The following is a 279,788-nucleotide window of genomic DNA, read 5'->3' on the forward strand; positions in this document are numbered from 1 at the left end:
ATATATATGCATGGGTTTTTGTGTTCTTTGAGACCATAGACTGTCCACTCGAACAACATATTGACAATTGACTTTGTAAAAAGTTTGGTGTGAGGACATTGACATTGTTCATGAACATCGCCTCATTCCAACCAATATTTTTATGAATCTGGATAGACATTTTCACTGGGGGTGGTTTTACATAGAATCTGAATCCTCAGCTTCTTTGAAAACATTTCATAGATGGAGCATCACTGAGCTCACAGCTCTGTGAGGTCCAAATTAGCTCTTGTTAGGTAAATGCTGACCCTTTAAATACAATGTGTCCCCTGCATTTCACATCCTGCACCGTTCAGAGCTAAATCTGTAGGCACCTTTGGTGTCCACCTATTCTCCTTTCCTTACTGTTTAAGATCTGACTACCTGTTCCCAAAAATCGACTCTGAATTTTTTGGCTCTCCTTTGCATGCTTCTGAAGTTCAGATTCCTGGGTTCTTCATAAGGGATTACAAGCAATGCTCACTCAATCTCTTACACTCTCCCCAGAGCAGCACTTTTTAACTGAAGCTAATGGCTTGGCATTAAAGGGTGATGTTGGTGTGCCTGAGGAGCAAGGCATTTCATCTGCCTCAGCGGCACATCTGTGGCAAAGGATAAAAGCGAGAAAAATCAAACACTTCATTTCTCCAGAAAATCTTTCTTTTACTAAATTAGAAACACCCTTTTGGAAAATCTTTTTTATGTTTTCTGCAGTGCGAATCTTTGTCACCACATCATTATCCCAAATCCCAAAAACAAGCCACAAAGTTGAAGGTTCTGATGAAAGATCTGATCTGAACATTAAAATTATTAAGCTTCAATTATGAAATTGCCTGGCTTACAAAATCAATAAGATATTCATTCTTTGGCCTTGCAAACCTTTTTTGAAGAAGCAAACAGTGCATCACAGTATTTTTTGCTTGGATGGTCTTGTATGTCTGCCTTTCCAGGTGGCTTTAAGTCCCTGCTGGCCTTGAAGATGTCTTTTCTCTTACATGTAACCCAAGGGTGATGTGAATTACTGGGTAGAACTCAAAGAAGATCTTAATCTCCAAAGTCTTGGGCGGCACCTGTGGCTCAAAGGAGTAGGGTGCCACCTTCATATGCTGGAGGTGGCAGGTTCAAACCCAGCCCTGGCCAAAAAAAAAAATCTTAAAAATCTCAAGTCTTGGTATCTGCTAACCACAGAGGAAAAATTTGTGGTATGAGTAGATGATTTTTGAAAACTATTTCTAAAGATATTTTCTTCTAGTCTTACTGTTAAGAGACAGGGTCTTATTCTGACACCCAGTCTGGAGTGCAGTGGTTAGATTTTAGCTAAATGTAGCCTACTACTCCCGGGCTCAAGCAATCCTCCTGCCTCAGCTCAGTATCCTGAATAGCCTAGGCTAGTGGTTCTCAACTTTCCTAATGCCATGACCTCTTTAATACAGTTCCTTACGGTTGGGGGTGACCACAACATGGGGAACTGTATGAAAGGGCCGCGGCATTAGGGAGGTTGAGAACCACTGGCCTCGACTATAGGAACTTACCACCACGTGTGCCTAGACGTCTTTTTTTTTTTTTAAGCTGGAATTAAAACCATAAGCCACCACACCCGGCTACTTTTAATTTTCTTGACCTGACCCATTAATAGCTTTGAAAAGGAGCCTGATCTCTGGCAAACTAGCACATTTAGGAAGATGAAGTCTTTACTGTTGAGATCTGAATGAACTTTTCCAGTTTACCACTTGAAGGCAGGAAATCAAACCTGGAATTGAACTAATTACAAGGAATACTGGTCCCAATTTCTCTCTACAAGGCCCAGCCTGGGTAAGGGAGTAGGAAAAGGCGTCCACCACACCACTACCTTCCATGAGTCAAGATGATGTATTTCTCTGCAGAAATACTCATGGATGTGAACTTCAAACACAATGTCAAATTAAAGGTGTAACCAGGGTTTCACTGTAGTCACTATCGCCCATCCTTTAGTCAGGTTATTATAATTTTTTGTTAGCCATAACAATGATAATAATAATAAAAAGAATTATATACATTTATCCAATTCACCGTGGTGGGGGTTCTCAAATAGACACAGGGAAAGATCAGTGAGTTGATTCACCCTCCCAGAAGACTTGACTTGAAACCTATAATAAACTTACATCTGAAAGCAAATGAGCAAGAATGTGGAGGGAATCGGACCTTTCCAATCTGCTTTGCTGGAAGACAGCCCACAGCTGCTTAGCATTAGACACTGAAGGTGGAATATCTGCTTGTATTCATCACTATCAAGATTCACAAAGAACTTTAAATTGTAACCCATTTGAGTAATCACAGGCTTGTGGCTAGGTATATTTTTCATTTTTAGCAAACTGTGAGAAATTAGGGATGCAGCAAATAAAGAAATAGTCAGGAGCCCCCTAGGATATGGCCCTGTGGTCTCTGCCAGGATGACTGTAGAAACCCAAGAGACCTTCTGGACTCAATTCAGGGCTCAGAAGTCCAAACCCCCAAACCCCAATTTCAACTCACAGAGAAAGAAATTTCTGTATTCAGGAAAGAATGGTTGTGATGAAATGTGAAGCATATTTGGTAGGCAGTAAAGACTCTGGTGGTGAAAAGGTGATTAAGTCAGTTTTATGTGCTGGTTTGCTAGAAAACAATTTAAACTGACAAAATAAAAATATATCTTTCAAAATTACAGTTTCTTCCCCAGGCACACTTCTTCATACATGAAACATAAGATACTATGTATCAGAGGGGAATTAAAATGTGAAATGCTATAATATCTCATTAAACAGACACACAGAAGAATAATTGGCAGGTGAATGAATTTCCCAAGTGACCGAAATTGATTCTGGAAGCATCAACTTCTTAAACATATCAGGTAGATACAAGAATTATAAATGGTGAGTAATATAAATATATATAAATTATAATTTTACATTATAATATATAAATCATAAAATTTTGTATATAAATCATACATATATAACTGTCTTTTGCCATTTAAAGCAAAAAGTATTGTATCTGACTGCTCACGATAATACAAGACCTTCATCAGGAATGTATATATATATTTAGAGAGAGAAAAAGAGCATTAGACTATATATATATATATATATCTTATCATCCTAATATTGCCACACATTTTAGTTTGGCATTTTATAGTAGTTTGGTCTTCATTTTCAGCTGTTAAGTATCATTTCAAGCTGACGGTTCTAGTAATCTTTCTCAGCCATCCAAAATCTTCTTGTTCTAACACCTTATTTCCAATCTGCTATCCAAATAGACTAGATGTTAGAAGTGTGTGTGTGCGTATATGTGCACACGTGTGTGTTGAGTATTATATACAGTAGAACCCCCATAGTTAGCCACCTCCCCACATTACCTGCCTCCTCAAGCTGAACTAATTTTCATAGCCTGGACATGAACCACATGTACCTATCACTAGAGTAGGCCTAGTTGACCATTTCTGTATGTTGATCCGTTTGTTACAGTGCCTTGGGTTGTCAACTTACAGAGATTCCACTGTAGTTGTAAAATTGCTGTTAAGGCCTCTTTAAAGAGCAAAGTTCAGGAGTTCTAATAACTGGAATTCAACCACACTTTGCTCAGAGTTCCTTTCTTTCCCTGGCTCTCAGCTAAGCTCCCAGTAATTGATGTGTCTGATTATGTGAGGACCTGATGAATGAGGTTTCAGCAGTCCATCATATTATATAAATTCTTTTCAACTGAAGGTATAAGAAAACCATTCAAGTCTTAAGATCAACTCATTTCCATCCCCAAGTCATGCAACCTAGATGGGCAATGTGAATAAAATATTGTTGAGTGTAAGGCATCATTTAACACATAAAGAGCAAAGTATTAATTGGAGAGCACAAATGTTTGGAGAGAGAAATAAAAGGCAGGATATTAACAAACACTCTTCTCATGAATTGGCAAAGAATTATACCAGCCACATGCTCTGGAGTCCCAGCCACATGTCTGGGAGCCCCAGCTGGAGATTCTGTTTCTGAAGGTCAAGGAGGAGCAGGGCCTCCCTATGTTTTTAAACTTTCAGGTACTTCTAACCCAGGGTTGAAAACAAGAAGTGTCCCCTCCACAATCTCATCCCCAGGTGCTCCTCTCCTCTTTTCCCTTTCCCTCCTCTTCATCGCCAACTCCTTTGTTATCCCATCCTTTTTCTGTCTCTCTTTCCTCCTCCCCTTATAGCTAGCAGAGGCTCCAGTGGTGTCTTCAAGAGCTGTGAGATCTTCTGGTTTACTAAGGCATTGGCTTATGTTGTAAATTTAAACTTTCTTTGCTCAATCTTCATTGCCTTCCCCATACATGTTGCTCTTTAGCAATTATTTCCTCCTGCTTCATGGTATAATTTTTTTTACCTGTCAATGTCCCTACTAGATTTGATTTCCTTGAGGACACACATTATTTCTTACTTTACCTGATTATCTTCCATAAACAGTAGTCATTAGACTACACATGTAAATATAAATGTATGCATTTAAATTGATATTATTTATACATATTAATAATAATTATATTAATACACTGTGTTTATTTGTTGTTTCCAAGGCACTTCAATATCCATGATCTTAATTTAACTATACAGCAAGCCAGTGGTTTAAATGGAACCAAAATGAACATTGAATATTTTGCCTGCACACCAGTCATTAACTTTTCTTCTGATACCAATTCTTTGATTTTCCCTGAAGAAGGATTCCTATCCTGCACATATTCCAAGTGCTGAAGGTGGTACTGACTCAAGCTCTGACTCCAAAAGTGCTCGATGATGGATGCCTGGCCCATCAGAGCACGGCATTGCCTTGATTCTAGTGATTGTTTTGAGATGATCTTCTGGTCCAAGAAAGAAACACGGAGGCTGCATTCTGGGATGTTTGTGTAATTGCTGGAAAAAGAAAATAACTAATTTCTTATGGTGGTGTTGTGATTATTAGAATGTAAAGAAATGTGGCACCATAAGAAGAGAACCAACATGGAGGACAGCAAAACTGAGGGAAGGAGAAAATAAAATTGATGCTTAATGCCATCAAGTGAACCCCTAGATCCAGCCATGCCTAAAGCCTGCATAGAACATTTTTTAATAAGGAAACCAATACATTTTCTTTCACTATAAAGCCATTTAGTAAGTTTTCTCTATTTGACAAAGAGTCTCAACTGATTCAAAGACTAGTATCCCTGAGTATTACTAGACTTCCATGATCCATCTAAGATCATGTAATTAGTCCTCCCAGAACCAGTCTTCAGCCAGTGATTTCTCTGACACCTTTCTCTCATTTGTGGAAGTTAAATTGCAAAAGCTTTTGAGGACTATGTTAGTTTTTTCTCTCTTCCCATCTACCACATATAACCAGAATTATGAAATATCAACATCCCTTGACAACACTCAAGAAGAGTCAAAAAAGAACTTTCAGAATAAATTAGTCAGTGGGGTTTTTAAAAAGTCCATTTCTTTGGCTGGATATCCGTACTGGGAGTGCTGAATTATATGGGACTTCTTTATCTGCAGCTCCATGTATATTACAGCACTATTCACACTAGCCAAGCTATGGAACCAACCTAAGTGTCCATCAACAGATGAATGGATAGAGAAAACGTGGTATCTGTACACAATGGAATACTATTCAGCCATAAAAAATAATGAAATCCTGTCATTCACAGCAACATGTGAGCTGGGGGACATTATGTTAAGTGAAATAAGCCAGTCACAGAAAGATAAATATAGCACATTCTCACTCATGTATATGTAGAAACAAAAAAAATGTTGATCTCATGGAAGTACCGAGGAGAATAGTGGTTACCAGAGCTGGAAAGCATGGGGGGAAGGGTAGGGAGACGGTGGTTAACAGATACAAAATTATAGCCTGATAAAAGAAATAAGTTCTGGGGCTCTGTTCCACAGTAGGGTGACTATAGTTAAAACTAATTTATTGCATATTTTCAAATAGCTAAAAGAGAAGATTCTGAATTTTTCATCTCAAAGAAATAACTATCTGAGGTAATGGATGTGCTAATTACCCCTAACTGATCATTCCACATTGTATACATATATGGAAAATCACACCATGCCCCATAAATATGTACAATTATAACATGTCAATTAAAAATAAGTTTTATTTGTTTTTTTTTGTTTGTTTGTTTTTGTTTTTTTTTGCAGTTTCAGGCCGGGGCTGGGTTTGAACCTGCCACCTCCAGCATATGGGCCTGGCGTCCTACTCCTTAAAAGTATATTGTTGCCACAAATTTATTTTTCACAGTTCAAATAAGTCTACCACATGTTGACAGCTTTCACAACTTTACTTATCCACAGCATGGGCAAATATAATCACCCACATTCCTTTCGCTAGTTTTTTTCTCCTCCTGTAACACACAATTTTGTATTTTCTTCCAGACCCAGGTGAGTCACTATGCCATGCAACAAGAATAGAAATTATTTGAGCAGAAGGGATTTTTTTTAATGCCATGAACAGGGACAAAGAAATGAAACTGATCAAAACCTATCCATGTGGCATGACTAAATAATTCCACACAGATGGCTCTGGCAGTTCAGGCAGATCTCAGTAGTTAAAGACCTCTGCCCCAGGCAGAAGGAGGCTTGCTTCAGCTGTTTCAACAATGCTTACCCATTATCAGCCCCAAATATTGGTTGCTGTGTACTCACCTGGCCTTTTTTACAGAATAGAACCTAATGAAACAGGGAGAAAGGAAAAAAACTTGGAGGCTCATGTGAAGTACTGGCTGCCGTAGCTGATAGGAATAGGATCTGTCCTTGCTTTGGGTAAAAGGTCAAGGTCAGGGTTGTCAGTCCTCACGCACATTTGGAGCTGAAGAGGTCATCAAGCTTTCAGATATATTTTGTTTTGTTTGTCATTTGCCCATGATAACGTTGCACGCACACACTGGAAATCCTCATGATATGTGGATTTATGGATTCTGTACTTGAAAATTTGAATACTTGCTAAAGTTTGTTACTTGGAAATCAACAACTGTGGTGGTTTTATAGATACACGCAGAGTGACAAAAAGTTTCCGTTGCCCCCACACACCCTCCGCTGAGGTGAGCAATGTGACAGCTCTGTCTCCTGATTTCCACTCTCACACTGTAAACAAGTGTCCTTTTCACAGTCTATTTAGTGTTGTATTTTTCTAATTTTTGTGCTTTTTAGGGATGAGTTTGCTCTTAAAATTGTGCCCAAGCACAGTGCTGAAGTGCACACCATGTTCCTGAGTGCAGGGAGTCTAATGATGTGTCTTACAGAGAAAACACAGGTACCAGATGAGCTCCCTTCAGGCACGAGCCACAATGCTGTTGGCTGTGAGTTCAGCACTAATGAATCACAACCACATATTAAATAAGTTGTCACACAAAACAAGGTTATGTATTGACCAATTGATAAGAATGCTGTGAGCCCACAGTAGTCTAATTGTGTAATTTTCCAAGAAGTAATGGTTTGATATTTAACAATCAGTGTTCACAGAAACTATGTAGAAATTAGCTACTTTGAATAATGAGACTTGACTGTACAAACATATATAATATGTGTATGTGAATTGTATATGCACATTTTTCTTGCTTTCTCATTAATTTTAATTGACAATAAAATTATATACATTTATCCTGTACAACAGGTTGTTTTAAAATATGTATACATTGTAGAATGGCTCAATGAACTAATTGTAAGACTACCCTTACCTCACATATTTATCTCTTTTTCTGTAGTAAGAACACGTAAGATCCACTTCCTTAGCAACTTTCAAGAACACAATAAATAAATTCTTATTAACTAACTCTAGTCATGTGCATAAATCTTTAATTGGCATTGTCTACAGAAAGATTTTCACTCCAATAACCATTTTTAGGGGAAAAGCTACATCATCCTTTTGATATTCAAAAGGAAGTTTCAGAAATAGAGCTGTGAGCAGAAAGTACAGTTATACATCACATAACAATGTTTCAGCTGACAACTAACCATACATATGTCATTGGTCCCATAAGATTATTATGGAGTTGAAAATTTTCTTTTTTTTGCAGAGACAGAGTCTCACTTTATGGCCCTCGGTAGAGTGCCGTGGCCTCACACAGCTCACAGCAACCTCCGACTGCTGGGCATAAGCGATTCTCTTGCCTCAGCCTCCTGAGTAGCTGGGACTACAGGCGCCCACCACAACGCCCAGCTATTTTTTGGTTGCAGTTTGGCCGGGGCCGGGTTTGAACCCGCCACCCTCGGTATATGGGGCCGGTGCCTTACCGACTGAGCCACAGGCGCCACCCTGGAGTTGAAAATTTTCTGTCCGCTGGTGACATCATAGCCATGGTGATATCATCATGCAATGTGTTACTCATGTTTATGATGCTGGTGCAAACAAACTTACTGTAACACCAGTCCCATAAAAGTCTAGCACAAAAAATTACATATAGTACATAATATGTACATACTTGATAATAATAAATAATGATAAATGGTTATGTTGCTGGCTTATATATTTACATTGGCATACTTTTATCATTATTTTAAAATGCATTCCTTCTACCTATTAAAAAATTTAAAAAAAATAGATATTGGCATGGTTGCAGTAAAAAAGGAATGCCTATCCAATGTTGGTGGGAATGAGAACTTATACAACCACCGTGCAAAGTATTATGGAGAGTTCTCAAAGAATTTAAAGTATACCTACCATACCATTTGATCCAGCAATCCCACTGCTGGGTACTACTACCCAAAGAAAAAGAATTCATTTTATCAAAGACATCTGCAGCCAAATGTTTATTGCAGCACAAATTCACAATTGCAAGATATGTAATCAACCTAAGTACCCATCAATTCATTAATAGATAAAGAAAATTTGGCATGTGTATACATAGACCATGGAGTACAACTTAGACACCCAAAGGAATGAAATAATGTTTTCTGCAGCAACTTGCATGGAACTGGAAACCATTAACCTAAGTGAAATAACTCAGGAATGGAAAGACAGATACCACATGTTCTCACTTATAAAGAGGAGTAGTAGACATCAGAAACTAAGCAGGGGGAAGAGTGGGAGGGGAATGAGGGATAAAAATCTACCCACTGAAAAAACAGCTGGGTATATCTCCCAACCAGACTTTTAGCTATACTACAAAGCCATAGTGATCAAAACAGCATGGTATTGGCACAAAAACAGAGACACTGACATTTGGAACCAAATAGAAAACCATGAGATGAGACTAACATCTTAAAGCCGCATGACATTTAATAAGCCAAACAAGAACATACACTGGGGAAAAGAATCCCTATTCAATAAATGGTGTTGGGAGAACTGGATAGCCACATGTAAAAGACTGAAATTGTCTCTACACCTCTCACCATTTACAAAAATTGATTCAAGATGGATAAAGGTTGAAACCTAACACATGAAACAATAAAAATCCTCAAAGAAAGTGTGGGGAAAATACTTGAAGATATCAGCCTGGGAAAAGATTATATGAAAAAGATTTCCATGGCACTTGCAACAACAACAAAAATAAACAAATGGGACTTAATTAAACTGAAAAGCTTCTGTACAGCTAAGGAAATAACCAAAGTGAACAGACAGCCTTCAGGATGGGAAATGATATATATACATGCATATATATATATATGTATATATATATATTATTGTTGTTTTTCTTTTTTTGAGACAGAGTCTCAAGCTGTTGCCCTTGGTAGAGTGTTGTGACATCACAGCTCACAGCAACCTCAAACTCTTGGGCTTAAGCCAGTGGTTCTCAACCTTCCTAATGCCACGGCCCTTTAATATAGTTCCTCTGGGTCTCCACCCACAGGTTGAGAACCGCTGGCTCAAGCAAGTCTTTTGCCTTAGCCTCCGAAGTAGCTGAGATTACAGGGACCCACCACAACTCCCAGCTATTTTTTTGTTGTTGTTGCAATTGTCATTGCTGTTGTTTAGCTGGCCCATGCTGGGTTCAAACCTGCCAGCTATGGTGTATGTGGCTGGTGAGGTAACCACTATGCTATGGGGCTGAGCTGGGAAATGATATTTGCATATGATGAATCAAACAAAAGCTTGATAACCAGGATCTACAGACAACTCAAATTAATCAACAAAAAAAAAGACCCAACAATCTCATATATCACTGGGCAAGAGACATGAATAGAACCTTCTCTAAAGAAGGCAAACAAATTGCTGCCCATGAAAAAAATGCTCATTGTCCCTAATCATCAAAGAAATGCAAATCAAAACTGCCCTGAAATATCACCTAAGCCCAGTGAGAATGGCTCACATCACAAAGTCTCAAAGCTGCTGATGCTGGCATAGATGTGGAGAGATGGGAACACTTTTACACTGTTGCTGGAACTGCAAACTAATACAACCTTTTTGAAAGTAAGTATGGAGAATTCTTTGAGGATTAGACCTACCATTTGATCCTGCAATCTCATTACTAGGCATCTACCCAGAAGAAAAAAAATCATCTTATCATAAGGACATTTACACCAGACTGTTTATCACAGCTCAATTTACAATCACCAATATGTGGAAACAACCTAAATGCTCAACAACCCAGGAATGGATTAATAAACTGTGGTATATGTATACCGTGAAATACTATTCAACCATTATGGATGGAGGTGGAACACATTCTTCTTAGTAAAGCATCATAAGAATCAAGAAGCAAGAATCCGATGTACTCAATTCTAATATGAAGGCAATAGATGATCTAATACAAAGGGTGGGGGAGGGGAATGAGGTAGCAGGGAGAAGGGAAGACAGAGGAGGATGGGGGTCACAGTGTATGGCACACGTCTTAGGGGCAGGACACAAGTATAAGAGGAACTTCATCTAACAAATGCAATCTGTGTAACCTCATTCTTTGTACCCTTATATCCTCCATAGTCCCAAATAATTAAAAAAAAAAAAATGTACCTACTGAGAACAATGTACAGTATTCTGGTGACAGGTGCACTGAAAGCCCTGACTTGAGAGTGATGCAATTTATAAACATAACAAAAAACATTGCACCTCCTAAATTTTTTAAATTAAAAAAACAAGCTCTATGAGAGCACATGTCTTTGTTTTGTTCACTGATAATATATCCTAAGATCCTAGAAGCGCACATGACACATGACTGGTATTCAATAAATAGTTGTTGAATGTAAAAATGTAATAAGAGGGTGGCACCTGTGGCTCAAGGAGTAGGGCGCCGGTCCCATATGCTGGAGGTGGCGGGTTCAAATCTAGCCCCGGCCAAAAACCACAAAAAAATAAATAAATAAAAATGTCATAAGAATAAAATAAATTTAAGTATGAAGAAAAACAAATAAATATTTTTTTAAAAAATGAACTGTACAGCATCTTTAGGCTGGTCCTTCAGGAGACATTCCAGAAGAAGGCACTGTTATCATAGGAGATGACAGTTCCATGCATTTTATTGCTCCCGAAGACCTTCCAGTGGGACAAGAGGTGGAGGGAGAAGACCATGATATCACTGATCCTGACTCTGTGTGTGTCTTTTTTTTTTTTTTTTTTTTTTTAAGACATGGAGTCCTTTATTGGCTAGCCAACCGAGGTGGATTCAGACCTCAAATGCTTGCCACCCGCATAACAAAGGAATGAAGTTTTATACCTTTGAATGGAGTTTTATACCTTTTTTCAGTTGAGGTGGGTGGGCGGCAGGTGGAATCTTTGCAAGGTTAGATTTACAGGGTTGAGGTTGGTTAGTTACCAGGGGGACTGAGGATAGTAATGTGGGTTTTACAAGGGTCTACTGTGACTCTGGGCTAACCCACGTCTCTGTGGGGATATGATATGCTCAAAGGGGTGCTGAAAGGGAGGAGGAAAGAAAGTGCAAATCGGGGTCCCTTTGGCCTTTCAACCACAGTCCTGAATTCCATCCCCATACATTAATTTGGGCTATTTTAGAACTTCACACCCAGGGAAGTACCCAGTCATGCACTCTTTTGTGTTTGGCTTTTCTCATGTAATGCTTGACATGTAAGAATCATCCATAATGTTGAATATGGTAGTAGTTCACTCTCACTGCTGCCTTCCAAAAAAAGTGAAACAGTCTCATTCTGTTGCTCAGGCTACAGTTCCTGGTCATCAGCCCAGCTCAAAGCAACCTCAAGCTCCTGGGTTCAAGCAATCCTCCTGCCTCAGTCTCCTCAGTAGCTGGAACTATAGGTGCCTGACATGATGCCTGGCTAATTTTTCTATTTTTAGTAGATATGGTGTCCTGTTCTGCTCAGCCTGTCAGAGTGCTAGGGTTATAGGTGTGAGCCACCACGTCCAGCCCCATGCAGCATTCCTGATGTTCTATGTTCTTGCATCAGCATCTTTAAAATAGAGCATCTTTGGCCAGCTGAAAAGGGGGGAATATTTACATATTCAGCATAAACACCTTACGGGTAGATATGGATGATGTCTCTTGTCAGTGCTCCAGGTCACCTTGCCACCGTGCGAAGGAATCAGCCGGGACATGGATAGTACAATGCATGCAAGAGGTGGACTCCCGTAGGTGCAGGGAAGCTGTGTGTCTTAGTTTTTAACTAAAAAGTTTAAAAAGTAAAAAAAAAAAAAAAATTTTTTTTAATTTAAAAATAGAAAAATCTTATAGATGGAGGATGAGGATATAAAGACAGAAATTATTATTGCACAGCTGAATGATGTGGTTGCCTTTTAAGCCAAATGTTATTACAAAAGAATCAAAAGGTTATTTAAAAGTTTGTGAAGTAAAAAATTTACTAAAAAGAAGGTGTTACAGTATTTATAAAGTTCATGCAGTGCACATCAATGTTCTAGGCCTTCACATTCACTCAGCACTCACTCAAAGACTCACCCAGAGTCACTTCCACCCATGTAAGCTCCATTCATGGTAGTGCCTATATGGGTTTAACATTTTTATCTTTAATATATTTTTACTGTGCCTTTTCAGTGTTTAGACATGTTAGACAAACATATGTTAGACAAATGTTTGTTGTGCAAACATTTACCATTGCATTACAATTGCCTACAGTATTCAGTACAGAATATACTGTACAGGTTTGTAGTCTAGGAGCAATAATATAGCTATCACCCAAGTATACATACACTCTGCTACCTAACTTTGGGTAAGCACACTCTATAATGTTCACACCATGAGGAAATCTGCCAAGAATGACTTTCTCAGACTATATCCCCATCATTAAGCGACATCACAGTTTATAAGCCTTATGAGATAGAGTGTACTATTTTATTTTTTGTTTCTTTGTTAACTTTTCTTTCAGTAGCAATTATGTACAATGCACAGAATTGTCATTCAATACTTATATTTTGAATTAAGCAGAAAGTGCCTGGTATTTGGTGATATTACCCTAAGTTAAAGCTCTGGTCTTAAATTGTAATAACTGACCCAGCAAAAGACCCCTAAAGGCCCCTAACTGTCTCAGCCTGAGTCCCCGCACATCTCAACCCGCCTCCCCCCACCTCCCAGGCAGGTTTCAGAATAGAATAAGGAAGTTCCCTGAGTTCCCAAAAGTTCCTAGCCGTAGGTAAAACAATGGTGAAAGCTTACTCAAGCTAAGTTTCTCAAGCTGTCCCCATGCCAACTGCCACGATGTAACCCCTGAGCTAACTGCCACGTTCTGCTTCTGTGTTCACTAAGCTTGCTTGCCACGCAGCACAAAGAGGGGTATAAAAATCAGCCTGCACTGCACTTAGGGGCCACCTGCCATTTAGGGCAGCGGTCCCCTGCACAGGTGTAATAAATCACCATCTGATTTATACTTGAAGTGGGGTCCAAGTTTTTCTTACAGGTGGCAATGGGTACAATAAAATAAAGATGGACAGTTAAGCATCTTTTTTTCTTTTTGATTCCATACTGCCTTTTCGCAAATTGCTCAATCTAAATTTTGCTATAGAAAAATAGATCTCATGAACAAATCTCCCTGAACCATGACATGAACATGGCAGAAGGGACGTACATGGATAGATAAGGAAGAAGAGAGAAATGGGCTGTTGGCAAAGGCAGGAAAGTGGAGAAGTAAGTACCAGAGTTTTATGAGGCGTCAGTAATGTGGCACCTAATTTAAGAGTATACCAACCAGAATACCCAACTGTGGATTAAACAGTGTTTAAACACAAGTATTAAATTCCATTCTTCTCCCAAGCCTAGTAAGATAATAAAGAATGATAAACACACAAACCCAGTTAGTTCACAAGTTTCACCTATGGTCACAAACTATATAACCTTTTCTAGTTCCTTATGACTTACTGGGAAGAGAAAAATCAGGGAAGAGAAAAAAAATTCTCCAACATGAAAGAAAGAAGGTGAAAAATACATTAAAGATGACCATCGAAGACAAAAATTTACAGAAATATTACCAGAAGAAAACTTAGAAAGTTATATTATAACATAAGAGAGAAGATCAGTATTACAATTGTCAAAGGACAGGATGCCATAGAAAGGAAGAATATTTTGAGAAATAAAAAAATTGTTGGAAATTAAAACTATGATAGCAGGAATAAAAATTTCAGCTAAACGTTGGCAAAGAAAGTTGAGTCCATTTCCCAGTAAATAAACAAAATGACAATAATATAGAAATAAAAGTGAAAGGATCAGAAAATTAGAAGATCGGTCTAGAAACTTCAAAAAGAAAAAGCATAAAAAAGTAGAAATGAGGACATCATGAAATTAGTAATTTGTACCAAACTCGTAGAATTGAAAGACAAAGAATTCCAGATTTAATGGACTAAGCTGGTACCCAGTACAGTGAAAAAGAACAATTGATGACACATTGTCAGCACACAAGCCATAAAGACTATTAGAATAATAAACGTGTCATATAGCAGGAATCAGAAGTCGAACTGGCAGCAAGTGTCTTAATGCCAACACTAAAAGCTAAAGAAGCAATGTCTTCAAAATTTAGGGAGCAGAATGATTTTCAAAATTCTATACCTAGATAACTTATCAATAAGTATAAGCATAAAATTGTTTTTAAGACCTATAAAGATTACCTGTGATGCTCCCTACCGCAAAAGACATAAGATATTGACCCCAAATCAAAGTACAAACCAAAAAAGAGTAAGAAATATTTACAAGGAAACTCAGGATCCCACCTAAGAGAGCAGGAAGGCAAATCGTAGGATGATAGTGAACAGAAGTCCCACCCTATCCTCAGGCCCAGAAATCACTAATAAAACTGGAGCAAGAGAGAAGAGGCCTCCACACAAGTTTCCTCTCCAAAACAAACAAACCAAAAGAAAAAAAACCACTAAAACCTATATATATAACCTCATATATTCTGATGTATTAACAGTTATTTAAATATGACATAGTCTGGAATAAAAATTTTCATGCAAAGAGGGAAGGACTGCACTAGCATATCTCTAAATCTTTTTTCAGCTCAAACAACCTGTGATCCATGACCCATGACTCTAAATTCTTGCAAGATGAAAATCCGTTATCTTAGAGCCAAGATCAAAGATGCATGGTTTATGCACTTAACTGAAGAAAGAACCAACCAGTAATATTTAGAAAAGCATTTTATTTATGTCAGGATTTTTAAAGTTTGTTATTTAGCCAAATTAACTGTGCTTTCTTTAGTCAACCCAAAACCCACCTCCCTAGCCTCTTTCATACACGATTTCTTCTTAGACAATTTCATCACATGCACTAATCAGTATCCCAGGAACACATTGGTCTGCAGACTAAAGGAATTTAAAGATTAAGAAGCCACTTAAGTATAAGACTTTCATTAGCCAATTTATCTTTGCATTTGCTAATGACCAAAAATTAAACCTTAAATATGTGTGAAGTAACCAGGCATAAAAGTGTATTTCCCCAGAAATCATTTTCTTTTTCTCTAGCCTCCAAAAAATCCTAGGGATCAAGGCTGGTGACATATTTCACGTCTAAAAGAAGTGAATTCACAACCTGTAACCTGTAATCATAAAACAGGTGACCAAGAAACTCTTCTTTCTTTTCTTTCTTTTGTTTTTTCTTGTTTCTAACTTCACTTCCACTCTAGTTTTGTTATTATTAAGGAAATAACAGTCTGTGTTTATTTTGTCATTTTCTTTAATTTCAGGTTAATATGAGGGTACTAACAATAAAATCACAATATTTGAATTTGTTAGGTAGAGCCCTCTTGTAGCTATGTCCTATACCCAAAAGATCACTCTAGTTTTTAATTCTCAGTTAAATCTTTCCTGCAGCAACCCTGGCCTAGTCCTATTTGCCCCACTTTCTCCAGCATACCCACCCTCCTTGGTCTTTCTTTGTCCTCTGACACCCTCTCCTTTCAAGATGATCTCCAATCCGACTGCTCCTTATTCCAAGGGAAGAACCATCAACAAATCTCAGGGCCAAGGACCACCTACCTGCTCAGGTGTCTCAGGAAATCAGGACAAAAACCGAGAGTCTATTCTAGACTTCCCCTCATACTTCAGACTGTCTACAAGGAAATTACAGTCCAATTATATGCTACCTGAAGCATTAGGAAACCCAGGAGTATATAGAGCAATCAAAAGGTAAATGGCCACATGAGTCTTGGGTTGGAGGAGATATTCATCTACAAGTGTGTTTGCAAGACATTGCTTACATGCTGAAGCTGTAAATTTTATTTTTTTTTTATTATTTATTTATTTTGCAGTTTTTGACCACGGCTGGGTTTAAACCCACCACCTCCGGTATATGGGGCTGGCGCCCTACTCCTTTGAGCCACAGGTGCCACTCTAAAGCTGTAAATTTTAAAACCTTAATGTCTCGGGAAGGCCCCATGTGCTTTGAGAGTTTGCAGTAGTTTCTGGTATAGGGCAGCAGCCTGAAAGTATTCACATGGAGAGCAGAGGGAATAATTCATTACCCTGGAAAAACCTAATCTTTCTAGATGAATGTATCTTTGTACACAAAGAAGTAGTTGAAATCTACGAGATGGACTACAAATTCACCTTCCTACAGAGAATTTGTCAGTAGTAACAAAAATGACTGTCCTGTGTGAGGATGAGAGTGAGGAGCTCTGTCCACAGGACAGCTGCTGCTTCACTTCAGCTGTTTGTTGACAGGCAACAATATAAACCCACTGTCAATCTCTGTTTCACTCTTTAACAGCAAAATTTCCCAATATTTATTTATTTATTTATTTAGACAGAGTTTCACTATGTCACCCTCGATAGAGTGCTATGGCATCACAGCTCACAGCAACCTCAAATTCTTGGGCTTAAGCAATTCTCTTACCTCAGCCCCCCCAATAGCTGGGACTATAGGCACCTGCTACAATGCCCAGCTATTTTTTTGTTGCAGTTTTCATTGTTGTTTAGCCAGCCCGGTCCAGGTTCAAACCTGCCAGCCCTAGTGTATGTGTCCAGTGCCCTAACCACTGAGCACGGGTGCTGAGCCAAAATTTCCCAATTTTTAAAATACTAGACAGGGGATGGGGGGAGGAATAAATCTATAAATTTGCACCAATCTAATCTATACATGTTATAGAGAGTCATTATCTTTCCCAGCCATGGCCTTTCTGAAAGTGAGTTGGTGTCAGTACGGTTTGGATAACCAACCCTCTTGGAGACATTTCCAAATTTCAAATACTTCAAACGTGACCTCTGACTCTTTACACGTGCACTTCACTCTCATCAGCATCAGCAGGAGTTACGAATTTATCAAATCCATTATATCAAGATTTTCAAACGTCGAATCTTCTTATCTCCTCTTTATCGAGTGCATTTATTTCATAATCCCTTGAAACATGGGATTCTAGCCTAAACAAAGAATATTGATTTTTTCTATTTAAGAAAATATTTGTACTTATAAAAGGCCACAAGAGACTTATGTGAGTTGACAAAAGATGATTTCTCTGTGACTTGCATGAAAACTTTTGACATCAAATCTGATAAAAGTGTCAGGATGCATTCTTAAAGCTTCACTGCTCGAAAGGATTTAGGGATAAGAGTGTGCAGCTGAGCGTTTGGATATTATTGGTGTTTTTCCTCAGCAAAGGTTTGGTGGACACCATTTCCACAGGATATGGTGGTGTAGTACCTTCATTTATCTCAAATTTTAAAATTAAACTAGTATTTGTGTTGGGGCACATGGATTGGAAGAGATCATGAAAAGAGAAATAGGTTAATAAAAGATAAAATTCAAACACCAACCTGTTAAATTGAATTACCTTGAAATAACCTAACAATGAGATTATAAAAGTTTAAAACATTTTAAGCACATTTTAAGAGTCAGAAGCTCCAAATCCCACATTTCTAATTAGCAAAATTCAGTTTATACATGGGAACTAAGCGTTCAAGATTAAATCCAGCTGACTCTCCCAACTATTTCCACCTACCTAGTCCTCCTGCCTGAGCTGTGGTCGCCGTTTTTCCTGTAATATATTTGACTGACATTACATTGAACAATTACCATTAGTAGGTTATTTTCTAAAATGTGTATGCATAAGTTGCTGAGTCGCCTATGTTTTTCTCAAGTCAATTTATGCCAGTTTCTTGCTATTAGAATTACCTGATGAAATATACACAGAGCAATGGAAAAGGAGTGTAGAGGGAGAGCTTTCAGTTTCTATGAGAACCTCACTGAATACTTCAGAAAGAGTTGATAAAAGCAAGTCGGAAACAAAATCCACCCGTTGGATGTGGGTGAGATATCTATGAAAGAGTGGGAAATATTTATAAAAAATCTAGACAGATTATGCTTTCCGACAGCTTCACACTTGTCTTTAACTTCTCACTCTCCTTTAATAAGCTAAAACTAGTAGAAATGGTAGACCATGTGGGTGTAGTTTATACAAGAAGGATGACTGAGCATTCAGATCCATGTACCTCTACTCAAAGGAAATGCACTGACTTCTCATCAAAAGACTGACAAATAACAGAAATATTTAAAACGTTTGAAGTATTTAAATATGGAAAATAGGTTAAATATTTCATGAATCTCTTTTCAACTTACTGACAAATTTATTGGCCAATAACACCCACATCAGGTAACAAGGCTTCTACTGTGTTCATTTCAAATAAACTTTATGTTCAGTCTCTGTGAAGCAAGTAGCATTTTCAGCCAAAATGTTTGACATTTGCAGCCTTTGGATTTTAAACCTTGGTCAACACAGAATTTATCCCCTCATATCTCCTCAGCCTTAATGTGCTATCGTGACAGTCTATTGCAAAGCTTACAGTTCAGTGGACTAAGATCGAGTAATGCCTAAGAAAAATTCCCTGCTGTGAAGTTACTTTTTTCTCCTTGATCTCATAAAAATGTTTAAGTTTGTTTTATAAGAAAAATAAACAAACATGTTAGATTACTTCGTATTACCTAAAATGATCTATGTTAGATTTATCACGGTAGTATGACTATTGTGAAATGGTCATAATTAGGGCAAAATTCCATGACAATAATCATTAGTAATTTTATGTGTCAGACACCTTGCTAAATACCACCTATGGTTTTTATACATTTTTCACAGCACCATTTTACACCTGAGACTTTTAAGTTGCAGAGATTATAAGCAAGTTGTCCACAGTCACTGTCTGTGAAATAGGGACAGAGCCAGGGCTGGCCTCCAGCCTCCCAAGCTCCAAAGCTGTTCTCGCCAGAGTGATGCAGTCAGGGTTCCCATGGAATATGCGTAAGGTACTTGTGCTACTCAACTAGATCTTTAGACTATTGCAATATTATATTTTAAAATTACTTCATACAATGTTTAAATCATTGGTTATAAAGTGCAATTATATGGTTTTAAAATACTGGATGCTCCTTAACAAAATTTCTTCAGCACAAAAAGGTCGTGTATTCATTATTAATAAAAAAGCACTTCCAAGGAAGGCTGTATAAAGATTATAATTCTGGAATCTCTTTAACTCCTTCATAAAAACACCTACTCTGATTTGTGCTCAGCACTGAAAACACAAAGGTGTCTAAGGCATTGTCACTGATTTCATGAAACAAGCGATCTGAGTGAGGAAGAGACCATAAAAATGTGCAAGCTGGGCGGCGCCTGTGGCTCAGTGAGTAGGGCGCCGGCCCCATATGCCGAGGGTGGCGGGTTCAAACCCAGCCCCGGCCAAACTGCAACAAAAAAATAGCCGGGCGTTGTGGCAGGCGCCTGTGGTCCCAGCTGCTTGGGAGGCTGAGGCGGGAGAATCGCGTAAGCCCAAGAGTTAGAGGTTGCTGTGAGCCGTGTGACTGCCACGGCACTCTACCAGAGGGCGGTACAGTGAGACTCTGTCTCTACAAAAAAAAAAAAAAAGAAAAAAAAAATGTGCAAGCTGATGTGACAGCGGTTCTGATAGAGAAGCACACTAAATGCTGTATAAACAAGCAGGCAATGGCTCTGCAGGGGGTCACAGGGAAAGGCGTAGCTATCCCCCCCGCAGAGAGGAGTCCTTTGTCAATGACATTATTTGCAATTGCTCATACATGGTGCTAATAAAAAGCAAATGACTTTTAATCGGTTTTGATATTTGCTCTCTACAGACTGAATTTGCTACAGCCTGCACCCAGGTGAACCATTCTTATACCAACACCCTCCCCACCCACGTATGCCACTATGAATTTGAACTAAATCTTGCCAAATAGAGAAAACAGGGACAGTCATTTCAGGCAGAGAGAGAAGTCCTATATTTGAACAGGAACAGGTATGAAAGTATTTAAAAATAAACAAACAAACAGCTAGAGCAAGAAGTTTAATAAAGTGAACTAAGCACAGGATATAAGGAATCAAATTACTATAAGGTAACTTAAAGTCCAGCTGGATCTTAGCCATTTGGGCCCAGGAATCTGGACTTGATTCTACAGGCAAGGGAAAGACTGGGAAGCTGACTGCCTAGAGTCTTAAGTACACCTTTCCACTCTGCCATTTAGCTGTCGTGTGCACTCAACCCATGAATCTGCCAAACCAAGGGCATGATGGATGCTAAATGTTCTGTGTGGATATGAGTGGACAACACACAGGAGCTCATTGAAAGAGTTTACAAAAAAGAATGGTGTCATTAGTGGTTTGGAAAAAAGGCTCTGGCAACAGTGTGGAATCAGAAAGATAAGCAAGGAATTTATTTTGCAAAAATATTGGTAAGGAATGGAAAACATCTGAATTCCAAAGAGCGGTAGTAGTATTTTCTTTTCTTTTCTTTTCTTTTCTTTTCTTTTCTTTTCTTTTGGCCCTACTCTGGGCCCTGGGTAGTGCTGTGGCTTCATAGTTCACAGCAACCTCATACTCTTTGCCTCAAGCCATCCTCTTACCTCAGCCTCCAGAGTAGCTGGGACTACAGGAGCCCACCACAATGCCTGGCTAGTTTTTCTATTTTTTAGCAGAGACAGGGTCTTGCTCTTGCTCAGGCTGGCCTTGAACTCCTGAGCTCAGGCAATCCACCCACCTCAACCTCCCAGAGTGCTAGGATTACAGGCGTGAGCCACCGCTCCTGGCCACAGTAGTAGTATTTTAAGCAGGAAGTAAGTTCTAGAAATATCTGGGGGAAAAGGGGTAGATGAAATAGAAGCCAGGGCAAGGGGGGTGCGGGGGGGAGTTATTTTGTAAGCCAAACAATAATCAAAATAACTTACACAGCATATGTATACACACACAAACACATACATATAATGACTTTTTCCACTCTGAACACTTGTTTACTTTTATCTCTTAATAGAAAACAATGAGTGTTGATTAAATGACCTCAGGGATGGGAATCAAATACACCAAGTTCACTCACAATTCAGTCCCCACTGGCTCTACAACCTGTGTTAATATGAAAAAAATATTCATTCTACCACGCATAGGATTTTGAGAAGGAGGAGGAATAGCATTTCCAATACTATTGCAAGCTTTATAACAGCTATTGAATTAATAAGAATGCAATTATCCACAATGAGACACAATGTTTTGGTGGGAAAAGGGAAATGGGAACTCTATGGTATCTTTTGTAGTTTTTCTGTAAATCTGAAATTATTTCAAAATAAAAGGTTAAAACAATTATAAAGGTGTGAATGCATCTGAAATCCGTGTGCAAGTCTGAATCGCTGTTATCAGGGATGCAGTTTGCAGAGAAATGGGACGAGTCACGCTGAGTTTAAATGATGTTCTCTGGTGGATTGAATGACTGCCCAGTGACACACTGACTCTTGGAAGCTCCCTTTTGGCAGCCTGCTGAAGTCTGCTCTTGCCAAACATTTCTTTCTTTTCATGTAAGAATGACAGTAAACAGCCAAATCAAACAAGAACCGTTTGGCTTGATTTAAAGAAGCCTTTGGAAAACTGCTCTGACTTGCCATTTGTCATTGCCACCAAATCCTGGAGAATGAGGGAGTAAAAACTGCTGTGTCATTCCTCAGCCCATCTCCAGGCCTTTTCCTTATTTGTTCTGCCACACGAGATCAGAAGATCCACGTGGAATTCTTGGAGCCAAATTTTTTAGCACAAGAGGGGCAGCCGAGCATTTTTCAAATTAGGTTATTAAGTAGAAAAATGTCTGGTTACCATTAAGTCCTAGGTTTGACAGTTGATATCTCTGATGTTTCACTTTGATGCTTTTTGTTTTTGTTGTGGTGGAGGTTGTTTGTTTGTTTTATTGTGTTTCTTTCAAACATGTTTTGGCTTCCGATTATCTTTCAAATTTTTTTACGACAATTTTTGTGAAACCATGGATAAGCCAAAAATTCATGTTATTTTTTTAATATGTGTTCCATCGTGAAACCAATGCAGGACAGACAGCTCAAAATATCAGTGAAGTGTTTGGGAAGGATTTGGCTAATGATTGCACAGTGTCAATGGTTTGAGAAGTTCCCTTGTGGTGATTATAATCTTGGAAACAAGCTACGTGGACGACATGAGACCAAGGTGGATAATCATGAGCTGAAAGCTGTACTGGAAACAAATCCATCTCAACCTACATGTGAATTAGCAGCCACAGCCAACAATATCAGAATATTTGAAACAAATCAGCAAAGTAAAGAAAGTGGATAAATGGGCTCCATGTGAATTAAATAAGTGCCAGAAGAGACATCATTTCAAAGCTCGCATTTCTTTGCTGTCATGACATAAAGGCAAACAATTTCTACAATCATATCATGACATGATATGAAAAATGGATTTTTATTGATAATCGCAAGCATTTGACACAATGGATTTTTATTGATAATCGCAAGCATTTGGATAAAGGGCTGAAACACAGTCCGAAAGAAAATATTCATCAAAAAAGGAAAACGATGTCTGTTTGGGAGGCTAGGCCTGGCATGACCCACTACAGCTTCTTGAAACCTGGTCATTCAATCACAGCACGTGTCTCCTGCAACTACACCAGTAACATGATGAAGATGCTTGTGATTAAGCAACTGAGATGGGTCCGTGGAGACAGCTCAATCCTCTTGCAAGACCATGCAGCTGTACAAACAAGGCTGCTGAAACTACAGAAACTGGACTTGGCAACTCTGTGTCATCCACTGAGTTCACTGACCTTGCACCAACTGAAGACCACTTCTTCCAGGCTTTGGACCACTTCTTGTAAGGAAAAGTAGTCACTTCTCAGCAAGCCATGGCAAACACCTTTTGTGATTCCATGGCTCCTAGATCTCCAAGCTTCTTCACTGCTGGCACACACAAGCTACCATTAAGATGGCAAAACTGTGGCCATACTTTAGGCATATACTTTGATTCGTTGGACTGCTTTTTTGAGATGTAATAAACTAAACTTTTGATTTGAAATCAGGCACTTCAGATTTAACGATCTAATAATTGAACATTGACACTGTTTGGCAGCTTCCATTTCCCTTCGAACAGAAGAGTTTTTAAAGTCTTGATTAATAGACCACATTCATGGGAAGGTGGGCCTGATGCGTGTATTCTACATACCGAGGTCACAGGTGTGAGCATAGAAAAAATAAAAATAGTCACTGCTTATTGCTTTTTCATAATGTGTCAGCCACAGTGCTGAGGACATTCATACACGGCATTGCTTTCTTTCCTTCTAACAAAAACAAAAACAGTAACCCTACCGAAAAAAAGCAGAAATTTAGAAATTGAAGCAACTTGCTAAGAATCTCTCTTCTTAAACTCCGCAGAGTCAACTTAAGTACAGAGCACCATTCCACAAGCATTTGACACAACTGTTTGTACATATCCTAAGACAGTATGTAACAAGTCATGGGTAGATCTGGCTAGCACTTAAAACAAGAAAATAAATATGTACAAAAAGCCTTCACCAAAGCAGTCTTTCATTGCTGGGAAATTATTCCAGGTGAATTTGACTTAAAATTGCCACTATCCTCCAACCCCAGGAAAAATATTTTAAAGCATTAAGCCTGACTAAAGCAGAGCACCCTAACCACCAGATTATAATTCTCCTCACACACATGCAAAGGAAGGGCTTTAGAATGCAGCAAATACTTCATTAAATACTCAATTAAAGCCATTTCCAGAACGTAAAAGAATGAGATTTAGGTCACACACATGATGTCAGAAGGATGAGGTGAATCTCATCAATGCAATGAAGCAGAAGAAAACAAGATTGAAACCAGTTGTTTGCCTCCATGTAGCTAAAACAACTGCCTGATTAACTAAATTTTTTTTCTTTCACACTGGTTGTCATGGTACTACACAGATGGAATTTTAGACGGAGCCTGCTGAAGACAACAAACTTGTAACATTCCGCCTTGACCCTTATGTTACAATTATATTTGGGCTGTCACTCTAAGATGACCTAAAATCACTGTAGTCTCTTGGCAACCTCAGAGTTTTGGTAAAAAATTCTGGTAAAAGTTTTGGTTATAAAAAAAGTCAAGGAGTCAGTAGAAGGCCATATCTTAAATTATTTTAAAAGATAGCTTTATTATTTTCAAATATTGTACACCTTCAAAAATCAAACATATGAATACTCAACAGAAATTCAATTAGGAAAATTTTAAAATGGCATAATGTATCAAAATATATATAGTTATTTCAGTACAGATATCATTTGCTTTGCTCTGGAATAAAGACACTTATATTCAATAAGAATTGCAGTAATGATAATTGTTATTAATGTTTATTGAACATTTAGAACATGCCAGAAGTTTTACGTGTATTTTTTCATTTAAACTCCCTATAGCCCTTTGAGAGAGAGTCTAAGATGATCATATTTTACAAATGAAGAAGCTGACTTTACAAATGAGTTTGAAGAGAGTCAGTCTCCTGTCCAAGATCACAGACAGCTAGTGAGGGGTAAAACCCTTGTCCACTGGACTCCTGAAACTTTAGCTCCACCCTCTGAATGAACACACTCTTAACTGGTGGTGTCCGAAGCTGATTCTTCTTCAACTAAGTTTCTCATCCATCTTCAGCTTTTATTTCCAATCTCACTGAGACCAGAGGACTCCTTTCAAATAAAGCCTCAATGAATGATGATCAATTAATAAATTTAAACTGTCAAAGCAAAGCTTGAAATTTAAAACAGCCAAGCAGTAATTCCCAATCAAAATAAAGGCATTTTGATTCAATGGAAACATTTAGGATTTTAATGCACTTTCTCCATTTTTAAGAGAGATTTTTTTCTTTGTTTAATGGAGTTAAGTCTTTAATTACTAAAATTGTTTTCATTGTTGCTGTTGCTTTACACAACAAATTTCTAGAAAGCCTCACCTTCCTTTGTTCTCTCAACTATATTATTATAGAGACCCATGAGCATATTTCTTTGAGGGTGATAATCTGTCTAGCAAAAGCACGGAGCAATATGCCTGTGAATAATATTGGAAAGCATAACTTCTTAAACACAAAAGTAAAAAACGAAGAGTAATGATCTTTCTCTAAGCCAAGAAAATTCTCATTCCTGGGATCCACATTCAACTTGATCCTTTCTGTAATATATTTTGACTGGTGCCTTGGCGATGTGGGTAGCGACTACAGAATTCTCTCTTCAGTCTCATTCCCTAGACACTGCCCAGGGAAGATGGTAGTAATCCCACACTCTGGAGATGCAAATAGATACCCAAATTCAACCAGCAAACACACATTGCAGCTCAGAGACCACGTTGTTTGCCCCTAGAAGTTCAAAAATGGGAGGCAGACAAAGTATGCACCATATTTCAGTTAGCAGAAGTGACAAGTCATTATCTTAGAACACAATCCCTAATGTTCATGGTTTAAAAAGGAAAAGAAAGGGGGCTATACTTTTTCATCTACAATGTGGCTGATAGATCACAGCTCTGATTTCCCCTCCCCACTGGATTATTAAGTAGAAAGTCAATATGAATATGCAATGGAGTTGTGTCCTTTCTTTTTCTTTGGCAAACTAGTCTTTGCTCCTAATTCCCAGTAGTATCAATTAACAATGCATAATTTTAATAGAATGCTTGAAAGTATGGGGCTGGTCCTGTAAAAATTAATTGTCTTGAGCTGATTTCCTGTAGACACCATTAATCAATATTACACCATCTCACAAGCAGCTGTTCACTTTCTTCCCAGTGATTCAAGAGAGGAAGGAATGTGAATAAGGGGGCCACGTGGTCTGCCAGCGTGTAGGAGACATTTGAATTTACAACATCTTGAAATATAAAATCCTAGAAAGAATATGAATAGTTTTCTTTTTGAAGCTTTTAGCTAAAGTTCTTCAGTTTTCAGAGTTGATCTAGAGGAAATGATTTAATTAAACAGGGTATAAATGAAGACATCTCATAACAATGGCAACTAAAATTTGATCTCTTGTTTGATGCCAGGCTCTGGAAATTATGCCCAATTATGTCGAGAATTATTATATGCAATCATGTGGTATATTCAGAAATAAAATGATATAGGATATATCACAGAGGGTGTTTTTTTAATCTCTAGATCTTCATGAATATTTGAAGAGAGTATTTATTTTAGAATAAAAGAACGTGAGTTCCAGACCTGGGGGAACATTGAGCAAGAGAGTGTGGAAACCAACATTGCCCATTTCTGGATCAAAGTTTTCTCATCTTTATTGTGAGGGAGGGAAAGAATAATCTTCAAATTTCTAACTCTAATGTTCCCTGATTTGAAAACAAAGGGTTTGGAGAAATTAACACAAATGTAGAAAACCCTGGGTTTAACCAACCAAATCCTTTTCACACATATTTGTTTAGCAAATATCAAATGCCCGGACATGCTAGTTTTCTAGGCCTGTGCTGCCTAATAATGTTGACATGAGGCATGTGTGACTGTTCAGCACTTGAGTTGTGCTACATCAAATACACATCAGATTGTACAGGTTTAATATTAAAAAAAGAATGCAAAATGTCTCAATATTTTCATATTGATGTGGATGGGATATGTTGGGATATATGGTATTAAAAAGTGTGTTATTAAAATTAATTATCCTTGTTATTTTTACTGGTTTTAATGTGGCTAACAGAAAACTTCAGGTTACATATGTGGCTTACCTTGTACTGCTGTTGGACACCCTGATCTAGGCCCTTGATGCTTAGCATCAAGAGAAACAGACATGTGCCCTCTCTTAAAGAGCTTGCACGTGAATGGACACTGGAAAGAATAAACAGGCAAGTAAATAATTGATTTCAAAAAGCAGTGTTAGAAAGGTTAAAAAAAAAAAGAAATTGTGGTCTGAATATTTTTCTTTAGAGAAGACAATCAGGAAAGATCTTTAACCAAGGTGACATTGAAGCTGAGACCTGGATGATGAGTCACAGCAATTGCCCAGGATCTGAGAGAAGAATGGCCCAGGAGGAGGGAAAGCACCCCTGACGTGGGTGTGGCCTTGGAACATTGGTTTCTACTGGATGTTGAAATACTTATATTTATAACACAACTTTTCCCAAAAGTATTATTTAGACCCCATAACATATTGATGGGGCACTAAGACTTGTTATGGGAACCGTCGTGTGTATTACGTCATTTAATCTCCCCGATGACTCTGTACCTGAAATTGTGGCATGGTGACCATTATTACACATATGAAGAAACTAAAGCTCAGAGTTTGGGGGAACTGCTCCAGGAAGTCCACCATGTGAGAGACAGTGGGGGTTGAAACGCCCATCTTTGCACCTCAGATCCAGGGCTCTTCTCCTGCAGCTGTTCTCTCTGACCTTCACAAGGTAAGTGAAAAAGACTTTTCCCGGAAAATGGGTGCTGTCTTTGCCACTCTCATCCTGGGATGCTCTTTATTATTGAGTGGCTTACAGAAAGAGGACAAGTTTTAAAAAATGCAGCCATCACCATCAAATATTTGACCAATTGGGGCCCTACATTTGCCCTCAGGCAGCACAGTTACTAACTGGAACATTGCTCAGTTTTAGAAAGAAAGGGACAAGTTGTTAATCCCCTTCCCCCTTCCTCTCTTCCTCTTAGTTACTAAACATTAACTCATTCATTACATTTGTTAGAAGCCTTAGCAAACTTTTTGTCTGTGGTTCAATATGATCTTAGAGAGATAGCTGAATAGTGACAATCTGGGAAGCAAAGAGACCTAGGATTTTGCTTTTTTTTTTGCCCCAGGCTTGTATGCCAGGGCATCATCACAGTTCACTGCAACCTCAAACTCTTAGGCCCAAGTGATCCTTTTGCCTCAGTCTCCCAAGTACCTGGGATTATAGGGGCCCACCACAATGCCCAGCTAGTTTTTCTATTTTTAGTAGAGATGGTCTCATTCTTGCTCGTGCTGGTCTGGAACTCTTGAGCTCAAGCAAGCCACCCAGCTTGGCCCCTCAGAATGCGAGAATTACAGGTGTGAGCCACCTCACCTGGGTCTTAATCATCTCAGCTCTACCACTGCCCAAGTATGAGCCCAAGCTGCATGAGCTCAAACTATATGATCTTGAGTCTCTCTAAGTCTCGGTTTCTTCCTGTGTAAAAAGCAACATGAAAAGCACCTGCCCTTAGTGTTGTGAGGGTTAAATCAGAGGATCTGGTGAAAATTCCCAGCTCAAAAGCACATAGCCACCCTTCAATCAATGAATGCTATACAGTTCTAGGTATAAGCACACATCAAAGGCTAACCCTACTGCTGTTTGATAAAGGTAGACTGAGTTGGACAATTAAGTTCATGAACTCATCCTAGAAAAAACGCTATGTATCTCATTGCTTAATATCACTATGATCGCCTTCAAAGTTCTCTCCTTGGAAAGCTATCACTGATGCCAGCGCCTAGTCCACTCTTCAAAGCAATTTTTCTAGAATGAGTTTACAAACTTGTCAGACCTTGTATGTAAGCTTCAAAGGAGTCAGAGTATCTCCTTCCCTGAGTTACTTCCTTGCCTTCTTTTACTGACACCTTAAAATGGAGGTGAGAGGCCAACCAATTGTTCAAACTTCTCTTTCTAGAGTTCTGGAAACTCTTCTTTGGAAAGCTCTTAAGCATGATTTTGTGCATAGATCTAGAATCCTGTACTTAAAAAATTCATCAAAGATCTTGTGCTATGTCCTCTTATGAACAAATATGGCCTTCTAACATTTCTCATTGGGGTGATGGCAATTTCAAGGAGTGTGTTTAAAGACCCTTTGATTCCTCTGTAGAGATCTGTTTAGCTCTAAGAAACATATTCAAACACCAGTTCATTTACAATTTATGTTCCACCTCAAGTTCTAGGTAGAACACCTAACCTGAATTTGCAGTATGAAACTTTTGATATCAAAGGATATTGGACCTTTCATTTTTTCTGAAGACAGTTGCCCTTCTGGTTTTGTGTCCACCTTTTTTATTTTTCTTTCCTTCTATATGGTAATACCTCAACACAGGTGGTCCCCAGCTGGGTGGTGTCATTGACAGATAACTTAGCTAGATGCTCTATCAGAATAATCTCCCAAAAGATAGAGTTCTGGGATACTTGGGCAGTGCCCAATAGACCTGATGTGGACTGTTAACTCTGCCAATCTGTCTGCCAGCCAACTATGTGCTTCCTATTATCTGTCATCTTTACAGGCACACAAAATACCTTATGATGATTTTCAAGGAGATCCAAAAGGGGCTGGAGGCAGTGAAGAGGATATAGGGTGTTAATTTAGAACTAGAAAGAATCTTAGGAGTTCACCTTGTCCAACCTCATCACTTTTCTGTGAAGGAAATGAGGCCCAAAAACATGGTGACTTGTCCAATGACACTACACTTACAAGTCCAGAGCTTAGGACCCGTACCCTAGAACTTTTGACTTCCAGGCTAATGTTCTTTCCCTTATCCAATTTACCAACCCCAAGACTAGCTCACAGTTTTATCTTAACACTATTCTCCAGCTGTCCATGTCACAAAAATTTGGAAGACCCGGCACTGTGAACTGAAAGGACCATTGCCCTCAGTGTGTTGATATCTGGAGTCTGGTCTAACTGTGTCACCCCAGGAAGTGATCAGCAACCCCACTGAGCTTCTGTTTGCCATTGGTCAGTGGAGCTTCTACTGGCCCTTGCTGCCCCTCTGAATTGTTGTGAAAAATCAAAGGCTGCAAGGAATGTGGAATTGCTGGGAAAATTGTTAAGGACACTGATTCTCAAATTCCACTGACCTAAAAGACAGAGAGCTCTGGATGCCTGAGGGGAAGAGAGGCAGGATCTGCCAAGAATTCTTCCATCCTAATATATGGTACAAAGGCAAATAGCAGTTAGGGAGAGGGAGAAAGATTAGGGTGGAAAGGGTGATACCTGATAACACCTGATACCGTGGTGTTATTAAGGTGACTAATTGTCCTGCTCACCCTGGTTTTAGCACTCAGGGCCCCATGTCCTGGGAAACACCTCAGTGCAGAGCAAACCTGGAAAGGTGGTTGCCCTAAAATAGGATACTTTTTTAAAAACTACAATTTGACTTACTTGGACATTACATTCACTGGCAGGAAATTAAAAATGTTTAAGTGAAGAATTTTTCAAAAGCCAGCTGTGAACTTCACATAACCCCTCTCTTCTGAGTTCTAGAATGTGAGGTCAATCCAGGTCAAGGCTTTAAAATTAATTTTTCTGCCCCTGATGGCCACTGTCTTATTTCTTACCTCATAGAACGATGTAAAAAGCAGAAAAACAACAACAGCAAGGTGGAATGGGAAGTGAAGAGGCAGAGTAAGAGGATTAGAAAACATCACACCATACTATTTATGGCTACTCTGTTCATGCCAAGCAGGGTCTGACATCATGACAGGCTGTGCACAAAGGTTAAGAAGCTTGTCAAAGCTCAGCATTCCACATGTTATTGAATCTTACATTTCCCCCCAGTCTCCTAAAAACTGCTGAGAAATGCTGTCACTGATTCCTGACAATGTATCTCTACCATCTATTGTTAAATGTGCACTTTCAAAATGCAAGTGAGTACAAGGCATTGTTTCCACTCTGCTCCAGTTGGCTTTTCTGGTCAAGGCCCTGAGAGTATGAGTTCTCTTGGCCAAGACTAGAAAGAGTGTCATATTCAATATTCTAAACTATTCATCCCAAGTTCTGAATTAGGAACAGGCAGTCTGCCTGAATATACACCAATTCTAAAATCTACTCCAAAGAAGTAATTTTGCAGTGGGAAAAATAACTTTTTTAGAGCTATGTGCAGAAAGCGTACCAAGAAAAATGAAAGGCTTTGGAAAACTTCTGGTGTGCAACCACATTTCTAATTTTCACCAAAATATTTATTCTGGTTCCTCATCTCTTACAGCAGATTTTTGAACATATGGCTCGAGGACATATTCTCTCTCTCTCTCTCTCTCTCTCTCTCTCCCCCTTACCATCTTGTATTCCAGTTTTATAAGTAGATACATATATGAAAGCTATGTGTGGTTTTTTTCCTTCAAGATATGGGAAAATTAAAAAATAAAATATTTTTTAACAAAGTGGTACTCCTGAAGAATTTATATAAAAAGCTTGCAATGAACTCTGTTGGCATAAAAGCTGTCGGGAGCATCTGAGATTTGGTCCAGCATTATACTTTCACAATCCTTTTAGATCACATACAATTATGCCCACATGGAGCTAAAAATAGTTTTAAATTCTGATGAGATATAAAAGCAGGATAAAATGACAAGCACAGTACACTCGCTAAAATAATCAATAGTACTCCATACTCTGTACTTTCAATTGTCCTTGAGAAAAAAAATGATGTGTGTGTGCGTGTGTGTGTATATACTCAAGACCCATTTGACTTCTGCAATTACAAGAGCTACTCAACATGACTTGCATTCATCTTTTGTTTTTGGTACATATTGAGTATTACAATTTTAATACAGCTTTTTCCTTTCCTAAAATGTGCATAGATTTTGCGGCACCTTGGATTAACAGGTAGAGTGAAATTGGGTGGTGAGACAAAGAAAGCCCTATTTGCCTACATACCCAGCTGATGAATTAAAAGACCATTTGTCTTTAAAAATAAATCCTGTATCTTATGGACTACAAATTTCATCACTGGGCATAAATGTATTATGTGCCTTTAAAAAAAGATACTCTACCACAACTTATCACAGTAATATCTTAGCTGTGACTGATTTCTCTGTATGAAGTCTGGACTCGTGTGGTTTTTTGTCTCTCTACGCAAACTCATATTTACAGCCTTGGCTACATAGTAAGAGTACTTACCATGTACAAAGTTCTAAGGACTTTATAAATATTAACTTAACAAACTGTTACACAGATGAGGAAACTGAGTACAAAGGTGTGAAGGGACGTACCCAATAACACAAAGTTTGTAAATGCCACAACTATGATTTAAACCGAGAATAAACACCCCAGCCTCTTCCCAATAATACAATGCATGATTCAAACCTAGACACTTCAGCCAGCCATGGCCTTGTCACCTGTCCACCTGTGTCATTCACTGATGACAGTCCAGGAAGCCTCTTGTTTTCCAGTCCCTCGGAGGCCCTTGTCTGCCTACTGACTTTGTGCATGTCTTCTTTGCCTAAGGAACCCTGCCCTGCTGGCACCTTCGTATCTTTACCCACTGAGCTGAAATGCCACCACCACCGGAGGCCTTTCCTGTCATTCTCTCTCTGTGTACCTTACTCATATATTTCATTTAAAATGCATCATAATTTGCAATTATTTTACTCATTAGTCAGCTTGTTTCTCTCGGACTCCAGCACAGGAACATTCACTCTTTCCACAAGAGCATGGCCTGCCTTGCCTGCTTCAGTATCCTCAGCCCTCCACACAGGTCCTGACCCATAATGGGAGTCAATTTATAGTCAATGAATGAATATCGAAGAACTCTTTACACGGTCTGTTCAAATCACCTCCTTGATTGAAGTTTCAGGCTACACAGAAGCTATGTCTAGGTTTAGGTTCAGGAAATGAGACTCTGGATCAGGGATATACAGAAAGCATACCTCTAGCACATTCCATGAATGTAGGTCCAATCTCGGGACCTTTTAGGCAGCTGTCTTCCTGCAAATGGCAACAGCCCTGGTATAGCACTTGACATCAACTGCCAGATGCTGCCCTGACATGTACCAATGGAAGGTACAAGTTTAGAAGTAAGATAGCTGGGCTGGAGAGAAGCCCATCTTGCAGCCACTATCCTCTTGTGCTGCCTACAGAGGTGTGTTTTAGCCTTAGATTCCAGCTTCACAAGAAAGCCTATCTAAGAGTTTGGTACTGTGCAGGCGACTAGGTGCATGACTATGCTGCCAACCTCAGAATGATAGTAAGACTAAAAAGTCCTACTTCTCAAAATAATTATCACATCATTATCTTATCTGAGCTTCCAAATTGAAAACCCATTAATTTCAAGAGTCATGTTGGGCATATTTTAATACTCCTAGTTACTGGCACTGTAGGCCTGGCCTAAGATCAGAGGTTCCTTTACCTGGGTTTTAGTCCAGCACTCTGAAGAGGTAAAGTCTCCATAAGCATAGGATCTTTTTGGTCTCATGGCACCCTCTAAAGTGACACCATCACTGTGCCTAGGCAAAAGCCACTTTAACCCAGAGCAACATTGATCAACCAGTGACTATATCCATCAGGGTCCTGGCAGGAAACAGATAAGACACTCAATCTGGGTAATTTGGAGAGAATTAAATAAAGGGATTGTTTGTAAAATTACAAACAGAGTCTAAGGAAACAAATAAAGGAAGAGTGCAGTATTGCAGGACCAGTAATAGTGGGCATCTGTTACCACCCCTGGACATGAAAGGGCCAGAAAAGCCTCCAGAACCAGACTCCAGAGCAATGGACTGGGGGGAGGAGTTGCAGGGAGATGGCCGTCTGGCAAGGAGCTGCAGTCTTCAGAAGAAGGTTGCAGACAGCCTGTTGCAGCTGTGCTAGGAAAAAGCAAAAGAATAAATAAACACCCACCTCTCCCCGATAATACAATAAGTGGGTCCATGCATCTGGGATCCAAAGGGTAAGGGACTACTTTTGGGGATACGGGGTAGAGAAAATGTGAAAGAGGGTGGGTGAAGAGCCAAAGCAAGTTGCCCAGCACAGCAACCCCTCAAGAAAGGAAGCATAACTATAGAGACCAATTAATCCTGCCTTGCCCCAGACTTCACCAGTTTAGCATTTAAAGTCCTGCATACCATGAACCCTACCAGGTGTGAGCAACATGAGGTGATTGGTCACCCTAAGTGCAGCTCAGTTTATTCCTCCCAAATGGACTGGGATGCTAGTGGCAGCCACAGCAATCCCTCCTACTGCATCTGAAAGCAGCCATGCTATAGGAAGGGGACGCGTAAAAATGAGCTTGTGACCCGAGACAGCCCACTGTTGAAGAGGACTCTGGTGGGACCTGCTCTGCGTGCAGGGAGCAGAAGGAGAGTCCTGGGCCAGGGAAAGGAACAAGATTCCTGGGGCTCCATCTCCTATGAGTTGTTGTGCTACCCTGAGCTTCAGTTCCTTTAGTTCTGAGAATCTTCATCTGCAAAGTGAAGGGGTGCAACTGGATCAGCATTCATTCAAGTACCTGCGACAAAACATGTAAAACAAAAAAAGTATTCCATGTTTAAATGCATGTGTAGAAATCTGCACACGAAATGTGCACACGGTGGCCTGTCTGGAGACTCTCAGAGCTACCCTACAGTTTCTCAAAAGTCTTAAGATGAAGAACAGTCATATGGTTTGAATCAGCTTAACCCTAAAATGTGACCACACATCTTTGCCCCCTCTCTCTAGGTCCCACCTTATAGCATTACAGAGTGGGCTTTGGAAAATGCCATTGTAGCCAAGGTGACCTCTGTTGTCACTAACATTTTGTGACTCCATGACCAGTAATGAACAAGAAAGCATAGGATATGCACAACCAAAAGTCAAGTACTGACCTTGTCATCTCGTGTTAACCGGCATTACTTATGCAATTACAACAAGATCCACCATTCATGATGGAGCTCTTGGCCACTGGATTAACAGCCATAGAGAAGATGGGAGAAAAAAGTATTTTTGGATAAAATAGCTGAAATTCATCCAAAATTTCTTTTTCAAATGAGGCTGGAGGTTACTGAGAATTCACAAGAGCCTATTAATTGCCTTCCCAGAATCATGATTGTGACAAGGGGTTCATACCAGATGCTCCTAAATATAATGAAGCTAATTTGTAAATGTTCCCATAATGCACTAATTCTGAAGGAGCCCGCTGTCAGGGAAAAGTTTCTCCTGACCTCAGTTAACGACCTCCTTACATCGAGAAGCATAAAGATTGATAGATCCTGTAATTTTATCCCTGTTAATTTAACTGCAGATGCTATTTTTGGGCAACTTAGTGATCACAAGATTTGAAATATTGATAAGAGTCTATAGGACAGCAATAAAGAAATAGCGGTTTTTAACAGACTGTGAAGGAACTTACAGCTTGTTAAAGAAAACTGGCTGTGGCTCAAAAATGCCTGGGAAACTGACAGAGTGGGAAGCATTTAAGATAGAGTCAAGGAAGTAAACCATAAAATTTATATTTATGAAGCCAGCGATGCCAAATGAGCAACAGGAACCAATGTGGCTGAGTGTGGAAGGGAAGACAGAGACGGCAGCAGGGAGAAGAGGAATATTAGAAAAATAAAAATCACATGTTTACTGTAATATTTCACCACCTCAAAATGGAATGAGGAAATGTGCTGTGCAATATTGGAAATGTTGACAATATTCCCGACTTGGAGGCAGTTCTGCCTGGGAAGATGACAGACTACGTAGCACCCAAGCCACCCCAGCACCTGTGAAGGTTATTTACCATGGATCGCTGCTGTCCCTGAAACCCAGCTCACCTCCTTCTGCCACCACCCTGGCTCCCAGGATATCTGTATATTAGAACACTCCGTTGTCACATTAGGAAATTCAACTGCACAACCCCTCTGGGCTGTGAAAGATAAACAGCCTTTGAGAGAAGCAAGCCTCAGAGTGTAGGCAAATGCATTGGGCACAGAATACATTTCTTTTAGGTTGTCAGATGATGCTATTATTTTCTTTAAACTGTAACTCATCCTTAAAATACAGAGAAATGATGATGTCCAGCCAAGGAAAGAAAATTGTTGGTCATCGTCAGTCAAATTCTCTGCCCCTCTACTAAGAATGACAGTATTGTCTCTACCCCAGTGATGTAGAAATTAAAACGGAGAGATAAAGCCTGGGTCCAAGCCGGCACAGCCGGAGGGAGGCGCCCTGGTAGCCCAAAGGGAGACAACCTATGAGTTTGCACACTTCTGAAATCTTGATCCCTAGAATTTGAGAAAAGGGATCATAGTAATTAAAAGATGGTACTTTGAGTTCTCCCATCCTCCTTTACCCATTTCTATAGACTATCCTGGGAAGGAAATATGAGGAAAGAAAAGTGGATGAGGTGTCATAAAATGAATTTGGAGAAGGGGAAGAGGCTATTGGCATAAATACCAGAAGGTCAAACTGGTGGTTAGAGAACTGCAAACCTGTGCTGTGCAAACCTAGGGTGGGAGCTCTTTGGGAAAAGGCAAGAACTCTGAAGTGGTATAGATCTACTCAGGAGTGAAGAAAAGAAATGATCTTTGAAATGAGGCACTGTAACACTAAGGAGCAAAAATTTTGGACTGAATATCGGGGGCAGGGGAGCTTGATTCTAATCCCAACCCTGGATTAGCTTCTCAGGGCCCACGGTGAGCAAGTTGCTGAATGCCTTCTGCCTCTGAGGTGGTTCGCCAAGGAAGGGATGTTCCCTTCCCCTTTGTCTCTGACCTCAATCTCTGTCCATAGCTGAAATATATTTAAACCAAATGGCCAGGCAGAATCAAGCTTTTAGAAAGTCTCGCTTCACATAGCTGACAAATCACCTTTCTGTAGATTGTTAGCCAGTAGCTATACTCAGCAGTACCATAAACCCCCTGTGTCTCAACCAGCATTTTTCATTTTTCCAAGTTCTCTGAGGTAACCAAGCTCCTGTCTGTTGGTCATATCTTTGGGGCCACAAGTTGCCCGAGAATGGCAGGGAGAAAGTGTTCACATGGTTTGAAAGATCATGCCTGTAATCCTGGCACTCCAGCAAGCCAAGATGAGAGGATCCCTTGAGCTCAGGAGTTTGATTTGAACAAGTGGTTGACCCCATCTGTACTAAAAATTGAATAATTAGTCAAGCATTGTGGTAGATGCCTATGATCCCTGCTAGGGAGGGAGGCAAGAGGGTCATTTGAGCCAAGGAATTTGAGGTTGCTGCGAGCTAGGCTGACACCATGGCACTCTAGCCTGGGCAACAGAGTGAGACTCTGTTTCAAAAAAAAAAAAAAAAGTTAAAGAAAAAAGAAAAATCAAGACCAAGATGCTATAACAAGACTTCTCTGAAATCTAAAACCTACCTAATTGTATGTACCCTTATATTAACCCAAAGGAAAAAAAATACTACTCCTTTAATGGAGTATACCAGAGCTCACAATAAATAAAAGTTGATAGGCTATTTTTGTCAATCCGTATTCTTTGAATTCTGAATGTCTTGGATTCAATATTAGAGGTTTCCTTTGTTCCTTTATAAAAGACATTGCCTGACAAGCACAGAGAAAAGTACAGTGACATGTTTTTATAGAACATATCACCAAAGCCTTATTATGAAGCTTGAAGCATTAAGTTTGTGAATATATATTTTAAATAAATAGAAAAGTAATGATGGGCTCCTAACAATTGTAAAATTAGAGGTTCCAGCATTATTCTAACAGATGGCATCCTGCTTTGTGCTATCGTGTTTGAGTTAGCAACAGTCTTCATTATACAGAGATATTCTTCATTGTGTGATCTTCATAATAGAGATTAAGGAAAGGATATAAATGCAGTAATTTTGCAGATCTTATTGTTGGAAAGTGCTCATTTACTTCTAACTTGCAGCATGACTCTGTTGCTTAAAAAATGTTTTCCTGCTGTTTTTTAGCAGCAGGGAGAATACAACACATTGTTGTTAAAGTTGTTGATTCTAACTGGCTTTAATTAGCTATAAAAACCCATAAAGAATCAATAAATACTTTGTGTTTTCCTAAAGAACATGCAAGGGTGGGTACTGTTAATGTGTTCATTGTGTCCAAACAGTATTAGCCCAAGAGAAATAATGAGGAAAAACATGCATAGAAAATAAAAAATACTCCGTGGTAGTAATGCTTTCCATGCAATAAAGCATTTCAAGTCAATAACTTGCTTACTACTTACAGGTTGGCACCAAATTCTGTTATATAACTGGCCATCAATGTCTAATGGGAATTTGGGCACAAATATTACCTACTCCCTAACGGAGCCATTAGTTGTTCATGGCAGCTGTCCATCCTGATCCTGTTGTCCATCTAGTCTTACCCCCTCCCACACCACAGGGCTGGGAGCTAATTGCTTTAAAATGTTATGGCTTCTTCAGCTCTGTCTCAGCATCGCCTATTGCCCCTACAAGGCCTCGTATTAAGAAATGAACATTACTATGTTCATTGTATGTACTTGATAAATGCTTCTTGTATAGAAAATGACTTCTCTCAAACAAACGTAGTTCATTTTCTCAAAATCATTTATAGCGAAGCTAGATTCACAGAAATACTATCTGTGGAAAGTGGACCAAGACAATAAATAAATATTTTTAAAAATCATTTTTAGTATCACAGATCCTTTTGTAAAATTGATGGAAGTAATGAACTCTCTTCCCACAAAAACTCACATGGACATGTACACATTTGACATGATATCAATTTTAGGTGGTAAATCTTTTAAAGCACTTGATTCCAGGTTGAGAAATCTGCTCTTCCAAAGTAATAAAACGATCATAGAAATGCTGGTGATACAACATGACATCAATTTTAGTGATATATATTAGACCAGAGCTGAGCAACTAAGAACAAAATTCTTTATAGTGTTTGAGGAAGATTGTCTCCTTGACCAAACTCCAGCCAGACTCCTCTGAGCCCTTTTGTGGACTAGCCCTCAACCTTGGTCAGTGAAAACTTGAACAAGCACTGACATAGTTTCTAAAAGTTCAAGCCCACATCCATAGGATGACTTAATGCAGTGGTTCTCATCCTGTTCCTGTTGTGACCCACAGGAACTGTACTAAAGGGCTGTGGCATTAGGAAGGTTAAGAACATTGACCTAATAATAAAAAATAATAATAATAATAATAAAATAAAAAATAAAAAAAAAGAACACTGACCTAGCACCTCTTTAAGTACCTGCCTGAAAAAACTCAAAGCTGTCAAATGAATTTACTATTTTTTCCACCCAATGCATAAAGCTAGGGCCTCTGTCTCCCAGTCTCTGGGTTGGAGGAGAAATTTAACTAGGATAAGCTAGTTAACTTAGCAAACCCACATGGGATGCTTGTGGACCAACACCTCCCCTCTAACTCCTCCCCTTGCTGATTTTTGTGATTTTTCATTTCCCCACCCCCTACTCCCTTAAAAATGAACATTCACCTCTGTATAAACTGAAATTGAGTTCAGTTCAGGCTGGACACCGTTCCCTGTTATGATAGTTATTGCTGATACAAATCTGTACTTATCTCTCTAAATTGTGTCTGGCCTTGTTTATGTTCATCAGTTATATAATTCAATTTTTAGGAATATCTCAAGTATGTGGGATATGATTGTTTGCTTCTCCTAAGGATTCTTCCATATACTAAAGACAATAAGCATCTTGGAAACAAGAGGTCCATGCCTTTGAATTCACGGGATTGGCATTTGGTGTTTGTTACGTTGGTTGGATGAGTATGTGTTTCTCTTGCAATTTCCATGAATAGCTATGCTTCATTCAAGCATTTAAGTTATTAAATGCTTACACAGAAGTGCAAAAAGCTTCTGTCAATAGAAGATTACTTGGGAAAAAAAAGAGATAAAGAGTATCTCAAATTGTAATGTAAGTCAATGGGGAAAGTGATTTACTTTACAAAAATGGAATTTACACAAAACTAGAGCATAAATCAAGATCTCCTCTCTCATGAATAATTTGAGTCACCTAGTATAATTTATAGCCTTTGTCATGAAACCAATTTAAAACCCTATTCCAATTTAGTATATCTTCTGTTGAAGCTAGCACAAATCCTGATGTAGAAAACTTGTTTGAATTGCAGAAATATTTTTCTGGAGTAAGGAACACAAGCTCTTCAAACATCAAGGATTTTTCTGTTTTGCTTTTTAGCTCTTTGCTTAGACAAATTTTAATGCTTGCTAGGTCACTGTCACAAACAATTCTCTTTATATGAAGGTCATACATCGCTAATAGCTGCTCCAAGCTAAAGAAGTAAATAACATGTTGAGAGGGGTTACTTCACGCTTCTGAAAATAGTAGAAAATTCTAACCTCCTTATTAGAGGGAAATATACATGAGAAAGGATTTTACTTTCTCCAAGCAGGAAAGCCTTATTAGGGTACATTCCCTTCACTAATAAATAAACTTCTCAGCTTCAAAACACCCAACTGATTATTCAGTAATTTCATTTGTTGGAACTGCCTTAACAAGCTACCTCAGTCTGAGTGAGTGGCTTAACCCACAGAAGTTTGTTCTCTTGCAGTTCTGGAAGCTGAAAGTCCAAGATCAAAGTGTCGGCAGGTCTGGCTTCTCCGGGGGCTGCTCTCCTGGGCTGTGGACGGCTGTCTGCTCACTGCCCATGCACATGGCCATCCTTGCGTGCACCACACATCCCTGGTGCCTCTCGTGCCTGCCTTCGGATCTTCTTTTCTGGCCACTAGTCAGATCGCATCAGTCTCATTTTAACTCAATCACCTCTTTAAGACCTTGTCTTCAAAACACAGTTTCATTGTGAGCATTAAAATTGGGGGCTGGAACTTCAGTACGTGCATGGAGGAATAGGGGAAACAATTCATCCCACAGCGCCCAGAAATCCAGGAATTTGACAGTTTACCTTCTCCAATTCCTTTCATCCTTGCTGACTACTTCTGGCTAAACCTGTTCTCCTAGGATCAGGCTTAGAATCCCATTACTGCCCTGTGGCATTGTGGCTACAGTGTCTCTGGCGCTCACATAATTTGCTTCTGCTTCTTTCTCTACCACTACCGAAGTAACGAGAGGCCAAGGGAGGGTGTTCTGTACAGAATCCTGAGTGACTTGCTTCTGGGTGTGTTTGTGTGTGTGCGTTTCTTGTTATTAAAAAAAACAAACCTCCAGTTCCCTTGTTTGTATTTAAGAATCAGTAGATCATAACACTAATTTCACTTACATGTGTGTACAGCCCTACGGCTCTCTGACAAGGAGAACTGTGAGGGGAAAATCCTACTAAAGATGCTGAAAAGGAACAGCCAGACAGAAGATAAGAGGACTGTGAGAATGATATCAAGAGAAGACAGAAGGAGGTTCAAAACCTGCACAGACACCTGCAGGGATGGAGCCAATAAAAGTTCATAGGGTTTGGAAATGAAGAACTCACTGATAATCTTAAGAACAGTTTCAGTGGGGTGGAGTGAAATTTTGGAAGCCATATACAGTTGGGTGAGAGTTGAATAAAAAGTAGTTAATCTGACTGGTGAGTAATAGACACTATTTTCAAGACACAGGAAGATACAGAGAGAAATAAATAGAAAATAGCTTGAAGGGTGTCCAGTGGAGCAGGGAGTGGGAAGAAATTAGTTTACAAGGATGGGTGAAAACTGAATGAGATTATAGGCCTACAAGGAGAAGGGAACAAAGAAATCCATTGATAAATAGATTAAAACATAGATGAAGCAAACTTTGGGGAGGAGAAAGGGCATCTAAGGGATAAACCACAGATAAGAAAATTCTGGAATGCTGCAAGGAAGACTTGGTAAAGAAGAAAGCCCACACCCTTCCTTAACAGAGCATTATCAGGGAAGAATGATTGTCAGCACGGCTAAAAGGAAAGACGTGTCAGCCTCTCCTGGGGTTGGTGACATCAGACCATTTTAGCAGTTCCCATTCAGTGCCCATTGGACAGGACACACGTGACACGTTCCAGTTGGCAGCTAGAAAAAGGAGGCCTTCTGGGAACTTAGCTAGTCTCCGAAAAATCATTTTGCTGAAAAATCAATTAAGCAAAGAGTCAACCCACCATACACATCAATTTATTTAAAAGTATTTTCTGTTTAACTATTTGCAAGGTTACAGTAATTAGTACTAGATGATACTCAATAAATTTTTGAAGATGGGTAGGAAGTTTGGGTTGACTGATTTTTATTTTGTTCTTTCTACTACCATTTTAAGGAATATTTAATCTGTCAAAAGCTGTCATGTGGCATTTTGATCTAATTGTGAACATACATAAAAATATATACCAGCTATCAAAATTTCAGTGCTTCCTACGGAGTTTTATATTATACTAATTCAAATATATTTTACTCTTTTTTTGTCTTGCTCACCCTTATTATATTTAAGACCCCTTCACCATTGCATTCAGTGGAATAAACCATTAATATTACTATGGTAATTCACATCCAAACTTTGCGTGTAGAATTTTTTAATGTATATGTACATCCCTTAGTCATACTGTGTCACCTGGGTTCTTTATGAAAGAGAAGTTCAAAATTTGCTGCAAGAATATACCTGGCAGCATCAGCCAGAAGGTTACGGAGGGGCAAGCAATTCCATGGCCACAGTATGAAATCAGCTCCAAAGGACATCGGGACACTAGCTCCCTAAAGCCCAGAAAACACCTGAGCAGGAATGATTTCTAGAAGCACTTTGAACTAAGCTCTTCTTTGCAGTCGCCATCATAATTTTGGATTTAGGCTTAAGGTAGCTCAACTTTGAAATCCTAACCACATAGTTCTTTCCAATAATCCAATTTAAGTGGACTCATTTCCTTTTCCCTTCTTTAAATGGCTCCAACCTCTTCTTCTGCAACCGTCAACAAGTCCATGTTTTTGGACACATTACAACATAGCATAAACATTCATTTCCTAAAAGACTGATATGGAATAAATGAATGCCACGACCAATTTTGTTTGTCCCAAAAATACAGAGGGTGCCAAAAGATGCATGCACATTTTAAGACATGTTATCTATGTATCACTTTTTGAAGTTGAATCAAAGGTACCATTACTGGTGAAGGTTCCTTGACATGCTGTGCATAGCCATTTTACCTGCAGTTTATACATTTTTTGGAAATGATCGATTTTATTTCCAACAAGATCTCTTAAAAATGTGTATACTTTTCATTAATGAGAAAATAACAAATTAGATTATATAAACATTATTTGCACAGCCCTTCAGGGAGAGAAAATAAATATATATATAATATATAAAAAAATATATACTTTTTTTATTGTTGGGGAGTCATTGAGAGTATAAGAAACCAGGTTACACTAATTGCATTTGCTGGGTTAAGTCCTTCTTATAATTGTGTCTTGCCCCCAAAAGGTGTGTCGCACACCGCTGACCCATATGTTTTAAGCAATGGCCCGGATGAAGGAGCTGGTGGATGGCCCCTACGCAGATTGCTGGGTGGCACTCACAAAGTCAGCCTCAAGGTTCATGCTCTGCACAGTGGTTAGAAAACTGGGCTTATGTTTCTCAAGGTTGAGGTCTGGTCAGTAATAAGTTCAGATCACTTATTTCTTAATATTTGGCAAGTTATTTCATCTCTCTCTACCTTTGTTTTTTGATTCCTGAAACAAGCTGGGAATTATTTGAATGAGCTTACATGTATGTGTGTATGCATATTTTGTGCTTAGATGTGTGACACATGATATACACTACATAAATGGGGGTTTTTTGCACATACTGGAAAAGTCTAGAGATCACAGCTGAGGATCCCACTTTACTATGTAAATTCTTCTCTTGTTGGTTTGCACAAAGCAAGCCTAAAATGTTGGATTTAAATTAAATGTTATTATTTTCCTAATCTAGGATTTCTTTATACATTCAAGAAATACTTATTGAAGGCATACATATGTTGTGCTTTTCATCAAATGCTTAATAAAAAGTCGTAGAAAATAAAAGTCATGGTCTCTACCCTCAAGGAGTTTGCAGTCTTCTGGGAGGATCTCGAACTATAAATAAAGCACAGTTAGAATGCATGTGATGAATCGATGTAGGTAAAGAGCAGATGTAGAACAGATGTAAAATCCAAACCTTCCATCCGTTTAAGCCTGTGCTTCAGATGGGAGGCTACCAGAATTGCTGCTAGCAGGAACACAGGTATGTTATTCTTTTCCTCGCTAAAGGATATCATAGTAGAAAATTAATCATGTCCAGAGTTAGTGTTTTAATACACTTGCACCAATACATACTGAGGTGTTATAGGAGGATTTACCCATATCACCAAAGAGAGTCAACTATCAAACAGCAAAACCTTTCCTGAAAGAAAAACACAAATGTAGAAAGAAGTGGGTGATGTGTGCCGTGGAAGGGAGAAAGAGGAAAATGAGGCAAGGCTAGAAATACTCCCCTTCTCTGCTCTCTGAAGTCAGTCCTCCCTGCCCTGAAGCTACATTTATGGGCTGTGTTAACATCCTCATGGACACCCAAGAGGCCTGAAGGTTGCACTCCAAAGGGTCTTGGGCAGTTTCATAGCACTGACCCCCTTCAGTTGTGCTTCACAGATATAGCAGGAGGCATCTAACCCCTCGGGCATAGTTGTGATGGGCTTTTCCATGACAAAGGAGACACAGATGTGTACTAGTAGTAGTGGTGACTAATTGTTTGCCTAGGACTAATGGGATTCCCAGGATGTGAAACTTTCAATGCTAAAACTGGGATAGTCCTTAGATTACCAGGAAATTTGGTTACCTTAATAGCTGAGAAGTCTCACAAAAGCAGATAACTTATCTGTCTTGCACTCTGGAGCATCTCCATTGTGAAGGCACTAGTAAGGGAGTATAGTGGTTAAATAAGAGGGACTATGGAGTCAGATGATGTGTATTCAAATCTACTTTCTGCTTACAAGTTGTATGACCTTAGGCATTTTATTCTTTCTCTCTGAGTCTCAGTTTGCTCACCTGTAAAATAATGATATACTTCGCAGGTAAGGATTACATAAAATAGTGGATGCAAGGCTTTCTACACATCACCTGGCACATGGTCAGCATGTTTTTATGTGTTAACCATTAATTTTCCCTGTTTAGTAGGCCTGTAACACAACTATTTTCATGTCGCTTTAATAATTCTATCATGTTTCTGACAGTTACAAGTGGTGTTTCCTCCGGAAGTTGGCCATGTAAATGATGCTCTCATTATCCACTGCTGTAGACTGACTGTGTCCCCCCCCCCCAAAGTTTACATTTTAAAATGCTAACCCCCAATTGTGACAGTATTGGGAGGTGAAAGCTTTGGTGGGTGATTAAGTCATAAGGGTGGAGTTTTCATGAATAGGATAAGTGTCATTATAAAAGAGACCCCAGAGAACTTCCTCACCCCTCTGCCATGTGACAACTCAGTGAGAAGACAGCCATCTATGAGCCAGAAAATGTACCCTCATTAGACACTGAATCCTCCAACATCTTAGACTTCCAACCTCCAGAACTGTGAGAAATAAATTTTCATTGATTATAAGACCCCCATCTATGGTATTTCATTACAGCAGCCTAAAAGGACTGAGATACACTACTCTCCCGATCCCAGCCTACCCCACAGCACAGCTAAGCTTACACCTGCCTGCAGTCTTATGGAATCCAGTTGTGTCTCCATATCCCACCAAGGAGTGTCTTGAGAAGAAGGTCACTTCATTCTCTTCACAATGGACACAGTCACATGGTCTCCACCCTTCCCTCACTCTCGGCCCACCTTCTCAGGAAGGCTGGACTAATTCATAACCATGATACTTGCCTGATTCATCCAGGATTCAAAGAGTAAACACAGAGAAGAGCACACTGGGCCCTTCCGAGGGTGCAGAGCAGGGTGGGGAACATTTCCTGTTGGAAGGCCACATTAACTTAGCTGTATTCAAATAAGGCTGCATGCAAAAAACTTCCATGAGATATACTTCAAAAACGTACATTATTTTGTGAAAATCTAACTGTGAAGTATTCACTAATTTCAAAATATGAACCTATTTGTTAATTTTTAAGTGCCTTTTAAGGATGTTGTTGCGTCTGTTTTTTGTTAGAAAATACTTGAATATTTGGTTGCAGCATAAAGGTCCACAGTTACAGCTGATCCTCTAGATGGGCATCAGTCATTTGTTACCTAAAGGGCATCTTAACTTGAGTACAGTATGAGAAAGGAGATTCACAGAAACAAGTGGTTGAAAAACATGAAAGCATTTTTTCAGTATATCGCCAAAGGTGTGGGTATCTACTCCATTGTTCCATATTTCAACTGGATCTCCCTTAGCTCAATCAATAACTTTACAATGTCATCTACCAAGAGCTCAATAAACTTCATCTGTAGTTCTTTAGGTGCCGTGGTGATATCAACTAGGTGAGGCTGACATACTGATTTAAGTATGATGTCATAAGTCTCAAAGTCAGTGAACCTTTCATTCCATTCTCCAGTTAATACGTCTATAACAAATGCATTTTCTTCAAATGATTCACATATATAGCACCGCTCATCAGTGATCCCTGGTAAGTGGGGAAAATATTCATCTAAAATTTCCTCTTGAAGAAGGGTTTAAAAAAAAATAGTTTTTTACAAATGCCTGGGATTTTTTTTTTGCCACATACTGTATATACACTTAGTTTTACTTGACAAAGAAATATTCAAGTCATTTCAGTTTGACATGATATCACCCAGAAATGCTGCATCCTTTAGAAATCTTTCAATAATTCACCTCACTGATTCTGTTCTTTATAAAATTTAACTATCTATTCTTTCAGAGATAAAATGGTGTCTAATACTTGCCCCTGTGATAGCCAACACACTTTAGAATGATGTGGCAAATACTGAATACTTTATTCTTCCACTTTAGCATGTTATGACTGAGGCTCCATGGCTGTGAATAGAGCACTAGGCTGGGAGACCAGAGATCTCATTGCAACCCAATCCATTTGTGACTGTAGAAGATCACCGACTTCTTTACTCTTTAGCCTGCTCCACCTATAAAAGGATCACAGCCATTTCTGTTCATTTCTTCTGCACAGACTACGTGTGAAACGAAGGCACTCTTCAGAAGATGAGAACTTGTGTGTGCCTTATATTATTAATGATAAAAATTGGATTGGAAAATTCTGCCTAGATACTTTCATCAAAAGGGCAAGAGTGTGTAATTCCTCTGTAGTGATATTGGTCCTTTGTACTATGTAGACTTGGAAATGTACAGGGGCTCCTTTAATCAATAAGAGGTGACCCCGTGTAATCACTCTCTACTAAATATTTTTAAGAATTTTGTTCAAGCTAGTTTTAATTTTTTTTAAACAAGTTAGATCTTTAAAATAGATATAGTTTATGGATGGCACCTGTGGCTCAGTCGGTAAGGCGCTGGCCCCATATACCGAGGGTGGCGGGTTCAAACCCAGCCCCTGCTGAACTGCAACCAAAAAATAGCTGGGCATTGTGGCGGGCGCCTATAGTCCCAGCTACTTGGGAAGCTGAAGCAAGAGAATCACTTAAGCCCAGGAGTTGGAGGTTGCTGTGAGCTGTGTGATGCCATGGCACTCTACTGAGGGTCATAAAGTGAGACTCTGTCTCTATAAAAAAAAAATATATATATAGATATAGTTTATACTATGTTCACTTTGTTAGTTCACTTTGAGAGAAACAAGGGGTTTCTGATTATAAAGCCTATTGAAAAATACAACCATCATCAGATCGTGTTATGTTGAATAAATAACACTCAATCGTGTGAGTCAGCCAACTATTGTGGATACAAATATATTTTTGAGTCACGCTGGCTATTAATCAGTGGTAATGCCAATGAACAGAACGAAAAATTTTATCCCAAGCTGACTCATTCTTTCTCCCCAGAATTAGTCAGATTGCTAGCTTTGATAAGAGAGGCTTAGTTTTCTACATCTTTTCTGATTTCTTGGGAACTGAACAGTGTTCTATGAAGGGATAAGAACAGGATCAGATTTCAATTCCATTTGTGATTGGAAATTTGTTCCTCTCAAAGTCACACCTGGAATAGTTGAAATTATCTCTGGAGTTTCTTACAAGCCTATCAGTCTAGTTATATCAAGTAAATATTGACATCAGTAAAAAGTACACACTGCTTTCTGTCACTGTGCCTGAAGGCATTCTTTTGGAAGGATGTCAGCGGCATGGGGTCAGTATCTTGGCCTCACGGAGCAAGAGCCCAGCTTACCACCTCGTGTCCATGCTCCTAAATGGTTTCCTCTCCTGAGTCCTAAAGACCAGATGGAACCAACATTGATTCTTGACAGAGCAGCACATTCACAAGCGAAGGAGTGACTTTCTTTGTGTGAATTTTAACCTGGTTCCTCTCTGAGACATAAGAAAACCTTCATACTCTCAAGAAGATTACAATCTAGTAGAGACGTCAAAACATATGTTTGACCTGCTATGTTAACCAGTTCAATGAAAATATTTCAAATTGTATATAAAACCAGCACACTGTACCTATGATTGATAAAACGTATGTTTGGAAAGTTAAATAACCATGCAAAATTGTATAGTGTGGCTGAAGTCCAGGAAATGTCAAAGGTCAGTCACTGATGAAGTGTTAAACGAACAATATTGCGATGAGTGGTTCACAAACCGTGCCCTAGGCAGCCCCAGGCGTTGCGGGTGGGCAGAGGCTAGCTAGCTCTCTGAGCTGTAGCAGAAGAGAAACGGGATATCAGTGGGGGCTCAGCCCAGCCCCACATCCTAGTTTCAACCTGCACCATAGTAACTCAGGTTTCACAGAATTGTATTTGTTTTTGTTTTTTACTTTCTTCACATATAATTTCATATCAAGAAAGGGCCTTGGCTTAGATTTTAAATCACTGATATATTTTTAATATCAATGATGTAAGGTTTCTGACTGAAGGAGTACTGAACACTCAGCAGATGTAGATGATTTGTATAGTTAAACAGTTTCCAGACTAATGGTCTCTATAAAAATACTGTGATGCTTCCAGAAGGGGCAATATCAGGTGCTGGACCATGGCTGGGGTGTGGTACCGTAAAGCTCAGATTAGGCTAAGGGGACAGGGCCACTTGCTCCAAGGTTACAGTATGAGAAAGTGAGAAGGGTCATTTAAGAGGCATCATTTTGGAGAAAAGCCATATTAAAAGCCTCACGGGCATCATTTTATTAGAAGGATCCATGTACAAATCAAATATCAGAAAAGAGAAGAACAATGAGTTTCATAGCAAAATGGTACAGACTTGACTGTCCCAACAAAGGGACACACTGTCTGTGTGAGTGCAGTTCCTGGCTTAGCTAAGGCAAATGTCACAGCGAGGTCAGTTTCAGACAGAGAGCAGGAGTCTTGGCTTGCTAACACATACAGGATGGATAAATAGGGAGGGCACTGGCTCTTTCTCTCCCCAAAACACTTAACCTGTAAACTGAGTAGGCATCTTCTACCTGGGAAGTGAAGCAGAGGATGCTTTGAAAGAGGCCCTGATACCATTTTTTTCTTCAGATGACCTCTAGGTCTAAGAACCAGGGGAATAAATATCAGTTCTATTGTCATTGCCTAAAGAGAGAGAGAGAGAGATGGAAGAAATCAAACACACTCTTCTTGGCATTTGCAGTTAGTAACGATAGAATTTATGTGTATTGTTTGAGCACAGGTAATGTGTTATTCTAGATTATACAAATAGAGCAAAATAATATACAAATTTTTCATAGTCATTTGGTATGGACTGCATATTTGTGTCTCCCCCGAATTCATATGTTGACTCCTAACTCCCAATGAGATGGGTTTTAGAGGTAGGGATTTAGTTGTTCTCTCTCTTTGGGAGACAGGACCTCCTTATAAGGTGAGGGACAGAAGAGCTCTCTCCAAGCCAGGAAGAGGGTCCTCACAAGAGGTGCCACCATCCTGGCACCCTGCTCTCAGACTTCCAGCCCCCAGAACTGCCTCCACCAACCAATCCATGGCAATTTATTGTCAAGCCTGATGACAAAGATAGCAAACATTCTTGGTCTGCAAGCACAAACAACAACAACAAAAAAAAAAAAGATAAAGAAAAAAACAGAAGAATACAAGAGTTTCTTGTAGAATTAAAGATGATGACCAATCAAACTTTAGAAAAGACAAGAACAGGGCTCAGATTTGGGGACTCTCATCAGCAGAAGCATGACAATTTTCTCTCTAGCAAAACTTCATCAGTGATGGTCCTTAGAGTTTGTTGATCAAGTGCCCTTGTGGATCATTCTCATTACTCAGAACTTTTTTAAGGTGAAGAAACAGGACGAACTATGAGCTTTTTGTGTAACTTCTTAACAAACTTGTTCTTACTAATTAACTGCCAGATCTTTGGAACATGATCAAAGCCAGGATAAAGGTCCACAGCTGATACAGCAAACTGGACCTGGAGCCCAGGAAGAATCTCATCTGTCCTGTCATGGAAACACAAAGAGGGACTCTGGGTCTGGGGCAGGCAGCAACTGAGAGTAATATTAGCATCAAGGAAAAGGATGAGAATGATATTAAATAGAGTACAAACACATAAAATGTAACAATACTTGAAACCAAACAGCAACTCTCTCCTTGGAAAAAAAAAATACATTGCTTTCTTGGGAAGCATACATCTAAAATTATAATAATTCAGATTTAGGTTCCACTCAGAAACAGTTTGCTAAAAGATTGCCTTACATCAGATTTGAAAAACATAAGCAGACTTTTACCAAATATAGACACAGGATCATAAACTGAAAATAGAAACCAGAAGACAGTCTCTGGAAAGGAAGGGAATATTGACATTGTATTATACTTGGCAGGGAAGAATTAGAACTCCACAGTGATTTACTACCTTTACATAAGAATAAAGAATTAGCTGAAAAAATATTCAAACTATCAGAAACAGTAAGACATTTTTTGGCAACAAGTAAGGAAGACAATTTATTTAACTTTGGAGGGGGTTGGCAGAAAGGGACATAAATGAGAAACAATAATATCACGTATTAACTTTGTTCTTAAACATCCACATTTAATGTATCAACTTTGGCTGTTGTTATATGCCTTGGCAATTCAATAAAGTTACTGAGATGGAAAATTGAAAAATTTTATTGTGATATTTCCAATTTCTCCACCAGTGGAATAGTTTAATAATAAACCACTACACATGCTTGCAGCATTCTCATTAAAATGAGGGAGCTATCATTTTTCTTTGTATTCCTGGTTATCAGCAACTTTATTTACCAGTTGGTATTAAGTAGAACACAAAACTCAGCTAACCATTTGTGATGGTCCTTTTTGAACATGCCAGTATTGTCAGTCGCAAAGGTAAGAGTTTTAAAAGCTAGAAGGAACCTTGAAGTATTACATATTTCATATTATAAATGAGGAAACCAAGGCTCAGTGAGGTCAGTAACTTGGCCCAAGCTAGTCAAAGGTGGAGTAGGTGACATGCTTACAGGCTGTGTTATTAGTGTGGACTAGCCTAGAATCCTAACATTATTTCAGTAGTAACTGTTGAACATATGCCTACATAACAAAAAAAGAAAAAAGTGGACAAAAAGTCTCAATTTATGAAAAGTCTATTTCAGCCTTATCACAAAGATTGCATTTTTCCAAAAGCCAAATTCCATTTATTGTATGTACACTTATCCCTAAGTGGGTATGGGTATTTTCTTATTGGACTTAGGAAACTGCTCCCAACCTTTACATTTTTTCATGTTCTACAAAATGTCTCTTTACATTCACAATAGAATCATATGGAATAGTGACAAATCCATAATTTGTAAGACAATATCCTCATAAAGCTGCATTAATTCCTTTATTGGTCTTTGCAGAGTAAATCTGTTTCTAATCTGGTACCTGCCATTAAGCCCCTTGTATCACTAAATTATTTTCCTTTTAAGTAGCAGTTCTTTGGCTCAGACTCTAATAAAACATTTGTATTAACTATTAACCATCCTGAAGCAGTGGGCTTGATCAGAAGAGGAACAGAGTAGAGCTTAAATAGCCAAGGGTGGCTCCAACTCTCAGTTCAGTTGCCAATAATAAACTGTGTGACCTTGAGCAAATCCTTCATCTTCTCCAAACACCTCTTCATGTGTAAAATGAAGGTCAATTTCATGACCCCTAAGGTTTTAAACTCTGTCTTTTAAATTAATGATTTTTAAGCCAACCTTAACAATAATTATTATGCTTGTACTCTAAACTTTTATCTCATTTACCTCTAAACACCTGGTATATATTTTAGTCCTAGCACTGAGACAAGTGAATAAACTAAAATCTCCTTTACTACACTATGAACTCTATGAAAGGTGAAGTCATTTTTATAGGCTTAGGTGCCTGACAGAGTTGACATTCTATAAAAATTTGATATATGGATGAATGGAGGGATGATTCCTACAGCATAATAGCAAGAAGAGCTTACGTATATGAGTTTACTTTATCTCTGCAAACAGCCCAGAGATCATTACCCTGAGCCTTATCAGAAAGCTAGCACTTATATGTAATTTTACCTGTTCACAGCATAATGGACTTCACAACCCATCTCTAATAGCTTGATCTTTTCCTGCCTAACCTTATGCTCTTAACCTTCACATCTTGGCCATAAACTTCTTGAAAGCAAGATCTGTGCCTGATGGATCTCATCATTCCATACATACTTATAGCACTTTCGAGGCCTTCCATCAATTTCAACTGATTAAATAGATTTAAAATAGCGGTCAAATAAAATAAATGATGCACAGTAGAACCTCTGTAAGTTGACCATCCAAAGTGCGATAAAAACTGGTCAACATACAGAGGTGGTCAACATAAGGAAGTAGGCCTACTGTACTAATATGTACATGTGGTACATGTCCGGTCTATGAAAGTTAGGTTAACCTGAGGAAGTGGTCAATGTAAGGAGGTGGTCAGCTATGTAGTTCTACTCTATTTATAACAAAGTAAAATTTTTCAGAGAGAAAAATTTGGAGCAAGTTATCTGTGATAATAAAATTCTGACTTCTTACCCTTTTATCCTTTACTGACCTAGAAGCTTCATTCCTAAAAAAGTCATTCATTCCAGATAATGTTATATTCCTTCATATATGGTCAGTTTATAATTAATATATCTATTAAGAGCTCACAGGAGAGAGGAAGCATGAAAGGTCCTTGATACATCAGTTGTGATTCAAAAAAACAGTCCTCACAGTGTTGTATTAATATTTTCATCATTCCAGTTTATGTAAAATACAGTGGCGTGGCATAAGCATTCCCCTACCTCACACACAAATTGTCTGTGCTGCTTCAATAGAGTCTGGGTCAAATGTTAATAGTCCACTACTCTGTGTGATATGGAAGAATGCCACAATATTGACTCTCAGTGAAGTGTCCTGACCCCTTTTGACTTACTATTACGTGATTCCAGAATGGTTTCTTAGATATCTTTTTGTTCTCAGGCTTGACAATTTCCCTACGTGAGGGAGGTTTTCCCTACATGCAGTTCTTACAGGCAACATAAGTTTCTTGATCCCTGTCTTGTAACTTTTACACATTCACAATTCCATGCTAGCATAAACACCTGTATGAACACATATATAATGTTACCATTTTATGACTCACTTTCACAATTCTAGTGATGCTATTAATCTATGGTAATTACACCTATTATATGATTTGTTCATGGGGATCTTCATTATTACAAGTAATATTTTATTCCGCTGTTACAAATGCTACTAATAAACCATAATTGTTAGAAACATCCTTCACATATTTATTTTTTCCATTGGGTCGCTCATAATCAACATGGATATGTCTACATTAACTTTAAAAGAACCAAATAATCCTTTGCTTCTAAAAAATTACTGACAGGTTAATAAAAACAACAGCTGAGATGTATTGAGCACTTGCCAGGAGCTGGCTACTGTGCTGGCACTAAATGCATTAAGGCAACCTTTTGTCTTCCTACAATACATTGGAAGAAGAGTTGTCTTGGGCCACACATGAAAGAAGCAAACACTAACGAAAGCTGATAAGCGCAAAAAAAAAAAAGTCTGTGCATAATTTTCACATATCTGACACCACAGACAAGCAAAAGAGGCCTCAAAAAATCAGCATGCGGCCCCCGGACTGCAGGTTGGGCACCCCTGCTAAGGTATATCAATAGATTACCTCATCAGGGTCACAAGGATGCTATGAGGTAGAAGCTTTAATTATCCTCATTTTACAGACAAGAAAACTGAGTCTTACATGGGTTAAATAATTGTACAAATGTTTGTAGCTAATAAGCAATAGAGGTAGAAATGAAATCCAGATGATTTCCCTCTGGGTTATTGTGTCTTCACGGTGAGGACCACGATGCTCCTTTTGGAAGTTATCATACTTTTTGCATCTGTATAATTATTTCTCCCAGCTCAAGTTTGGCTATCATTTTAAAATTCTGTCATAAAACCAAAAATAGATAAAGAGTGAAAATTGAAATATTTGCAATAAAATTACAGGCTATCAAAAATATAATGAATCATTATTATAGAGGAATTAGCAAATAGAGTAACTCAAACAGGAACATAATATAAGTATCATATAATTATCAGCATAGTTTTCTAACTGAATTTGCTAATGTTGACTGGTTAATTTTAAAGTTAATAGGCTTATTCACTGTGTACCTTAGCAGCTTTTTCTTTTCAGTACATAAGGTTTAAAGTTTAATTTCTTTTCACAAAGATCCATCAAAGATTGTCTAGCTGCCAAAAGATAATAAAGCAAAAATGATTAAAAGTAAATTTAACCACTAACGTTGTGATAGTACATTATATTCCATCCACTGATGAATTGATTTTTGTAAAAAAGCAAATATGTAAAATCTGATAGTCATTGTTTCCTTTGTTATTTTCCATTTGCTGTCATCCAGTTAGTATCATATTCATAAGAATTATGGCCATAAAATAGGTATGAAATCACATTCTCCCTGAATGTGTAAAGAATCTGTGAGCCTTTTAGAAAACATGCCTAACATATTATGTTAATAAGATAGCTTACAATTCAGAAATACTTCCTGGTTTTATTGTCTGAAACTGAAACTACATGAAACTTAAGAGCCAAAATATTTGTTGCTTTTAAATTTGTTTCATGAATTTAAATATTTACACTGGAAAGTAATTAAGGACATCGAGAACATGAGAATTTCATCGAAATACCCTGTAGAGAAAAACAATACATTGTTGTCTATTTCAAAACCACTGTTCTGGTCACACATTAAAACCTACTGAGGGTTTATCATTTTCAAGATCTTATGAGGCATACTCTATGGAATACACCATCAAAGAATTCATCTTTGGGACTGTTTCACTTTTAATTATAAAAATAATAAAACAGACACCTTGTTTCACAACAGCTAGACTTAAGAAAGGTTAAACATTTCTGAGCCTATTTTTATCATATAAAAATCCAGATGGACATATCAACAACTCAGTTTTTCACTTGAATTCTGTACACCCAAGCCTTCTGAAACATATGGTACTATTATATTTCTGGTTTGCAAAACCATCTACTAAAATTTCATTTCAATTGAAATATTTAAGTATAAGGATGATTTCACATGAGTGCATTTTTAAGAGCTGTACTGCTTTTCACAAGAAACAGAAGGTGAAGGAGAACAGAGGTAATGCGCCCAGTGGTCAGGAACTAAGTAGGCGTCTATAGGAGACAGAGCCAAATTCCAACCCTGGCTTTGCCCCCTGCCAGATACCCGGACTTAGGTACATTTTCCTCATTCACAATCCATTGGCACAAATGTGTTATTTCCCTAATAAAGTTATCAGGGAGAGTAAGATGATGTAATCGAAGCACTTAGCACAATGCCAGGAACAAAGCAAGTGTTCAATCAACGGCTGTCATCTTCATAATTGTTGGAAATTTGGTAAACAGGGGACAAAGAGGCAATATGTTGTTTCTCAGGGAGGTTACAACAACAATTTAAAAAACATGACAATAAGAATTGACTTCATAGTCCTTGCTTCCTCCATGTAGTATTGCTACACAACTGAGTTTGTGGTAACCTGAAGGATGAAGTACGATTCCCTGATGAGTAATGCTGTTGAGCACCTTTTCATGTACCTGTTGGCCATTTGTATGTCTTCTTTGGAAAAATATTTATTCAGGTCCTTTGCCCTTTTTTTAAACTGGGTTTTATTTACTTGCTAATTTACATATATATATATTTATTTAGCTCTTGAGTTGTATGAGTTCCTTGTATATTTTGAGTATTAACCTCTTATCTGATCAATTGCTTTTGAATATTTTCTCTTTTTCTATAGGTTGCTCTTTCTTTCCTTCTGTTGATTGTTTCCTTTGCTGTGCAGAAGCTTTGTGGATAGTTGTAGTCCCACTTGTTTATTTTTGCTTTTGCCGCCAGTCATATACAAAAAAAATCACTGCCAAGAGCAATGTCAAAGAGCTTGTTTCTTAAGTTTTTTCAGGAGTTCTATTTTTTCTGGTCTCCTATGTAAGTCTCTAATCGGTCTGGAGTTAATTTTTGTTATCATTTAAGAGCTTCTGAATGTGGATATTTGGTTTTCTCAACACCATTTATTAAAGAAACTACCCTTTCCTCAGTGTGCCATCCTCCCCAAAGATCACTTGACTATATCCACTTGGGTTTATTTCTGGGTTCTCTATTCTGTTCCATTGGTCTATCACCTGTTTTTATACCTGCCCCACGTGTTTTGATTGCAATAATTTTGTACTATAGTTTGAAATCAGGAAGTATAATGCCTCCAGCTTTGTTCTTTTTTCTCAAAATTGCTTTGGCTATTCAGGATCTTGTACAGATTCACAGGAATTTTAGGACATTTTTTTCCATTTCTGTGGAAAATACCACTGAGATTTTTTTTTAATTTTTTTAATTTTTCTTTTTTTTAATTAAATTATAGCTGTGTACATTAATGCAATTATGGGGTATAATGTGCTGGTTTATATACATTTTGAACTACTTTCATCAAACTGGTTAACATAGCCTTCACTGCATTTTCTTAGTTATTGTGTTAAGACATTTAGATTCTACACTTAGTAGATTTAACACGTACCCTTGTAAAATGCACCATAGGTGTGGTCCCACCAATTCCTCCCTCCCCTCCCCTTTCCTCCCTCTTTCCTCTTCATCTTGGGCTACAGTTGGGTTACAGAATTCATATGGAAGTGTGGGTGCTTATAAATTGGTTTCATTGTAGGGCTGAGTTTATTGGATACTTTTTCTTCCATTCTTGAGATACTTTGCTAAGAAGAATATGTTCCAGCTCCATCAATAAATACATAAAAGAAGTAAAGTCTCCATCTTTTTTTAAGGCTGCATAATAATCCATGGTGTACATATACCACAATTTATTGATCCATTCATGGGTCGATGTGCACTTGGGCTTCTTCCACGACTTAGCAATTATGAATTGGGCTGCAATGATCTTTGTTATAAAGTGATTTTTGGTCTTCTGGATATATACCTCGTAGAGGAAGTGCAGATCAATTTTTAGATCCCTAAGTGATCTCCAAACATCTTTACAAAAGGAACATACTTGTTTGCATTCCCACCAGCAGTGCAGAAGTGTTCCCTTTTCCCCACATCCACACCAACATCTCTGGTTTGGGGATTTTGTGAGGTAGGCTAATCTTACTGGAGTTAGATGATATCTCAAAGTGGTTTTGATTTGCATTTCTCTGATGATTAAGGATGATGAGCATTTTTTCATGTGTCTATAGGCTGTGTGCCCGTCTTCTTCAGAGAAGTTTCTATTCAAGTCCCTTCCCCACCCTGAGATGGGATCACTTGTTCTTTTCTTGCTAATACGTTTGAGTTCTTTGTGGATTCTGGTTATTAAACCTTTGTCAGAGACATAACCTGTAAATGTTGGTAGATTGCATTGAGACTATGGATTATTTGGGTTAGTATGGGAGATTTTAACGATATTAATTCTTCCAATTCATGAACATAGGATATTTTCCCATTACCTTCTTGAATTTCTTTCATCAATGTCAGTTTTCCTTACAGAGATCTTTCACTCCCTTGGTTAAACTTACCACTAAGTATTTCATTCTGTTTCACACAATTGTAATGAGATTATTTTCTTAATTTCTTTTTTGTTTGTTTTTTTGTTTTGTTTTGTTTTTGAGACAGAGTCTCACTTTGTCACCCTCGGTATAGTGCCATGGAGTCTTAGCTCACAGAAAACTCAAACTCCTGGGCTTAAGCGATTCTCCTGCCTCAGCCTCCCAAATAGCTGGGACTACAGGTGCCTGCCACAGTGCCCATCTATTTTTAGAGACGAGGTCTCTGGCTCAGGCTAGTCTTGAACCTGTGAGCTCAGACAATCCACCCACCTCAGCCTCCCAAGTGTTGGGATTACAGGCATGAGCCACTGTGACTGGCTTTTTTTTTTTAATTTCTTTTTCAAGTAGTTTATTGTTAGTGCATATGACTGATTTTTATGTTGATTTTGTATCCTACACCTTCAATAAATTTGTGTATTAGTTTAAAAAAAATTTTGGTGGCATCCTTAAGGTTTTCTACATATATGATTACATCTTCTACAAGCAGAGACGATTTATTTTTTTCCAATTCAGATACCCTCTATTTCTCTTTCTTGCCCAATTGCTCTGCCCAGGACTTCCGTACTCTGTTGAAAAGAAGTGGCAAGAGTGGAAAGTCTCTTGTTCTGGATCTCAGGGGAAAAGCTTTTAGCTTTCCACTGTTGAGTATGAGGTTAGTTGTGGGCTTGTCATACTTGGTCTTTGTATGTTGATGTACATTATTTCTATATCTAATTTGTTGAAAGTTTTTGTCATATAAGACTGTTGAATTTTTTTCAAGTGCTTTTCTACATCATCTATGGTGATCATATGGGTTTTATTCTTCATTTTATTAACACAGTATTTCACATTTACTAATTTGTGTTGGCCGAACCATCCTTGCAGTTCAGGGATAAATAATTCTACTTAATCATCATGCATGATTCTTCTAATGTGTTGCTGAATTCAGTTTGCTAGTATTGTGTGAGGATTTTTGCGTTTATGTTTATCAGGGATATTGGTCTATAGTTTTATCTTACAATGTCCTTATCTTGTTTTGGTAAGAGGGCAATGCTATCCTCTTACCATAATGAGCAGGAACATGCAAATCAAAGTCCGACGGAGGTATCATGTATGTGTTAGGGTGGCTATTTCCAAATAGACAAGAGATAACAAGTGTGAAGGTGCAAAGAAAGGGACTTGTACACTGTTGGTGAGAATGTAAATTGATGCAGCCACTATGGAGAAAGTATGAAGCTTCTCAAAAAAAAAAAAAAGAATAATAGAACTACCCTAAGATACAGCAATCCCACGTCTGGGTATATATCCAAAGGAAATAAAATCAGCATGTCTATAAGATACCTATACTCTCATGTTCATTATTGATAGTATCCAAGATATAAAAACAATCTTAGCATCCAGGACAGATGAATGGATACAGAAAATGTGAAATACATACAATGCAATATCATTCAGCCACAAAAAAGAAAGAGCCCTGGCATTTGCAACAACATAGATGAACCAACAGGGCATTCTGTTAAGTGAAATAAGCCAGACACTGAAAGACAAATAATGTATAAAACCATTTATGTGTGAAATCAAAAAATGTCAAACACACAAAAACAGAATAGAATGGTGGTTTCCAGGAGGTAGAGAGGGAGGAGGAAGTGGAGAAATGCTAGTTAAAGGGTACAAGTTTGTGGTTACAAGTTGGATAAGTTTTGGGGATCTCATGTCTAATGTACAGCAGGATAACTATAATTAACAGCACTGTATTGTATACTGGAAATTTGACAGGTGGTAGATCTTAAGTGTTCTCATCAAAATGAAAAAAGGTTACTATGTAAGGTGATAGATGTATTCATTAGCTTGACTGCGATAATTATTTCATAATATATGCATATATCAAATCATCACATTGTATATATTAAATATGTACTGTTTTTATTTTTCAATCATACCTCAGTAAAGCTGAGGAGAAAAATGAACTTCTTGTATCTCTCATTATGGTAAGTTATATAGTTAAGAAATGTGAAATGAATACTTGACCTAAACAAGAACCTCATGCTCTGAGGAAATTATATATAATTAACCTGTTAAATAATTCACTAAAATTAGCCATTGGTCATATTGGGAACACTTTGGTCCTAATTGAAGAGGTTGTGTAAAACAATGTTCTTTACAATACAAAAGCCTATGGATTATACAAAATTTTTTATGTGAAATGAGTTCAAGAAGATTTAAATTAGGATTATACCAGTGCAAGTGGGTAAAATAACAGAAATGTCAATATTCTAGCTATTTTTATACCTAATACTAAGTATAAGGATGCTGCCTATAAAATTGGTTATTTGTATAAGTAAAAAATGGTTAAATGTCAATAATTTCATAAGACTTTAATGGTTTGGCTGGTCTTTTTCGTGATACAGTCTAAGTTCAGGGTAGCACTGCAAGCCTCCCACAGCTGACTATGCAGTAACCATACTTCCTACTCTCACGGCAGCCATTGCAAAGTGGCGAGGTTAGACACAATAGCAAAGAACCAATTTCCCGAAGGAAGCTAAAGAATAAATGGCATTATGAGAGTGCACTTGGCTCCATCACATTTGCCATAAGAATGTATTTTCTTTAGGGAAATCCTTGAGTAATCCTTAAGCTGCCAATTATCGTCAAGTGGCAAATAATTCAATTTTACTGGTTATAAATTTACATGCACATCAAACCCCATTTGAACAATTTTGAGCTCTGAATTAAATCCTTTGCTTAAAAATAAGAATAGATTTGGGGAAATGACAGACATAGCCAGTCTACAATAAAATCAGGTTCTTCACTCCTTCCATGGCACATACAGAACCTCACTTCCCAATGCACTTGCAGTTAGGTGTCCAGTTCTAGCCAATGAAATGTCAGCAGGAATGTTGCGCATCACTCCTCAACGCTGACCAACTGAAAGGCGCCCTTTCACCACTGCAACAACAAAGGAGATCTTGAATTGAGACTGACCCTGGATTGCCAGGTCACCTCCTGGAGAACAGCTGCCATGAACAGACATTCGAATACACTGGGTCTTTGCATGAGAAAGAAATGAACTTCTATTGTGTTCATATATTGAGAATTTCGATCCTGACTACTATCTTGAAAAACATATGGGACCAAAATAACTGATTATCCCTCATATACTCCGCCTAGTAGATTACTACTAGGCTATTTTTTAAATGTACAGAAAAAATATTGAAAGAATATACTTATTTAGAACAAGATAGAGTTAATGTATATATAATACAGGCAGTCCCTAAATTAAAAACGTCCAACTTATGTACAACTTGCACTTATGAACGGGAGTTATTACAGGTAATAGGTAGATGTATCTGTACAAAATTACATACAAATTCAACTTAAGAACAAACTTACAGGGCGGCGCCTGTGGCTCAGTGAGTAGGGCGCTGGCCCCATATGCCGAGGGTGGCGCGTTTAAACCCAGCCCCGGCCAAACTGCAACAAAAAAATAGCCAGGCGTTGTGGTGGGTGCCTATAGTCTCAGCTACTCGGGAGGCTGAGGCAAGAGAATCACATAAGCCCAAGAGTTAGAGGTTGCTGTGAGCTGTGTGACGCCAAGGCACTCTACTGAGGGCAGTAAAGTGAGACTCTGTCTCTACAAAAAAAAAAAAAAAAAAACTTATAGGGGAGGGGAATGAGGGGGAGGGGAGAAGGGGGAAGGGGAGGACGGAGGGGATTGGTGTGCTCCCACCTAATGGGCACAATGTAAGAGTATAGGGCACACCTCTTGGGTGCAGGACACAACTACAACAGGGATCTTACCTAACAAATGCAAACATTGTAACTGTTTGTACCCTCATTAATCCAAAATAAATAAATAAATAAAGGAACAAACCTATAAAACCCATCTTATTCATAACCTAGGGACTGCCTACATCTAAATTAGTTTCAAGAATTAACCAACAAAGTAATATATATATATAAAGACAATCAGTTTCTAACTTTGCTCCTGGGGTTTTAAGCCAAATAGAGTTGTGCATGTGCAACTCTGCCAAGGAAAATTAGCTCAGGGCACATCAATGCCATTGGTAGCAATTGTCTTAAGCTTCCTCCCTTGGCTTCTTGCTCTCACCCACTTTACTCAGATTCTGAAATCTGGATGTTTTCACTGTTGAACTTGATCAAAGAACTTGCTTCCTGGTTTTTGACCCCTTGGGTACCCCAGGAGTCTGAGTGTACATGGCCTCTAGCCCATCTTGTTGTTTTACTGTTTGAGAACAAACTAGTATAGCTACTACTTAGTGGATATTTGCTATGTGTTAGCATGTGCTAGACTCATAATATGCAGCACATCAACTGATATTCACAACCAGCCTGACTGGTGAGTAATTGTATCACCTTTTAGTGATTGGGGTAACCAAGGAACCTGAGAGCCACGATTTGATCACAGATGTCAATTGTAAACCTTTAACTACTACTTATACATAGTACTATCACTGTATCCATACTTTCATTAAAATATGTATAACCCAATTATAGCCCAAGAAGAAGGGGAAAGGGGGAAAGAGGGGAAGGGAGGGGGAAGGATGGGTGAAGGGAGGGTGATTGGTGGGATTACACCTTTACAAAGGTACATGTGAAATTTGCTAAGTGTAGAATATAAATGTCTTAACACAATAACTAAGAAAATGCCAGGAAGGCTATGTTAACCAGTTAGATGAAAATATTTCAAATTGTATATAAAACCAGCACATTGTACCCCATGATCGAACTAATATACATAGCTATGATTTAATTTAAAAAAAATACGTATTTATCAAGCACCTACTGTGATAAAGATTATACACATGAGAACAATACGGAGATCATAGCATAACATTTTTAAAAATGTCTTTTTTTCCTATTTATATGTAAGGCTTTTTTTTTCATACACAAGGAGTTGGGAAGTGTTTGGTGATACAAAAATGATACAATGATACAAAAACTGAAGAGCTGAAGCTCCCTGGGGAGGACAAAGGCACACAACGGGTGAAGATGCTTTAAACACCTCGGCTCAGTCTGTGGTGATGGAGAGACTCCTCAAGGGGGCTGGAGTGAGCCCAATGCTTGGTTTTCAAGAAGCTAAAACATGCCTGTAGTCACAGCTGCTTGGGAGGCTGAGACAAGAGAATTGCTTAAGCCCAAGAGTTGGAGGTTGCTGTGAGCTGTGACACCAAAGCACTCTACCGAGGGCGAGACAGTGAGAAAAGAAGAAGAAGAAGAGGAGAAGGAGGAGGAGGAAGAGGAAGAAGCTAAAACAGCAGTTGGCAGCAACTTTGGGGCTCCTGAGGGTAAAGTTCTCCAGCAGCTCAGGAGCCTGCTGAACCCAGAGGTGTGAGGAGAGGAACAGTAAAGTACCAGTACCCTTTCCAGGGCAGGGGTCTCTGCTTACATCTCAATCCTCCTTCTGTTCTGCACTTCTCCACTTCATGTGGAATCTCCAGTAGGTTCTTTCACCTCAGAATTACATCTGAACTATGTTTTTTTTCCTGTCCACATCTTTTCCCTCCTTCTGAGATGATCCGGCTACCAACGTCTCTAGTCAGTCATTTTGCCCCATCCTCTGGAATTTGGTTTTCGCAGTTTCATTTTTAAAAGTGGTGTAAGTGCTGGGAAGGAAAGAAAACAGGTGAAAGCGATGAGGAAGGACGAGAGGGGAGCATGGCAGTATTAAATGGGCGAGAAGGAAAGGAACTTAGGGAAGGAGACGGTCATTTGAAAATCCGGGGTCTGGTAGTATTCAGAGATAATCTTTTATATCTCTGTGGCATCAGTTGTTATTTCCCCTTTATCATTTCTGATTGAGGTTACTAGAGATTTTACTTTTTTATTTCTAGTTAGTCTGGCCAAAGGTTTATCTATTTTATTTATTTTTTCAAAAAACCAACTCCTTGTTTCATTAATTTTCTGAATGATTCTTCTATTTCCAAATTCATTAATCTCTGATTTAATTTTGGATATTTCTCTTCTTCTGTTGGGTTTAGACTTAGATTTTGGGGTGGGGGTGATATTTCTTTTTTTTCTTTTTCAAATTCCATAAAATGGCTTGTGAGTTTGTCAATGTGCTCACTTTCTGTTTTTTCTAATGTAGGCATCTAAAGTGATAAGTTTTGGGGCGGCACCTGTGGCTCAGTGGGTAGGGCGCTGGCCCCATATACCAAGGTTCAAACCCGGCCCCAAATTGCAACAAAAGAATAGCCGGGCGTTGTGGCAGGTGCCTGTAGTCCCAGCTACTCAGGAGTCTGAGGCAAGAGAATTGCCTAAGCCCAGGAGTTGCAAGTTGCTGTTAACTGTGTGATGCCAAGGCACTCTACGGAGGGCGACAAAGTGAGACTCTGTCTCAACAACAACAAAAAAAAGCGATAAATTTTGCTCTCAGGACTGCTTTTGCTGTATCCCATAGGTTTTGGTATCTTGTGTCTTCATTGTTGTTATACTCGAGGAAGTTAATGATTTCCTTTTTTATTTCTTCCTGCACCCAACTGTCATTCACCACAAGGTATTTTAACATCCATGCCTTTGTGTGAGGATGATGTTTTTGTTAGAGTTGAGTTCCACTTTTAGTGCCTTGTGGTCTGAGACATAGTGCTGAAGTTCTAGCCAATACAATTAGGCAAAACAAGAAAATATAGAGCATCCAAATGGGAGCAGAGGAGGTCAAACTCTCCCTCTTTGTTGATGATATGATCTTATACTTAGAGAACCCCAAAGACTCAATCACAAGACTCTTAGAATTCATAAAAAAATACAGGAATGTCTCAAGACATAAAATCAATGTTCACAAGTCAGTTGCCTTTGTATATGCCAATAACAGCCAAGATGAGAGGCTAATTAAGAACACAACTCCCTTCACCATAGCCCCAAAGAAAATGAAATACCTAGGATTATACCTAACAAAAGAGAAGGACCTCTATAAAGAAAATTATGAAACACTAAGAAAGGAAATAGAAGAGAATATTAACAAATGGAAGAACATACCATGCTCATGGCTGGGAAGAATCAACATTGTTAAAATGTCTATACTTCCCATAAAAACCTACCAATTCAATGTCATTCCTATTAAAATACCAACATTCTTTTTTCAAGACTTGGAAAAAATGATTCTTCATTTTCTATGGAACCAGAAAAAAACCCATATAGCTAAGGCAGTTCTTAGTAATAAAAACAAAGCCAGGGGCATCACCATACCAGATTTTAAGCTATATTACAAGGCCATAGTGGTCAAGATAGCATGGTACTGGCACAAAAATAGAGACAGAGACATTTGGAATGAATAGAAAGCCTGGAAATGAAACCGACAACTTACAACCACCTAATCTTTGATAAACCAAACAAGAACGTCTACTGGGGGAAAGACTCCCTATTCAATAAATGGTGCTGGGAGAACTGGATATCCACATGTAAGAGACTGAAGCTGGACCCACACCTTTCTCCACTCACAAAAATTGATTCAAGATGGATAAAGGACTTAAACTTAAGGCATGAAAAGATAAAAATCCTCAAAGATATAGGAAAAATACTGGAAGATACCGGGGAAAGACTTCATGAAGAAGACTGCCATGGCAATAGCAACAACAGCAGCATTAAACACATGGGATTTAATGAAACTGAAAAGCTTCTATAAAGCTAAGGAGACAACAACCAAAGCAAATAGACAACACCCAATGGGAAAGGATATTTGCATATTTTGAATCAGACAAAGGCTTAATAACTAGGATCTATAGAGAACTCAAATTAATCCAGATGAGAAAAGCCAACAATCCCATATATCATTGAGATGTATGGGACACAGAGATGAACAGAACCTTCTCTAAAGAAGACAGACGAATGGCTAACAAACATATGAAAAAATGCTCATCATCCTAATTATTAGAGAAATTCAAATCAAAACCATCCTGAGATACCATTTAACTCCAGCGAGAATGGCCTATATCACAAAATCTCAAAACTGCAGATGCTGGTGCGGACATGGAGAGAAGGGAAAACTTTACACTGCTGGTGGGACTGCAAACTAATACAACCTTTTTGGAAGGAAGTATGGAGAACCCTCTATACTTAGAGTTCTCAAAGAACTCAACCTAGTCCTCCTCTTTGATCCTGCAATCCCATTACCTGGCATCTATCCAGAAGGAAAGAAAGCCTTTTATTATAAAGACACTTGTACTAAACTACTTATTGCAGCTCAGTTTACAATCGCTAAAATGTGGAAACAGCTTAAATGCTCCTAAACCCAAGAATGGATTGACAAGCTGTGGTATATGTATACCATGGAATACTATTAAGCCATTAAAAAAAATGGACATTTTTGCAGCATTTGTATTAACCTGGATGGAGATGGAACACATTATTCTTAGTGAAGCATCACAGGAATGGAGAAGTGTGAATCCTAGCTATTTAACTTTGATATGAGAACAATTAATGGCAGTTAATGACACCGTGGCAGGTAGGGGAAGGGGAGAGCAGACAGAGAGAGAAAGAGGGAGGGGGTGAGGAAAAAAAGAATGACTAATTCTCACATAGATTGGATTTAATTTTGATCAAAGTACATTATTTCAACGATAATTTTTAACTCAACTTGTTAATATATTATTTAGGATATTGCATCCTCATTTGTAAGTGAAATAGGTTTGTAATTTCCCTTTATAATAATATATTTTTTCCAATTTTAGTATCAGGTATATCCAGATGAAGTAGAATGATCTTGAAGTATTTCTTCTTTTTCTATTGTCTATAAGATTTGGCATGATCTGTTTTTTGAAATTATCTTCTATTTTTATTTATAAAAATAAATATTCTCTTTTTTTTAAGACTTTGAAAAAAAAGACATTAACTGATGATTGCATACTGAACTTCGGAGTCAAAGCATTCTATGATAGACATACTTTTACCTGACAATGTGAACGTTACCTTTTTTGCAATTTTATTATTACTCAATATTACGTTGCAGCAATCATCTGATTTCTTTTCCGAATGTATTTATCTTCATTCATTCTTTATAAGGTTTTTGTTTCTAGTCCTTACCTTAAACATTGTTATTAGTATTAAATTTTAAGCCTCTTTAAGTTTGTGAAGGCAAAAAGTGAAAAACAAATAAACACATGTACATGTACAGAGAAATTTTTTTAAAAGAAAAGAAAAAAAAAATCTGGGCTCTGAACATTTCAGACTGAGGGAATTACAAGTTCAAAGGTACAGAGTCAGGAGTGAGCATGCGGGGGAGGCTAAGGCAAGAGGATCTCTGAGGTTGCTATGAACTATGATACCGTAGCATTCTACCCAGGGTGACAGAGTGAGACTCTGTCAAGAAAGAAAGAGGGAGAAAGAAGAGAAAGAGAGAAAGAGGAAGGAGGGGAGGAAGGGATGAAGGGAGGGAGGGGAGAGAAAGAAGAGAGAGAGGAAGAAAGAGAGAAAGTGGAAGGAAGGAAGGAGAGAGAGAGAGAAAAGGAAGGAAGGAAGGAAGGAAGGAAGGAAGGAAGGAAGGAAGGAAGGAAGGAAGGAAGGAAGGAAGGAAGGAAGGAAGGAAGGAAGGAAGGAAGGAAGGAAGGAAGGAAGGAAGGAAGGAAGGAAGGAAGGAAGGAAGGAAGGAAGGAAGGAAGGAAGGAAGGAAGGAAGGAAGGAAGGAAGGAAGGAAGGAAGGAAGGAAGGAAGGAAGGAAGGAAGGAAGGAAGGAAGGAAGGAAGGAAGGAAGGAAGGAAGGAAGGAAGGAAGGAAGGAAGGAAGGAAGGAAGGAAGGAAGGAAGGAAGGAAGGAAGGAAATAGAAAGTTGTTTAGTGTTAACCTGTTACCCAGTTCAGTGATTCCAGGGAAGATTTGCCAAAGTGATAAGAGAGGTAGAGCCAGTCCTATAAGGACCTTGTCACCTATGCTAAGAGAATTCAAACTGCAATGGGAGACACATTTAAAGAAGGTAGAAGCCTGATTATAACATAATTTTTTAAAGTGCAGATAATGTATCACTTAATAATGGAGAGAGGAGCTAGAAAGATACCCAAGCTTAAGGTAAAAAGGCCAAAGCACAAAAAGGCTAAAAGGAAACAGATTTTCTGTACCCTTAGCAACCAATTCTATCACAGGAAATAACTAAGTATGTGAGAGATGATGGATCATATTTTAATTACTAATATTTAATAATATTTGTGAGTGTTTTCTCTCAGAGCTTTGAATATCCTCTCAAGGTCATATACCCCCTCCCATATGGGCACCCGAATGTTATGGTTTCAGAATTCTAGGTAACCCTTGCCATAAATTCCAGGGTCTACAGTTTCTACTCACAAAGCATGTGATAGGTAAAAAATGAGCACATTACAGCCATAAAATAATTTATTAGGCACTGCATGTTGATAAAGCAAAACAGACAGAATCCTTATAATCAAAGACTTGTCTTCTTTATGGAAAGACAAAATATGGTGCCCACATGTATAAAATCCATCTGGAGAGACTTTATGAAGATGTCATTTCACCATTCAATGTTTTCTTTTGTAATAAAACCCAGCAGGCATAGTACTGTAAAAATACAAATTTTCAAACTTTGAAACTTCAATAATAAGAAAATGAAATGAATCTTTTGCACAATCCATGGGAATTTGGTTAGAGAATTTACAAGTTCTTTGTAGGAACTAAAAACAAATTTACAAATTCCTTTCAGAAATATCTCACCCTCTTGTAGTTTTCAAGGTTAGGATGAGGGGAAAGTATCAGAATTAGAGATACTTAGCAATTTTTTTTTCTTTATTCTATGGCAAAAAAAAAAATCTCATATGAACTAGCTTATCAGGAATATCATAAGAAATACAACTAATGAGCTTAAAATCTGGAGTCTAGAGCCAGAAATTCAAATGGAGAGAGAAAACATAAGAACTAAGGTGATTTCCAAAAAAAAAAAAAAAATGAATGTCCTAGAAGTAACAAACAAAAAATATTCAGTGTATATTAACAACTACACTGCAGAATAACTTCATGCACTTGGGAAAAAGAGAATCTTTATTTTCTCATAAAAGAATAAAGAACACACACATTTTAAGAATAAAAGCTGTAACTATAGAAAGACCATCTGTAGATTATCTCTACAATACACTGCTCACTATTTTATTTACTCTATTTTAAGTACATCAGGAAATTAGGTGTCCATTGTTCTCCTTTAAAACTTCTGACCAACTCATTAGATGTTATTGCTAAGTAGTAACCAATAATCCACACCAACTAATTTAAAGTACACTGCCTGCCAATGTCTTACTGATTTTTTTTAACTATTTTTTTTATTAGGACCATCTTACCAAAATAATTTTTTTTTTTTGTAAAGAATTAGAAAACAGTAGCTGGCAAAGGCTTAGTGGTGAATTAATTTCTAAGACCCTGAAGAAAAAAAAAATAATCTATAAGGTTTCCTCTTACCTTGTATTAATGATAAAAAAAAAAGTCCAAGGTGATTCCCTCTCCAAGGGGCCAGCTAGTGCCTCTCTCAGGAAAGTAGCAACTTGGAATAAAATTTGGCATGCCTAAGGTCTTTGGGGAACAGGGGATGCTAATTTCCTTTGCCTTCCCTTGGCTGCCTACATGTGAAAAAAAAAAAAAAAAATCTAGGAGAGATTCCTTTTCTTTCATTGTTTCCAGTCTGAGCTTCAACCATTCATGACTTTAAAAAAAACCCAACACCCCCCTCCAAAAAAAAAAAGGTTGTACAAGGTATTTGTTCATTTTGAACATTTTTTCTAGTCTCAGATGAAAATAAAATTACTTTTTAGGTCTCAGTTATACAGGGAAGTGGTGTAAAGTGCTGTTTATTCGTTAAAGGTTACACAATTACATTATTCCATTGCCCTAGTTATCTTGAAATCATTAGTAATACTAAGTCTAGACTGTACCTAAACTCCTTGTTTCTGTTATAATATATTGTTATTTGTTGCAGTCTGCTTAGGCTGACAGAACAAAATGCTGTAGACTGGGTGGATTCCAACATAGAAATTTATTTCTCAGTTATGGAGCTTGTAAAGTCTACAGCCAACTGCTCACTGAGTCGCTTCCGGGTGAGGGCTCTCTTCCTGGCTTACAGATGGCCACCTTCTCACTGCCTGCTCACATGGCCTTTCTTTGGTATATTGGTATATGGAGAGAGTGAGTGAGCTCTCTGGTATCTCTCTCATAAGGACACTAATGTTATTGGGTCAGAGCTCTACCCTTACAACCTCATTTGACCTTAATTACCACTGTAAAGGTCCTATCTCCAAATAAAGTCACATTTAGGGGTTAGAGCTTCAGCATATGAATCTTGGGGGAAAGCAAACATGCAGTCTCTAACACAATTTATATGCTTTCTTTCAATGAATATTTATTGAGCACTTTCTACGTACCTGGCACTATAACAACATTGCTATTCTCAATGTAAAGGGAAAACAGCAGATAATAAATGTGTGTGTGTGTGTATGTGTATGTATGCATGCATTCATATGCATTCACATGTTTATTAAAGGAAAATTAAAGTAAATTAAGGAGACAGCAAGCAACGGGGCAGAGATAGAGGATTATTTTACAGTGGGTTTGTTCCTGGAAGGCAGGATTGACTCTGAGTATGGGAGTAGATATCTGATGTAACAAAGGAGCAAGCCTCTGGAGTCCTAGCTCAAGAGCTAAGTGGCAGGAGAATGAAGTTGAAAGAGCAGCAGAAAGGCCAGAGAGGCTGCGGCAGGGTTTCGGAGGGGTCAGTGGTCAAGAAGGCGGTAAGAGAGGTGAGGTGGCAAGCAGACAAGACCTTGTAGGACAGGGTCAAGTTTGTTTCATATTCTGAGGGCAATAAGAAGCCACTAGGTGGTTTTGCAAGCAGAGAATTGACATGAGTTTATATATATGTATATATATCCACATACAATTATATTATATATATTATAATATATTATATTACATATTGGTCAAAGAGTCACTGTAAAATGCAATATGGATAATAGACCATTAAGGCAAGACTGAGAGCAGAAAGAGTTTAGAGGCTTTTTTACAAATCAAAATGAAAAATGTTAGTTTGCAACAGAATGGTAATGGTGGAGGTTAGATATGGAATACCTTCTCAAGATGAAGCCACCAGAATTTCCTAAAGTATTGGATATAGAATATGAAAGAAAAGATGACCAAAAAAAAAAAAATCTTTGCATGCTTGAAATAATTCTAGGGTTTAAACAAACAAAAAAAGAATCTAAAAAACTCAATTTCTAGGGTTTAAACAAACAAAAAAAGAATCTAAAAAACTCAAACCACCTGAAGGGGGTGCTCTGCTAGCATTTCATACTTCTGCGTACAACTTCACACCGGCACTTGTCTATTTGGTGAGTTTCTCTCCCACAATAGAATGTTAGCTCCTGGAGGCAGGGCTTTAACTACCTGGTTCACTTTCACCTTACCTGCACCAAGCTCATTGTCAGTCACTTGCTGAGAGCCCATTAAGTACTTTAATAGAATGAATGGATGTGGAAGCTTTGAGCAATCTTGAAATTACACCTTATTAGGCGGCACCTGTGGCTCAGGGAGTAGGGTGCCGGCCCCATATACCGAGGGTGGTGGGTTCAAACCCAGCCCCAGCCAAACTGCAACAACAGCAACAAAAAAATAGCCGGGCGTTGTGGCTGGCGCCTGTGGTCACAGCTACTCAGGAGGCTGAGGCAAGAGAATCACCTAAGCCCAAGAGCTGGAAGTTGCTGTGAGCTGTGACGCCATGGCCCTCTACCAAGGGTGACAAAGTGAGACTCTGTCTCCAAAAAAAAAAGAAAGAAAGAAAAAAAAGAAAAGGCTTCTGGGCGGTACCTGTGGCTCAAGGAGTAGGGCGCCGGTCCCATACGCCGGAGGTGGCAGGTTCAAACCCAGGCCCGGCCAAAAAAAAAAAACACACAAAAACAAAAAAAGAAAAAAGAAATTACACCTTATTGTAACAAAGATAGTTGGAGAAAACAAAGATATTTTTAAAAAATAATTTCATTAAATAGCAAGGACTATATAGAATCTATATATACAGATTCTATATTATCTAGCTTGTATTATTTAAACTCTTAAGACAAAACCAAATTTTACTATGCCAGAGAATTGGGTCTCCTATACTGTCAGCCCATTTAGTTCGCTTCATTCTCTGTCAATAGTTTTACCCCATCTGACATCATAACTGTATTACACATTTAGTGTGCTTAATAATTCTTAGAAAAGTATTATTTCTGCTAAAAAGTAATAGCTATCTCTAGCTCTTCATTATTCAAGACGAGGCAGAAACAGTAAAATTGAAGTTTACAGATAAATTTCTAATCTTATTTTCAATGACTGCAGTCTGCACCTGCCATAAACTTTTATACCAGCTGTTAAAAACTCTTCAAATTGATCTTGTCGCATTTTTTTTTTTTTTTTTTTTTACCCCTTCTTCATATCACAAGGGAAAAGAAAAATGAGAGCGAAGAAGACCAAAAGTTCTGGAGATGAGGAGGTGCACGTTCTGGGTCACTGGAAGGGCTGGATTTCTCAGAAATGACCATGCTCAAATGTGGCGGTTCCTAATAATTGTTTGGGCTTTAAAATTCAGTTCCTTAAGCCCTTTCGCTAAAATGTCACTAGCCTGGGGCTTTAAAGGGCAAACGCGCAGAGGCCGCAGTCATTACGGAAAGTCTCTGTGTTAACTCCATGAGGTTTGTGATGTCAGCAGAACCCGCGGATGGAATCGCCGGAGTTTCCATCCCTTGGCTAGCGAAGGCCCCTACGAGAAAAGGCTGACCCTTGACACCGCCAGAAACTTTCCCCAGACTTGGCCTCCATTGGTAGAAAGCGTCGTCCGCCTGGCGCCCCCGCGCGTCCCGAGGTGGGTGGTGGGGCCGCCGACCTGCCCCCGGGCTGCCCCTCGGGCCCAGCGCGGAGACAGACCCGGCCGCAGGCGCTCGGGGGTCGGGGAGAGGGACCAGGGGCCGGGTGCTGACAGCTCCGCGCAGCGGGGAGGTGGCCCAGGGGCCGCCCGGAGGATTGTCCCGCCCCCCGCGAGGACTAGGAGGGACCCGCACCCTCCGCCCTGCAGGCGGCCGCGGCAGGAGCTACGTGGCGGGGCGGCGGCCGGACGGGAGCTAGGTGGCCGACTGAACGGGGGCGGGGCGGCGGGGCGGGGCCGGACGCTGTCCCCCGCGGCTCTACAAAGCCGGCGCGCCAGCCCGGACCGCGGGCTGGACCGAGAGCAGCCGCCGGGGGCCGCCTCGTCCCAAGGTAGCGCTGGCGTGGTGGGGACGGGGCGGGACGGGGTGGGCGGGGCCACGGGGGCTCCCTGAGCATTCTCCACCCCCCAGACTCTGGGGCGCGAGGGCTTGGAGAGTGCTTTTGCTTTGCACCCCTGAAAGGGGGGCGACCTGGTTACCTCATGCTGACCTTCTGACTGCTGCCTGGCTGCTCTAGCAAAGCACAGGGTGCCAGAGCGTGCTTGCTTCCAGAATACCTTGGGTGTTGTCAGCACCCTGCTACCAAACCGTCCCCAGTACACAGGCGCGTGCACACACACACACACACAGGGCGGAGGCCGGTGGCCAGAGGGATTAGAGGGATAAAGTCAGTGTCAGTCAGAAGAGATAAGACTCTGGGCTGGACGTGACAACACTGGGGTCTTCTGGAAGGAAGTAGACACAGAATCTGTGGCTCCTCCTGTCCGTCCCTCAGGTGATGCGGGATTGATTGTTCTTGGTTTGTTCATTCTGAAAGCCCTGGACTGTAAAAAGGGTTTGGGTCAAGAATTCAGCTTAGATTCATGAACGGTTTCTTTGCCCTGCTCTCCCAACACCTTGTGGTGCCGGAGAAACTCCTAAGAAGTTTGAATTGGTATTCAGGGAACTTGGTGTTTTAAACTTATGAATCTTCAAAAAAAAGAGAGAGAGAGAGAAAAGAAAGAAAGGAAGAAAAATGGAGATATGAACTCCGTTAGTTTGAATTTTTATTTTTTTAATATATGCATGTATTTTAAGAGAATTGGTAACTGGTGATGTTCGAATAGTGCAGCAGGTGAGACACTGTTAGAATTTAAAACTAAGTCCACTGTATAGTTTTAGGAAAATCGACTGCTTCTTTATGTGTCTTTTTATGTGCTGTATTACTGGGAGGTATCTCTGTGGAGAATTCTGTCACAGCATCTTGCTGTTGGGGACGTCTCCCCTGATGTTGGTCACCTGACCTGGAACAGAGCCCAGTATATTCCCTTTTTATTACTGGCGTTTTAGGTGTGTCCATCTCTGCTTCTTAGGCATCTAGCCTTGTCTCTGGTGAGAAGAATACAGCACCAAAAACGTGCCCTTGGCACACTTAGAAGCCAAGAGGAATGCTGTAGATTTTCCCCCGTTAAAGTTTTCACATATTGGCAATTTAAAACCCAAGGCATTGTTTACCACCTGTCAGACTCACTCAGAAGTGTAAGGATTAACTAATAAAAGATTTGTAAAATGCTTCCTGAATCTAAAATTCCATAAATATGCTAAATAGTAATAATCCACCCATTGTTAAATTTATGTAGCTGCTTCTGCCATGCATACGAGATGATTTAGATGCATGTTTCCTGTCAATTAAACAATGAGTTTGGAGGAAAATAATGAGTTCAATTCACATCCTATGAAACTTTGAAAGGAAATTTCTCCCATAAGGCAGCACGGACAGAGAATCATAAAGTAAGCAGCATTTCCAAAAGCTATATACAGAATGGCATTTACCTTATGGTTGGAGGAAAAGGGACCCAGCAAACTTCTGAAACTAAGAGATATTCAGCCCAGGTTCATATGTGTCTGAATATTCCCAAACATTTTGGGTAAGCCTACAGGAGGACATGCAGATTTTGTGGGACAGCCAATAGCTGTCCCCTTAATACATGAAATATGTCTCTTGATATTTTAAGACTAAAGTTCAATCTGTGGTTTTGTTCACAGATGATGGAAAAAATCTTTATTGTTACTTGGATAAATTATTGATTCTTCCCATATCATAGGCTTGGTTTTTAAGCATCCTTAACGCTGGCTATCATTTTAATATCCTGCAGATAATTAGCTTGTTCCCAGGTGAGTGAGTGACATGTTAACATTTTTCTCATAGCATGTTTTTAATAATTTGTGTCATTCTTCTGTTTACTGGTAAAATCTATTTCTTATATGCTAGTTTGAAGTATAATTACTGATATGAGTGGTCTTTTTTTGTTGTTTGTTTTGTTTTCTGAAGACAGCCCTATATCCACCACTAGCATATTAAACTGTGAGCAAATTCAAGAAGTTGATGTTTTTCCATGACACCTTCCCACGTTCAGGGCCTTTTCTTTGCGTGTCCTTCAGTCTCAGATGGATAGCTGCTAAACAGGCTCCAGCCCAGGATTCCAGAACTTTCCCTGTGCCACCACTCCTCCTTTAGCCAAGTAACTTAACCTCTGCCCTACTTTGGACTTTCCAACAGGTTGCTGTAGGTGAAAAGGTATGAGGTGAAAAATAAACAGCTTGTATTTATCAAGCAGCTAAGACGTTATCAGGCACTGTGCCACAATATCTCATTATATCCCTGTAATAATCTTACGTAGTAGACATCTGCGTTTCATGCAAGAGGAAACTAAGGCTCAAAAAAGCTCTCATGCCCAATGAGGAACAGCTTAAGAGTAAAAGAGCCGGGTATTGAAACAGGACAGGCTGGCATATGCTGGTGCATTATAATCTTTGACTAAGAAGAGTTCACATTGTGCTTGGAAGAGTTCTCCCATGAACTAACTGGTAGTTTGACCTTAGATAAGTCCCTTAAACTCTCTGGGCCTCTGTTTTCCTTCCTCTAGTTTTAGATTAAATTATCTCTCAGGGATAGAAGAAACTGTTCCAGGATTTTGATTGCCAAGCACATAAGCAACTTCTTCCACAAGATTTCAGAATATGTACTTCCTGCTCCTTTCTCCACCCCTATAGCCCCCACCTCCCATTCATCTCTTTTCTTCCTTCAGATCTAAGTAAGTTTCACTTCTTTTCCACTGCTTTTGCTGGACATCCTTCTGTTATTCTCTGTCTCAGCCCTTCGGGATCTCTCACAGCACTGATCACAAACTGAAGTGATTTTATTTATATCTCGGTTTATAGATGGTTCTTGTTTTTATCTTCTTCCCCATCAAAATGTAGGCTGCATAAGCCCAGAGCTCTCTTTCTGTGACTATTTTCATTATTGTATTTCCAGGGCCTAATACGGGGACAAATGGCATATAGCTATTGGTCAATAAGTATCTTTGAGTGAATAATAATAATATTTTATAAAAACATGTGTGAATGGCTAATATAGTATCCTTTCCTGGGAATAGCCTAAAGGAAACATCATCGATCTTACACTGTTTGAGAGAGTGAGCCTAAATTATGAATGGACATCCAAGTAAGTAATCAAGGCCACAGATACACAGACCAAATGGTCACACTGCCCAGTATAACAACCCTTACATTTTAGAACAGAGAAAACTGAACCTCAGAAACTTGGGTCTGGAGATTGTTTTATTGACGAGGTAACTGAAGCCCCCAAAATCATAGACCCTAAATTGTGGAACAAAAGCTTCATGACTTAAAAACCAACATTCTTTTCACCAAGAGATCAAAAATCCTGAGGACCACTCAGTAAGCACAGGTAGGGAGCTTTGGAAATGATGCCTTCCTTCAGAAACTCCAGGAGTCTTACTTTCCCAGACCAATCCTCGGAAGCAGCATCAAGACATCCTACTATGGATAGTCTATTTTTAAATTTCTGCTAGCCTCTTCAGTGACTCATTTACTATCTTAACGATTCATCAAGTAGCCTTTTAATATCCCTCATTACCTTACCAACTCGCTTTAAATGCTTGGAAGCTCCAAATGGAAAATTTACAGTACCAAGCATTTAAAACTAGATTGATAGACTCAAGACGCATTTAAATGATGATTGATATTTTGAACTCCAGAATGTTGGTGGCTTACTTTTAAGGACTAAAATGATATCTTTTATTCTCTAACATAGAGAGCAATTCTTGCTGGAGTATTACATCTCATAAACAAGCAGTTCTTAAACTTTAGAGGACATAGAAATCAGCTGAAAGGCTTTTAAAATCACAGATTGCTTGGAGCCCTTCCACACAGTTATGAATTAATAGGTCTGAGATTGCACCCAGACAACTGCATTTTCTAACAGTGATTTTTTTCAATCAAATGGTCTGAAGACCTCACTTCAAGGTCCAGTAATATTTTTTGTATGTTTTTAATTTTCCCAGATTCCTTCTGAGAGCATTTTTTTTTTTTTTGCAACAATAATATTTTGGGAGGAGTTCAATCTGTTTGAATCCAGCAAATAGCAGAAATGATCAAAATTGGTTTGCTAGGTATAATGGGCATCTGTTTCCTTGTAGCAAAAGCCATATATATAATTGTGACATAGCTATTGGATTTGATATTGGCCGCAAATCAAGAGTGTTCCAAATGTTTCTGCTAAACCACAAAAATAAATCAGTAACTACCAATAAGTGTTGAGTGTTAAGTTCTGTGAAGAAATAATAAAGTCCATTTCTCTCTAGATGCTTACATTTTGGACAGATATGCATGTCAAGTATAGTATGCCTGGTTAAATTTTAATTTCAGATACACAGGAAGTCATGTTTTAGTATGAATTTGTTCCATATACTTATATATGGTACTTATATATGTCCCAAATAATATTATTATTTGCTAAATCTGGCAGTCCTGCTCAGGGAACATTTGCATTTAGTGCATTAATGCTGGGTGGTTGTTAAGCTTTAAGAAACTAATAAAAGCTTTGGACATACTCCTGAGAAAAATGCCCAATGGTGCATTCCAACAGGTCTCTCCTACCACTCCATGGGCTCCAGGCTGCTGAAGCTCTTGGGGACAGCGGGGTCATCTGCGATGGTAAACAGCAGAGGCAGGTTCTTCAGGTTAATTATTCTGGGCTGGGGAAGTTTGCAAGATGCCTTGAAAAAGTGGATTTGAATTGGGCCTTTAAGAGCAGAAGAATTTAACTAGAGTGTCGATGGGGAAACATCTGAGCTTTGAGAGGTGTCAGGTTCCCCATACTCTTGGGCAGACTACTGAGAAATTAGGTTAGGTTGGGAAGATTAAAAACAAATTCTGGATGGAAAGCCTTAAATTCTAAAGAGTTTAAACTGCCCATGTCAGGAAATAGAGTGCCTTCACTGATGTGCCAGTTAGGGGAGAGAAGATGATCAAACAAAGAGAAATAGTCTGGGAACATCATGGGGAGCCTAAGCTCATCTGGCCTGGTGCAAGATCTTCCATTTACGAGCTGGAAGGCCTTTGATATGTGGGCAACTTCTGTGAGTCCTATGTCCTGAGTTGCAAATTGGGAACAATAATAGAAACTACTAATGGGATTGTTGTGGGGATAAAATTAAGTTGTACAGTGTTTTGCACAGTGTGTGATATGGCATAAATATTCAATCAGTGATACCTAAGTATTATGAGATGCTACTGCCTTCCCTATTATTATTCCAAAGGGATTAGTCTCCCAGCAACCTGCATGAAACATTTTGGGGAAGTGGAAAAAAAAGGAAAATTATTTGGTTTCTAGATTTGGATCTAGCTTTAAGGTCTCCATTTTCCAAGTTGAAATTTCATTAACAAAAGCAATGAGGGCAGAAACAAGGGAGCAAAATAATGTTTGTACTTTTAAGAGAATTTTAAAATAAGCGTATTCATTCCTTCGTTATTTCTCCTAAGAAAGAAAATTATGGATAATCCAAATAACTTACTCTGATCAAAATCCAGGAAAACTTTTTCTTTAATTGTGTATGTTATTCATAATAGCAAATTTGCCATCTTTCTTTGGTTAATATTGAAATCAATAAGCACATGATGGTTGTTTCCAACAGCCTTTTAAAACAGCAAGAAGTGATAAGTGTATCAGAGATAATTCACCAAGCAGCAAGGCTTCCTTGAAGTGATGGAGCTGAAGGTGGCCCCTTGGGTGTTCTGAAGTAAGACTGCTTAGGTTTCAACCTCTGGTGGCTCCTCCATCTATCTTTGTGACTCAGGCCAGTCACTTTGCTTTTCTAAACCTCAGTGTCTCTCTATTAATAAAACAGAACTAATAACAGTCCCTCCCTCTTTGAGAGGTCTGGTACACAGTAAGTACTTCCCAGCAAGTAAGACTTTCCCAGCACAGATTTCTGTGACCTCAGTATCATAATCATCCTGTTGGGATATTATTTCTTTAATATGCTAGTACAGAATTTCATTCAGGAAAGAAATTAATAATATGGGAGCTATTTATGATCTTTAGTTATGTCTTAATTTGTTGATTTATGCAGCCAGGGCTGTTTATAGTATTTTGTAAGTTTATAGTTCAAAGAATTCTTAGCCCCTATTTTCATGACATGTTCCTTTTTCCTACTCATCCATTTTCAATGTTAACAGGGTGATTGGTGCCTTTCTAAAGAGCTTTGGGTTTCAAACTGTGCATTAAAGCATCTGGAACCTAGAATTTACTTGGCTCTTAAACCTATGATACAGAATAATGTGGGATTGGCTTAAGATACATTATGGTTACATGGATGGCAGTTATTTTTTATTTGGTCTATACTAAGCCTCTTGGGAATGTCTCCCACAGTGTGTTAATGATAGCAGACTCAAAGATAGATGGGATGAATTCAATCTGTAATAAAGTGCATTACATTTTTTCTTGAGTATCTTTCTCTCACATTAGAAAATCAAACTTAAAAAAAAGAAAATGAAAAAAGGGAAAAGATCATGTAGATATTTCAAGACTGAACTGTTGAAAATACGAATTTGGAGATCTACCATTTACATTTTTTGGAAGAGGTGTGTGTTTTAACAAGCTTGTGTGTTCCCTGGGGTCTTTGCATCAGTTGTTGTCTCTCTTTGGAATGTTGTTCCCTCGGACGTTGCTTGGCCCAGCTAAGATGTCACCTTCTCAGAGAGTTCTTCCCTAACCACCAAATCACACTCACCTTCTATTGTGTACCTTTGTTTGATCTATTATGGCATATTATCATCTGATTATTTCATAATTTTTTATAGTCTGCCCTCATCCCCACTGGATTAGCAGCACCCAGAGGTTACAGGTCAAGCCTGCATGTTTACTGATCTTCCCAGTATCTGTAACAGTGCCAAGCTCGTAAAAGGTACTCAGCAAATACTGTGCCAATTCATTGAATAAAGACCAAGATGTAGTCTTTTAGAGTTATTCTTCTGCAAAGCAGTAATTTTTAATTTGGGGGGTCATGTTCACCTTTCAGAATTAAAATTGTGAAATCCTTAATAAAAATTTACATGGGGCGGTGCCTGTGGCTCAAAGGAGTAGGGCGCTGGCCCCATATGCTGGAGGTGGTGGGTTCAAACCCAGCCCCGGCCAAAAACTGCAAAAAAATAATAATAATAATTTTTTACGTGCACAATTTTTTGCATATAATTTGAATTCATGGATTTCAAGCTAAGAATCTCAGCTCTAAGAGTGTGTGTATAAATGTTCAGAAAATCTAATTGGACCATTGAGCTAAATATTACCAAAAAATTAATTGTTACGAGTATCTTATGGCAATCAATTATATGTTGCCTTTGGAAAATTTTCATGGCAATCAATTGTATGTTGCCTTTGGAAAATTTTGCAACCCTCCATAAGAAAAAAAAAGATGTTTTATTTTATGTATATGCTGGGAAGGATTTAAGGCTTACAGAGAAAGCCTAATAAAAATATATACTGTACAGCAATATAAAATATATTCCAAATAGGTAAGAAAAAAATGAGTCAAAGAAAAAAAATAAGGCTAAGAACATAAGATAGGGCCAGGAGAGAGAGTCATACTCTGAATTTATGCCATGAAATTCAACACTTTTGCTAGAAGATAGTAACAAATTTTATTCTCAGTTTTTTATCAGCCAATGCAAAGGAGCAAGAAAATCAGTTATGCCTTACAGAGGGTCATATTTTATGTATACTTATACATGAATATATGCATATATATTTAATAGAAAAGTATTTCTTAAAAGAAGGAGGCTTGCGTATAAGAATAAGGAATAAGGAGATATTTCTAGTGTTTTGTTTTTGGCATGTGCCCTTGTACTGGAGATTAAAGTAACCCATTTAAAAATGCTCAAAAATTACTAGCACTTTGGCTGCTTATAATTAAGATTTTATGGCTTACCCTAAGATTTGTCAGCAGTGGACCTTTGCAAAGAGGTTTCATTAAACCAGGTAGGGGTCGGGGAAGGTGAAGGGAGCAATGAAGACAACCGGGCTTCTCATTTGCGGACAGCCCCTACTTCTGCCTCACCCCCTCTCCACCAGCCCACCCTTCCATTGTTAGTACCTTTACTAAAACACCTGAAGCTCTCATCCTCCCCTTGAAGAGGCATGCTAGGACGTATAACCCTGGTTATTCCAGCTAACCTTCCTTCCCTTGGGTAGGAGTACATCCGGGACTACTAAGCCTTCTCTCTTTGAAAGAGCAAATAACAATAACTGGCTTCTCAGAACATTATGTGGATTTGTGGCATTCTCTGAGGGGTTATAAATGGATCACATTGACAGCTTTATTTGTCGTTCTTAAATGGAATGTGTTTCTTCTCTTTTGTGTCAAATCGAAATCAGATGGCATTTCTTATTTCAATGTGGAATGTTTTTACTGTCAAAATTGCCAAAATGCATTCGTAACTGATACCATTCTAATTTACAAAAAAAAAAAATTGTATTTTATGATTTGGGGGGATGGGATGCTGTATTTAGAATGTAACGGAGGGAAAATAACTTATGCAACATTTTAGTTTCGCCTATTTATCGAGATCCTGATACAGTTGCTAGAATTCTGCCCCCATATGGAAGCAGAGACAAGTATATTGCATTTGATGACATGGATTTTAGAAGCTAGAATATAAAAAGGCATACCCAGTAAAACATCTACAATCCAGAGACATAAACATTTTTGAAATTTTTTCTCTCCTTTGCCTCCCCTGAGTGTCTCTGGTCCAGGGTCTCACTTCCTCCCTTCTCAGTGGCTTTTGCTCAATATATACAGTGGCAAAAATGCAAGAATAGAGTTGGAAAATACTATCTTCATATCTTAGCATTATTTCTTAGATGATAAAACCAATTGTGTCTTCCCAGGTGAAATTTTCCCTTTAAAAATTCATATCATTCCCATCCACCCATCCACCCATCCACCCATTACTGAATCTGAAAGAGAAAGGAAGCCCCCCTACTATAATTTCATAAGTTCATTCAAAACTCTCCATGCTCTTGTGACCGATTCCCACCCCGTGCTTATCTTTAGGATTTTAAAACTCTAAACTATGGGATGTTTTTCTCACTGAACTTATAGCGGTGTTTATTTTCATGCTCATTTCAAAAACTCCGACTTTCAATCAATTTGTCTTTGCTGGTTAGGATACAATAAATTGCATCAGGTATTACCTGCCTGCATTTGGCCTGTGGCCTCATGGGGAAGATAGAAATAAATAAATAGGAAATAGAAACTGTTCCAAGTACTATAAAGGACAGACACAGGGTTCTGGAAAATGAGATTTACATGATGCACAGGTGTCAACTGACCACAGACTGACAGCAGGATACTTGGAAAAGCCCTCTAGCAGGAGAGAACATGGGCGATGTCAGAGACTGCAGGAGGCCGTAGTGGGTGGAGCACCAGGAGGACAGATGAACTTCTTGAGTCTGGAGATGTAATCAGAGACCGTCACCATGAAAGCCTTTTTGGCCATATCAAGAAATATGCCTTTTTTCTTAGGACTGGAGAAAGGTGGGGTTTTTGTTTTTGTTTTTGGTGGGCTATGTAGTCAGTTACAGCATCAATTTTATATTCTGAAAAAAATATTTCTGGCTACAATGAGGAGTATAGATTGGAAAGAGGCAAGAGTTATGTAAACCAGTTGGCTATTTCAGCGGTGAGACAGTAGTAACTGAGCCTAGGGGACGAAGGATGAGGTGCTGGTGATTTCTAAAAAATGGATGCATTCAAGATATATATAGCAAGTAAAAGTGACAGGCCATCTTCTGCAGTCCTTCCACACAGCCCAAGGCTAAGTGCCAGGGAGCACTAGAAAGGGACGTGTTTGTGGAGACAGACACTACATTCATTGTTGGCCATGTCAAGTTTGAGATGTCTTGGGACATCACAGGATAAAGCAAGTGGACATGGGTCGAAGGGTGTGAAGCTTGTCAAAGAGGACTGATGTTGGGATATACACTTGTGACTCATCTTTGCATTCATAGTCTGGAGATGAATATGATTGCTTAGAGAAAGTTGTGAAGAAAGTGTAAGAAAAGAATTCGAGGCCAAAGTCTTGACAAAATCAAACCCATAATGGCCCAAAAGTGAAGAAGAAGAAAGAAACAGAAGGAAACCCAGGGATTCCTGAGTCATGGAAGGCAGAGGAGCAAGGGGTTCAGGAAGTTATGAGCAGTTGGACAGCTGGTTTGAATGAAGAAGACTGAGAAATGTTTATTTATTAAGAACACCAATCAGGAAATAATTGGTTTTGAATTACAGAGAAATTGCTAGGTGATATGTATATGAAACATAATTGTAACTGGGTTCTGTCCGTGATCCTGCCTGTGTGAGATATTTTACATGTTCATATTTCATTATCTGTCTTTAAAAAATACCATCAGGGAATTTACAAGCGCAGCCTTGCCAGTTCCTCCAGTCAACAGTGCTCTTGCAGCCAGAATAAATGCATAAACCAAATGTCGACAGAGCAGTTCTGGCTCACCTGTCCCACTAGCTGGCATTGCTGTGTGAAGGAGAGAGCCTGAGTCATCACACCAGAGTGTGTGTTTCGTGATTCCTGTGTAATGAGCTACAGCCTCAGTTTCCCTCTCTACTCCTGCTTCAATAAAGAAGTGTGAATCCACTCAGAGGAGATACAGAGAGGAAGTCCCTATCTCAGCACAGTGGGTGAAGTGATAAAGCAGAGGTCAGATGGAGAGTGCCATTGGGAGGGAAAAGAAAGCAAGCATTGGTGATTATTTGCAATAGTTTGGCCATGAAGAGGAAGTGAGAGATTAGGGGGCAGTTGGAAAGAGATAAGTGGTTGAGTTAGCATTTATTAATTGAACAAACACTAAACCATCTTATACATAGCAGATATTAGGATAGGCACTATGAAGACATTTACCATCCCTTATGGAAGATCTATCATAAGATAAACTAATGTCATAATATATATTCATGTGATAATCTCAAATGCATTTCATGATCTGAATCATTAAAGCAAAAGCAACATTTTTCCTCAGTTGAAAATACTTACTTGATTTTTATAAAATAGTCAAACAAATTTGTGTTAAGTAATAAAAAAGGAGACAAATAACCTGCCCACCTGTACTTTTTTTCTCTCAGCCTCTCTTCTTTTATTCTTTTTGTCTTCTAAATTTGGACAGTCTCACTGTGTCACTTATTATTCAGAAAGTATTTTCTAACAGGTTTTCTTAGCCCAATGTTCAGAACCTTTCATGGTGCTATTAGACATTTAAAATTATCTAATCTCCCGTTATTTATAGAACATTCCCCCATACTTAAGCATTGAATATTATCCTGTGGAAGTTTGATATGTGAATAAAGTAGGGATTCCCTAGCTAGATTATAAACTTCCCGAGGCAAGGGTGCTGCCAGATGGACAGCTGTCCGAAATAAATCCAGACTACTAGAAATGTGATTTTCATAGTGAGGGGACAGTTAAGGATCTTTGGTTTTAGAGGAAGGTATAATGAATTCTTACTCAAGGATTCAGGAAGATCCCTGAGAATGATGGTATGTAAACTGGGTGTTAAAAGATGGGTATTTCAGCCAGGAGAAAGCTATCATTCAAGGTCTGGGGAGCAGGAAACACTTTGGTGGTGGTGGTGAGAGGGTGACAGTAAAGGGAAATGGTTTAGTATGACTAGAGAGGTTATGTGGAAAGTGGCAAATGTATTGATCTCGGATCTTGGAAAGCTCTGCTGAAAAGATTGGAACTGGATCTTACAAGGATATATTGGAGAGCTTTTAGAAGTTTTCAAACAAGAAAAAAAGGGTGAGTTTCAGGAAAAATGACTGAGATCACCAAGAAAGCTGGGAAATCATGGAGATTAGAAGCAGGAGGACATTAAATGGGACGTTGTTGCCTGAATGGAGATGGTGGATGAGTTTCTGAATGGTGAGGCTGGACTTGAACATGCAAATGGGAAGTAGGAGTCTTTTGTGTGCAGAGTGGCCATAGTCAGTTGGATGTGAGTTTTGCAGAGAGTGGGAGAATGAGGATGACACCAAGCGTTGAGCCAGGGTGAGTGAGGATGCTGCTCATTTTAGGTATGAAAAGAAAAGTAAATTCAGGGGAGTATGATGATCTAGACCAGAAGAGCATCCGCAGGGTGTAATTTAAGCTATGGATGTGAGTGAAATTGCCACCAAGCGGAGAACCCTGTGGAAGGCCCATATTGAAGGCAAGGCAATTTCAAGTCAAGGCAAATTCAAGAGATAATTTCAGGGGAGTTGCCTGAGAAGTGACGTTTTATGAAAGCCAAGAAAAAGGTGTGGATTTCAAGGAAGAGGCCTCAAGCTAATATTTATTTCATTGATAAATTCACTCGCTCCCAACTTTTCCCTTCCTCTTCCTTTGCCCATAGAATGGCCCCAGGAAATGCACCGTGCAGATGTCAGGGCTGGCTCACATTCATCCACACTTCACCTTTGCAGCTCTGCCCCTGTCAATAATGAGGAAAGTGACTGAAGTGAAGAAGCTCTGTGTTTGTTGGGGACACACAGAAAGGGAGAAGGGGAGGAAAGCCAGCTGGTTTACTAATTGGGAGTTACTGGGTTTATATATAATATTTAGGATTTTCCCAATCCACGTTTGAGGTTGGTCTCTAGGAATAATGTAGTTTTTGTAGAAATAATAACTACCTCCAAGCAAAGGTACTGTTTTACCCCACAATTTTCATACTAGGTTGTTGTTAGTCCTACTCCCCAAATAGTCTATTTTATCTCAAGGTCTCCATAGTAGGTTTTACGTGACAATTTTCTTTATGAATTTTATATCAGAAGTGTAAAATATCTGGTTTCTTTGGAGAAAACAATGTATTTTTGCCTAAGAATAAGAGTTACAAAAGAAATTTTGTTTTATTTTCACTTGAATAACCAAGAAATACAAATTTTCCCCTGAATAACCAAGAAAAGCAAACCAAAGTATAGCTTTAAATCACTTCAACTCTGTTGACCAATCTAGGTATATACACATATACAGAGGGTGTCAAAAAAAAGTGTACACATTTTAAGAAAGGAAAAAGCTGTATGAAAATTATGATACTCATGTCGTATTTGATTTCTGCAATTATAGGAGCCACTCAAATGTGACTTTTACTCATCTTCTGTTATCAGTGTCTATTGAGTATTATAATATTCATACCATTTCCTTCTTAAAATATATATACATTTTTGGGCACCCTCTGTATATATCTCCTCCTTTTTTACTTTTAACTCTATTTTCTTTTCTTTCTTTTTTTTTTTTTCAGCTGTTTTTGGCCGGGGCCTGGGTTTGAACCAGCCACCTCCAGCATATAGGGCAGGCACCCTACTCCTTTGAGCTATAAGCGCCACCCTCTATTTTCTTATTTTTATTTATATTTAATTAATTTTTTAGGAAACCTCCACAATTCCTTAAGGTAAAGAGTCAGGGCATCAATAAATACTTTTACTATTAACTAAATATCTTTCCACATGTCATTTCATTTGATCATCAGAACAGTCCCCATGAATAGCTGGCATTATTACTTCTGAGAGATGAGGAACTGAGCGTTGGTGAAGTTACGGACTTCAAGTTTACTTGGACAAATCCTATGAGTGAGATTCAACCCAAGGCGTTTGGTCTCCCAAGACCATAGTCATTTCAGCCTTCCCTGCTCTAACTTTTATGAACAAGTGGGAGACTTGTACATGGCTTGCAGTAGGCTGGGATAGCTCTCATTCTGAAGAGAAATAATTACTGACCTGAGAAACTAATATTGTTTGAGTAGTTTTCTTCTTGATAATGACCTGTTTCATGCTTTTACATCCTTCCTAGGTTTTCTAACAATCAAGAAGCACATGAAAAGAGGTCTCTTCATCAAGCAGTCTTGATTAAGTCATGAAAATGGAATTGAAGCTTACCTTCACCCTTCGAATGGTGAGTAGCTACTAATTTGGGTAACCAAATTGGCTTTCCTCTCTTTATAATTTTCTTACAATATTTAACAAAGCAATGGAAATGATTCTTATGTGAAGACAGTGTGACTTATGAATACTATCCTGGTTTGTCTCCAGAATGTTTCATAAAAAATAGAAATATTCCATGTTTTAGTTCAGTTGTAGGTTTTATAAATTCTAGCTCAATATGCTTTATCTAGTTTAGAATTGGAGTCATTTGGATCTACATATGAATTTTGATCATTAAAATAACATCACTCTTTCACCCATTTTATACACACTTAAAATTCTTTAGTGAGGAGCATTTTGTGCAAAAAAATTGACATGTGGGCTCTGAAAAGTCATGGCCACAGACAAGGAAGATTTAGAAATGGCCAGATTGCTGTGCAGTGCTGTTTATTCTTCCCACATGCCCTGGCTCGAAGCATCCACCTCTTTTGGCCTGGGCACTGACTGTCTTTAATTGGAAAATCTTATTATCACTCTGCCCATGATTACACCCAGACTCATCCCATGGGACCAAAATCAACTTCCGAAGAAAGGGCCACATTATTAATTTTTTTCCCCCAGGGTATTGTGCCTAAAGGATTTAAAATGACTTGAAATGGACAATTTACTCTCCTTTGTCCACCATAACATTGTTAATTATTTTCACTCTACAATGGCTTTTATTTTTCTTTACGTGTTTATATGTCCTAATGCATGTTTAAAAGAAAAACTCTTTTTATGCATGGCTATGGATGTTGGTAAAATTTCATTTATTCCAGTGAATTAGGGTGAGTGGTGGGCATATGTGAATTTGTGGGAAGGCTGAATTATAACTTTTAAACAAACGTGGCTTTTATTACCTTGAACTACATATAGTAACTTCAACAAAACATTTACAAAATAGAAGTTCTTAAGGAGACCTGTTATAATAAATCATATGAACATTTTGTTATTAGCATAGATTGGATGTATGTAGGAGCTTGTAAAGAGCCTGAGGTTCCTGGAAAATTGCTTATTCTGTGTCTAAAAAGTGTACATAAGACTGAAAATAAATGTTTAAAACACCATATATTATCTACCTATAAATAAAGCATTTGCGAAGCAAAAGTAAATGTCAGTCTAGCTCATGAACAAATTATCAAAGATTTTAAATGTATCAAAGCCCCAAATTAATGATATATTACCATGTATGCATAAATAACTTAAAGAATAAAATTTGCTGATCCTTCTCTCATATGGGTATTCGTGCTCATGAATCAGGATCCTATTTACACTATTAGTTCCCAAAGTAATTGCTTATTTAAGGAAATTCTGTCTTACGGGTTTTCAGTTAATTAACTCTATTTGCATTTTATACACACATTTCAAATTCTCAAGTCCTGTATTTCTCAAGTCTTATTTTCATAAGCCAGATCCAAATATGTTTACTTAATAATACTTCTCATGAAGGCATTAGTCTTTCGTTTTTAAAGGACTATTCAGAATAGCCATATGCATAAAACACTTATTAATGAAATCCCATCGATATTTTAGAAAAGTCAACCCATTAAATGTTATTTTTGTAGTTTAAATTTCCCTATTTGTAATGGTGAGTGTTATGCTGTATGTACCTCCAATCTCTAATGTTTTGGTTAGCTTAATTTATTTGATGATTTTTTTTTTTTTTTTTTTTGGTTTGGTTGTGTGTGTCAATTTTTAGCTTTCAATATGCCTTTAGAATTATAAGCAACATTTTTAAGTTGTGTGCATATTAACTGATTGATCTCTGCTGACCCAAATGGTGCAAAAATGTGGAGCAAAACTTTTCTAATGCTAATACTGAGGAACAGAGTACAATAATTCACAAAGTTAGGGATTCTTTTTTTTTTAAGAGACAGAGTCTCACTTTGTCACCCTCGGTAGAGTGCTGTAGCATAACAGTTCACAGCAACCTCCAACTCTTGGGCTTAGGCAATTCTGTTTCCTCAGCCTCCCGAGTAGGTGGGACTACAGGTGCCCATCACAACCCCCAGCTATTTTTTTGTTGCAGTTTGGCCAAGGCCGGGTTCAAACCTGCCACCTTCGGTACATGGGGCCAGTGCCCTATCCACTGAGCCACAGGCATCACCCAAGTTAGGGATTTTTTTAAATGGTATAATTTTCAGGTAGTTTTCAAATACTTGACCAAGAAGTTGGGAATTAAAGTACATTAAGTATTAAAAAATTGTAAATATCTTCATTAAATCCACACTATGGAAATCTTTTAGTGCTGCCCTAGCTTGGAAGCATGAAAAGTACTGACCATAGGAGGAAAAAAACAGAGGGACAGGCCAGGAGAAGGAAGGGGCCAAGAAGTTCCACAGGGTCCTTGTAGTGGGTCGAAGGGTCTAAAATCAAAGAGCATGGTAAGGCCAGACACTGGGAACATACCCAGAGGCACAATTGGGAAAGTAGATTTGAAATTGTACCTCACTAAACTATCTTTAGGTGGTTATCAGATGTTTATCTAGGTTTGAATTTATGTGTATCATAATATATCTAGATATATTCTTCTTTGTAAGACATAAAATGCAGAATCTGAATACATTTAGGTTTGGATTCCAGCCTAAGACTATAAAAAAAGGGTAAAGAAATGGAAAAAAAAAAAAAAAGAGAGAAGTGATATTTCCCCTACTAACTATAGTGAGGAAATAAAAAAAGAAAAGAAATCATATCATAAAATCAGAATAAGTATGACAGTTACTTTGTTCTTTTTACAGTATGATATTGGACAATAACGTACTTTTTGTTAACTAGGAATTATACTATAGGTATAAAAAGAAGAAAAACAATTTTTGATACCCTGAAAACTCATACATCTTATAATAAAATAAACAAATTTCATTCAATTAAATCTTACTGATTCATTTAAGCAATGATCTGTGTAAAGCATAATAACAATAGTCTCCTAAGAAGATATCATCTTCACTGGAATCGCCGTAAGGAAGCATTTCTTCTCGTTTAGAGAAAGAGGGATAAAGCACTTGTATTACCGTTTGTATAAATTTTTAATACTGAATAAAATATTAGTGTTTAGTGTGATATTGATTCTCAGCACAATATTCCTCCATAATGGCATGCTAATTGGTTAGAATTAAATCAGACAGATTCAAGAGCACTGAAAAGAGACCATCTAACACTTGTAATTTTTTTTCATTAGTTTCTAGAATTCCAATTAAAATGGAATTAATCAGTCAAATAAAAGACCAGGGTACAATAAGAAAGTTTCGTGCAGTATATCATGTGTACCCCTTCCTCTCCCACTATCACATGCCTTGATGAGATAGAAGGGTGAAGGGGAGGGAGGAGAAAGAGGGCAGATGAAATTCACATGTGAATTTCAACCTCAGGGTGAGAGTTCAAGAGTGAGGCAGTCTCCCTGCATTGGAGCTCTGTAACTTACTATCTGTGAGACCCTATGCGTTTTACTTAAACCTCTGAGAGCCACAGCTTCCTCATCGGTGATATTAGTCTAATAATCTTGACCTCCTCCTGTTGTTGAGAAAATAAAACAGGTTCTCCAAAGGGAGTGATTTTGCCCAACTGAAAACATTTGGTAATGACTGGACTAGTTTTGGCTGACACAATTGGAATGGGTGAGGGTCCTACAGGTGCCTCATGTGTAAAGGCCCAGGATGCTTTAAGTAAGCGTCCTTAGTTGCACACAACAGTCCCCGACAATAACAATCATCTGGCCCAAAAAGTCAATAATCTCAAGGATGAGAAACCATGGGGCAGAGTGAAGTAACATGTGTAATGACTACAGTAGGCCCTCAAAAATATTAGTGTGATTATGTTGTTATTGTTGCATTATTTATTTGAGAAGGAATCCAAATGGTGGATCCATGGTGTCAGCATTAAGCGCTATAAGTCAGTAAGCCCATCCCAGCCCAGTTAGTCATGCCTGTCTGCTCAGTCATTTACTTGGAGTGGCCACATAGAGGTGCCTTTAGAAGTAGACTGACCCACTTAATACCTAACTGGTCTAGCAGACCCATGGGGAGGATTGTACCAAAGTTCATTGGCCATCATTTAATTTGTATCTTCTCAGAAATTAGATGAAAATAAGAGACGACATAAAAAGTAACTTAAAGTACCAAGTGATTGTTATTTTTTAACATCTGATGTTAATAATGCATCAGAGGTCTCCTGAAGCTCACATTTTATAAAATAAACTGATGTTTGGACAAATGGCTAGGAAATATGGTCTTCTGATGAATGTAAACTCTTGATTAGCTGACTCTATCCTACATGAATACGATCAATTTCAAAATCAGTTGAATGCAACAAAATAGTTTTAACTAAATGTTAAACTCTTTTAAGGAGGGAAAAAAATCTTGCTTAACTCAAGAAGTTTTGAGGTCAAACAGACCTGGGTTTGCATTTTAACATTATAACCCTCAAGCTGTGTGACCTTCAGTAGTGCACCTAACTTTTCTGAGCTCTGTTCCCGCATCTGTTTACTGGCTGTAAAATTACCTCATGGAATTCTTGGAAGAACTAAATGAGATGTAAAGCACTGGCATATATTAGAAAGGAAAAATGGTAGCAATTATAATTTTCATCATTATTATTCCTTTGACTCAAAAGTAATTCTAGGGATCTTACATTGCTTTGGGATTGATATCATGGCTTTTTATGCTTGTCGTAAAGAAAAACTATGATGTTAGATAGTTTTTACTGACAGAGAAAGCTTGAACCACATCCATTAACTCAATAAACAGAAATCTGAGACTCACTTCAATAAAATTGATTTCAGAAGAAAAAGGAAAATGTACATATTAAACATGGAATTTCCCAGTGAGGAAATTTTTTGTAAGGGAAAGGTAGATTTCCAAAATTAAAGAATGAATAAATGCGCATCTTTCTGGCAATTTTTAATATAGTTGATAATTCACTTTTTAATTAGCTGCCTAACGGTAATTCATTATAAATTTCCCCAGGTAAGTGTAGTAACCTACTTGAGAGAGGAAAGTGAGTCTCTGAATGGGCACTCTGTGAATTTTGACAGTTCTTCAGCCCTAATTTGTAAAAGCTGAAGAGCTCAAAAGATGATGGGGAAGAGCTCTGTTTTGTAGCCTAACCATTACAACTGCCAGTAAGGTTGACTGTAAGTCTGAATTCATCTTTCATTGATGCCTTTGCTTTTCCATTTTCTTTATTCCTTAGAGGAGACCCAACCTTTGGTGTGTTCCCATAATTCATGTTTTAAGTTTGAAAATAAAAATACTTACGATTAATCCAAAGTATGGGTCCCATCATTCTTCTTGGTGATACATGTATGTTTTCTTCTTAACTGTTCACGTTTCTCCAACTTCCAACTACCGAGAAGCACCAGACTGAAAGATACTTAGGAAGACCATCTCAGCATCATAACAGGCCCTTGCTTAACTCCACAACACAATGTTAAGAAGGGAAATTTCTAATCTATTCCTTAGCAACAGATACTTAAAATTCCCACGACTTAAGAGTTTTTTTTTATCATATATGTATAAACTTGGTTAAAAACATATTCACGCTTGCCATTTAATGCTGCAGAAATTAATTGATTTTTTATGAATTCTTTCTTCCAACTAGTTTTAGCTTCATGTAGTTACAACTGCAGTGTCTTGGCATTTAATTTTAAACTCTTGTCTATCATTACTGTCTAGCTCATATTCCTTAAACCTATGCAACAGATTTGCTATATTTTAATTTAGTTAATTGATCTCTTTGCTTCCAGCTTTACCCCCTATAGTCTATTTCAATAAAGTGTAAGTCAGATCATTTGCTCCTTGAATCATTTTGACTTAAAACCTTCCAGTGACTTCCTGTTTCATGCAGAGTCAGCCAAGGATGATTTCCCTGACTTCGTTCCCTCTGGTTCCTCTCTCCCCTGTTCTGCTCGACTCCAGCCAGTCTGACCTCCTTAGAACTATGCAGGCACAGATGGTGTGTTCTGCCTCAGGACCTTTGCATTTGCTATTTCCTCTCTCTGAGACACCCTTCCCTCACAAATCCACATGGCTTACCTTCTCACTTCCTTTAAGTCTTTGTCACCTTCTGCCCAGGCACTGTGTCTCACGCCTATAATCCCAGCACTTTGGGAAGCCAAGGCAGGAGGATCTCTTGAAGTCAGGAGTTTGAGACTAACTTGAACAAGAGCAAGCCTGAGACCTCATCTCTACAAAAAATATAAAAATGAGGCCAGCGTGATAGGTGCACCTCTAGTCCCAGTTCCTCAAGAAGCTGAGACAGAAGGATTGCTTGAACCCAGGAGTATGAAGTTGCTGTGAGCCATCATGACACCACTGTGCTCTTGCCCAGACAAGAGCCTGTCTCAAAAAAATAAAGTTGCCTTCTCAATAAGACCTTCACTGACCACTTTTCTGAAAATTCAACCCACAGGTCCTTGTTCCCCTTCCTGAATTCCCTCCGTAATATTTGCCACCTTCTGATAAATTACATAATTTACTCCTATTTAGAGTTTGTCTCCCTCCCCTGGAAGGTTAGCTGCAGGAGGGGGGGCGATTTTTGTCAGTTTTGACTGGTGTACCCCAAACACATTCTCCAGTGCCTGGTACCCAGCAGACCCGGGACAGATTAAACTGACTTGAAGTAGAACTGCCCCTTATTGGTCTCATTCCTTTTGCCTCCAAGCCTTCATTTGCCTTCATTTGGCTGTATATTCTGGTGCTCTGCCTTTATTCTAGTTCTTTTAGGAAAACTTTGACCCTCGACCCCCCAGGGTGGGTTTAGGAGATGGAAGGAGCAGTTTCAGTGTGTTTTCTTTTGACCACTGGTAAGGTTTAACTGGGATCAGTTTGCATTTTAACCATATCCCATTTTCTATTCCGTTTCATATTAGACAAGGACACTGTTAGCACCAGAATGATGAATTTACTGGGATAAATTCAAATTCCTGATTTAAAGAACACTCCTGGGTGAGGCCTGAGGCAAAAAAGAGAGAGGTTTAGATGGAATTACAAACTCCATGAATAGTGAAGTGAAAGAAAATGTGAGGATGAGTTTCCTTGGAACATAGGTACATTTTTCCTAGCACACATGTTCCTAGCATAAATGTTAGAGCCTTAAAGCTGATACAAGAAAATACTTACCTCCTGATGACAAGAAAGCCATAAATATAGTTCATGACCAAAGATTAATCACTGTTTATTATTGCTGGTGACACATGATACAAAGGCGGAAATTTGGCAATATTTCAAACATCTCCAGCCAGCGATTTATCATTTCATAGTAGAGGAAGAAGAGGTATTTTTATATTAATGGCCTCTGTAAAAGGAAGTGAGTAGAGAAACGTCCGATTTGTTTTATCATTGAGTGTCAAAGGGACATTGATGGTGTTAAGAATGTGCTGAGTGGATTACAGGTTTCATGCAAGTAGGTCTTCTAAATAAAAATATTCTATTAAAAGGAAGAAGAAGAAGGAGGAACAATGTTCTACATTGCTTAGGTCTGTCTTGTGCCCTTGAATGGTGTTTCTGCATTCAAGTTGAGAAACAGAGGCTTGATTTATCTCTAGAGCCCATAGCATTTGAGCAGCAAGATGGCCCTGAGACCTTGCTGATTCATGGCCGAACTGCTGTCCCAGCACAAAAGGTTTGCACTGCAAATCATTTTGATGCAATGTACAGAGACCCAACATACCCGCCCAGTTTAACATTACTTCCTTATCTCAATCTATAATTTAAAATAAAGCAAAGCCTGGAGCATGTTAATAACTTCTACCTGATTAAAAAAAAAATTCAAATTCATGTTCCCTTTGTAACTACTATGTAGTGCAAGGGAAAGACATAAATCCCTTTGGGAGAAGACTTGTAACAATGAGGTTGAGGATGTGAACAGCCAAAAACTTTGTCTTAGAAACAGTAGCAGTGAGCCATTGGAAAAGTTTTTTTAACAGCTTCTGTGATGCTTTGCAGAATTTTGAAGACATCATTAAAAATTAAATAAAAAGCCTCAGCTTGGTTTTGTGTATGCTTCAATAGGCAAAAAGACATATTTAATGCAGAGGGTGTTGAATCTGAATTAGTACAAATATTATTAATTTAATGTTCATACTGCATTTTATGGTTTATAAACTGCTTAGCAATCATTTCATACATTTTTCCTTACAGCAGTGCAGTAAAATATATCAGCATTTTTATTTTTCCCATTTTATAGATGAGGCAACCTTTAATAAGTGATCTATTTCTTTCCTATGCATATTGGTTAACTGGTAAATGATTAATTTATGTCTACATGAACTTCATCATGCAGAGTATTTATTTTAGTGTGAGTCAGTATTTATTTTACGGGCAAAGCATCACAGTATCCAATTATATATGCATGTTTTAAAAGCAGTAAAGCAGCCACAGTAGTTAATGCAACATTAAGTCAAAGATTTTAAATCCACAGTAAATTCTGAGTTAGGGTATTTAAATCAGCCATTTCCCTTTCTCCCCCTTGGTTCATGTGGGTGAGAAATGGTCCTTCTATAAAAATGACCATGTGGGATCTGGGCAGTGAGATTTTCAGTATATTGAGATTTTCAGAATTTAAAATAGTAATGTTAAAATGAAAACCCAAAAGGTTGATAATGACATTTGGTGAGAGTGAAAGAGGAAACAAGTCTGATCATTTGTCTCTGCGCAGAGAGTGACTCCTGATTGTGAGTCTTTGTTCTTATCTGCTTTCCATCTTTCTTTTCCTGCCATCATTTCTTCTTTCTATTTTCTTTATCAATTTTTGCACTAGTGAAATAGTGGTTTGGGCCACTTTTATGGAGGAGTGTAACTAACCACACATAAGTGATACACTAAGGTTTAATAAAAAGGGCCACATCCCCCAACTATCATTTGCATTATTTCTCCATAATGCGTTATATTAAGCTATAAGTAAAACTGATCCTCTCAAAGTGTATGGTCCACGTTTTCAAAACACTCCCTAAGCACCAACACAGCTAATAATCTTCTAATTTTATTCTGCTACATTAATTCTACGATTTAGAGGGGAAAAGCACCAAAAAGTTCATTTTATCCCAAGGCATTTTAAAAAAATTAATTAGAAATGTGCTTATTTTCATGATAACTTATAATGTATAATTCTCCCTTGTTTACAGATCTCAAGACTCTTAAATTTAGCCACTCTAAGCTAAGACTTTTAAAAATGTATTTTGAAGAAGTTCCTGCCCTAATTCCACATGCAGAAGTTTCTGATGAAATCTAAACATCGTCATGTTAGCTGAGCTGTCAAAGGCAGATGATTTAAAACGCGTTGTGTGTGTTGGGTAGTTAAACTCTTCCAAAGTCTAGGAATTCTCTTTCAAATGAAAAATGTATTTTTAATCCAAGAAGTCAGGAAGTGCTGGCTTTTGAAACTTAGAAGTCAGGAAGTACTCTGATAGGAATTCCATGAAAATACTTTTATTATTAAAAATTGAAATCTAAACTCCAGTATGTTAGATCTACCAACCAAACAACACCTTATGAGGTAGTATATTTTAATTTGTGTAATTTCCTATCAGGTCTGCTTAATCAGGGTATAGAAATTTTTTTAATAAATTTTTAAAATGAATGCCACTGAAATATTCTCCTCCAACTTAGACATCAGTTGTGAAAGGGGCAAGAGGAGTCAGTATCTCAGAGTGCAAGTTCCCAACTCAGAGCTGTTGATCCTTGAATGAGCGCTGTGGATTATTTTCATATGACAGACACTTCTACCCTGTTTCACCGAAAATAAGACATCCTCCGAAAATAAGACCTACTTACAGGAAAGATAAGACGTCCCCTGAAAATAAGACCTAACGCATCTTTGGGAGCACAGCTTAAAATAAGACACTGTCTTATTTTCGGGGAAACAAGGTATTATTATATATATATATATCAACAGGGAGATTTCAGCTATCCTGCTCTCTGTTATAAAAATAGAAAAGAATATACAAATAATCAAGAGAAACATTTCAAATATTGGAGCATAAATTAAACATAAGAGTACAGAAATTTCATCCTTTTAAACATCCTTCCGTCTAATAAAATGAAAAGAAATGCTCTTATATAGCATTCTGTAGTGTGCCACAGTTTCAATGGCTAGTACTTCCAGCCTTTTTCTGGTCCAAGACTTTTTTGATTGTGTTTAATATTCCCATTTACATTTATTTGATCTCCACTGCAGCTTCTAAATTGGTTATATCATTTTCTCCTGAGAATGTTGTGTCCTTACATAGCCTTACAAGAAAACTGTGGATTGATTCCACTTTCCTGGTGCAACAATGAACTGAATGGGCAGAGAATCAGAAAAGAGTGGCTTCCACTTCCTCCTTCTCCACCATCCTCTCACAGATCATGAGATACACGTGAGCATCCCATTATTGTAAATGTTGAGCTGGGCTTCCTTCCCAGCTTCTCAGTTTTGTAATCCCAGAAACCATTATTATAGCATTTCTGTTTTCATTGATTGTCATCTTTGTATATAATTCTGCTAACTTTTGCCAAAATGAAACGTTTAGAAAAGAGATTTTTATATGGGAAAACTGAAAAATATTGTTCATGCTAAGTAAAAGCACTATATTCCTTTTCAAAGAGAGAATGCATATACAATCGGGTGTTGATGATTTTTCAGAACAGCACCGACGAAATGTTACAAAAACTCAGTCTTGCTTCCAAATACAGTCAGCACAGCATTCACACAATTATTGCAAAGCATTCCCTTGCAAGCTGATAAACCTGTGTTTCGGCTTAAAATTTCAGTGTTTAGTCTACACATCACTTAAAACTCTTATGAATAAACATGCTTATCCATCAGAAGTTAGTTTATTCTGTAGTGGATATATAAAAAGGGAGATTAAAAAGGAAAATATAGGTAGCACCTTTCCAGCACTTGCTAGAATAAAAAGATTTTTGCCCAGAAATACCAATCTCTTGACCACGTAGCACATGTGTCCCTGGAGAGATAAAAATGCATTAGGTTGTCATGGTTTTAAAACATGAGCCATTTACACTTTCCAAGTTGTTTCCCTGGTTCTGATCTGAACCCAGACTTACTCAGTAACCAGTTAATTGATTATAACTCTCCTTCCCATATGATTAGATTTATATCTATGTCTACACATTTGGAAAAAAAATACATCAATCCTTTGATACAGCTCATTAGTTCGATGGATATATTTTTACTATAAACTTACATATTGGCATTCCGCTATAAGGAAGCATTTTAATTAATGTGGATGTTCTCAGTGAGATCATTTTAAGATCATACAGCCCCACGCCCAGAAGTAGAAGTTCCATTTCTGGAACATAAGACAAGAGAGTCACTTCTCACCTATGTTTGCTTATAAAATACTGTAATTCTGATACACGTTGTCACCATGCCCTTCCTGCCTTTCACCCCTCAGGAAAGAGAACTGATGTTTGTAAGAAATTATAGTCGGTCTAACACTGTCTTCAAGGTAATACAGTTGCTTGGGCAGGTTTACCCATCCAGGGAGTAATGAGAGGTGACATTTGAATTCAGGTCTGACAGATGTCCTTTCAACTAAACTTATGTCTTTACCTAGAATATATGACTACCGACATGCCATACTGGGAAAAACAGATAAAAGTTATTTGGCACCTAGAGAATAAACACTGATACCATTGGTTACTTCTTCTAAACCAAGTCTTAACCCAAATCTCATCCCCAAGAAAGGAGTGTCCTGGAGCTGCCATTTTGTTCTCTATGGATATGTAAAAAACCTTGTCTGATATTTAGCTACATTTATTTTTTTGGAGTTTTATTTTTAAATGAATGGCAACACAAAGACGTTTCGTTCCTCGTGAACTTGAGAATTCATTGTATGGACCTTATCATGGAATAGGAAAAACAAAAAGAAACAGTAGTTATTTATCAAGCTCTTTCCTAGTCTTTCGTGTCTATTCATTTCTCTTTATGTGGTCTGGGTATGTAATTAGTTACTAGAGCTGTAACAAAAGGCCATTTTAAAAAAGAGAAAAAGAAACAATAATAATTAGTGATGAGCCCTGTTCCTTTTATTATATTTTGTCACTTGAAGTCTGGTTTTATTTCCAAGTACACATTTATATTATTTTTCTTTGACTAATTTGAAAATAAAATGTTTTAAGTCAGTTTATTTGAAGGTTATGGGGAAAGGGGTGAGGACATTCCTGATTATAAATTTAGTGATGCACAGGTGAAATATTTTGGATTTTGACCATGCACGTTAGGCATTAGGAGGATTATATTTCATGTGATATAGAGAGAAAATTATAAAGATTATTTTTTCATCTTCAAGAATAATAGGCGCCAAGTCATTTTGACTTAATTTCTCAAGATCATCCTTTGATCTTTAGGTAAACTATTTTGCCTAAACTAATGCCAACATTAGAGCCTTTTTGTTTAAGAAAATATCATAATCAAAGGTTGAAAATGTGTTAACTTACATCAAGAACTCATTTCAGTGGGTAGTGTCCCTTCTCACTTTGAAGAAATTCTTCCTAACATATAACTCACGTCTATCCCAAAATGTCCCGTATCTTCTTTCCTGCAAGCCACTGTAATACTAAGTCATTTGACTTTTTCTTGATTTTTCATCCTTTTAAGGTTTGGTTTGACTCTTTGTTCCCTCCAGGCCTGCAGGTTTCTTCTTGTTTCTCTTTCTCCACGTGCCCTGGATGGCCTCTCTCAGCTGTCAGCGTCGTTCCTTGTGAATATAAAACCCAACAGGTGTTGCCCTCCTCATTTTAGCTCTGATGTTTCTATAACATCATCTCCAAACAATGTCTTCAAAATAACTTCAGAAATGAAGTACACACACACACACACACGCAAAGGAGGCTGGCTCAGAGAAGGTCCAAATATAGTTTATGCTAAAAACTTTAAAGAAGAGGATGAATAGTTTTCTATCTTGGCTGCTGTTTGGAATGGAGAGGAGAAAATGAACTAAATGACCTTTCAGTGATCCCCCAGCTCTGTGATTTGGTGATCATCTTAGCTTCTGGCATCTCATTTCCTCCAAACACTAAAATCTAATCTGCCCTAAAATATGAGTGTTTAACAGATGAAAACCTTTTAATGGTTTGCAGAAAGAGTCTGTTGTTTTCTCAAAAGTCATCTTCTTAACAATTGCTTACATTAATATTCAAGGCAGTCTGTATTGAATCATTACAACCAAGAAAAATCGTCAAAGAAAAATTAGCAGATATGCTATAGAATGCTGCAATCATTTCTTGACTTTTGCCTTTGTTGCAACTCCTGAGAGGTATTTACTCCTGTAGGCATATGGATAAAATATTCATGAACTGTTTCTCTAAACCTAAAACCATTCTTGCATCTTACACTGCAGTTGTTTCTGTTTAAACAGCAGAACTTTGTTAACATCAGTGGACGTTTTATTTCTAAGTGAGGCTACCTTCCAAGCAGGGTTGCTATAAAGCAAATTAAAACTGACAAGGCTGTTTTGCAAAGATTAGCAGTGGTCAGATTAGGCAGTCCTTGAGTTTGCCTGTTAAGCCACCACTGCTGGTTTTGTGTACTGAGCCAATCATGATACTTAGAAGCACAACAATTAGGTTATTAGTTTTCATTACTTTTCACCATCTATTTTTGAATGAGTCAAAACTTCAGAAATAATTTCTACAAATATAAAGCGAAAAATAGACCTCTTGTATACCAGATACTCTCAGACTCAGATTTCTTATTCATTACATTATTGCTAATGATGATGATGATGATAAAAGTGTTCTGTAAAAACTAGCTACCCTAAGCTAATCTCTGGAAAAGCTTTACATATATTATTTGCATTGAATCGTCACACAAGTTCTCTGAAGTTTTACCAAAGCAAAAATAGTGGGTTACATATATATTCTGGGACATTTTTTTCTAATCTTGACTTTAACTGCCTGTGAATATTTTTACAATGAGTTGTTCAGCATTTTGTTGATTATTTTCTGCTGTTATTTGGTCCAACTACTGTTTGGATGGATATAGAATGAACATAGAAACCATAGCATTAATCTTGGACTGTAAAAGCCCTATTTGTATTGTGACACAAATATAAATGTAAAGCAAGCAGAAAAAATGCTATGTAAGCTCTTTTCTGAGCTTGGTATTGTTAGAATATATTTAACTCTTATGTTGTTTGATAACTTTTCTACTGCATATAACTGTAAATGCAAAATCAATTATGCCAGGGTCAAAAATGATTATGAAGTTTTATAGAGAACTATTTTTATGAAAAATTTATTAGTTCCTTAAGTAAATGAGCAACATTGAGTTAATACAATTACCAAGGGCCATGAAATATAGAATTAATATTCAATACAGCTCTGAGTAGTATAGATCAATAAGTATTTGATATAAGGCTGGAAAAATGCATGCTATCATTTATATTCTGTCTTTTGAATAAGTATATGACTTGGGTAGAATAGGGAGCTTATAAACCTGAACAGCTTATAAACCCGGTGCTGCTCAGTGTAAACTGTGACTATCACTCCCATCACTGAGGCCCCACTGTATTCAAAACTCAGAAGAAATTTTTATATAATAAGCAAAATTAGAATAGATCTGTCTCCACCAACAGTCAAAAGCCTATGGGTTTGTTTTTTTTTTTTTTAATATACCATTAAGAGAAAAGTTGCTACTGACTGTCATCACTATGACATTTTGCTCAGTGACAGTAAGCTTCATCCACAGCACTGGATGATCCCTCAGCCAGGTGTGGTTGGAGAATACACTGGACACCCAGTGTCCAGGTGGTGGTTTTATTCAGCTCTCTTATGTGTCAATCAAGCAGTAGCCCTAGATTGCCAATTCTTTCCTTGCTGACGTCAGAACTGAGATGAGTCAATGTGTTTAAAGTCCTGTAACTTCATTTCTAGAGGGTTCACCTTGGAATGGGAGAGGGATCACAGGGTCTTATATTCCATTATTATCCAAGGTATTATTATTCCATTTCCCCAAATCCTAAAAGCACAGCCTAAAAGTGACCCCAAAAGCTGCATCAATATCATAGTGTAATAAATGCCTGGTAAGGGCGGCGCCTGTGGCTCAGTGAGTAGGGCGCCGGCCCCATATGCCGAGGGTGGCGGGTTCAAACCCAGCCCCGGCCAAACTGCAACAGAAAAATAGCCGAGTGTTGTGGCGGGCGCCTGTAGTCCCAGCTACTCGGGAGGCTGAGGCAGGAGAATCGAGTAAGCCCAAGAGTTAGAGGTTGCTGTGAGCCATGTGACGCCACGGCACTCTACCGAGGGCAGTACAGTGAGACTCTATCTCTACAAAAAAATAAATAAATAAATAAATAAATAATAAATGCCTGGTAAACAACTCTAGAACTAAAGATGCAAGTTTGAAAGGGACCTCATAGGTCATAAATGATGATACTAAACTCTTCTGACAATGGAAGTGACCCTGAAACACCAGGAATGAGGGGAATTTGTTGGCCTCCCAAATTCAGGCTGTTCCGATTGATAGGAAGTCCTTAAATTGAGCTGTAATGTGTCTCTCTATAAATTTCATTTTCTAGTCTTAGATATAATCTTTGGGGCTAATGAATTGTTGACTTTATCTCTGATGCACTGACAAGTCCTTTCCAACACTTCTTCATTTCCTCTGCTCTCCTTCCTTCAACACCCTACCCAAACATACTCTGATTTTGTCATGTTTTGCAGATCTGGGTTATAGTTTGACCAGCACCGGATAAAACATGATAAGCAACAGTCTTTTCAAGCAAAATCTTTCTCTTGAAGTTGCTTTTTTTGGCAGCTACATCAGAGTTTTTGAGTGTTTCTCAGGTGTCTAAGCCATGTCATGTCTCCACATCCTGTACCTGCATAGCTGGGGTTTTGCCTTTTTGTCTTAAACATCCATAGAAGGCTCTACCTTTATTTCCATTAATGGTTCCTCATTAAATGTGTCCCGTCCCAACTTCAAAAAAATTATTTTGAAGTATAGTCTGTATTCTAATTCTGTCATCTCACTTATTCACTAACTAAAATCCCAACTTTGTGTCGTCTGAAAGTTTACTAAGCATACTTTCTATTTATTTGAATAAATGATTTAAAAAAAAAAATGTTGACAACAAGACCAGAGGCTTCGGCATTAGAAACCTTCTTCTAGACTTGCATTCATTGCCATTCTTGGCTATGGCCACTCAACAAGCTGCCAATATACCCCAGATGTCTAGCTCGTACTTCTCATCTTAGCCGTAAGCAAGCCATGCAAGTGCCTTGCCAAATAGTCTGTAGAAATTCAGATGCAATAATCATCCCCATTGCTTAACCTGGTAGACCTCTCATGGGAGGAAGTGACGCTCATCTACCTTACCAGTTCTTGAGTGAATCATTTGGTGTCCAGTTATCCATCTTAACAAGGTTGCTTTGAGGCTCATTTATATGAGGTTTTGAGAATCTGCATCCCTCCTTCCTTTGAAAATCAGATCCGCATCGGTCATTCCTTTGCTTCTGTTACCTCTCCTGCTATCTGCAGGTCTCTCCTCAAAGGGGGCCAACAGGGTTTCGGTAGGTTTCACTGACAGCAAGGACCTCAGCTTATTCATGGTTTAGCACCCAGCACCATGTCTGGATCAAAAAACACATACTGCTATTTTTAAGTATCAAAATGGTCAAGCCTTGATATTTTATTAGCCATGTTCCTGTTTTTAAGCATGGAATACAGCTAATAAAATGGGTGTTATATGTAGCTGGAGGCAAATATTCATGTACACACTCCATTGGAAGTTTGAATCTGACCACATGCCACACCCACTTCCCACCCTTCCGGTGGTTTTAAATGACATTCTCTGGGTTTCCAGAAAGATTATTTGCGTTTCTCTGGAGACACAGTTTTCCTGTGGAGGCTCACACGCAGCTATATTTGAAATGGTTGGTGGTGAGGAAGGGGAGGAAAGCACAGGCATTAAAGAAAGTAAGAGGAAGGCAAAGCAGGGGTTGGGGGCAGGCAGTGGAGGGAGGTTTCCAATTCAGTCCCTCCGTTCTTCCAGCACTGGAGTCTCTCTGCAGCTCTCTTTTTCTCCAGGGCCAAATTCTCTAAGAACCTGACCCATTTTCTGCTAGCTTGATAGGACTTAGACCTCTCCCTCTGTCAGTCTTCTTATGGAGACTTAGCCCCACAGGACAGGAGAATTTCAAATGGAACAACTTCTGAAGACAACAAGTGCAAAGTGATTTTGACCAAATCGCACGTCTCGATAAGACCCTAGTAATTAACTGAGGTTAATCAAAATAACTGCAGACAAACCACTATGTCTACACTTTTTGCACCATGATTGCGATCATTTCTAAAGAGTGAACAAATGAAGGACACAGCTCTCACGGAAGCCTTGAAGGCCTTCTGTCTTCATCTTCTCTTCCCTCTCCCCAGTAGGAATCTGTCATTTCCATTCCAAACACCATCCTCTCCTTGTCATAGAAAAAAATAACAGTTTTGTTCTCTTTCTTATTCATCAAAGTTACCATCACCTCTAAGTTGCAAGTTCATATTTTGGGGGAACAATGTGCTCCTTGAACTTAAAATGCAAGAAAGCAAACAGACAAACAAAAACATACATGGATCCTAAGATTTTATTTTCTAATTGGTTTCAGATCCTTTGAGGGCTTTTCCCTTGATAGCTACTTGCTCACCTGGCCTCTTCAGCTGGGTCTTACTAAGGCCAATGCACACTATTCAGGCCTCCTCCACGAGAACTTCCCTGACTACTGTGTCTGAAACAATCACACTACATTACTCCTTTCTCCTTACTTGAAAATACTTTATTTTTCCTAAAAGTACCACTGTTCCCCGAAATTGAACATATGCTTTGTTTATTCATTGTATTTCCTTTTTTTTTTTTATTAAATCATAACTGTATACATTGATATGATCATGGGGCATCATACACTCGCTTCATAAACCATTTGACACATTTTTATCACAGTGGTTAACATAGCCTTTCCGGCGTTATCTCAGTTACTGTGCCAAAACATTTACATTCTACATTTACCAAGTTTCGCAAATACCCCTGTAATATGCACCACAGGTGTGATCCCACCGATCCCCCTCCCTCTACCCACCCCCCCCTTTCCCACTTCCCCCTATTGTTAAGTTGTAGCTGGGTTATAGCTTTCATGTGAGAGCCCCAAATTAGTTTCATAGTAGGGCTGTGTACATTGGGTACTTTTTCTTCCATTCTTGGGATACTTTACTAAGAAGAATATGTTCCAGCTCCATCCATGTAAACATGAAAGAGGTAAAGTCTCCATCTTTCTTTAAGGCTGCATAGTATTCCATGGTATACATATACCACAATTTATTAATCCATTCGTGGATCAATGGGCACTTGGGCTTTTTCCATGACTTAACTATTATAAATTGGGCTGCAATAAACATTCTGGTACAAATATCTTTGTTATTTTGTGATTTTTGGTCTTCTGGGTATATGCCCAGCAGAGGAATTACAGGATTGAATGGCAGATCTATTTTTAGATCTCTGAGTGTTCTCCATATATCTTTCCAAAAGGAATGTATTAATTTGCATTCCCACCAGCAGTGCAGAAGTGTTCCCTTTTCTCCGCATCCACGCCAACATCTCTGGCTTTGAGATTTTGTGATATAGGCTAGTCTCATTGGAGTTAGATGATATCTCAAAGTAGTTTTGATTTGCATTTCTCTGATGATTAAAGATGATGAGCATTTTTTCATATGTCTGAAGGCCGTGCGCCTGTCTTCTTCAGAGAAGTTTCTCTTCAAATCCCTTGCCCAGCCTGCGATGGGATCCCTTGTTTTTTTCTTGCTGATGCGTTTGAGTTCTCTGTGGATTCTGGTTATTAAACCTTTGTCAGAGATATACCCTGCAAAAATCTTCTCCCATTCTGAGGGCTTATTCATTGTATTTCTTTCCACTGGACTATGAGCCCTCTACAACAAGGACTTTGTTTTGTTCACACTTGACTGCCCGGTGCCTGGAACAGTGCTGCCATACAGAAGGTTCTCAATAAACATGTGCTTAATGAATGAAGTAAAAATAAATTATTTAAAGATTATTTAAAACAGAGATGCACAGAAACTGGAAAGAAGGTCATAGAATAACCTGTCTAGTGGTTTTTTCATTAGCCTCCCAACTTTTTATTCATTTAAGAATTATGTGCAACTAACTGCATGGTGGAACTTGCTTATTTTAAAGTAACCTTTGTTTTATTTTTTAGATTATACTATACTAAAAATTTCTTTGATCATCTGAAAAATCCCTTTGAAGACAGCTTGAAAATGTAGAGAGATGAAACTTAACAGAAATGATTCATAATCTCAAAACCAGAGAAAACTAATATTAAGAGTTTGTTTGGTATGCTTAGAATTTTTGCAAACCTGAATCTTTTCGAGGCCTTTTCCCTTTCAAATTCTTTTGCTGTAGAATTCTTTGAATCTGTTCTCTGAACTTTTAAAAATCTGTTCTCATAAATTTTCCATATTTGTCTGATTTATTTTTTCAGCCCTACCCGCATCACAGTTTTAGAAACTTTGTATTTATTGTCTGTAAGATTCCTGTTACTTCTGCATGGCCAGCCACTTCCCCCTGTTGAGTTAGAATTTGATTTCTTCAAAGAACTATCACGTCTTCCTTTCATTTCCTCAAAAAAAAAAAAAAAAATTTAAGGCAAGAATGAAACAAAGTTTATTAGGGAAGAGAAAGATAGGCTTACAGAATAAGAAGGCTTACAAAACAGGATACATTTGCCACAGACAGCGGAATTGGCCTCCACTGCCAGGGCAAGTAGGCAAAGAGGCCAATTCCTCACATTCTTAGACAATGAAATGGCCGACAATGCAAGTCAATGGTCTATCAGATGCCCTGCAATTAACTGAAAATGAATTCCAGACTAGAGGCCACCATCATAAAAACACTTGTCTCATTTCATCCTATGGCTTGATTCCACCTCTGTGGATACACTGTGAGAAGCAAGATAATGGGAAAATTCTCAAAACTTTCCAGGAAATATGCATTTACTCGTTCACTCAATGATGATTGGAGTGCTTTGTGCCAAACCCTTGCAATACCAAAATGGAAGCAAAGAGCACAGTGCTCCGGAAAGGCACACTAATTAATTCTTCTACAAATACCTACTGGACGCTTACTACATGCCAGGCACAGTGCTAGGCACATGAGCAGGGAGGAATCAGAATGTCAACAATACAGACACACTTGACATTACACCTACTACTGATACATGTTCTCACGTGAGAAGTAATTTGGAAAAAAATAAATCCTACTACATGCTAGTTATAAATTGCTGAATCGTTTTCTTCATCTATAAACTGAGGATAATAACACCTACTTATAGGACTACCATTAATCTTGAAAAAATTAAGTGATCCAAGGTACTAGGGATACAAAAATGAACAAAGTAAATTTTCTATCCTTGAGACAATTGAAGTCTATCTAGTAGGTAATACACATAAAAGCTAAGCATTTCAATGATACTTATTGAATAACCTTACATACAATATGTGGCAAAATGAGATGCTATAATATTTATCCTCTCTACTGAATGGCAAGTTTCTATGCACGCACCAACCCGGAACACAGGATCTGAGAAGTAACAGCGTGCTTAACAGATGTTAATTGGATGAGTGAATAGAAGTCTTCTAACTAACTCATTCTTCTGCGACATCACCCCAAAGTCATGAAATTATCACCCAAAGGCAGAATATTTATTTCCAGACACTTCATTTTAGTGTTAGTCATTTATTTATTTTTTTAAGTAAATACATTTCAGGTTAATGAGAGGATATAAGCAACCAGGTCAAAATATTTGATTTTGATAAGTCAAAAGGTGTGCCAAACCCCCACCCCATACCCATTCAGTGAGAGCACCCCAACCCCCTCTCTGTCCTTCATTACCCCTTCCTGCCAACTTGAATTGAAATGAGTTTTTCTTCTATTTGGGCATGCATTGGATCATCTACTGGCTTCGTATTAGTATTGAGTACATTGGATGTTTGCTTTCCCATTCTTGTGATACTTTACTAAGAAGAATGTGTTTTAACTCCATCCAGGACATTACAAAAGATGTGAAGTCACCATCTTTTTATGGCTGAATAGTATTCTTTGGTGTGCATGTACCACAATTTATTAATTCATTCCTGAATTGATTGGCATTTAGGTTATTTCCATGTCCTGGAGATTGTAAATGGAGCTGCAATAAACAATCTAGTGCAGATGTCCTTATGGTAAAATGATTTGTTTCTTCCAGGTAGATGCCTAATAGTGGGATTGTGGAGTCAAATGGGAGATCTAATGTGAGATCTCTGAAGATTCTCCATATTTCTTTCCAAAGAGGCTGTATGAGTTTGCAGTCCCACCAACAGGGTAAAAGTGCTCCCCTCTCCACGTCCATGCCAGCCTCTGCAGCTTTGGGACTTGGTGATGTGGACTAATCTTACTAGGGTTAAGGGACATCTCAGGGTAGTTTCAATTTGTATTTCTCTGATGATTGGGATGATGAGCATTTTTTCGTATGTTTGTTAGCCATTTGTCTGTCTTCCTAGAGAAGGTTCTATTTGTGTCTCTTCCCCAAGGAAGTGTTAGTCATTTAAATTCTCCTTTAAGATTTTAAGAATGAAAGAGCATTTATTTCTCTGCCTATGAAGTAGGATTACCGTCGATATTATTCTTAATTTTTCAAGATTTTTACAAAGGAGATTGAAATTGGATCCACCGTGTAAAAATCGCAAGTTTATCTTTGTTGTTCTCTTGAAATTAGTGAAGCTTCTTTGCCCAGCAATAAGGAACAATTTGGCAACTCTGGAAATATTTGTATATTTTCCTCTGCGCGAACCAACTTCATAAAGAAAGATTCAAGGAGCTGGAGCAAATGGTTTCTGGGGCATTGCAAGCTAAAAGCTGACAGTGTAAATAGTGACTAACACATTAGTCATAGTAAGCAGCTGCTTTCTAATCGGACAAGAAATAACATGTTTAAAATGCTACAGGAAAATCAGGATAAGCAAAATAATGAACATTTTATCTGTGAAGAGTGACTCAAAATGAGGTGACTCTAGAAAAGCACGCAATGTAAAAGTTTTCTTAAGGGTTATACAGCTATTCTTGAAGCAGTTTTAATTAATTTTTAAATTGTCTTCTTAATAAAAGTTGAATGGACAAGATGCTTTTCTAAGGTCCTTGCAAATTTCTAGACGCATGGGAAACTGCTTATTTTCCATATGTCCCCTAGAGGGCAGCAGTGGCCCAAAACCCAGGAGCGGGTTTACAATCTGTCTGGTGTCCTCTCTCTGGCGCTAACCTTCTCTCCAGCCCCCGACTACTTCGCCTCACAAATCTGTCTTCTGCAAGCAAGTTGGCAGTGACATGTTTATTTCTAAGTACCTAACTGGCAAAAAGCACTACATGGTGGAAAACAACATTGCCTGTAGTTTCTTTTTGCAAAAATTGAAAAGAATAAAAACATTATATGAAGATGTGTTATGTTTGTCTATACTGTCTGACTTAACACATACCCTTAGTTTAGTGAGTCCTTTTCATGTATTTTTCATGCATTCTGGAAGTAGAGAATGGTGTGAGACAGTTGGGAAAAGGTGACAAGATGTGTCAAGGCAAAGAAATAAGGTTTTTTTTTTTTCCTTAGTTGGAAATCGGCTTGAAATAATCCATAAGTATCACAGAAATCCTAATGTGCAAGAACTACTGTATTAGATGATATCATTGGTAAAATGTGAAACAAAGAAACTACTTCAGGGAGCTTGTAATTCAGAAAGTGATGCGAAATTACTTTATACAAGTATAAGGCAGGGTGACATGGCTTGTGAATTTTCATAGCAGTGTAACAAAAATCTTTGATCCCTTCTTCAATGTTTCAGATTTTTTTTTTTTTGGAGGACCACAGATCTGAAATTTTTTCCTGTTCCAATGAATATATGACTTGATATTTAAAAGATTATGAGGGACCACAGGAAGCTTCCTAGATAAACAAAGGAAGAGCCTGGGTATGCACTTTTCTAATGCTGAGGTATTCTGTCTTTGTTAATGTGGCTGTTTAAATATTTTATTCTGCTCAGAGATGTTTTTATGCAAAGGGTGCAACTTTCAAAGGAGCCTTTTTGCAAGGTTGCCCTGAAATGGCTGTTATTATACCTGAGAATTTATCTTTGGGATCTCTTTTATTGTATTCGGATTATTTGCTGATTAAACTTCTTTATTCACTACTATCCTGTGAAATTGGAAGCAAGATACAAACCTCAAGTATGTGCAGAAAAAGATTAATGATGTCAGAGTTACAATTCAGTCAATATTTGCTGAGCCATTTGGGTTTCTGTATGGAACAGAAAACTGTCTACCCAAGCAGCAATGAGTGGCTTTGAGAACATTCCTGCCATAACTTTTGGTCAAAACCAAAAAGGGATCTCTTTTTTATACAGATTACTTTGGCTGGAGATGATACATATCTTCAGTCCTTCTTGGGAGAATTCTGCCATCACAGCGTTTGCCATGGTCTACATTATACTCAAGACTTGATTTAGATGTTAGAATATAGACTTCATAACAACATGACTGATATTACTTATAATGCTCTAACTCTAGATTAAGAATGACATACTCCTCATGGTGGACATTTTAAATGGCATTGTTTTGAAGAGTTAACACAGGCAAATCATAGTATGGTCAGTATACAGGTTATGCTTATGAAACCAAGGCTGTCCCTGAAACGTGACAAATTGTTACAATTGGTCCGAGAACTAGAGCATCTGTAAAACTATTTCTACTTGCCCCCAAATGGAGTAGGCCAGCTGTTATTTCCAGAACTATAGTAAATCATCTTAAGGCTTTACCAAAAGACAGAAGCATTTAAATATTTCTTCATTTAAATATTTCTTAAGTAGAAAATGTATTTAATAGAAAACAGAAATTATGACTGTTTGAAAAAGACCTAGACATTTATCTTATGTGGACGAAAGAGGTATAGAAATTTCTTCATGAGGTATAGAAATTCCCCTAAAACATCATTTTGTGTACAAAGTACATTTTATTTATAAATGCCAAGTCGGACTTCGTAAATACTCCCAACTTTATTTTGCTTTTGCAGTTTAAGATGAACCTGTGAATGGCTACTGTTAAACAATCATTTCTCTCCCCACTGTCATTTCTGTGCACTTGTATTTAAAGGGAAAATATAGTCATTGTGCATATTTTGAGATGTCATCTATTTTAGGAACGTATCACTTTTTCTGTTAGGAAGGATTATATTGGAGGCCACATGTAACCAGATGATTTTAATTTGGGTTCTAAAAAAGAACTATAGAATGCTAGCTACGTATAAGTTTTAAAATCAGAGACATTTTGAATGTGTGGTTCATTTTGAAAATTTTCATTCCTAAGAGTGAATCTCAGATGCAAAAAAAGGCCAGAGTTTTTTTAGAAACATTATAAATGATCACTAACTTAATAGAATTGCAATAACACATTAATAGAATGATAACCTATCTTGCTTCAAATTTATAGCTTGTAAAAGCACTTTCACATACACAGCAGTGCATTTGAACTCCATGGTGATCATTGGTGGGTGTAGTTAAGTCCACTGCAGATATCTCTAAGAATTCGAGGGTCAAGGGGAGTGTCCCAAGGTCACATAGTTTGAAAATTGCAAGCTGGTTCTCAGATAAGCTTTCATTCTGAATCTAGATCTATATGACATTCTAGTAAGACTATGTTTACTACGTTGTTGTATTCATTTTATCATACAAGACAGCCTACTTATATGCTGTTGTAAAATATTCACAATGGTGCCATTATTGTGTGCCAGGTGGTATGCTCAATGCACAGGTATTACTCACTCCCTTTTTAGAGAGGAGACAGCAAAGGCTCATCAAAGTTACATAATGCATCTAGAATCAAATTATACAGCTAGTAAGTGGGAGAGCCAAGGTTCTAATCCAGGTGTGTCTAGCTCCAAAGCCACACTGCCTTCCCGGAAAGGCACTTTCTTCCCAATGCCATCATTATGTTAGACTCAGCTTTCATTCTTCTAATTCTATTTTAAAACCCAATTGGGTGCCAGGAGTGGTGGCCTACACCAGCAATTCTAGCACTTTGGGAGGCCAAAGCAGAAGGATCACTTGAAACCAGGAATTCAAGACCAGCCTGAGCAAAAGTATGACCCCCTAACTGTACAAAAACGATAGAAAAATTAGCCAGGCATTGTGATGGGTGTCTGTAGTCACAGCTATTGAGGAGGCTGAGGCAGGAGGAAGCCTTGAGGCTGGTAGTTTGAGGTTGCAGTGAGCTGTGCTGCCAACACCCCACTCTAACCTGGCTCACAGAGCAAGACTGTCTCAGGGGAAAAAAAAAACAACCTATTAGGTGATTCCATGTTGACCATTGTAACATGTTTTTATTGAACACAGGTTTTCTGTGAGTTCCTAATGACATCAAAGTGGGCTCTCTGTTTTGAGTGTAATTTGCATGACATGCCACAGTGTCTCTTGAACATCAACAGAAAACCAACCAGTCACTTGAGGAGTCCCAGAGCCCTTGAGGAATGATAAACCCCACCCACTTGCTTTGGTTAAAGGGTTGGAAGAAAAGGAGGGGCTGGGTAAAACACAGTTGACTCTCTGAGTACATGGCAGAGTTAGTGATAACCACCACCCACCCACCCAAACCCAAGTCAAAAAAAAAAAAAGAAAAGCAATAGTAGGCTGGATGTGAAGCTCACACCTGTAATTCTAGACCTCTGTAGGCCAAGGCGGGGGGATCATTTGAACTCAGGAGCAAAAGTGAGACCCCATCTCTACAAAAACATAGAAAAATTAGCTGGGTGTGGTAGGGTGTGCCTACAGTCCCACCTACTTAGAGGCTGAGGCAGGAAGATTGCTTGGGGCCCCGAGGGTGAGGTTGCTGCGAGGTAGGCTAATACCACAGCAGAGTGAAACTGAACAACAACAAAAAGAGCTATAGAAGGGAAGAGGGTGATGACAAAGGCCACAATCCTGCTTTCAGGACATGATATGGTGACAGAGCATCTTCCTGAAGTGGTAATAATGAGCTCACAAATAGTAGAGGTGGTAAGCAATGAGGTGATAGCCACAAGATAGCACTGTGCCCATCAAAGGGTACAGGCCAGTGGGGGTGGCCAAGCTGCCAGCGTGGACCAGGAGGCCACAGAAGAGACAAGGCAATTGTAATAATTCTAGGTTCTTTCTGACTTGGACTACAATTGTCCATAAATAAGAAAACTTGTATGATGGGGACAAGACCCAAAAGGAAAACAAGTTCAGACAATTAAGTTCAAGAACTCATCCTAGAAAAAGTGCTCCCTACCTCATTGCTGAATATGACTATGGTTACCTTCAAGGTACTCCCCTTGGGAAGCTATGCACTGACGCCACCGCCTAGCCCACCATTCAAAGCAATTTTAGAACTCTTCTGGAATGGCCATTAGCGCTGTAGTTGTACAAGGCTGGACAATTAAGTTCATGAACTCATATTCGAAAAAGTGCTTTAAAGGGAGGACCAGGTGCTGGCATTGGCATGTGGCTTCCCAAGGGTAGGACTTAGAAGGTGACCATAGTGAAATTCAGCAATGTGATAGGTAGCACTTTTTGTAGGATGAGTTCTAAATTTCTGATCTTGCCTAATTTAAGCCCCTCTCAGTAATATTTCCAGTATAAATAATTCAGTCCAACCAAATAGTTCAAACTCACAGATGGTCACTATGAATATGACTTTCGGATAAAGCAGTCATTTGCTTGATGTAATATTATGTTACAAATGCAGATTATTAAATTTCCAGTTCTTTAAGGGGGTGTTTTGTTTGTTTAAGCAGCTTATTTTCAACTGGCAAAAAGTACATTACAGACTGTGGACGTCAGACTCTGCTGCCCGGCTTACGTAAACATACTATTTGATTATATTCACCGGCATAATCAGTAAGGGGTTCTGGCTGCCATTAATTACAGTCTATGGAAATTCTATGGAATTTAATTCATTTCATTAGATTTTTCACTTAGTACTTATCGCAGTATAAGAAATGTCATCATAGCTTTTTGCACATGATAATGAAATCATTGGTACATTACCAAGATTAAATCACACAAGAATGTCTACCCTTCTGTTTTCCTCCCTGCTAAAATTATTGAGCTTCTTACGGTACTACCTGTGATGATAGGCAGGATATGCAGAATTTCAAAGCTTCCCACAACACCTACCAATCTCCATGTCAGAACGAATTAGTATTTCCAGTCTATTGGTTATTGTTAAGGCATTTTAAAGCCTAATAGCTAATTCTTAACATTCATATATCTACTTTATTGAGCGTGCAATATGTGCAGTGACTATGGTAACTATTCCACTTACATAATCTTATTTAATCTTCAGAGAAACACTTAGAGATTTCTTTCCATTATACAGATGAGGAAGCTGAGGCATATCTATATGTCCTCAGGTCATGTAGATGGTAAAGGATAGAACCAGGATTGAATCCCAGTTCTGACTCATTCCGGTTCTTTCTAGTTATTTTAAAGTTGCAGAAGCAGGCTCAGAGAAGCAGTCTTTCCAATGTGCACATAACCGCCAAATGGCAGAGACACTCTGACACTCACCTGTCCTGATATACAAGTGGTATTTTTATTGCCACGAGCCATCACTATAGGCCTGAGCTGTTCAACTTTTTCCTTTTTTTAGTTTCATTTTTATTTCAGCCGATAGTAGCCAGGCTGAGAGAAATGTAAGCAGCACCCATTAGCGCCGCGGCCTGTGATGTGCAGTGCAATTACACTTTTAATGGACTCTGTGTCTGAGTCCTTGCTTGTCGGCATAGCTTTTATAATGATCTGGAGTAAATTTATTGCTCACTTGGCAATCACATTTGGCATTGTTCCTCAAGTAGTGGAGTTAGGTATCTGTAGATTTTGCTTTCTCCTGTATCTCTGGAAACTTTTCCCAGAGAATGCCATACTGTGGGTACATATTCTGAGAGCAAGAATTGTGACTCTTTCTTAAAGAGCCTTCCCCTTTAAAGAGCATAGATCTGGACATGCTTTTCCATTAAACATGCCAGTAAGAGTTTTAAAATCATGAATGGGTGTCAAATTTTATCAAGTGCTTATCTGTACCTATTGAGATGATCATATGGCTTTCCATTCTACTAACATGGTGATGTACATTACTGATTTTTTAATATTAAGCCAACTTTGCATCCTGACCACTTGGTCTTGAGGACTATGCTTTACAGGTACTAGGAGGAAGGGTTCACTGGAGGCTACTAAAGTAACTGTCTACCACAGTGAGGATGATGCCATATTAATTCCAAAAGGAAGTCATTTTCTTTTGACAACTCCTACACCGGCCCAATGTGGTGGCTCACACTTGTAATCCTAGCACTTTCAGAGGCCTACGTGGGTGGGTTGCTTGAGCTCAGGAGTTCAAGATCAGCCTGATCAGGAGCAAGACCCCCATCTTTATTAAAAATAGAAAAACTTGCCGGGCTTTGTGGTAGGCGCCTGTAGTCCCAGCTACTTAGGAGGCTAAGGCAGGAGGATCACTTGAGTCCAAGAGTTTGAGGTTGCTGTGAGCTATGATGCCACACTGCCCAGGGTGACCGAGTGAGACTCCATCTCAAAACACATAAATAAGATAAAATAAAGCGTAAAAAAATAATAATAATAATAACAAAACTCCTATCATCTGTGTTGAAGATGTGGCTGATGGTTAATATTTTGTGAGATTTTCCTGAAACAAAAATGTTTTGGAAATCCATGTCTATTTACACAGAGTCTTGATTCCAAGGTTTGCCTTGCAGGTCTGTTTATGCTTACTCGTCAAACGAATAGCTCTTCTGATCTGCGCAATATCAAGGCTCCAAACCTTTTATAAATCAAAGTCTCTTGAGTTAACTTTTGCAAGAAGGCTGTCTCAGAAACTTTGGCTTTCTAAAGGAAATGAGAGTTGGACATTTTTATACTGGACAAATTTTCAGGAAACTTAGGATCCCATTAGCCTTCTTTATAACATGCTGTGCTAAAAACTAAATTTTTTCAGGCTTCAACCTTATGCTTATAAAAGTGGGATCAAGTCAAGTTCTTTGTGATGTCTTTTTTCCTCCAGAGATTGTTGAGTTTCTACCTCTTTTAGTTTGCCATTAGACTTTTTGTTCCCTGTATTGTTTTCTAACCACATGTTCTCAGGACCCAATTACTGACTTTTTAATCTGATTTAACAGTAGGGTCTGTAACTGTGCTGATAAAACACAGAATACATACTCACCAGTGATCTTGCACGTGGGACTTAACCTTGACATACTTCAGCTTTCCTATCTCTACAATAGGGATGATAGTAGCACCTCCCAGGATTGCTGTAAGGATTCAATAAGAAAAATGATGCAAAGCAAGGGAATAAGCTTTCAATAAATATTGCCATTGGACAAATTGGTATGAACATTCTTTCAGTTATTCAGAAGTGGATTATCAAACTTGCAAGTTACTTGTGTTTTTCCCTCTACTTGCTCACTTGGATCTGCCTTTTAAGCACTGTCAATGCCATCTTAGTATTATTTGATTCAGGTTGGTGGATTTTGAGGCTGGGAGAAGGAGGGAATTTGTATTACCTCCTAAGGCTTAGTAGTAGTAATACAGCTGCATCAAATTGTTTGGGAACAGTTGAAGTCACGCAGAAGAGCATAGTCATGTACAATAATGTTTCCATCAACTGTAGACACATATACAGCGATGGTCCCATAAGATTATAACAGAGCTGAAAATTTTCTCTCACCTAGTGACATCATCCTAACACAAGGCATTACTCATCTATCTGTGGTGATATTGCTGTAAACAGATCTTCTCTGTGCCAGATATCTAACACTATAGCACATGCAATTACGTACACTGCATAATACTTGGTAATGATAATAAATGATTGTTACTGGTTTATATATTTTCTATACTATACTTTTATCATTATGTTAGACTATACTCCTTCTGTCTGTGTGAGTGTAAAGTTAACTATAAAACAGCCTCAGACCTGTTCTTCGTGAGTTATTCCAGAAGACGGTATCATTATCATAGGAGATGACAGTTCCATGAGTCTTATTGCCTTGGAGACCTTCCAGTGGGACAAGATGTGGAGGTGGAAGATATTGATGGCCCTGACCCTGTGTAGGCCTGTGATAATGTGTGTATTGATTAGTTTTAACCAGCTACTCGGGAGGCTGAGGCAAGAGAATCGCCTAAACCCAGGAGTTGGAGGTTGCTATAAGCTGTGACGCCACGGTACTCTACTGAGGGTGATAAAGTGAGACTCTTTCTCTAAAAAAATAAAAATAATAAAAATAATAAATTTAGATATAAAAAAACTTACTGAATAAGAATATGAAGAAAATATTTTTGTACGGCTATACAATGTATTTGTGTTTTAAGCCAAGTGTTAGTGCAAAAAAGTCAAAAGTCCAAGAATTTAAAGTCTATAAAGTAATAATGTTGTAGCAAGCTAAGGTTAATATCGAAGAGAGAAAAATACTGTTTTATAAATTTAATGTATCTTTAGTGCACGGTGTTTGTAAGTTTACGGTAGTGTACAGTAATGTCCTCGGCCTTCACGTTCTCTCATCACTCACTGACTTATCCAGAGAAGCATCAGTCTTGCAAATTCCACTCATCATAAGTGCCCTCTACAGAAGTACTTTCATTAATCTTTCATAATGTATTTTTATTGTACCTTTTCTATGTTCAGACACGCAAATACTTCCCATAGTGGTATAATTGCCTTCAGTATCCAGGACAGTAACATGCTGTACATGTTTGTAGCCTCAAAACAACACGCTACACCATCTAGCCTAGGTGTGTAGGCTAGACCATCTGGCATATGTAAGTGCACTATGGCGTCCAAACAACAACAAAATCCTCTGAGGATGCATTTCTCAGAACATGTGCCTGTTGTTAAACAGCATGTGACAGTATTACCAGCCTATTTGTTAACAAGAGAGGCCCACTGTAAAGCTTTTGCAGACTAGCGCATGGTACCAGCTCACTGTATTAAGAAAATTAATGACTAAAATTTGTTATAAATTGAAAAAAATGTTTAAATGAAAAATACTTCCTCAATGGTGATAGCACATGCAACTGTTCCAAGTTGTAAACCAGCATGGTGCATATATGAGTTCCTGTTTCTTTTGTAGTGGAACTATGGACCCTTCTGAGTATCTGTCCCTGACACGTTATAGACCACAAAATTAGGCTAAGGGAATGCTTTCAAATACTGAGTCAGCTACTTCTATGCAGCCCTAATTACTGTGTTTTAAAATTGGCCTTGCTCCTATACACTGGACTGAAAGTTAAATGGAAGCATTTGTGCTATGTAATGATAACTGGCAATTATCTGTGGTTTGGGGTAACCCAGGATAGAGACTCCCTTGAATAAATAACCACAGTGACCCATATGCCTGCCCAATCAGAAGGAAGCATCCTTGTTGCAGTGTTTGGTCTGTGATTGATCCACGCTGTACACTGTACTTGTTTTGTTCTCATTTGGGTATGAATTGATGATGGGTATTTTGAGACCATGAGGAAGGATCTCTTTGGCAAATAAATATGGGCAGCTCAGTTTAGACTATTTCCACAAACGCATAATTTACTTTCACATATAAATGCCCTCAGAAGTCTTGCGATAAGAAAAGTGACTTTTTTTAAGAACATAAAATACAAACTATTTCCAAAAATTGATCATGTATTTAAAAATAAAGGATTATTTCCATTTATTTAAAGAGTTTCACTCATGGCTGATCCAATAGAGCATACTTTGGGAAATGCTTTTTAACAGACTCATCTTTCTTCTATTTATAATTAAATTCAGTATTTGGATAATTCCAAAAATGATTTGGTCTACTTTCCTTTCCTTTAATTTTTCTCCCTTCTCTCCAACACAAGTAGGTTGCTAAATTTAACAAATAAAAATACAGGACACCGAGGGCGGCGCCTGTGGCTCAGTGAGTAGGGCGTCGGCCCCATATGCGGAGGGTGGCGGGTTCAAACCCAGCCCCGGCCAAACTGCAACAAAAAAATAGCCAGGCGTTGTGGCGGGCACCTGTAGTCTCAGCTGTTCGGGAGGCTAAGGCAAGAGAATCGCGTAAGCCCAAGAGTCAGAGGTTGCTGTGAGCCGTGTGACGCCACGGCACTCTACCCAAGGGCAGTACAGTGAGACTCTGTCTCTACAAAAAAAAAAAAAAATACAGGACACCACTGATATTTGAGTTTTATTTATTTATTTATTTGCAGTTGGTGTTTTTTTTTTTTGTTTTTTTTGGCCGGGGCTGAGTTTGAACCCGCCACCTCCTGTATATGGCTGGCCCTACAGGGGCCACCCAGTATTTGAGTTTTAAACAAATAGTGATTAATCCTTTATTTATGTATTTATGTATTTATTTGTTGAGACAGAGTCTCAAGCTGTTGCCCTGGGTAGAGTGCTGTGGCATCATAGCTCATAGCAACCTCCAACCCAGGCTCAAGCGATCCTCTTACCTCAGTTTTTCTATTTTTAGTAGAGATGGGGGGGGGTCTCGCTTTTGCTCAGGTTGGTCTCGAACTCGTGAGCTCCAGCAATCCACTTGCCTTGGCCTCTCAGAGTGCTACGATTACAGGTGTGAGCCACCACACCCGGCCTGATTAATCTTTTAATGTAAGTATTTTCCAAATATTGCATGGGACACTTAAATGTAATTGGGTATCCTCTATTTTATCTGGCAATCTTAAACCCAAGCCAAATGAGAGCCTCAATAAATAATTAATGAAACTGTCAGCTTAATTTAGAAATAAGTATATGGAAAGAATTCATTCAATGTGAGTTGAATATGCTTTTTAAATATTTTCATAATGAAAGTATAAAGCACATTTTGAGACCACTATATCTTATGTATTTTCATAAGAATTTCAGTATGAACAGCATAATGACCCTGGAACTCTGGTCCTCCATAAATTTGTTTAATCTAATCTAAGCAGTTTTACTTATAGATGAGAAAAGTGGATCCTGAGAAAAGTGACTTGCCTTGCTCAAGGAAATTTTCCCACAATAAGCAGATAACCACCAGGTTTGAACTCCTTGCCAGTTCTCAAGCCATTGGCCTGGACACTACCAGGCTGCCTTTATGTTTGCTGTAATTTTAGAGCAAAAAAAAAAATATATATATATATATTTCAAAGAAAAAAATAGTAATGCATATAGTTAGCCCAATTTACCACTTTAATTGATTACATTACAATCAAATGGGATACAATTAAAAGAAATAAAAAGCTTAAATTATACCGGAAGTTCAATTGTACTGGATGGATTATAGTTAAAATCTCTTTTAACAAGGCATTCACTATCTCCCAGTATCTCAGTCCCCCATTAATGTGTAGTATGAAGAGTATAAATTTACCATGAATCCCAGAGTGTTGAAAATGTGTTCTTGTGTTCCTACGTGTAAGCTATTCTTCAGGATATACAGAGGGTGAAAAAAAATGTATATACATTTTAAGAAAGGAAAAAACTATTAAAATGGTAATACTAAAAAGTTGAATACAAGTCACATTGAGCACTTCTTGTAATTGCAGAAGTCAAACATGTCTTGTTTGTCATATTTAATACAAACTTTATTACAAATTTAATACTATTCTTTTCCTTCTCAAAATGTGTATACATTTTTTGGCACTATCTATATATTCTCTTCTTCATTAGCCACCTCAGATATTTTATTGATGAGAAATTTCAAGCCAGAAATAAGCACATGGTACAAACACAAATGCTTATAAGAGCATCAGTTGTGTTAGGTTTCCTTTCTATAAAGAGCAGAAAAGCTCGAAAATTGTTATACTCACAGTACATAGTATGTCACCTTCATTATTAAAAAGAGGTATTGTCAGGGTTGAGGCATTGAAAAAAATCACTTAAATACTTCTTTTTGTTTCCGATGAGTGTCTCATTTGGTATTCAACTGACACAAATGCCATGGTGTCTTCGGGGCCATGTAACTTAGAGAAAGGTGTGAAAGAACTAGAATCTTCAACAGGGGTATTGGATTGGCCAAGAATTAAGAAAAAAGAAGCACCCCTTTTAAACTAAAGGGGTCTTGTGTGTATGGTTTACTCCCACGCAGGATAGATATGGATTATAAACACCAGAAACATTTACTCTTCACTTGAGTAATTGAAAACGAATGGTACATGACCAGGAGCCTAATTCTCTACCTTACCCACGTTGCCCATATATTTAAGTCAAATTTTATAACAACTCCATCTGTTGAAATGAACTGTATTTTTTCTGCCTGACTTTCCTGTCTTATCTCATTAACCTGACATTGCTCCACAAGGTGAAATCACTGCAGTATCCTGCAGGTTTCATTAGGAAGTGGTGCAATAATTTAATTTCTTAAGGAAATAATAAGGAATAAACCAAAAATTGCATTGTATATTTTCCCACAAATGATGCATTTGGTGGTGATGGAGCATATCACTTACTCATCAACACCTGATCCCAGGGTGTTAGCCACTTGTCAAGGACGCTGAGAGTCCTGAAGTTGTCACCTCATAAAGATCAGTTCTCTTTGACTCTGCTTAACCTCCAGCCTACCTGAAGTTTCTAGATATAAAATACAGTAGAACCTCTGTAAGTTAATCACCCAAGGAACTGTAACAAACTGTTCAACATACAGAGGTGGTCAACATAAGGAACTAGGCCTACTGTACTGAAACATACATGTGGTGCATGTCTGATGCATGGAAATTAGGTCAACTTATGGAGGTGGCCAATGTTGGTGGGTGGTCAGCTATGGATGTTCTACTCTATTAAGGTAGTTTACCTGAATTTGACATCAGAATTTAAGAGGAGCTGTTGCCCATTAGTCTTCCAAATACAGTGTTCTCTCTTGCATTATGATCAGCAATACTTTGATTGAATAAGGGAATGCTAAGTATAAAATGCTAATTATAGAAAAGTAGAATCCTTCTCTGTCAAGATTTCCTACTTTAAGATGGATAATTCTTTACTAAGTATTTGATCTCTGACAAATGACTTAACATTTCTGATCCTTGGCCTCCTCAACTATAAAATGAGGCTGAGACTGAGACCTCCCTCACAAAGCTAGAGTGTGAAAGCTTTCAGCACCACGTCACCTGCAGTGGGTGCTTACTCAATGTTAACTAGTGCTATTACAGATTGAAAAGTCAGGTGGCAACCTTGGTGTTCCTATGTCTATGCACTAGTGCCTTACCTGTTTATGGCACTTTAGTCTTTGCACATTTTCATGATCTCCAAGTGCCTTTTCATGGGTGATCGATGTTGGCAGTGATTATAGTAGAACAAATAAAACCGTAAAGGACGTTTTCTTTTCAAATCGCAGCTTTGTCCTAAGTCGTACGGCGATTAGAAATATATTTGAGTGTTTAGAAATATACATGATTAGAAACAATATATAACTGAGGTGTCCTGTGAAAGTATTATCATGTACTATTATTTAAAACCATTCACTATGAGCTTTCTTGCCTATGATGCTGTTCAATGCATCGTGGGGGTGGAGAAGCAATGGAGCTTTCGTGCATCTTCCCAAAACTTCAGGCTCCTCTAAGATTGATGCTCTGGTGGGAAGTGAGCTTTAGTCTCTGATCCCAAGAGTCATCGGCTTATGTTTACAAGCTAAGGGATTGTGCGCCTTTGGTGTTGATCCCAAAGTGTTTAACTACTGATGTAACTCACATGTGAGGCAGTTCTTGCCCACAAAGCGGAGTTTACCAAGTGGTAAATTTAGGTCATATGAAATATTAAAGTCAACATAAATATTTACAGACCTAAGGAGAGACTCTGAAATTGTGTACCCAGAGGTAGATGCTCTTGAGTCCAGTGCAACAAGTCAGGTGGTCTGTGTTTTTAGTTTTGGAGCCACAGGAAGGGAGCAGGAGTGCCGAGTAAGGCCAAGTCTCACAATTTAGCTTTTTGTCCAGGGACTGAGGGGCAGGTCTCCTTCCAAGGCACTCGTACCTCTAAAAAACCTCTTATTCCTTTTAAAGTGGTATCTACATATGAGTTAGTGTACTACACACTAAATTACTTTACAATATTGACTTCCACATGGTCAGATGATTCGGGTTGGAATTCTGGCTTAGTCAGAACTCTGTCTCCCCCTCTGCTAACAGAGAACAAGTCACTTACCCTCTAGGACACATCATATTTCCTTCTCCCTCCCATATTGGGGATAATAATTCTCAAGTTGTCATGAAGATTCAATAACATGTATACATATTACAGATGCTCAGTAAGCAGGAAAATGTGATGAACACAGAATTATTTTTCTGAAATGGAGAAGTGTATGCATGTACTTTTGTAGTTCCCTTTGTTGTAGTTTCTGTATGTAGTTTAGCTTGCTTCTACAGAGGGGAGAAAACACAGCAGTTACAAGTCAAAATTTCAAACCTCAAATACTAAATTCAGTGGAAACTAGTAGGTATAATGCTCACAGGCCGCATTTGGAGGAGGGATAATTCTGAACAATGATATAATTCCCGTATCTGTGGTACTCCCAGATCAAATGATAATTGTGCTGCACAGCATTTTTTAAATGACCTCATAATAAGCCCATTTTTTATACTTACGAGTATGTACAGAGCTTTACATTTTATAAGATATTTTCCACAAACATTATTTCATTTAGTCTCTTAACAACTGTTTAGAATCTTGTTATTCTTGTCTGATATATGGAACATTGCAGTACAATGGGTTAAAAAAGTGGCTAGAGAGACAAAACAATTCTGTTTTCTTTCTCTTTCCCTTTAATGTGTGTGTGTGTGTGTGTGTGTTTAACTTGTTTAGTAAAAAGAAATAATTATATCAAACAGTTGGGCAGGCAACATAGCCTTAAACAGGCTATGACACATACATGTAATTTATTTTTAATTAGGTAAAGTTGAAGTCTCGCATTAACATCTTTTGTAATATTAATAACATTGTTTGTTCCTGAAACAAATGTCTCTTATAAACGCAGGTATTTTTCCAGAATCACATTTTTACTTTTAGAACTAGTGATATACATTATACACTAAACTGTTATGTTTTCCTTCTTTCTAGAGTTGTGATACACATGTTTTCCGATCTGTAAGGCCATACCTAGACAAAGCCAAACAGATGACTCTAAAAGCTGCTTGCTACCCCCATTTACATGTGTACATGCTGAGGTAGACCAGTGAAATACTATGTTGGTAGGAGAGATTATGATTTGAAGAATGAATTTAATTAGAACTGGGGAGCTTGCAAAATCACATTTTTACCAAACTCATCCTACTCCAACAAATGGATTCATACAAAAACGGCTTTATGTACAACTACACAAATAATTTAACATACTATGAGAAACAGAAACCTTTTTGTCTATTTTCAACACATAGCCTATATTCATCGGTGCCCGGTGAAACAGGAATTGTCATAAAAAACATATTTTGCTTTCACAGAATAAAAAGCACAGTGTCTAATGCTTCTGTCTTTAAATGGGTAGTTGTAGAAATTCCAAAATTAGATCCACTAGGTTAGCCTATAAATAAAAAAAAATTAAATAATGTTTAATCCCCCCCCCAAAAAAAAAAAAACCTGAAAACTACTTCAAGAACAACAGTAATAACTGAACTACAAGCCCCAAGACTAGTTCATTTCTATTTGTAGCTTTTAGGGGAAAAGACATCACTTTCAACTGATTCCCACGGCCAAACTAACTCTGGTTTTTCCCAGAATGGTGGGCAGAAAATAGGAGCTTAAGAGATCTCAAGAGCTGGTTTGAGCAATACCTGAGATAAATTCCCCAGTAGTCAAAACCCCACACAATTGTGCCACTTAGGTGGAAAGCATTTTACTCCTATCCAAGTGGGAGATATACAAATCTGTGTAAAAACCTGCCTGGGGTATTTGGGACAGAAAGGGTTAGTGACAGGTTGTTCCAAGTTGTTGAAATATCAATGACATGAAAGCTGGAGAAGGGACCCCCAACCTCTGCCCACCCCACTCCCATGGAATGCTGGACTTTTATCTTTGCCCTAGATTAGTCTGTCTCCGAAGCACCTTGGAGAACTAGAGTACAAGAAGCAGAGGTCCCGGGAGGGAAGTGAAGTCATTTTCTTTTACACCCATCAGTATTTAGCATTAACGATGAGCGTCAGAGCAGTGTCAATCTCTCCCATTTGTCATTGCTAATCAGAACCAGGCCAGCCCAGTAGGCCTGTGCTGTCCAGACCCACCCTGTTGAGGGAAGCTAGCATGCAAAATGCTTTGTACGGGGAAGTTGCCACTAAACCCCTGATTGAGCCCAGTGCCAGCCTTCTTCCACTCTGTGGTTCAGAAGCGTTATTATTTATTTCTTTATTATTTTTAATCTAGAAACAAGTCTCGCTCTGTCCCCTGGGCAGAGTCCTGTGACATCATTGGGTGCAAAAGTTCCTCTTTCCCCCTTTCCGGAGTAGCTGGGACTACAGGCGCCCGCCACAGCTCTCCAGTATTTTATTTTCTATTCTCTCCGTTATTTTATTTTAGAGCCAGGGTCTGGCTCTGGATCAGGCTGGTTTTAAATTCCTGAGCTCAGATGATCCACCCGCCTCGGCCTCCCAGAGGGCTGGGTTTACAGGCGTGAGCCACCTTTAAATGCCGAGACATCTATAAGCGTGAGCAGCATTGTCAAGGGATCGAATATGTCCCCAGCCTCCTCCTCAGGGTACCACGAAGTTGCTGACTTTTGAGAAGGCCACCGTGCTAACACTAGGAAGCCACTGCAGCAGAGGTTCTTCAATATGCCATTCTACCAAACGCCTATTCTTTAACATAGGCTCCTACATGACTTCATTCTCTTCCATGAAATTTCTCTACAATGCCTGGAACTCATCCAGGATCCCACCCATGGCAGAGAGACCCACAGCACTGAGCTGTCCTTTGGGCGGCCGGGTTAGTCCAAGCAGCTGTTGGGGCGGCGGCGGAAGGAGGCGTCTGCGCCTGCGCGCAAGGCTGGGCCGTGGCTCCCTGTGGCCGTGACTGTTTGTCGGTTACTGAGCGCTGAAATGCAGGTGTACACGGTAAACCCGAGAAGACCCTTTCTGCAGGAGGTTTACGTAAGTACATACCATATCTGTGAATGTTCTCGGTAACCCCGGACGGCAATGGAAATGTTAAACAACAGTATTTGATTTGAAAATAAGTTATCTTGTGGCAGTAGCACTTAATTTCCAATTTGAAGAATCTGCGACCCCAGAATATATTTTTAAAACTCTAAAAACCCAACAGTCAAAACCAACAATCCCAATTACAAAAATAAGCAAAAGATGTGAACAGATATTTCAGAAAAGAGGCTATAAGGATGGCAAATAAGCCCATTAAAAAAAAGTTCAACATCATCAGCCATGAGGGGAATTGAAATCAAAGAACAACTGAAACTTTGTCAACACTGGTGATAATACCAAATGCTGGCGAGGCTGTGGGGATCTCTCACAGTTGCTGGTGGGAATGCCCTGGTACAGCCACTCCGGAAGAGAGGGTAGCTGGCAGTTTCTCATTTAGCATATGACCCAGCAATTGCATTCGTGGGCATTCATCCCAAAGAAATAAAAATGCATATCCTCATTAAAAAAAAAATACACATACAAATGTTGACAGAAGTGTTTTTCGTAATAGCAAAATACTGGAAACTCCTCAGATGTCCTTCAGTTTGTGATGGCTGGATAAGCAAACTCTGAGACATACAGGCAATAGAAAACTTACTCAGCAATAACAAAGAAGGAACTATTGATACAGGCAGCAGCCTGAACGGACCTCAAGAGCATGATACTTAGTTAAAAAAAAAAAAAAAAATCAATCTCAAAACACTGCATCCTGGTAAGCTCCCACTAATATAACAGTCTCAAAATGAGAACTGATTAATGGTCATTTGGGGGACAAAAATACACAGAGGTAGCTTGAGAGAATTGTTTTGTGATAATGGAACACAATGTATAGAACAGTTCTGTATCTAGATTGGGCGATTGCTTTTTAATCCTATGACTTTGGTAAAATATTTACCATAAAAGCCAGCCAAATGTTTTTTAAATCCCTTTTGTGAAGTATAAACATGAAAGTGTTTAAAGACACAATGTTGATTTAATTCCAATTCAGTACTAATTTTTATGTTTATTTAAATCAAAGTACTGATGATTTTATTAGTAAACAACAATTTTAGCATGCAAAGTGTGTTGTTTTGTGGTAATAACAAGAGCAGGGATATGTTCATGGCAGTGATTCGGGGGTGTTTGCTCTTGTTTCTTTTCTCTCCTTAAGTACAGTCTGTACAACTTGCTTCTTTTCCTCCAACTTATCTGTAATCTGAGGTTTTATACATAAAAGTTGGAGGCTACCTAGCATAAGGTGGGAACATGTTCCTCAGATCTCTGCCTTATTTGGAAGGATTTTCCAGAACAATGACTTTTCCTCTGCTGTATCTGAATTACTGTTGAAACCCTTTTATTTTCCTGAAAGTTTTTCCAGTCATTTTCCTTCAGATTAGGTTTTCAACTAGATAATTCCAAGATAACTGGCTGTTCTTTACCCACTTTGGAAGGAGCATCTTTTGGAAGGCCTGCCAAGCGTTGGTGCCCCCAAGAGCAGAGAGATCTATAGCTGAAGAGTGGCCTGCCACCTGGGGTCTTTTTGTGGGGATATTTCTGATCCCAGCACTGCCTATTATTTAAGAGAGATGGGCCATTTAACTCTTTTTCATTTATAACTGAGAAAAATAGAAGAAACTGAGGGAAAATGTGATGTTAAAAAGCAGGTCGGGGCGGCGCCTGTGGCTCAAAGGAGTGGGGCGCCAGCCCCATGTGCCAGAGGTGGCAGGTTCAAACCCAGCCTCGGCCAAAAACTGCAAAAAAAAAAAAAAAAAAACTCAAGTCAGTGATAAAATAAGACTTTTGGCATAAGCCAAGCCAGGTGCAAATGGAACTCTTAAAAGCTCAGAAAATTAACTTTTCTATGCTTGTTACCTCACCTGTCAAATAATCATGATAATAATAGCATCTACCTCATCTGTTTTGTTGTGGGGATCAAATAAGAAAAAATGTGTGTTAAGCCTAAAACCTACCCTTGTACCTGCCACATACGAGGGTCCCAATACATGCTAATTCCCTTTTTTTAGTTTCTATCCTTCTCTTAGCTGCCAGGGCAATTTGAAGAGAAAATGGCTTGCAGTGAAGAGGACTGATTGCTAGGAGTGAAGAGGGTTAATTAATTTTTCCCAAGAAATATGTTCCTGAGAAGAATGTATATTGATTCAGCCTTTCGAAAGGGAGTCACTTTTTGAGGGTTTTTTTTTTTTTCTTTTTGAGTTTTTGGCCAGGGCCAGGTTTGAACCCACCACCTCTGGCATATGGGGTCGGCACCCCACTCCTTTGAGCCACAGGCGCTGCCCCAAAAAGGAGTCCTTTTTAAATAGAGCAAGGGAAGTCAGTTTTATGCCAAATAAATGATCACCCCCTCAGGTATCTGTCTTGAAGTTCTTAGAGTAGACACCTGTACTTGAGTTTCCCCTACCCTCTGTTTTTAGTATCAGAGATTAGGGCCTTGGTAACTCCATTTCCAAAAACAGTGCAATGAGAATGGCTTAAACAAAGCAGGTTGCCCGTGATAACTTCCTGGTAAAAACATTGAATTCTACTGTATCTTGGGTCTCTAAAGGATTTGCCTTTGCCTCCAAAAAGAGAATATAAACTAGTGGGGAAGAGTAAATATATCTAATGGACTAAGATTCATCTGGAAACCCTAGTTAGAAAGTAATTCATTGGGGAAACTAAGATGGTTTCCTAGAAGAAACTGAGGAACACAGAAGTTTGTTTGCTCTTAGAATTTTTTCACAGTACAATGGCTCTCTTTTGCCCAGCCCTTCAACAGCTCAGGAAGTAAGGGAGGCCAAGGATATACATTGTTCTCATCTTTGTATCCCCAGCCCTCAGCACACAAGCTCCTCTAAAAAAGTTTATTAAATGAATACATTCCTTAAGGTGGCTGAATACAGTAGTACCTTTATCCTCCAGTTGCCTCTTTTCAGGGTAGGAATGAGGGATTGTTAAAGCACACTAATTTTAGCAGGCAGACTGAAAGCTCCCTGAGAGCAGGGCCCAGACTGATTCTGTACATTAGCACCTTAGAGCTTGCAGGGCACCTGACATCCTGTAGGCACTCCCTAAAAATTTGTTACGTGAATGCATGAAAACTACTCCCTGTTTCTGCCCTCAAAGCTCAGGGTCAGCCTGGAAGAGTGAGAAGAGTTTCTGTGAGGAGGGATGGGCTGTCTTGGGCTTCCAAGAACGCTAACAACCCGTCAGGGGCCAGAAGTCAATTTCACCTTCTTGCTCAGCGATTTGCAGACGGTTGTAAATCACCTCTCTAGTCCAGCCAGGGTTAGCGGTGCGTCTCTGAGGTCCCTGCGGGGACCCCTCGAGCCAAGCCACCAAGGTACCGGGGGCGGGGGGAGGGGGGCAGCCAGCACGTGCAGCCGCCCAGGGGAGGAGGAGGCTGGGCTAACACAGCCCTTAGTCAGCAGCTGGGCTCGGTTTTGAAACAAAAGCCAATGTCCTCCCTCGGAGTCCGCGGCCGGTCAGTTCCTAGGGGGAAGAAAGCCATGCTGCCCAGCCGGTTAGTGGCCCAACTTACTTTTCCAGAGCCTGGGACAAAGGGCCAGAGGATGTACGGGAGTGGGTGGAATGTTGGGGATGGGGGACCGGGATCCAGGCCCTCCCCTCCCGCAGCTCGGGGAAGGGGCCGGGGTCTCCCCTGCTCTGCCCACTATTGTCCCGGGCGGTCAGCCGAGAAGCCCTTGCCCGGCTGGTCTGCGCCAAGCTGAGGTACCTTTGCAACCCGCGTCCGGGAGCACAGACACACCAGGCCCTGGTTTCATGAATGAAATCCAATCGCGTGGATATAAATAGCCGCGAAGGCTGCTCACGTCACAGTGCGAGCCGCGGCGGCGGAGCGAGGTGCCGGGCGCTGCGTTCCGCCCCGCTGCCCCGGCTGGGAGCGGGGTGGGTGGGGACCGGAGGAGGGAGGGCCGCGGGTGGAAAGGGGCGAGCCCCTCTGGTCCCGGACCCGCAGGAGCGGCCGCGGCGCTGGGCGAGCCGGCCAGACGAGGCAGTGCCATGCTGCCTTTGTGCAAAGTTGGGCGGCGGGCGGCGCGCCGCGCGCAGGGGCCCCGCACACCCGCGACCGCGCGCAGTCGTGGCTGCTGCTGAGTTGCGGGGGCCCCCCGCTCCCCCCGGCCCTAGAAGGCGGAGAGAGCTCGCGTCTCGCTCGGCTTCAGGGTAGGTTCTGTGTCGTGAGTGCTCTATTGTTGAAACTTCTCGGAGCAGCCACCGCGGAGCCCCCGCCGCCCCAGCCCCAGCGGGTGGCAAGTGGGGGCTCACGGGGCCGTGCCAAGCGGCCAGCAGCGCCCAGAGAGAGAGTTGTGGGGACCGAGCTGCTATGGGGGTCGCCCTCGCCTCTCTGATAGGCCGGGCACCCTCACATCAGAGGCAAGCAGAAGAGATTTCTAGGAGCGTCCGCACAGCCGCACCCCTAACTTGGAGCCGAGAAAATGTACAACAGGCACCCTTAGCGGGCTGGCTGCGGCAGGGAGGGGGTGGTGTCGCGCCGACTGGAAGGCTCTTTTCCTTCGAAGGACAGTGGTGGGGAACCGGAGGACCCGAAAAGGGGACTACGCTGGCCCCTTTGGCACTGCACCCCTTGAGAGTTGACTGGTCAGCCCACAGCTCCGTGCTCCCCGCCCTTCCCCCCAGCCCCAAGTCTGTGGAGTCGGCTGTGAGTTGCTGTGACAACAGTGGGAGCTGCCATGAGGGGCTTGCAAAACACCGTACTTTGTCTCCGTGTGCTCAGCTTTCGGGGAAGACAACCAGGGGGGAAATTTGCAGAAGAGAGAATCCAACCCCCTCTCCCCCAAAAGAAGTGGAAGGAAGGCACAACTGTGTAAAAATATACCATTAGAGCCTACTGTTAGCTGCGCCGTTTCCATCCCCAGCGATATCAAACATCTCAACTGAGGAGCAATGTCAATATTTAGACTTGGACAAGCCAGAAAGTTAGAAGGGAGCGCCAAGCACAGGGTTTTGACTTGGCTTTGCACGTCAGCACACAAGCTGTGCCTTTGGAGCTGACTGTACACATTTGCTGGGGGATAAATGCATGAGGGTTGATATATACACAGAGGCACCCAGATCTAAGAAAATCGAAGGAAGTTAGACCAGAAGAGTCGCCCTAACATTGAACTTGCCCGGCCTGTCACGTTCACCAGAGCCCTGTTGAAATGCAGCCAGGAGCTCAGCTTGAGGTTTCACCGGTCTTGGGCTCCCCCACTCCCACCCCGTGCTGTGCTGCACATTCTGCGTTAAACTGCATAAACAATACTGTTAAATGATCAGTGGCTTTCATCTTTGTATAGGTCCTCTCAAATATTAGCAGATAGTGAGTAGTCAGTGGGCTGTTTATTTGATCTTGGCAAGACTTTTCTAAACATACTCTGATAAGTTTGTTTACAAACACTATTTAGAAATTTGGAATTACATTTCATTTCCAGTAACCTTGGAGATGCCAGAGAGAGTCGCTGGCTGCTAGAAAACAAGCATAAGCTCTTTTCAGTAGAAATAATGTCTGCATAGTGCTCCACAGGTGGATGGGCAGTAAATTATTCTATTAAATAAGGTTTTCTGAGATTCCTGGATCGTATCTGGACCCATATTAGTAGGAAGGAGGTTTTACCAATTGATCCCCGTGTGGCAGGCTTTGGACAAACGTTAGGAAGCAATAATATTGTTATCAGTAGTCTTCTCAACTTGCCCATTTTGTTCTTTTCCTAAATTTTGAAGGTAGTGTAAACTCAACGTACATAGAGCTGTATGTGATCACAGAGGTGGGAATAGAAACACCTGTTAACAGTTTGATGTTATTGTCCATAATATAACTTCATAAGTATACAATATAACAGGAAAAACCAGAATTGTTTGGCCTTTTAATTATGATTATATTTTCTAAAAATGCTATGTTGGAGGAAGAGCATGCCCTCTTGGATGACTTCTGTATTATAAAAGGCAGTAACATTTTCACTTGTTGCGATCCATGGGTTTGTGGCCAAACTTATTATTACTATTATTTGGGGGGGGGTATCATCCTCAAGTGCTCAGAAATGTATTTTTATAAATACTGCAAAATGTTAACCTACTTCAGGACGTATTCAACCCAAAGAAATACCACTTGAACACTGGCACTCAGCAAAAGCAAAGCAGATTCTGCCCTTTTTCAGGGGCAAGTAAGAAAACAACGTATGTTGAAAATTTCAGTGTCTCCCCATGTGTCCCTGACAGGCAGTAAGATTTATAAAGTATTTTCTCTTTTATGTAGGTAAGTCCAGCTGTGAGCAGGGCGTTCTGTTCTTCACTTCCAGCAAGACAGGTCAGTGTCTCTGTGCAAACCCAGGCCTGCAGATTGGTAACATCCTGTGTCTAATTCTGAGCATGCATTTCAGAACAGATTTTCTAATCGTTTGTCTTAAAAAAAAAAAAAAAATCGTCTTTGTTATTTTTTGTGACTCCAGTTATGAACATCACAAATTCAATGATTATTAAAATTATTGTTTACTCCATAAGTACAGTGGTACAAAAATAGGCCTTGAATCCATTTGTCCTCTAACGACTTCTTTTTTCACTTTGGGCATCAAAATGGTGCTACACTATTGAGTATACTGAAGATCTGGGTGCTCAGTGATTGAGGTTTTACTTCTGCCTTAATCACTGGAAGAAACTTGATATAATAATAGTTGACATTTATTGAGCATGAATCAAGGTTCAGGTAATGTGCTGCATTCTTTACATTTATATTCTCATTCTGCCTGGAAAAAAAAATCTCTGGGAGGTGAAATCACCCTCTTGAATCTAAAACTACAGTTGGGGTGTTGGGCATTCCCAGAGGTTAGATAACATATTCTAGTAAATGGCACAAAGAAGATTTTTTTTTAAGTTCCATCTTACTCTAAGACCTAATAAGTTCTCTGGTTGAAAAATTCTTCTCCAGTAGGGAAATGAATGCCAAGAAAGGTTAAGTGATTTGCCTAAGTGAACTTGGTAATTACAACTCATACAATAACACTCGATGGCCCAGTTGTTGCAAAATAATAAATTTCATTCTCTTAAGTAAAACACTGAAATTTTAAGTCTTCTTGTGTACTTTCTGGGAGATGAAATCACCCTCTTGAATCTAAAACTACAGGTGGGGTGTTGGGCGTTCCCAGAGGTTAGATAACATATTCTAGTAAATGGCACAAATAAGATTTTTTTTAAGTTCTATCTTAAAAAAAGCACTGTCAAAGATATAAGAAAGGTTTTATCCTGGGGTCTCTGACTGTAAGGATTTTACTAATGGATTTAAATGGCAAGATATTAAACATATACGCATGAAAAATTAGAGAATAAGTCAAGATCATACACACCAGAAATCTGAACTGGGAATCAGTGATACATTTGCAAGAAGTTCAGCATTTTCCACTCCATGGGATTACTTTGCGGTTCTGTATATGCATGGAAAAAAAAAAAAATCCAAGTACGTTTTTTGTCTGGATAGATGATAAATGGGTGAAAGTTTGAAAAAGGACAGAAAGTAAAATTTTAACTCAACTGGGAAAGATTATGCAGTCATTCAAAACCACTAAATTACAGGATCTCAACTCAAAACATTATTGCTTTAAGAGCATTGTAACAAAATCATGACCTATTTTAATCTGCACAGCATCTTTGAGAAAGCATTATAATTTCGCATGTTGCTTAAAAGTGCTGGATTTTTTTCTGGAACCTCAGTTTGTCTGAAAGGTGCCATGGAGATTTAGGTACATAAAAGATAAATCCCAACCTGAAAATGGGCAGTATCTAAAGGTTAAGCTGGACATTTTCAGTTTTTGCCTGAATTGACAGCCTTCTCTCACCTCCTCCCTTCTCCTCTCTGCCTTCTTTTTATTGAGTGATGTGTTAACAGTTGTTAATCCATCTTGTTTTAAATAAAGAGATAATAAAAAATGAATGGGGAGCAGATTACTAAAGAAAACCTTAAGATATCTTTTTTAAAGTATTGTATTCCCAATTCACACTAATAGCTCTAAAAGCTTATTCAGTGGAAGAAATTATTTTTAAGCATTCAAAGGGTTGTTGTGAGCTGTTTTGTAACAGCTTTGTCCTGTGAAAGTTGTTATGTAGTTGATCATTACAAAATAGGTCATATTCTATAAGAGCACTATTATTATTGGTAAGATCTCATTGCAGCCCAAGACCTCATCGTCAACTGATACATGGTTTTGAAAGTAGTATGCATAAAAATATCAATAGAGCAACTCTAAGTCTTTAATTTATTTAAAGCAGTAAAGTTACACTCTGAATCATATAATGGTATAGTCAAAAGAGATCTTGAAATTATCATGGTATCTCTAGTAATAATCACTTAATTAGCAATCGTTATTTTCTCTTTTGAACTTCAGAATGCTTTGATTAATACGCATGACTTGTCTCTTTAAAAAATGCCTAGAAACATTTGAATTGTAGCTGTATTTGACTCAGGAAATTTAGCTGTAGAAAACAGGAAATTTTAAATCTTTCTATAGTTCTTCCTTTAGAAAGACAAGCAGTTCAACCCCATAATTTAAAGGCCTCCTTCTGGCTTCACATAATAGTGTTTAAAGAGCACAGGTGATTTGAATCTGGTTCTGGACTTCGTCTTCTCTTCTCCACCCATGCTTCCCACCAACCTCACAACACCAAAACAAAACTTGGAGAGGGCTGGAAAATGAGTCACAAAAGGTGTGTGGACAGGGTGGAAGGTGGGAGAGTGTATGAGTGGTGGGGGAGGGGAGAGGGAAAGGGAGAGAGCTTGGGGGAACAGGTGACAGGCACTCAAATGGATGGGATATTTACAGATCGGTTATTTGTCAGCATCTGAATTTTTTTTTTTTTTTCAGTTTGTGAACAAATTAAAACCACCTCCTTCTCTGTCTGACACCTTTTGTTCCTTGTGCACATAAGGCAGAAAGTTCTTTTAAATGGCAGAGAAAGACAATGAACATGAAGTGTATGGCTGCTGCTCTTTCCACGTGTCACAGGGCACTCCTGTCTTCATCTGCTCGCTAAAGCTGTGTCATGAAATACTTCAGCATGTCTCTGATCAGGCTGTATCCCCAAAGGGCAAATTAGTAAGTTTTACAAAGAAAGAAAGAGATACAGGTCCAGAAGAAAGCAATTACATTTTTCCACTCTGCACCTGAGTTTATTAATTGCACAGACGCAGGTTAATGGCAAGTTCCCAGTGTTAATGAGGTTATGATCTTAGGCTCCATCCCTCTGTGGACAAATTTCCTTTGAGTTGTTACCCAACCGAATGCCAAACCCTTAAAGATTATTGTGGTAACAATAGCTAGCATTGATGCTCCTACTAGATGCCAGACACTTTAACTGGATTATAGGTGATACTCATTATCAACTCCATTTTTACAAAAGCAAGAAATGGAACTCAGAAATGTTAAGTTAAAGAGCTACTGAGAAGCAGAGCTTGGATTTGCACCCAAGTCTGCCTAAGGACTTGAATATATATTGGTTCTAAATAACTCCCAGGGAAAAAAAACACACACACACACACACACACTTTAAATTATTTCACTCCAAGCTACTTTTGCAGATGGTAAAAAATGGAAGTTAAATAATTATTTGTGTGTGTGTGGTATGTGTTCAGGGGGGTTTCAATATTTATTTTTTATTTAACTTGAACTACATAGAAGTTTTGCCTAGAAAAATTTGCTGACTCTAATTTATTTTAATGGAAGTTATGATCTTAAACAGTTGAGTCAAGAAGGGTTGAGTCATGGAGCCAGGCAGGTCCTTATTGAGGATACTTAGTCCACACTCATGTAGATAAAAAACACTGACACCCAGAGACACTATGTAATTCAGCCACTCTCATAGTTAATAAGTGACACAGCCTGAGCTGAACCCAGGTTTCCAAGTCCTAGCCAGGAATCAGATACGTTACGTAACACTGCTTGAAAAGTTCCAAGTCTTATAAACCCTCCAACTTAGCCAAAAATACCACTACCACATACAGAATACATCAGAACACCAAGTCACATCAGAAGTGGGTGATAAGACGATTCAAAGAGTGTAAAGATATGACAGGTGCTCAGAGTAACCCCACTTATCTTCAGTGGCACTAAGATAGCATAGTCCTTCTTTTTTTATTCAAAATACATTTGATGACACCCATACTCCTGTCCCTTCCAAGCTGTCTTTGTAGAGTTATCTGGAGCTTTTTAATTTTGACCCAGCTCTGGCTTCCTGTTAACATGTGACTTAGGTGAAATATGACTTCACTTTCCTGATCTGTAAAATGGGAACAGTGTCACCTCCCTCAGAAGGTTATGAAGATGTTATAAATCAAACATGTAAAGCTCATAGTAGGCGCTCTGCGAGGGTTGGTTTTCTTCTTAATCTTCCTGGACTATCTCACAGGAAACTTTTGTAATACATGAGGGCACTCATATCATTTTGCCTCTAAACTTGCTGGAGTTCTTTGAATTCGGATATTGCAAGGGATGGTTAGAGTAAAAACAGGCCCAGTGGTCTCTCTGGGTACCAGTGGCCCAGTCTGCTTTGCATTTGTTTTCTTCACACTCTAGGATTGCCAAGGTTTACTTGAATTTGAATGATTTTATTGCTTTGGTTTCTTGGAGATGTGTGGCTCTCGTATTATTCCAGACATTGTACCTAAGCACCTGAGGTGTTTTCTACGTGGACCTTTGCATCTCAAAGCAAATATCACATTTCCAGGGACTATGATTGCCAGTAAAAAGTTTTTGCTTTCCATGTTGAAACACAGGAGGCTTTCCTACCTTTGTGTCAGTTAACTGTCGCGTAGAATATTTGGGGGGTGCTGTGTCCTGTCTTCTCTTTTTGTCATGTGTAGCTGACTGATATATTGGCAGGAAAAGCAAAAACACTGCAACTTCCCCCTGCCCCCCTTAGCATTTGATAACTACCCTGGCCTAAATTACATCTCTGGGAAGTGTTTTGTCACACTCTTCTCCCCAGCTGCCACACTTTGTCATGTGGCACTTGCTGCCCTGCTTTGGACTTTCAGAACCAATTCTTTGGCAACACATTCTGTTCATCACATACGTGGGGGAAAGCTGCTACTGTGATTTTGTTTTTATACTTGTACCTGTTTTTCTTTTTTTAGTAATAATCCAAGTGGCCTACAATATAATTTATTTTCCCTTCTGCTATTAGAAAAATACCTATTTCAAAAATGTGCTTTTTTTCGAGTTGAGGGGTAGCAACTATGTAGTTTTCCCAGTGCTGTAAAGTCTCTAAACTGGGGCTAAAAGCTTCAAAATCACCAGTTGCCAGATTGTCTCTAACCTTATCTCAAGTTATATGCATACAAGTTTCAGTTCTTACCAAGGAGTTATTTTAAAGCAGTACTCAAACTTTAATGTGCATGCCACAAGGACAGGCTTCCTGGTAAAGTGCAGACTCTGATGCAGGAGTTCTGGGTTGAGGCCTGAGATTAGGCATTTCTAACCATCTCCTCACAGATGCCGAGGCTGCTGGCCTGAGGACCACACTTGGAGTAGCGAAGTTCTAAAGTATAGTAGTTACGACATCTTATGCTGAAATACATGCTTTATAGGGTGTAAGTAGACCACCTTATTTTTGTTTGCACACTTCTGCAATCATAATAGAGAGTCATTGGAATCTTAAATATGGAAGAGGTGTATGTTGTGATGGACAGGTAAATCAACCATCTCTCTAGGTAAAAAAAGAAAAAAAAGAATGCGTATATGGGCATAAACAAGATGATAAATTTTTATTACATAAAGAACGTGCAGTATGCGTTTTAAAAATAACAATAACTGTACAACATTCATTATTACAAATTCCATCTATAGCCAATTGGGTCTCATAGCCAATTATTGGTTTTTGTGGAACTCTGCTTATCCCTTGGCCAACCTGTTATGCAACTGAGGATGGGATGCGTTCCTACGTAAAGTTAGCTGATATTTTCCTTTATATTAATGAGTAAGATGAAAATGAAACAGCCAAGACGTATGTCAGAACTATACTCATTCAACAATGTTGTGAATCATTTCTTTGCTGAACCAGGTAATAGTTTTTAAATACCAGAAGGATATTTCCTGAATGTACCATTTACAATGTAACAGCTACTCATGTAGCACACTTTTAAGTTTAATTTGCATTATTAACATTTTTAAATCATTTTCTTAGGTCTAGTCCAGTGGTTCTCAACCTTCCTAATGCCGTGACCTTTTAATACAGGTCCTGTGGGTCACGACTCACAGGTTGAGAACCGCTGGGGGTCTAGACCATCAAGAGAATAATAAAACAAGCCCTAATTTGTAGTGGTTGCTGATTTCTGTGGGTTAAATACTCCCACCATGGCCAGTGTGGGAGGAGTTGGGAAGAGATAGCACAGTATCACACTGTGAAACAGTAGTTCCAGAGGGGTGCCTGGGGCTCAAGGGGGTGGGGTGCCGGCCCCATGTGCCCGATGTGGCTGATACAGATCCAGCCCTGGCCAAAAACTGCAAAAAAAAAAAAAAAAGTAGTTTCAGCAGATAGACAAAATTGACAAAAATAACCTCAAAAGGCTCGGCGCCTGTGGCTCAAGAGGCTAAGGCACCAGCCACATACACCAGAGCTGGCAGGTCCAAATCCAGCCCGGACCCGCCAAACAACAATGATGGCTGCAACCAAAAAATAGCTGGGCGTTGTGGCGGGCACCTGTGGTCCCAGCTACTTGGGAGGCTCAGGCAAGAGAATTGCTTGAGTCCAGAAGTTGGAGGTTGCTGTGAGCTGTGATGTCACAGCACTCTACCCAGGATGACCACTTGAAGCTCTGTCTCAAAAACAATAATAATAATAATCTCAAAAGCATAAAGTTAAATATTAAAATATAGTAAAAAAATTAGAAATGACAAGTTTTGAGTATTATCTTTGGTTTAGTATTATTTACTTAACTGTAGGCTTACATAATTTCGTGGTTTTGATAATTTAATTTTTAATACTGGCACTGTTTTAAATGGCTTGCAGAATTTCTAAAAATTTGACAGCTGATCCTCATGGGCTAGTAGGGACTGGCTCCTGAACACCATTGGGTATAAATTATCTGGTCCAATGACTGGCCAGACATATGGCCAATAAGCATATGGAAAGGTGCTCGCCATATTTGGTCACCAGGGAAATAAAAATTAAAATCCCAAGATACTAGGATACACTGAGGAAATATTCTTTCAACATTCTCAGTCATGCTTTATGTTGGAATATCCCAAAGAACTTAGCACCAATAGTTTTAGTAGGTCCACTTTAGGGCCCAGAAATCTAAACCTGAAACATTTTTATTGAAGTACATAAAGAAAAGTACACAAGTCATAAGTATTTAGTAAAGAATTGTTTTCACAAAGTGAACATACGCAACATAACTAGCCCTTAAATACAGAAATAGAACATTAAAGTACCCAGAAGCCCTTCTTATGCCCCTGTCCAATCACTATCTAACCAAGGTAACGTCTATCTTAATTTCAAATAGCATAGATTAGTTTCAGCTCCTTTGGAGTCCATATAAATGAGGTTATACCTTATCTACTGTTTTGCATCTGGTTTCAATATTATATTGGTGAGATTCATCCATAATATATGCAGCCATAGTTAATTCATTGTTAGGGGTGTATACTATTCCATTGTATGAGTAGTCCTAGATTTATTTTATTTTCATCCATTCAGTGGTTGATGGGTTGGTTCCAGTTGTCAGCTATTATGAATAGTACTGCCAAGAACATTCTTGAACAGGTGGCAATAGTCAATCCAAGACACATCCCGTAGTAATTCTAATGAGAAGCTGGTCTCTTGAATGGTTTCTCCACATCTCCCTGCTGTCTTTTATTTCTCATGTAACGTGACCAAAGCCATTGATTCTTTCATGTGAATATACTTTTCATGCCATAACGCATGAAGCCACGTGCTTCCATTCACTACAGTATATTCTTCTGGCTTTTTTCAATAAAGGTTCACCAAGTCCCCCCTTTCATCAAGACATCTGCATCCGCACTCTCTAATAGGGATGAGATTTGGCCTCACATCAATAAGTCTGGGAAGAATAGACGTGGTAGACGTGGAGCCAGTGGCTAAATTTGGTAGCTGATCATTAAAGCTCCTGGAAAGAGGCTTCAAATAAGGGAAATTGTTTCCTTTTGTGTGTATCAAAAAGAAAATCAACAATGAACCCTTAGAAATTTTCAGATTTTAATATTTTCAAAAGTCTATTTATTTGAAGAAGATCAAGGACATACTTGCTTCAGCAGCACATCTACTAAAATTAAAGTAGATCAAGGACTCTCTCTCCAACAAGACATCTGAAATCTAAGTCTCATGAGTTGATCTGGAAAGATTAGAGAATGTTTTCCCATTGGCTTGTTCCTGCACCTGGCATTCAGCAGATGTACCCTTGTTGAGCTGGCCTAGGCTGAGGGACTGTGTGGTCTTTTTTGCGTTTCTTTGTGTTTGGGCCTATTGAGATGTTAGTTCCTTTGATATGTGGATCAGTAAAGGGAGCTGAGTAGCCAGGGACTCTAAGATGATATTGTTGAAGAGTGGAGAATCTGCTCAGGTTTGAAAGAAAGGGTTCAGGAACAGCAGGGCTGTTTTCTGCCATATGAAAGGCATTTCACATAAAGCTCTCAAGGTACACAGAAAGAAGAAGGTCAAGAACAGACATTAATTTCACATAATGAAAGAAGAATGTGTCCTCGCACACTGAAATATTCTATTCCCTGGTTTGCCTACCTCCTCGCCCTCTGTTTTGTAAAATGTCTTTGTTACACAAGTAACACATGTTCATTAAGGAAAAGAGGGAAAATAGAGACGAGTAAAAAGAAAAGCAGTAAAATTAATTATACCCCTACTCCACAAAAGATATTGCCATTAACATTTTAGCATATCTCTACCTCATATTTTTTGTGTATATTTAGGAACATATTTTTAAGGAGTGGTGTCATTCTGTAAATTTTGTCCTTTTTTCATTTAAACTTATCAACATCTTCCTACAATGATGAATGTACACCTAGAATGTGATTTCAATGGCTATATACTCTTTCATGATGTGGACATGTACTAGGTTTTCTTTAACCAATCCCCTGTGGCTGGATTTCTAAAATTATTCCCAGCATTTTGATTCTACAAATAGTGATGTGACAAATGTTCTTTTAATGAATCTTTTTTGTAAACACTTTATTATTTTTCCAAGAATAAAGGTGTCTACCTGGATGAAAGTTGTGTGCATTTAAAGTCTCTTGACTTGAAATGTCCAGTTGCCCTCCACCTTGGTATCATTTTCCAGTTCCACGAAGATTGCTTTCTTCATCCTGTTTATTTTAAAATTGCACAGTCTTTCACCTAAAGGTGAAGGATATGGAAAATATGTCTCAAAAATAGAAGCTATTCATTGCTATTAGCCAATAACTTCAAATAAATATAAGATTTTAAGAAGACTGGTTAATTGTCCACCTATACTTTTGCATTTTTTGGTCTAATTTTGCCATGAAATCATGAAAAATAAATTTTTCCATTTGCCTGAGAGCATAACCTAATCCTGATTGGCATATAAATGTTTAAATACAGTTGCTTAGTTATCACTATTTCTGAAGACATCGTGTCTGAATCAATCTCTGGTACTAACCTTATGATATCTTTAGAGAATATTTTCAGTGAGTAGCTTACTACAGAGCACTACAGAGACTTATCTTCATGAGGAGGGATTTTTAAACACCTGTGGTCTACAGACTTGGTATGAGTTTTCTCAAACAAGAACTTAAAGCATTGCCATCTCTAAAGATTTGATTAATATTTTAATTATTCTTGACAAAGCTTTCTGATCCAGCCCTTAGCTAAGACTCATTCACAGGAGGACTACAGAGCTTCCAAAATAAATGTTTTTGTTTATTTTTTTTTTTACTTTAAAAAAGTATTGAAATATAACACATAGAGAAATGTGTACAATTCACCAATGGACCGCTTGATAAATATTTGGAAACTGAATCTACATATGTAGTAATGAACACTTCGATCAAAAACTAGAACACCAACCAGACGTGGTGGCTCACACCTGTAATCCTAGCACTCTGGCGGACCAAGGCAGGAGGAATGTTCGAAGTCAGGAGTTCAAGACCAGCCTGAGCAAGAGCGAGACCCCCATCTCAACTAAAAATAGATTACCAGGCATTGTGGTGGACACCTGTGGTCCTACCTACTCAGGAGGCTGAGGCAGGAGGATTGCTTGAACCTAGGAGTTTGAGGTTGCTGTAGCTAGGCTGGCATCATGGCACTCTAGTCTAAGGCAACAGAATGAGACTCTGTGCCAGAACGCCACCCATACCCCACTTCTGGTCACCACTCCATTTCACCCTTAATACATTTGAAACATTCCAAATTTTATATCCAGTGTAAGTCTTTCATTTACAGAGTGTGATTTTTCACTGAACCATTAGTTTATATGAACTAGCCAATGTCAGCTTTGATCAAAATGTCTCTCTTATAACTGAAAGTGTGTGGAAGTCTGCCATGTAAAGATTGCAACATTAAATTTGGGCACCAATTGTGCATTGCAGGTACACAAATATATACACCAACAAGTTTAGAACTACTTTTTTTTTTTTTTTTGCAGTTTTTGGCCTGGGCCAGGTTAAATGTTAAGCTGAATTACACTGTATCTATTGATCCAACCTTAAGAAATCTCAACTACAATTGATTGCCACAGAGTATTTCAGGTATTCTGTTTCCAAAGAGTTTTGTCAAATTGCTCATTTCAGTGACCATAAGTATTGCTTTTGAATGCTCAAGATTTAAAAGCCAAGAATTTTTCATCTTCTGTTCGCGATAGAATTGTATGTGTTTGTCCTGGGCATTCACAGCTGTCTATTTATATCATTCAATTTCTGTGTCTGATATTCAGCAAAATACCATTTGGATTCCTAGATATTTTTGTGTGTGTGTGAGCCTGAGTCAAACAAAAAGTTTTAGCAGACTCACTATGCTTTCTAAGTATATGGTTTTGAAAAACAACTTATGCATTGTCAGAAATCATTTATTATTGTATTATATCAGTGTATTCTTAGTAGAATCAGCAATTAAGAATTATACTTGTATACCCATGACTTTTTAAAAAGCGAGCCATGTTTTCTGTTATGTGAAGTCTGACAATTAAGTTAGAGAACTCATCCCCTAGAGGTGCTACATACCTCTTTGTTGAATATCACCACAGTTACCTTCAAAGTGCTCCTCTTGGAGAACTAGGCATTGATCCTAGTATCTCACCCATCTTTCAAGCAATTTTAGAACTCTTTTTTTGGAAATGAACTTCATAACTGTCATCCTACACACAAAAACATGCAACAACAACAATGAGTGCCATTCAGCAAAACACCACTGCACATCAAGATGAACACAGCTGTGAGACACTGATATACTGAGGTTCTGAAACCTTACCAAGTTGTTCGTACAGTACTGCCAACATAAGCTCATGGTGACAAGTTTGCAAACTAAATTGTCAGACTTTTCATATGATGACAGCTCTGATGGTCATTCCATTTCGTGATGATGGAACCCTAGGGGGAAAAATTTTTTTGCTGCAAGATGCATGCTACGATTTATTAACCATAGCTCTCTTCTTAAGTACCTTTGCTGTTCATGGTTTTTGAGGGTTGTGTTTATGTTTGTCTTAGCTGTGACACTGTGCTTCATGTGAGTGAATGAGAGCCCAGTTTTATTTGGGTTACACAAATTTATGTAGTTTCTGTCTGCTGTGTTTAAGGTAACTATTCTATACTTTCCACTTAACAGTGTTTTGTTTTTTTTTTTTACTTTTTTTTTTTTATTAAATCATAGCTATGTACATCAATATGATGATGGCACCATACACTTGGTTCATAGAATATTTGACACACTTTCATCTCACTAGTCGACATAGCCCTCCTGGCATTTTCTTAGTTACTTTGCCAAGACATTTACAGTCCACATTTGCCAAGCCTCACATGTACCCTTGTAAGATGCACCACAGGTGTGATCCTTTCAATCCCTTTTCCTCTACCCACCTCCCCCCTCCCTCCCCACACTTTCCCCCTTCCCCCTGTTCTTAGGTTGTAACTTGGTTATAGCTTTCATGTGAAGGTCCTAAGTTAGTTTCATAGTAGGCATGAATACATTGGATATTTTTTCTTCCATTCTTGAGACACTTTACTGAGAAGAATATGTTCCAGCTCCATCCATGTAAACATGAAAGAGGTAGTCTCCATTTTTCTTCAAGGCTGCATAGTATTCCATGGTGTACATATACCACAATTTGTTAATCCATTTGTGGATCGATGGGCACTTGGGTTTTTTCCATGACTTAGCAATTATGAATAGGGCTGCAATAAAGATTCTGGTACAAATATCTTTATTATGATGTGGTTTTTGGCGATTGAAGCAGCTTCAAAAATACACTTTTGGGACTTGATCAAATTAAAAAGCTTCTGCACAGCCAAGAACACAGTAAGGAAAGCAAGCAAACAGCCCACAGAATGGGAGAAGATATTTGCTGGTTATGTCTCTGACAAAGGTTTAATAACCAGAATTCACAGAGAACTCAATCACATTAGCAAGAAAAGAACAAGGGATACCATCACAGGCTGGGCAAGAGACTTGAAAAGAAACTTCTCCGAAGAAGACAGGCAAGCGGCCTTCAGACATATGAAAAAATGCTCATCATCTTTAATCATCAGAGAAATGCAGATCAAAACTACTTTGAGATACCGTCTAACTCCGGTGAGACTAGCCTATATGACAAAATCTCAAGACCAGAGATGTTGGCGTGGATGTGGAGAAAAGGGAACACTTTTGCACTGCTGGTGGGAATGCAAACTAATACATTCCTTTTGGAAAGAGATATGGAGAACACTTAGAGATCTAAAAATAGATCTGCCATTCAATCCTGTAATTCCTCTGCTGGGCATATACCCAGAAGACCAAAAACCACATCTTAACAGTGTTAATGTTAGCATTTCTCTGTATTACTGCAAATTCATCATAAACATAATTTTAATGACAGACATAATAGATTTGACTTACTGGTATTCTCCTGATGCCAGATATAGAGATTAAAATATTTTACAAGCATTATCTAATTTAATCTTCACAACAACTCATGGAAGGAGGTAATTATCCCCAGTTCACATATAAGGAAATATAGGCTCGGATGGATTAAGTAATTTGCCTAAAATCACATAGTAAGTTCCTTAATTAATTATTCCTTCATTTGTCATATGTATAGGTGATTCTCATTTTTTTCTTATTCTTAATAAAAATATGATAAATATATTTGCTTTGAAAACATTTTCCATTTATAAAGTTATTTCTTTGAATAGATAATGAAATGTGTTTTTTGGGGTTTTTTTTTAATTTCCAAGGGTAATTCTTTGTTGCCGTGGTGAAAGTTTTCTTTTCAATTGTTTCACTTATTTCTTTGTAGCCAGAGAATTTGGTTGAAACAATTTATGCTTTGGGGGATTTCTGTCCTTACTGCCCAGTATGCGGTCAGCCTTTGTAAATGTGCCAGGAATACTTGAAAGAAAGTGCACTCTCCTTTTATAGGTTTAAAAAATGTGGGATATCTATTAATTTAACCCTATCATTTGGTATTGAAACCCACCATGTGGTGGTGTGTGTTTTCACTTTCTTAACCTGAAATTGATTTATTCTGAGTTTTCATCTCACATGTTTCAGTTTTTATTAATTTCTCCTTATATTTCTAAAGTTTGCTTTTATTATATGTCTTTTGGTCTATGAAGATTCATTTTGTTTATTTTGAATTGCCCTTTTTTATCCTCTACATTGTCTTTCACAAGTATTTTTTTCTATATAATTTGTAACCAAATTGGAAATAGCTATGAAGGCTAATCTTCAATGTTCTGTTAGTTTCAGTTTCCAGTTATTTTTTTAATTGTTATTTCAAAGTATTTGTTGGGTACAAATGTTTTTGTTTAGGTGGATGACTTTTCTAAGCCTCGAGTCAGGGCTGTAAGTGTGTAACACCATCACATAGGTGGTGTTCATTGTACCTGTTAGGTAAGTTTTCACCCATCCCCACCTTTCCCCTCCCCCTGCTTGATTTCCACAGAGTTTTACTTCCCTCTGTGCACAGGTGTGCTCATCAGTTAGTTCCAATTTAATAGCGAGTCCATCTGAGGTTTGTTTTCTTTATTCCTTAGATACTTCACTTAGGATGATTGTCTCTAGTTTCATTCAAATTGTTGCAAAAGGCATTAAGTCATCATTTTTAATGGCTGAGTAGTACTCTGTGGCATAGATATACAACATTTTATTAATCCACTCGTGAATTGGTGGGCATTTGTATTGATGCCAAATATTTTCAGTTGTGAATTGTGTTGCAATAAATATTCAAGTGCAGGTGTCTTTTTTGATAAAATGACTTATTTTCCTTTGGGTAAATACTCACTAGGGATTGCTGGAGCAAATGGTAGGCCTGCTTTGAGTTCTTTGGGGAATCTCCATACTGTTTTCCATGGAGGCTGTATTAATTTGCAGTCTCAGCTACAGTGTATAAGCATTCCTTTCTCTCTGCATCCAAGCCAGCATCTGTGGTTTTTGAACTTTTTTACAAGTCTGTCTAACTGGGGTAAGGCTAAATTATCTCATGGTTTGCACAGTTCTTTAAAGCTTCGATGCCTTTTGTTTGTGTGTTTTTAATTTTTAATATTCAGTTATCTCTGGGTGTTTTGGCTTGTATCTTTGAACTGTTTCCTTAAGGGAACCTGGGTTTTGGCCCCCTGAGTCTTTGATATCTAAAAATAGCCTTATGCCTTCAGGTAAATATCCATATTACCCAATTCAAAAATTTATCATTATATCTTTTTTCTTCCAAGGCTCTGTATATGTTTTTAAAATTATCTTCAAATAGTGTATTGGTGAAGTTTACATCATCCATCTTATCGTTTCTTAATAGAGAGTGGTTTAGCCATTAGTTTTATAAGATCTTTTTGATAAGATATGTAAGGTACTCTCGTACAATTTATTTTTTCCATTGATATTTAAATGAAAAATGTGTATATTTGGAGTCTTTTCTTCTTGCTCCTTCCTCCTTTTGGCAGTGGGAACTCTTTGTTCTATTAGATTGCCCTTTGCTCTCTTTGTTCCTTAGGAACACACACTGTCCAGGAGATTACCATTTTGACAGTCAGTCTTATCTTCTGTCACATCGGTTTCAGATGGCCTTCACTTCTATATTTAGAGAGAACTCCTGTGCTTGATGCGTACCTCGCTAATTTTATTACATTTTCTTTTCTTTTTAATTTCTGATTAATATGAGGGCACGTACAATTAGGCCACATTTCTTGCATTTCTCAGGCAAAGTCCACGTTGTAGCTGTGGATTTTACTGTATTTTCAAGTCTGCTATTTACTGTTGCTAGTGTGGTTTGTAATTTGGCACCTTGCTTTTCATGCATATGTGGTCTTCCTTTATTTTGTCCCCTTAGCTACTTAGAATCCCATCTGCTCTTAGTTCACATACATGCATTGTCTTTTTTTACATGATTAAGTACATGGATGAGTTTTTTTATAGTTTCCTTCCACTATTCCCTATGGCATATCTATTTACATGGAAGATCTTTGCTCATTGCCTTTAGGGAATTGCCTATACACTTGTACACTTTTAATAGGTCATACGTTGAGTGGTCTCTGCTTACTCCATCCATATGAAAAGGATTCAGGAAGGCCAAAAATTGACATGTATTCCAAATGCCTGAATAGCCTTAGGCTCTACCAGAGACCATGAAAGGGCTCTCTGATAGAGTCCCAGGAAACCACCCAGTTCCAGAGCAGACAAGCAAAGCTACTCAAGATGATAGGAGATCAGAGAACTTTCAGGATGAGGTAAGGGCCACAATGAGGAAAGTGAGCATGGAAGTTATACTTAGGTTCTTTCTTGGGGACAGCACCCCCTCCCTGCACTCCCTCTTGGGTTAACCCCCCAGGATCAGTTGCTTCTGTCACAAAGTCAAAACTGAACGGGCCTGGTTGAATGGGGATGCAAAAACGGAGCCAAACGAGTCTTTCCCATACTTGTTCTCTCTGCCTGGCCAATCCTGGCAGGGGCAGTCACTGGGATGGCTCCCTGCTGCTCGCAGAGTGCCCTTGGTTTCCCTGTGGCCTCCCAGTGACTTCACAACCTTCTCTGTGCACCCTGCCCCAGGTCACCTTGGCTTTTGTTACTCTAGATTGCAGCATCCATGGCACAGAACATCCTGCCTACTTGCAGGGCCAGTTCTCGTCCCTGTAGGAATGGGCAGTCTCTTGGTCTTCAGAGAGCTCACTCACTCGGCTCCATAGAAGTGAATTTAGCAGAAAGCCTTCCAGTTTTTGGTGTGTGGTTACTTCTTATCTATAGTTCCTTGTCCTGTTGTAGAATGTGCTATTGCATAAAATAAGCCTAATTTTGCTAAGACATTGGAGGCGGAGGGGCCAAGGCTTCTGTGCCCTTTGCTGTCTTGCCTGGAAGTCCAGCTAATTGAATTTTGTGATGCGGCCCTTTTAGACATAGAGTGAATTCCTTTATTCAAGACTTACTTTCATAGTTATAAATCCTTCTTGTATGTAGTGGGTACACTGGCCTCCCTTTTCCCTTTCCTTTCAAGCCAAGTGGTGACTCCCCCCAAAGGGCTGAGAATCCCTTGAATTGAGGTGTTAAAGTCTACACATGGATGAGAACTTTATATAGACCCTTACATGTTAATATTATTTAGAGTTATAACGTAGCTCTAAAATCTAAAGTGCAAGAAATTGCTTTCTTTTAGTTTTCTTAATCAAATATGACCCTGAGTCTCTCCTGCCTGCATATATTGGGGCTGTTCTCCCCCCAGCCCACCTTCCCCCTGGGTGGAGGGGCCTGGTCCTCGGGCCCTGGTGGTTCCCATGGTTACTGATGCTCTTCCCACTGGGGAGCAATGGTTGGTGTGATGCCATCTGTCAAACACTGCTCTTGTGATGGGCCACACAGATGTCCCTCAAGGTGTTCCTCACACCGACTGCAGGCTTAGCCACATGCTGCTGCTTTCGAGGCCACGGGGCTTAATGATCAGTCCCCGAGATAGCCGCATGTGAGTTCTCTGCCAGCCCCAGGTAGAAGGTTTCCTAAGAAAGGTGGAATGACTGGCTGTATTTTATATTCCATTCCACATTTATTGAAAGCCGCATATGGGCCAGGCTCTGTGAAAAGATTTGAGGATTTAAAGATGTATAACAGTTCCTATTGCCAAAAATTTATAATCTCAGTGGGATGGAAGTGGATACTTACAAATGCAATAATCTATATTGCAAATCAGCGTTTGATAAGCACCCTGGGAGAGGGAAGAAAGGATGTTTTAAGTGCCTCTTCTTCCAAAATGTAACGTGAGTCTGTCTGCTTTGCTATGCCTCTACTTGCTCTGCCCTTGTGAGAACTACCATCCTTTCTCTCCTGGAGAATTGAGGGGCTTCCTAACCAGTCCTGCTCCCATTGCTCACCTTCCCCTGCAACGTGTGTACAGAGGTGCACGCAGCCGTCACAGTGATGTCGGTGATGCCTTTAAAAAGCAAATCAGGACCTCTCCTACCTCTGCCTACACACTTCAGCAGCTTCTCACTGCATTCAGAGTCAAATCCATATTCTTGACTGGGGCCTAAAAGGCCACGTATGATCTGGCTTCCTGCCTGCGTTTGTCGCTGCCCCTCTCCCCTCTTCCCCTCACTCATGTTCCCTGGAACCTTCTCACTCTCCACGTAGCAGGAACGTGGGGGCTCCTCAGAAGGGCGCTCTGCTCTGTGCTGCTGGCCTCCCACCTGATATTTTCTCTCAAAGCCCTTTTGCTTTTCTTCAGAACCTTACTGAACTCGTGAGTATGTATTTACCCACCTGTACAGTTATTTCTCCCCCACCTGCCTGTGGAGTCCACGGGAATGAGAACTACCTCTGGCTTGTTTGCCTCTGGGCATTTTACAGGCCACTCAGGGCCGCTTTGCATCTAATCTTCAAGTGAGACTGCCTGACTCCTACGAGTGGAGAGCACAGTTTTAGCAAGTGGATTAAGGGCAGGTGAAAGGGCATTTGAGCAGAAGTGATGGCACAGGAGGCCGTCATCAGAGGAGAAGTGCTCTGGCATATTTGCAGAAGGAACCAGACCAATGCTTCTAGATCCTAGCACACCATTCACTTAATGGTGGTTTTGAAATCCACCCTGGAATTTTTATGCATCTTTTAAGTTCTTGATCGTTTCTTCATTTTTTGAATTAGGGCAATGTTGTTAAGGACAGTAAGTAGGTAGAAAAGAAAGTTTATTTCTAATCTCAGCTCACCTCACCCACTGACCTTGAGTTTTAAAAAAATAGACAGTGTTATCTCGTGTGAGTCTCCATTATCACAGAGTTCTGGGGAGGATTAAGAATGGGTATTCTGTGCTATCAGAAGGTGATTCTCATTATTTGTATCCCTAGACTGCTATTCAGTGTCCTTTCTGTTACTTACCTCTTTTTCTATGAAAACATTCAATTGAAAAAACAATGTTGATTTAAGTGATGAATTCTGTTGATTTTAATGGTTGAAGGCAGTGTTATCCTGGAGATAAAATTCTGCGAAGTTTTGATTTAGGGAAGTCCAGCCTGGCCCTTACTGTCTCTTTCCTGTCTCTGACCCCTTCTTTATTCCAGCTGAGATGTTTATTTTATGTATAAAACAGCTCCTGCCTGCCTACGACTGGTGATTAAAAGCTCAGGATAATGAAATCTGCTGTTGAAACTTGGCTGTGGGCTATATTTTATTATGCAACACCTAACATTTCCTTTTGTTTCTGTCAATAATCTAAAATTCTTGGTTTTTCTTTTGGAGCTAACTCTTCAAATACAATAAAATATGTGGCACTCATACTCATATTTTTTGCTCACTAAGCTGAATTATTTCTTAAAGTTCAGATTATATGCTTTTCGAAGAAACAAGAAAATTTAGTGGCTGTGCAGAGTCATCATTCAGCCTGTCTATGAACAGCTGAAGGAAGCCAGGAGGACAAAGCCACCTCCACAGACCTTAGGTTTTTGTCTTTCAGCAACTGCTCTCCATGCCTTGACTGAAATAGCAAATAGGACAATAACAACAACAAAAGAAGAAACAGCAAAAGTAATGTAAGACACAGCTTATTCCAAAAGTGGGGTGATTGGTAGCAATTATGAGACCCCAATGAGGTGTCTTAAGACAAATGAAGTAGTTTTCCCTGCCCACCTTCCCTGATTTCTAAATGCACCCGTACAGAACAAATAAGCACTTCCTGTGTTTCATCAGCCACAGTGCCCTGAATTACTCAATTACGGGGGCAAGACTCTAAAGGTCATCTAGTCACAGGTGAGTGAGGGAGTGGATGTACCCAGCATTTCCTGGGAGCCTGTTTCATAACAGAAAAACAGAATACCCCAAAGGCCGGGAAGGAGGTGGAGGGGAGGTACCACCATAGGAAGGGATGTATTTAAAGAGGGGACCAGAGAAGCTAGGGTCACATTTGGCTGTGTCACTGTTTTATCCATGGTCGGCCCTAGGAGAGAATCATGGTTAAACTAGGGAACCTTTGGACCAGAAGGGGTAGTCAGGGAAGGCTGTAGAGAAAAAGGGTGCTGTATACACATATATTCCAAGGATGTTAGCACATAGCCATACCCCAGACACACTTGATGATTCATTAAGTGCATGAGATGGGCACTTGGAAGTTATAACCACATAAACACACATGAGCACACACACAAATTCATAAGCCACCATTCCATGACTCATGAATATAGAAAAAACTGTGTGTGTTTACTTTTGTTTGTAATTTCTTCTCCAAAAACCATTTATTGATACAGAACAGAAATAATCTGTGGGAAGGAGGGGTAGTTGGGGTTAACTGTTTAGAGGAGGTGATATCTGAATAAGGTTTTAAGAAATGAATAGAATTTTGCCAAGTCAAGTGGCTCACTTCTGTAATTCTAGCACCCTGGGAGGCCAAGGCAGGAGGATTGCTTGAGGTCAGGAGTTTTAGACTAGCCTGAGCAAGAGAGAGACCCCATCTCTCCTAAAAATAGAAAAATTAGGTGAGTGTTGTGGAAGTGGGGGCTATAGTCTCATCTACTCAGGAGGCTGAGTCAGGACAATCACTTGAACCCAGGAGTTTGAAGTTGCTGTGAGCTAGGCTGAGGCCATGACACTCTAGCCTGGGGCAGCAGAGTGAGACTCAAAAAATGAAGGAATAGAATTTTCCAGGAAGACAAGGGATAGAGGGGGGTTGACAAGAAAGAATGGTGTGTGTGAAGCCACTTAGGTAATAAACAACATTTAGAATTCTAAGAAGCCATTTAATATGGCTAGAGCATGCTATATTAATTTCCAATTGCTGCTGTATCATCATCCAAACTAATGCCATGAAACAACACGTATTTATTAATTTGTAGTTCTAGAGAATGAACATGTGAAATGGGCCCCGTTAGGCTTCAGTTCTGGGCAGGCTGTGTTCCTTCTGGAGACTCTTGGTCCTTGCTCTTTCTAGCTCTAGTGGTCACCTGCATTCCTTGGCTTGCAGCCTTTTCCTCCATCTGCAAAGCCAGCTATATAGCATCTTCATATTTCTCTCTACCTCTGCCCTCCTGCCTGCCTTTACTATATTTAAAGGACTCTTGTGTTTACATTGGGCCCACGTGGATAAGCCAGGATCCTTTCTTTATATTAAGGTCAGCTGATTAGCAGCCTGACTCCTATCCACAATTCTAATTCCCCCATGCCATGTAATAAAACATACTCATAGGTGCCAGGGATTAGGATATGGACATCTTCAAGGGTCCTTTATCCTGCCAACCACACATACAATGTAAGAAGTTGAGGGTGATGGTGATGAGAAAGGTTGATGTGACCCATTATCCACCCAAGGGGAGCCTATCATCAGATATATTTTTTAAAAATGGGAGAGTCAAGGTTCTGGAGATTTTCCTGAGGTGTAATGAGTATGTTTCCATTACCTATTGCTTTGTAACAAAGCGCCTTAAACCTTAGTGCCTTAAACCAATAATGATTTGTTATTTCTCATGATTCTGTGGCTTGGCTGGGTGATTCCCTTGCTAGCTTACCCAGGCCCATTCATAAATCTACATTCAGGTGAAGAGTTGGAAGGTCTAGAAAGTCCAAAAGTGGCTTCAGATTCAGTGATACATCAGTGGGGCTGCCTCTGTTGTTTTCAATGTGAATTCTCATCCTCTGCTGGGCTAGATCAGTGGCCTCGGGGCAGTTCCAACAGCATAAAAGTGGAATTTCTGGGCCTCTGGAACCCTAGACTCTGGAACTCAAATAGCATCACCTCTAGCATATTCCCTTGGGCCACGCAGTCACAAGCCTATCATAAGTTCAGGAGGAAGAGGAGTAGATTCCACCTCCTGACAGGAGTGGCTGCAGCGGTGTCATTTCATCTAGCACACGCTATAAAGATAAGAGTTCGCTTCTGAGAATGGAATTATGAAATTTAAGATATCAGAGATAAAATGTGTCTGGATGACGACAATATCTAGCCACGTATCCAATAGGAGGGAAATGGGTCAAGTAGAGTGTGGTGATGAAGATCACTGGCTTTGAAGACAAGGAGAAATTCTGAGGCCAGGACGTGGGATGCATCATCCTGTGGACACAGCAAGAACCCTGAGTTGGCAGGGTTCTTATCACTCTGTGGAAGAGTGGCCTGAAGTCCACAAAATGACAGTGAAGATAATGGGGCAGGTAAGGGATAACATGAGGTGATTCTGCAGAGCATGAAGGTCGTGACGCTTTTCCAAGTCAGCCTTGAGAATGGATGGTAGGGACCCAGAACCACCTCACCACGCCCTTCCTTTCCCAGCTCCTGTATCATCTTGTGCAGTTGCTGGTTTTCAAATAAACAGACCACTTCTGACTTCCAGGGGGTGTGCAGGTAGATTCTTCAGTTAGCATTTTAACTATTGGCACCCATGCCCTGAGGAGTCCATGAAAGCTTCACTAGAAGTTCAAGTCCATTGTGAATAAGGAGATGACAGAGCCACCATAGTAGCAGGTTCCCAGATTCTGTTCTCTCAAGCTTTTTTTTCTTTTCTACCTTCTTTGTCTCCACAGGTGTGTGTCTCAGGGGGAAAAAAGGTGTTCACATAGCATTTATGGTGACAATATTTATTAACAGCATTCAATGGATAATATTTATTATCCTCATTCTAGGTAAATAAAAATCAGAAACCAGATAGTCATTATCCAGATGGTCCTAAGAGCTCACTCAACCATAAGAGTGCCAGATATGAATAAATTAGAGCTTGTAACAAGTGGAGAAGGATAAAATCGCATATTTTTATAATTACTACCATAATTTAATGTTTATTTGTTTATGTGTAACAAATGAACAACTGATTTACAACAGTACAAGTGCAGCATGAGTTTACATCTTTGGCTCTGATTTCACATCCTTACAATGCCTTTTAGAGTGCCACAAAAGAATTTTTCTACCCCACAATAGAAGATTTTTAGTATTTGGAAATTGAGCAAATTGTTTCCTGGAAGTTTCATATCTGCAGCAAGTGCTCTGGGCTATGAATATTTAATTCTGCCCAGTCTTTTATTTTCCCTTACATATTATCCCCTTTGCACAGGTTCAGCACCTTGGCAGACACTTTGGTCTTCTACAGATAGCCAGGGATTAGATGACCCAGAGATGTTATTCTCACTTTTGACACAGAAATTCTTTTTTCAGACTCTGCATGAAACGTGTCTAAAAATAGGTGAAGTAATGATAGTTTTTGTAATCATAGCCTTGATGTAACTAGGAAGGCTTCTGTTCCTCTGAGAGTGCTCTTCCTAAACAGCTATTCCATTAATGTTGCCATGCTTCAAATTATTTAGAGGATTCTTCACTTGGTGGGTGGGGCTGTTATCAGAGCAGGTGTGCAACCCTATAAAAAATAAAGTTCTATATTTTTTATGTCCTATCTCAATTTTGACTAAGTCCAGAAAATTCCTTCAAATTATAAGTATTGGCTTTCTATGATGTTTTTCTGAAAAATAAAATTCACCCTCCAACAAGTAAGGTTTTAGGTCACTTACGATAGTCAAAATAATGCACCTCAGGTTCTAAAGTTGTGAGGCTGCAAATGGGGCCTGTTTTCTGATTGGGGCTATGCTATGCTACTGTCACCAGACCTTTGTCAAAGAGTGTTAAGAAGTGTTACCATTTGTATCTAGAATCTAGAAATACCCCATAAAAATATTTTAGCCCACCTTTCCAACTCAATTTTAGTTAACTATGACCTCTTCCCCACCACTCTCTCTTCACGCAACACTTTTTTTTTATTTCTTTGCTTAAGATCAGCTCTGCACCATCTTATATTTCTGTTCTTCAGTTTTCAATAATTTATCCTTTGGTTAGCTCTTCCTAATTTTATCCTTTTTATAGGTCTTCGTCACTGTTAAGTTTACGAGTTTGCCCCTGGCCTCCCACCTGGCTCAGTGTTGCTGTCGTCCAGAGACATCCATCTTCAGCACCATGATTCTTATGTTTGCACCCATCAGCGTGTCTCAGGAACTGTACCAGGGACTTAAAACATAAATTCATTTAATCCTCACAACCACCTTAGGAGTTGAGTATTATTATAATTCCCACTTTACAGACGAAGAAGCTAAGCCAGTGCAAACAACTTGCCCAAATTCATAGGAGTAGAAAATGGGGGAGCTAGGATTCAAACTCCCATCCATCTCCGGGAAGAGTTTCTCAACCTCGGCACTCTAACATGTGGGGTCAGGTATTTATCTGTAGTGTGTGCATGTGTTGAGTGTGTCTGTCCTGTGCATTGTAATATGTTTAACACCAGCACCTCTTGCCTTCTCCCCACTAGAAGCCATGGAAGCCCCTTCCCTACTATGTGACAACCAAAAATGTCTCCAGACGTTGCCAAATGTTCTTTAGGTTATGTTTGTAAGAACCACTGATCTAAAATCAAATTGATGCTTTCGCCACATTATGTACTTTTTTAAGAGACGGTGTCCATCACCCAGGTTGGAGTGTAGTGGTTCAACAATAACTCACTGCAGCCTTGAACTCCTGGCCTCAAGTGATCCTCCCCCCTTGGCCTCCCAACCTGCTGTATTACAGGTATGAGTCACCATGTTCAGACACGTTATTCTATTAAACAGGGAACTAATAAAACCATGGAATTTTAAAGCTACATTTTAGAAATCAGTTTTAGAATTACCACACCTTGTCGTCAGAATTGGAGATTTTTTGATGATTCTATTTCCCTGCCCAAAATGTTTGCAATCATCATTGGCCAGGTGGAGGACAGGTATCTATTTTCAGCCTCTCCACAGTGCAGGAACTACAGATAAAATCCTACCCTAATTACACATCTGTTCCTTGAATCACTACACTCCATTCCTGCCAATTCATTCTCTAGCCTTGGGTTTAACACCTCCAGTGACAGTGTTACAGTCGGCAATTCCACACGCTTCACTATCTGAGACAAGTCCATGTTCAGATAGCCCTAACTGTGAAAAAGTATTCTCTTTAATATTCTTCCTTACATCTCTCTGGCTGTGCCCTTAATCTCATGTTATCTAAGTTATCATTTTTCTCCAATCAGTTGAATTAAACAAACACCTATTGAGTACCATTTGTGTAGTGTTAGGCTCTATCTGAACAATTTCTTTATGGTACCCCTTAAAATCATTATCAACTCTTTAAAAATGACCATCATCTGGCTTGGCACCTATGGCTCAAGTGGCTAAGGCGCCAGCCATATACACCTGAGCTGGTGGGTCTGAATCCAGCCCAGGCCCACCAAACAACCATGATGGATGCAACCAAACAATAGCCGGGCATAGTGGCTGGTGCCTGTGGTCCCAGCTACTTGGGAGGTGGAAGCAGGAGACTCGCTTGAGCCCAGGAGTTGGAGGTGGCTATGAGTTGTGATGCCACGGCACTCTACCCAGGGGGAGAGCTTGAGGCTCTGTCTCAAATAAATAAATAAAAATAAAAGTGACCATCTAAACCATTTTCTCAGTTTAAAAACAGACTTCTATCACTTCTTGGCCTTCTGGATAAGATCAAGTGTAGTGTCTGTTCTTGTTAGTTTAACAATAGACTTCCTCAGAGGGGTAATTACAATTAATTAAAATTGTAAAATCAAACACGGTTGGTCTCCTGTCCAGCTGCCACTGGTAAGCAGTCTGCTCCCCAGTTTGTGGAGGGCCCCATCCCTGGGCAGGACAGCTGGCAGCAGCTCTTTCTCTTCCTCTCGACCCCTCATCTTTAAACCTTCTTGGATGGTTGCAGGAAAATTCCAAAGGAGCTCCCTTTCCTGATAAAATCACTCTTTACCATATGCTCCAGATTTCTTGATGAAAACACAGATGGGAAGAGAAATTTTTTTTTAAATCTTGCTTTATATGGGACCCTCTTGAGAACATCTTTTTTATGAATTTGATTAATATAAAGAAGGGAATAAATGTAAGTTAGCTTGATTAAATTAAGACCTAAACAGTTTATTCTTCTTTGAAGAGAAAAAGCCTTTCAGCCCGCACTTTGAATTCTCCTCTAAGTCACCAGAATCCTTTTGAGCTTGTAGAGAACTACTTTTCAACCCAGTCATCAGGTTCATTGGGAGATGGCAATGGCATAGACGCTGGTATTGCCAAGGCAGCTTATGCAGGGTGTTAAAGGTGAGCCCTACAGGTGACAGGTCTTCCTGGTGGGTCCACACGAGTAGCCAGTGGTCTGTGAATGTGTGCCAGCTGTTCTGACAGCACCTGATTGGGGCTCCAGCAGGCAGGTTGTGTTTAGAGAAAACCAAGGAGAAAATAACATGTTAACTGGAATAAACCTTTTGGGGTCAAAATAACAGTCTGATGTTTTTGTACTTGTGTGAGATATTAAAAGAAAACTTGAGTTTCCACTGGGCTCTGGATGAACGTCAAACTTCATGCCTGTGCTTGGGCACCTCCAAAAAAGTGTCTGGACAGAGGCAAAGCTGCCTGAACCCCTCGCCACCTTTGCTTGCTCTGCAACGCCGTGAGATCTTTATTCAGTGTGATGTCTTCACTGTGGTCTCCACTCTCTTCTTCCAGAGTTTTATAAATGGAAACTGACATGGACTACGAAAGACCCAACGTTGAAACCATCAAGTGTGTGGTCGTGGGTGACAATGCCGTGGGGAAGACACGCTTGATCTGTGCCAGAGCATGTAACACCACACTCACGCGGTACCAGCTGCTGGCCACGCACGTCCCAACCGTGTGGGCGATTGACCAGTACCGCGTCTGCCAGGAGGTGAGATGTACAGCATGTCTTCAGAATTCTTGAGGCATATCGTTCCTCTTTGCCAGTCTGATGCTTTAAAACGGAGGAGAGTGGGTAAATTGCACATTTCAAAGCAAACCAAAGCTTTTTAGTGCCAGGGTGAAAACAAAAACATATTTAGGGGTGTGAATGGGGGTTTGAGTCATGTGATTCCAGGAAGAGAATTAGGACTTAGTTTAAGTCCCATTAGATGGAATAAGCAAGAGAATTAAATGCAAATGAGTTGAGGGCATTAAAGGGTGTTGGCTTGGACACACTGTCCTGGGAGTCTCTGACTATGGCGGCTGCTCACTCTCTCCCACAGGTCTTGGAACGTTCCCGGGATGTTGTCGATGAAGTGAGTGTTTCTCTGAGGCTTTGGGACACTTTCGGGGATCATCACAAAGACAGACGTTTTGCATATGGCAGGTAAAGCAAGCCCAGTTGAGCTTTGAGTACAATTTCGTTTTCAAAACCAGCAACTGGTTCCCAAATGAAAACAAAAACCTGGCATCACGTGGCCTTGCAATGTAGTCGGTTTCATGCTGTATCTAAGAAAAGAAAAAGAAAGTAAAGAACAGTGTGGTTTCCTGTTGTCAAAAATAAGTGGGGTCCACCTTACCACTGAGAAAGAACCCTGTTTAAAACAACCAGTGCTAGTTAAGCTGCAAAGTTTGGTAGATGAGGATTTTGTTATGCCCTCCAGCCTTGGGCTGCTTTGACTGCTGGTTTTCTAGAGGATACTTCATTTGCCTTCTGTTGGAATGTTTGAAGTTATTTCAGCACTTGGCCACCTACTTCTGAAGGTCTTTTTGGTCCCTTCGTGACCATATTAGCAGAGCCCAATGTTACTTGCTTTGTACTTGGTGTTATCTAAAAAGTCTGTTATTTTTATTTGAAGGTCATTTTTTAAAAGAAAGAAAAATATCTTTTAAGTCCTTCACAAGGGATGTTTTCAAAATGAAATGAAGCACTACCATTTATTTTTAGTTAAATTTAAAATCAGGAGGAAAAAATTCAGTAATGGAAAGATTCATCTAAAAGGATGATACTATGGGGAAACATGGTCAATGTGCCTTAAAATGTTTAGCAACTTCTCCTTTTCATTATACCTTAAGGTCTCTTTAGTGAAGAGAGCTATTAAAATCTGGATACACTGAGGGGGTGGTGCCTGTGGCTCAAAGGAGTAGGGCGCTGGCCCCATATGCGCGAGAGGTGGTGGGTTCAAACCCAGCCCCGGCCAAAAACTGCCAAAAAAAAAAAAATCTGGATAAGCCGAGATTTTTTTTTTCTTACTGCTTAATTGTTAAGTCAGTGCATTTCATTTTAATTTTAGAATTTAAGTGTCACGGCTTAGTAGTAGTGCCAACAGCATGGGACCCTGACAGAATTGGATGTGTTACATACTTGGTATTGAGATAAGCATTTTTGAAAGTTTCTCTCTTTCTTCAAGCTCTGAACAGACTTTTATAAGCATTTATCCAAGTGATCTAAAATACTGAGTAAACTGCTGAAAGGGGTTGCCCTATTCCTGAGAAGTAGCGCATACACTAAAAAAATCTGTGATTTAGACTGTTTTTTTTCCCGAAGGAAACTCAGGAAAAGATTTATGGAAGTAAAATGAGATTTTAAGGTCCCCTTGGTAACAAGGACTTTTGAACTTCATATCTAACACCACAGATACTTTTCTCTCCTTAAATTTCCTGGGGTTTCTTTTTTTTTCCCATAATGTTCTTGATTGTTTTCTTAGTTTCCATTTTGGTTTTCTCTTTTGTCCAACTGTTTATATTATTTATAAAAATAATAATAAATAAACCTGCTTGTAAATAATACTGGGCAGTCAAGTTTGTAGTATCCGTGGTCTTAAGGAAGCATGATTTTAAAATGATTTTGTGCGATGGAAGGATAGATGCAATCCATTCCAAAGGGGTTTTTGCATCCCCACTTCTACATAGGCTATCATTTGTTGGGCCCGATGTCCAGCTCACTGTGGTGTTTGGGTTTAGACTCTGTAGGCTATTTCACCAGCTCAGTGGTTTGTTGCATTTGAAACAAGGCATTTTAATAGTGTAGAACTCGTATTATGGTAAGGTATGGGCTGCTTCATTATGATGCGAGACTCCTGCTTAGCGTCTATTTGATGGTATGATGGCCTTCATAGATCTACTCTGGGCCTTGTGCAGCTCCCTAACATAGCTGGAGTCATTTTACAACACGCCACACCTACTTTTGTTCCCTCCCAACCAAAATAAGCAGCTCTTTCCTGTGGCTCCATCAGTTCAAAGTGCATTGTTCTTGCTCTGTTGTCTATGGTGTTTGGTTCTGCCACTGTGACCGGTTCCCCTTTTGATGGAAACAGGAAGTGCTCCCCAAGCCAATTCTGATCCTCCAAGTGGCGCAGAGGGGCTTCAGGCAACACTTCCTGTGTTACTAGCCTCATTCTCCCTGCAGCCTCACTTTGTGTACAGGTTTGTACCTCGTATTTCCTCGCTGTTTCCAGTTCCCCACAGTCTCCAGGGGTCCTGCCCCAGCCCCCACCTCCTGTAAGGAACAAAAGCCAGAGCTACTCTCTCTTGGACTCCAGCATCTTTCTGTAACGCCAGATAGACTCTATTTCATATCACACTGATGCCACAGCAAAAAGTTACACTGTGGGGGAAACTCCACTGGCAGTGGTTCTTTTATTCAGTATAGGGCCCTGACCAGTGCATTTCATTACTCTGAAAACTGTTTAATTTCTTAATGTCCTCCATTTTTAGCTTTTTTACCATCTGTAAAGGATAAAAGTTATAGTTTCTGACAATCAGTTGGGTTTGCAAACCTGTTTTTTGACTGATGTTTTTACTATACTTGGTATGAATTATAAGGCAGTGGGATGTTCACAGACATAAACTTTAAGGCATGTGGAATATATTCTCTGTCCTTGGAAATATACTTGAAACCTTTGTCAAATAATTAACTTGATTCTTTCGGTGACAGTGAGAGAAACCGGATTTGTACTGAGATAGAGCTTGCCTTTGGTTTTCTTTGCTTCGTAGCAAAAAGGTGGTTAGGTTAATAAGTTGCCCCCTCAGACATTCTTTGGCACGGACAAACTCTAGTTTGCAGAGTGGATTCCATGGGTCAAGGGAGTGTCAGTGGAAAGCAGTCTGCCAACTTGAATTTGCGATTTTTCTGGTGTGGTATAACTATAACCAGAAAGCCATTGCTCTCCTTACCATTTAAGGGAATTATTCAACCCATTGTTTTTGTTTGTTTGTTTGCTTTGTTTTTGTCAGCTAACCAGAATAATTGCTCCAGTTTATCACAAACCTAGTATGTACCAAAGTAATAAATGCTTTGCCAGTATTAGTTAACCCTTTCAGGAGCCCTAGGAGGCAGAGATTATCTTCACATGCAATTGAGTGGAGTTGAATTCTTTTGACACCATAACTTGTCCAACAGTGAAACTCAAGGGCAGATTCAAACCCAGCTCTGCCCTCCTCTTGACTCCCATTCTTTCCTCTGTGCCAAGCTAGGATACAACTGAAAACTACCCCACATTGGTGGGCTGGGTTTCTATTTGCTCTTGCATTTTGCTCTAAGTCCAAACACTTAGAATCAAAGGTCTTCTGGTTGACCCCTCTTCTTCAGGAAGGGAAATCATCTATCCACCTAAGAAAAAGTATCCATCAGAGTCCTTGTGTTCCACGGAGATGAAGGGAGCAGGGTAGCATCAGCATGATAACCCTGCATGCATTTGAAGCCTGTTAGGCCCTTTCTTCCCTGGAGTGAATAACACCAACTCTCTTGTGGCCTTTCTTCCCACCACCTACTTTCCATCCACTTTTGGATGAACTTTTGAAGCTCTTTTCTGGATCTTTTAAAATGTCAGGAACAAAGCCATACATAGCGACAGTGACTGTGATCAGCTGCTCTATTTTGGCAAAGGAAAGAGCCTCTTCTTAAAGGGATATCGCTGAACCCAAGAGTTGTCCCCTGGAACTCTCGTTAGAAGGAAATGTTCACACTTAGAAACCTGGCCTTGAATATGTAGACAAATAGGATGGCTGTGCTTTCAGCAGGACACATCTGGCACCTCAGTCCCTCTCCTGTAGTCACACACATGTAAATATTATGGATTTTATTGTTTCCTTTTCTTGAAAACTTTCATTGATCTGTGTGAGGGTCAGATGACCTTCAGACACTTGATAAAGCCAAGGGTAGTAAAGATGGTGATAGAAGCACTGTAGTTTAATCAGAGAGCCCCATAGGGGCAGTCCCTGTCCTGTCCTGCTTCTGCTAGTGGTAAGTCTGCAAAGTCGGCTCCTTTCACAGTTGGGGAAATAGGCACAGAAAGGGGCTGTGGTCAGATAGCTGGGGAAGAGTGAAGCTGAACTTTCCTGTCTGGTCTGTCTGGCCCCAAAGCCCATGTCTTCCCACTCCACTATGCTTTCATGGGTGGTAATGATGGTGGATGACAGACACACTTTACATTTTCTCCTGGGACAGTCTAAATCCCACACGGTCTCTGAAGACCAGCTCTCACCATCTATCACTAGCTCCATTATTCCCAGGTGCTTCTTAAATTCTTTAATCTGCAGCAAATAATTTAATTCTTTACATGCGTCCATACATAGCTAAACATGAGTCCTTTTACATTCAGTAAAAAATGACACATCCAGGCAAACTTTTTGAGAGTGAATAGGGATCCTGAGTCATTTCTTTGGTTGTTCCCCCCAAAAAACTATTTAACTAAAACATTCAGAAGTCCTGTATTTACCCTTATCCCCAAGAGTTGCAGGCATAATTTTAGTCTAATTGGAATGTATTTATTATATAGTTTATTACTATAAACATGATAATAAACTATATAATATAATATAATAGTGAAGGGAAGTATGCGTTATTCTGTTAATTCTGTGTAATTCTGTTAGTATAGTATGTATTTTAGATGATAACGTTAATCAGAGCTATGGTTTCTGTGTGTCTGTGAGTTTAGTTTCACATTGAAGTCACACATAATCACATACAGCACGGACAGTTGAGACCCTTTAGAAAATTCAGGGCTATAGAGACTGGTGTTTGTGCCTTGGCCTAGGATTAGCTGTGCTTGTGATTTATGGCAAGGAAAAAAGTAAGGAACAATAAACGTATCTAGTATTTTCAATTAGCTGTCATTGTCCATAGCTTGTTCTAAATGGTGAGCCAGGAGTAACATTCTGAAGATGATTCCATGATGGCAAACAGCCTGCAGGGCAACAAAAAAATGTCAAGTGGTGAGGTGGTGGTTATGTTAATCAGTTTGATGTAAGCATTCCACATTGTATATCAAATCATCACTTTGTACCCCATAAATGTATACAGTTATGATTTAATAAAAATTAAGTAAAAGAAAAAGACTAAAGAAAAAGACTATATTATAAATGTCTTACCACAAAGAATAAGTAAGTGAGGTGGTGCTTATGTTCATCAATTTGATGTAAGCATTCCACATTGTATATCAAATCATCACATTGTACCCCATAAATGTATACAGTTATGATTTAATAACAATTAAATTAAAAGAATGTCAAGTGGAGGTGCACCAGGGGACTTGGTAAGTCACCCACCTTGGGTGTATTTAAACAGAGGTTGCTGTGAGTCCTGTGACATCATGGCACTGTACTGAAGGCGGTAAAGTGAGACTCTGTCTCTACAAAAAAAAAAAAAAAAATTAAATTAAAAAAATAAACAATAATAATTTTACAAATACAGGATCCCTATTACTGGTTTCAGTCCTTCTACCTCAGACTCAGTGTAGCATTGTTACGGATTCTGACTTTAAAATTTTGATATTTTGTCTGTTGTAGATTTTTTTTGCCTTTATTTTCATTTTTTTTAAATATATTATTCATCTTGATTACTGAAGGTTTTTTTTTTTGATGCCACCTTACATTTTGTACTTGAGGCAAGTGCTTTTGTTTTCTTCACCCAAACCCTAGTCCTGACTTGAGACTTTATAAATGCACCGCAGCAGAGTAGTGAAGGGAAGGAAGTTAGTAATGTGTGTGACTTTATGGAAAAGTAATTCAAACCACACTTTTAAATGTGTGCTCCCTAAAGGGCCAGGAAAATTATTACAGCATATGTCCTAACGAAAAGAACTAAAAATTGCTCAGGTTATAGAAAAATGTAGAAAGATGTAAGAAAAGCAGTGATTTGAACAAAGGGACAGGAATAGTTGTTCCCTAACAGGTTAGATTAAAATTGTTAGCTTTCATTCTTGACAAAGCCTAAGCATAGCGGTTATTCTGAGGTAAGAGTTCCGGGGAGAGGCGGCTCAGCCAATTTTAGCCAGGACCTGGACCATTATGGAGCAGCTGGTTTAGGCCACACTTCAGAAAATGCTGTCCTAGAATTACCATGATACTCTTTACCAAACCTCACACAAAAGGAAAGAATCCTTGACTGCTAGAGAGACAGCTTTTGACTAAGGGACACCAGGCAAAAAGGAACACATACGGTGTGATTCCATACCTACAAAATCCTAGAAAATGCAGTCCAATGCTCATGACAGAAAATAGATCACTGGTTGCTTAGAGAAGAGGATGGGGAGGATGAATTACAAAAGGACATAAGGAAACCTTGTGGGTGATGGAAATTTTTGTTATCTTGGTTGTGATGATGGTTTCAGGAGGACTGTGTATGTCAAAACTCATCAGAATAAAGACAATTACATGCAATTTTGATGTACTTCAATTAAATCTTAATAGAATTTTTTAAGCAGAGAGGTATCTTCATGTTCAAAGTAGTCCATGATATGTGAGGAAAAGCTTGTGTGTTAGACAGTCTATGTTTTACTTATTTATGGGACTTTAAGTTAGTTCTCACTGGAAACATACATCATTTATGTGGACTTAGAAAGAAAATGGAACCAAAGCCTTACTAGCTTAATATGAGAAGTGAGATATTTATAGAATTTCAAAGAGAATGATGGGACGCCGTCACACTGTGACACAAAATCACACTGTCTCCCTTCTCTCAGAGAGAGAACCCTCAGCTCAGTGGATCGTAGTCTGACCATGTGGCTCATTTCTTTGTCTGTGGCTATGTTTGGATCTTTTTCTAAGAGAGGTGTTTCACCACGTGCTTTGTGATGGCCAAATGGAAAACACCGTTGTGGGAAAGTTGTCCATTACTCCATCAAATAATAACAGTTTTCTTTTTTGGAGTTGATTTTATTCTGGAACTAGAGAGCACGGTGGTGCCCTCGGGGTATGCATGTGACCCCCTATTTTGTGTTCAGTTACCTGTCTGGGAGTTGGATGCAGCGTTGAGTGATGGGGCGAGTCCTCTCACTTGGGTTGGCAGCTGCACCCTGGATGGGAGACTCACTGTTGTTAACTTCTCTGCATTGAGTCCCACCCAGCCTGCCCTTCCAACCCAGTCTCACTCCAAATATAACAAAATGTTTATAGTGCTACGTCCTCTGGAGCCTCCAAGCCCACAAACATGCATTATGTCCACCTAGAAATTAAGCTCCACCCAACCTATTTTTAAAGTAGCTAATCACTACTCCTATTCTAAAAATTAGAACAAGTGCCACCTACTCTCAGAAGTCTGCTGCACATTCTTCCCGCCCTCCCTGTCACCATCGGAGTCCGGGTGAAGTGTTTCTCCTTATTTTCCATAGAATACCTTTGCACATCTCTACTGTGGCAGTGACTGCTTTGTGTGAAAGCCATCTCCTTAATTTGCTCCCATTCCCCTTATCTCATTAATCCCAGTATCTTTAGGATAGAGATTGTATTTCCCTGGTCTGTATTCCTGAGGGCCTGGGCCTGGTACACAATAGAAGCATGGTGGCAAATGTTAGTTGAATGAGTGAACACATCTATCCATTGACCTCTCAGGCATACCAGAATTTTCTAAGGTACTGGCAGGAAATATTCCTATAACCAACTCCACATTACTTGACTAGGCTGAATTTTATATGTGCGCTTATAGTAAGAATAACTAATGGTGTACCAACCTGAAAATGATGACGATGGAAAACACTGTGCTGTCTCCTTAATGAATTAATTAGCAAATAGAACGATGAGCTGTGAAGCCAGGAGAAAAAGCAGAGGGGTCCACTTAGCCATGCCCTCCAAGCCTGCCTTGTTTTCCCCCACTTCCTTGTTTGAATGAGTATTCTTAAACAGAGAATTACTTGTAGTCATAGTAATGCTTTTCCAATTATAAGTTGTTTCTCCTCTAGGTATCATTTCCAAGACCTTTAAAAGAATGCTTTTTAAGAATAATTATGTATATAGCTTTTTAAACTATTTGCTTAAAGATAAGAGCGCTAAGTAGAATGATTAAAAGTAGACCATTACTGTCATGTGATCATCCAAAATAAAAAAATCCATTAGAGTATTAGATGAAACACACACAGATAACCCAAAAAATTAAATCTGTGGATTCTGTACTAAAGTACTCAAGAGTAGGATTGCTGTGGAGCTGAACAATTTAGCTCATAGAAAATGTCTCTGTATCATGCTCTGGGCCACCCTCACTCTCCGTGTCACACTGCACTTCCCTCCCTGCTGTGAACTGGTACATTTTGTATTATAACCAGAAGAAAAAAAAAAAAAAACATCAGAAGAGCAGGGTTCCCCATGCCTGACCCAGCCCTGTCCCCAAGTGGAAACCGTCCTTGGAAAGCAACAGGGCTTGATTGGTGCCTGAGGCTAACCCATGTGCCAGGACCAGGAAGGATTTTGGCTGCTGCCCAAACGGAGATCCCATGAGTGGGTCCTCTGTGGTTCATCCCCAAAAAGCATTAATGGGCCTAAGAGAGGCCACAGCGGTATGAATGCTGATGCCACCACGATGGGCAAACCGCAGGAGGAACACGTGTGTTGTTCAGCACCTCGAGATCTTGTGTTCTGCCTGTGTTTTATATTTGTTTTACTATTACTCCTTAATAACAGCAAACTTCACAAGTTAGGTCAAACATAGCCAAGTCTGGAGACTTTTCGTCATGGAAGAAGGGAAAACATCAGTTTGTGATGTTTCTGTTCTGGAACTTTAAGATGAAGAAATATATTTTAGCCCAAACAGTTTTCCCTTTTAAATTAGGTGCTCGAAAGAGAGTTGAGTAATTCCACAGTGTCTTCAGTGGCGAGCCCTATTATTTATCTTTCAGCAATTCCGTTATCAATAAAGGATGGAGCCGGGAAGCCAAAAGAAAAAGATCTCTCAATGAAAATGTTCTGCCATTATTAGCTTCAACTTACACGATACATCCTTGGTGGTTTTTGAACCCATAATTACATTTGTCTGACTATAATTGGTACTTTACAGTTTATAGAATGCTTTCACAGATCTTTTTCCCAGTGAATCTTAGCAACAGTCCTACCAGTAACTTTAAACACTGGCCATGATTATATTTCCAGAATTATCCCACCACTTTATTCTCCCCTAAAATGCCTCTGCCCCCAGGCTAGGAAGCATAGTCAAAAGTGTAGTCTAAATTGCAGAAAGATAAAGCACATTAGCAAACTCTCTTTTAAATCAATCACCTTGGCTATTGTTTTAGTGATTTAGTGATTAGTCTGCAAAATTGAGGGCTTCCTTAAACCTTAATTCTGTTATAACTTACCTAGAATTCATCACGAAAGTAACCTGTACATTTATTTACATTTCCTTTGATTCTGGAGATAATCTAATTCATGGAAGAAATCCTTAACCCGTTATTATTATAGTATTTTAAATAGGGTAAATGAATTTTTAGATAACACTCAAAGATTAAAAAAATATATAAACTGATTTACCTCTGCTATAGACAAGGGATATTTTATGACTGTCTTTCAGCAATAATAGACTGAAAAAAAAAAAAACATAATGCTTCAGATTCTATTTTCATTATTAACACTCCAATTGCTCCCCTATTTTAAACCTAAATTCACATTAAGTCTGCAAACATATTTGTTATTGCAGCTTTTACCTTCCAATATTTATAAGGCCTTTTTATTTAAAGAATATTAATTGAGGGCCTCTTTTGTGACAAATTCTGGGTTGCTGGTAATGGGAGAGAAATTAATAGAGCAAAACAAAATCCCTGAAAATGACCTCTTGGTAGAGTGGGGAAGACAGCAAGATGCTTAATGACAGCTCGTGTTAACAGTGCTGAACTGAAGGTGTCAGTGCCAGGAACAGGGGAGAAAGAATGACAGGCCACAATCTCTGATCATTCTCGACTCTGCTGGATCATGTCCCACACTCCATCCTTCAGCAACACCTGTGGGCCCACCCTCATCGTGTGTGTATAGAATGTGGCCCCTTGCCACCGGCACCATACCCCGCCCAGGCCAAGGAAAGTCACCGTCAACTCCCCTAGGATAATTACCTCCTCATAGTCCCTGTCTGCCTTTCTTTCCCTATCCACTGATCCCCACCCCAGTTTAGTCAGTTCTCACGTAGCTATGGAGTGATCCTGTTAAAATATAAATTATATCACTGCATTCTGCTCAAAAATGTCTGTTTCGTCTGTCTTTCCCGCACCACTCTGCTCCAGCCACACGCCTCTTCAGGGAGGCGTCCCAGGCATGCTCCCACCTCTGCCTCCCGGCCTTTGCACTAGCTGTTCTCTCCTATGCAGTATTCCTCCCCCAGATACGGGCAAATTGTCTCCCCTCCTTCCCTGAAGACTTTACTGAAATATCACTTTCCCAGTGAGGCCCTCCCTGGCTGCCTCATTTTCCACAGCAACTTCTGCTCCCCAATATTTCCCTTCTTAGCACCCATCACTCCTTAGCACCTACCGAATCACATACTTGACTCCTTATTGTCTCTGTCCTCCGGCAGGATGTAAACACGGCCAGGACAGTGGTTCACGTCTTTCACTAATTGCTCTCTCTCCAATGTCTAGAAGAGTGCCCAGTAGACAGTAGGCTATCAGTTATTATTTCTGGAATAAATGATCTGGTGATTGCTCATTAATGTTAGATAAGTGACTCGACAAGTCCTGGTATGTTTACCAATTCAGAGAGGATCACGTCCTGGGTAAAGCCACTTACTCCTTGGGGTCTAATATTCTTGCTGCTTTACATAGTTAGATCTCAGAAGAGTAAGGGAGTGTCCTCCCAGAGAGCCCCCTCCCTGTCTGGTCTGGTATCTTAGCTCACACTGAGGTTTTCTTATAGCTAGAGCTAGTATTGCCCTCAGGGAAAACATGAAAAGTATAGGAAGGAAGTTTCCTTTCTTTTAGCTTCAAGAAACACCAGAAAGGAGTGAGAACTTGCAGTGGAGCTGGCAGGGAGTGTATCACCAGCATTCCGCCACCTCCGATGAAGCAAGCCTTCTTTCTGTGGATGCTTCCTGTGCTCACTGACCAGGAATTCAGTGGAGATTATTTAAAATTTGTTTAAATAAGCTGATTGTGGTTCATTCAATTTCACATGCATTCAGCTTCTGATGATCATGTGAGATGGAAGAAAAAAACTAAAGGGAGCATAATTTACAAAGTATAGAAAATGGAAAATGGAGTGAAAAATAGCCTGATTCTGTTGGATGATAGATAACCCAAACCTTTCGTGCGTCCCGTGATGTTGGTACTGTGATGGTAGAACCAGCTGCTCTGAAGACTCCAGCTGTATCTGTCCCAGGGTTTGGTGGCCGTGGTGGGATGTGGGTGCAGCTTTCCTGCACCTCAGAGCGTGCATTGCTTTGACTCCATTTTTGGAGGGTGGCGGAAGGCTGGTTTAAAAATGTTGCTTCCTTCTAAACATACAGTTACGGGCTTGGAAGAAAGTTGTGCATGCTAATCACTCCCAACTCTGGATATATTTCAGGATGTTTTGACAGTTTTCCCCACATAACATCTGTACTTAAGAAGCCTCGTGCTATTGGTAAAGTATTGACTTGATTTCTCTGCTCACATCCAGGGCACTGCATGGTCCTGCCCTGCTGTCCCAGACCCCCCTGCCAGGCTCTTCCGCAGGCCTCTCCATCCTCCATGAGTGTGAGCTCACATGGCCATTCATCTCCGGGTGGTGATGTGCGCCATCACTGACAACTTCCTCCACATCTCATACACACTGGGCTGCTCCCCTACTAAAATTTTCCAAAGCCACCTGTTACACGTTACTTTTTTCTGCCATGCTCCCAGCTGTTTGTGCTGTTTTGATCTGTCTGTTTGCGTAGCACTGTCAGACTCTATGCATGAATGGTGTGTTGTCGATATGAACGGTTTTGAAAATGTTCCTGTAAAGAGCCTACCTCGTCGGTTATCAGCGGGGAAAGGGAAGCTTTGGGTGAGCCTCAAAAGCAGAGGTCAGGGACTCCTGCTTGAACCTCTGCAGGAGGGGGACTCAGGCACATTGACAAAGAAAAGAGCCCCATTCAAATGTGATCACGATCTCTTCTAAAATGAAGAATGCAGGAATATCTTCTTAAAAAATAAATAATGTACAGTCAGTGATGACATTAAAAAGTGGGATCCTACTGTAGAACAGAAGAATCAAAATTACAAATGCACTTAAGATGAAGGTGCTTCCAAGCAGAAGTATCTTCCAGAACATAGAATTTTTGGCTTGTTCTTGGTTACCAAGTGCTAGTGTAGGAAGACACCCAACCAGAACTGGGCATACTCAAGAAGGGCACTGGGCTGTCCCACTCGCGGGTTTCTGGAAGGCTGGATGGAATGTGCTGCCCTCACACTGCCCATCCGGTTGACCTGATCTGAAGCTCTTAGATAGAGGCTAAGTTCAGAATTACACTCTCATTTAACCAAGACCCACAGCTGCTCAGCTGGACAATAGTAGCCAAGTATATAGGACCAGAAAACGGAAGACAAACTCAGAAGACGGAGAGTGCTTTTGTGATAGGAAAGAACTTAGCCAACAATTCCTGGCCGTAGACATTTGATGCTGATTATCTCTCCTTGTTCAACTGCTTCTTCAAAGGATGAATTTGGTATTTCAGATTGGAGGGAAGACCATTTTGCTTCGGGTTTCTTTTCTGGTCTTTCCCCAACAACTTTTCTATATTTGACTATAGACATTGTAAAGACAGGTCTCGAGAACATGTGTGTTATTTGTTTGCTGTTCAAATCTAGCTTGGGCCAACATTTATGGGTAAGATGCACTTTTTTTGGAATTTTTTCTTTAATCCTCTGACAAAAGATTGGTCTCAGCTTTGCCCGAACATTCCTTATGTTATCCAGGTATCTTTGCCAATCTTTCACATGCTGTCTTCGGCCAGTGTTTCCCCTTGAAAGATAATTGAAAATAATGGTTTTTTGTTTGTTTAATACCTGATGTAAAGTTGGTGCAACCCAGGTTGGCTTTATCAGATCAACCATTTTTGGATGACTTGGTCTTTCTGATTCACAGACACTTCCCTGTGAAACTAGAGATTGTTTCAAGACATCAGTTTATTTTGGATTTCTTTTTTTACTTAATTAATCAAAACAGTATTTTATGAACATCAGTGGATGGGTTAGTACCCAAGTGAAACTTTCATATTGATATTTTCCACTTAGGAACAAGAAATCATTTTTTTTTCCTGAAAAAGTAAGTATTCCATAGGCAAGCAACTAAGACCATATACTCTTAAGTCCTTGTAATCCTGGTTCTCTTTACTAAACTTGTTCAGTCCAGTCAAAAGAAATTTTTCTAATAAAAATAAATAAAATGAACATTCCAAACTCCTTCCTAGCCCTTTTTAGCATTCAGGTTTTGGAGTTTAGACTCTTGTCTACACTGCACTTTGCCTCTACATTCTCAAATTCTTGTGCTTTTTATCCAAATAGCCTTAACACTCCCTTTAAATCCTAGTGGATTCTTTTTGCAGCTGAAATAGGACGCCCAAGGTCATTTCTAAACGAACCCTACTGCCTAATATGTGAGAATGTCCTCATCACACTCCCCACTCTCAATTATTTTTAAACTCACTCTTCAAAGTAAAAAAGAAAAAGTAATAGAGCCATAGAAGTAGAAATGCTAGAACTTGCCTTTTGCTTTTTTATCTTTCATAGGAATGGCATTTTTAAACATGAGCTCATGTCGGACATTGAACAGTCTCCACATGAGAGCAAATGTTTTGATTAAAAATTACTTAATATCTCTACTTCCTTGGGATTCTGCCTAAAGCTGGAGATATTCTTAGCTGCAGATCCTGTGCCTTCTTTGATGAGATTAGAAAAAAAAAAAAAACTCAAAATCTAGAGAGAATAAACGGCATTCTCAGAATAGTTACTTGATTCTATACATGTTTATATCACAGAAAAGACTGATGTGTTGAGAATTAGGAATTAGAAAAGAATATTTGTAAAGGAAAGTGTGTCCAACCAGCCATCTTCCTATAGCTCTCTCACTGCATCCATTCATTCTTTTAGTTAAAATGGGATTTAGGGTACTACATTCATATGCCAGACTTAAGAATAGAATTCTATATAATCTGTATATGGTATTTCTTAACTTATGTTGTATCTAGATCAACAAAGGTTAAACAGAAGACATTTAAACAAATTAGTACTTGCTTAAATGTCTTTTGATCAGAAAATATGATGTTATTGTTTAACTGCTTCCAATGGAAAAGAGTAGGGACAGACTCTCATACCACCTAAATGCAAATATAAAAGGAGAAGAACTTAATCCTAAGATTCAAATAGAATTTTGATTCAGTAAGTTATTTTCTCTTCAGAGGTAGTGTTGCTCTCAGTATAGCCACTTGTCTTTAAATCATCATTTTGAGGCAAAATATTTACAGAACATCGAATTATTTTTCTAGCTTTCCAACGGCATTTCCTGCTTTTAGATATTGACGTGACTTAGTTAGGAGTTGGGCCCTTTAGACCTGTACTGTGTGATGGCATTGTGCTACGATCATCACAGGATTCCATTTTTTTCCAACCCCCAAGGTCCTGTCTGTACTTGTTTACAGGTCATCTAGATAGTAACTAGTATGTGTTCAACGGCATGAGTGTTATCACGGTAACCTTGGCAACCAAGCTAGCTCTGATTTCAGAAACCTCACATGCTGTATCATAAAATTAGAGAACAGAATTGACATTTAGCTACATGTCTGTCATATAAATTAAGCTCAGAGAATGATTTCTTTAGAGCCATGTGCCTTAATATGGAAATAGAAGGCACCAATTAGAACAATTTTATACATATACTTCTTATAACACATTTTAGTGCTGGATGTGTTTCCTCAATTCCTTATGATACTGAATCTCAGACATTGTCATACTATTCTCACTGTGCCAGAATTCATGGTGACTTTATTTTATGATCAGGACGAAGCTTATCGCAGAGCTTCATCAGATACCCGATATAAATAGGACTATGAATAATAGAAAACTCAGCCTATAAAAAATGTAAAATTCAAAGCATTCCTAGCTTTACTGAACACTATTTTTTAATGCTGATTGGAAGTCAGACTGAGCATGGAATGAATATTCCACTAAATCAGAATCCCAATGACAAGACATACTTCCTTTCATTTATATATTTATACCTATTTTCACTCATGCTATTCCAGCATCCAAAAAGCCTTGATAATATCTTTATTTCAGGGAGATGCTAAATATTTAGATTAATACATTCATTACTTTAAGTCCTAGGTCCTCTTGTGTAATTTGGAAATCTTTTCATCTCAGGATTTTCTGCTGCAGATTTTCTTGGATATAAATTTAAAGACTCAGCTTGTGAATTACATTTAATGTAAGCACCCTGCAGTTTTCTGCATTGCAAATGATTATTTTTAGACATTTTATAGTTGCCTGCATATATCTGTTTTGTCTTCATTGATATGTAGGAGGGAAAGCTCATTAATGATTTAAAAAGAAGGTGTTTTGATTCATTGATTTTATTCTTCTCATTACATAAACAATCAAGGCAATAAATTAGCATATAATAAAATTGTGAGAGTTTATTTCTGAATTTAGCTGCAAGATGGTCTTGAATACTTTGGCATAACTTTTCCTGCTCTTTATATCCTTCTGCCTCAATGTTTTGAAAGTCATTATTGAGCGTATTTTAACCGAGAACAAAGATTTATAATTTCCATTAAAGATACCTTTTAACAGCTGTCCATCAAACACCATGATTGAAAAGCTGTTTTGTGAAACAATTCTTTGACTTCTAGAATGGTGGCTTATTATGTAAAAATAGAAGACCTTGATGTCAAAATTTTTCTTTTCCCTGTATCCCTGCTGTGTGTCAATATAACATTTAAGAAATCTGCTTCCAATATGTTTGCATTTTATTAACCATCTATCTAGTTCTTGCCTAGTTATATGTTCACTACCACCTTCTTGCCTTACCTAGTAAAGAGTCAAAATCCCTGCAAATTCAGGATTTTTCTTTTCGGAAACAGATAAGTGGTTGTGCTCTCTACATGTTTGCATAAGCGGGAAGAAGGGCAGGAATCCTTCTGTGTATTTGCTGACCCCACACAGCAAATACTCCTTACATTTTCAGTAATGTTCAAACTGTTTGCTTTATCTCATTGGGATGATTCATCGTCACCTTTGTGTTGTTTAAACTGGTAAAAGGTAGTCTTTATTATTTTCTTTTATCTTGAAACTATTTCTTGTGATGAACAGAAATAGTTCAGCATGTTGTGGCTCCAGGACTGAGTCAAGTTTGGGTAACCATCCCTGTCATCCGATAACTTCATTGGAAGCGTTTCAGTGCATAAGCATTCTGCAGTGCGATATGGACATGAACCCGTGGTGCTGGAATGTGGGGGCTTATCCGGCTGTTTGCATGACTCCAAGATGTGTTTTAATATCTGGGTTTTTTTTTTTTAATTGTGACATGATATGACATTAGGTGGGTAGGAGTTGGGAGGAACCAGAGTGGTAGAAAAATAATTAAAAGGTAACACAAGCTTCTTTTGTGATTTCCTTTTAGGTCGGATGTTGTGGTCCTCTGTTTTTCCATCGCTAATCCCAACTCTCTAAACCATGTGAAAACCATGTGGTATCAAGAAATCAAGCACTTCTGCCCTCGAACACCCGTGATACTCGTTGGCTGCCAGCTCGATCTCCGCTATGCCGATCTGGAAGCTGTTAATAGAGCCAGGCGCCCGTTAGCAAGGTAAGCCAAGGTTCTCAGAGTCTCCCTGCACCGGCCAAATTACAATTTAGAGGTAGCAGGTGTCTTTGTAGCCTGGCACTCTGCACTTTAGTGCTTCTGGGATCCCTTGTAACAGCCACTGGCCCTAAGTCAGCCCACAAATCATCAGGGGCACATATTTGTCAAGGATTAGACAATATGTTGACTTCCTACACCATAATAATGTTACCTTTGAAATTATGATGATTATAATAAAGTTCATTAACATCAGGGACTCTTGGCCCCAGGGAACATCATATTAGTGACAACACTCATTCGTATCTAAGTATTTTTGGTCCTCCTCATATTTCTCAGTTAAAACTATAGGAGAGTTTTACTCCCAAGAAGACAGTGTCCTCATCTTAAAAATCATTTGGACCTGTGGTTGCAAAACTAACAAACAGAGACTGCTTTTTAAATGCCTCTAGTAGTTATATTTCTAAAGAGTGCCAAATTTAAAATACAACTTGAAGAAGAATTTATTTCACTATATATATAATCTGGATACCAATTTGGGGAAAAATAAGAGTTTTTAAAAATGTGTGCTCCCTCAAATTCCCTTTATAAAAAAAAATTATATGGTTTTTATGTTGACATTTTTTGCTGGAGAGCTTTTCAAAAAAAAATTCAGAATTAATACCTACTTTCCTTTGATGTTTGCCTAATAGGCTTATTACAGAATTTTATATTTACAGGACTTTTTACACTCTCACAGGAAAAGCAACTGGTACTTTCTTTAGACAATTTCTGGTGTTCTACATACATTTTTGCATGAAGTTTCTAAGAGCATTTTATGTTGAGTATTCACAATCCTTCTATTCTCAAATGTATGGACTAGGAATTGAATATTAGGAGCCACATGGGGGGAAAGAAAACTCATATTAGGAGCCACATGGGGGAAAGTGAACTAGAGACTGTCCTGGCCTTCGGAGCTTTCTGCATAAAAGATCAGGCTAAGACAACCAGGGCTCACAACCGTGGAATGTAAGGACTGGAAGAGAGTTACAGAGTAGTAGAGGACAGTGGAAGGAGCAGTTCCTCCTATAGAGCCATTCTGCGATGATTTTATGAAGGAGACGGTGCTTGAACTAAGCCCTGAAGAGTTTTATCAGCTGGTCAATTGCAAATCAGTCCTGGGAAAAAGGAACACAGTTGCTCACAGGAGGAAGTCTGGAAATTAAACCTTGACTGCACTCTCCTTCCACATTTGCCAACACACCCTGTAATGTTTCCTCTTTTGCATCCAAATCTTTAAATCCAAATTCTATCCAGTATCATCTTTTTTCTTCTAAGACCGGTGCCTGTCATAACATACACCTTTGTAGTTGAAGGCCAACTCTTTAAGATCAATTCCAGAGAAAATGTCTCAGAATTCAGCATGTGCTTGTGAAGAGTGTAACAACAAATCACATCCTGCCCATGTTCTGGAATCCACCTGTTCCCTTACCGTGGTTATGCCATAGCCACAGCACCATACTGCTTATGCTGCTTCAAAAGATTTGACCTCTCTGGATTCAACGAGACTGTAAATGGGCCTTGTGCGCCAGCCTAAAGAGTGTGCTCTTTATTCCATGGGCTCTGTGGAATCAGAGGTTATTAAAAAAGAATTGCCACCAACACATATTTGTGTTATATAGGGACTTTTCTGGCAGCAATGAGGACTGTGGAATAAAATGTGGGGAGTGTGATGAAAGACCAGTTAAGAAGCCAAGGCATGTTATTGCAGCCCAATTCATAATTACCAAGTCATGGAAAAAGCCCAAGTGCCCATCGATCCACGAATGGATTAATAAATTTGTGGTATATGTACACCATGGAATACTATGCAGCCTTAAAGAAAGATGGAGACTTTACCTCTTTCATGTTTACATGGATGGAGCTAGAACATATTCTTCTTAGTAAAGTATCTCAAGAATGGAAGAAAAAGTATCCAATGTACTCAGCCCTACTATGAAACTGATTTGTGGCTCTCATATGAAAGCTATAACCCAATTATAACCTAAGAATATGGGGAAGGGGGAGAGGGAAGGGAGGGAGGGGGGAGGAATGGTGGAGGGAGGGTGATTGATGGGATCACACCTATGGTGCATCTTATAAGGGTACATGTGAAACTTACTGGATGTAGAATATAAATGTCTCAACACAATAAGAAAATGCCAAGAAGACTATGTTAACCAGTGTGATGAAAATATGTCAGATGGTCTATAAAACCAGTGTATAGTGCCCCATGATCACATTAATGTACACAGCTATGATTTAATAATAAATAAATAAATAGAATAAGCTAAGGCATGGCTCAGCATCCATAACTCAGTGGTTAGGGCGCCAGCCACATGCACTGGGGCTGGTGGGTTTGAACCTGGCCTGAGCCGGCTAAACAACAATGACAACTGCAACAAGAAAATAGCTGAGCGTTGTGGCAGGCGCCTGTAGTCCCAGCTACTTGGGAGGCTGAGGCAAAAGAATCACTTAAGCCCAAGAGTTTGAGGTTGCTGTGGGTTGTGACACCATAGCACTCTACCGAGGACAACATAGACTCTGTCTCAAAAGAATAATAATAATAATAATGATAATGATACCTCATGGGGTTCTTGTGAGGCTCAAATGAAAAAAATGTATATGAATTCATTTTAAAGTTATAAAATAAAAATCAAAGCATAAGGTAATGATGTTGGTAATGAAGTTGAAGATGATGATGGTGGTGGTGAGAGTGATGATAACAGCTAACAATAATCAAGCACTTACTGTGGCCCAAGTATTACACCCCCAGCCTATTTCCTGATTTAAGCCTTTCACTAGTCCTTTAAGATACAGGTAGTCCTTATTCCTGTTTTACAGGGGGGAGAAGCAAGTAACCTACCTAAGGTCAGTGCAGCTAGTAGATCGCCAATAGGTCAGTTACTGTGACTACTACTGAAAGTGTTCTTTTTAAAAGAAGTAAAATTATCCGTATTTACATGTGTCATGGTTAGTATAAATGAAAAGTCCTACAGAATCCACAAAAAAAGCCATCAAAACTAATATATTAATTTAGCACAACCACGGTATAAAAGGTCAATGCACAAAAATATATTTTTATATACTAAGAAATGAATAATTGGAAAATGTAAAATACAACACCATTTACAGTAATATAAAAATATGGGGTATTTATGAGTAAGTTTCACAAATTATATATAAAATAACTTTGCACTGAATTTGAAATATTTGAAAGAATTTCTTCCTACAAACGTAATCCTTTACATTTGAAAAAAAACTTGATGGTGGCACCTCTGGCTCAAAGGGGTAGGGCGCCAGCCCCATATGCCAGAGGTGGCGGGTTCAAACCCAGCCCCGGCCAAAAACTGTGGGGGAAAAAGAAAGAAAAAAGAGTTGTAGTAGATTTTTCAAAAGGTTTAAGTAAAAGCCTGAATAGGATTTGGAATGTATACTTCCATTAGATGCTTTGACAGCTACTGGTTACTATTGTTTTCCTAAAATAAGGTCGGTTATAATTTTTTATATATTCTATTTCAGGCCCATAAAGAGAGGGGATATTTTGCCCCCAGAAAAAGGCCGAGAGGTTGCGAAGGAGCTTGGCATCCCTTACTATGAAACCAGCGTGTTTGACCAGTTCGGAATCAAGGATGTGTTTGACAATGCCATCCGGGCAGCGCTGATTTCCCGCCGCCACCTGCAGTTCTGGAAATCCCACTTAAAGAAAGTCCAGAAACCTTTACTTCAGGCACCCTTCCTACCTCCAAAAGCCCCCCCACCGGTCATCAAGATTCCAGCGTGTCCTTCCACAGGGACGAATGAAGCTGCCTGTTTACTGGACAATCCCCTGTGCGCCGACGTTCTGTTCGTCCTCCAGGACCGGGAGCACATCTTTGCACATCGAATTTACCTGGCTACCTCTTCTTCCAAATTTTATGATCTGTTTCTAATGGAATGTGAAGAATCCCCAAGCTGGGGCGAAGGAGCTTGTGAGAAGGAGAAGCAGGGGCGGACACTGAGCGTTGACCCGGGCGAGGGAGGGGAGGAAGGCCCCCCGAGGACACCGCAGGCCGAGCAGTGGGAGTCCTCCAACAGGACCCCGCTGGGGACCGTGGGGCTGGAGGCTGAGGGCTCGGCTCCCGGGACGCAGCTTCTGTCGGGCTGCAGTAAGGGCTTTGTCGGCTTGCATAGGGAAATGCAAGTCAATCCCATTTCGAAGCGCGTGGGCCCGGTGACTGTGGTCAGGATGGACCCCTTGGTCCAGCCAGGCCCTTTCCGGACTCTGCTCCGATTTCTTTACACGGGGCAACTGGATGAAAAGGAAAAGGATTTGGTGGGCCTGGCTCAGATCGCAGAGGTCCTAGAGATGTTCGATTTGAGGATGATGGTGGAAAACATCATGAACAAGGAAGCCTTCATGAATCAGGAGATTACGAAAGCCTTTCACGTCAGGAAGGCCAATCGGATCAAAGAATGTCTCAGCAAGGGGACCTTCTCGGGTGAGTGGGCCGTGGGCCAGAGCCTGATAAATTTGACTGGTTTTATTTAACATTAGCCAGACACAAGCAGGGAAAGGGTAACCAAGGCTCACATTGTGAGTGCTGATGTTTTCCTATGTACCTTTCTAAGCTGCAGGTATTAACTGATTTCGTTCTCATCAGACTTAAGGGTTAAATATTATTAACTCCATTTCCCAGATGGGAAAACCAAGAAACAGAGAGCTTAGGTAACTTGCCAATGGTCTATAGGTTAGAAATAGTAGTGCCAGTAGTCGAACCCAAGCTTCTTTGGCTCCCAAATCCTATTCCCTAAATGATCATATGCTCCTTCTGAAGAATAGATGCAGCATGTCTGAGTCCATCTCCAGAGGGCTTGTTGCTTACACTGGGCCTGCTGGATCCGTTCTCTGACCAGTTCTCTAATCCACTGGCCCTTGAGCTCTTACCCATGACAAAAGTAAGTGACCCCAGGTCCTGAGCCTGCTGACGTCTGCAAGGCAGTTTGGGTGGCCCTCCACACTCCCACAAGGGATGTCTCATCTGTTTCCATCCCCTCTCCTTTTCTGCCCATGTCCTGCCTTTCTATAGTTTTCTTGCCCCTCCTTTGCCTTTGGTAACTTCGCTGTGTGTGCCCAGAATGCCTTCCATACCAGCCAAGGCCCACTGGTGGCCTGTGTCTAGCGTGGGTTCCTGACCCATGCCAGTACTGTTCTATATCCTTTTTTTTTTTTGGACTATTTTTGCTCTGAAATTGTCCTCTGAGTGGGTATGTGCATGTGTGGGTATGTATTTCATTGTAAGTTGACTTCCTGACTTCTATTTATATGGATGACTCTATTTTTGCTTCTACATTTTATAATCCCTGCCATGGGACTACACACTTAGTAAGTGGCCCCTGAATCTGTTCATGAATTACAAAGCTTATGAGTGATACTTACTCTAAGCCCTGATCATCATGGTACAGAAGCTGAAAGTTAATGAAAAGAGTATGTTACAAACCTACTGTAAAGTGAACAAGGGACTTTAAATCAAGTCAATTAAATCACCCTTTTGTTGCTACAGACACATAATCACCAAATCCAAGTTTGGAGCCTCAGAGGCTTAAAAAAAAAAAGTCTATGAAATCCCAACTTGGGGATAATTGGAGAACTTTGAACATGAACTATATAGTAGATGATAGTAGGGAATTGTTTTTTATTTTCTTCAGTATAATAATGCTATGGTTATTTAGGTAAATGTTCTTATTTTTAGAGAATTCATGATAAAGTAGGAGTGAAAAGGAGTGAAGTGCCATCATGTCTGTTAAAAGTCTATACACATATATAAAAATATATAAAAATGCACATACAGCTAAAGCAAACGTAGCAAAAGGTTAACAATGGATAAAATGAGCTACCATTGTACTGACTTCCACTGTTGCATATGTTTAAATTTTTCATGGTAAGAAGGAGGAGAAAATACTCCTCTCCTTTCTGTTACTTTCTGGTTCAGAGAATTTGTGTGGTGACCTTACGTGTAATCATAAAGTCTTGCTCCTTAATTCGGGAGTTGGGTGTGCCAAAGATGAGGATTGACATTAAATCAACGAGTAAAGACATCAAGGAGAGAGTAAGAGGCGAGGTTGATGGACGCATTGGAGCAAGCCTTGGTTGCAAGTCTGGATGAAGCTGGCTCACAGTTCTGTCCCCTCAATCCTTTGACAGACGTGACATTTAAATTGGACGATGGAGCCATCAGTGCCCACAAGCCGCTGCTGATCTGTAGCTGCGAATGGATGGCCGCCATGTTTGGGGGCTCATTTGTGGAAAGTGCCAACAGTGAGGTGAGTGCCTTCCTGAAAGCCTCGTGCTAGCTCTATGAGAGTGTGCATGCATGCGGATGTGTATCAAGTGTTTAACCAAATGACTTCAGTTCTTATACTGCTTCTGCGAAATAGCTCCTTAGAAGCAGTGCTTATGTGCTAGGTCCCCCGTTTTCAGTTCTGCAACTGTGAGGAGCTGCTGCTCACTGGTCACTTGTGTGAGAGCCCCCACATGCATCTCGTGCAGCGTAGCCTTCCTCCTCACCACTGTCATCTGTGAAGACAAATGGCACCGGCCAGGTAGTATCAAAATCATGTATCAGAGGAGCAGAGCTTCTCTTCCCATAGTCCAGGAAAGTGGAAAGAGTTCTGCAGTCACTTAAGTCTTGGGCTGAGCTCTGCCTCTAACCAGACAGGAGACCTTAAGAAGCCACATCCTTCTGCCTCAGTCTCCTCATCTGCAGATGAGGGATACAGGAGATTGTCTGTGAGGTCACCATGCGCCACAGCACTCTGAGACTCTGCCCTGACCACTCCACCCATGTGGAGGGGATGTGAGAGTTGATTAACTTTAGGGAGACAGCAATAGGGCAAATGATTATCTGAACATGCCTCTAGACACACTTAGATCCAGTGGAAGTGGCAGGCTCACTTGTCAGCCACTGGTTCTGTCTCCAGTAGAGGGGTATTCTCAGAACAAAGAAAACACTATCTTGGAGATGCTATATCTTTATCTTTTTGTTTTATTTTTAACTGATGAATAATAATTACATATTTCTGGGGTAAAATGTGATGTTTTGATACACGTATACATTGTGAAATGAACAAATCAAGCTAATAAGCTTATTCATCACCTGAAATATTTACCATTTCTTTATAATGAGGACATTTAAAATCATCTCTTTTAGCTATTTTGAAATATACATTCTCAGTAACTACTAAACAACTTTTCATTTGTTTCCAATTTTGGATATTGCGGATAGTGCTGCAATAAATGTGGAGTGAAGCCTGCCTCTTTATCTTTTCACAAACTCTGTTGGAAAGCGGGGGAGGATCCATTCAGGCATCTCTAACTTTAGGAGTAAGCAAGCAATTTTGTTGAGTTTTTCAAGTATTTTTCAACTTTTTTTTTTTTTAACTGTGAGGACACCACATGAAGTTTATTGCCCTAAAAGGGGCTTGTTTTGCTTATCTCAACATCTCTCCAAACTTCTAGAAGAAATACAGAACATGATAGCTAACTTTTCAAAAGGGGTGCTCACACAGGAAACCTGAGCACTCCCATTGTGACCCAGGAGCTCACATTTGCATCCCCAAGTAGGGAAACAGTATCCTAGAATCACAAGCCTGGGATAGCTGGGGACGAAAAGGTCACTAGGCTGCTCTCCTGCTTCCAGAACAAACTGCAACAGCTCTTAAAAACCAACCAGTTTAAGGCTCTTGGGGGCTCTTAGGAAAAAGACATTAGAATATTATCCCTGTGACTTCTTCTGTTGTTTACCAGCCTTTATGAACTAAGAGGTCCTCAACTGTAACTAATCAAAATCTCTCCTGCGAAGTCAAAAGTAGCTTGGAGCTGTTGTTACTAAGAGGACCCTTAGCTTAGGGGAGGCCTCCCCCAGTTAAGTGGCTATAGGGCTTACATCACTACCTCTCCTCTTACAAGCTGTGTGGCTTTAGGAAAGTGACTTAACCTTTCTGAGCTCCAGTCTCCCCATCTGGAAAACACAATAATTCCCCATAGTGATGATATGAGGCATAAGATTCAATACTGGCAAAGAGCCTCATAACCATTAAATAAAGGGTCCCTGCCACTGGTCTCATTTTTTTTTTTTTATTAAATCATAGCTGTGTACATTAATGCAATCATGGGGTACAATGTGCTTGTTTTGTATTACTGGTCTCATTTTGATGGTTGTTGGTGGTGATAGTATTCTTTCCCTCTTACTTCAAGAAAAACTGGGGGTAGCCACTCATTTGTAAATCCTCATCCAGCTGGAGTTTTGCCAACTTCAGTGATCTCTGGAGAGAGGGCTGGAGGCTGGCTCCCTCGGGGGCCCAGTTTGCTGCAGTGTGCAGTGTGCAGTGTGCAGTGTGGGGCTGACTGCATGGCAGAGGGCCTGCTATTAACTGAGCAGGGGGAAGTTGATCGAGGTCAGGAACCCAGGCACAAAGGGACACTGTCAGAGCTGACCTCATGGATGCTAATCCTCTTTATCCCTTCCCAGAATGGACTGTAATCGTTTCCAGATTAACATGTGTAGTAGAGGTGACCAAAACAAAAACTTGGCAGTGAATGTGAACACACATGCGTATGATTGTTTCCTAGCCTCTCCCAAGGCGGCCACCTGTTTGCACACCCTCCTGGAGAGATTAGGTCCCTCATGGCTCAGAATGCTTATGTATGTATTCACACCAGCCCAAAAGACAAAGCCCGTGGCACCAAGCAGCTGAAGGTCTCTACCAGAATTCCTTTCTGGTATATTAAGAATGCCATGAGCTGCTGTCCCTTTGCTGTCCCTTCTCTTTATTTCCCGTGTAGACACAGTAGAGTGGTCATGAACTCAAGTCTCTGCCTGACCTTGGGCAAGTGACTGACCCTCTCTATAAAATCTATCGAATGGAGATAACAAGAGAAGGGCAGAGAAGGCTTATGAAAGTACATGTGTAGAGCATTGAAATTGATGCTGAGCACAGAGAAATGCTCAATAAATAATAGCAATTGTTATTCTAGAGGATTCTTATTAAATGCTTTCCCTAAGGGGTCAAAAGTCTCTTCTCCCCCTTCCCAAAGTCCTGAGTTAAAAGGCTCCCAGTTCCCTTTCTAAAAAAGGAAACTATGATAGAGGTAGTTATAGGTGTAAGGATGAGGCACTCATCAAGTTATAAATACTAGACCTAAGTTCATGTTCATGCTTGGAATTTGCCTTTCTAGGCCATCTTTAATTGTCTCAGGAAAATCTGAAAACCTGATTCCCCCATGAAATTCAGCCATTTTTTCAGTGCATATTCAGAAAAGAACAAAATGTGTTCACAACCGTTGATTTTTACTTTAAGTTCTTTGTCATTTAATATTCAAGAAGATATTGTATTTTACTTATATTTTTTCTCAGAACTTTTAACGTAGCACTAAGCATAATTCTCTCCCCAGAGGTACTCAGCAAGTGGTTCATTAAAAATGCATGCCCAGGTTATAGTAAGCAATGCTTTGGATCTAGAATACTCTCTCATTCTCTGTAAGAGCATCTCTAATTACAAGCCCAATAGACTGAGCTAATCCTCACAATTACAATTTTTAAACCAACTAAACTGAAATGTGGGACATTGTTTAAGGTAGCATTATATTCTCTTTCATTACTCCTGTTTTTAAAGCTATCTGCAGCAGGTAAAATGCAAAATGTTTTATTCCATTTCTTCTGTATCTTCATTTATATATTTTTTTAAGTTGCTACAGAGGGGTCTTTCTGTGGCTATACAATTAATTACAATTGTTGAAATCAAAGCTTTTTAAAAAAAATCAGCCGTGAGGAAAAAAATTCATATTCCGAAAGTGTCTTTAGTTTGTTCTTATTTGACAGTTATTTATAAGGGTCCCTAACATTATTTGCCAAAAAGAGCCATCACTTCAAAAAACGTTCAGTGAACAGCAGCTCACGGGTGATTACAAACGTCAGAACACTTTGAGGACATTGGGAGTATTGGGGCAGGGCTGTTCCCTTGGCTCTGTCATCTCCTGCTGCCAGACATAACCTTTTTTTTTTTTTTAATTTAGGATGTCAATTTTGCTATTTGTATTTCTAGTAGGCATTTTTTTTTTCTTCAAGCGATGACTTAGAACACACTCTTGCCAAAACATACTAAGGCATTCTGAAGCTCTTCAAAACCCACAATCTCTGTGAGAAAGAAAAATCTTTAGATAAGCCCCATTCCAAATTTGTCCCATACAAAAGATGGAGAAAATGAAGGTGGGAGAGGGTGAGTGATTTATCAAAGGTCACACAGCATTTCACTGATACATCCCTGGGCCTGCCCCAGACTCTTGTCCAGTCCTTGGTGAAGGTGTTTTCAGAAGCAGCGACATCTCCATCTCTGACAGAGTAGAGGAGATGGCAGGAAGCTCTGGGATTTCTTATAGCAACAATTACTAACGTTTATAGCACTTAGCGCTTCATAAAATGTGGGTACCTTCACTATCAAAATGGTTCACGTTTGTTTCACCACTTAATTAATTTTCAATTATCTAGAAAAATTGTACTAATCCAAACATCATCCTTAAGCAATGAAATACTACCAGGGATTCGTACACACAGAAATGAGTGTGTACCTGTTGATAAATTTATTTGTATAAGGTAAATGCAAGGACCTACAGGCACATACATGTGTAAGCATACACACAAATATAACAGTGTCAGAGTCGTTTGAATAAGAGGTAATTATTTGTATATAGATACAGCTGGTTGAAGGGAAGAGTAACATTTTAACATCTGAATATCACAGCTAACCCAGCATGTACAACAGCTTCTTTATTTTAAAATAGTATCAGTAATAATTTCTAGTCATTAAGTTCTATCTATTGTAGGAGGTAGTGGTAGAAAGTTGAAAAGCTCGTGCTTGTCAGATCAGTGATGGTAATGACCCTGTGGCTTGTTCACGGAATCGTGATTGTTGTGTTCACCAACTGTGTCCGAGGGTGGAGGAAGAGCAAGCTTCATAATATTTTTAGGAATTGTTCTTGGCCCCTCCCTATGTGGCATTAAGGGATGGGCTTACTTATATAAAAGGATGCCTTTTGGCATCCTTCTACCTACCTCTCGGAGGTAGCTGGAGGCTATACTGGAGAGTCATAGAGAAGGTTGCAATCACTTAAAACAGTTTTGGAGCCACACCACTAGAATGCATAAGCCATTAGCCTCCTGTAGAGTGTGGAGTTATTTTATGGATTACGTGTGTGTGTGTGTGTGTGTGTGTGTGTGTGTCTCATACACACATATACACACACTTAGTTGTCCCTTGGTGTCTATGAGGGAATGGTTTCAGGACTCCTCTTGGATACCAAAATCCACAGATGCTCAAGTTTCTTGTATAAAATGGCATTGGTTGTGCATATAACTCACACACGTACTCCCCTATACTTTAAAATCATCTATAGATTACTTTTAATACCTAATACATTGTAAATGCTATGTATATAGTTGTTACACTGTATTGTTTAGGGAATAAGGCCCCCCCAAAAAAATGTGTAGATATTCAATACAGACCCAATCATCCAATTTTTTTCCGAATATTTTTGATCCATGGTTGGTTGAATCCACAGATGTGTAACCTGTGCTTATGGAGGGATGACTGTATACAAGTGTGTGTGTGTGTGTGTGTGTAGAGAGGGTATGCAATCATATATAATGTAGAAATGTATCATATGATATTTAAATATAATCATGTATATATAGAGATGTACATTTATAATATATAGATGTATATCTTTATATGCTGTATAGAAGTTTATTTTTATTGAGTACCAGAATTAAGAAGTTATAATTGTTCACCCTTTTGAATTAGAAATCCAATTTTTAAAAACTGTGCTAGTAAAATATGGTGCTTTGTTGTTCTGTATTCCAAACCTTTCCTTCCTTGGCATTAAGAGTTTTCAATACTGTGCAGCAATTCTGAACATAGATTTCAGCATAATAGTCACTGGTTTCTTGGTTTTGGCGAGGAGGGGTTGGCTTGTTTGGGGGTTTTGAGACTGGATCTCTGTCTGGTCTCAAACTCCTGCACTCAAGCAGTCCTTCTGCCTTGGCTTCCCAGAGAGCTAGAATTATAGGTGTAGCCACCACCCTGGCCCTTCCTGTGTTTATATACCAGTCACTGCTTTCTAGCTCTGTGACCTTGGACACAGACCTAATTAACCTCCCTGAACATCAAGTTCCTTGTCTGTAAAATGGCAAAAATAATAGTCTCTCCCTCCAGTGGCAGATACAAGGATCAATTTAGATGATCATGTGGAAAGCTGAGCTCAGTGCCTGGTGCATGCCTCCTTTATTGAATGATAATTTTGTAATCATCCTCTTTCTAACAGCAAACACGAGCAGTACCATTCTGTAATAGTCCAGGGCCCATCTTGTGGAGTGAGTTAGAGACCTAAAATAAAGAGTAGCTGCTATGCAGTATACATTCTATGATTCATGCCCACCCATCCAGAACTCCTCCTCCCAGGCAGTCCCCGGCTCCCTGGCAAACTCTAGTGTGCACATTGATAGACAACAACTACAGGTACTCGGGGTGGAGGCTGGGGGATGCTAAATGCTACAGGCACGGTTCACCATAATTGTATTCCCCCAGATGTCCCAGGCAAGGGTTCCTTTGGATCCTTGAATCTACTGGTACCTAATGATCTGCCAGTAGTTTGAATTTCTGTGGTTGGGGGGAAAAATAATGTAGTGTATATATCATGCTCACATATACTGATAGAACATCGAAATCAAGCCGGTCACTGTGGCAGGTCACTGCAGCAGCTAGGGCGGTTGCTCATCCTGTTTTGACATCCTAGAGAGCTGAGTTCTATCATTTGTCAGTAACAGTGTGGTCTGCAGCTCTCCCTCCCCACCTATCACGTTGCTAGGAGATTTCTTTCCCCACAATAGAGTATTATAAGGTGCTTGGCAAGGAGGGCCCCTAATGTCCTCATACATTTCTAGCCCATTTGTCTGATTTATATGTCCAAATAGCCATTTTAAAAATTCCAAATCAGGCTTTGTCAGGGGGCTCCACTCTTTTGTCATCTACAAATCAAACTGTTATGTTGAAAGCCATAAATACTGAATGACTTCTGTGCACAGCCTCAAAGCAGGTGTCCGAGACTCAGCAATATAGAATCACACACTTGGGATATATTTATAAGCAGCATAGACTGAAAATGTGCCCACTCCCTGCTTTCTTCAGCAGAATTGAGCTTTTTGTGTAACATTTCAGGTATACCTCCCGAACATAAACAAGATATCAATGCAAGCAGTATTGGATTATCTCTATACCAAGCAGTTGTCGCCTAATTTGGACCTGGACCCACTGGAATTAATTGCCTTGGCAAACAGATTTTGCCTGCCTCACTTGGTTGCACTTGCAGGTAAGGCTGATGATTGCGGGCTATACAGTATCTGACTGTCATATTTATCAAAAGCACATATAAATAAAAATAAGATTTCCAGGGAATAAAAATTTATTTTCCCTCTCCCCCTGTCTCAGACAGGACAATATGAACAGATCAAATTGTGTCAGAGAGCCCAATTCAATTCAATAAGTATTTCCTAAGGCGGCCTTTGTGGTAGGCCCTGTTAGGTGGTGCACCCGTGAAGATGAGTAATTCATGACCCCTTGCCCTTGAGACAGACTCTCTGTGCTTGCTGAATCCTTTGTGCTCCCTGGAATTTGGAATAAAACTATTCTGTCAGTATTATCCCCATAAGATGTGCACAGACCCCATCTTTAAGAAAGAGGCAGTAGACGTAGGAGTGAAGAACATAGACAGCAGAGCCAGATTGTCTAGGTTTAAATCCCAGCTCCACCTTTTACTAACGAGATGACTTGGTCCTTTACTTACTTAACCTCAGCTCTGTCTCAGCCTTCTCTCTCTTTAAAATGGGGATAATATTATTGTACCCTAGAGTTGTTATGAAGATTAAATGAGCTAGAATATATATAAATCCTTAGAACAGTGTCTGGCGCGTAGTAAGCATTATGTAAGTGGTTTTCTTGAAGCTATTTTAGAAAATGTTCTGACATTGTCAAGTTCATTTTGGGAGAAAGAGAAAAAAAGGAGACTTGGCTTAACTTCACAAAATGTTATGTATCATTTTTAGATTTGTTCAGTTGGTAAGCTGAAACAAGTCTAGATAAAATATATTCACTTAAATATAATACCGTTTTCTTGCATTTCAACCTTCCATTTCATTTACCAAAGGTGCGTGAATTCACAGCCTGGGTGTTTGTTGCTGTATTTAGTTGATTCCTATTAACCCTGAAAGCAGCAGAGACAGAAAGCACCTGTTTTATTCACTGGCCTTTCTCCTGTCCGTAGAAAAGCACCTGAGCATATTAGGTTCTCAATAAATAGCTGTTGAGTAATTGATGGTGGGGATGAACGTATGAATAAACCAACCAGTCCTGTCTGAGCTTGACTTTCTGGCAATGTCTTTACAAAAAAGACTGATGTCTCTGTCCCCCAAGTTTCTATTACACACAGCCACCTGGGAATCAAAGTCCTCTCTTTTCCCTACTTCTTCCCTGATTGGATGGAAGGGAAAAAAAAACTCCTATTAGATTTTTTTTTTTTTTTGTAGTTTCTGGCCGGGGCTGGCTTTGAACCCACCACCTCCAGCATATGGGGCTGGTGCCCTACCCCTTTGAGCCACAGGGACCGCCCTGTTAGATTTTTTTTTATATATATAACTTTTAACCAATATACCTGAAGCCATAGATTCAAGTGAGTGCATGACTTTTTAAATACTAACTCTAGGAGGCTACAGGGGGATATTGCTTTTTTCAGAAATTTGAGTTCCAATCCATTTTACTATAGGTTTTATAATATTTGCCCTTTCAGGACAAATTTATTTGTTTTTTTTTTTATAATTATAAAAAGTAAAGTGGAGCCAAATCTGTCAGAAAACGTTTGTGATCAATTTCAGTGTAGTATCATTTTTGCTTTAATATTAAGGCTGGCAATGAAAACAATGGCATTAATTTCTCCATGAAAGGTTTTATTTTTAATTGACCCAAATAAAGCTTCTCATGTGAACTCCAGAATTCTACATATAGATAGTTTTGTTATTAAATGCTGTTATTACTATTATGATTATTTAATATCCATCTTCCTAAAATGATTCCTTTAATGTGTAATTCCATATTGTGTACTGCCTAGTGTAGAGCTTTTAGGACATGATGTTTAAAAGTCAGTTTCTGGGGTGACAAGGCGTTGCAAGCCAGCATTAAATGAGTGTCAAGAAAGTTGCAGTTACTTAAAATGACAAAGCCCAGTATTCACGCTGACTACTGGGCACATTGGAACCAGAGTAGAAACTAAGCCTGATTTGGACAATATGCTGGATTAGAAGAACAAACGCAATGCTGGAGATGACATCAACATCAGAAAGTTAAAAATGCTGAGCGGAGACTGTACCCACACATGTCTATCCCAGAGGCAGGTGGCAGCCCACACGGAGTCAAGAGACAGCTCAGCCTCAGACCACAATTTAAATTCAGCTTGGAAGCCTCCAACGTGAGCATTCAGACAGAATTGGCTCTCCCCACTGGTTTTTGGTTACTTCTGACTGAGGGTCTCCCCAGGCTTTAGCATCCAAGAGGTTGAACAATACGCCATCCATCTGCAGCTGTTGAGATGGACACATGGAGTCACCTAACCCCCGAAATAAGTGGTTCTCACCCTTCCTAATGCCTCCTAATGCCGCGACCCTTTAATACAGTTCTTCATGTTGTGGTGACCCACAATCATAAAATTATTTGCGTTGCTATTTCATAACTGTAATTTTGTTACTGTTATGAATCGTAAGGTAAATATCTGATGTGCAGGATGCGTTTGCATTGTTACAAAGGGGTTGCAACCCACAGGGTAAGAACCGCTGCCCTAAATAGACTTATTCCTCTGTCACTCAATCTCCCCACTGTCAGAGGTTATTGAGAATTGGAGTGACGTGAGTGGAGAAACTGTCACACAGGTGCGTGTCCAGAATCTAGAGGATTCTAGGAAGGTGCTAGACTATCCAGAGCCACACACTGTCTGGTAGAATTTTGTACACAGATGGAAATGCTGTACATCTGCCTTCTACTATAATGGAGCCCATGACTGAGGAATGAAACTTTTAATTTGATTTCATTGTAATTCATTCAAGTTTAAGTAGTCTTATGTGGCCAGTGGCTCCCGACCTGGACAGCGATGTGCAGGTTGGGAGGATTCTGGCTATTTCAGAAGCACAAACAAGACTCCCCAGAGATGTTAACGCTGAGGCTGGAGAACAGGACTCTGAATACTGAGAGGCAGTCAGAACCCCGATGGAGTGTGCACGGCGGCCCAGAGCTGTGCTCCGTGTCTCCTCCGTCTGAAGCAGTCACAGAGCAACCCCTCCAGGCCAGATAGCCGCCTCGCAGGGTGTGGTCTAACGCTCTCCTGTCCCCTCTCCCCTCCCCAGAGCAGCACGCCGTCCAGGAGCTGACCAAGGCCGCCATGAGTGGCATGGGCATCGATGGGGAAGTGCTCTCTTATCTGGAATTGGCCCAGGTTCGTAACAGTTTGCTTTTCACCTTTTTAGTGTGTTCAACCCGTTCATTTAATGCTGATAAAACATTCCACTGTTGCATCTGTCTAAATAAAGATGTCACCACTGAGTCACAGAGGCCCCCTGTGTCTCCCAAGAAGATCTGAGAGATTGACATTTCGGGCACTGTCAGCCTGCTGGGCCTCATTTGAAAAAACAACAAGGACCCCTCCCCCACACCAGTCCCACTGTCCCCTAAGGCACCAGCTTCACACAGAAGCCCAGTAAGGGCATGATAGGGGGAGGTTTTGTCTCTCCTTCTTTGAATTCTTGGACATGTATTTGGCCAGGAACAGTTTCTAGAATTCCATGAAGCCCTGTAATGCCTCCCTGTTGTGGCCATCTCACCGCAGCTCTTCTAGAGTTTTCTAATGTCAGTAGTTATGAGTATTGAGACTGTAATTCCGTAACCCCAATGCACACTTACACTGTTCTTCCAGAGAAAGTGCAGGATGCAGTTTCAGCTTCATCACTGAATAACTTCCTCAAAGCTCAGAGCCACACTCTGGTTCAATTTCCTCATCCATAAAAAGTGGGGAAAGCAAATCACACCCTCCCCATCTTACATATTATTTTGAGAATCAAGAGAGAATGTTCGAGAAAGAGCACCAGAGAATGGAAACCCACTTACCATGTGGGCACATTTGTGGAATTATCTAGTCCCTGGCTAGACTGATTAACAATGAGTTTACGCTCTGAGAGAACTAAGAATAAATTCTTCAGTCTTTTCTTCAGGCCGGGCTGGCCTTTCTTTGTTCCCTCTCCAGGTTGGAGAAGCGGCTTACTGAGTCTCAGTTTAGGTCGTTTAAATCAGTCTTTCTCCATCAAGGGAAAGGAGGTGGCACATGGCAGGTGTTGCTTGGGACTTTCCAACTGTGACGGTAGGAAATGGCTCAGGTTCAAAAGGTGAAAGAGGTAGAATAGAACTTCACAGGAACCTACATGTTCTGACTTAACCTTCAACAAATATTTGTTACTTTCTCTGCAAGTGCCTGGCACCACCCCAGGCAGAGGACATGTGCATATGAGGGTCGGTTCTCTGCCCTGGGGGTAATCTAAGCCAGTGAGAGAAACAGACACAAACCCAAAATTATTAAAATCCAATTAGAGGTTCTGAGAATGGACACATAATGACACATATTGCAGTGAAATCAGCAAGCCCCTTTCAAAACTGGCTGTCCACACGTGGAACTTGGAGTCTCTAGAAACAGGCCTGGGGGACAGTTTATGTCTGACGCTCCTCCAGTTAAGTACTTCTCCTTGGAGCAAATGGGATGACCCAGAATCTCACACAGGGCTGGGTCACTTGAGGTAGGGATTTGCAGCTTGTTTATTTATTTGCACTGTGTGTCTTACCTTGCGCCCCCCTCACTCTACCACACACACACCCTCCAAGAAAATAATATAATTATGGTACTGCTAATCCCTGGAAACCCTTGGCAGGAAGAGTTTAGGGTAGAGTCTCACAGGCCTCAACTCATTTGTCAGACCCTAGCCCAGTGATGTGCTGACAAGTGTCTAGCAGTCAGCTTGGGGACAGGTGGGACCCTGATCTGTTACATTTTCCCAGTTTCCATGATGCAGATACTCCCACCACAGCCAGTTGTAACAACATGGAGTCACTGAACTCAGAACAGGGAATCACAGTTGGCTCTCTCGAGCTAGTACAGGCCAACCTGGCATACCACTGCCCCAGATTTCAGAGAGAAATCTAACATCAAGGGAGCTGAGGCTGGGTGCGATGGCTATAATCACGGTAGTTTGGGAGGCCAAGGTGGCAGGATCACTTGAGGCCAAGAATTTGAGATCAACCTGAGTACTACAGCAAGACCCTCTCTATACAAAAAAAAATTGTTTAAAAAACTGATCTGGGCATGATGGCAGGTGCCTATAGTCCCAGCCGCTCAGGAAACTGAGGTGGAGAATCATATGAGCCCAGGAATTTGAGGTGGCAGTGAGCTGTGATGTCACCATCACACACATTAGCCCAGGCAACATAGTGTGACATGGTCTTAAAAGGAAAAAAAGGAAGAAGAAAGAAAGGAAAGACGTTAGAAGAAGCACCTAGTAAAACTGTCTCTGACATTCGAGGTTATGATTCTTAGAGTCTCTTGAGTGGTTTCCTGAGTCTTTGGCTTTACCATTGGCCTCTGCAACAGAGATATGGCCGCCAAGGAGCCACAAGGTAGGTTCCAGGATTTCACTTGACCAGAGAAATATCAAGAGCAACAGGTAACAGGAGGGATGTCTGAGATGGGCGCAGGCAGACAGGGTGAGGGGTCAGGAGGGTCCTGCCAGACCTGGGCGGGTGCAGGGAGTTGACTGTTGATTTTTGAGCCCTAGGTCTTCTTTAGTTGTGGTGACCTCTGCTGCCACCTTCCCAGGCAGTGCTCAGAAAGGAAGGGTGGAGCATTTGGATCCCTCCCACCCTGCCTAGACTGCTGCTCTTCTCGTGTAACCAAAGGACAGGTATAGCATGGTCACACATGCTGCAGTCTCCTCTTTCGGATCTTTGGCCCCAGGGAGCTGAGCTCTGACATGTGACATGGAGTATTCTGTTGCCAAGGCTTCCTTAAACAGAGATGACATCGCTGCTGTCTGCTGTTGGCTAGGGCCTTCCAGAGGCCACAGTCATTTATTACTAGCAGGCCAGGTGATGGTGGCGGGGGAGGGCCAGAGAGCAAGGCATACTTTAAACTGGTGATCTGATATAGGGAGTATTTTTGGTGCATCTATCACAGTGAGAAAGGGAAGGGGTGTACCCAACACTACATTGGCTGGGCTCCGAGCTGTACCCAGAGTCAAAACACTGAGTTCAAAACAAGATATCTACTAAATTACACCAGGCCTGAATTTCTTTTCACCCCCATAATGGCTTACAATTTCTTTGTAGCCACACTTTAGAAAATTCAGTCTGACCCACCCCATTGTGGTTACTTTTCTGCAGTTTCACAACGCCCACCAGTTGGCCGCCTGGTGTTTGCACCACGTCTGCACCAACTACAACAGTGTTTGTTCCAAGTTTCGCAAGGAAATCAAATCAAAGTCTGCAGGTGAGACTATGGGAAGAAGACAACCTGCTCCAGCCGACCCCATGCATCTGGTTCTCCTCCCCTCTGGGTGAAGCATTCACCTTCCGTGTCCCTGGGAGGGAACACGGACAGCCAGCAGCTCATGGACGATTCCTTGAGACTGGCTGGCAGTCACAGAGTCATGGGATATGACATCAGGAATTGTAGGCTGCAAATTCTCTTTGGAGACTTTCATACCCGGGGACTCAGGAGGGCGAGCTCGGGGTGCCAGGGTGCAGAGCAGGCTGTGCTAGTAGGGCCACCTTGTCCAAGGAGCAGGTGGAGCAGCAGATTCAGCCTCAGCCTCAGAAGGCAAATGGCCCAGGGTTCAGGTTCTCTGTGCCCAACTGCATGATTAGAGAGGCAATAGAGTCTTTCTTCCTCTTAAAACTTGAGTGTCACCGGCTGGGCATAGTGCCTGACACTGGGAGGCAGAGGTGGGTGGATTACCTGAGCTCAGCAGTTCGAGACCAACCTGATCAAGATTGAGAGCCATTCTCTCCTAAAAAGAGAAAAACTAGCTGTGCGTTGTTGTAGGTGCCTTTAGTCCCAGTTACTCAGGAGGCTGAGGCAGGAGGATCGCTTGAACCCAAGAGTTTGAGGTTGCTGTGAGCTGTGATGACACACCAGGGCACTCTACCAGGGTGACAGAGTGAGACACTATCTCAAAAAACAAAAACCCTTAGTGTCACCTTCTATAAATGTTTCTAATCACAGTCCTTCAAGGCATTAGAGTCTCCTTGAGCAGCTTGCAGCTGCAGGCCTTGCACGTGGAGACAGGGAGTGAGAGCAGGTATTATCCTCTGCGTCTTTCCTTCACCAGACAACCAGGAATACTTTGAGCGGCACCGCTGGCCTCCCGTGTGGTACCTGAAGGAAGAAGACCACTACCAGCGTGTGAAAAGGGAACGAGAGAAGGAAGACATTGCACTAAAAAAACATCACTCGAGACGAAAGTGGTGCTTTTGGAATTCATCTCCAGCAGTCGCCTGAAGAGAAAGACGGGGGGAAAAAATCAGTAATCTGATAACACCACTGCTAAAAGCACTACTGTAAAATTAGTCTTCTTCTTAGAGATACGATGTAGTTCAGGTTTCAGGCACTGACCTTCCTCCACTTTTGTGCATTTATCTTTGTTAGGATCAAAGCACAAGCTCACCATCAATGAGCCTGGACAAAAAGGGAAGCTGACTCTCTCACTGCATTCCTTAACCTAATATGTATATATATATATATATATATTTTTTTTTTTTTGGTTAGGAGGCTTAATAAACTTTAGTCTGTTATTTTGTTTCTTTTTATACAGAGAAAAAAAAATCCAGCTTTCATGTTTCTGATTCCAAATTGGAAAATATTTTTATATGGTCTCTTGTATTTTGTTGAAATGAAAATACTATGTATTACTTTATTTTACAGGCCACAAATTGACCACAAAGTCGCCCTGTGATTCTCTTTTGCCCACATGACCACCAAGCATTATTACATAATTAGAGGGTTATCCTTTTGTTGCCAAGGAAAGGATTGGGACTTGAATCCCCCAAGTGCAATTTGGAGAGTGCTTCACTTTGTTCTGCTAAATAACGTGGGTATAATTACCAAATCACCTCCAAGAATGTGTTATTTACAATATCTGCCGTGTAAGTGCTATAATTATATGGTTATATGTGCCATGTAAAATATAGTGATATCAAATATTCTATTGTTTAAATGTCTAGATTCAAGAGGATAATCTTTATAATCACCAAAAGGGCTTATTCAATCCCAGCATTACCCAGGGCAAACTCACTGGTGGACCTGAATACATACGAAATCATTAGTGCATTGGTGTTTGGATTGCTGTGTTAGGGTTTGTGTCTCTCAGTGTCCTTGACCTTGCCATGCCTCTGCATGCAATTCTCCACTGACTTGAATTGAGATGGGCAAGAGTCCCTAGACTCCGTCCCGCCATCTACAGGCTTGTCACATCTCACCACCAGAAACAAAGCTTCCTCAGGTCTCCCACCTGTGGCCAACTTCACTTTGTAAGACCCCTATTTTTAACTCTTCCCAGGGAAAATTTTGTGTTGCTGCAGAAGTAGGCCAAGGCAGACCACCCAACTCCTGCTGAAATTCAGCAGGGCCTGTGAAAGCACAAAGCTGGAGGCCGGGTCCCTGCATTCTCCAACACAGAAAGGAATCTAATTCCAAGAGTCTTAGGAAATGGTGCTATCGTGAGTTAGTTCTGACCCTTCGTCATTCTGAGTTTTCAGTTTTAAAATAGAAAGTGCAGAGCAGGGGAGTTCTGGTGAGGAAGTCAGTCGTAAAATGCGACCGTGCACACGCACACGGAGCATCTTCAGGTCACGACTCCATCCACACCTGCCATGGGTGGTTGTGTGGCAGGGGATGGGGCTCATTCTGGTGGAAGGTCAACTTACTGATGCTAAGGGCTGTTTCTTATTTTCACTTTTTTGTTTGTTTTGCTTTTTGGAAAAGATAGGAAAAAGATAGTTGAGTCCAAACCCCAATGTTGACAGCCATATGCATTTGAAAAATCTCTCTAGATTACAGATGGGCGTGTTTATTGCTGGCAGTGGAAACACACTAAATACAAGAGCTTTGAAGAGGCCCAGAAATGCATCCCCCTCTCATGACAAACGAGGAGGCAGTGGCATAGGAATAGCTGTAAATGCATCCACCTTCGTTTTTTCTTTTTTCGATAGGGTAGTAAATCATTAACGAAAGGAGAAAGGAGACAGAATGAGAGGGTCAATGTCAAGACTCAGGAAGACTTGGCATCTATCCTATCATCTATAAATCAGTAGAGGTCAAGTTTTCAATGAGTAGTCATAGGCGAATTGTTCTACAACCAAAGCTCCCATATGATTGTAATCTTGCCAAAATGTCATGGACATGTAAACGAACTTGGGGTATAAGCAATAATATCCACTGGTGGTGTTGTCAGCTGCCGTAACCAAGTGGCTGGTTCATTTGGTTTATGCTGATTATGGCCTTCAACCATGGTGGTTTCTTGTGTGTTTTTTATTTCACAAAAAAAGCCAATAAAATTGTTTAGCTATAAAATGCCTCCAGGTTTGTTTTAAGGACTTCCATGGGATCATGTGTGCAGTTTAGCAGCTTTTTGAAACTGGGTCACGGGGGTCTGTGTGTGCTCCAGTAACAAAGCAGCTTGAGTGACTTGTCATCCTTGTTTTTACTGTTAGCAGCAGATATTCCAGTTCCGTCGTGTACATGGGGTGTCTGGCTCTTTGCTTTTGACTAACACACTATGTTACTAGGCATGCCACAGCCTTGAGAAATGGGCAGCTCTACCCAAATGGATTCATTATCATCTGGGTTTGGACAATTGTGCCAGCTATTAATTGAAAAGAAAGCCTTTGGGAAAAACTTAAACAATTTCAGGACTTCTATTTAGTGTAATGTTTACCCAAGCTCACAGGGAGGAAGAGTCGTCTTCATATTTCATAGGGGAACTATTGTGAGTGGCAAGTAACTATAACTCCAACAGGAAGGAATTGACCACTGTGTGAAATAGCTGTGAAAGGAAGACAATGAGATTTCCAACACCTTCCCACACCTTTTAAGGGGAGGTGTTCCCATTCATGGCACCCTTTACGTGGGCATACCAGTGGAGTCTTCTGCTGAAAGTCTTGGGCTAATTTTCTCCTAGGGTGATGCCTTGCAAATCATCAAGGATTTCAACACCCCTGTATTGGCATTGTGAGGACCATAAATCCTACTGCTCTAGAGGGAACGCAAACATTTTCATTATGAACACTCGAAAGTCAACGTTTCTGAGATTTTTTTAAATCACACTTGCTTCCATTGCGTAGTAGTTCTCAGCTGTGGAAATGCAGTTTTTCATCACCCTGAGAAAGGCTAAGTAGAATGAATTCCACTGGTCACTGCCAAAAACAAAGTGAATCCTGCTTGTGGAAGTTGTTTTGAGAGTGCAACAAGCTAAAGATTTCCCGGCCCTTTTCTTGAATTAGGTATTTCTTAAATTGAGATATAGATACATAAATATAGAGAGAGACATGTTTCCTAGGTGGAGACTGGTGCACAAGTGGCAACAATTTCTCTTCTCTAGAAAACTGATTAGTGCATAAAAGTTGCAGAGGTAAAAGTTAACCAGGGAGAATGCATGTATTTTATATGTGTGTGTAAGTAATCAATAAACAGCATAACAAAAAAAAAAAAAAAAAAAAGACTAAAGGCAATTAGGAAAGAAGGAAGGGATGGGGTGGGGGGAGGCGGGGAAAGAAGGAAGGAGAAGGGTGGCCGGGCAAAGCCACGAGTTGAATTAAGTACTCTTTTTTTTTTTTTTCAGAGTGCTAATTTATGAGATTGCCACATATCTCACAGCTTAATGCAGTTTATGATGAAGACTTTTTTTCTCTTGAATTTCCAATTAAGCAAGTGATCTATGCAACTTGAAAGGTTTAGACTTAGAAGTAAAGATACTGGTGTGGGGTCACTGGCGACCTCCTATAAGAGCAGTGCTTCTGTAGAGGCAATGTCATTCCCTGTGGCTGTATTTGAAAATTCCCACCCTCTACTCTGTGCTGACAGTGCCTCTAAAGTGCATTTTTTTACTTAAGCTATTGAGATGCAAGGATTTTTACTGAGTTAAAATGCTCATCAGATATTTACAGACTTTATAAGATGTGGAAATAATTTATGAACAGATGACTCTTGGATGGAAACCAAAAATCCTGAAGTTGCACATCCATAGACATGAAAGTGTTGTGAACAACAGTAGCTGACGTGAAGCAGCTCACCCGTTGCTCACTGTTTCCACAGGACATCGTAGTGACGTGGACTTCCAGTGTAGTGTGTTCCATCTATGTCTTTAAACATGTGGGTATCTCTTAATACAGTGCTGTCTCATGAGTGCAATATTCGCACAAATGGTGTCCCGGAACAAACTCCATTCTGCAATCTGCTTTTCTTACTCCACGCGGTCATGGACTTCCAGCCATGTTACTGTATGTGCGCCCTGTCCATTGCTCCCGGGGGCTGCCTAGTGTCCCGTTGATGGCATCTGCCACATTGTCCTCTCCCATTCTATGGGTAATAGAACCAATAGTCAATGACCACTCCTCAGTCCTGCAGTCACCCTATTTGTACATGACCTGGGAAAGAGATTCCAGGTCCCACTCCAGACGTACTGAATCAGGCCTTCTGAGGTGATGGATGTGTGTTGGAACATTGAACTCTGTGATGGAAATTCTTCCCTACCCCTGGACTAAGGCTAAGTAGGACTTGACAGAATTCAAGAGTCACAGAATCTGAAAAGCTCTGAGGTAGCCCACAGCCTGGCTACCCTCTGACCAGCAGAAGAGAAATTAGGTGTGTTTCTGTCACCTGAGAGGCTTTCAAAGAGGATTCCCTGATCATGAAAGTTGTCAGCTGTTACGATGAGTTATTCTGCTCCATCTGGCTTTGGTGTTTGGTGTCATCTCAGAAAAGGCAGGAGGTCAAGATGATTTTTTTAAGAGCCTCTTAAATTGGCTTGGTGCCCATAGCACAGTGGTTATGGTGCCAGCCACATACACCAAGGCTGGCAGGTTCAAACCCAGCCCAGCTCAGCTAAACAATAACAGCTGCAACAAAAAAATAGCCAGACGTGGTGGCAGGTGCCTATAATCCCACCTACTTGGGAGGCTGAGGCAAGAGAATCACTTAAGCCTGAGTTTGAGGTTGCTGTGAGCTGTGATGCCACAGCACTCTATGGAAGGCAACTTAGTGAGACTTTGTCTCAAAAATAAATAAGAGCCCCTTGAATAGTCAGACTCCTAGTTTTCTGCCTCAAAAATAAATCTGCTGGCTTGATCTAATTTCACGATGTATTCAGCTATCAAAATGTCATGTTATATACCATAAATATATATAATGTGCTTTTGAGACAGAGTCTTACTCTGTTGACCAGGCTAGAGTGCCATGGACTCAGCCTAGCTCACAGCAGCCTCAAACTCTTGGGTTCAAACAATCCTCCTGCCTCAGCCTCCCAAGTAGCTGGGACTACAGGCACCTCTCACAATACCTAGCTAATTTCTTATATTTTTAGTAGAAAAGAGGCCTCACTTTTGCTCAGACTGGTCTCAAACTCCTGAGCTCAAGAGATCCTACCACCTCTGCCTGAGTGCTAGAATTACAGGCGTAAGCCTCCACGTTCGGCCAGATACATATAATTTGTATTTTTTCAACTATATCTTATTAAATCTGGAGGGAAAAATTCCCCTGTGAGCTTGTACACATGCATTGAAGGTTACTTTCTAATTTTGTTCTTTTGAGTATGAAATCTAAAAAAAAAGTAACCTGCCAGTATAAACTCTGTGCATTGTTCAAACTGTCTCAGAAGTCCCAGACAAACTCTCTGTTGAATGTAAAAACTCTCTCTCTGTCTCCTAGTTTCTTTACCACCTAATTAGATGGCAGGTGTTCAGAGCACTGCGGTTTCTCTCTCAGCCCTTCCCTCTCCTAAAATCCTTGGACCCTGCTGCCACCATTACCAAGCTAGCCCTTCACCTTATATACCTGACACTGAGAGATTTCTTTAAAAATACGTAATCGTTAAAGAGCCAGACATCTGAAATTTCCAACTCTTAGAGAAACAGACTTACCAACTTTTTAAAAATAAAAAAAAGGAAAAACATTGATGTGGGATCTCTCCCCACAAATGCCAGTGCTGCTGGCTGCACCCTGATCCTTTGCTGGCATTTGCATAGATAGCCAGGGATGAGGCTGTAGAAAGATGGACTTTCACACATGCTGTTTCAGTTTTATTCAAATGTTTCCACTTTATTCAAATATTTACGTTTTATTCAAATGTCCCTTGCCCAACAGAATGGATCTGTAATGCTCCAAACATGTCTTGGCACCACTTTCCTGGTGTCCAAAACACTAGTGTGCAAACTGTAAGACTTCTCATTTTTGAGCAAATATTCTGTGGCTAAGCACTGTAAGGACTTGGCTTGTGTTCCTCTCCCTTAGTTCCCACATCGTCTTACTGGGAGGCTAAGGTTTCTGGGGGCAGACTCTGAGATGAAGATTCACAAGCTGGTGATTGATTTAGGAAGTGCCCTAAATGAGGAGGAGAAGGAGGGCAGGGGAGTGCCGGCAGGGGTAGGAAGCCCAGCCAGGGAGTGGCTTCAGGAAGTCCAGCTCAGCCTGGTCTCCAGGGATGCTCTGAGTTGCCTTTTATATTCCTGCACTGTGTGCTGTGGCAGTGGAGCAGGAGGTAACATAAATGCGGGGATTTCAGGCTGGAGAGTTGGTGGGGAAAGTGCCCCCCCACCACCACAAATGCAGGACAATGGAAGCTGGGGAGGAGCATCCAGAAATGTCAAAAGAATGTAAGGACACTTAGAAGGAGCAAGACCCAGCTGCCCACTGGTCTCTCTCTTGAAATTCAGGAAAACAACCTGAACTGTTCTATGGGGGCACACTGATCAAAGTTGTGTGTGCAGATGAGGAAGTATGAAAGAACAATGCCTTTTTTTTTTTTTTTTTTTTTTTTTGCTGCTGTGTCAATGAAAAACTCAGATCACTTTGCAGGACATTAAAACATGCATTTTAATTGATTTTTTAAAGTTATAGAACTTCAAACATTTTTCCTCCCCCAGAATATAGACAAGACTTATTTGAAAGGGCATCACTGAATTTGTGAAATCAGACTTCATAATGATTTTCTTGAACCTGGACACATCTCTGCCACACAACATTTTATAGAGCCTCAGCAATTTCTTTCTGAAAAAGGACCAGGATGGTAATTCAGATTCTCCCTCATCATCCACTCCACCCCACTATGCGTGCACAGAAATAATTAAGTCTGGGAGAAACTAATCAAAAACCAAAGATTTGAGTTAGACTTTCAAATTTTTGGTTTAAACACCAATGTGATCTCCATAGGGTATACTGCCTGATTTTTATTTTACCTATCATATGACCTAAAAAAAATAATTTAATTTAATTTTTAAAAGGCCAGGTACTAGAATCTTGACCTGGCTCCCAGTTTTAATCAACGGAGCATTCCTCTAACAGTCCAAATCCTAAGCAACCCTCACAGCCACCACAGGGGGCAACATCTTTCCTTGGATCATTTTTCTGGTTTTGTTCACACAATTATGTAGGGAATAGAATGGTTTTATTGATCCATAGATCTTGCCACTTGCTGAAGGAAGGCAGAGAGACTAAATATCTGAACTCATTCTGGTGAGTATTTTTTTCTTTTTTCACAATTTGGGTTGTTTCTGAATGACGGATACCTTGGAAACAGGAGAAAATGTCTTTATGTATGATGGTAATCTTTGTTGCAACTAGTTCCTTCCAAAAACTCTCATTTTCAGTGGGATGTTCTTCTCAACTATGCACGTCCTTTAAGTATTCTGCTTCAGCAGAAATAATTGCATTCACGACCAATCAGGATCTCTCTCCTCTGTCTTCAAAACACTTGCTATGAGCAAGGCCCTCAGGTGACAGCCAGGTAAAGATGCTGCTGTTGCTTCCATTAAGAGTGTCTTGACCCAAAATCTACCCTGGAAGTTGGGACCTTCCAGGTAGACAATAATTTCAAATCTCACTTCTCCTGAAACAAACCACTTGAAAACAAGGTTCCTTTGTTCTTTAAGTCTGGAGAATACATAATAGTTGTTACTTTCCCATCCCATCCCCTCCTTCACCCCAAGCCTGACCCCTGAATCCAGGCCTGGCCCTATAGAAATTCTATTTGACCAATATCACACCATATGCAAACAGATGATGAAAATGAAGGGCTAGATGTTTTGTAGTGGAACAGGTAGAAAACATCCAGTTTTCAGATCTCACAGAGGTTCATATTAAATGTTCTATTACCCAAGATCTCTGGCATCAGAACCGACTTTCCCATCAGTAGAAATTTTGCTGGGGGGGGGACTTCATTTCCTTCAGTCCTAGAAATTTCTTCAACTACTGTGGTTCCAATTACCTGTCTCTTATCTTGGGAAGCCTGGTAATCCTATGTCAGTTCAGCCCTCCTTCTGCCTTGCCAAAAGGCTTGATCTAAAAATTATTACAAATAGTTTCAATTCATCTAGGACTTTTTGAACTTCCATGTACCAAAAATAGTATGAGCCTCATCAGTCTTTGGCCTCAGAGAGCAACTGATATCTGGTTGAAAATAGATTACCAGATTACTGTAAATGAACATACCAAAATTAATGCTCAAGATTAGGTATGGAAAATTAGTTTCATCTCATCTGCTGACTCAGATCAATAATGTGTGATCATGCTATGAAGGATACTGAGGCACAGTCCAGGTTCAAGAGCAAACAGCACTAAGATTGCTGAACAGTAGCTCTGGAAAAAGGGACTAGTAGCATAATTGTTAAGTGTCTATTCATTCCACAAATGCTTATTGCACTAATATCTACCTACCTAATATCCGTGTGGCACTTTTTGAAATGCCAATGTTCCTATCATTATGAAGTTTACATTCCATTGTGGGAGGCATGCAATGAAAACTAACTAACAAACATGTACTATCAGACTAGTGCAATGAAGGAAAAAACAAAGAAGAGGATAGAAAACAATGAGGAGAGAGTGGAGAGCAAGATGGCGGCCAAGTAACAGCTTTCTTGCATCTGGGCACCGTGAGTCTGGGGAGATAGGACTCCAGGCATCTCTGGCTCATGGGATCTGCCTATCATTACCCCTGCGAGGATACAGGGAGTCAGCAAGAAACTTCTGGACCCCAAGAGGAGGACCAAAACAGTGGAAAAACGGCAAGTGGTCGCATGTGTTCAATAGGTCTAAACCCGCCAGCAACTGTAAGTAAGTACAGTAGCAGCGAGATTGCAAACCGGAAAGGCCTTACCTGTGAACTGTTTTGGTGTCTTTTGACTTGGCACTCAGTTGAACTGCCTTGGGGAGAGCCTGAGCGGGAGTGCGGAGAACTTTGGCCTTTGTCTACGGCCCCAGTCTGAGCCGCTGAGCCAGACGGAGCTAATAGTGTTTGGCTGTGGGTCACAGGGAGCCATTGTGAGCGATCTGCCCTGCAAGCTCTGCCCTCAGGGTCGCAGAGCTAGAATCGGGTGGGAACTGGTAACCCAGCAACCGAGTAACCTAAGGGTGGGGTCTGAGCCGCCTTGCAGCCCTAACCCTCAGGGGCAGAGTGAGACCGGTTTTGGCACACTGGTCCACAGGCACAAGAACTTAAAGAGCAAGAGGAAATGAAAGGAAAATTAGGGCAAGGAAACAGATAAAAGAAATCACTCATGAGGAAGAATCAGCAGAAAACTCCAGGCAACATGAAGAACCAGTCCAGAACAACCCCGCCAAGGGACCATGAGGTAGCTACTGCAGAGGATTCCACCTATAAAGAAATGTTAGGAATGACAGAAAGGGAATTTAGAATACACATGTTGAAAACAATGAAAGAAATGATGGAAACAATGAAGAAAACTGCTAATAAAGTGGAAAATAACCAAAAGGAAATCCAAAAACAGAATCAAATCAGAGATGAATGATATGAAGAATATAAAAAGGATATAGCAGAGCTGAAGGAACTGAAACAGTCAATTAGGGAACTTAAAGATGCAATGGAAAGTATCAGCAACAGGTTAGACCATGCAGAAGAAAGAATTTCAGAGGTAGAAGACAAAGTTCTTGACATAACTCAGATAGTAAAAGAGGCAGAAAAGAAGAGAGAGAAAGCAGAACGTTCACTGTCAGAATTATGGGACTTTATGAAGCATTCCAACATACGAGTTATAGGAATCCCAGAAGGGGAAGAAAAATGCCCCAGAGGATTGGAAGCCATACTAGAGAATATTATAAAAGAAAATTTCCCATATATCACCAAAGATTCTGACACACTGCTTTCAGAAGGATATCGGACCACAGGTCGCCTCAACTCTAACCGAGCTTCTCCAAGACACATTGTGATGAAACTGTCTAAAGTCAAGACAAAAGAAAAGATTCTGCAAGCTGCCAGGAGTAAGCACCAGTTGACCTACAGGGGCAAATCCATCAGAGTGACCGCAGACTTCTCTAATGAAACTTTCCAAGCAAGAAGACGATGGTCATCTACCTTTAATCTACTTAAACAGAACAATTTCCAGCCCAGAAAGCTTCTAAGCTAAGCTTAAAAATTGACGGAGAAATCAAATCATTTACGGATATACAAACATTGAGAAAATTAGCCACAACAAGACCAGCTCTACAGGAAATACTTCAACCTGTTCTGCACACTGACCACCACAATGGATCAGCAGCAAAGTAAGAACTCGGAAATTAAAGGACAGAACCTAACCTCCACACTGATGCAAAAGATAAAACTAAGCAATGAACTCTTACAAAATAAGATGAATAGAATATTACCACACTTATCAATTATCTCAATAAATGTTAATAGCTTGAATTCCCCACTGAAGAGACATAGATTGGCTGACTGGATTAAAAAACACAAGCCATCAATTTGCTGTCTGCAAGAAACACACCTGGCTTCAAAAGACAAATTAAAAAAAAAAAAAAAAATTGACCCTCTGAGTCAAGGGTTGGAAGACAATTTTTCAGGCAAATCGAACTCAGAAGAAAAGAGGAGTTACAATCTTATTTTCAGATACATGTGGATTTAAAGCAACTAAAGTCAAAAAAGACAAAGATGGTCACTTTACCACTTTATATTGGTCAAGGGAAAAATACAACAAGAAGACATTTCAATTCTAAATATTTATGCACCCAATTTAAATGCTCCCAGATTCTTGAAACAGACCTTACTCAGTCTGAGCAATATGATATCTGATAATACCATAATGACAGGGAACTTTAACACTCCTCTTACAGAGCTGGATAGATCCTCTAAACAGAAATTAAACAAAGATATAAGAGATTTAAATGAGACCCTAGAACAACTGTGCTTGATAGACACATATAGAACACTCCACCCCAAAGATAAAGAATATACATTCTTCTCATCACCTCATGGAACATTCTCCAAAATTGATCATATCCTGGGACACAAAACAAATATCAACAGAATCAAAAGAATTGAAATTTTACCTTGTATCTTCTCAGACCATAAGGCACTAAAGGTGGAAGTCAACTCTAACAAAAACGCTCGACCCCACACAAAGGCATGGATATTTAACAATCTTCTGTTGAATAACAGATGGGTGCAGGAAGAAATAAAACAGGAAATCATTAACTTCCTTGAGCATAACAACAATGAAGACACAAGCTACCAAAACCTGTGGGATACTGCAAAAGCAGTTTTGAGAGGAAAATTCATCGCTTTAGATGCCTACATTCAAAAAACAGAAAGAGAGCACATCAACAATCTCACAAGAGATCTTATGGAATTGGAAAAAGAAGAACAATCTAAGCCTAAACTCAGTAGAAGAAAAGAAATACCCAAAATCAAATCAGAGATCAATGAAATTGAAAACAAAAGAATCATTCAGAAAATTAATGAAACAAGGAGTTGGTTTTTTGAAAAAAATAAATAAAATAGATAAACCATTGGCCAGACTAACGAGGAATAGAAAAGTAAAATCTCTAGTAACCTCAATCAGAAATGATAAAGGGGAAATAACAACTGATCCCACAGAGATACAAGAGATCGTCTCTGAATACTACCAGAAACTCTATGCCCAGAAATTTGACAATGTGAAGGAAATGGATAAATATTTGGAATCACACCTTCTCCCTAAACTCAGCCAGGAAGAAATAGAGCTCCTGAACAGACCAATTTCAAGCACTGAGATCAAAGAAACAATAAATAAAATCTTCCAACCAAAAAATGCCCTGGTCCAGATGGCTTCACTCCAGAATTCTATCAAAACTTCAAGGAAGAGCTTATTCTTGCACTGCAGAAATTATTCCAAAAAATTGAGGAAGAAGGAATCTTCCCCAACACATTCTATGAAGCAAACATCACCCTGATACCAAAACCAGGAAAAGACCCAAACAAAAAGGAGAATTTCAGACCAATCTCACCCATGAATATAGATGCAAAAATTCTCAACAAAATCCTAGCCAATAGATTACAGCTTATCATCACAAAAGTCATTCATCATGATCAAGTAGGCTTCATCCCAGGGATGCAATGCTGGTTTAACATATGCAACTCCATAAACGTTATCCACCATATTAACAGAAGCAAAAATAAAGATTACATGATCCTCTCAATAGACGCAGAAAAAGCATTTGATAAAATCCAGCATCCTTTTCTAATTAGAACACTAAAGAGTATAGGCATAGGTGGCACATTTCTAAAACTGATTGAAGCTATCTATGACAAGCCCACAGCCAATATTTTACTGAATGGAGTAAAACTAAAAGCTTTTCCTCTTAGAACTGGAACCAGACAAGGTTGTCCTCTGTCACCTTTACTATTCAACGTAGTGCTGGAAGTTCTAGCCAATACAATTAGGCAAGACAAGGAAATAAAGGGAATCCAAATGGGAGCAGAGGAGGTCAAACTCTCCCTCTTTGCTAATGACATGATTTATACTTAGAGAACCCCAAAGACTCAACCACAAGACTTCTAGAAGTCATCAAAAAATACAGTAATGTTTCAGGATATAAAATCAATGTCCACATGTCAGTAGCCTTTGTATACACCAATAACAGTCAAGATGAGAAGCTAATTAAGGGCACAACTTCCTTCACCATAGTCTCAAAGAAAATGAAATACCTAGGAATATACCTAACGAAGGAGGTGAAGGACCTCTATAAAGAAAACTATGAAATCCTCAGAAAGGAAATAGCAGAGGATTTTAACAAATGGAAGAACATACCATGCTCATGGATGGGCAGAATCAACATTGTAATGTCTATACTTCCCAAAGCAATCTACCTATTCAATGCCATTCCTATCAAAATACCAACATCATACTTTCAAGATTTGGAAAAAATGATTCTGCGTTTTGTATGGAACCGGAAAAAACCCCGTATAGCTAAGGCAGTTCTTAGTAACAAAAATAAAGCTGGGGGCATCAGCATACCAGATTTCAGTCTGTACTACAAAGCCATAGTGCTCAAGACAGCATGGTACTGGCACAAAAACAGAGACATAGACACTTGGAATCCAATTGAAAACCAAGAAATGAAACTAACATCTTACAACCACCTAATCTTCAATAAACCAAACAAGAACATATCTTGGGGAAAGACTCCCTATTCAATAAATGGTGTTGGGAGAACTGGATGTCTACATGTAAAAGACTGAAACTGGACCCACACCTTTCCCCACTCACAAAAATTGATTCAAAATGGATAAAGGACTTAAATTTAAGGCATGAAACAATAAAAATCCTCCAAGAAAGCATAGGAAAAACACTGGAAGATATTGGCCTGGGGAAAGACTTCATGAAGAAGACTGCCATGGCAATGGCAACAACAACAAAAATAAATAAATGGGACTTCATTAAACTGAAAAGCTTCTGTACGGCTAAGGAGACAATAACCAAAGCAAAGAGACAACCTACACAATGGGAAAGGATATTTGCATATTTTCAATCAGACAAAAGCTTGATAACTAGGATTTATAGAGAACTCAAATTAATCCACGTGAAAAAAGCCAACAATCCCATATATCAGTGGGCAAGAGACATGAATAGAACCTTCTCTAAAGATGACAGACGAATGGCTAACAAACACATGAAAAAATGTTCATCATCTCTATATATTAGAGAAATGCAAATCAAAACAACCCTGAGATATCATCTAACCCCAGTGAGAATGGCCCACATCACAAAATCTTAAAACCGCAGATGCTGGCATGGATGTGGAGAGAAGGGAACCCTTTTACACTGCTGGTGGGACTGCAAACTAGTACAACCTTTCTGGAAGGAAGTATGGAGAAACCTCAAAGCACTCAAGCTAGACCTCCCATTTGATCCTGCAATCCCATTACTGGGCATCTACCCAGAAGGAAAAAAATCCTTTTATCATAAGGACACTTGTACTAGACTGTTTATTGCAGCTCAATTTACTATCGCCAAAATGTGGAAACAGCCTAAATGCCCACCAACCCAGGAATGGATTAACAAGCTGTGGTATATGTATACCATGGAATACTATTCAGCTATTAAGGAGACTTTACATCCTTCGTATTAACCTGGATGGAAGTGGAAGACATTATTCTTAGTAAAGCATCACAAGAATGGAGAAACTTGAATCCTATGTACTCAATTTTGATATGAGGACAATTAATGACAATTAAGTTTATGGGGGGGAAGCAGAAAGAGGGACGGAGGGAGGGGGGTGGGGCCTTGGTGTGTGTCACACTTTATGGGGGCAAGACATGATTGCAAGAGGGACTTTACCTAACAATTGCAATCAGTGTAACCTGGCTTATTGTTCCCTCAAGGAATCCCCAACAATATAAAAAAATAATAAAATAAAAAATAAAAATAAAAAAATAAAGAAAACAATGAGGAATACCATTTCAGCCAGGCACAGTGGCATGTGCCTGTAGTCCGAGGTACTTGGGAGGCTGTGGGAAGATTGCCTGAGCCTAAGAGTTTGAGTCCAGGCCAGGGCAACATAGACCCTACATCTTTACAAAGGCATACCATTTTAGACAAAGGTAGTCAGGAATATCCTCTCTAAGAAGGTATTATTAGAGACGAATTAAGTGAGTCAGAATTTGGAGAAGACACACTCTTTACTCCACAATGTTTGGAGCCTCATATAAGAACTAATGGCCAGGGATGACTTAATTCCTACGGGCTGGAATCATCTGGAAGCTCACGTTCACTGGTTAATGCTGGCTGTTGGCTGAGTCTGCGGCAGGGCTGTTCACCAGAACACCTCCAAAGGGCTCTCCATGCAAATCAAGTAAGGAAATGAGGAAAGTGTACAACCAGGAAAAGAGCATCAAAGGCCGAGGGAAGAGCCTTGTGCAAAGAGAGACCATAGGACAAGAACAGACTTAATATTTTAGAAGCTGGTCAATAAGATCTGTGGGTCTGGAGGGAAATGGGCAAGAGGAAGAGGGACAGAAACATTCAAGAAGAGAGTCAGGACAAATCACATAAACAGTAGTTCTCAATCTCAATGCACATGAGATATGACTTCCCAGCACCAACTACCCCATGAGAATATTTTTATTGGTTTTTAGGGTGTCTGGTTTCTCTGTGGAAAATAAATATTGCTGCTGGTGTTGTTGATTATAAAGAAATATTTAGTTTTTGCCCTTTGACTGAACCAAATGACATTAGCTCAAGAAGTTAAGTCCCACTCTAGAGAGTTTGTGTGAGGATACAGAGAGGACGTGGCCTTTAAAGAGTTTCCCTGGCCTAGCATGCGTAATCGCACAGTTTGAGAACTGAGCAAGAGTGACACTCCCATGTCTACTAAAAATAGAAAAAGCTAACCGGCATCATAGTGGGCACCTGTAGTCCCAGCTACTTTGGGGAAGCTGAGGCAGGAGGATTACTTGAGCCCAAGAGGTTTCTGTGAGCTATGACAATGCCATGGCACCCTACCCAGGGCCACAGAGTGAGACTCTGTCAAAAAAAAAGAAATTTCCCACCTTCCCACCTGAAAGATCCAATGAGGAAAAATACTGGTTTTATCAGGGGCAATCATTCTTGCTTGAAGCTGCTAAAATGTGAGTCTGCCCCATATGGAAAAGTGACCATCTTAATGACCTAAAACTTGGGTGAGGCAGTCGGAGCATCTGTTGGTTAAGTGAGCATGGGTTAATGCAGGAATGGGGGGAAAATGAGCAGATGGCAGTTCTAGGGGTCACATTTTGCATGAAAGAAGATGTCTAACGATAAAAGAGTGGTAGAACCCTGACTCACCACAGAGACCCCGTTTCTCCCTTTGGGCACACAGTTTCCTTCATTGCCTCTTCATCTTTCTTTTTCCCTTCCCTAATCAAAAGCCAGCTCTGGAAAACCATCAAACTCTTTCTCTAGGGCATCGTGGCAGACAGCAGCAACAATATTTCCTATTCCACGTGTGCTTCTTACCAGGTGACCTTGACACTCCTCCCATTGAGTTGTGGTGTGTGTCCCTTTCCCTTGTACCTAGACGGACTTTTTTGATGGCCTCAAGCAATAGATTATGGCAGAAGTGACACACCACATGACTCCCAAGGCTAGATCAGACTGTCTTCTCTGGGGACACTCATTCTTAGAACCCAGCTGCCATTCTCTAAGAAAGCCCCATTGAACCCAGGCAGAGAGAACTCATAGAGAGACCTAACATCGGTGTTATTCTACTCAACTGTCTTGCTGAGGTCTCAGCCAAGAGTCAGCATCAACCACCAAATGCATGAGTGTGGACTCCTGCCACTGAGTCCCTCCTGGCCTTCACATCTTCCCAGGTGAGGCCCCAAACATGATGTAGTAGAGACAATGTGGTCCTGCTGCGTCTTCTCCAAATTTCTGATTCACAGAATCATGAGCATGATAACATGGTTTTTTAATGCCACTAAGTTTTGGTGTTGCCTGTTATCCAGTGCTCTCATTGGACTGTCCCCCCCAAAGCTCATGTTGAAATTTGACAGTAACATTAGAGGTGGTGTCTAATGGGAAGCATCTGGGTCATGATAGCAGATGCCTCATGAATAGATTAATTCCCTTCCTGGGAGGGGGACCCAGTGAGTTCTATTATTAACTCTAATAATTCCCTTGAGAGTTGGTTGTTAAAAAGAGCCTGGTATCACCCCACTTCCTCACTTGCCATGTAACCCCTGCACACTCCAGCCCCCCTTCCCCTTCCACCATGAGTGGAAGCAGCCTGAGGTCCTCACCAGAAGCAAATGCAGAACCATCTACAGTCTAGAGAACCACAAGCCAAATAAATTTCTTTCCTTTATAAATTACTCAGCCGCAGGCATTCTTTTATAGCAACACAAAATGGACTGAGATAGAAAATTGGTACCAAAAGAGTAGGGCATTACTGTAAGAATACCTGAAAATATGGAATCATCTTTGAAACTGGGTAAAGGGCAGAGATTGAAAGAGTTTGGAGCACTCAGAAAAAGACAAAAGGATGAAATAACTTTGTAGAGATTGGTTAAGTAGTTGTGACCAAAATGCTGACAGAAATATAGACAGTAAAGGCCACACTGACGAGGGCTCAGATGGAAATGAGGAACTGACTGGGAACTAGAAGAAAGGTCACCCTTGTCATACTGTAGCAAAGAGATCGGCTGCATTGTGTCCATGCCCTGGGGACAGGGCATGAATTTGTAGAAGGCTGAATTTAAAAGTGATGACCTAAGACATCTTGGCAGGAGAAATTTCCAAGCAGCAAAACCTTCAAGAAGTGGCATGACTACTTTTAACAGCTTATGATCAAATATGGCAGCAAAGGAATGACCTAAAGATGGAATTTCTAATTAAGAGAGAAGCAGAGAATAAAAGTTTGGGAAATTCACAGCCTGACCATGTGATAGAGAAGGGAGAGAGTGTTTTCAGGAGAAGAACCCCAAGGTGCTGCTGAGCAACCCCTTGCTAGAGAGATTAGCATGGATACAGGGAGCAAGGTGCCAATAGTCAAGATAATGGAGTAAGGCCTTAAAGACATTTCAGAAATCTTTGAGAAAGATGCTCCTGTCAAGGTTGCTGTGAGATGTGACACCACCACACCCTACCGAGGGCAACAAAGTGAGTCTCTGTCTCCAAAAAAAAAAAAAAAGATGCCCCTGGCACACTGTCACAGGCCCAGAATCCCAGGAAGAAAGAATGGTTTGGTGGGACAAGCCTAGCACTCTCAGGATACTGCACCCTGCATGCATTCTGGCCACTCTGGCTCCAGCACCAAGTACTGTTGAGCCTCCATTCCAGAGGGTGCAGGCTATAAGCTTGGGTGGTGTCCATGTGGTGTTAGTTCTGCAGGTATGGGAGCAGCCATGGGGACAGGGTTGCCCTGGCCTTGGGAGCCTGCCTCCAGCACCACTGTGCCCAGGTTGTGGGACATGGAGTCAAGGGAGACTATTTTGGAGCTTTAAGATTTACAGGCCCTAGACTTGCATAAAGGCCTATTGCCTGTTTCTTTTGGCCAATCTGTCCCTTTTGGAAAGGCAATGATTACCCAATGCCTGTACAATCATATCTTGGAAGCAAATGACTTTTTATTTTACAGTCTCATAGATGGAAGCAATTTGCCTTGTGTCTCCAATGAGACTTTGGACTTTTGGGTTGGTGCTAGAACAAGTTAAGATTTGAGGGGACTAAAAATATATTTTGCAGTGTGGGAAGGACATGAGTTTTGGGGGAATGGGCAAGGGGTTGAATGCTATAGTTTTGATGTTTGTCTCCCAAACTTTATGTTGAAATTTGATCCCCAATTTTGGAGGTGGGGTCCAGTGCGAGGTGTTTGGGTCATGGGGGCGGATCCCTCATGAACAGATTAAATGCCTTTTCTCAAGGATAGATGAACTCTTGCCCTAGTAGTTCCTGTGAAAGCGATTTGTTAAAAAGAGCCTGGTGCCTCCCCAACCCTTGCTTCCTCTCTTGCCATGTGATCTCTGTGCATGCAGGCTCCCCTTCATCTTCTGCCATGAGTGGAAGCAGCCCAAATACCTCACAGATGCAGCTGCCAGTTCCATGATTCTTGTACAGCTCTACAGAATCATGAGCCAAATAAACCTCCTTTCTTTAGGGATTGCCCAACTTTGGGTATTCCTTTATAGCAACAGAAAATGAACTAAATCCAGCAATAGTAACTGGAATAGGTATTAATGAGGTTTAAAGTGTTTTCCCTTCCTTACTGAACAATGATGAAAGGTGATGTGTTTGGTGCAAAAGCTTTTGGAATCAGTCTTGGATTCAAATCCTGGCTCATGCCACTTACTAGCAGTTTGACTAAGGCAGGTGATGATCTCTTAAGCCTCTGTTTCTTCATATGTAAAATGGTATTGGAGGTTGAAGTAAGGCATGAGTATATATGTGAATATGTGACATAAGTTCTCAACCTTCCCCTCCCATGCTGCCCTTTTCCGTCCCCACCACGGACAGGGAGGCTTCACGGTTAAGTCAGAGCATCTATACCAGGGCCATAAAGCTCCCAGTAGTGGCCTCTTCCTCCTTGGATGTCCTACCTCATGGGCCTCTTTGAGTTTCTCTCCCCTTGTATAATCATGTTCTCCAAGAAGGCACAAAGAGCTCATGCAAGAACTAGAAGCAGCCATCCCAGCTTAGAGATGTGAAAGAATTTGGCCTTGAATTTCTATAGTCACACACATCACTTCCTACTTGTTTATTTACCACCAGAGCTAAGAAGCAGTCACTTCATCTCCCCCACATCTACTTCTCTGGAAGGAGTCTCTTGGTGGTTTCCAGGTAAACTCACCTCTCTACCCTTGAACAAGTCCTCCTGTCTGGCTGTCATCCCAGCCACACTCTGGCATTCTCTTCACCCTGATTCTAAGGAGGCTGGATAAGTATGCAAGGATGTGGAGTAGAAGGAAATCGCCAGGAGGGATATCAATTAAAAGCCCCAAAGCAGTGATGGTGGTCAGAGGAAGAGAATGTTGAGGAGGGGAAAAGTCCTCATTTTCCCAGGGTAACCTTTCCAAAAACAGGCATCCTATATCTTTTCCTTTCATCAAAATCATCCACTCATACATAGTCTTGGGCACTTCACACTATAAGCCTCAGATATCCTGCACCTGGCTTTTACAAACCTCAACGAGAACTGATATTCAGATCATTTGAGGTGAATGGGAACATGGCAGATTAAGACTATGACAGATGTTAGGCAGAATATTCATCCAATAGGCTTGCTAGAACCATCCAATTTCCAACTTGAGATACTTCAAGCCCAATTTCTTCACTGTAGTATAATTGCTATTTCACAGCCACTTTAGGGAACCCTCAGCCCCTAAAGGGGGGTTCCATATGCCCAGCAGAGAAGGGTTTTCACACCTGTCTTAGTCTACTCAGGTTGTTATAACAAATTATAGACTAAGGGTTTCAGATAATAAATATTTACTTCTCACAGTTTCTGGAGGCTGGGAGTCCAAGGTCATAGAGCCAGCATGGTTGGGTTCTTATGAGAGAGCTCTTCCTGGCTTGTGTACAACCATCTTCTCCTTATATCCTCACATAGCTGGGGAAGAGGTACGAGGCCAATTCTCCTATCTCCTGAGGGCACTAAGGACTCTACCTTCATGATTTAATTACCTCCCAATGACTTCATCTCCAGATATCACTACATTGTAAATGAATTAGAAGGAAGGCAGAAACATGCAGCCGACAGCACCCTCTTCATGATGCCAAGTAGCAGAGCCCTACTTCCAGAGCTCCTTTTCCCCCATCCACTCCTGCAGAGCAGCAAACAGCCTGGTCAGTGACAGCACAACAGTCACTGGATTGGGTTGCTCAGTTTCTCTCTCCCCTGCCTTGAGGATGTGCAGGGAGGACCTGGACTCTCTGGGTGAGGACTTCCAGGAGCATCTATCAGGCCACCATTCTCTTGTGGGGCCTTCCAGTCTCTGCCAGCAGGGGAACTGTGAACTGGCTCTGTCCTCCCTGAAGCAGTCTGGGTAAGTAAGCTGAGAGCCCACTGTGCCCCACAGCATCCCACAGGCAGTGGATAAGGCCTGTGTTTGAGAGGCAACAGGAGGCCTCCTGGCCCCTGGCTTCAGTCAAGGTCTCCAATCCACTTTTACCAGGGAATCCTGAAATTCAGCAGGCACTTGAGACCACTGATCTGTCTGAAACATCAATCACACTTGGGCAGCTTATATCTTTTCTCCACCAGAGAGAGCTTGAAGGGGAAGAGATGACTGATGATTCCCCAAGCCAAACCATCTTTTCCCATCACTTACTATGAGTCTGACACTGTCCTCACAACAAGGTCCTCGTGCTAACCCTGCCTACAGATAAGGAGAGGGAGGCTCCAGGAGGATAAGTTATTTACCCAAAGTCACAGAGTTAATGTGTGGATAGGGAGGGAGTAGAAACTCAGTCTATCTCAATCCCACACCTACTCTCCAGCTTCTCATTTGTTTTACAACTGAAAAAACAGACCCAGAGAGGCTGTATAACTTAGCAAGTTTACACAACCAGTACCAACGCAAGGATTTGAACTCACTTCTGTACTCATTAACTATTTCCTTAGCACCTTAACTTACTTATGAGGACCCTGAGGGTCAGAGAATATTAAGTGACTTGTCCCAGGCTATGTAGATAGAGCTACCGAGCCCAAGGTCAGTTTCTGGGCTTGTGCCACTTACCCTGTTTCCCTGAAAATAAGACAGTGTCTTATTTTAAGGTGTGCTCCCAAAGATGCTCTAGGTCTTATTTTCAGGGGATGTCTTATCTTTCCTGTAAGTAGGTCTTATTTTCGGAGGATGTCTTATTTTCGGGGAAACAGGGTACTCTCAGGTATTTCTGTACGATGCCCACACCAATTCCCTTTCACTACTAACAGATCCTCCCATCCTCTACTTGAATTACTATCTGCAAGCTCTGTCTCACTCTACACACCTCTCTTATCGCCAGATATAGGGAGCCTCAGTGTTGGGTTCCAGGGTCCCTTTAATGAAATGCACATCTCACTTTCACTTCACTAGCTGGCTAACCTGTGATAGGATTCTGGGGTCGTCCACAGTTGACCACTTGTAATCTGTAGTCACAGGCAGTAAGCAGATGAGCCCTGTGTCTGGCACACATAGGCTCTGTAGCTGTGTCTTTGTTCTCTGGGGAGGCAGGAGGCTAGATGGGTATGGGTGTTTCTTTGGTAATCCCTGTTTAGAAGACACTTCTTTCAGGGAGACAACAATGACATGGAACACTTGTTCCCTGCCCTCGTGTCTTGACAGCAAACACAGAAATTAGGAAGATGCAAGGCACTTTTGAGGTCATGTGAACCCCCCCACTAGTCTTTTAGGAGGCATCAAAGTGAACACAGTAGGACATCCCAGGTGATCAGGGCGAGCTCAGACAGCACAGAACACGTGAGGAGCTCAGAGTAGGGCAGATCAGAAGCAGAGAGACTGAGGCTCCATGTTGGCAAGACAGAGGGTTAGAGAGTTTTACCCAGGCTCCAGCCACTATTTATTGCCCCATTCCCAGCCCTGAGTCTTCTTCCTGTACATATATCACTGCCCTAACCCTCACTGAACACAGCAGGTCCTACAGCCTAGCTTGTCACTTTGGGCAAGACTTCCTCCTTACCCTGGTCGAGGCAAACATGGCCTCAGGTACTGGTATTGAGGAATTGGGGACTATTGTGCTCAGCATCATAACTGTTGGATGACAAGTTGAAACTGCAGATGGAGATCCAGTCATTCAGTCAAGTTCGGGGTCACAAGGCAGAAACACACAGAGCCTACAGATCTTAGAGGCAATTGTCACTGCAATGATCCTCAGGCATATGTACAATGTGGGAAGAAAAATGGCACAGTCATCCCAAGTCTCCCTTCTCACAGTGCTGGATGCACGTGGTTCACAGCTGTCAGGAAGGGCACAGCACTGCCTGAGACTGACCCCTGAGCTGGGAGACCCACTCTCTTCGTTGTTCACTCTGCATTTATCCTTCCCAGAGAAAATGTAATGGAGTTAGTTTGATAGGACCTGGTGCAAGCACCTCCCCTACAGAGCCAATCTCCTTCACCCCAAGGCCATTTGCTTTTTGGATCATAGTCAATGGCTCCTAGTTCCAGCCTCAGTGGCCAGGAGAACAACTGGTTTCATTTCCGTAACAAAGCATTCCACATGAATTGTGATTACCAAGTCAGGAAAGCAAAACAAAACAAAACAGCCATCCACATCTAACAAAAGCTGACTGTATGTGTCGGCCAGGTTTCAGGAACCCCTCCTTCTCCCTTCCCATTACAGACACCTCTGTTATTTTGTCTGTTTCTAAGATCATTCTCTCTTGGACCAGGCCCAGATGAAAATTCCTCTGCCCTCTGGAGAAACCAGTGTCCCAGGCCAGCCTCTGAGCAGCAAGCTTTGTAGCAGGGATCCAAAAAGAGAAGACACAGGGAAAGGGAATGGGGAGGAGGGCAGGGTTAGCAGAGCCTGCGGAAGTGTCCAGCCGCAACTGACTGTCACTGGGTGATCGTCATCAAGGCCACACGGCTCAGAGCTCTTTCATGTAGGTAGCTCTCCCTCGGGCATGGCAGCTCTCTTGGGACTATGGTGTGTTTACTATTGGCTTCCTAAGCCTGCTCTGCTGCAGGCACCATAAAGACAGGCACGTTCCTTGGATTCATTGCTTCTCCACTTTGGACATCATCCCCTTTGGGAAGCAGATAATGCTAAGTTTTGATGACTTCGATTCTTCTGGAAGGGCCATTAAAGGTTATGCCAAATAACCTTTTCCCAAAGCAGAAAGATGTGTGATTCCCCCCAAATGCAGTAGAACCTCTGTAAGTTGACCACCCAAGGGACTGTAAAAAACTGGTCAATATACAGAAGTGGTCAACGTAAGGAACTACACCTACTGTACTCATAAGTACATGGGGTGCATGTCCAGTCTATGAAAATTAGGTCAGTGTAGGGAGGTGGTCAACTATGAAGGTACTACTGTATATTAGAATCACCCAAGGAACTTTTGAAAATGACAGATTTTCCAAATCAGGATCTCTGAGGAAAGGACAGCCTAGGATTCTGTACTTCTGAAAGTTCTCCATGAAATTCTGATGACTAGCCACTTTGGGGAACAGCTAAACTTAAATTGGAGGAAGCTCTGGAGACTCTGGGCATCTATTTGCACAACTGATACACGTATGGGAAGGTCCCTCCAGAAATGCTGAGCTCATGTTCAGATGTCCAGATTCAGGAGAACATTGTGCTGTGGTGGTGAGGAAGAAGTAATGAGGATGTGTCATTCTCCAGCCTGCCCCCATGAACTTTGGTCTTGAGCCCTGTAGGAAAGGATGCTGCAAACAGAAACAAATGGCTGCTCTCGTAATGGACTTGGGTCGCAAGCAGTAGGACCTCTGTGTGACAAACAGATACAAAATGAAAAACTTACTTACAGTGGTGGGCTGGCACTGGTCTGTACCAATTTAGGAGAATAAGTTGTTATATTTTCAGGAGTTTTGCCAGCCAGTAGACATCAGGTTGGCAGCTTGAAATCAGCCAGGGTGGGAGTATTTATACCATGGAAACTAGGAAACACTACAAAGCAGAACCTTTCTTTCATTTTTTTTCTTTTTTTCTGAAGGTCCAGTTAGTAAACATTCACTAGAACCCCACTGCCTTCTTCCCGTCCCTTGAGAACACAGTGCTTTTAGCACTCAGCCACACAATCATGGAGCCATCAGCAGCAGCGATAGGCACAAAGTGTCTTCCTCAAGTCACTTGGAGGCAGGGGACATCAACAAGCCAGGTGATTCAAAAGAATATAAGAAGACTGACATAAGCATATGTGAAACACTGTCCCCTGCCAGTGCCAGAGCACCTCCAACACTGTCACCTCTGGGGCTTCTGTTCTGCCGAGATTCCTATTGGGAAGTGCTTTTGCCTGGGTATTTCTGTCATCTTGAATGTCCTAATTCCAAGGGATGTGGTGACAAAACAGCACTTCCACGAGACCATGTTTCTCTCTCCCTTGCCATTTAGTGTCATCTCAATTATTCATGACCTCTTCTAATTTTCTTAATGCCAAAAGCTTTGCTGCCAGAGGCATGGAATTGATTTTGTGGAGTGGTTTGCACACTTCGAGATGCTCTCATTTACTTACCTGGAAGGATTCTCCCCTGGGCTGGGCATTACACAGGGCCAGAATTAGGCTTTTGGGCCACATTTTCTTGAAAACTATAAGGCCCTGAGATGAGGTTCAAGAAGAGCCCCAGGCACACTGAGCCCCCATCCCTCCCCCGAGGCGTGCCCAAGCTTTCCTGCGCATTGGGTATAGGAGACTCCAAAGGCTACTGCCAATTCCACTCTGGCCAGCTCTGAGCTGCAGAAATGCTCTAATAATATTTGTAAAAATGGATTTTGTTGTGGACATTAAGCCTTCTAAATGTCCATGCCCCACTGGGCTCTATTTTCTCTGAATGAAATGCATGGTGTGGTGGGAAAAGAGCTTGGCAAACAGACACACTTGCGTTCAAACACCAGCCCCACTGCTATAGCAGTAACCCCATCTCTCCCAATCTCTGTTTTCACACTTGTAAAGTGGGCTAAGTGTGAAAATTAAATGGTAAAAACCACAGGAGCACCTCCAACAGCCCTTGGCACAAATGACTATCCAATAATAGAAGTGCTCTCTGATTACCAAGAGCTGCTTCTTACCAATCTCTTCTGAGCATTAACAAGGGCAAGGCAAACTGCTTTTTAATCTCTTTGGCCCTTGAAGTAGGCAGAATAATATCCCTCTTCCGCAAAATGTCCACAGCCTAATCCCCAGAACCTATGAATGTTACCTTATATGGCAAAAGGGATTGTGCAGATATGATTAAGATAAAGATCATGAGGCAGGGAAGTGAGCACAGGTTATGCAGGGAAACCCACTGCAATTACCACGATCCTCAGAGGTAAAAGAGGGGCAAGGGAGGGAGAGTCAGAAAAGGAGAAGTTAAGACCAAACCAGAAATCCAGCAAAGCAACATAGACTTACAGGTACAAGATTGCTGGCTTTGAGGTTTGAGGAAGGGGCCATGAGCCAAGGAATACAGGCGACCTCTAGAAGATGGAAAAGGCAAAGAAATGCATTCTCCCCTAGAGCCTCCAAGAAGGAACTCAGCCTTGCCAACACCTTGATTTCAGCCTAGTGAAACTCATTTCAGACTTCTCACCTCCAGAATTGTATTAATAACATCATAAGTACGTGCTGTTTTAAACAACTTCATTGTAATGATGATTCATTACAGCAGCAATAGGAAATTAACACAGCCTTTAATTCTGCTTTACGCTAGAAAATCTGGCAACCCCCCTTCCTCAATATTGGGACATTCCTGGAATTCCTAGCCTGGTTCTGGCCTTTGTAAACAGCAGAGCCAATCATCCCTACATGGATAAAAGGGAGGTTAAGTCTGATTCAAGACAGAACACAATAAGTAACACTGAGTGCTCCTGGCACACATCAATTCATCAAATCCTCTGCACATGTCTATAAAGTAGGTACCTTATGTCTGACTTTCACAGATGGGAAACTGAGGTACAGAGATATTAAGCAATTTATCCAGGGTTCATATAGCTGGCAAGTGTCAGGCTTAGATTTGAAACTAGGAAGACTTTCTCTAGAGTCCAAAATCTAAACCATACTTGCTGTGGCAAAAAGTCCACACCCTGAGAAAGAGGTGCTAGTGGGGAACCCACTTAGGTTCCCGTCCAGGGAGTCACCCCTGAGGCTTGCTCTGAGATCACAAACAGCTGTCTTTTCCCCTCCTCTAGAGCCCACAGAGTAGCTGGTGGGAACCCATGTTCCAACTCCATTTCTGGAATACGATCACTGTCAGAACCCAGAAGCTTTCCCAAGCTGCTTAGAAGGGACTATTCCAGAAAGAGCATCCCCTCACAGGCAAATTTCTCCCACAGGGCAGCCTTTTTGCAGAGCCCCAGAAAGAGACTTGGTCACCTCCCTAGGTGGCCAGGTGGGTGCAAGGGTTCTATATGACAGAGCACCTACCACCCTCCTGGACACTGCCGGGCAGCTCTGAAACAGGAACCAGACAAGAGAAGATTGCAACGATGTGGCGGACAGCTTATTAGAAGAGTCAATAATTGAAAAGCACTCAGAACATTGCCTGGTCCACAGTAAGGCTATGTAAGCACTAGTTTAAGGTATTAGTGAGTTTTTTCCCCTGGCCTTAAAAGTGCTGATGGAAGAGTTATGTAAGGCAGTGCTTCTCCAATGCTAATATGCACACTTTAAAAAGCAGGCTTGATTTGGATGGTCTGGGATAGGGTGAAAGATTCTGAGTTTCTAACAAGGGGATGCAGATACGGCTGATCCACAGACCAGACTGAGCATCCAAGGTGCAAGAAACTGATGGCCTAGACCAGAAAGCCAACCTTGTTGTGGGAAGGGGCTCTGAGTGTCCATGGTAGACTCTGACTGCAGCTCGAGGTCTGGCCTTACAAACTTTTCTCCCTTTCTGGGCAAGTGGTTCTGGGCAGGAGGCATAGCCTCAGCCTAGCCAGGAGGGTGGCAAGGGGCCATTTCCACTGATGCTTCCAGCCACTTCTCAAGCACGAACGAGGTCATTAGCCAGCAGGCTAAGGAAGAAGTTGACCAGGAGCAGCTTAAACCCTTCAAAGCCTCTTATTTCCCACGAGATAAACAGCAAGTTGCTTGGGATTCACACCATGTCAATGCAACTCAAAATCCTGATCTGTTTTGCATCAAATACTACCAGCTGTAAACAGATGACCTCCCTCCTACTTGATCAAATGATTTTTACCATCACTAAGAAGTCCTTCCCTAGACTGTCTCATGTGCTCAGGCAACAAAGAAAACCACACCCCTCTTAGACCCTGGGAACCCTTTTGTGTCCCTCTAGCTCCAAAACCCTCGCTTCTCAGAGTGTGGTTTGTGGACCAGCAGCAGCAGCAGCACCCAGATGCTTGGTACCAGTATAGACTCCTGGAATCCATCCAGACCCGCCGACTCTGAAGTTGCACTTAACAAGATCCCTGGTGGTTGTGAGCATGCAGAAGTCCGAGAAGCATTGGCCTGTGCCATTTGATTTATACGTTTGGTTCACTGTTCTTGCTCAACCCCCAGCTCAACTTTCCTTTCCCAAGCGGTCGGCCTGACCTAGATGCCGAGTATAAATTTAGCCTCGTCTCCCGCTCTGCATGGTTTCCTGTGCTTTCGGACGCTTCTGGTCCGTTCCACATCATCCTCCACCAGGGCAAGTTCTTCAACCCCATTCTGTCCTTAAATTAACCTGAGAAGGTGTCAATAGCCCCCATTTCAGAATCTTTGCAATAATTTTTTTCTTAATGAGAAATCATTTGCTTGAAAGGCTTCTAACTGTGACCAGGACTGCACAGCACAGACACATGGTGGTATTAAGTTTCCACTCAGCCCCTGAGATGGTCCCCACCTCAGGAGAAGGAATCTGCCTTGGTGGACAAAGAAGGGACGCCACTACTTGTGGACACCCCTGAGTAGAGTTCCTGTATTTGCTGCACCTCGGATTGTAACAGGGAGAACACAGCAAAATTACAAACAGCTGCTATTCCTCCTGACACAAGAGCCAGCCTGGCCCAGGTCATCCCGGGGCAGGTGGGATTATTCTAAGGAGTTGCTTTCAGAAAGGAGCCAGAGGAGGGTTCCTTTAAGGCCCTGAGGTCCTGAGGACACATTTCTAACTTAACCTTTGAGTAGTGAAAGATCTTAGTCATCCTTTAACACTGCCCTGCTCTATGAGAACAGCCTTTGCAATACTTCGCTGGGGCGTCTTAGCTTATATTTTGTTTTTTTAATCATGTCTATCAGTTTCTCTCAGAACCTAAAAATACTTGCAGAAACTTGTAAAATAAATAGACATTCTACTAAAGAAAATAAAAATGAGTCCACCAAGCAGAGGTGATTACTGATAGCACTGGGGTCTGTTTCCTTCCTATCTTGGTCATGTACAGCTAATATATACACTCAATTATGTTGTATATACTAATGTATCTACGTACCAACAAATAGAACATTTTTTATAAAATGGAATCACCCCATTGAGCAATGATTTGCAACTGGTGTGCCACAGTTCACAGTATGCTATGAGAGGATCTTAGGAATGCATGAAAAAGTTTAAAGATCATTAATTAAATTATTTTCAAAAGCAGTTCAAAACACGGTATGTATATTCCTTTTTTTAACTCTATTTTTGACCAACATAATTTAAGTGTGCCACAGAAGTTTAACTATAAGCTCAAGTGTACTGTAAGATTAAAAAAAAAAAAGGTTGAAAAACACTGCCATAGAGTTTTATACGCAGCTCTTTATCATAATAGATGAGTGCGATCTTGTGTCATTCAACATTCTTTGAAAACATTGTTATTCACATAGTGACATTATCATATAATTCTTCTCATTATTTACTTAGCCATCCTTTCAATGTTGGTGATTCGTTTGGGTTTTGTTTTGTTTTTTATTTGTTATTTTTAATTTTTGTATCTTTATGTGTGGTTTAATAAAAATGGTTTACTAAAATCTTTCATTTATTGTGCAAACATTAATTGAGCACATACTAAGTGCCAGGGACCCTGTCAGGTGGTGTGGAGGTGGAGGTGACTCCCCGGGGCCTCAGCGTCTTGTGAAGAGACAGGAGGTGAACAGACCTGCACAGGGTGCAGCAGGCCTGTACCACACAGAAGGATGCCCAGAAATGCATCCTCTCTACCATAAAAGTAATTGCCACTTACAGTCTGGGGCTGGTGACCCATGCCTATAATCCTAGTACTTTGGGGAGCCAAGATGGAAGGATCACTTGAGGCAGGAGTTTGAGACCAGCCTGAGCAAGAATGAGACCTCATTTCTACAAAAAAAAAAAAGAGAGAGAGAGAGAGAGAAAGAGACAGAGAAAGGAAAAGAAAAGAAAAGAAAAGAAGGAAAGGAAAGGAAGGAAAGAAAGATTAGTAGGGTTTGGGGGAAACGCAGATAATCCAAGCTACTTAGAGGCTGAGGCAAGAAAATTGCTTGAGCCCAGGAATTTGAGGTTGAGCTATGATCATGCCTGTACTGTAGCCCTGGCAACAGAGCAAGACCTGTCTTTAAAAAAAAAAGTGTCACTGGGTGGTGCCTGTGGCTCAACGAAGTAGGGTGCTGGCCGCATATGCTGGAGGTGGTGGGTTCAAACCCAGCCCTGGCCAAAAACTGCAACAACAACAACAACAACAAAAAGTGTCACTTACATATATGTCTTTGTGAATGCCAACTCTTTCTATGATAGTAGTCTATGATAGTAGTCTATTTTTATGACATTTTCCATATATACCATGCTTTTAATATCAATACACAGTTTCCCAAATCTCTTAAGGTACCAATAATCTTCAGCAGTCCCCTACCTCACTTAGCACATCTTTTCCAGTAGATTTGGAACCAGTGCTGGGAATGGAGAGCATGGATAGAATCCATTACCCTGGAGAGCAAGGCTGGAGAAGACTGGGTGGATAGGGTGAGTTCCAACACACGGGCAGGGCTCCAAGTAGGACTCCAGATCCAGCACAGGATTGGCATGCAAGTCAAAGCCAGCAGCCCATTACGGGGGAAATGGGATGTGAGTAAGGGGAACAGGCTTCAGCTTATCCACGTGCTTTGAGTCCCCAGGGTCTCACTGCACATCTGCACACCAACTCAGCTCTCCACCACTGCAGCTACAAGGAAGCAACCACTTACTAGTGTACCCCCATGCTCTTTATAGACACATGACCTTATATATTCTGATGTGGTGTTCTTCTTGCCACTTTAGGATAGATAGGTCCACGCCCTTCTGGATGTAATCAGATGGTTTCTCCGGGGGCAAAGGGCTTCTACTGAGAACTTAAATGTGTCATTCCTATCGTCCATCTCCTAGAAAGGGATATCCCCTCAGACAGAAAACAGAATTTAGACATTAAACCTTAGGTGAGAAGAAAAATCATAATTGTAGTAATAACGAAATTAGGTAAGAGATTGCTATGTGCCGAGTGCTATCATAAGTGCTTTACACGTGGCAACTCATTCAAAGCTCACTAATTTAGCAAGTAGCTTTCATTGCTTTTATACGTTAGATCAACAAACCAAGACCCAAAGAAGTTAAGCCTAAGGTCAACCAGCTAGTCAGTGGCAGAATCCATCTCTCAGGTTCTAATTATTACATCACACTACCACCCTAGGGATCTCAGCTCTTTCTAAGACTTGGAGTTGAGAATCTGGACTTCTAGGAGTCCTGACATGCATGAAAGAGCCCCCAGATGGAGTGGGACAGATGGCTCCTGTCACTAAAAGGAGCTAAGCCAGCTGTCTTCTAAATTCCTGGTTCCTGAATCACGTATTTCTGTGCTCATCCTCAGACATCCTGAATCAATTTCCATAGGCAGGGCCTGGAAGCAGTATTTTTATTCTCCCCAATGACTTTGTTGCACCCAACCGAGGAAGCAGCATTTAGGAGCCCTATTATCTGATTGTTATTCTGTATAACCGTGTCCCTTCTGTTTTCAAGCATGTCATAAAATCTTCTCAGAGAATTGGGGCCACCCACCAGCCAGGGCAGAGAAAGCAGAAGCAGCTAATGTGGACTCCCCACAGGGTGCATGAATCTCAAAGGATGAGATTTACAGCCACCATAGAAGAACTAGTTGCTAGACCTAGAGCAGGTCAGAGCAGTCTGGACTGACAGAATCCGACTGGAAACATGCCCCTCCACAGTGATCACACTCTCTTCCCCTTGAGTGGAATTATGTGAAAGTGGCAAGTTCTACTGCTCAGCCATTTGTCTTACCACGGGCACCCCCAAACACAACCCCAAACTGTCTAAGAGTCCCAGTTGAAATCGCATCAACATCCACTCTTTCTCTAAGTAGATTGGAATTTACATATTTTACAAAGTGGTCCCCATAAAGAAGGTGGATTGATTAAACCTAAAATATAAAATATTATAATATAAAATCATTGTACGGACAGTCCCTGAATTACAAACATAGTAATTACATGTAAATCACTCTTAGAATCAGAGCTATTACAGGTAATAAGTAAATGTACCAACTTACATACAAATTCAATATAAGAACAAACCTACAGAACATATCTTGTTGGTCACCAGGGACAGCCTGCACATCATGATGCCATTTGTGAACCCACCCTTCCCTTTGCCAGCACATTCTAACTATCTGTAATGAGTTGAATTGTGCCCCTAAATAATGGCCAAGTGTAAACATGATCATTACAAAGGATGTTTGCAGGTGATCAAGTCAAGATGAAGTCCTTAGAGCAAGCCCTAGTTCAGTATGGTATCCTTATAAAAATGAGAAGTTTGGACACAGAGACAGACACGGGGGGAATGACACATAAAGATGAAGGGCAGAGATCCACGTGATGCATCTACAGGTCAAAGATCGCCCCAAAGACCGCCAGCAAACTACCAGAAGCTAGTCAATAGGCCTGGAACACATTGTCTCTCTGTCACAGCCCATGGAAGCAACCCTGCTGACCACACTTTCATCTCTGACTGTGGCAGTCAGCTCTGGAGGCAATGCATTTCTATTGTTTAAGCCACTCAGTTAGTGGCACTATGTTACAGCAGCTTCAGTAAATATGCCCTTACATGACCCCAAGTGAGTATCAATCAACCGAACAAGTCATACACATGTAACAATGGACCCTTTAGCTAGACCAATTCTAAAGGGCTTCCAGCTTTGAGAACTGCAGATGTTAGAGTCAAGTATTACAGTACATATTTTTAATATAATAAGACAGAAAAAAGAGATAGACAGGAAATAGCAGTTCCAAAATTCTTAACAAGTCATCGGCTGGCACCACACGTTAGGATGGGCACATACAGATAGGAAACTCCAGGTAAAAGTGAGCTCCAAATCCCAGCATCTTCATCTGATAAGCTCCACGGATTACACGTGAGGTTCCTGAACTTCTTTTGTCCCTCTGGCCCAAGTCCTGCAAACTCTAGGAAAGTAGGGACCTTTGCTTATTATTATATCCTTTATACTAGTGTCTGGTATATTTGACCCTCATCATTTGTTCAATAAATATTTTTTAATGAATGAATAAATGAACAGCCTCTTTGACTATGTTCCTTTAAGTCCATAATAAATTCTTAGCCATTTTAGATCACTGGTATCCAAGCTTGATTACGTACCCTTTATACATGTCTATTCATTATAAACATACACCACTCTGCAATATAAAGTATACATCTTATCTGAAAGATGGGATGAAAAGTAAACATAGTTAGAGGTTCTGTTACAGCTTTTAAAGATCCAGCGGACTTCTTATGTACCCCTGAGCATCCTCAACCTTACCCACTGCTACAGGTCTTATCATTTCATGACAAAAAGGGCAAAAAAACCACGGACCCAAGGCAATGAATGAGAATGAGAAGTCCCTTAGGCCCAGATGGCATCTCCTGCTCACATACATCCTTCGCTACTCATTTGGCTTTCTGGGATAGAAAGGGGCAGAGCCACAGGAGGAAGGATGCTTCCTTTCAAAGGAAAAAGGACCACAGGTCCCAGGTAACCCACATGATCACACCCATGAAGAATGTGAAGTGTATGATCAAGTGATTTGTTAAACAAATTTCTTCAGCTATTGTGCCTTGGAAGACCCAGGAGGAGGTCTGGCTCATGTTCCCTTGGAACAGAGTTTGTGAATCATACAAACGGGAAATACTACATTATATGATTTAATTTGTGTAGGCTCTTTAGTGTCAACTAGAAGAAGGATTCTTCCCTTTGTCCACTATCCTCTTAAGTATTATATACCAACTTATTTCATCATGAGACTCTTTCCTATGACTTCTTATTAACATTTCAAAAGAAATTATTTTGGTTTCAGATAACCAGAGGAAACAATTATCTGGAAGTATTAAATAACTCTCATTGGAAACAATGAATTGCTGATTTAAATATAACTAAAAGTTTCCTTTCATTCACTTGAGTTTAGCATATAATGACTTTCATCCAACAAGTTTTAAGGACTTTTAACGAATTTGTCATCAATTAAATTTAGGTCCATGTCAGAGAGGTTACACTTTAAGTTCTGAATACATAATGAATCAGGACGTAAGGAAAAATAAATCGAAGCAAAACATTTACTTGTGCTCACGATCAAACATAAAAGAGAGCTGATATTAAATTAGAGTGCCCATGAGAGAAAAGAAGGGAGGGAGGGAAGAAAAATCCAGACAAATGCTGGTGAGTGCAATGAAAGTGCGAGTCCAATACGTTTGTAGCATTTTATTTCATTGAAACAATTCTTTTGCAAAACGATTTAACAATATGTACCCAGAGCCAAGAAAATGTTCTACCCCCTTTTACTCACTAATCCCACTTCATAAAAATAATTTAAAACCTGGACCCTGGACAGGAGATGAAGGAAGACCCTTTCTACATGAGCATTGAGTGCGTTTGCACATTTAATTGCAAAATAGTGGGGACCATCTAAATGTTTTATCCTAGACACTGCTAGTAAGTTAATTTGGGCCCAATTCCTAAAAGGAATACCATGCAGCCATTAAAATTTTAAATTAAAATGTGGGATATGTAACAACATAAGAAAATGCTTATTTTATAAGTAACAAAAAAGCATGATGCAAAATTGCATAACAATATGAAAACCATATGCTCACAAAGGATTGTAAAAAGAAAAGATGAGGTATTGTAATAGGCTGGTAAGATTATAGCAGACTATTTTTCGTTTTTCTAAAACTTTGTCATGTTTTCTATGACTTTTAGCTTTTAAAAATATTTTTAAGACCATAAAAACCATTTGCTGCCAGTATACCAATATACTACCCAAGAAGCTTCCATATACATTTTTAAACTGAAGTGAATTCCCGACAGGGTACAGAGCACATTTTTCAAACATTCCTCCCACTCATCTGTAGATACATTAACATTCTACTAAATTTTCAATGATGCCAATTATCTTTGAACTTGAAACGTATGCTAAGGCTCTTAAATAAATATAACCATTTCTGGTGCCCAACACGATTATTTTAAGTAATTTTACAAAATCCATTCCACTTTTGCTGCACCTGGTAATTAAGTTCAAACATCCTGAAGAAGAAGGCCACCTCATCTCCCCGAGGCCCAGAAAGAATTTGAATTGCCATTTTAAGCTTCCAATTAGCTCACAACATAAAATTACAATTTACTTTTGATATTTTTTTTCCTCTGGGGCTAATTTTTTTTTACCACTCTTCTAACCCATCTTGTAATTATGCCGGCTCAGTCTTATGCAAAACATCCCCTTCTTTCAGGCTAGGTTCAGCTAAAATACAACCTCACTACTTAAGTCACCATCCTATTTAATAATACCTGTTTCATGGAAACAACAGTCTCTCTGTGCTTCTGGTAAAAACTCTCCACTTAACATCTCCAGGTCTTCACCCCAACCCCTCCCCCTTGTCAACTAATCCTTAATGAAGCTGTATCAGTCTCAAGCAGGATTGGGGGGTGCCTTATTTCTAATATCTGTTTTCATTTCTCTAAACTGGTTTCCAAAATGGCCTCCATTGTGATTTAAGGGCTGAAGGCAACAATTAAAACTTACCTTCCTATTGCTTGGAAAGCAAGTAGCCCTGGCACTACGGCAGACCAATTTATTGGGATATTACTTTCTTCTGTGTGTTTTTCTTGAATTCTTTCCTCCCTCCTATTTTAAGGGGATAGCCAACCCTCCTAATTCCTTGACTCAGGGATTCCTACCCCCTGTCTGGAGAAGAAGAAATCTGAAGCCTGTAGAGGCAAAGTATTTTTTTAAGTATTTAAGTCATTAAAGAGGTTAGAAAAATAGCGAGAGAGATGAGAGAAAACAGCTCTGGAAACAAGAGTAAGGAGGAAGACCATGTGACCCCCACAGCAGAGCAGTTACCTGGGAGACTAAGCCTCAAGAATTCTGGGAGTTCTTTCTTCCTCTCATGATTCAGAGGACTCCACTTACTACAACCACTCACCAAACTATATACCAGTGGTATATGTATTCATTAAAGAACACCCTAAACAACCATTCTTGTGAATAATATAATGACTTTTAGACCCAAGGGAAAAACTTATCCCCACCTCTTGTTCTATGTCTTGAAATTAACTGCATCTAACTGCCAGGAAATTTTGTGAGTTGTCATGCTGACAATGTCAGAAATGGACACTGCTTTGAAGTGTGGGGAGAATTGGAGAAGAGGAAGAGTTTAGGTGGGAGAAAAGACAAATTAATTCATTTGTCAAATGCTTTCTCCTAGTTAGTATGAATGCAATAGAATCTTGCAAATGAAATATTAATTCCCAGCAGTGCCAACTATTTCTTTTTCATTTCTTCATGTCCTAATTTATAGCTACAGAGCAAGCCAACTATTAGAGAAGTATTTCAAATATTTGCACATTGTAGCTGAGAAAGATTTTATAATATTAAAGAATTCATGCTACTCTTAAATTTTTTACACATGGGTCTACATTGTTACATGCACAAATGTGATCCTGATTTAATGCCAAGGCAACTAGAAAGACCTTGAATCCCTTTTTTAATTTAATAAGATTGTATTTAAATTTCAAAATTCATTTAAAATTTAAGCTATATTTATGCACCTTTGATTTAAAATGTTTGATATTCATTAACTATAATATACATTTATGTCTTATTTTAATACACTGTTTAAAAGTGTATAAGTAAAATAACTTTAAAAAGAGAAAAGTATTGTTACTTTTAAAAAATTTACATTTCCCTAAATCTATATTTTTGGAAGAAAATATATACACATTTTCTTTTTTAAGCCCTGGGATCATTACTACCAATAGAACATATGTTTTGTGAAAACTTCGACTATAAAATAGTGATTTTTGCTGACATAAATAAAAAATACAATTTATGGAATCATTACATAATTTATGAGATGACATGTGTCCATTTTGTTACTCACCTAATTATCACCAGCCTACTAACAGAATGTTCAATCATGCTCATAAAAATTTAATTCATTTGTCTTTGCTTATCTGACAATTTTCAATGATATAAAAACCATAGCTTTAAAAATATGTCTTGATTTTGTCATTATGAAGGTACTTTTGTCACATTAAAAGGACAGATTACATTTACTTACCAGTTTGGTACCTTGGCTTGCTACTTGATCATGTTTAGACACAGGGTATGCAGGCTCCATCTCTGCCATTGCCGCAGCCCTAGACGTGTTAGCCAAGGGCCTCCCAGCCAACCGGTTTTTTGGCACAGACAGACAATAGAGTCTCTGGCTGTAATTGGGCCAGTCTCTCAGCCCAGCTGATTGCAGTGAAAGATCTGCTCTTCCAGAGCCTGGGATGGAATCTGCTCCAGCTACACCTCACAAAGTGTGATGACAAGAGTCATTCCCAGAGGCAGATCTAGTTTTGTGCATTTGTTTTTTTTTTCCAGTTTGTGGAGTCCTTTTCAAGAAAGGAATAGATTGGCCCTGTATCAAGGCTGGCAGTTTGCTGAAGCTGTCGGTTTCCAGCAAGAGCTTAAAGAACTGTCTTTCTATGGTCTATTGGACATTTCAGAACTTTGGAAGTGTAATTGCAATTCATTAGAAAGAAACATCAAAGTTGTTAGTGATAGATGTAGGCTAGTATTTATTTGTAGTCTTCCTTCTGGGGTTCCAAAATATTCATAAGATATTATATCTATCTCAAGATCCCTGACTTAAGTTATTCATTAGAATTATAATGCTGTTAAATCTTAACTGTAAACCTTCCAAAGTTATCGTGAGTTTTCATCCAGAAAGAAAGGATGATTCTATACTAGAAAAAAGAAAAGAGAAAAGGAATAGAAAATTACAAATACAAAATTGTATATTGAGAGGAAATATTTCAAATAAGAAAATGAATAAATCACAGATCCAAAAAGATCCAAAAAAACTAAGAAATCATCACAAATCGTCCCTGGAGTGTCTCTACAATGTTTTTTCCTACTCTATATTTGTTGGCTGAATACACTTCAATCACTACTTCATACAACAGTGACTTCGAAATGTCATTTTTTAAGGAAAATAGAAAATCCTTCCTCTAGCACAGTTGAGAAGAATTTGGTTTGTTATTGTTATTGTGTTTTGTTTTTTTTCTGGTTACTGATAGCTTTAAAAGATTTCAGTTTCACAACTTGTTATTTTTCTTGTCTGTCTGTTTTTATGATTATGGGCAAATTTGGGACCTCTCAAATTTTCATATGACCTGGAAGATTTCCAGACGTTCCAAGTTTTCCTGCCCAGGGATTAAACTTAAATACCCCTTTAGTTGATGACATTCGTTAGCCACTTTGCTATGGGTGTCCTTTTGCTGACATCAGGACAGTTGTCACTGGCAGTAGCAGCATTGATGGAAGTTGGGGATTTTACGTTAGGATGCCGGCAGTAAATGAACTGTCATAGTAGTGACTGTGGATTGCATAAATGTATCCACTGAAATTCAAACTAAATGTATTCCCAAAACAAAGTTACCTTCAATTTGGATTCCAGCATGTGCCTATATAGCCCTTCCAAATACCTCAAACACAAGGGAAGGTGTAAATGAGGAAGCAGAATGAAAAAAGGCAGTAATCTTAACCAGTTAAGGAAAAAGTATGCCGTTTTTGCACATTTTACAACACGCAAGACTTTCTGATGAGTTGATAAGGCACTTCCGGAGGCCTGAGAAGGGGCCTGTGAGGAGGAGCAGCTTAAAGTCTTGAGTTGCCATCGTTTCTCCGTATATCCACGGAAAGCTTGTATATCGGGTGATTTCTCAAGGAAAATTCTGATACTGGAACCTGAAGAAAGGGAAATGGATTCCGACAGGCCAAAACAGGAGCCTCCACTATGATCATTTCAGTTTTCCCTCTTTCCAAAAAGTAAGTCAGGTTTTTGTTCTAGAAACAAATATTACTTCTACGAAACATTTTCGCTGCTCTTAATTATAACAACACCATGGTTTTACTTTTATTCTTTTTTGGTTTGTGTCCCATTCTTATTTGATCAGGTCCCGTCTCATAAGGACCAGCCCAAATACCACCTTCTGATCACCCTGTCCTAGAGTTTTCAAGATTAGTTCCTCAGAACACTGGCCCTTTCAGATACTCTAATTGAAAAAAAAAAAAAAGGAATGTGTTGTGCAGTCAAAAGGGTTTAAAGGAAATTGCATGATCTCTTTCTCTCGCCCCCTCCCTCCTTCTCTCTCTCTGTCCATCTCTCCTCTCCACTCTCTCTCATTTTTCCACTCAAAATGCATATTAGCATTGGGGTTCTAAGTACCACAATCAGAGAATACTCAGTATTGAGAGCTTGCTGTATACCAGCCTGTTCTGAATATTTTCCATGTCTTATTTCATCTAATCCTCTCTACTACCTATGAAAAAGATTGGTTGTATAGATGAAGAAAGTCTAGGGGTAAGTAACATGACCAAAATCCTGCCAAGAGTAAGTCAAAGAAACAGGATTTGAACCTAGATACTCTTAGTCATCGCCCTGTACTGCCCATTTAATTTTGTTTCAATCAGGGCTTCCGACCATATTTAATCACAGACCCCTTTTCTGTATCATTTTTTCTGAAATCACACATAAAAATACAGTCAGATGCCATATACCAAGATGCATACCAATGATGGGCTGCATATACAATGTGGTCCTGTAACATTATAATGTAGCTGAAAATTTTCCTTCACTTAATGACATCTTAATGACCCAGTGTAGGACTAAGTATGTTTGTGTCATAGTTTTTAACAAAAAGTTTAAAAAGTAGGGGTAATTGCTCTTGTGATTCTCCCCATAGGCATGGTATTTGGAAATAAACATTTTTTCTTATTAAAAAGAAAAAAAAAATTGAAAGAAAGTTTAAATAGTAATAAAATAAATGAAAAGTTTAAAAATAGAAAAAAAGCCTTATAGACTAGGATATAAAGAAAGAATAATTTCCTGTAGCTGTATAACAATAATTTCCTATAGCTGTGTTTGTGTTCTAAGCTAAGTGTTATTATAAAGGAGGCAAAATATTTAAATAACTTTAAAATTTATAAAGTAAAAAACTAAGCTAAGGTCATTTATTTTTCAAGAAAATAATTTTATTTTTACAAATTCAGTATAGCGTAAGTGTACAGTGTTTGTAAAGGCTACGGTAGGGCACAGTAATGTCCAGGTCTTCATGTTCACTCACCACTCCCTCCCTGACTCACCCATAGTAACTTCCAGCCCTTCAAGCTCTGGTGATGGTAAGTGCTATTCAGGCATACCATTCATTTATCTTTTAGACCATGTTTTTACTGTACTTGTTCTATATTTAGGTATGTTTAGATGCAGGAACACCATGCTGTCATGATTGCTTACAGTATGCTGTCTAGATTTGCAGCGTGGGAGTGACAGGCTACACCATACAGCCTAAGCCTGGAGTAGGCTGTACCATCAAGGTCCACTCTGTGATCTCACAATGGCAAAATCATCGAGTATGCATTTCTCAGAAAGTATCCTTGCCCTTAAGCAATGTATAACAGCTAACCCAAAGTACTGCTGTCACTGCTATACGGTAGGGGCCCAAACCCTTCCCAGTCCTACCCTCCCACTACCAAAACCTTCCAGCAACCTATGGAATCTTCATCCTCCTATGCCAGTATAAAAACAAGCCTCTCACCACTCTGCGTGCAGCTGCCATCTTTGCCCAGCTGGGTCTCATCCCTTTCATCAAACTGGGCCTGAACCTCTCCTGGTCTTGTCTCTGGGTACACTCCCGAACCCCTTTTGACTACATACCTCAGCACTGCAGTTGTGCCACTCTCGGGCCTTGTCCCACTCTGTCACGCAGCTTTTCTTCTTCTCTAGGAGGTTTTAAACATCTTTTTTTTCTTTGACACAGTCTTACTCTGTTGCCCAGGTATCAGCCTAGCTCGCTGCAACCTCAAACTCATGGGTTCAAGTGATCTTCCTGCCTCAGGTTCTCAAGTAGCTGCTGGGCTAATTTTTCTATTTTTAGTAGAGTTGGGGGTCTCGCTCTGGCTCAGCCTGGGCTCAAACTTTTGAGCTCAAGGGATCCTCCTGCTTCCGCCTCCCCAAGTGCTAGGACTACAGCCACATGAGCCATGTGCCTGGCCTGTAAACACCTTTAAATTGCCCTTTCTCTTAGCTTATCCCTCATGCCTCTCATAGTATCTGACATTATATTCTAGTATACTGTGATGATTCCATAGTATCTGACACATGGAAATCAATAAATATTTGTGAACTGAATGTACATCGATGGCACTTTAAACTTTCCCAACTTATATTTCATGATAAGAAAGAAGAAAATCCACCAAATTAAATTCTAGAAAATAGAAGCCTTCATACAACCTTTCCAAATCCTTTCATAATGCTCCACTTCTGTGTTGGCCAAGTGAATGAGGAAATTAAAAAGCAACTACAAGCTGTTTTAATAGTCAGACTTAACTTCATTTTGGAAACAGTGCAGGGAAACATTACTTTTGAAGGCTCATAACCAAAAAAGACTGGAAAACATATTAAACAAACTCAAGAGAGAATCATAGTCTAATATTTGGAGCTTTGAGAGAAAAAATATACAACAGCGTTCTTTAAAATATCTAATACTTTTCTAGCATAGGGACGCAAAAACTATTATTCCAAATGACAGCATCTCAACTGAGGTTCTTTTCCTCCAACCTGTAACAAAAAAGAGCACCCTCAGCATGTTTTGTTGTAAGAGCTACCAGTACAGAAGGGATTTTAATTTCAAAAAACTCTAGTTCAAATCATGAGTCATCTTCTCCATTTCAATCACAATTCTGGTATGCTTTTTATTGGATAAAATGAATATTTGTGACTGCAAGCCAAAAGAATCTAAGCAAATGGGCACATTCATTTTTAAAAACTTAAGCACATGTTGATACCAACATAAATAAGCCTGCCTAGTTTTGCAATATTTTTTAAGAAAACAAAATGGTTTCTTAAAACTCCGTTAACCCTGTCATAAATGTATCAGATATCACAAATCCAAACTGCACTATTTTAGTTGCAAGAAGCCAGCCCAAATATTTTATTTGGGTAGCTCTGAAAACTAAAATCCTCTGGAGATGGCAAGTGTTGACTGAGCTGCCTGCCAGGTAAGATCCCACCTATAGAACCAAATTCATCCCCTACATGTTCTCCAGAATGATTTTGTCTTTGCCTTACAAGAAGCCATTCACTGGCTTTCAAGTACCTTCAGAAGAAAGTATAGGCCAATCGTGTTCTTCATGGCCTGAACCATGCTTTCTTTTTATTTTATTATTTTGGTAGTTTTTGGCCAGGGCTGGGTTTGAACCCACCACCTCTGGCATATGGGGCCGGAGCCCTACTCCTTGAGCCATAGCACCACTTCATTTTTATTTTTTTATATTTTATTTTTTATTGTTTGGGATTCATTGAGGGTATGAAGAATTAAGTTATAGTGATTGCATTTGTTAGATAAAATCCCTCTTATAATTGTGTCCCACCCCCAAGAGGTGTGCTATACATCGTGACCCTCATCCTCTTCCTCCCCTCTCCCTGCTCCCTTAATCCCCTAACCCCCGCCTTGTATTAGATCATCTACTGCCTTCATATTAGAATTGAGTACATTGGATTCTTGCTTCTCCATTCTTGGACTGCTTTCTTTCTTCTTTTTTTTTTTTTTTTTTTTGAGACAAAGTCTCACTCAGTTGCCCTGGGTTAAGTACCATGGTGTCATAGCTCACAGAAACCTCAAACTCTTGGGCTCAAGCAATTCTTTTGCCTCAGCCTACCAAGTAGCTGGGACTACAGGCACCCTCCATAACACCCAGCAATTTTTTTAGAGATAGGGTCTCGCTCTTGCTCAGACTGGTCTTGAACTCCCAAGCTCAGGCAATCCACCCACCAGGGCCTCCCAGAGTGCTAGGATTACAGGCATGAGGCACCACTCCCAGCATGAACCCTGCTTTCTAATTTAGTCTTGCTAAAGACTACCTTCTCCATTCAGAACCATTTTGAGTTTCCTGGATATGCCATTTTATTCTATACCTCCATGGTTTTGCTCAAAATGCCAAATATCCTCCTAATTCTCACATTTCCTTTCCCCTCTTTTGATTCTTCCTGCCTCTTCAGTTTCAAAACTACTTATCATTCAAAACAATGCTTAGCTTAGCAATTACACCCCTAGGTAACATATCCAAGAGAAATGAAAACACATCCACACAAAAACTTATACACAAATATTCATAATAGCATTATTCATAATAACCAGAACATAGAAACAACCAACTGGCCATCAGCTGAGAAAAAGATAAATCAAACGTGGTATACACACACACACACACACACACAAACACACACACACACATATATATATATACACACATATACATATATATCTCCGTATAGATTATTTGGAAGATTATTTGGCCAAGAAAAAGGAATGAAATACTAATACACACTACAACATGGATGACTCTTGAAAACGTTATGCCAATTACAATGGACCACATGTTATATGATTTCATTTACATTAAATGGCCAGAATAGGCAAATCTTTAAAGCCAGAAAGTAGATTAGTGGTTGCCTAGGAGTTTGGGGAAATGGGAGGTGATTACTAACAAGCATGAAGTTACTTTTTAGGTGATAATAATGTTCTAAAATGGATTATGGTAAAGGTTGCACAATTCTATGAATATATTAAAAGCCATAGAATCCTACATTTTAACAAGTGAATTTTATAGTATTTAAATTACCTCTCAGTAAAGTTGGTACAAAATATATTGCTTATGTATCAACACCTCTGCAGAACTCTCTCTGGTTTCTCTCAACAGTCTGTAACTCCATTCTCTGATTGCTTCTATCTTTGGTACATGAATTTTATCATCAATGTATAACAATTGACAGCAATCATTTTGCCAAGAACTTTGCAGCCAATATCTTATTTAATATTTTCAATACACCTGTGAGCTAAGTATTACTATATTGATTTGCTATTAGACAGGTCTTTCAGTCCTTTGTCACTCGGTAAGACTATTCTCAAAGACAGAATTTGCACAGTTTTAATGTGGTCCAAAAGAATTCTTTTGTTTAATCCAAAGTCACAGTATTTTTTATAATTTAAATTAGTTGACAGTATTTTATAATTAGGAGATTTTTATATAAAAATCCACTCTGTGAGTCTGTCTTAAAAATGAGAGAACCGAGTGATAAGATGTGACCAAGGCCTTTAAATCTGGGAAGCCCTCTCTAACTTGCCATAGTCCTCACTGCTCCCCATTGAGTCATATTCAGCTCACTTTACTAATTTATGCCACCTGCCAGGTAACCACTGTCCCTGGGCAAGAACCATGTCCTCTTCGTCTTTGCATCCCTAGCACCTGAACTGCACCTGCTAAATAGCATGGACACCTTAAATGGCCTGAACTGCTACCCCTCCACTATAATAGATGAGCTGGGTTTGGAGGCATGTTACCCCTCTTTCTCTTTTGGGTTTGGAAGCTGCTGGGTTTGGAAGCTGCTACCCCTCTTTCTCTTTTCATTTTACTAGCTAATAAATCCCCAGAGTACAACCCTTAGTTAAAATCATTTCAAGTGTCTACCAAACATTGGCCTTCCAGAAAAATAAAAGAAGGTAAGATCTCACTCACAAAACCATTAGAAAATGGTACCAAACTGCGATGGTTTGAATGTTTGTCCCCTCAAAAATTCATGTTGAAACTTAATCCCCAATGTGGTAGTAATGAGAGAGGGCACCTTTAAGAAATGATTGCATCATGAGGGCAGAGCCCACATACATGGATTAATTCATTTATGAATTAGTGGATTAATGAGTTAATGGGTTATGGATTAATGGGTTAACACAAGAATAGGACTGGTAGCTTTAGAAGAGAGTCCAGAGCTGGCATGCTCAGCCCCCTCACCATGAGATGCCCTGAGCTACCTCAGGATTCTGCAGAGAGCAAGAAGGTCCTCACCAAATACGGTCCCTTGAACTTGGACTTCTCAGCCTCCACAACAGTAAGAAATAAATTCCTTGTCTATGTAAATTATCCAGGTTTAGCAACAGAAAATAATACACAAACATAATGAACACAATGTAAATTTGGTATACAGACTATAGAATTGAGTCCTCTGTCACTACCTTAAGGCTCTACATAAATACATGTATGGGAATAACAAAACCTTACTATTTTTAAATTATCCTATCTAAACCAGTCTGGTTCAGTGTGAAAATGACCTGAGGGTTTTCTATAGGGGTATATTTGTCAAGTAAAGTAACAGCATAAATGAAATTTCTTGGGCTTTGTTTAATCTACTTAGCACTGAAAGAAATTTTAGGGATTTATGGAATTTGTTACTTTTTATGTGAAAATTATACTGATTAAAATGAATTTACTTAAAACACATCCAAAAAGTTCCTTGAAGCATTTTATTGACCCCTGGTACTAACTTCTGTGACTATATACCGAACTCCAATTCAACCTTTCACTAATCCACTAGCAGTTCAGAAAATTAGCTCAGTTTTCACACAGTTATATTAATCATCATGTACATACATTAAAATACAATTAATCATATATTCATTGTATATACATGTAAGCTAAATCTGTAATCTAACCATGTTTAGGGTGACTATAGCTTCAATATTTTAAAATTCATACTCAATATTAAAAAAAGAAAATAATATTACATTTCTCACAATCTCAACCACCCAAAGACTAACATTTGACATTTTAGTGTCTTTCCTTATAGTGCTCTTTCTGTTTCTTTTTTGCATAATTTTAATCATAAAGTTGATAACTTTTATACATTGCTTTCCATTTAAAATTATAAGTCAAATTTTTAATGGCCCCATAATATTGCATTGTGTATAACTGATTTATATAACTATTTCCACATTATTGGACATTAAGCTATGTTGTATTTTTCAGATTCTTAATAATGCCACAATTATTTTATAAACGATTTTTTCCATATATCGAGTTATATCCTCTGGGTCAATTCACAAGAATAGAATTATATTATTGGAATCTTCATTTGTATTACCAAACTGCCATCCAGATTGGATTGATTTTAACTCCTTTATGTAAATTTTTTAATTGACTCCTAATAATTGTACATGTATAGGGAATATATGTAATGATCAAATCAGGGTAATTATCATGTCTTTCACCTCAAACATGTATTATTCCTATGTATGGAGAGCATTCAAAATCCTCCCTTCTAGCTATTTAGTATTTGAAAATACAATAATGAATTATTTTTAGTTACAGTCACCCTGGGGTGCTATAGAACACTAGAACTTATTTCTTCTACATAGCTGTAGTTTTCCATCAGTTAACCAACCTTTCCCTATCCTACCCCTGTCCTTTACCACCTCTAGTAACCACTAATATACCAGTCTCCTTATCCATTCATCTGATGATGGACACTTAGGTTGGTTCCATATCTTGGCCATTCTGAATAATGCTACAGTAAACATGGGAGATGCAGATATATCTTCAACATACTTATATCCTTTCCTTTGGATATATACCCAGTAGTAGGATTGCTGGGTTATATGGTAGTTTTATTTTTATTTATTTTTTAATCTTTTTTATTAAACCATAACTTTGTACATTGATGCATTTGTGGGGTTCTGGGTACTGCTTCAATATACAATATGAAATGCTTACATTGAACTAAGTAACACATCCATCACAATTATACTCATTTCTTAATAGTTTTGAAATGTACCATTGCATCATGCACATTAGGTGAGGTCCCCCCAAATGCCCTCTCTCCTCCTATATCTCCCCTCCCTTACCTTCTCTCTCCGCTTCTTTTCTACTTTCTGGACTATAGCTATGTTTTGATATTCATATGAGTGTGTAGGTGATTATATATGGATTTCAGAGTAGTATTGAGTACATTGGATACTTTTTTTTTTTCTTCATTCTTGAGATACTTTACTAAGAAGAATATATTCCAGCTCCATCCAGGTAAACATAAAAGATGTGAAGTCTCCATCTTTTTATGCCTGCGTAGTATTCCATGATGTACATATACCACAATTTGTTAATCCATTCATGGGTCGATGGGCACTTGGGCTGTTTCCATGTCTTGGCTATTATGAATTGGGCTGAAATAAATATTCTGATGTAGATGTCTTTGTTTTAAAATAATTTTTGATCATCTGGGTATATACCTAGTAGAGGAATTGCGGGAACGAATGGTAGGTCTACTTTTAGTTCCTTGAGCGTTCTCCAAACTTCTTTCTAAAAAGGTCGTATTAGCTTGCGTTCCCACCAACAGTGTAGAAGTGTTCTCTTCTCTCCGCATCCACGCCAACATCTGTAGTTTTGGGATTTTGTGATGTGGTCTAATCTTATTGCAGTTAGATGATGTCTCAAAGTGGTTTTGATTTACATTTCTCTGATGATTAAGGATGATGAGCATTTTTTCATATGTTGGTAGGCCATGCGCCTATCTTCATCAGAGAAGTTTTTGTTCAAGTCTCTTGCCCACATAGAAATGGGGCTATTTGTTCTTTTCTTATTGATTAGTTTGAGTTCTCTGTAGATTCTAGTTATCAGACCTTTGTTGGAAGCATAACCTGCAAAAATTTTCTCCCATTATGAAGGTTGTCTGTTTGCTTTACTTATTGTGCTCTTGGCTGTGAAAAACTGTTTAGTTTGATCAGATTCTCGTAATGTATTTTTGGTGTTGCTTCAATTGCCCAGAGAGTCCTCCTCATAAAATACCCAGGCCAATTTCTTCAAGTGTTTTCCCTGCACTCTCTTCTAGTATTTTTATTGTTTCATGTCTTAAGTTTAAATCTTTTATCCAGTGAGTATCAATTTTTGTTAATGGTGAAAGGTGGGGGTCCAGTTTCAATCTTCTACAGGTCACCAGCCAGTTCACCCAGCACCATTTGTTAAATATGGAGTCTTTCTCCCACTGAATATTTTTGATAGGCTTGTCAAAGATCAAATGACGATTAAGTAGCTGGGTTCATCTCTTGGTTCTCTATTCTGTTCCATAAGTCTACTGCTCTGTTTTTGTGCCAGTACCATGCTATTTTGATCACTATAGATTTATAGTGTAGCCTGAATTCTGGTAACATGATACCTCCTGATTTGTTCTTACTTCTGAGTAATGTATTTGCTATTCAAGGTTTTTTCTCATTCCATATAAAATGAAGTACTATTTTTTTAAGTTCTTTAAAGTATAACAATGGTGCTTTAATAAGGATTACATTAAATCTGTAGATTGCTTTGGGTAGTATGGACATTTTAACAATGTTGATTCTTCCCATCCATGAGCATGGTGTGTTTTTCCATTTGTTAACATCTTCTGCTATTTCTTTTCTCAGACTTTCATAGTTCTCTTTATAGAGATTTTTCACATCCTTTGTTAGGTAAATTCCCAGATATTTCATCTTCTTTGGCAGTATTGTAAAAGGAATTGAATCCTTGATTGTTTTTTCAGTTTGACCTTTGTTGGCATATATAAAAGCTATTGACTTATAAGTATTGATTTTGTATCCTGAGATGCTGCTGTATTCCTTGATCACTTATAAGAGTTTTGAAGTTGAGTCTCTGGGAAGTTGAAATTGAGTTTCCAGGTATAGGATCATATCATCAGCAAAGAGAGAGCATTTGATCTCCTCTGACCCTATTTGGATACCCTTGATCACCTTCTCTTGCCTTCCATTACTATGTTGAATAGCAGTGGAGACAGTGGGCATCCTTACCTCATTCCTGATCTGAGTGGAAATGTTTTCAATTTTATACCATTCAATATGATAGTGGCTCTGGGTTTGCTGTAGATGGCCTCTATCAGTTTAAGAAATGTCCCTTTTGAGGCGGAGCAAGATGGCAGCCGAGTAACAGCTTCCTTGCATCTGGGCACCGTGAGTCTGGGGAGATAGGATTCCAGGCATCTCTGGCTGGTGGGAATTGCCTATCATCACTCCTATGAGGATACAGGGAGTCAGCGAGAGACTTCTGGACCCCAAGAGGAGGACTAAAACAGTGGAAAACCGGCAAGTGGTCGCGTGTGTTCAATCCATCTAAACCCGCCCACAACTTCCACAGGCACAAGAACTTAAAGAGCAAGAGGAAGTGAAAGGAAAATTAGGGCAAGGAAACAGATAAAAGAAATCACTCATGAGGAAGAATCAGCAGAAAACTCCAGGCAACATGAAGAACCAGTCCAGAACAACCCCGCCAAGGGACCATGAGGTAGCTACTGCAGAGGATTCCACCTATACAGAAATGTTAGGAATGACAGAAAGGGAATTTAGGATACACATGTTGAAAACAATGAAAGAAATGATGGAAACAATGAAGGAAACTGCTAATAAAGTGGAAAATAACCAAAAGGAAATCCAAAAACAGAATCAAATCAGAGATGAACGATATGAAGAATATAAAAAGGATATAGCAGAGCTGAAGGAACTGAAACAGTCAATTAGGGAACTTAAAGATGCAATGGAAAGTATCAGCAACAGGTTAGACCATGCAGAAGAAAGAATTTCAGAGGTAGAAGACAAAGTTTTTGAGATAACTCAAATAGTAAAAGAGGCAGAAAAGAAGAGAGAGAAAGCAGAACGTTCACTGTCAGAATTATGGGACTTTATGAAGCGTTCCAACATACGAGTTATAGGAATTCCAGAAGGGGAAGAAGAATGCCCCAGAGGAATGGAAGCCATACTAGAGAATATTATAAAAGAAAATTTCCCAAACATAACCAAAGATTCTGACACACTGCTTTCAGAGGGATATCGGACCCCAGGTCGCCTCAACTCTAACCGAGCTTCTCCAAGACACATTGTGATGAACCTGTCCAAAGTCAAGACAAAAGAAAAGATTCTGCAAGCTGCCAGGAGTAAGTGCCAGTTGACCTACAGGGGCAAACCCATCAGAGTGACCGCAGACTTCTCTAATGAAACTTTCCAAGCAAGAAGACAATGGTCATCTACCTTTAATCTACTTAAACAGAACAATTTTCAGCCCAGAATTCTGTACCCTGCTAAGCTAAGCTTCAAAATTGATGGAGAAATCAAATCATTTACAGATATACAAACATTGAGGAAATTCGCCACAACAAGACCAGCTCTACAGGAAATACTTCAACCTGTTCTGCACACTGACCACCACAATGGATCAGCAGCAAAGTAAGAACTCAGAAATCAAAGGACAGAACCTAACCTCCACACTGATGCAAAAGATAAAACTAAGCAATGGACTCTCACCAAACAAGACGAATAGAATACTACCACACTTATCAATTATCTCCATAAATGTTAATGGCTTGAATTCCCCACTGAAGAGACATAGATTGGCTGACTGGATTAAAAAACACAAGCCATCCATTTGCTGTCTGCAAGAAACACACCTGGCTTCAAAAGACAAATTAAAGCTCCGAGTCAAGGGTTGGAAGACAATTTTTCAGGCAAATGGCATTCAGAAGAAAAGAGGAGTTGCAATCTTATTTTCAGATACATGTGGATTTAAAGCAACTAAAGTCAAAAAAGACAAAGATGGTCACTTTATATTGGTCAAGGGAAAAATACAACAAGAAGACATTTCAATTCTAAATATTTATGCACCCAATTTAAATGCTCCCAGATTCTTGAAGCAGACCTTACTCAGTCTGAGCAATATGATATCTGATAATACCATCATAACAGGGTGCCACGGACCACCCTGTCGGTGGGCTTCAGTCCGAGAGAAAGTAGGGAGAAGGAACGAGGAAGGTTGAGAGGTCGGCGCAGGAATGACAGTCTGACATACCACGGGTTAAAGTATGCAGCTGTAAATTTACTGGGTACACATATTGGTATTTATACATTTTTATAGAGCTTACATAATGCAATCTTTTTGCTTACGTGCGCGGGTTATCTTTGTGTTTGTAAGTGTGATTTATCATGCATTGTTATGTCTTAAGGTTCCGCTTCCCAGAGGGTAGCGGTTATTAGTCAACTCTGCCCGCTTCCTCCTATCTCAGGAATGTTACCGCCTCCAACTCTTTTCTTAGTTTCTTATTATCTTTTTAGAACAGCTTGATACTTTCTTTATGTTAATGCTTGACTAATTCTACATTTACTATTTGATCTTATTGTTATTGATAATTATAATTTTGATTTAGAGTAAATTTCTTGATAAGTATTAGTTTTTTTATTGATTTTTATTATGCGTGACAGTTGGTGAAGTAAGATGTTCTGAACAGGACTTCATGGTGGGTGGATGTGTTTCAGTGACTTTGTAACTTATGTAGATAATTTGTATTTTGTGTTCTTAGGCTTATCGTCTTAGCTCACTGGTATTTATGGTGGGAAAACATCTTTATGTGCTCATTGTTGGTGCCACTGAGTCTGGTAGCTCATGAGGTGGTGTTATATCTGGATCAACAGTGTATTGTGTTCATTTTTAAGAAAGTACATATTGATAGTTTATCAGAACAAACAGACTTCTGGTACAGAATGACAAACACATGAGTAGACGCCACAATCTTTAAACTTAAGCGGGTAACTGAGCATGCTAGGCAACATTTCTGATGCTGTGCATACTGGGGGCGCTGGGGGCAAAGCTCCGGGGAGCACAAACCACCTTCCCGTCGTTCTATAACGCGGACAGCACTGCCTCACTACGGCTATATGCCGTGGGCGCGGCAACAGGGGACTTTAACACTCCTCTTACAGAGCTGCACAGATCCTCTAAACAGAAATTAAACAAAGATATAAGAGATTTAAATGAGACCTTAGACCAACTATGCTTGATAGACGCATATAGAACACTCCACCCCAAAGACAAAGAATATACATTCTTCTCATCACCCCATGGAACATTCTCCAAAATTGATCATATCCTGGGACACAAAACAAATATCAACAGAATCAAAAGAATTGAAATTTTACCTTGTATCTTCTCAGACCATAAGGCACTAAAGGTGGAACTCAACTCTAACAAAAATGCTCGACCCCACCCAAAGGCATGGAAATTAAACAATCTTCTGTTGAATAACAGATGGGTGCAGGAAGAAATAAAACAGGAAATCATTAACTTCCTTGAGCATAACAACAATGAAGACACAAGCTACCAAAACCTGTGGGATACTGCAAAAGCGGTTTTGAGAGGAAAATTCATTGCTTTAGATGTCTACATTCGAAAAACAGAAAGAGAGCACATCAACAATCTCACAAGAGATCTTATGGAATTGGAAAAAGAAGAACAATCTAAGCCTAAACTCAGTAGAAGAAAAGAAATATCCAAAATCAAATCAGAGATCAATGAAATTGAAAACAAAAGAATCATTCAGAAAATTAATGAAACAAGGAGTTGGTTTTTTGAAAAAATAAATAAAATAGATAAACCATTGGCCAGACTAACTAGAATTAGAAAAGTAAAATCTCTAGTAACCTCAATCAGAAACCATAAAGGGGAAATAACAACTGATCCCACAGAGATACAAGAGATCATCTCTGAATACTACCAGAAACTCTATGCCCAGAAATTTGACAATGTGAAGGAAATGGATCAACATTTGGAATCACACCCTCTCCCTAGACTTAGCCAGGAAGAAATAGAGCTCCTGAACAGACCAATTTCAAGCACTGAGATCAAAGAAACAATAAAAAAGCTTCCAACTAAAAAATGCCCTGGTCCAGATGGCTTCACTCCAGAATTCTATCAAACCTTCAAGGAAGAGCTTATTCCTGTACTGCAGAAATTATTCCAAAAAACTGAGGAAGAAGGAATCTTCCCCAACACATTCTATGAAGCAAACATCACCCTGATACCAAAACCAGGAAAAGACCCAAACAAAAAGGAGAATTTCAGACCAATCTCACTCATGAATATAGACGCAAAAATTCTCAACAAAATCCTAGCCAATAGATTACAGCTTATCATCAAAAAAGTCATTCATCATGATCAAGTAGGCTTCATCCCAGGGATGCAAGGCTGGTTTAACATACGCAAGTCCATAAACGTTATCCACCATATTAACAGAGGCAAAAATAAAGATCACATGATCCTCTCAATAGATGCAGAAAAAGCATTTGATGAAATCCAGCATCCTTTTCTAATTAGAACACTGAAGAGTATAGGCATAGGTGGCACATTTCTAAAACTGATTGAAGCTATCTATGACAAGCCCACAGCCAATATTTTACTGAATGGAGTAAAACTGAAAGCTTTTCCTCTTAGAACTGGAACCAGACAAGGTTGTCCTCTGTCACCTTTACTATTCAACCTAGTGCTGGAAGTTCTAGCCAATACAATTAGGCAAGACAAGGAAATCAAGGGAATCCAAATGGGAGCAGAGGAGGTCAAACTCTCCCTCTTTGCTGACGATATGATCTTATACTTAGAGAACCCCAAAGACTCAACCACAAGACTCCTAGAAGTCATCAAAAAATACAGTAATGTTTCAGGATATAAAATCAATGTCCACAAGTCAGTAGCCTTTGTATACACCAATAACAGTCAAGATGAGAAGCTAATTAAGGACACAACTCCCTTCACCATAGTTTCAAAGAAAATGAAATACCTAGGAATATACCTAACGAAGGAGGCGAAGGACCTCTATAAAGAAAACTATGAACTCCTCAGAAAGGAAATAGCAGAGGATATTAACAAATGGAAGAACATACCATGCTCATGGATGGGAAGAATCAACATTGTTAAAATGTCTATACTTCCCAAAGCAATCTACCTATTCAATGCCATTCCTATCAAAGTACCTACATCGTACTTTCAAGATTTGGAAAAAATGATTCTGCATTTTGTATGGAACCGGAAAAAACCCCGTATAGCTAAGGCAGTTCTTAGTAACAAAAATAAAGCTGGGGGCATCAGCATACCAGATTTTAGTCTGTACTACAAAGCCATAGTGCTCAAGACAGCATGGTACTGGCACAAAAGCAGAGACATAGACACTTGGAATCGAATTGAACACCAAGAAAGGAAACTAACATCTTACAACCACCTAATCTTTGATAAACCAAACAAGAACTTACCTTGGGGGAAAGACTCCCTATTCAATAAATGGTGCTGGGAGAACTGGTTGTCTACATGTAAAAGACTGAAACTGGACCCACACCTTTCCCCACTCACAAAAATTGACTCAAGATGGATAAAGGACTGAAATTTAAGGCACGAAACAATAAAAATCCTCCAAGAAAGCATAGGAAAAACACTGGAAGATATTGGCCTGGGGGAAGACTTCATGAAGAAGACTGCCATGGCAATTGCAACAACAACAAAAATAAACAAATGGGACTTCATTAAACTGAAAAGCTTCTGTACAGCTAAGGAGACAATAACCAAAGCAAAGAGACAACCCACACAATGGGAAAGGATATTTGCATATTTTCAATCAGACAAAAGCTTGATAACTAGGATCTATAGAGAACTCAAATTAATCCACATGAAAAAAGCCAACAATCCCATATATCAATGGGCAAGAGACATGAATAGAACTTTCTCTAAAGATGACAGACGAATGGCTAACAAACACATGAAAAAATGTTCATCATCTCTATATATTAGAGAAATGCAAATCAAAACATCCCTGAGATATCATCTAACCCCAGTGAGAATGGCCCACATCACAAAATCTCAAAACTGCAGATGCTGGCGTGGATGTGGAGAGAAGGGAACACTTTTACACTGCTGGTGGGACTGCAAACTAGTACAACCTTTCTGGAAGGAAGTATGGAGAAACCTCAAAGCACTCAACCTAGACCTCCCATTCGATCCTGCAATCCCATTACTGGGCATCTACCCAGAAGGAAAAAAATCCTTTTATCATAAGGACACTTGTACTAGACTGTTTATTGCAGCTCAATTTACAATCGCCAAAATGTGGAAACAGCCTAAATGCCCACCAACCCAGGAATGGATTAACAAGCTGTGGTATATGTATACCATGGAATACTATTCAGCCATTAAAAATAATGGAGACTTTACGTCCTTCGTATTAACCTGGATGGAAGTGGAAGACATTATTCTTAGTAAAGCATCACAAGAATGGAGAAGCATGAATCCTATGTACTCAATCTTGATATGAGGACAATTAATGACAATTAAGGATATGGGGGGGGAAGCAGAAAGAGGGATGGAGGGAGGGGGGTGGGGCCTTAGTGTGTGTCACACTTTATGGGGGCAAGACATGATTGCAAGAGGGACTTTACCTAACAATTGTAATCAGTGTAACTGGCTTATTGTACCCTCAATGAATCCCCAACAATAAAAAAAAAAAAAAAAAAGAAATGTCCCTTTTATGCCTATTTTCTTAAGTGTTCTGATCATGAAAGGATGCTGGATATTATCAAAGGCTTTTTCTGTGTCAATTGAGAGAATCGTATGGTCTTTGTTTTTTATTTTATTGATATAATATATTATATTTATAGATTTGCTTATGTTGAACCAACCCTGAAACCCTGGAATAAAACCAACTTGATCATAGTGTATAATTTTTTTGATGTGTTGTTGAATGCTGTTTGCTAAGATCTTGTTGAATATTTTTACATTGATTTTCATTAATGATATTGGTCTATAATTTTCTTTCTTTGTTGGATCATTTTCTAGTTTGCATATCAGGGTAATATTTGCTCCATAGAATGTATTGGGAAGTATTCCTTCTTTATATATGCTTTGGAAAACGTATAATATAGGTACTAGTTCCTCCTGAAAGGTTTGATAGAATTTAGATGTGAAGCCATCTGGACTTTTCTTTTTGGGGAGATTTTGTATTGTTGATGCTATTTCAGTGATTGATATAGGTCTATTCAAGATTTCTAATTCCTTCCGGTTGAGTCTAGGAAGGTGGCGTGCTTCCAGATATTGGTTCATTTCCTTCAGATTTTTGTATTTCTGGGAATAGAGATTAGTAATCATTGAGGATTTTTTGAATTTCTGAAGTGTCTGTTGTTATTTCTCCTTTATCGTTTCTGATAGATGATATTAGAGATTTTACTTTTCCATTTCTGGTTAGGTTGGCCAAAGGTTTATCAATTTTGTTAATCTTTTCAAAAAGCCAACTTCTTGTTTCATTGGTCTTCTGAATGATTCTTTCATTTTCAATTTCATTTAATTCTGGCCTAATTTTGGTTATTTCTTTTCTTCTACTGGGTTTGGGGTTGGAATGTTCTTCCTTTTCCAGTTGTTTGAGATGATCATTTAAGTTGTTGGCTTCCTCTCTATCTGTTTTCTTAACGAAGGCTTCCAATGCTATAAATTTGTCTCTGAGGACTGCCTTTACAGTGTCCCACATGTTTTGATAATGTGTGTCTTTATTATCATTTGGTTCCAAAAATTTGGTGATTTCCTTCTTAATCTCATCTTTGACCTAGCTATCATTCAGCCTAAGATTATTTGGTTTCCATGACTTTTTTTGAGTATGAGATTCCTGTTGCTGTTGAGTTCAACTTTTATTCCATGTTGGTCCGAGAAGATACAAGGAACAATTTCTATACTTTTAAATTTGCTGAGGTTAGACCTGTGTCCTAGGATATGATCTATTTTGGAGGATAACCCATGGGCTGATGAGAAGAATGTATATTCAGTTTTATTAGGATGAAATGTTCTGTAGAGGTCTGTAAAGTCTATTTGTTCTAGGGTCAGGTTAAAGTCTAATATTTATTTGTTTAGTTTCTTCTTGGAGGATCTATCCAAAACTGTCAAGGGGTGTTAAAATCTCCAACTATTATAGTGCAGGAAGATATCAAGTTGTTCATATCCATTAGGGTCTGCTTTATGAATTGAGGAGCCTTATGGTATGGTGTATAAATTTTAATTATTAAAATCTCTTCATGTTGGGTGTTTCCCTTGACAAGTATGTATGACCTTCCTTATCTTTCTTTCTCTTTGTTGGTTTAAAGTCAATTGTATCTGCTACTAAAATTGAAACCCCCGCTTTTTTCTGGTTTCCATTTGTCTGTATTGTACAACTCCATCCCTTTACCCTGAGTCTATTTTTATCCTTTAGGGTAAGGTGAGATTCTTGTATACAGCAGATATCCGGTCTGAGTTTATGTATCCATTCAGCCAGTCTGTGCCTCTTTAGAGGACAATTTAAACCATTCACAGTAATTGAGAGAATTCATAAGCCTGGTTGTGTTTTGGGTGTCATGATTTTTGGATGTCCAGTGGACATTTTTAATCCTTTCAGCACCATAGATGTTGGGTTTTGTTCAACAAATTCTAGGTGAGTTTACTTTGGAGGTAGAGCATTGCACTGAGAATGTCCTGAAGAGCTGGCTTAGTTATGGCAAATTTCTTCAACATGTCTATGTCATTAAAGTATTTGATTTCTCCATCACAAAGTACAGCTTGCTGAACTTCTTTCTTGGCTCAGCTCCCCATCTTTGAATCAGTTTAGCTGGATACAGGATCCTGGGCTGGAAGTTTTTTTGGTTTAGGAGATTGAACGTTGATGACTATCTTCTTCTAGCTTGAAACATTTTGGCTGAGAGATCTGCAGTCATTCTGATACTTCTCCCTTTGTAGGCGATGCTTTTCTTATGTCTGACTGCTTGCAGAATTTTCTCTTTTGTCTTAATGTTGGGAAAGTTAATCACAATGTGTCTAGGAGATGCTTTATTTGGGTTGAGTCTTGCTAGGGTTCTGAAACTCTCTGCTATCTGAAGTTCTGTTCTCTTACAATGCTTGGGCAATTCTCCTCCAAAATCGCTTGGAGTAGAGTATTTGTACCTTTAATGCCATCCTCTGCTCCTTCAGGAATTCCTATCAGATGAATGTTTGATCTTTTGGAGTGATCTCTTTTTGGGGAATGATCAGTTTTTGCTCTCCATTTGTCTGCCTCTTTGAGTGTTCGGGAATGTTCAAAAGCTTAGTCTTCAGTTTCAGAGATCCTTTCTTCTACCTGCTCAACTCTATTACTGAGGGATTCTACTGTATTTTGGAGTTCCTCGACTAAATTTTTCATTTCCTTGAGCTCTTCTCTCTGTTTTCTCATTATGTACATATGTTTGGTGACTTGGGCTTTGAATTCACTAATTTCTTGAGAAAAGTTTAGAACTACTCTTTGGAATTCAATTTCTATCTTTTCTTCCATTCTATTTATCTTATTTGCAATCTATATTCTAAATTCAACTTCTGACATTGCTGCCATTTGTCGATGAATGGCATCTTCAGTTGTATTTCCTTTGTCATTTCTTGGGGGGTGGGGTGGTGGTGAGAGGATTGATCTACTCTGGTTATTCATGTTTCCAGAGTTCTTCTGTTGGGTCTGCACCATGTTTATTTTCCACCATTTGGTTATCAGAACTGGTAGTGTGAGATCGAATTGGGGTTTGCAGATAGTAGAGACAGCCCATTACCAAAGAGCTAGGCTTTGTAAATGTGGCCTATCTCCTACAACCTTACAAAGGCCCCTTTCAGAGTTTTGGCTGGAGACTATGAGGACCTACTTGGTGAGACAGCACAAGCTAGCTCTGTTTTGATATCAGCCAACCTCTACCCTATCCTAAGAAGCCACAGTATCAGGTTTAAATCTTGACTTTGAAGAAATACCAACAGCTGCAGTGCCCAGCCCTCACCCTTCAATTCTTTTCTGCTACAGAACTTTGAAGGTCAACCTCAAAATGTCCCCAAGTTGACAGCCCCAGACAGGGGTTCCAATTAAATTGTCTCAGGCAGTGCAAACCCTGCTCAACAGAGAGGGGTTCAAGGGTCTCCAACAGCACAATTGGAGCCAGGAATCCACACTCCCATCTACCAGACTCAGTTCACACTGTTGTCCACTTCTTTGATCATAGGCCCAGTTGGAGCCAGGGGCCATGCCCCAACCACTGGTCTCGGTCCACACACTGCTAGCCTCTGCTTGCCAGACAAGTTGGAGTCAGGGGAATACACCCCCACCTCCCAGTCTCAGTCCACTGCCTGGCAAGCCCCTGTTTGTTGGAATCAGGGCACCTGCCCCGCCCTCTGGTCTCAGACCTCACCCGGTAAGCCTCTGCTCACCAGCCCAGCCGGAGACAAGGGACCATGCCCTAGCCCTCAGGTCTTGGTTCACACCCAGAAAGCCACTGCTCAACGTTTCTGTTGGAATCAGGGAACCACGCCCTTGCTCTCAGGTCTCAGTCTATGCCTAGCAAGCCTCTGCTTGCGGGCCCAGCAGGGGCTGGGGACCAGCCCTGCCTGCCGAACTCAGTCCACACTGGGCAACCACTCTCCCACTGTGGGTGCCATCAGAGCCAAGGGTTCTGCACCTTATCCCACCAGACACAGCCCAAACTGAGGGTCAATACCACCACTGGCTGGGCATAGTCATAACCAAGGGACTGCTCCTCCTCCCACCAAGTGTCCCTTTCTTCCCACACCCTCTTTCTTCCCCATTAGTCACAGATTCCATCTTGATGATTGGCAGTTCACACTTTGCCCACAAGACCAAACACTATCTGCTCTGCATGGGGCAGAACTTCAGACCACCATGTGAGGGGTAAGGGAACACTAGGAGTTTGGACTTATGGGGGAAAATATCTGTTCAATTTTATGCCTGGCAGTGTGGTGTCTAGGTTCATAAGTGGGACCTCCCTGGAGAAAAAGACCGGGAGTTTAGTGGTTCTCTCCAGCGAGGTAAAATGAGAGGTAAAATTTTGTTCCTTGCTTGTTCACAGATACCCTGAAGCAAGCCTCCTGCTTAGGGGAGGCATTTCCCGTCCTACAGTTGATAGGCTTTGTACCTAAAGTTTGTTTTCTTGAGTGCTCTTCCTTGGAGTTACAGCTTGCTGAACTTCTTTCTTGGCTCAGCTCCCCACCTTTGGCTTCATAGAGTCCGATTCCATCCAGTTTTTCTTTCTCTACTCAGGAGCCTCTGCCGAGGGTTGCCACCAGTCAGCCATCTTCCCAGAATTCCCCCTGGTGGTTTTATTTTTAGCTTTGTGAGGAGCCTACATATTGTTTTCCATAATGGATGTACTAATTTACATCCTCATCAACAGTGTATAAGAGTTCCCTTTTCTTTGCATCTTTGCCCGAATTTTTTTTTTTTTGTCTTTTTGATGGTAACTATTCTAACCACAGTAATATAATATCTCATTATGGTTTTGATTTTCATTTCTCTAGTGATTAATGATATTAAGCATTTTTTTATATACTTGTTGGCCATTTGTTTGCCTTCCTTGGAGAAATGTCTCTGAAGATTAATTGCCCTTTTTAAAATCAGGGTTTTGTTTAGTTTTGAATTTTGCTGTTGAGTTCTTCATATATTCTGGATATTAATCCCTTGTCAGATCAGTAGCTTCCGAATCTTTTCTCTCCTTCTGAATGTTGTGTCCTCACTCCATTGTGTCCTCACTCTGCTTCTTTTGCTGTGCAGAAACTTTAATTTGATATATAATCCCATTTGTCTATTTTGTTTTTGTTTCCTGTGCTTTTTAGGACTTATCCATAAAATCTTTGCCCATGCCAATATTCTAAAGTGTTTCCTTTATGCTTTCATATAGTAGTTTCAGGTCTTACATTTAAGGTGTTAGTATTCTGAGTTGATTTTTGTATATGTGAGAGACAGAAGTCTAGTTTCATACTTCGGCATGTTATTATCCAGTTTGAAGAGACTGTTCCTTTCCCCAGTGTATCTTCTTGTTTCCATTATTGAAAATCAGTTGATTATAACATGTGAAATTATTTCTGAGTTCTCTATTCTTGTCTATTGGTCTATATAATTGTGGACTGCTTTGGATGGTACATCAACTCATTCATAATCAATATTTTTTTCTTCTGGGCGATCCTATTTACAATAGCTACAAAATTGTTTAGGAATAAATTTAACTGAGGAGGTGAAATATTTCTGCAAAAAAAACTGCAAAACACGGATGAAAGACATTGTATATGATACAAATGGAAAAACATCCTGTGCTCATGGTTTGTAAGAATTAATGTATAAAAACACATTACTGCCCAAAGCAATCTAACACATCCAATGCAATCCCTATTATATAATACCAACATCACTCTTCACCAAAGTAGAGAAAACAATTCTAAAATTTATGTGGAACCAAAAAAATAGCCCAAATAGCCAAAGCAATCCTGAGTAAAAAGAACAAAGCTGGAAGGAATCATAATACCTGACTTCAAAACCTGTAACAAGGGTACAGTAACTAAAATGGCACAGTATTGGGATAAAAATAGACATGTTAGACCAATGAAACAGAACAGAGAACTCAGAAAAAAGCCACATATTTTCAGCCAACTTATCTTTGACCAAGCAAACAAGAGCTTACATTAGGACAATGATACTCTATTCAACAAACGGTGCTGGGAAAATTGAATAGACACATGCAGAAAAATGAAACTAGACCCCTACCTCTCTGTATACAAAAATCACCTTGAAATGAGCTAAAACCGAAACTTAAAAATACTAGGAGAAAACCCAGGTAAAGAATTTATGACTAGCCCTCAAAAGCACAGACAAAAAATAAATAAATAAAAACAAACAAATGGGGCTTAAACCATAAATCTTCTGCACAGCAAAATAACCAACAAAGTGAGAAGACAACCTGTTGAATGGGAGAAAATAACTGCAAACTATCTATTCAACAGGTGATTAATATCCAGAATATTTAAGAAATTCAATTCAGCAAACAAAAAACAAAAATCTGCTTTTAAAAATGGGCAATTGATCTAAATAGAGATTTTCCTCATTATAAAACTAATAGGACTTGGCGCCTGTAGCTCAGTGGCTAGGGAGCCAGCCACATACACTGGAGCTGGTGGGTTCAAATTCAGCCTGGGCCAACTACAACCAAGAAATAGTCGGGCATTGTGGCAGGCACGTCTAGTCCCAGCTATTTGGGAGGCAGAGGCAAGAGAATTGCTTAAGCCCAAGAGTTGGAGGTTGCTGTGAGCTGTGACACCACGGCACTCTCTCCAGGGTGACATAATGAGACTCTGTCTCAAAAAAAAAAAACCTAATAGGTAGTCTTTATTAAAAATCAAGAAAACATTATCTCTAAAAGAATAAAGAAATAACCATGATCATTTAGGATTCTATCACCCAGCTCTGTGCCTTTCCAAGAGAACTCTGAACACTCCATACCCTCATTTGAACTCATGTAAAGGCTACCACACACACGAGAAGCAGGGTCCTGCTTACTCCTTTTTGCTCGATTCCCAGAAATCTGTGCTCCAACTTGGCCACCTGAATTTGAGTCAGAAAAAGCAATTTTATTCTGTGTAAAATCAAAGGGCTTTGGCCACCCAGATCGGTTCTTCCCCATTGTCAGTTAGAAAATAACACACTTCCTGTCTGTGTTTGGAATCCAGTAGCATTTCCTAGAATTCAACTACCTTCCTCTCTCTGCAGAGGGAAGATACAGTTAAGAAACCCAGGCAGGCTTCCAGAATAGAAACTTAATTATTGGTATAAATGTCTTGATATGGTTTCCCTTGAGTATAATTACCACGTACCTTCTGTTGTGCTTCCAGTTGAATCATACTTCTTGCCAGACATTTGACTCAGGTCAAGTTGCTGACCTTTTCTTACATAACTTAATTTTCCTTGGACTCACATAGCTTTCCTACTAATTTGTCCTTCAGAGATAGTACGGTACAGTGGCCAAAGATGTGAGCCTGACAGAGCACTCTGTGAGGGTGGCCATGGTGAAAAAGGCACTTTGGTTCACAGTTGATTCAGGAATTTCACTTCTGGGAATTTATTTCCCAGGTAGATCTGTATGGCCAGGAAATAAACATGTGCTGGATATTTATTGCAGCATTTATATTATATTATTATATTCGTTATTTAAGTTACAAATTATATTTTAATTATATCTTATGTAAGTGCATGTTAATTATATTCTATATTATTATTGTTGTTATAGCAAAAGATTTTGAAACAGGCAAAATGCCATCAAGAGGAGAGTGGTTAAATAAATTATGTAACATTGGCATAACAAAATGCTCCATAAATATTAAAAAGTGAGAAGGTCCTCTGTGTACAGATAGGGTAGGTATTTAAAATTATATAGAGAATACATAATTCACATTATATACAGGATAATTGATTTGTATAGCATATGATCTATATTACATATTCATGAACACAAACTCTAGGGCCAGACTGCCCAAGCCTGAAACCTGACCCCACCTCTTACCACTGTGTGATCTTGGACAAGTTACTTAATTTCTTGGTGTCTCAATATTAACATCTATAAAGTAGACAAAATGACACTACTTCCCTCACAGCATTGATGACAGCATTAAATATACATTAAGCGCTTAGAACTGGGCATGGCACACAGCAGAGGAGCAGCATATAAGTGTTAGTTACTATTGTATAACATTAAGTAAAAAGATCCAAGGGTGAAGACGCATTATAATACGTAATCCTACAAACCTAAGATTCCTCCCTCCATGAAATTGTATCCACCATTCATTGAGCTGCACCAGCAGCACGCTGGTGCAGCACTGGCCCGTGGTATGTGATCAGGAGGTGACAGGGTCTACGGTTCTACTTGATCTTCACGTTCACTTTTTCCCAGGTGCCCCAAAGTCACTGATTCTCTCCTTCACGCTCCCTGTGTTCTAGAACCCCAAACCAGATTACCTGTGGATGGAAGAGCAAGGCCAGACTTTGGGGTGAGTGAGCTCGGAGCACCACTCAATTCCCAGCTGAATCTGTTATTACTAACACTATGGCCTCGGATAAGTGGCATGGACGCTCTGAGCTTGAGCTTCCTCATTTGTAAAATGGAGATTAGACAGCGTAAATAACTACTACCTTGTGGGGTTTTCAGGACTAGAAACAATGTTTGTAAAGTGTGCAGTGGCGAGGAGGCGCTGAGTCCATGGCTGAGCAGGAGGAAAGTCGGGGCAGGAGACAAGGCGAAGAGCTTTCATTCCAAGTGCCTCCTCATCTACCCTTGGAGATGGCTTAAAGCCTGAAGACCAGTTGGTGAGTCTCGCCGGCATGTAGCCTCCTGGGAACAGACAGATCTGGTTAAAGTGGACACATTATCATTCTCAAAGATGTCCAATGAAACAAGAAACACACAGGGTAGTGTGTTAACCAGTTAACCAACAAGTATGACAACACTTGCTGAGCATCCCCTATGGGCCAGACATTGCCCTCAGCACGTAGGAGACAGACACCAACAAGGCAGGCAGGCCCCTCAATCTCACAGGGCACCTACATTCCAGCAGAGGCGAAGCAACCAGAAATAAACAAAACACGGAGAACTAGGGCCATGTTTGCAGTGAGTGGCCTCAGTGAGATGATTACAAAGGTGAATGAGGGGGCTCAGGTAGTTGGTTTAGGATTTGGATATGCTAATTTCCCACTGAAGATGTTCTAGTCTTTAGAAAGACTGAGAACTTCATATATGCTTTTCATCTAAGGAGGAGGAGAGGAGGTGAAGTTGGAAGTTCAAGCATCAGTTTAAATTCTGGCCCCACTGTTCACAAGATGTTCTTCAACCGACAAGGTAGTCGTTTGACTGAAAAGATCATTAATTACCAGCGTCCTCTCTAGTTCCAACACTCTGGGACCCCTGTGCTCAATTTGGCATTAACCATAATATTGATGTGATGTCATTGCAGAATTAACTTAGTATCATTTTTATGTCTTTATAGACTTTTATTTTATTTTACTTTTTTTACTTTTCCTCTCGCTGAGAGCCATGTGTAGCTCTATGCATAATAAAGTTAAGTTCTTACTATTCTAGAAGCAAAAGGTCGAATTTTTGGCAGGATGTGAATAAGCAAAACCCTGTGCATGCCTATAAAGCTAAATAGTAATTGCAAAGTATCTCTTATTATGAGTCCAAGATGTTTCCCAGATTTTTAAATATCTACTTTTAAATTCATGGTTCTTTTGAGAAATGCAGGAAAGTAAAATAAATCTTCTCTTTTATATACAAGTGCCTCAGGGAAAACAGAACTTTATGTAAATAGCTGCAGGTGGTGATGTAACAGTATTACAAACCTCTATAAATTTTGGAGTTCTCCAAATAAGCTCTGAGCAAAAGCTGAGGCTTTGCAAATTCTGTTCCTTCTCCCTGGAGTACCCTTTTCCTTCCTCCCCACTTGCACCTCATTCACCTAAAGAATTTCTAATTTTCCTTTCCTTGCAACTGACACATCCCTTTCCCTGGGGAAGTCTTCTGCAATCTCCCCAAGCCTGGGTAGTTTCCTTCCTCTGTGTTCCCTTGGCAATCTCAGTCTTTACCAAATGATTTAAATAATCTTTACCACACGATTTAAATAAGGTTCTTTTTTGCCCTTGACCTCAAATGCATGAAATCACTTGAAAATAATCCTAGTTTTGCAATGACTGCATTACCATCACTACTTTGCTTGCCCTTATTTTACAGTCAGTATTTTATTTTATCTGTGTATTTGTATACTGTTATAGTACTGCCCAATAGAAATATAATGCAAGCCACATACATAGCTTTAAATTTTCTAGGTGCTCTATTTTTAAATGTAAAAAGTAACATGAAATTAATTTTAATATATTTAATATAAATTTGTTTTGATATATGTGATCAATAAAAAATTATTAATTAAATATTTACATTCTTTTTTCCATATGAAAGCTTTAAAATCTTATAAGTATTTTACATTTAGAGCATAGCTCAGTTAGGTCTAGTTACATTCATTTCAAGTGGTCAATATCAGATTAGTACAGATTTATGCTCTCTCCAACCCCCCTACACTCACAACTAATAATAATCTACTGAAGGATTATTATCTTCCCTCAGCCTGCTGCTTCTCAGCTGATCTGTGTCTTCAACTAGGTTTTGAGTTCCTGAAAGCCAGAACATGTTTCGTACACAAATGTTAGGGTCTCATTGTCTTCTCAAAGCTGGTCCCCAGACCCTGAAGGTCCCTGTGACCCTTCAAGGTCAGAGTGTTTTTACAATAATATGAAAACATCGTTTACCTTTTTCACTGTGTTACCATTTGCACAAATTACAAAAGCAGTCTATGTAAAACTCCTGGCATTTAAACACAAATCAGGGCAGTGGTACTAACCTATAATATCAGTTACTGTTATTTTTAGTGTTCATATGAATTTAATTTAAAACAAAAATTTTGTTTCACTTTACAATGTCCCTGGTGAAGCAAAATACATATTAATTTTATTAAATCTTGACCCTTGAATGCTCCACTTTTTAACAGTCTGTGTGAGCATTCATAATCAAGTCTGCTACCTACAGAAGTACAATGGTTGCCAACCAAAAGCACTAGTGCCCTTGTTTGAGTTGTGAGCTGAACTAATCATTTCCTTCATGAACAAGTGACAGACATTGGTTATGCAGACTTGGGAGACATTTAGCAGACATTTTCTCAAAATAAACAAAGTAAACCTGTTACTTCAACCAAAACAGCTAACAATATTTGTTGCCAGTAATAAAAATTTGACATTGAAGTAAAAACTCAAATTCTGGAAAATGTGTATCCATCGTGGTAAATTTTATAGCTTCCTAATAATTAAGCAGTTTCTGATGAGATCAGTGGTGATTTTAACAAATGTGATTTGGGAGAGGTTATGGTTCCAAATTTTTACATTGCAACTATGATAATCACAAAAAATTATCCAGAATTATCTGAAAAGGCTACTAAAATACCTCTTCCAATATCATATTGAATGGAGTTAAATTGGAATCATTTCCACTCAGATCAGGAACCAGACAAGGCTGCCCATTGTCTCCATTGCTTTTCAACATTGTAATGGAAGTTTTAGCCACCGCAATTAGGGAAGAAAAGGCGATCAAGGGTATCCATATAGGGTCAGAAGAGATCAAACTCTCGCTCTTCGCAGATGATATGATTGTGTATCTGGAAAACACTAGGGACTCTACTACAAAACTCCTAGAAGTGATCAAGGAATACAGCAGCGTCTCAGGTTACAAAATCAATATTCATAAATCGGTAGCCTTTATATACACCAACAACAGTCAAATTGAAAAAGCAGTTAAGGACTCTATCCCATTCACAGTAGTGCCAAAGAAGATGAAATATTTGGGAATTTACCTAACAAAAGACGTGAAAGATCTCTATAAAGAGAACTATGAAACTCTAAGAAAAGAAATAGCTGAAAATGTTAACAAATGGAAAAACATACCATGCTCATGGCTAGGAAGAATCAACATTATCAAAATGTCCATACTACCCAAAGCAATATATAATTTCAACGCACTCCCTATTAAAGCTCCACTGTCATATTTTAAAGATCTTGAAAAAACATTACTTCGTTTTATATGGAATCAGAAAAAACCTCGAATAGCCAAGACATTACTCAGAAATAAAAACAAAACAGGAGGAATCACACTACCAGACCTCAGACTTTACTACAAATCGATAGTGATCAAAACAGCATGGTATTGGCACAAAAACAGAGAAGTAGATATCTGGAACAGAATAGAGAACCAAGAGATGAATCCAGCTACTTACCGCTATTTGATTTTTGACAAGCCAATTAAAAACATTCAGTGGGGAAAAGATTCCCTATTTAACAAATGGTGCTGGGTGAACTGGCTGGCAACCTGCAGAAGACTGAAATTGGACCCACACCTTTCACCATTAACTAAGATAGACTCTCATTGGATTAAAGATTTAAACTTAAGACATGAAACTATAAAAATACTAGAGGAGAATGCAGGGAAAACCCTTGAAGAAATTGGTCTGGGTGAGTATTTCATGAGGAGAACCCCCCGGGCAATTGAAGCAGCTTCAAAAATACACTACTGGGACTTGATCAAACTAAAAAGCTTCTGCACAGCTAAGAACACAGTAAGTAGAGCAAGCAGACAGCCCTCAGAATGGGAGAAGATATTTGCAGGGTATATCTCTGACAAAGGTTTAATAACCAGAATCCACAGAGAACTCAAACGCATCAGCAAGAAAAAAACAAGGGATCCCATCGCAGGCTGGGCAAGGGATTTGAAGAGAAACTTCTCTGAAGAAGACAGGCGCACGGCCTTCAGACATATGAAAAAATGCTCATCATCTTTAATCATCAGAGAAATGCAAATCAAAACTACTTTGAGATATCATCTAACTCCAATGAGACTAGCCTATATCACAAAATCTCAAGACCAGAGATGTTGGCGTGGATGCGGAGAAAAGGGAACACTTCTGCACTGCTGGTGGGAATGCAAATTAATACATTCCTTTTGGAAAGATATATGGAGAACACTCAGAGATCTAAAAATAGATCTGCCATTCAATCCTGTAATTCCTCTGCTGGGCATATACCCAGAAGACCAAAAATCACAACATAACAAAGATATTTGTACCAGAATGTTTATTGCAGCCCAATTCATAATAGCTAAGTCATGGAAAAAGCCCAAGTGCCCATCGATCCACGAATGGATTAATAAATTGTGGTATATGTATACCATGGAATACTATGCAGCCTTAAAGAAAGATGGAGACTTCACCTCTTTCATGTTTACATGGATGGAGCTGGAACATATCCTTCTTAGTAAAGTATCCCAAGAATGGAAGAAAAAATACCCAATGTACACAGCCCTACTATGAAACTAATTTGGGACTCTCACATGAAAGCTATAACCCAGCTACAACTTAACAATAGGGGGAAGTGGGAAGGGGGGGGTGGGTAGAGGGAGGGGAATCGGTGGGATCACACCTGTGGTGCATATTACAGGGGTATTTGCGAAACTTGGTAAATGTAGAATGTAAATGTTTTGGCACAGTAACTGAGATAACGCCGGAAAGGCTATGTTAACCACTGTGATAAAAATGTGTCAAACGGTTTATGAAGTGAGTGTATGATGCCCCATGATCATATCATTGTATACAGTTATGATTTAATAAAAAAAAAAATACCTCTTCCTTTTCTAAAACTACTTATCTGAATTTTTTCTTCATATACTTCAACCAAAAAACATTCCAGCAGATCGAATCCACCTTTTGTGTGTGGGACATAACCACAAGATGAACTCCACCTAAGTAACTCAATTATTTTGACCTGGTTGCTTGTACACCCACATTAACCTGAAATACATTAACTTAAAAAATAAAAAAAAGGAATCAAATCCAGAAGCAACGTTGAGAATCCAGCTACTTTCTATTAAGTCAGACATTAAAGAGGTTTGCAAAAATGCAAAACAATAACACTCTATTCACTAATTTTTTGTTGTTGTTGTTTTGAAAAATAGTTACAGAGGAAAAAGGAAAGAAGGAAGAAAGGAAGGGAAGGAAGAAAGGAAGGAATGGAGAAAAAGGGAGGGAGGGAGAGAGGAAGGAAGAGATGAAGGAAAAAAATAGTTACTCTTTCTAAAACATATTATTCATGGTACTATATAATAAGTTTAAGTATTTTTAAAATTTTTTTAATTTAAAAAATTTTCAAACAAATTTTTAAAATCAATATTTTCTAATTTCTCAGCTTTAATTTCTAATATAGTAAAGACTGACAGATATAAGAAATATCAACACAAGCTCTTTGGGAGCCTCAGTTATTTTTGAGTGGGAAATATTCCTAAGATGAAAAGTTTACCCACTAGCCCAGCACATTTCCTAATGTACCGTGAGTTTTTGCAGTGCTTACACCACCCTAACAAGCGATCTAAGTAATCCCCAGTAATGGGACAAATTGACATCATGTGCCTAATAGCGTGAGGCCCAGACAAAGACACAACATCATTTCCATGGCTTTCCTAACAAAAATTCACATCCTGAGTCTAATCACAAAGACACAGACAAACCCACATGGAGGGACAGTCTACCAAATATTTTGCTTGTACTTTTCAAAAACGTCAACATTGGGAAAGACAAAGTCAAACCAAGACATGGTTTCGGTGTAAAGGGGATGCAACAAGTATCATCCAGGAGGTTATTTTACTATAAAAAAATTAATGGCGACTGGAGAAATAAGGATAAACTCTGTATGAATCTGTATTAGCTGACTAGTACAAATAAAAAAACTTAGGTTCCATCATGGTGTCAGTGCAGATCTGGGGAGTTTGTTTTCTGCAGGCCAAGATGGCAACCACAATCGTGGTTTTGTAAAGATTAACTCCACATTATCTATAGCCTGCGTTTAATTCACAGATGAAGACCAGCCCTATCAAAGCATATCTGAGGAAAAGAAAACGACTACAAAAAAGAACTGTTGGCTTTACAAAAGGACTCACCCCCTGGGATGACTTTAAATGAAAAGAGCATTCCCGACAAATGCAGACCATGTGACCTAATCGTGTGTACCCTTACATTAACCTGAAATTTTAAAAGGATGATAACAGGAAAAACAAGTTCAATTACACAATGAATTGTAGACATGGAAGGGGCACCAAGTACCTTGTACAAAGGGGGGAAATTTCACTTTCTGTTTAAGTTTAGCAGTCAATAGCGTTTTGACTTTCCTCACGTTTACTGGTGAAAATATTCCTGTTCATCCTCATGTTTATAGCAACGGTCAGATCTATTTATCCATTCTAACAGAAGACTGGTCCCCAGCGGTCTCAGTCCCGTCAGTTTGTCTTAGCATTACTAGAAGCATCTTTCCAGCTGTAAGGAAAAGAGACAGCCACCAGATAATTCTTTTTTATGTGGAAACATGTTATCAATAATCCAATGGAAACAAAATGGTGGTATCATTATGATACTCACTGGTCCCACTGTTATCGTCCTCCTAGGAGAAGATAATTCTCCTGACGAAATGGGCACTTTGATCATTTAGTCTTTGAACTTTAACCTTTGACTGGAAGTGACCTGCAAACAATAAAGATTACTTCCTTTCACTGCATTTTACTTGTGTGCATCCTGGGCACATGTTGACTGCTGGTTCAGTCCAGGCAACTGACATGCTTTTAGTAGCCATACAATATTAATGCAGATGTCGGGAAATGTCAAATATAATTCCATTTTAATTTTTATTTTTTTAAGCTTTCAGAAAAATTCCAGTGCTCATATATTGTGCAATAACAATGACTTCCTTGGAGGTTCTGGGACATTCATTGCCAGCAAAGTAAAAGTTTTCATTAACTCCTGCCATTCAATGATTAATGTATGATAGGGCCTATGAAATGAATTTATTGGTTAGTGTGGAATTAGAAATAAAGTGAGAAATCCAACATTACTTTGAAAGTCACCCCAATCGTTTATATTTGGATTCTATGCACTGTGATCCCAAGGTTAACAGCATGAATTAACAGGCATCTTTAAAGGACTGTAATGAAAGATCATTGCATATTTATTTGTTTATATTTTCTGTCAAATTGTTATGACATGGAAGGTTTTCAAGTAGCATTAGCAGAGAGGTACAATATGTTATCCTTGTGGGAAAAACAAATTCATTTGTTGTATATAGTTTCTCAATCTCTAATATTAAGTTATGAATAACATAGGTAATGAAAGGTTTAATCAAGGCTTTGTTACAGAAGTAAGAAAAATGGCAGTGATGATTAAATTGCTGCAGTTCATAGTTTTGGCTTGTTATTTGTACATTAAATAGTTTTTTCCAAATAGATTACACTCTGTTGCTTCCTGCTAGCCATCAGCATGAGCCCTATTGCCTAAACACTATTTCATTTGTGTTTGAAAAAATCCATAAACATTTTTGTTTGCAATGTTGTTTTTTATGTTATGTTGTAAGTTTAAATGTTATGATACTTTTATGGAAAAACTTTGGTCAAGTTTTTTTAATAAATATTCTTTACTTGTAAGTATCATCCTATCCTTTAATCTTGTACCCTAAAATAAAAAATACTTTTTTTTTTTTTTGAGACAGAGTCTCACTCTGTCACCCTGGTAGGGTACAGTGACATTATTATACTCACAGCAACCTCAACTCCTGGGTTCAAGCAATCCTCCTTCCTCAGCCTCCTGATTACCTAGAACTATAGGCACAGGCCACCAGGCCCAGCTAATTTTTCTATTTTTGGCAGAGATGGCCTCTTGCTCTTGTTCAGGCTGAAGAAGTACATTTTTAACAAAGCCTTCATGTTTAAAACTTCTTATTTAAAAGAGAATAAAGTCTGTAAATTAGAAAATACATGTTTTAATATTAATTTCTTGAGTTTCATCACTGCACAGCAGTTATACAAGAGAATGTTCTTGTTTTTAAGAAAGTACACTAAGGGCGGCGCCTGTGGCTCAGTGGCTAGGGCGCCGGCCCCATAGGCCGAGGGTGGCGGGTTCAAACCCAGCCCCGGCCAAACTGCAACCAAAAAATAGCCGGGCGTTGTGGCGGGCGCCTGTAGTCCCAGCTGCTCGGGAGGCTGAGGCAAGAGAATCGCGTAAGCCCGAGAGTTAGAGGTTGCTGTGAGCTGTGTGACACCACGGCACTCTACCCGAGGGCGGTACAGTGAGACTCTGTCTCTACAAAAAAAAAAAGAAAGAAAAGAAAAGAAACGTACACTAAATGGGAGAAAACGTGTCATTTCTGCAACTCTGAAATCATTCATAAAACACTATGAGAGTGAGAGAAGCGGAAAACAAATGTAAAATATTTATATTTGGAATCTAGGAGAAAGATACTCAGAAATCTTTGTATTATTTGTGCAACTTTTCTGTTAGTCAGAAATTAAATCAAAATAAGAAGTCAAAAGGTAATAATAGTTTACTCAATGAATACAAGAGTGAATCTTTTCTAGAAACTCCACCTTCCTTTCTTAGATTTAGGTGTTAGAAGGATAAAGTGGAAGAAAAAGAAAATTCTCTTAATGATTACTATTATATCCTTATATTGCATGAAACGCTAAAGGTGCATCCAGAATTTTCTTCCTTGTAATTTTTATTAAAAGGACCTTTAGATCCCTGAAATTGAGGCTTTCATTACATGAACTCCAAATTGTTTTGTTTCTACTGTGATGGGGGAGGAGGGTTGCTCTGTCAGCTTCTGAACACCGAACCTGAAGGGAAAGCAGGAATTGTTAAATTGCTCTTGGAAGAAGTGAGAGACAACTGAGTCGTATCTCAGCCCCGCAGTCCCAGGCAGGGGGACCTCGGGCAGGGACTGTGCACAGAAGCTGCCTGGCCACCGAGCTGCCGGAGGGGGCAGCGCGCCGTATCCGTGGCTCTTCGTTCCTTTTCTCCCGTCTGAAGCCCCTAGCTGGTGGCTCCCCTGCTTTGAGATTGAAAAATGAGCCAAGGTCTTCTCGGGTTGGCTGAAAACGTGCTTGGTGAAGAGTCTCGCCCTACGTCTAATTAGAAGCAGAGCGTGCGAGTGAGCGAGGACTCTTTTTAAACCACAGGCCCTCGGTATTCAGTCCTGCCTAGGTGGCCTCGCCGGCCTCCCTCTGGCGGCCTTGAGTCAGATCGCCTGGGCCACACGAGCCCTTGTTTCCGATGGCTGCTGCCCTGCTCAGGGCTCGGCCGTGCGCACTTGGTTTCTTGTTTTTTAAAAACAAGAATCTTACAAATTATGGTCACTCTAACTTAAGTTTAGGACATTAAAATCTAGAGAGGTTAAAGAAATCTTTCAAGGTCGCATAGCAATTTAAGGGCTAATCCAGGACAGGAATATAAGTCAACCTTCCCCGTCCACCCCCATACATCTTGAACCCAGTGGCTTCCCAAACAAGCTGACAGTGCCCAGCGCCATACTTACAATGTAATACGTGGTCACCCCTTAGCCAAGCCCGGCGCCTGCAGAGCCCTTCCTAGCTGGCCCAACTCACTGCCTCCCGTTCCCCACTCCCCCCCAGGCTACCTGAGCTTCGGCCACCTGTTTTATATTTAGCATGCAGCATGCATCACGACCTGATATTAGAATGCTCATCTGTTTACCTGACTGTTGTCTGGAATCCACACGAGAATGTAAGGTCCTGTAAAGTAACATTTACATGTCCAGAGATTAGTCTCCGTATCTTAGGGACAGAGGAGGGCATCTTCAGTTTACCACAGTGACCGGTATATAGCAGCAGAATAAATGAATTATCCCACATACCAAATTGATTTCGAACTACTTGAAAATTTCTTCTGACTTATGCTGATGATAGCGTGAAGAAATGCACTGGCTAACATATGTTAGCCCTCAGCTCCCTACCTGGAGTAGCTCCTCCTAAAAAGCTTTTGCTTTCTTGGTTCAGACAAAATAGATTTGAGAAGCGCTAAAAACTGCAATCAATCTAATCTTAATATCTACTATACAGCTGTGTGTGTGTAAATATATCATTTATCATTGTGCTGTGTTCTCGGGGTAGTCAGCTCCACAAGAGCAGGAAGCATCTTCCCCTACTCCCCTGGTAAAGATTCACCACCACCACACCCCACCACCATTACCCCCCACCTCCCTGGGGCCATTTCAAGCAGTTATCTGTGCTATCTGAGCATGAACAGGAAGAAGATCAAAGCTGGAAGAGTCTTTGGCACCAGCCCTACAAGTGGGCACCTGCCTTCATTCCTCTGCAAAAGTTGCAGTTGAGGCTAACTTGACCCTTTCAATATTGTCTGGACTACAAAAGGAATATGAAAGTGTCAGGCGCTTACTGTGTGCCTGATGCTTTGCAAGGAGCTTTCTGTCAATATCTCACTTGATCTACACAACATTCCAGGAAAGTAGATTTTCTTTTCTGCAAATCAGGAAATAAGTCAAGAAAAATTAAGCAATTGCCCGTGGTCAGTCATAGAGGCAGGATTTGAACCTGGGTAGTCTGACTCCAGGGCCTTCTACCACCACACACAGGAGTGTGACGGCAGCTGTGCTTTTGTGGTTCACACTTATAGATGAACACAGTTACTTCTCCTTCACTAAGTCCTACTCCAGACACTTCAGTGATATAAGGAGATCAAGGATTGATGCTTGTCCTCAAGGCTGACATTTAGCTGGGAAGAAAAGGCAAGTCAGATAGTGGTCATCTTTCGGGAGTTGGGGTGGGGAGGTGACTAAAAGAGAGCACAAGTAGCTTCTGAGAGCTGAGAATGTTATTCTGTAATATAATGCTGGTTACAGTGGCATGTGAGATAATTTGTAGATTTCATCTTTGTACACTTGTGATTTATATACTTTTCTTTGTCTATATTTTGAAAAAGGCATGAAATGTAGGCATCAAGTCAGGACTCTAGGAAATGTAGGAGTTACAAAAGGAGCCACAAGGCAGTCCAACAGTACTGAAGGTCTGAGCCATTCCCCAGATCTTCTAACTAAATTGCCTTGGTAATTAAGGGCTATGAGGTAGGAAGGTGAGAGATTGAGATTTTTTTGGAATCTTTAGTATCAAAAATTCCCAAGGGAGGCCCAGTTTGACTATAAAGCCTCCATTTGGCTGTAAAGCAGAGTTAAGTGAACATCTTAAGTAACATTCTGAAATGTTGTAAATAAGAATTAATTCAAAGAAAATAAATCTATTATCACATAAATTTGTAAAATCCTGGTTGAAACAAATTTAGATCCCTTTGATACTGTAAGACCTGTCAGAGCCTTTAATATGTTAAGATGAATTGTGAGTCCCCAGGAGGGAGATATATTTTGCATTCTTTCCAAACTAATTTTACTATTTATGCTTTATTCTTAACACTCTAAGAATAATATTCTAAAGAACAAATTGTGGGAACTGCTATTGTAGAATCCTGATTTGCAGACCTAGTTCGGACAAAGATCATGGGTGGATACTGAATGTCATCTTTCAACACATTCCTTGAAGAATTTCTAGACTCTCAACAAGCCAGGAGAGTTGGTTCAAAAAACCAAATAAAATATCCTATAACCTAAATGTCTAAGTAAATCATGGGGGCCAGAGGACAGCAGGGGTGCAAAGAGGAAACATTTATCATGACTTGAGCTACAAATGATCTTGAAAAGTATCTTCATAATTTAAGACTCTTTGGGTTGCAATCAATTCCAACCACCATAATTGTTTGGTTGAATAAAATAGTTATGTGTGATGAGGGTTTTCTCTTGGAATCCAAGAGTGGATGACTCTGGCCAAATGGGAACCAGGCACCTCTATGCCATCGAGTGTCCCTCCCAGTGATCCTCACTACCCTTCATTCTTATCTCTCCCTGTAGACTTATTATTTTGCATCTTGGTCTACAAGATGACAAATACGGTGAGCAGCTGTTGCAAAGTTTGTTCCGACTCCACTGCAAATTCCTGACAAGGGATTTTGGCCAGACTACTCGGTGGATAGGTCCCATCTGATGCCAGGCACACTGAGACCGTGTGGACGGAGGCCCGCGGTATGGACGTTCACATCAGGGTGAGGAGGTGGGCAAACCATCCATGAGACGGCTGTTCAAAGGCCAGGATTTATTTTATGTGTAGCTGCTTTTAAAAGCACTTCCTTGTCTTCTATGTAAATTAAGAAATATAATATTTTTGACCAGGGAACTTTCATCTCCCCCAGAATCATGATCCAAAACACTAGCTCTTCTCAACTGATCTATAGATGTGCCAGATAGAGGGGGTACTTCTGACTGCTCTGGTCATCTCAAAAATCATTTTCCCCAAGTAACATAAAAGGAGCATGCACCATTTAAAACAATTTGCTTCTTTCTCCTGAAATTTAGATCTGTGAAGGGAAATTTGGTTAATTAACAATATTTGTTTTTGGAAAGTGTTATTTGAAACTTCACTGTGTCAGGTTTTAGTTGTTTCCAGCGCCTACATCCTCCATATTAATGCCATCGTTTTGAAAATGGATTGACTTCAGAAGTATTTTTCTCTGGCTTTGGAGATGTTGCACATTGGCCCAAATGGGTTTTTATTTTCCATTTTAATTTATACACTATAAATACAATGTTGGACTTCTTTGGAGTTAACAGTTTCACTGTGCAGATGTTTCTTGAAAGCCTTTTCAATTCATAATGTTGGTTTAAAAAAATTTGTTTTTATTAGCCTGGCTGCTTGCCAGGAAAAAAAGTATTATTCCATTTTGCATAGAACCGTAAGATTTTCTTTCTTTGCCTGTTCTTTCCCCACCCCCAACTAGCTACAGAACTGCTAGGATTAAAGATGCCATAGTGACATCTTGTGGTCAACTGTCAGAGACACAGCAAAAAGTTGTCATGATGGGAAGAGTGACCTAGTTCATTCTCCCATAAGCATGTCTTGATTTACTTTATTTGCTTCTTTATTTATCATTTGGCTCAAATAGCTCCAGACTTCCACATTGTTTTGCTTTACGGAAAATGTTCAACTTTGCCCCCATGGAAAGGATAAACATGCTGTGTTCCGGAAACAAATCGGAGAACATAACTCTGGCTTTTGGCTTTTGTTGGACTCCTCGTAAAAACAGTGATGTGCAAGTTACTCAGTAATAACTTTGAAAAATATTCCAATCTTTTCCCCCACAAAATGACACGACACGGTGACTCTAAATGGGTTTTCATTCATTATTATAATGCTAACCTTTCAGAATTTAATTGATGGTTTCTTCATTTGTTTTAACACTTCATGGAAATAGATAAATAATAATTCTTTACCTCCCCTCCCTCACTAGTGTCAGCAGAGATAAAATCTGCTTTCATCATTCTTGACTTTTAGAAAAAAACTATACAAAATGTTATGCAACAATCAAATTATGCTTATGGAAACTTTGCATATTATGCAAGAAAGATGTGATGTAATGTGAAAAGAGCAGGACACCAAATTATATATTAGCTGTGATCTTGCGTACATGTCAATGTGAGTATCTACATGGGGGTCGATACCTGCCCTAGTGCAGACGTAAATGTCAGTATCATCAAGGTTCACATGGGAGAGGATGTAGATACAGAAATAAGCCCAGAAAGGCATAGACATGTAATAATTATATTCTGTTTCATACCATCATAACTTAAATTTTCTTATGTTTTTCTCTATTTTTCATTGTTTCTTAACTTTTACTCCAGCACTTTTTAAAGGATTATGGTTCTCTTTGTTTATATATAGAATATCTGCTTTTCAGAGTAACACAGAAACATGAAAACAAGTCCTGAATGTGAGATGCCTGAGGAATGCAAGGAGATGAGAGAAGCTGAGTGAATCACAGGACAAGAGCAAAGTCCTTCGGGAAGAGTTGAAATGCTTGGAATTCCAGAAATACAAAGGTCTTTCCTGTCTCTCCAGTGCCTTCCCCAGCGATCTGGGGGTAGAAGGAGCCCTTTCTGGGGTGCATGGGGTCACTGTCTGCAGCAGAGTGTGCCCCTTATAGCAACTATAAAGTAATTCAAGTTTGTCTTTGGTGCAAAATGTGCATCTATTTATTTTAAAGTTAATGCTGTGCTAGAATCTTGACATATTAACTCTAATCCTGATAACTACAAGGATTTTTATAAAGGCAGGAAAAACAAGAGTTGGAGAAATTACGTGCCCCAAACCGCACAACTAGTAAAGCTGGGATTTCAACTCAGTGCCATGGGCCCAGGCTCTTTATACTGTATTTGCCTCTCACTGTTCTTTTCTGGAGGTGAAATGCCCTACACACACTCCTAATGACCCAGACCTCTGTAATCATGAGACCAAATTCTTTTAACAGCCCTTGAAATACATCCTGAGTAGGAATCCCTGCCAGGTGCCCTTCCAATTCCATTGTCACGGTGAGCAACTTTTATCCCCTTGCTCCTATGTTTCCATGGAAGGGAGAGGTTTTCTGCTTTGCCCCCAGGTTTTCTGCTTTTATCCCCAGTATAGGGATAAAACTTCCAGCTGCCTCTGCCCCCGTCTCCCCCCCCCCCCACACACACACACACTCCTGAGGCCCCTTAGTGCAGCAGTTCTCAACCTGTGGGTCGAAACCCACAGGAACTGTATTAAAGGGTCGTGGCATTAGGAAGGTTGAGAACCACTGCCTTAGTGTTAGATCTGATTGGTGATTTTGGATCACACTAACCAAGTGGCAGGGCCACCACTCTGTAAAGGTAACACTAAGGCTGTCAGGCCCCTCTTTGTGAGTGACGCAATGCCAATAAAATATTAACTTTTTAAACTAAATTAGTCAATTCTACAGTTAAGTGGAAAAATAAACAAGAGTGACCAAGAAAATTCTGAAAAAAAGTATAATTATCAGACTTTTTTCTAGACCAGAAGTATATTATAAAACCATAGTGATTAAAAATGCGTAGTGCTGACCTGCAAATAAACAGAGATCAATGGAAAAGAATAGAAGGTCCAGGCCAAGTGTGGTGGCTCACGCCTGTAATCCTAGCCCTCTGAGTGGCCAAGGTGGGAGAACTGCTTGATGTCAAGAGTTTCAGACCAGCCTGAGCAAGACTGAGGCCTCATCTCTAATTAACAAATAAAAAAATTAGCCAGGTGTGGGGTGTGCACCTGTAGTCCCAGCTGCTTGGGAGATGGCTTAAGCCCAGGAGTTTGAGGTTGCTGTGAGCTAGGCTGAAGCTTGGGGAAAAGAATAAGATGCTGTCTCAAAAGGAAAAAAAAAAAATGAAGATCTAAAAATAGACATAAGGGCATACGGAAATTTAGCATATGATAGAGGTTTAATGTATGTTAAAGAATAAAATCTCAAATCAATAAAGAAAAGATAGATTATTCAATGAAAAGCTTTAGGATGACTAGATAACCATTTAAAAATAAAGTTGAATCCCATATCTTGCAGCTTGCACGAGGACAAATTCCAAATATAGTAGAACATCTGTAAGTTGAGCACCCAAGTCACTGTGGAGGTAGTTAACATAAGGAACTAGGCCTTATGTCCCTGATCATACCTGTGGTGCATGTCTGGTCTATGACAATTCAGTCGACTTAAGGAGGTGGTCAAGATAGAGAGCTGGTCAACTATGGAGGTTCTACAGTAGCGCAAACGAATTGTGAAAAAAGAACGGCATATTATCAATGATACAAGAAATCATAAAAGACTTATTTAATAATCTCCGAGTACAGAATATCTTTCTACTTATGATACACACCGAAAACAGGGGCCACACAATTCTGAAGGAAAATCAAAGCCAAAAGACAAAGGACAGAACTAGAAGAAAAAATACATTTGCGATAGAAATGGTGCAAATTTTCCAAAATACATGAAGAATTCTTAAAAATCAACAAAAAACAAACCAACGACTCAAGGGGAAAATAAACAAAGAATATGATCCAAGTCTTGCCAGCAAAGGAAAAAAAAACGCCAATGAGTCTTAAAACCTATAAAAGGGATTCAATGTTATTCGTAATTATATAAGAGATGCAGGTTACAATTACTGGGAGGTGACCTTCTGCACCGAGTACACTGGCAGAAATCAAAGTTTCGTAGTGGTCAGTGTGGGGAAACGCATTCTCATTGCTGGTGGAAGAGAAGTGGGAGTTAGGTCAAGAGCCTCACATAATGGAAATCTCCATGAAGGGCACTCTGTACGTACCCTGTGACCCAGCTATTCCATTTCCAAGAATTATAGTACAAAAGATGTTCACATGTACGAAATGACATGTGGACGCAGTCATTCATTGCAGCCATGTCTGAACTTCCTAAAGGTCGCAAACATCCCAAATAGCCATCAACAGGAGATTAGTTAAATAAATCATAGTACATCCACATGAAAGAATACTGTGCAGCTATTTAAAAAATGAAGAAGCTCTTTATTGACTGATATGGGTAACCACTGAGATAGATCGTCAAGGTATAATAAAAAGCAGGGCTTAAAATAGTGTGTTACAAATGGAAAAAAGAAGTGCACTGTAGGCTCGGCGCCTGTGGCTCAGTGGTTAGGGCGCCAGCCACATACACCAGGGCAGGTGAGATTGAACCCGGCTCAGGCCTGCTAACAACGACAACTGCAACAACAAAAAAATAGCCGGGGGTTGTGTCGGGCACCTGTAATAACAGCTTACTTTGGGAGGCGGAGGCAAGAGAATCGCTTAAGCCCAAGTTTTGGAGGTGGCTATGAGCTGTGATGCCACAGTACTCTACCCAGGGTAACACAATGAGACTCTGTCTCAAAAAAAAAAAAAAGAAAGAAAAGAAATGCACTGTGATACGCATCTGCTTGTGTGTATGTAGTTGGTCACCAGAAACAACTGCTAACAGTGGTTAACTACCCAGAAAGAGTGGTGTCGGAACATCCCACCTACAATGTATCTGCCGCTTTCACTTTCAATGGTGAGACCTTCGCAATGCTCAAAGCTGTGCTGTCCACCCGACCACCAGGGCACCCCTAAGAGCAGAGAAGAGTGAAAAGTACTCCAGGGAGGCCGGAGCACTTCCTAACGAGTCCTTCGAAAATACACCAAGTCTCATTTTTATCTTAATTGGCACAAATTTGCAATCTAGTTGACAACATATTTGTGTTAATGTTAAGATAAAAAAATAACAATAATGTTCTTTTCTCCAATTTCAGAAGCAAGTGCGAAGCACTTTGGCCTCATACTCCTCTTTAAATTGCCTACTTTGTGTCCTTGATCTCTCCTCTTAGGTTCCCAATAACACCAAAAACAACTGAGACTCCGTACGCACCAGGCTTTTTGCTTAAGTGTTCACAGCAATCCTAGAATGTGAAAATTCTTATTCTCCTTTCTTTTAAAATGAGGAAGCAAAGCCTCAGAAATACCTGCATGACTATTCCAGAATCATACAAAGCTAAAAAGTGGAAAGGCTGAAACTCCACTGCAGAATGATCTGACACCAAAGTTACTTCTCTTTCTCTGTATCAAACAACTTCGCATTTCTCCCCTCCTGTTCCACGACACCCACTTAAGACTCTTTCTCTCTCTCTCTTTGTTCTCTTGCTGGGCCTCCTACCTGAAACATTACTCATACATCCCTCTGGCTTCAGGGTCTGGTGCTTCTCCATCCTGACTGTGCACTGACTGTCTTGGGGAGATTTTCAGACATACCCATGCCTAGAACTCACTACCCAGACGCTTTGTTTTAAGTGATCTGGATAAGGTCTAGGAACCAGTATTTTTCCACCCACCACTTGCACCCTAGGAGAGTCTTATTCAGCTTTGTATCTCTGGTGACCAGCAGGCACTCATTAAATATTTGTTGAATGAATAAATGAATGAACAATTGACCTTGCAGTTAAGATAGATGCCAAAACTTAGTTGAGACAATAAAATGCAAGCAGTCTTGAAAGACAAAGGCAAGGTGGAAGCTGGGTACAAATGCAGAGTCATGTTGGCTGCTCCTGGGACACTGGAGAAGGAAGCTGCTTCCAAGTGACCCAGTCCAGAGCCCCACACAATGGAAACTATAAATAGCAGCCCTGAATCACATGAGGGTTATGTAATATAAGGTTCACAGCACACACTGCCTTTATCACTCAGGCTTAAGTTGCACTGAAATGGAAACTCAGCTGATGCCCTATGTATTAGTTTCTCCAAAAGATGAAAGTCTCCCTGCTTTTGCCCAGATCATCTACAGGGCCATATGTGAGGCAGGGTTGCTGGGGCCCTTCCTGTTACGAGATCCCTGCTGTCTTTCCAGATAAAAAGTAGGCAATTTCAGCAAAAGAATTATTTCTGTTTGTAAAGCTCAAACCAGGATTTCCCCCGATGAAGCGAGAAAGCAGGGCTTATCAGTGTCTTGGACTTGGACGGTTGGGAGCACTGGGGACGGCTGCACTGGTGTGTACAGTTCCATGGAGGTCACCCTGTTTGTCCCAGTAGAGATCTGCTGTCATCTGAAAACCTTTTGTGAAACCCCCAAATCTACTCTGAGCCATCTAACTGGATTTGAAAAGGTTTGTGATGAAGCCAGACTCTGATACACACTTTCTTCTCTCTGGTTGGTAAAAAAGGACTTAGAAATAAATTTTTCCATGAGCCAAAGAGCACATATGCTGTGGCAGAGACCGCACCAATCTCCCTTTCTCCTCCAGTGTGTAACTCGCCCTCATCTCCCAGCCTCGCTTGCACTTGGGGACGGCGTGTGACTGTATTCTCACAGAAGTGAGAGGTGTGAGCAGAAGGGAGGGGGGCCACATTCAGACCCGACCATGCACAGTTCTTCAAGGTGCTGGATGGCTGGACCATTCTGGAAGCCATGGGTTGAAGATGCCGGAGCATCACCAGTCCGGGTCCCTGAATGATTATCTGCAGGGGAACGACCCTGCCATCCTCTCTATCCCAGCGCTGTCATAAAAGCAAGAAAGAAACTTCTATTGTGTTTAAGCCATTATACACTCTAGCAGTGTTTTTCAACCTTTTTTATCTCATGGCACACTTGAATCTACAGGTAGACTTCTGTAGCACACTTAAATTTTGTTGATCAAAAATAAAAGTAAGAAAAAAATATATATATATGTATACTGTGCTTTGAACTTCCTTCAAAAATAATTTAATTAATGATCTTTAAAAATTTGGTGGTATACCCAAGATCCTCTCATGGCACAACAGTGTGTCACAGCACACCGGTTGAATATCATTGCACTATCGGGTCTATTTCTTACAGTGGTTGGCCTTCCCTGTCTAATTGCAAATGTTATTAACATGCCATGACACACTGGCACCAAGGACAGGAATTCTTCACTTGCTTTGGAAGGAAAGATCCACCAGAATGACCTATGGAAAAACTATTTTGCCAGCCTGGCTTTGCCCCCAAGAGGCCCTGGGAAATGATACACTTGGCAGTCTTTCCATTCTAAGGAGTGGACGTTTGCGAGGATCATTTAGTATTTAGTTTATGTCTGATGTAGATGAGAAAATTCCCTAAATTCAGTCTCAAAACATGGACACTCTAAGCAAAGGCTTTAGTCACAGCCTGAACTGGAGGAAAAGGATACTTCAAGTAAAATTCACATTACACAATAGATTGTTTTCCAGA

General features: G+C 39.7%; 1 protein-coding gene, 2 non-coding genes and 2 pseudogenes across 13 annotated transcripts; all 5 read left to right on the forward strand.

Moving 5' to 3' along the window:
• The first annotated feature begins 69,687 nt into the window (after positions 1-69,687).
• LOC128582853 (small nucleolar RNA SNORA67) lies at positions 69,688-69,829 on the forward strand. Its single transcript, XR_008379278.1, has one exon. It is a non-coding gene; the product is annotated as a small nucleolar RNA SNORA67 (small nucleolar RNA).
• A 3,572-nt stretch (positions 69,830-73,401) lies between these two features.
• RHOBTB1 (Rho related BTB domain containing 1) lies at positions 73,402-198,713 on the forward strand. Of its 11 annotated transcripts, none has more exons than XM_053584073.1 (12): positions 73,402-73,482; positions 87,327-87,428; positions 132,831-132,881; positions 158,696-158,897; positions 159,232-159,335; positions 175,778-175,963; positions 179,498-180,456; positions 182,160-182,278; positions 189,227-189,377; positions 192,454-192,542; positions 195,527-195,632; positions 196,474-198,713. In XM_053584073.1, exons 4-12 carry the CDS (start codon positions 158,706-158,708, stop codon positions 196,641-196,643), a joined length of 2,076 nt encoding a protein of 691 aa, XP_053440048.1. In that variant the 5' UTR covers positions 73,402-73,482; positions 87,327-87,428; positions 132,831-132,881; positions 158,696-158,705; the 3' UTR covers positions 196,644-198,713. The 11 variants fall into 11 exon arrangements, with proteins under 11 accessions (XP_053440048.1, XP_053440052.1, XP_053440049.1 ...); XM_053584074.1 differs by lacking the exon at positions 73,402-73,482 and adding an exon at positions 73,824-73,926; XM_053584079.1 differs by lacking the exon at positions 73,402-73,482 and adding an exon at positions 76,621-76,635.
• LOC128582932 (uncharacterized) lies at positions 157,650-157,856 on the forward strand (annotated as a pseudogene).
• A 25,609-nt stretch (positions 198,714-224,322) lies between the features above and the next one.
• Positions 224,323-266,798, forward strand: LOC128581081 (ubiquitin-conjugating enzyme E2 W-like; annotated as a pseudogene).
• LOC128582878 (small nucleolar RNA SNORA2/SNORA34 family) lies at positions 233,650-233,785 on the forward strand. The gene has a single exon (XR_008379300.1). It is a non-coding gene; the product is annotated as a small nucleolar RNA SNORA2/SNORA34 family (small nucleolar RNA).
• Positions 266,799-279,788: the final 12,990 nt, after the last annotated feature.

This window comes from Nycticebus coucang, chromosome 3, assembly GCF_027406575.1.
Source record: "Nycticebus coucang isolate mNycCou1 chromosome 3, mNycCou1.pri, whole genome shotgun sequence".
Taxonomy (NCBI): Eukaryota; Metazoa; Chordata; class Mammalia; order Primates; family Lorisidae; genus Nycticebus; species Nycticebus coucang.

Bases quoted from the DNA above. Each gene is read 5' to 3' on its own strand.
- RHOBTB1 (XM_053584073.1), top strand. From the start codon at position 158,706: ATGGAAACTGACATGGACTACGAAAGACCCAACGTTGAAACCATCAAG. The intron at 158,898-159,231 runs GTGAGATGTACA...TCTCTCCCACAG, and splicing joins AGTACCGCGTCTGCCAGGAG to GTCTTGGAACGTTCCCGGGA. The intron at 182,279-189,226 runs GTGAGTGCCTTC...GTAACATTTCAG, and splicing joins TGGAAAGTGCCAACAGTGAG to GTATACCTCCCGAACATAAA.